The sequence below is a fragment of the Bacillus rossius genome, chromosome 1 (assembly GCF_032445375.1).
Source record: "Bacillus rossius redtenbacheri isolate Brsri chromosome 1, Brsri_v3, whole genome shotgun sequence".
NCBI lineage: Eukaryota > Metazoa > Arthropoda > Insecta > Phasmatodea > Bacillidae > Bacillus > Bacillus rossius.
The window spans coordinates 27,058,781-27,347,138 of NC_086330.1; the positions used below are offsets into that span (position 1 = coordinate 27,058,781).

Here is a 288,358-nt window from a genome sequence, read left to right on the forward strand (position 1 = left end):
TTTTCGTGGTAGAATGCACCGTGGAATTATACTCGCTTATTAGTTTCGGCAAGATGTCAAGCCACTTGTAATTTCCGTTAGCCGTGAACTGCCGCCACATCTTGGAACGCAAAGTTCTGTTAAACCTTTCGACAACGGAGGCTTTGACGTTACTAAATGTAGAGTAGTGTTTGATGCCATACTTCTTCATCAAAGCCTTGAAGGTCGCATTGTAGAATTCTTTCCCGAGGTCCGTTTGCAGGTGCGACGGTACACGTCCATCATGCAAAATATTGTTCATGGCCTTGGCTACGTCAGTTGCAGTTTTTGATTTGACAGGTCTAGCCCAAGCGAACTTGCTATAAACATCGATGACTGTCAACATGTACTTGAAACCTTTATTCAATCGGGAATACGGTACCATCTCAACAAGGTCCGCCTGGAATAAATCATAAATTCCACGAACTATGACTTTGCGACGAAGGTATTTCCGTCTAGCAGGAGCATGAAGTTCGCGAGCGATTCCGGTTCGACTCATTGTATGTAGCCGGCTTCCTTCAGTTCTTCAAGTATGGAGACTATTTCGTTGATGTGCGAATAGTTTCCTACACTAAGCGAAGCATGTAGAATTCTAAGGCGATCAACTAATTCATTAGGGTCGTCCCAATATACATAGTCAAATGTCTGACCTTTTTCTAGCCTTTTTAAACCTTCTCCGTGTATTGTTAGTTCACTGAAGAGATTAGCGAGAATGTCGATTTTTTCATGATCTACATCTTTATATACACCACTATCTGGATCGTTATCGCGAAAATGTGCATTGGTTAGCTCTAGCAGTTTTTTGTACTCTTGTAAGTCGTTGTGAGAATATCCTTTAGGTTCCCTGCGAAACAGCAATTCGTACAGACCCGGAGTCCCGCGCGTTTTGAACTCTGCTACGCGCACGATGTTTCCTGGTAGAAAGTCTATTTCTTTAGCACCGAGGAACCACTTATTATGTTTTCTGTACACTCCGTAGGTCGTGTCATTATTCCGGCTCGTAAACGATGTCAGGTATGGTCGGACCATTGCATTAACTTGATGTCCCTTTTTCGGTATTTTTTTCTTGTGCATGGACTCTGTACTTGTTAAGTCCTCTTCTTCTCGATCTGGTTCATACTTTCTCTTCTTTACAGTCGGCATTTCATCTTCAACTTCTGTCTTCACAATGAAGGCTGGTTCTTCCTTGTTTTTAAGTTCGTCGAGGCGACTAGTGATTGGTTTAAATATCTCCTCATTTTCCATCTCACGTGCAAGTCTGGTTCGTCTAGCAAGTAAATATTTTTCACGAACAGACTGTATAGCTCGATGAAGGTCACTGGCCAGGTCCGACATTGTACTGGCTGAAAACTTATTGCAAGACCTCCTTATATACTTTTTTATTCGTTCGCAGAAACTTCTTTCTTGTGTTTGGCCAAATCTGAATTTGTTGACGATTGAGATAGTGATGCTTTCAGACTACTTTGAAAAGTCCTCAGATCGTCACGTCTTTGTGCATTCGATACTTCGATCATGTCGCGAATGCGAGAATCCGAAGCTTCCACGCGATGGTCTATGGCTACAAGGTACTCAAGAAATTCCTTTTTCACCCCGTCTACTTTTTGAGCCAGTAGCGAAATGTATTTGCGGATAACGTCGTCATGAGACTTGAGAGCAGTACGTAAGTCTCGACTGCTACGACCGAATTTCGAAATGCTATGACTCATGTTTGGTGATAAACTGATCGAAACCTCGTCTGTACCTGCCCTTATATAGAGGCCAGTCTTTGACTATAACTAGGAATCCGTGTTCTTCTTTCCAACACAAGCAGCACATGTCTTTGAATTCCTGGAATGTCATGTCGGTGTTTACGTGATCATCATAAGCGTGGCGTAAATTAAGTTCGTCCATGCGAAACAAAACTATGACATTTGCGTTGTCTCGTAGGAGATGTTTTGGAATACGACTGTACGTCTGACACAGGTAAACGCAGTCTACCTTGGCGTGTCTGCCCATGGAAAAGTACTCTTGTATTATGCCTTGTTTCTCGCACATTACATCGTCAAAAACAAACACGGAATTGGCTTTTGCTTCGCTTGGAGGTACAGCATCGGTATTATCGCTAAACGGAAAATACTCCAGACCATCCACAGATCGTAGAACAGTTGCTAGGCGCTGGTACTTTGGCTGTTGCAACGACTTGGAATACAAGTAAACGTTCTCGAACCGAAGACCATTTGGTTCCTCCAGTAAACTCAGTAAAACACACGTTTTACCGCAGTTGGACGGACCCGCCATTATGCATCGTACAGCAGAAGGCAACAGTAAGCCATGTCGTGATTCACGCGCACTAAATACATCGTCTTGCGTAATGCGCACGGGCAAACACACGTCTTGCTTGACGACCTGCATTCTACTAAAGTAATTGTATAAAATCAAACACATTTATACTTTCTGGTCAGTTGTGCGTAATGACTCGAAGAGGTAAGAACAAAAAACACATCGGTGCGGGACTCGTAAACTCGCTGATAAACAACCTACCATTCGAGCTACACATTCCCGGCTACAGATTTTGCGGCCCCGGCACGAAACTAGCGAAAAGGTTAGCTCGCGGTGACGTGGGCATTAATTCTCTCGACGAAAAGTGCAAGCAGCACGATATCGCATATTCATTAAGCAAGGATCTGGAATCTAGGCACCGGGCCGACGAGACATTGGCACAGGAAGCCGAAGATATAAGTAAATCGTCGAACGCGGGACTAGGAGAGAAAATCGCAGCGTGGGGCGTATCTAAGATCATGAAGGCAAAGACGAAATTAGGACTGGGCGCTCGTCGAGCCGGCTCCATCAAGTCAAAGACTAACTCGCGCAAGACCAAACGCAAGATCGGTGCAGGTGTGCAAAAAGCCAAGCAAAAATTACAGACTCTCGACAAGAAGATTATAGGAGGATTTCTTCCTTTGCTTTTGCCTGCATTGGGTGTTCTCGGCGGCCTCATCGGTGCAACGAGCGGTATAGTGCGGGCAGTTAACACTTCGAAGAATGAGCGCAAGCAGTTAAAAGAAGCACAGCGACACAATGCCAGCATGGAAGCCATTGCCATCGGTAAAAAAAACGGCGCAGGACTGTACTTACGACCTCACAAGACAGGCCGAGGCATGAAAAAGAAACGAATGAAAAAATCCTAAGTTCTTTGCCGAAACGTCCGCTCACCAACGTAGATTTAATAAAGTACGCACGCAAACTTAAAATAGCAAATTTCCGCGGCGTGTTTATGCGAGACACTTTGCCCAGCAAGCCAAAGACACGTGAGTGCGCCATAACTAATTTAGACACGTCGGCGGGTCGAGGCACGCATTGGGTAGCCCATGTAAAGACTGGAAACATGGCCGAGTACTACGACAGTTTCGGTAATTTACGCCCTCCGCCAGAACTTAGGTTGTACCTGGGCCGGTCCACTACGTTGTTTTACAATTACGAAACGGAACAGAGGCCAAATCAAACAAACTGCGGACACTTGTGTCTTCGCTTTTTAACAAACAAAAATTAGCTGACCAATAAAAATTGCTACTTAAAGGTTGTGCAGTGACGATAATTTATTAGTCATGTCGATAACACTTACCCTGACAGATCACGCATCTGAGCTGCGGGCGGTTCATTTCCCGCCTCTGGATTTAGACGGAGAATGGTGTATCGGACTCGTAGATTTTCAAACGTATAATGCCATACCTAATATCGACGAGGAAAACTGCAAGATATGCTTCCTGAAAAGTGATGGGACCGCTCATGAAATACAGTTACCTGTTGGCTCTTACGAAATAGATGACATTGCAAATTACATCAGGGATATGTTACCACAGGATGTAGACTTTCAACTGCGTGGAAATCCAAACACTCAAAAAAGCATTCTAACATGCAGTGAAAATGTCGACTTTACGAAACCTGGGACCATAGGTACGATGCTCGGATTCGAATCAAAGGTGTATGGTACAGGAAGAACGTACGAATCTACGCGCGCAGTAAACATTTTGCCTGTGAATGTCATAAGAATAAACTGTAATTTGGCAAGTGGAACGTATCTCAACGGAAGACTAAGCAACATGATTCACGAGTTTTCGCCGATGGTCCCGCCAGGATATAAACTGGTAGAAGTACCGCAAAGTATCATTTAAGTTCCAGTCGTCGTGAAGTGCGCACACGAAGTCGTCGTCCGAATCGTTGACCAGCGAGGACGATTGGTGAATTTTCAAGACGAAGAAATTACATTACGTCTGCACTTGAAGCGATGGGCATAAAGTTCGTAACACCGAACAGTTATAAAAGAAATCGTATTGTCGTGAATAAGAACAGTTCTCTACCAGACATCGGTGCGTTAACACCTGACAACATAAAGTATCTCCTCAGTATTGGACAAGTGCCGAATAAATATGGAAGACGAAATCCTCAACGTGGAAGATCCGGTCATTTTTGATGACAGCATTACGAAAATGGAATTGCACGAGTACCAGCCTTTCCTGCTCGGACCGTACGCACTACCATCGGAAGTACGCATTGCTGTACAGCACCAAGATATTTGTACTTTACCTTCGCAGTCATTTCTACGTATAAGAGGCACGCTTACAAAAGCGGATGGTACGCATCCGACAACGACATCAATATCCTGCAATGGTATTCTTCACCTAATCGAGCGCATTACTTATGTACTCAATGGTGTCGAGGTAGACCAGACGAGAGATGTAGGCATAACATCTGCTATGAAAAATTACCTTTCGCTCACGCCAAATGAACTGTCTGCTGCAAAGATGGCCGGTTGGGCTCTCGAGGATGAATATAAGCTTCCGGTTTATGCCGAAGGAAAGTTCGAAGTTTGTGTTCCTCTGTCCATGCTTCTCGGATTCGCTGAGGACTACAAGCATATAATCATTAATTCGAAACAAGAGCTCGTACTGCTTCTAGCCAACACGCACATTAATGCAATTGTCGCCGCTGCTGAAAACCCTCAAGATGTTTCGCTAACACTTCAGTCTATCGAGTGGATGCTGCCCCACATCCAAGTGAGCACCGTTGAGCGAGTCAAGATGTTGAAGAACATAGAAAATGGCAAGAACTTCGATGTGCCATTCCGATCCTGGAGCCTGGAAACTTATCCTGGCTTGCCTCATAGTCAGCGTATCAATTGGATAGTAAAGTCCAGCTTCGCTACGGAAAAACCAAGATACATCATCGTCGGACTTCAGACCGGAAGACAGCTTAATGCAGGAGTAAGTCGCTCCATATTCGATAACTGTCAAATACGTAATGTAAAAATATTTTTAAACAGCGAAAGTTATCCGTACGTTGACATGAACATGGATTTTGAAAGTGGAAGATTTCTTCTAGCATATCAAATGTATGCCAAGTTTCAGCAAGCTTACTACGGTCGGATACAGTCACCGATACTGAGTCCCGACAGTTTCAAGAACAAGGCACCGTTAATGGTGTTTGACGTTTCCAAACAGGATGATCGTATAAATTCAAACATCATCGACTGTAGGATCGAGATAACGACTAGCGGAAATATTCCGCCAAACACCTATGCTTTTTGTCTGATACTTCACGATCGGCTTGCTTCGTACAATTGTCGAGACAAACTTGTGAAAATTCTGACATAAATACCGTTTCGTTTTCTATGATAATTTAGTTACGACCGAGCATTGCTAGCGACAAGATGTACTGCAACCTGCAAGGTTTCCAGAGCCAAAACGGATTCGTGCTCAAGGAAATTAGCGTCACCTCTGGAGACAAGACTCGAACCCGCAGCTTCCGACCTCCGTATCCGTGGAAACTACTAGACGAAAAAAGTAAACGGTCGAATGAATGGTTATGTAAATATTATCATGGACTAGAGTGGGACGAAGGAAAAATTCCGTACCACCAAGTGAAAAACACTATTGAAGATTTACTACTGCAAAACGAAATAATCTACGTCGCTGGACCTGAACAGAAGAAATGGCTACGAGAACTGTGTGACGTCGGAGCAGCTGAAATTGTGGATATACAGACCGACTACGGCTGTCCTTCCCTGCGCAAGCTTAGTGCAATATACGCCGTGCAGCTACGTGACAAGTTTGAACGTGTCTGTGCCTGTACAAACTCGCAGTTAATGCAGAAATGGCACACACAGTGTTAGTAGGAGCCTGAATATATAAATGGCGTACATACGTACGTGCCTTCAGTTGTCGTTCGGCCTGCAAGAAGATGTTTACGTTTCATCCTGCTAACGTGTACGTGAGCGCAAGACCTAGCTTCAGCAGTGTCGAGTACAGCTACTGGGATTCCGGGTATCTACGTACATATACAGAAACCTGTGATGGAGGCGCTCAGCATTGGCGGTTTGCGCACTTTCCTGTGTCCTACGAACCGACCCAGCAGCTGGTAGATTGTTGCGAACCTGGAAACTGTGCCGTCTATCACATGAGACCACACACAATCCTTCCTGCCAGCATCGCTGAGGTTGTCGCCTCGTCTGCATGTGCAACACCAAACATGGACGTGTTGCAACCTGTTGCGACCTGTGATGCTTCTACGCAGACGTCCAAACGGTGTGCGTCTCGTCGTCGCAGTTCAGGCAGTGAATCTGTCCCAACTAGCACTGAGCCAAAGCCCAGGCGTAGACGTGGTCACAGACGTCATCGACCATGTCTTGTCGGAGTTGTCAACGTCACAGAAGATGACCAGCTGGAAACCTGTGTTCCTGATCCTGTGGCCTGCGAACCAGTTGGAACCGGAGTCAACGAACCAGTTGGAACCGGAGTCGACGTGTCAGTTCGTGCGGCATTAAAGACTTTGCTTGTGAAAATGCTTGATTCCTTAACCTAATATGTATTTGTGTACTCTTTATAAATAAATGTGTAAAACTTGAACTCGTATGCTTTTTATTTCTACAATTTTTAGGTACCTAATAAAAAAATAATTTTAAATACAGACATTATTTTGACTCATGAGGTATACCAGTAGACCGCGGGTATATAAGCGAGGTTCGGACGACTGGACCCGCAGTTCACCTCTGGTCGCGGTGCAGTACGGACGTGCTCTCTCCATTAAGTTTCGTGAGATTTAGTTATGTCGAGCGGAATAGAATGTTTACCGACAGCAGCTGGGACCTCGATGGCAGCAACGATGATGGAGTCGGAGATCCCGATACCATTAGCAGAGGAGACCATGGCAGCGGAGGGCTCAATGGCTGAGGTGACGACAGCTGTGAAGATCCCGATACCTGCTGCAGAGGAGACAACGATACGTGCTGTTCCATCATCAGCTGAAGTTTCACCATCTGCATTCCAGACTTCAACTAATGAAGAGCGTACATTGCGTCAGTGCAAATACTGTGACGCACCATTTACTAGAACTTCAAATGCGCGCAGACATGAAAGAAGCAGCTGTCAGAATAATGCTCAAAGAATACTGTTTCAGTGCAAAAAGTGCAATAAACTAATTTCACGTCTCGATAGCTTGCATCTTCATTATAAAAAATGCTCCGAGACGTATAATGAACATGGTTATTGATTTGACTCATGTGTTGTACTGGCTAATGAGACTATATAAGTGAGACCCCAGGTGATATGGACTTCAGTCCGTCTCTGGCTGCGGTGATGAACGGCTCGGATAGTTAGACTTGATTAATAGACCAGTATCTAGCTATTCTTGAGAACTCGATGGCATCATTACCAGTATCAACACCAACCTGGATGGAAGGTCTACCATCATCAGTGCAGAGCACGATGACATCGACGTCTACAGCTACACCTGCTCTCTCAGCACAGCAGGAGATTTCGACGCGTGCAACATCTTCTGCAGAGCAGACCTCAACGGCTTCAGAAGTTAACATGTCAGCAGTGTTACAATGGTTGTCAACAGTTCCAGTGGCATTGATGAAGGAAGGTGCATCCAACGGTGTTCCATCATCCGGCTGCACGTACTGCGAGAAGATCAAAAACTTGAAATTACGTGATTATGTAATACACAATTGTAGTGATAACTCTGAACGCATTAAATATCAGTGCAACAGATGTTTAAGCAAGTTTGTACAATATGGAAGATTAAAACGACACCTCAGGAATTGTAATAGACTGGCTGTACATTCATCAGAATCAAGCTGTATATTTTGTAACAAAACATTAGCAACTATTCGAAGTGCAAAACAACATGAAATATATCACTGTCCTTTTAATGAAGTCGATAATTCTGCTTTGTGTGCAAATTGTGGTGTACCAATATGTCGACCTGATAAACTGAATAGACATTTAAAGTCATGTAAAGGACTTAGTCTGTATAGTAAGAAGACTGTTTCAATCGAGAAATCCACAAGGCTTTAGTAATTTGTCTGTGTATTTTTTTTGTACTTGTAGTAGTGTAGTATGTATGTAATAAAAGTTTTTTTTAATAGAACTTGCGGTGTTTTTATTTTCTCAAACCTTGCACATTAGTGGTACTTTTTTAAAATTAAAGTTGTTTTGTATTGGCCAGGGATCGAACCAAGGACCTTTGTCAATCTAATCAATCAGTATATAGATTACAAATTTATTTAATGAATTTTGAACTTTTTCTCGAATCTCTAGCATTAAAATAACGAATTTCCGATATGTTGGTCTTGATGTCTGATAGGATGATGGTAGTAGAGGATTTAAAGTCTCTTTAAGAATTTTGAACATGGTTTATTGAAATTATTTTTTCCCCATAAAATTAAACATTATTGCATCGATTGGGTATCGAACCGAGGACAGGAATCCATCGAATCAATATGTAAATTAATGAGTGATTTATTTAATGAATTTTGGAACTTTTCCCGAATTTCTAGCTAAATAATTACGGATTTTCAAGATGGCGGCCAAATGACAAGATGGCGGGTGTCACAGCAATAATAAATGATTACTGCACTCTAGCGGGTAAGAGTTAAACTAACATGGCGTCAGCGTACTCTAGCGGCCGAAAACAAGATGGTGGTCTCCAGCATCGAAGACAAGATGGCGGACATGACGTCATACTAGGTGACGATATATATGCTTTGAAAAAAAAGTGGTGGGAGTCAGTCTGCCTGCAGTCACCTAGGGGGAAGGATCGGTCGCCATTTTTAATTTTTTTTTGCACTCGTCGGGTTCGAACCGAGGACTCCAAACTCCGTGTCAAAAAAGTAATTTTTTATTAATAATTTATTAAAATTTTATTAAGTGAATTTTTTTATAATTTAAAAAAAATCGTTAAAATCGGATATTAATAAAAAAAATTAAAGATGGCGGAAAACGCATCACCGGAATTTTCTAGAACACAATGACGTCATCCAAAATGGCGGATCCAAGATGGCGGATCCAAAATGGCCGCCGTGATTTACTTGTCCCATTACGTTATGTCCCGTTACGATGTGCCCCGTTACGCTGTGTCCCGTTACGCTTATCCAAGATGGCCGCCGTGACGTCAGAATCCAAGATGGCCGCCGTGACGTCACAATCCAAGATGGCGGACGCCGACAATCTTCAATCCACAGCCAGAAGCCAGATCTCGGATGCCCTATTATATACTACTGAGATTCTTATTTATTAAATTATTTATAATTACATAATGTGAGATTTAAAATATATCTTCGCTCTGTAACTAATTCGTTTGCTGTATATAAATTTACGACAGCTGATTATTTAGTAAAGTTCAGTCTTAATTGAATTGTACATAATATTTTACAACTTAATTATGTTTTCAGAAAATGTCTTGTACAAGTAATATTTAAAGCAAAGGCCTTTAAATAATTTTTGTTACATCTAGTATATGTAAGTGTGTGATTACATATTATTTTGTGTTCACAGAAAGTCAGTTGTTCCTGAGTTCAACTGTACTACAAGACCAAGTGTATGATGAAACAGAGAACATGTTCAATGTTTATGTTTGTCTCAAATTTAGTTTACGCATAGCACTTCTCTCTCTCGTTATTAAAAACTAACATCTAGTTTTGCACCATCCAGGGTACAGCACTGGGCAAGAAACTCTTGCCAACATCTGGGGGATTTTTTCTGAGCTTCTTCCTGCTGCCTGCTCACCACATGGTGACGTTACGACCACGAGAAGAGTGTCTCATGTTTTGGGTACTAGCGCACTTGTTAAACACTCTCTAGTTGCTGCCCCACCCCTCTCTTTAACGAGGTTCTGCATCGTCCAGACACTCTATGTAGCAAGATGTCACGGAATCAAGGTAAAGATTACATCTTAAAACAAACTTTCTGACATCTAATATTTTGTTGTGGTGATTCTATGGATCGTAATTGCAGGGCATCAGGTAATGTAAAGGAGTTGGCCAAGAACTAACTCACAGAGCATGTCATGCTCTAACGACCTCAGAATGTAACATCACCACATAGCATAGAGGCAGTAGGTAGCCCAGTGTATTAGCTCCTTAGACTGCAACTAAAGCTACTTAATGAGGAACACTGCCATGACTCTTGTGATATATTTATTTATTAGTTCGTAGACATTCTTAAAAATGGGGGTTTCCTCACTCGTGGATAAATGAGCCATGGTTCTGTGTTAATAGGTGATTGTTTTGCTGGTTAAGTGTAGGAAAAAGTAATTTTGCCAATATACTTATCTCATTTAAATTATATAAATTATGTATAATATTGCTTTGTTATGGAAACAAGGATGTTTTGGATAGTCAGCGATTAAAAAATAGTACCCTGTGAGCAAATATGTATCCAGTTTAAAATGGAATTCAACTTATTTCGTGTTATTGCAACATATCTCTCCTTAGCTAATTTTTTTATTGTTTTAAATAAATGTCACTGTTTCTCTATTTCGTAGGTAATAAGTTTATTTCAAAATATTTTTAATAAAAGAACCAATGTGCTAAATTTTGTCCATTAATGTGTTGTTAACATGATTTAGGGTGATATTCCATTCATTCGGGTAAAGCAGCGAAAAATGCACTATCTTGTTGGGATACAACCGTAATCTTACTCGCTGACCGTATTTCAGAATGTGTTCAAACCCAATCCGTATTAGGTAACGAAAAAAACAACCATTTTGATAAACTGTGCCCCCGCACGAGGCTTGACACTGATTTTAATGCATTCTAGCGATCGTTTGGCAACCATCGATATTTGCTCACCAAATATCCTACAGGTAGCAGCACATCAGTGTTAAGAAGCATGGTCCCCCCCCTATTAAAGCGGGGGGTCCTCCCCCAGAAAAATTAGAATTTTAAGGTGTAAAATAGTACTATTTGAGCAGTTTTCGGTACTTAACTTTAAATATTGTAATGGTAAAAATATTATTAATTTTTTAATAAAAAAATTGTTTGAGTAATGAAGTAAGAAATTAATTAAAGATATTTTAATCAATCCAAGTGCCTTCTCCACATCCACTCAAAATCATAAATCATGCTCGAAGCTCGACAATACAAAAAAAAAGTATAAGAATATTTGGGTTTCGGCAGAACTGGCCTATTCCTGGAAACAATTAGCTTTAGCTTGAAGAATTATCCAGTCACCATCTACTTATAATTACCGCGCTGGTTAAATACAATAGGTGTAAGATATTTGAAAGCTTGGGACCCGTCACGGTGTCACAACCTTATAGCTTCTGCTCGCGACAGGTGTTGGGGAAGGGAAGGAGAATCGGTAGGGCTCGCTCACTCTTCCCCTCCAGTGCAGTGGCCGGTGATAGCAGTAAGACACCCAGGCTTTTAGCTAACCTGCTTTCAGATAAGAAAAAAAATAGGGTTAAGGGGGGGGGGGGTTATGGAACCCTTAACCCCCCCCCCCCCTGGCTTCGTCCCTGGCAGCACTATCGCGCGAATTAAATGTTATAATTTTAATTTTTGCAAGTATTTTTAGGGTTGCGATTATTTTTTATGGCCATTGAAGCGTACAAAATGTATTCCAGAATAGTTTCGGTACCATAAAGTTTCATTTTGCACACCAACACGCTTGGTTCATCCCCCAATTATCACAAAAATGACTATATACGAGTTAATGGCGCCAGATGCGGTTCAGCCATCTGGAAAAAACAAACGAAAAAGTGAGCTCTGCGCATGCGCATAATTTTGGCAACATATCAGCAAAGAATAGGGACTGGCCGTGCAATAGGAATACGGTTAGGGTACAGGTGTAGCACATTCAACACTGAAACCCTTATTTTTGTGTCTTTTAAATATCGGCCTTACACTTAGGAAGGGAGACAGCTGCCTCATTGCCAGACTCCCCCCCCCCCCCTCCAATCAAAGGACAGGACTGCACTTATAGTTTAAGTTTGCAAATTGCTATTGTTGAAAAACCACGAACTGTGTTTGATGAAACATGTTCAAGTCTCACGGAAGAAACCTTGTTCATGGTTAAACTGCGAGTATGTTTCTTGAGCATAGATATTCGTACTTGAGGTTCAGGTTACCACCAGTAGGTAGCTTGACAAAGGTTATTATGAAACGAGAGATCATAACTTACCATTAAGGGATGTATAATGATTTTAAATGCCATGTTGCCAACATAAACTGTGTAGAGCTGGCCTTGGGGGGTGGATATAAAGGAATTTAGGGAAACTTGTGGCTACATTATTGAAGTGGAGATTACTGTAAAAGAAAAGCTGAGGAACAACGTTGTTCGATATGCTTCGCCTGGGCCCGGTAATGACGAATTGCCTCCACCCAAAAAACTGGAGAGACACTGCTGGGAGAGGGCTATGGCGAAAATGTGTACAAAAATCGTCTATAAATTCTGATAGAAGAAAACAAAATTGGTTGTCTGTAAAGTCGGTTTACGGACGATAGTTTAACGTGACGTCATAAAAAAACATTGATGAAATGATTGCATATTTTTATGAATAAAATTGAATCATTTTTATTGACTTATCCCTATTTTGTGTAGATAAGCTACAAAGAAGGAGTGAAATGAAATCTACAATTTAATTGATAAATTTACTTTTATTTGCACTCATTAATTCAAATATGTTTATTACTTTAACGAAGAGATTATTTTAACTATAACTTTTATACATGTTTGCTATTTAACTTCTTCCAATCTGTGTTATTCTGTTAAGGATAGGACGATGATAGGAAAAGTAGGATACGAATGGGAGTGTTTCAAGTTTAATGTGCCTCGAAAAAGTCAAACCGATGGTTGTTACAATCGAGTGGAAGAGAGATAGATGCGGCGCAAGCGTACAATGAGCGTAATGGGACACCGCGTAACGGGACAATGTGCGTAACGGGACACTTTTTTGTGCGTGCAGCCGGCGTTCATCGATTTATTAGACGTTGTCACGTCAAAAATGATAGGAGCATTACATTGCTTATCTCACATAACCAATTAACCAGAAATATTTCTTAGTACCTAACAATTAAATTAGTCTATCATCGCCCATACGAACTGCTGCAGCAATTTCCCCACTCTCGAATCCCGCAGCACACACACCTCTATAGTGTGCCTCATCCTTCGTTTGCAGTGTGCATTTAAAGGGGCATTTACTCTCTCCTTCCAATGCACGATGTCTGCCATTAAATCTTTCCTTGTTTAGGGGCTATCTCCATGGAGGTTATCTCTTCCCAGAGCTTGTATGCCATAGAGCACCAAAGTTTTTGACACAATTTATACATCTGAAACATTGTATTTATTTTTAAAAAAAATGTTGAATGGGAATTTTTTAAATACAATTTCTTGTCATGGTTCAACAAAAGCAATTTATGGTAAAACAAGCTGCAGTACCCGGCTTTGCCCGGGCTGAACGCCGGGTGATATATTGTCCGCGGGTTACAGCAAAATGGATAGCGATATGTCCAGTGTGGTGGACATTAATAAATGACACATAATTACTGTTTGTGTATCTGTGACCTATGGTTTTCTGTTTACCCATGGCGATCGGTTGAAAGGTTTAGAAGTTGATGCGCTACAGCGCCATCTAGCGGCGAGTTACAAAAAATGGATAGCATAAAAACCTTCTCCATGATAAAAACACTTCGATGTGCCAACTTTCATGGCGATCGGTCAAACGGTGTAAGAGTTTATCGACGTCATACATGCCAACATCCAATTATATATATTCTTATATTTCGAAATTTTGGGGCTTTCACTTTAGCGGAAAGTGGATGTTCAGGACCTCGAATGGTTTGGAACACTCCATCTCGAAAGAATAGGTATATATTTGAAATTCCTGAAATTGTCGAAATTTTGGGGCTTTGTTCCCAGAGGGGGGCGGGGGGTTCGATGACCCTGAATGGCTTGAAAACACTTAAAGTCGAAAGAGAAAGATTTTTAAAATTTTTTAAACTTTCGAAATTTTGGTGCTTTAACCACCTGGGGAAGGGGGGGGGGGGGGTTGAGGTTGAGGACCCCGAATGGCTCAGAAACACTCCAAATCGAAAGAGATACAAAGGAATATAAGCATAGAAAAGAGAAAGAATGTAGTCATTTACTGTACTCATATCTACCATAATAACAATATTGACAAATAGAAAGCTTATTACCTACCTATGAATAATTATCTAAATAAATTAATAAATAACTGTATGTTTAAGAATTTACGTACATACATAATATTAAACTTCAAACTATACACACAAAAAAAAACTAAGGATAGTTGTGAAACTATTTTTTATTTGTCATAATGTTTAAAACATTTGTAGGATTTGTTTATAGTAAAACTGTGGTGGCAATATTCTGCTTATCCAAAGGAGTATAGAAATTAATAGAGATATCACTCCCTGTATACACCACAAATATTTGAATTAAGTAAAAAAAATAGTCCAAAATGAAACAAAAAGTATAAATAACAACTAATTTGACAAAAAAATTTATACAACTGAAATGACAATGTTAACATCCACCTGAAATTATATAGAAGTAGGAAGGTAAGAATATATATATAAGAAATTAAATGATATTAAAACATACATAAATAAAATTATGCACACTCAACCAAATATGTTTAATATGAGATAAAGGAAGATGGCAATTACACGTAACTATTCTAATTAATAAAAAAAACTTTCCTGAAATAGTAAAATTCAAATTTTTCAACAATATATTACATAATTGATAAATATTTCTGGTCTTCGGTCTCAGCAGCCCTAAGACTCTTGACGCTCAGCAGATAAATTATAAACACTAAACCAAACTCCTTGCAAATAAATAGGTACTGTAAAAAAAACAATATTGACAAATAGAAAATATTAGTAGGCCCTACCAACCTATGAATAAATTTCGAAGAAATTTATAAGTTTAAGAATTTATGTACCTACATATTATTAAACTTGAAACTATCCACACAATAAAAACCTAAGAATGTTAGTTAAACTAATTTTTTTTATTTGTCATAATACCTAAAATACGTATGTTTCCAAAATGAAACAAAGTATAAATAATGACCAATTTGACAAAAAAAAAATTATACAACTCGAATGACATTGAAAACATACACGTGAAATTTAAAAGGATTATGAGTGCCCTAGGTAGGGAGAAAAAAAATATATAGAAGAAATTTAAAAAAAAATGGGTGCGTGTACTTAGGTACGCGCATGAGAAGTTATACTTCTTTGGCATCATTAAAAAATAGTTTTTAATTGCATGCAAAAATATTGCGTGGAGTCCCTCCGCGTGGAAGAAGTGAAACTTCGTAATGTGGAAATGAAAATAGCAAGGGGTAGAAATTGATTTTTAGTGAAATCATATTGTATAAAATCAAACTTAAAAAAATAAAGTAAATAAATTTGTAACGATTCATAGATTGATCTTCAGAGAGAGAGAGAGAGAGAGAGAGAGAGAGAGAAAGAGACCTATTGAATGTCTATAAAATTAACTTTTTTATGACAGCAGATCTTCATGAAATAAATCATGAAATCATTCAACGATAAAAGCTGTTTATTTAACTAAGCGGACGGGTTCGCCCCAAGGAGAAAATTGACGCGGCGAGACCTCGTAGACATAGATAAATGACACACACTCACTATATGTGTGTCTATGAAACAAGATTTTTTTCTGCAATTTAAATTGTTATATACAAAAACGGTATTGAAAATTGAAACAAATATGGCAACACTACAAACTGTCAAGATCTTTATTTTTTTCTTACTCTCTACTGAGTTCCTTACAATAGCAAAACGTAACGTAATGGCTTGAAAGCTATTGCTCGGCAGACATAGAGGAATGACACTAACAGTTTGTATATCTATGACACACATTACATAAAATTAAGATATATTTTTTAACCCGTTTAAAAAAATTTTTTAGACAAAAGATAGCCTATGTCCATCCCCAGGATATAATCTATCTCCTTGCCAAATTTCATTACGATCCGTTCAGCCGTTCAGCCGGGAAAAGGTAACAAACAGACAGACAGACAGACAGACAGACAGAGATACTTTCGCATTTATAATATTAGTAAGGATTTTATTTTTACTTCTAAGGAGACATAACCGAAATATACCATATTGGTTTCAAAGGGTCTTGTCAAAAAAAAGGTATTATATAATTTAATATTCCAAATTTTCTTCTATATTTCACGAAAACGTATCATTAAAGTTCGACTTTGACATTTTACTCCTATCAGAGGAGAAGCATGTTGAGTATAAACAAATTTTAAAATCGCGCGAAAATAAATATTTACAAACAAACATTTTAATTTATTTGTATAATTTCGTTTTAGACACCATTTTGTTTGATTTGTTTTCCGTTTATATGGATTTTAACGGAAAACGAAGTATCCGAGAAAGTAAATGAAATGGTAAACGTGTGTATGCATGAAAATAACAGGTTTAGTTTATATGCAAATTAATATCCTAGTTAAATATTTAAAAGTATCGAAAAACTATTAATATACATTCACATTAAGCTATTGTTTGTATAGAGATCTCGAGTAAAGCCAAGATAAATATCTGTAACAATCTACCGCGCGGTCCTCTACGTACGATCATGTGAACCAGAATGCGCCAGACAAGTGAATCCATCAGACAGCGTGGTCGTACAACACGGTCAGACAGATCATACAGACGTGACTGCGCGGATGCGGCAGGGCCTTAATACAACCTGCCATGCGCAGCCTGATAACGGATTTATTTCATAAATCCATGCGAGCGTGGTAGCGACGATTAAGAGTGGTTCGAGGGTGCACTGAGTGTGGTGAGATTATTACGTCAGAGGGAATTATAACTAATCTGGCTGCCTAAAACAAGGAGAAATATCGTCTCGAATAAAAAAAACACATTGAATTTTTTTTAATTCGAAAGGGAAACACGGAATCGTGGTCGTTCCAAAATGACAAAGTGCACTGCAATTAATCAAATATCAAATTATTGCATGTGAGCCTCTAGATGGAATGCTGTGTGTGTGGATATCAGGAATTGATGCATGTGGAAAGCATGGGATCATTATCGATCTGATGATAAACACGGTAAGATTTTTGTTTGGAAGTTGTCAGTGAGCTACATATATTTAAAAAGAGATTAAAATAAACTATATGTTTTTAAAAGCTTGGTAATATCTTCTATGTGATAAGCTTAAATTTCGATGATATGGATTTTCCTACTCATTTTAATAATTGCATTTAGGCCTACTTATAGGTTTTGGTTGTGATATGTTTGAAAATTAAGTTTTGTAAATGTTAATTAATAATCATAATCTCTTAACTAGCTGACCCGTGCGAATAATTAGCATTTTATCTGTATAAGTCTGCAATAATTGGTAATATAATAATGGTAAAATAAAAAAGTGCAAGTCATTTTTAATTAAAGGATATTGTAAATCAATTAAAAATCAGACATGGGCTTTTTTAAATGCTTTACTTTACAAAATTTCTTTCAAAACAATAGTAGAAGCTATAATGTGATCTTTTAAGTTTTGGCCGTTTATGTTTTTAACACAAACATGAATGTCACTGAATCTACGAACTTATGAAACAGTCACGTATAACTGTCCATGTGAAAAACCAGATTCTGGTAAATATAATCCTTCCCTTCGAAGCGTCTAACCTTGTGCTTTATAAATGGTCATAGTGAAGGCTACTTTTGTTTGGAAATGTTTTCTCATCATTTGGAAAAGCATGGCTGGATCAAGAGGTTTGAGGCAAAGATTGTTTGAGGTTATTACGGGGTATGAGCACAATTTTATTGGAGTAACTTAAATGAATTTGTCAGTGTTAATTAACTCACTTAAGTGAGTTATCACTAATGTTACTCCATGAATAAATTCCTGATTAGCGTTTATATTTCTAATTCAAATAATAATAGCATTTTTCTTTAAAAGAAACTTCTTCTTGACAACATTTTCATAAATTTTGAGAGAAAAAAAATAAAACAGTAGATCAATGTTATTGAGGTTAGGAGAAGTATAACGTTACGTTACAAAAGCTGTGAAGTTATTTAAAAGGTTAAATCAATTAAGTAAAAAATTAAGTTATAAAAGTATATGATACTTACGTGTGATAAGAAACGATTAAATTCGGTTTATTTTCGTGATAGACTAGCTTGCGTAAAGAATCTAAAAACAAATCCAACATCTGTCGTGCATGTTTGTTAAACGGAAACGCCCTCTTTAAATTTCTCTGCCTTTATGACAAAAAAAAAATACATTTATAAAAATGTTTTTTAAATATTTTTTTGTATCGAAAACATTAATGTTCAACTACTTTTTATTTTTCATCATAATCATTAATTTTGTTGAAGTATTAAGGTAGATATGGCGTGTAAAAGTAAATTTAAAATATTTATTAACAAAAAAATAATATTTTGGTTGTATTTTTATTTCTGTCATTAGCGGTTAACTTTATCTTGAAAATTATGTTTCAATCATAAATTTTGTTGAGCTATTACGAAATATATGACGTACCGACAAAAATACACACTTGAGAAATTATATATATATATATGTAAATAATGTATATATATACATACACACATTATTAACATGGATGGATGTGGCGCGGTGGTAAGACATTGAACTGGCATTTCTAGAATAAACCTGTTTCAAAACCAGTCCGGCTCTCCCAATATCGGCTTTCCAGTGGTTTCCGGAAACCACTCAGGGGAAATTTTTGGATGGTTCCTTTCTATAGTCAATGGCATATTCATTTACCAACATGCGACTAGGTGTAAGAAAATAATGTTTTTTTTCCTACAAACTGCGCAAACTGATTAACGAACTCGATGCTTACTTCACAACCAAGCTTAAACACAATGTCACACAAATTTAATGTTATATTTTAAGCTAGAGTCTGATATAAATAGTTTAACCCTAAGTGTTTCGATATCACCACACATAATTTTATTAGTAACATAATTTTATTAGTAAAATATTTTTTGTGAAAGGCTCCCTTGAGAATAGGTACACTAAATCTGAGCACGAAATGAATTTTAATGACAAAGTTTAATTTTGTAATACTATCCCATTTCAGCGCCTCGTGTAAACGAGCCTTCCAGCCATCAATACCTAATGTCTTGCTGTCGGGGGGGGGGGGGGGGGGGTGGGAGGGGGGCCCTCCTCAAGTTCGCAGAACGCTGTTCACATGTGTGGTACTGTTCACATGTGTGGCTTTTAAGATATTTTGTGTAACCCGAACAGGGAATGAGAATTTTTTTTTAATAAATTGTACTTAGCACACTTCTCATATACCTTCTTTTTTTCTAATTCATAAAAGAAAGCGGTATAAACCCTGACACTTAAGGTTCATTCTCATGACCTTCTTTATACTACCTAAGTGCAGATTGTCTACCATTACCCAAGCTACAACCATACTATTGATAACAATCCAAATCATATCAAACATGCTATACTTTTGGGAAAATAATTCTTTGAACGGCTTATGCAGCAACAATATTTAATCGGGTAATTTTGATTATTCATTCTGCAAAAAAATACTTTAATAACTTAGCAAATTATTTGCTTTTGTTGACCTTATTTTCGAAGACCGTACTAAGTTAGCAAATTATTTTTTTTACAGTATGGCTAGTCAAATTTACAGGATTAAAATTTTTTTTGCCGCATAAGTGTTGCAATGGCATTTAGGTCGAAAACTATGACGCTTTTGAATTTTTTAAAAATTTATAACTGTAATTTACTGGTCTATCAACTGTTTTCGGCTTGCCGTTGAGTTGTGGGGCATTCTATATATGAAGAGTTAACATGCTATTACAGCTACTTATTTAAAATCTAAATCGTGAAAGAAACCTTTAGGAACCTAATTTAGCCATTGTTTCTATTCAGGACCGTAGTTTAGTCATTAGTTCTACTTAAGGCCCTAAGTGATGGAACCAAAACTGTCATCAGTTACTTAAAAAATCCAGTTTTATTATTAATTAATAACTAGCGACCCACCCCGACTTCATACGGATGCAATGCTGATACTAAATATACTACAGAATGTCTTTATATACAACGTTCACAGCTTTTTGGTCATTAGACAATACAAACATGTTTTCTTTAGAGGTTAGGCTACTCTTGAAAGAGCGACATATAATTGGCCATGTAAAAACACGCAACGCTCAAATATAAGCCTGCAACGTTGAAAGTTTGACCCTGCGATTTATTAACGGTCATTGAAAAAGATATCTTTACCGGAAATGGTAGGCGTTTAAATTGGAACGGTAAAACAGAATTATTTATAGGCACGCGCCGCCGGCTCCCCGGCCGGTACCGCCGCAACCGCCATGTCCCTGCATTTTAAATCTGTAATATCTTCGAATATATTCATTTAAATTACATGCTGTAAAGGGCCATATTGATCTATATTAAATGCACAATGTATTTAAGGTACTTAATTGGATAAGGATTAATGCTGTATTGCTTAAAATCGCTTCGTAAATAAGCCATTATTTCTCGTTAAAAGTAAAGGATAAAAAATGGTTATTGTGGGTTATCCCTAAGAGATAGACATATACCTAGGGATAGGAAAAATTCGCGGGTTCATTTCGCGACAGGCTAAAATACAAATAGTTACACCTCAGTGCTGCCTCTGCTATTGGCTCACAACTTACCTGGATGACTCTGGGCCAATTAGAAACGCCCGACCAAAGCTTTATCGAATCACAGGCTGCTACGTTGGGACGTCTCACAAGACGGCAGCTAATGGGTGGGTGGCATTTGACCGAGTGTACGCAGAACTATGGAGTTCATCCTGCAGGTCATTGAACCCGCGAATTTTATCCCTACATATACCATCGCGGACTTTTTTGTAGACCTTTTTAAGGTGTACAATACTGTAGTACATTATTTTTATCTATCTCGTAGGATTCAGCCAGCGTTTGCAATGTAAGCGCAAAAAAATGTGTTTATTTATGACATCACATTAGAAACCTCTAAAATTATCAGTGTTTCTCTACTAAATTATGCATTTATTATACATATAAACCTTTCTCTTGAATAATTCTATCTATTAAAAAATCGTATCAAAATCCGTTGCGTAGTTTTAATGATCTAAGCATACATAGGGACAGACAGACAGCGGGAAGCGACTTGGTTTTATACTTTGTAGTGATTAAGTTAACAATAATTCAGAATTATAGTAAATGTATTTTTTTTAATTTTCTATTCGGAAATAAAACAATCTTAAACATCCAAACCTTTGATATAATTGATAAAAAAACCTTTATTATCTTTAATTCACTTTTAAAACACGTAATTTACTAACGTATTGGCGCTTATGTTACTTACATAATTATATATTTTACTATTGATGTTAATTTAGGATTGGTTTAAAATAAATTTGACACAGTATTCACACAACAGCATTATAATTCTTTCTTAGTGTTTAAACATGTATAGAATACATAAAAGTATCAATACTAAACAAACTTATAGTGCATTTCAGCTAATGTAAACACGTCTATCTATAGCTAAACGTTTTCGTTCAGCCAAGAAAGTGTGTAAGTATGAAATTATTTACTTAACACGTTGACAGTTGGAACATATCTAAGACAGGCTACGTGTAAATAGAATTTTGTACAGCTATGGACAAAAATCACTTTTACAAAATGTTCCCATCATATGGAGTTCATTTTAAGAATCAACAGGCTTTAGACTTTATTTAATCTTCCTTTCTGGAATCACCACACTTCTTACAAATTTACATATTATTTAACACTATTTTGGTTTGAACTAAATTTACTAATATAAATGTTATGTGTAATTAGTTGTCAGTATATTTTTATGTACAAGTACATGATTAGGTAAGACACTGCATTTTAAAATTCTGTGTCCATAAAAGTTCGTTACAGATTTTCGACTACATAGTTCAAGCGTCCTCATAAGAGAAGTTGACTTTCTTCTTTCAGTATGAACTGCACGTAGAATATGGTAAGGGAAGTGGTAAAACGCCGGGGGGAAGGAGGTGCTTATATTTAAGGCGAGGTTTCACTCACCTATAGCCAGCCTGACATAAAATTATCTTTACGTGTGAATAAATGAAGAGAATTGCTCAAAGAGATACTGCCACACTGCAACAGACACGAAAAAATTACATATTTTGCTTTGCGGAATTTGATGCAGAGTTTTGATTTGTACACAAAAACCACGTTGTCCTCGGGATCGTTCCTACTGACTGATTTTTTTTTTCCATTCTACAAGCCACTATTTACACTCGCAGTTTTACGCAGGTGTGTATTTTCAGTGTGAGATCCGCAAACACAAACCACCTAAAAGTGCTAACAGAAGGGAAAAATGCTGCCAGAAAACATTAAAACTTAATTTTTATTCCTCGGGTGGTGGTTCGTTCACCGAGACACCGACGAAGGAAGAACAGTAAAACTCAAGTGACTGGAAACTGTCCATCGAGTTCTGTGTCGCACGCTTGGAAAAAAACTCTTACGTGCTCTGGGAAGGGAAAGAGTGTCGACAGCACTTTCGTCCGATCGCGCACTGCCGCTCCAAGCACCTGCTGGTTCTTCTGCCTGATTGGGACGTGAGATTCGCGGTGATCAACGTCGTCCGGCGAAGCCACGTTTTCTCGAGATGCTCGAGGGGTTCGCCGTCGGTGGTCCGCGGACGGCCCGGGTCGCTGGACTGCTCTCAAGTGCGTTGTTCGTTGCGGGCGGTGAGGACGAGGAGGAGGAACACCGCCACGGAACTCCTCGAAGCCATCGCGCTATCCCCGGCGCACTTCTGGGACCCTGGCACGTACCTCTCGCAGTGTACCTGAAACACACACCATGTTTGTTTGTTTCAACACTCATGGTACACAGTAGCGTAGCCAGGATTTGTGTATGGAGGGGGGGGGGGGGGTTAAGAAGCATGGTCCCTCCCCCCTATTAAAGCGGGGTGTCCGGGGGTCCTCCCCCGGAAAAAATTTTGATTTTAAGGTTTAAAATAGTGCTATTTGAGCAGTTTTCGGTACTTAACTTTAAATATTGTAGGTAATGGTAAAAATATTATTAATGTTTTAATAAAATAATTGTTTGAGTGATGAAGTAAGAAATTAATTAAAGATATTTTAATCAATCCAAGTGCCTTGTCTACGTCCACTCAAAATCATAAATCATGCTCGAAGCTCAACAATTCAAAAAAAAAAAAAAAGGAATAAAATGGTTGGGTTTCGGCAGAACAAGCCTATTCCTGGACACAATTACTTTAGCTTGAAGAGTTACTCAGTCACCACCTGCTTATAATTACCGCGCTGGTTAAATACAGTAGGTGTAAGATATTTGAAAACTTGGGACCCGTCACGGCGTCACAACCTTATAGCTTCTACTCGTGACAGGGGTAGGGGAAGGGAAGGAGAATCGGTAGGGCTCGCTTACTCTTCCCCTCCAGTGCAGTGGCAGGTGATAGCAGTAAGACACCCAGGCTTTTAGCTAACCTGCTTTCAGATAAGAAAAAAAAATAGGGGCTAAGGTGGGGGGGTTAGAACCCCTAAAACCTCCCCCCCCCTCCCTGGCTGCGCCCCTGATGGTACATTCGTTAAGGGGCCCGCCTTGTCAGGGGTGTATCTGTGTTAGTTGAGGCGGGATGATAAGTGTTCTTTAATAGAATCGAATTTCAATGATTAAATGCTTTGAATTGTAACGAATTTAATCAAAGTAAAGAACTGAAATCTGTGTAAATGTTACCCAATTGAACATATTAATGTGAAATAACCGAAATAATCTTAAACGATACAAATAGAAATGAAATACATCCACATGTACCGAAATGTTTCGGAAACCTAACACAACAAACAAAAACACTTGATACAATACAAATTAAATGATTTGTACCCAAATGTAATTAAATACGTAAAATGTCACCTCTAAGCGCAAGGCTCTGAACTGGCGCGCAGTCTTCTTATCGTCACAGGATAACTCTGAAATTCGAGCGGTGACTGTTAAGTTATATGGCAGGTAAATGAAGATAAAGGTGTAATGAAAGTGCCTTAAAGCACTTTCAAGAATCTATACCGGTTGTTTTACGCCTAAAATTGACTCTGAAAACATGTGTTTTGGCCATTTTAACTCTTCTAAAAATACAGTTTAAAAACTTAAACCGATATCAAAAGTACTTTTCGGCCCTCAGCGAAATCTGAAATCCTTTTCGTAAACAGATACCCCTCGGATATTTTGAGAAGTTTTGAAATCGCGTTGTTTTTCCTGAAGCTCTGCACACCGTATGTGTGCTCGTGTAGGCGGGAGCCTTAAGGCTCGTTCTCACAACGCCATCTTATGTTCTGCGTTTTTTTTGTCACTATTTTTTTTAACATAATCTAATCTTTAAAAGTCGAATTTAACCTGCTTCTAATCGTCGTGTCGATTTGAACCTTTGAAAGTAAGTATATGTAAATACGGATGATATTACAATAATTTCGTGACTATAACCTAAAGAGAGTGCTTGAGATTCTCTCTTAATATTTTTCATTTTCATAAAGACTCCATCCTAACGAATATTCATTAGTGATAGAAAATTTAGGATAGCTGATATCATGCACCCCATGATTCTTTTATTTAAAAGTAATTGTTTTGTTTATTACTTGATTTTTATTTCAAGCTTACTAAAAAAATTACGATAATATAGAGTTGCTTTTCATTCTGTCTCTGTTTAACAAATTAATAGGTTTATATATATAATATATATAACATTTTAGTTTATACAACACTGAAAGCGTGCTTTGTTTAAGTTTTGAAATAAAAATTTTTTAGACTTTTTTAATTTTTACGTTAATACAAATATTTTCATCATATGTTAATTTAGTGTAATGTTATGTGGCGTGCAATTCATCGTAATTATCATAATTTGAGCGCCCTTTTAAAACCACGATGTTACACGAAGTGAATATCTGTTGAAAATCTTGTGGTAAAACCACAAATGCTAGGAAATTGACGGGGAAAAAATCACGTGGCGTGTGAGAACGAATTTAAGGGGCGATAGAACGCAGCCAGACTAGCACAAGTCATCATACAATGTATGTTCGGAACACAACCGGTGGAGCGCTAGGATGCGCTCTCCAGCAAATAACGCAAGCGCGCTGTTCACAGCAGCCGTCGTCACCCGTGCTGTGGATCTCCCAAGAGGTGGTTGCGCGTGCGAACCAAGATAAGGCCTTCGTGCATCTCATGCTCGGGCTTGCGGACCGCAATGCGAGGAAGGCACAAAGATTGTGCCAGAGAAAATTCGACAACAAGACGCGTATGAAGCTCGAGTCAATATCGGCAGCCGCATATTCCAGCAGTTGTGTGATGGGGAGATTTTTGTATGAGGACGTTGTTGATTATAACAATTTCCTCAAATTCATCGGTGTACTGTCATTCCGTCTCTTTCTCTCTCTCTTCTTGCTTCTCACATCTCGTAACACAGCACGTATCGCCCTCTAACACTATACTGGTTGAGTTCCGAGCATTTATTGTATGGTGAGTTGTGCATTTTATGGCTGAGTTCTATAATCCCATGATAAATGTACCACGTATTTTCAAACATGCTGTACATTACTGTGAGTTGATAAGGTAATTTCATGCCAACTACGTATCTTGAGTCTTCCCTACCATGCACCTTTGTGGTATAAGTAGGCAAACAGATATATATATAAATATATAAATATATATATATATATATATATATATATATATATATATATTTGTGTGTGTGTTAAGCATTTTTTCGAACTCGGATGTTTTAACGTGCAAAACCAACTTTATTTTTTCAAATAAGTTTGGCGACAATGGTGATATGTAACAAAGAACGTATTTTTCTTTTAAATAAATGACAAAATATTTTTAAAATCATTAATTTAAATGTTAAGGCTTTTAAATGTTTACATTAAATGTTTTAAATTTTGTTCTTTATTTAAATACTATTATTCTATTTCAATTATCTGGTTTACGGGTTTCCACAAGCAAAACAGACATTGCTTTTCTAAGACCCGTAGAAATGTCGATCTTTGAATTTGCTGTAAATATGTGGTGATTTCAGCTTTAGTTATTTAATCATACTTGCATAAACTAACTTCTGAATATTATTTAAGTTTTTATATAAATATTAAATTCAAACCAAACAGTCTGGCACACACGTATTCAAATTTGGCAGAAAAGTTGAAAACGTTGATATTGTCTCAATAGTGTAACGCGAAATATAAATTAAAATAAACTATCTCAAAGTTGTCTACATCAGAAAAAAAATAGATGACATGTTAGTAAATATAGTCATTGTATTATTTCATAGTTTTATTTGTTGTAGCTCATTATAAAAAATGTTAGGTATTTTTAAAAATAATATCAAAGAACATGATCATCAGGGGAAAAATATGGATTTCAGTAGTGCTTTAAAAACATATCACTTATTTTGATTTAACCATGACGTGTCCTCGTCAAATTTTTAAGTTTAAGAGAACATTGTTCATTTTTTACCACTCTTAGAACACCGCTTCCATGACTTGATGTAAGCTTTTGGACATACGGCATTGCTAAGCACATATATGTTTGTTTTGGAAAACTATTGCGTTTGATTCGTCTTTTCGTTTTGTCGTGCTTTTGTCTTCTTTCAACTGTTGTGCTGAATTTTTTTGGGTTCAATATTTTTGTGCTGTCATCATTTGAGGTTTTTTTTGTTCTCTTAGTCCATTTTTCTTTGTTTTTCTTTGTTTGTTGACCATATTCCTGTAATGGAATATTATGTGGTGTTTATATCCTGTTGACAACAGCCATTTTTTTCTTAATTTGTGTTTTTTGTCTTTTGTTTTTTTTTGTAGTTTTCGTCTACAGACATACATGTGCTTAGCAATGGCGTATGTCCAAAAGCTTACATCAAGTCATGCACTCCCATTGCACAAATCTTTCAAAGATAATACCGCTTCCATGTTTCGCTAGAGAATAATGCCAGACCGGATAAAATTTCCGCACTACCTTACGAAACAAAGTACCTATGTCTTAAAGCCATGGATCGCACATTCACCTGAATTAAAGACGCTGACATCTTGTCCAGGAAATGACTCGTGAAGTTAGCTGCCTCGTCGCCACACGTCAACTGAACCACAGCTTGCGAACACTGGAGAAATTCCTGGAAAGAACTGGAAAATATATCAGTTACAGTAACGTTTTTAAGAAATAATTGCATTCAGTTTAAAATGAACATTGATTAAAATATTTAAGTGCAAAAAATGGTAAGGTAAAAAAAAATAGCTTTAGAACCTAATATGTTAATTTTACATATTGTGACCTTTTGACTTTATGATGCAGTTCGGATATCGGCAGAGAGATTTATTTTTAATAAATAAATTATTAACTTTTCAGTTTATCATAGTGTTAACCATTTAATGTTCTTCAACCGTCACACACACACTTTTATATATGTGTAAATGGCAGCTTGAACGTCTTACATTAGGCAAGTATACTGTATTGTCAGCACTTGGACCTGAAGCGGAAAGGACATATAGTTTGAATTTTCCTGCTGCCTATTCGCAAAAATAACCACATCAAAGGACGAAACCTCTCGTCTTACTAACATCTTCGAACTACAGCGATAAAATTATAGTTAAACGAATTCAAGTTCAACGTCTCGTCAAATTCTAGGTAACTGGAATCGATGAGGTGGGGATAACACGAGAATAGAGCACTTATGGTGAGATTAAGTGGGAGTAAACAGAAGTACTTCGAGAAAATTCACCAGTTCAACGCGACGTCCACCACTTTCCCCCACTTGAGCGAAAAATTGCAAGCTAGACCTCGCCGGCAATCAAACACGAATCTCCATGTTTCGAGTCCATGTGATACAACCACAAATTATTATTTACTAGCTGCAGTACCCGGTTTTGCCCGGGCTGAACACCGGGTGATATATTGTCCTTGAATTACAGAAAAATGGATAGCGATATGTCCAGTGTGTTGGACATTAAGAAATGACACATATTTACTGTTTGTGTATCTGTGACTTATGATTTTCTGTTTACCCATGGCGATCGGTTGAAAGGTTTAGAAGTTGATGCGCTACAGCGCCATCTAGCGGTGAGTTACAAAAAAATGGATAGCATAAAAACCTTCTTCATGATAAAAACATTCGATGTGCCAACTTTCATGGCGATCGGTCAAACGGTGTAAGAGTTTATCGACGTCATATATGCCAACATCCAATTATATATATTCTTATATTTCGAAATTTTGGAGCTTTCACTTTTGTGGAAAGTGGATGTTCAGGACCTCGATGGTTTGGAACAACTCCATCTCGAAAGAAATGATATTTGAAATTCCTGAAATTTTCGAGATTCTGGGGCTTTGTCCCCAGAGGGGTAGGGGTGATTTTGAGGAACCTGAATGGCAGGGAAATACTAAAAATCGAAAGAGAATGATTTTTGAAATTTTCTAAATTTTGGGGCTTTGACCCCTGTGAAGGGGGGGGGGGAGATTATAAGGACCCCGAATTGCTCCTAAACACTCCAAATCGGAAGATAATAGGTTTTCGAAATTTTGGGAAATTTTTTTATTATTGGGTCTTTGACTCCTAGTGGGGGGAGGGTAGTATGAGGACCCCGAATGGCTCGGAAACACTCCAAATAGTAAAAAAGTATACTTAAATTTAAGAAATTTTTCGTAATTTTGGGGTATTGCACTCCCCCCCTCCCTCAAAATTGGGTAGGAAGTCGACTTTGGGTAAAAGTTCCACCATGCCCCGGACACTTTAGTTCGTAATGACTTAATTTTAATACAATTTCCTCCAATTTATCGACATTTTGTGGCTTTCACGTTTGTTGAAGGGGGGGGGGGGGGGGTGTAGGTTCAGGACCTGGAATGTTTCGGAACACTCCATCTCGAAACAAATGATATTTGAAATTCCTAAAATTATGGAAATTTTGGGGCTTTTTCCCAGAGGGTGGCGGGGGGTTCGAGGACCCTGAATGGCTCGAAAACACTTAAAATCGAAAGAGAAAGATTTTTAAAATTTTTTAAACTTTCGAAATTTTGGGGCTTTAACCACCTGAGGGGGGGGGGTGTTGATGTTGAGGACTCCGAATTGCTCGGAAACACTCCAAATCGAAAGAGATATAAAGGAATATAAGAATGTAGGCATTTACTGTACTCCTATCTACCATAATAACAATATTGACAAATAGAAAGCTTATTACCTACCTATGAATAATTATCTAAATTAATTAATAAATAACTGTATGTTTAAGAATTTACGTACATACATCATATTAAACTTCAAACTATACACACCAAAAAAACTAAGGGTGTTTTTGAAACAATTTTTTATTTGTCATAATGTTTAAAACATTTGTAGGATTTGTTTATATGTAAAACTGTGGTGGCAATATTCCGCTTATCCAAAGGAGTATAGAAATTAATAGAGATATCACTCCCTGAACACACCGCAAATCTTTGAATTAAGTAAAAAAAAAGTCCAAAATAAAACAAAAAGTATAAATAACAACTAATTTGTCAAAAAAATTTATTCAACTGGAATGACAATGTTAACATCCACCTGAAATTTAATAGAAGTAGGTAGGTAATAATAATATATATATATAAGAAAATAAATGAAATTAAAACATACATAAATAAAATTATCTCACACTTAACCAAACATAATGTTTTATATGAAATAAAGGAAGATGGCAATTACACGTAACTATTCTAATTAATAAAAAAAAATCAACCTACCTGAAATAGTAAAATTCAAAATTTTCAACAATATATTACATAATTGATAAATATTTCTGGTCTTCGGTCTCAGTAGCCCTAAGACTCTTGATGCTCAGCAGATAAATTATAAACACTAAAACAAACTCCTTGCAAATAAGTAAGTACTGTAAAAAAAATAACAAAATTGACAATAGAAAAAATAAGTAGGCCCTGCCAACCTATAAATAAATTTCGAAGAAATTTATAACTTTAAGAATTTATATACCTACAATATATTAAACTTGAAACTATCCACACAATAAAAACCTAAGAATGTTAGTGTAAATAATTTTTTTTATTTGTAATAATACCTAAAATACGTATGTTTCCAAAATGAAACAAAGTATAAATAATGACCAAATTGACAAAAAAAAATTGTACAACTCGAATGACATTGAAAACATACACGTGAAATTTAAAAGAATTATGAGTGCCCTAGGTAGAGAGAAAAAATATATATAGAAGAAATTAAATTTAAAAAATGTGTGCGTGTACTTAGGTACGCGCATGAGAAGTTATACTTATTTGGCATAATTAAAAAATAGTTTTTAATTGCATGCAAAAATATTGCGTGGAGTCCCTCCACGCGGAAGAAGTGAAACTTCGTAATGTGGAAATGAAATAGGAAGGGGTAGAAATTTATTTTTAGTGAAATCATTTTGTATCAAATAAAACTAAAAAAAAATAAAGGGAATAAATTTGTAACGATTCATAGATTTATCTTCAGAGAGAGAGAGAGAGAGAGAGAGAGAGAGAGACCTATTGAATGTATATAAAACTTACTTTTTTATGAGAGCAGATTTTCATGAAATAAATCATGAAATCATTCAACGATAAAAGTTGTTTATTTAATCAAGCGGACGGGTTCGCCCGAAGGAGAAAATTGACGCGGCGAGACCTCGTGGACATAGAGAAATGACACACACTCACTATTTATGTGTTTATGAAACATGATTTTTTTTTCTGCAATTTAAATTGTAATATACAAAAACGGTATTGAAAATTGAAACAAATATGGTGACACTACAAACTGTCAAGATCTTTATTTTTTTCTTACTCTCTACTTAGTTCCTTACAATAGAAAAACGTAACGTAATGGCTTGAAAGCTATTGCTCGGCAGGCATAGAGGAATGACACTAACAGTTTGTATATCTATGACACACATTACATAAAATTAAGATATATTTTTTTAACCCGTTTAAAATTTATTTATTTTTTAGATAAAAGATAGCCTATGTCCATCCCCAGGATATAATCTATCTCCTTGCCAAATTTCATAACGATCCGTTCAGCCGTTCAGCCGGGAAAAGGCAACAAACAAACAGACATACAGACAGACAGACAGACAGAGTTACTTTCGCATTTATAATATTAGTATTGATAATGTTTTGATACTTCACAAACGAGATGAATATTTCCTATTGACTGACTTGATTTTTTCAAATAAATTTGATTTATTAGATAGTTTTGTTAACTTAGATATGTTTGTGACCAACAACATATTACCTTCACCAAAATATTGCATTATTATATTTTTTTCATAATTTTAGGTGGAATATATCACTCTTCTTTTCCTCCTCTTACTCCACACCTCTTTATGCATTAATTCGGACAGGAATATGAATGTTTTTAATCTCGGGTAGGGTGTCACTTCAGCTGAGGATACGACACCGCTTAAAATTAGTAAACTATGGAAGCTACAGAGTTGAAGTAAATATATCTTAGTTGAGCATACTTTGCTCGTGGTTGTTACGTATGATCCACATGATTAACATTTTCAGTGATGACGTATTGAGCGTTGGTGGGAAGCGCAACGAATTGAAGTAAGCGAGAGCTGTAACTCCGAGAGTAACAGACCGAATTGCATGAATTAATCTTTAAGCGTCAACTTAAAAAAAAAAGTGTGTGCGTGGAGTCCCCGTGAGACGGAAGTGAAACGTCATGATTATTAGTTATAGATAGAGATAAATTATTTACATTTCCATTCACACTATTCACATAAAAAAGAATGATACTTATAAAATTAACTGGCAGACCCGGCCACGCGTTGCTGTGGCTGAGTGATTTAGAAAGGATTTAAAAGACAAAATTTAACACAGATTAACATAACGTTTTAAATTCTATTTTATTATCAAATACTCTGATTACCTTTACTTATGATAAATCACAGTTCATTTTATTAATAAATACTCTTGATTTGTTCTAACTATAATAGAAAATATATATCAATAATTGTAAACACGTGAGAATAAAATCAAAAATAATACAAACAAGCGAGGTTAGGTAGTACATTGATCAAAGAAAATGTGCACAACATGGAGAAAAAAAAAATTTGAATTGAAACATAGCTCCATCTATGAGATATTTATGTCAGACAGTATAACAGTTGTCTGTAAAAACTGATTTAAGGCGCCATCTGTTTGAGACTTATGAAACTTACGATTAATAACACCAATCAACATTGATAATCAGTTTATTATTAATTATAAATTATAAAGACTATTTATCGAAAAAAAACTATCTTATCTCTCAAGTTGGAAAAAATTACACTTAAATGCCAATTTTCATCGAAATCGGTTGACTTAATGAAGAGTTCATTGGAAACAAACATCAGGACACTGGATTTATATATATTAAGATTGCACAAATCAATACATCTTTTTCGCTCGAATAAATAAAGTGTAGATACTTCAAACAAAAATAAATAAATATGGTTGACTTGATGTAAGCTTTTGGACATACGCCATTGCTAAGGTGACAGTGATGTGCGGCAATTCTTTCACTCAATAGCTTTTGGCTGGCTTTCCGGGTTATTTGTTGAGCCTGTTTGCCGTTGACCGGGGATTTGATTGTTGCTTAGCAATGGCGTATGTCCAAAAGCTTACATCAAGCCATGCATTCCCATTGCACAAATCTTTCAAAGATAATATAAATATGGTTGCTTCAATCGTTAGCCGTTACGAAAAATGAGGCGTAGACAAACACGTGCAGCGTTACAAGCATTCCGTCACATTAATGCTGCGTCATTTCTACCTCTCCCCTACCGTCTCCCCTTCTGGCGGTTACAACTAGCATATATCATGCTCAGAGACCGGAAAAATTCGCGGATTAATTTCACGATATGATAGAATCCAAACAACTGTACCTTTATATTTCTTCTCTGATTGGCTCACAGTTTATCTGAAGGACTTTGAGCCAATGAAAAACCTTTAACCAAAAAGTATCGAATCGCAAGCGTCCCAGTTGACACGTTTCACGAGTCGGTAACCAATGAGCAAGTGGCATTTGCCTGAGTATGTAGGGGATTGTGGAGTCTATCCTAGAGGTCATCCAAAGCGCGAATTTTTCCAGTCTCTAATCATGCTACGCTCCATGGCCGTCTTCCCATTCGACCGCTAGTGCATGCGTTCGAGTCGCGTCACCGCTAACGCACTCTCCTACTCTACCGGCTCCCCTACCACGTACCTAACTATTTCCGTCATGCGATCGGAATTTTCGTAACGCTCGAAAATTGTAGTCTCCCTCATCAAAGAAGATTCCGTTTTAAAAAAAAAAATTGGTTGTCAGTAAAGTCGGTTTACGGACAATAGTTTAACGTGACAACGTCATAACAAAACATTGATGACATGATTGCATACTTTTATGAATAAAATTGAAGCATTTTTATTGAATTATAACTATTTTGTATGGATACAAATGAGTGAAATTAAATCTACAATTTAATTGATGAATTTACTTTTATTTGCACTCATTAAATCAAATATGTTTATTACTTTAACGAAGAGATTATTTTAACTATAACTTTTATACATGTTTTCTATTTGACTTCTTCCAATCTGTGTTATTCTGTTAAGGATAGGACGATGATAGGAAAAGTATGAAACGAATAGGAGTGTTTCAAGGATGATGTGAAGGAAAATGGCTTACCCAACACCAATATGCAGTCAAAAATAATATATTTGCGCCACGGACTCTGCAGCAATGCTAGGAGGAACGGGTTAGCAAAGAGCAATGAAAATGTTACATTGAAATTCCCATGAAAACAGAATTACGCCACGGACTCGGTCGCAATGCTAGGAGGTTCAGGTTAGCAAAGAGCAATAAAAATGAGCTTAAGGGGACACAGCGAAACGGGAAATGTGCGTACGGGACACTTTTTCGTGCGTGCATCCGGCGTTCATCGATTTATTAGACGTTGCCACGTCAAAAAATCGTATCAAGCGTTCTTAATTTCCTGGCAGCGTGTTCGGCTGGTTTTCAGAAGATTGTGGGTTCAATCAACCAACACCTACACCCCCAAAACTTATGGTGCACATTAGTGCAATGTGACAGAAACCTATTCATTTGTCTATCCATCACGGCGATATAGGTTATTTGGCGTCAAGCTGTTCGCAAGCACCTAACGCGCAAAATAATATAATAGGCCTATAATAAAAAAAGCCAGTCATGGGGACTTTCGACAGAAGTGAAAACTGAAAACTTTGATTTTAAATGTGCATTATTTCATTATTTCCACGTCAAATGTACGTAAGAAAATGATTTTGGTATTATATCTCTAGCATGTCGGTGACGCGAACCCATAGGTTTTGCCCCTACCAATAATAACTTTAAAATTAGAAGAAATTAAGTTTTATCATTGAAAAATAAAATAAACAAAATAAAAAACATAACCCTCAACTTAACTATCTACTAAAAAGTAGCCAATACTCGCAATATGTACCACACAATAAAACTAAAATTTCCTTGGAAAATAAAAACAAAATAAAAAACTTATAAATTTAAAATTAGAAAAAAATTAAGTTTTATCCCTGAAAAATCCAAAATCTATGAACTTAAATCCACAAATAATCAACATTCACTACGTAAATAGATAAACAAAAGAAAATCGCTGAACGCGGTCAATTTTACTTCACTTACTGTTACTACAGCATGTCGGTGACGCGAACTCACAAGATTTTACCCATCCATAAAGAGTTCAATATGCACAGGACATAGTCGTGTTAATAAAATGTATTAGTGTATATATGCGTATACATGTACATAGGCCGCTGCGCGTTGCCAGTCTGGCGCAACACGTCACTAGCACATGTTTTGTCCCTACCAAAAATCGCTCAAAGGGTGAAGAAGTTTTCACTTCAAAAATATATATATTTCCACTCACCAGCATAGTTTACGAAGTTGTTTCTCATTTTCCGAGTTTGTCAGGTTCATCTGTTGCTGTTGCTCCAGGGAATGGATTTTTTCCTGATAGGCTTTAGTGCACTTATCGTTCTCGGGTTCCACTTGATTCATGCATGGCGCATGCCTTAGGTATTCTGGAACATATCAAGAAAAACATCGCACGTTCACACATGTTGGCAGTCTGTATTCCCTTCGAATGCATGAGCTATCCTATACTACACCACGGGCGGTATTCCAAGACGTTCGGGTAAGGCAGCGAATAAGCACGACCGTAACCTAACTCGCGGGCCGTATTCCAGAACGTGTACAAACCGAATACCAGTAAGTAGAGTTCAGAAAAATTCGCGAATTCATTTCGTGACAAGATGAAATTCAAACACGTGTACAATTCTTCTGGTCCTGCTATTGGCTCGCAGTTTAACTGGAGTTCTCTGGGCCAATGAGAGACTATCGACCAAAGAAGCATTGAATCACAAGCTACCAGTGGAGACGCCTAACAAGTTAGCACCCAATGAACACGCGCGTCTGCTTGAGAAATGCAGAGGATAGCGGAGGCTATCCTAGAGGTCATTTAATCAGCGAATTTTTCCGGTCTCTACCAGTAAGGTAACAGATCGGCAACCATTTTAACAAACTCTGACCTTCTCTAACGGACGTTTCGCAACCGTCGATACAATTATAACGGCAAAAATACTAGAGATAGCAGCACCATCGCAGAACAAATTAGAACCGTCTTTCTAAATTCCTCAAAAACTTTTTAGTTGCGATGATTTCTTGTTATGACCATTAAAGTGTATAAACTGTATTTAAGGATAGTTACGCTATCATAAAATCTAATTTGGCACAACAAGAAGTTTGGTTCGTCCCCCGATAATCACAAAAGGGACTATATAGAGGTTAATGGAGCCAGACGCGGGTTCGTTATCTGGGCGAAATCAACGAAAAATGAGCTCTGCGGATACGCGAAATTTGGGCAACAGATCGGTAACTGATAGGACACTGAAATCTGTTTCCTAAAAACAGGGGACCGGCCGTGTTGTATTGTGCGCTAGGAATACGGTTAGGGTACAGGTATAGCATATTCAAAACCTAAACCCTTATTTTTGTGTCTTCGAATACCAGCCGAAAAGTCGTATTCAGGATACAAGTCTAATAATAATTTAAAAGGTGGAAAATGAGCTCCACTCTAAAATCAAGACTTTTCTGATTCTAATCCTCCAGTGCACAAAAGTCACTATCGCTTCATATGTATTTTATTGAAAATTACAGCCATGTATTGTGTTAATAATACAATTTTATATACGCGAAGCTTTCGCCTTAGTGTGTATAAGTGGTTTTTATTTAAGCCGTAAATGGTGGGGGGAGGGACGGAAGCTTAATCTAAAAACAACCCTTTTACGAGATAAAATAAAATGAAGGATTTTTTAATGCAAATATTCTTTTCATTCATCCCTTCCGACAGAATATTAGCCTTCCCGATATTTGAACATTACATTATTTCTCGATGTCACTATTTTTGGTGAAGTAGCTCTGATTGAACGTCGGACCTAGTGTATTTTTGATTACTGATAGTTAATAATAAAAAAAATTTAAACCACGACCATAAAAAAAACTCCTTTAAGCTACCACATTTATGTATCTGTTATACACTGTTTAACTCTCTGGAAACTAATTGATGCACTTATTAGGTCGTGGGTGAAACCTGAAGATCCCCTAAAATCCAACTATCAAAGAAATATTTCCAAAAGCAATCTATATCGCCATTGCAATTAAAAATTTAACAGATTTTAAACTTATTGCTTCCACCCTGAATGTTTTTGAAGATACAGATATCGGATTTAATATTAATTGATTTTTTCAAGGGACAAAAAAATTATGCATTTAATTGGCTAGTTTTACAATCATTAATTAACTCTTTTTTAACATGACAATTGCAATAGGAAATAATGAATTGGATAAATTTAGTAGACATAGGTCGTTGCTGGTTTACTCTGCGATTGTCACAGAAAAAAATCAATCTTACTAATGGAAAAAAATTAATATATACATAAAAACTCACTGAGACATTAGCTGAAATTCGCTTTCTCTCCATGTGTTTATATATTCTTATGTGTCCTTCTTGATGTTTTTTTTTCCTTCCCCAAATGACAACCAGTGACAAACCAGCAAGAGCGAGTGGCTGCGAAATTATTTTATAATCATTAATTAAAAGATGCGTAGGCTTGAAAGCGGCATGAAACGCGTAGTTTTCCCGATGCATTAGCGCCGTGACGTGTGGGTGTCACACGGCAGGGATTCGGCGAGTGCTAATGTAAATGTCATCGCGGCTTTTGCCTTCGACCGCCGTGCGTTCCGCGAGGAACGGATGATGGGGGGAAAAAAAAAAAATCAAAGTGCCGTGCATGATTAGTTGCAGCCTGTTTATCACAGTTTACTGTTTCCCCGTCCGAGTGGTGGGCTACGCGACGTGGTGAGGCCGGAAAAGTACTGTTCGGCCACACCAGACCGCCTAGCACGGGAAACCTTCCTTTCAGAGACGAGAGAGCCGAACGCCCGATCGTGCATCTTCGGGATTTTTTTTTTCCATTTTAAATAATAGTAAAAATTCGGGAGTACTTTTATTTCGTGCTACAAAAATTCCTCTATTTAATACAACTTGCGGAGATACGAAAATTCCAACACGTTTAGGAGAAATCGCCGTTTATTCATTAACATACATACATCTGTACATTGGTGCGGCCTCCGCAATATTTTAGGTTTGCCGTGTGTCCGTGAATGTTTATTTTGGACAACTCATGATAACTAATGGTCAATTAGGTTGGGTTAGCTGCAATATAAATACTTTAAAACATTGTGGTCGGTTGATTTGGTTAGGATAGCTACATTAATGATACTGCGAAATCATGTAAATAAACGGTTTCCTAGCGCTGGATAGCTACATATTAAAAATTTATTTGCTAAGCAACCATAAAATGATTTTACAGTATTTTTAATGTAGCTATACTTGCCTTATATAACCAACCATCCACAATGTTTTTAAGTATTTATAATGTAGCTAACCTACTGAATAATTCTTTAAATTACTTCTTGCTAATTTTAAGAATGACATCTTATAAGTTAAACGGCGCATTTGGAGAATAAATGCCCGCGAATTTTATTTTTTCACCCAAATAAATACACCTGTTGTGGTACGGGGGAAAAAAAAGCGAGCATGAACTTCAGGGAACTTCGGGTGTGGCTCTCTCGTCTGTGAAATTATGGCTTCCCGCCTAGCACAGGGCTTCCCGTCCGGTGGTAACGCCCCACCACTAGCGGCACGCGGCAACGTCGCAGGTGGTACGCGATCCAGTGTTGCCAAGTTAAGTTCCATTGACCCTGATATTGGACTAACAGCAACAAGTTTCCCACCAAAAATTACCTGTTTTTTTATGACTATTGATTTTTGGACTCAATTTGAAATAATAATATTGTCTAAAATTATTTTTTATAAAGTTTTTCAATTCGAATTAATGTCTTTATTTTCTGTTTTCAGAGTTATGTGTTACGCATGAAACTGCCATTTTACAATAGCCATTATATTTTTTTTTCTTAAATTAAAAAATAGCCATAGTTTTATATTAATATCTAACACTAAAATATTAAGTAAGCTAGTGCATAGTGGTATACCAACGTATCTAAAAATCTCAAGTGGTACGTAGTGCCATATGTTGGGAACCCCTAGTCTAGCATAACCCGAGCAAAGTTTCTGTTTTTAGTCTGACAGAACGAATATTACAAATATATTGTTGATACGCACAGATACCGTTTACAGTTTTGGTCACAGTAACTTTTTCGATATTTAATTTTTTGAAGTTTTACTTCTTTAGGCTCGTAATGAAACAAATTATGAGAGTGAATTTTTACAATACCCGCGTACCATGCAACGAAATTTCCACAGGATGAAAAAAAGACTAATACAAAAAAGGTTTGGATAAAAAAAAGGCTACTTACAAATAAAAAATTATATATAAACTTTTAAATTATATACTTTAGTGATTAATAGTAAATACTGGCCCATATCACTAAAAGCATTTGTTTATTGTGAGTATTAGTGATGTAAATTGTTTATAAACTTTTTCAAGTGTATTTATATACGTGAGGTTATGTTATACTTCATTAGACGTTAAAAGTTATACTTCTTTTTATTTTAGACACTGGACTAATTTGAAATTTACCGTAACACAATTTATTGAACAAATACTCATTATTCATTATTAATATAAACACACGGATAAAATGTATTAAAATAATTTCGATAAATTTTAATTGATAGTTAAAAATCAATAAATATAATGAATTTTTAATATAATTTATTATTTAAATTATTTAAATTTATTTATATTATTAATATTTAGTATTCATATTTTATATATTTAACTGCAGGGGTAAAAAGTTCTACATCCAATAATAAGGAGAGGGCCGGTAAAAATATTCTAAGTAAAAATTGGTTGTCTGTAAAGTCGGTTTACGGACGATAGTTTAACGTGACAACGTCATAACAAAGAATTAATGAAATGATTGCATACTTTTATAAATAAAATTAATTCATTTTTATTTTAATAATGAAAGAATCAATACTTGAAATTATACTAGTAATCAGATTTTTTAAAATGCAAGAATAATTAACCTGTATTGCTGAAATTGTTGTTGTGATAAGCAATGAAAACCACATTAACTTTTCTTTTTTAAATATGATTATGAACAAGTTTTCATATAAATAAACTGTAAACAAATATCTAACATTACCTATTATTACTGCACTCGCCAACAGATGCTGCTTTTTTTAATATTAAAAGAATAAATACAGCGTAACAGGACAATGTGCGTAACGGGACAATGTGCGTAACGGGACACTTTTTCGTGCGTGCAGCCGGCGTTCATCGATTTATTAGACGTTGTCACGTAAAAAAAATTAAACCGTGGATGAGGTTTATGCCCGCCGAGTTCACCTGTCTGGTAGAAGCCCTCGCGGCAGATCTCCCGGATGATCTCGTAGATGTCGTAGTAGAGGTGGTTGAAGTGCGTGCGCTGGTCCGGGGTCATGCAGCGCCGCAGGTGGTTCTCGATGCAGCGCAGGCCGGCGTCGAACTCCCTGCAGCACCCCCGAGAACACGACCCCCGACCAATGACCACCCCATCAGCTGCGGAGCACGACACACACAGCTCGCCTTTCGATGGCGACAGAGCACACCAAAGGATCGTGTCGATTCAGAGCGCATAGCTAGTTCTTGTTATTTTTTTTTTGCCTTCGTGGCGTTTTGAAACTGTTTGTTTACACTGCCCTGGCCATTTTGTAAAAAAAAAATATAAATTTAATTTATAAAAAATAATTACCCATACAACCAACGTGGTGTGATTTTATAGCTTGAGAAAACTGATTATACACACACATACACTAACTAATGCTCAGCATGCGTTACAATGACTCTGTCAATTTATTTTTTTTAATTAGTTTGAAGTAGGTACACATATACATATCCCTCTATAAATCTCTCCATATCTGTCTACATATCTTTATTCATATCTCTCCGCAACACTCTAGATTTCTATATCTGTCAGCATCTCTCAATTTAGTTATGTATCTATATCTCAATACATCTCTCTAGCTATACATCTCTATCACTCTTTGTCAATATCTGGGTTGCGGGGTTATAGTGGCACGCACGGACAAACCACTCTTACATTTTTATCATATATAGTAGGTATGTAAAAACACGCGAATATTCTAATGCAAAGTTGTGTCGCATTTTCAAAGCAATTGGTGAACAACTTTCGGAAATTTAAGGTTTTGAACGAACGAACATATATATAAACATATATATAAACATATATATACATATATATACATATATATATATATACAGGGTGTCTGTGAAAGACCGCACTTTTTTTTGATCAGATAGAGACTAAATTTATGAGACAGGAAGTCTTTCCCGATTTTTGATCTGACCCATAAATAATTAGTAATTAATTAAAATAGTAAACCAATAATGAGTGCGCACATGCTCACTTACTGCTGCTTGCCCCCTCCCCCCCTTATATTCTTGGTGCACCGTGAGAGACAGTAAGCAGTAGTACCACGCGCTTGTCTCTCTCTCTCTCTCCCGGTAAGCACAGTCCCCCCCCCATACTTCTTCTTTCTCTTAGGGCGCTGTTATCTATCGCTGAGCGGCCTTGGGAATTCTGCGGGCCGCCGCGCGGAGCAGCGTGATTGACGCCGACCTTCTGGTCGGTTCGGGCGTCGGGACAGCCCGGGATGATGAGACACATCAAAGCTTCTCTCGTCGGTTCGAGAAGGGTGCCCTAGTACTAAAGCAGCTATGCTGGCTTCCACAGGAGTTCGGTGGAGTGCCGTGAGTGCCGCGAGTTCCGCAAGGAGTGCGGCGAGAATGTTGCGACGAGTTCCGCGACGATAATTGCGAGAGTGCGGCGACAGTTCCAGAGTTCGGAGGGTTCAGCGAACGAAGAGAAGTGCGACATCCAGGGATAAACCCCTCCCCCCAACCCGAAAGTGGTGCTACGCGGAGTTCGAATGGATCGTGAGAATGCGGCCGAGTGGCGCGAGACTGTGTTTTTGGACAGGTACCTACGTGGTAAGGGGCGAACCACTGTTGAGCCTCGCTCTAGTGAGGAGTGTGAACTGCGGAACTTGACAGACATTTAGTGACTTGAGAAATAAACCTATTTTAAGTACCAGGGTTTGTGACCGGACAAAAGTACAATTATTTACTATTAATGTAAATATTAGTAAGTAATAAAACTGTGAAAATACCCAAATGGGCTGTTTCTTAAGACCCAGTTATTTCCACATTAAAACAATACTATATCAAACCTATGATGACTAAAAAAACTAGAAATATTATTTATTTCTGTATAAATTTATTTGATGTAATTATAATTTAATATAGCATTTTGTTGCCTGAGAATAGCTTTTATTTTTGCTGCATTTTAATTTTTCATCAACTCCTTTTATTTCTATCACCTAGGTAATACTGTTATGGGCACTTGGTTTAATTAGTATGAAAAGCTGTAAATTATGCAGTGTGAAAAAAATTGGTTGTCTGTAAAGTCGGTTTATGGACGACAGTTTAACGTGACAACGTCATAACAAAGCATTAATAAAATGTTTGCATAATTTATGAAAAAAATTTAATCATTTTTATTGAATTAACACTATTTTGTATGGATACAAAGAAGGAGTGAAATGAAACATACAATTTAATTAATAAATTTACTTTTATTTGCACTCATTAATTCAAATATGTTTATCACTTTAACGAAGAGATTATTTTAACTATATAACTTTTATACATGTTTGCTATTTAACTTCTTCCAATCTGTGTTATTCTGTTAAGGATAGGACGATGATAGGAAAAGTAGGAAACGAATGGTAATGTTTCAAGTTTAATGTGCCTCGAAAAAGTCAAATCGATGGTTGTTCCAATCGAGTGGAAGAGAGATAGATGCGGCGCAAGTGTACAATGAGCGTAACGGGACACAACGTAACGGGACAATGTGCGTAACGGGACAATGTGCGTAACGGGACACTTTCGTGCGTTCAGCCGGCGTTCATTGATTTATTAGACGTCACGTCAAAATAATTGGCTTAGTGGATAGAGATTCTAGCTGGCGAGTCTAAAGGTCCCAGGCTTGATTCCCGGCCGGGTGAAGGTTTTTCACTTGTCCCACTATCTCAGCTGGTCCTCACCAGGCGAGCGTCTCCCCGTTAGGGGTGGCTGGGGGTCCAACCCCACCTCCGAGTGTGACACTATCATCGTTCTCGCCGTTAAACATGCTATAGATAGAGACCGGAAAAATTCGCGGATTCATTTCACGACAGCCTGAAATTCAAATAGTTATAGCTCAGTGCTGCCTCTGCTATTGGCTCACAACTCACCTGGACGACTCTGGGCCAGCGAGAAACACTCAACCGAAGGTGTATCGAATCACAGGCCGCTACGTTGGGACACCTCCACAAGACAGCAGCCAATGAGAGGGTGACATCTGACCGAGTGTACGTAGAACTATAAAGTTAATCCTAGAGGTCATTGAACCCGCGAATTTTTCCGGTCCCTAGCTATAGAGCGTTTCTCCCTCAGTTGGCAGCTCAGAGTAAACGGCGCGCGCTGTTGTCACGGTGATGCTGCTCAGCGACGGAGACAAGTTGAGCTCCACAAATGAATCTTATGGCTTTATTTTCCACTATTTTATGTGTATCATCTTAGCTCTCGATGTGGCCGGATTCGGTAGGAGTAGTTTCGAGAATGTGACGGAACGGAAATGCGTAACCGCGGTGCTGCCATCTGTGGCGGATGGAGCGAACCAAAGTTAACAAAGACAAAATGGAAGCTTATGGTTTGAACAGTTTAATGAATTTTTTACATGGTGGGCAGTGTTTTAGTAAAAAAATTACTTGTCGAAGTCATGTCCGTGTTTTTTTGAAGTCTTTTCCGCAGAACCATTTCACTACCCGAGTATAGTTTATTATGTCGATTTGCTAATCAAGTGATTTGATAGTCGGCGTAGCTGCTCCGGCAGCGAATTCTGGTCGCAGGTGCGGAAACTACGTGCGATTCATGTCACTAAATGTAGCTGAATACATAATTATCGTATATTTATCATTCTAAGCAATATTTTAAAAGAATTCTACTTTAAATTTTGTGTCAAAGTTTCGTATTATATGTGTATTTGCAACATGGGGACACATGATATTTCTAGTTACCTAGGTTAGATGTTACACATCACTGGTGACTATTGGAAAACTCGTTCACGTATTTTTTTTTGTTTCATACGCATTGGTAAATAAAGTGTGTGTATATGGTACAAACACTAGTAATTATGTTAGTTTAACTTTATAACATTTTTAATGAACAATGAATTTCAACATGCATATTTACGAATCTACTACATCAAAGCGGACGAAATGAAGAAGTAACAATAAGTATATAGAGTTACGAATTAAATTGTTTTCAATTTTTCTGATTTTTACTTTTAACGATGTCAAAAGGGCATACGTTTTGTTTTATCATAAAAAAACTCATATATCCAAAGCAATTAAAGCTAGATGTAAAAAACTGAGCGAGAATAACTCTAACTCTAATTTACGTATTGTTACGATCGCGCTTGGCTGCAGTGCTTGGCGTCGCCGCGCTCGTTCGGCCTGTCTGCGCCCCCTTCCACCTGCATCCTCTCCCTGGTATCTCGTGCCATACTATCTCGCGACATCCTGACCTTCGCTGCGCGCACCTGCCTCAGATCGAGTTACTTAAAAGAGGCCGCACTGTGGCATAAAAGGACTCAGACATGTTTATCGGCGCGTTTTGTGGGAACCCGATGCTTGTTGCGTTTATCGGCGTTCTTTGAGCAGCCGCCGCGTCCTTCGACAGGACTCACGACGCGTTTCTGGGCATTTCGACGGCGAAGGTCACGCGATATCTCGGAGACATGCCCGATTGTTCTGGACGGGAACCCAAGGGCTATATAAGTAGGTGGGGCCGACCTTCGAGTCAGTCTGAGTGGAGTTCGGAATGTTCAGTCGGGAGTTTTCCCTCGACGGAGTTTCCGGGCGATATAGTTGCGGGCGCGACGGAGTCCCGAGCGAAGTTGTGAGCGAGGAGTCGAGTGGGTCCTCAGCGAAGGGGAAGTGCGTCGGCGGCGGCGGAGTGTGGCGATGGAGTCCCGCGGCGGAGACCCACGAGGGGTGCTGCGGCGAGAGTTGCGCCAGAGGTGCGGCCCAGTGAGGTGTGTGGAACGAGTGACTGGAGAATAGACCTTTCTTTAAGTGTAATTTATTATTTGCCATTTTAGAATATTTTTGTAAGTGACATAAGTAGTGGCATCAATAAAACTGTGTGAAATAAAATCTTTAATTGGGCTATCCTTTACGAACCCGTGGTAAAATCGTAACATTTTGGTGTCAGAAGTGGGATAGCCCCAATTAATAGATTTAGGTTTCAGTTACATTATTAGAATAAAAGTTAAGGATAGAATTAAGTTTATGAGAATATAGTTAGTGCTTAGAACTTTAGTGAATTTGAAATATTCTAGAGTTAGTTTGAGTATACTGTAGTCAGTGTTAGTTTTGAATGTAATAGAGTTATGGTTGGTTAATTTAGAAGGTTTGGCTAGGTTATTTAAAATAATAGCGGTAATAGAAATTAATAATTATTTAGGTGGTTTAATTAGTGAATTATTTAGAGAGATGGCTGCTGAAGGGTTTACTGTCGAGTAATACAGGGAGATAAGGGTTGCCCTGGAAGAAATAAGAGATATTTGGAGGAACTATGACAAAGAAATGTTAGCCAGTATTAAGAGCTTTACGGAAGAAATGAAGAGAGAAAGGGAGAGTAAGAACGATCATGAAGAAAAGAAGAGTGAGTTGAATAATAGCCTAGAGGAAATGAAGAAGGGTCAGAATGAAAAGAAGCATGATCAGGAAGAAATGAAGAATCAAATTAAGACCGAAGTTAAGATAAGCCTAGAAGAGAACAGCCAAGAGAAGAATGGCCAAGAGAAAAACAGCGAAGAGAAGAACAGCGAACAGAAGACTGGCCAAGAGAATAACAGTGAAGAGAAGACCAGCCAAGAGGTGACCAGCCAAGAGGAGACCAGCCAAGAAGAGAACAGCGAATATAAGAACAGCGAAAAAAAAGAACAGCAAAGAGAAGAACAACAAAGAGAATAACAACAAAGAGAAGAACAGCGAAGAGAAGAACAGTGAAGCAAAGGACAGTGATGAGAAAAACAGTCATGAGAAAATTAGCCAAGGAGAGGAGAACAGCCAGGACATGAAGATGAAAGAAGAGCTGAAGAACAGCACAAAAGTAGTAAATATGAGTTACAAAGTGAAGAACATTGAACAAGAAGAAATGAAGATAAACGAAAGAGAGAGAGGAAAATGCCAAGAAGAGCTGAAGAAAAGCCGAGAAGAGATGTACATGAGTCAAGAAGAGATATAGAAGTGCAAAGAAGAAACGAAGAAAGACCAAGAAGAGACACAGGAAGACCAAGAAAAGGTGAAGAAGCACCAAGAACAGGGGAAGAAAGACCGAGAAGAGAAAATGAGAACACAAGAGTTATGAAGAGGGTACGTGGAGAAACTAAGTGCAGTTCATGCGAGACTCAGAAGAACAAGAGGGTACGAGTAACCGAGAAGAGACGAAGAAGAGCCGGGAAGAAATTCTGTACGAACAAGTAGCTGCGAGAGAAGAAAATGAGAGGAAAAGGGAAGAAACAAGGAAACTGTTGGAAGGCAATAAGCAATGCACTCAAGAGTATCGGGTCCGTCCAAGGCCACGGTCGGCCCTTCTCGGGCAGCTGGCTTAACAACCTGGGGCATCTGCGATGCAGAAGTGTCGCCGGGTGACAAGAGAAGCTACATCTACTGCGAGAGAGGGTTATGTGGTGAGACTGTACAGCCCGCGATGGAGGAAAGGCAGGAGGCCTAATCTTCGAGTAGCATGGGGACCTCCAGGAGGAGATGCATTACCTGTTCGGGACGAACAGGTTTAAGGAGTGGGAAATGTTACTATCGCGCTTGGCTGCAGTGCTTGGCGTCGCCGCGCTCGTTCGGCCTGTCTGCGCCACCTTCCACCCGCATCCTCTCCCTGGTATCTCGTGTCATACTATCTCGCGACATCCCGACCTATGCAGCGCGCACCTGCCTCAGATCGAGTTACTTAAGAGAGGCTGCACTGCGGCATAAAATGAGTCAGACATGTTTATCGGCGCGTTTTGTGGGAACCCGATGCTTGTTGCGTTTATCGGCGTTCTTTGAGCAGCCGCCGCGTCCTTCGACAGGACTCACGACGCGTTTCTGGGCATTTCGACGGCGAAGGTCGCGCGATATCTCGGAGACATGCCCGATTGTTCTGGACGGGAACCCAAGGGCTATATAAGTAGGTGGGGCCGACTTTCGAGTCAGTCTGAGTGGAGTTCGGAGTGTTCAGTCGGGAGTTCTCCCGCGGCGGAGTTTCCGGGCGATAGTGCCGCGGGTGCGGCAGAGTGGCGAAGTACTTGGACGAAGGTTCCAGGGCAGGGAGTGAGTTCAGTGGAGTCGGGAGTTTTCCCGCGGCGGAGTTTCCGGGCGATAGAGTCGCGGGCGCGGCGGAGTCCCGAGCGAAGTTGCGAGCGAGGAGTCGAGTGGGTCCTCAGCGAAGGGGAAGTGCGTCGGCGGCGGCGGAGTGCGGCGACGGAGTCCCGCGGCGGAGACCCACGAGGTGTGCTGTGGTGAGAGTTGCGCCAGAGGTGCGGCCCAGCGAGGTGTGTGGAACGAGTGACTGGAGAATAGACCGTTCTTTAAGTGTAATTAATTATTTGCCATTTTAGAAGATTTTTGTAAGTGGCATAAGTAGTGGCATCAATAAAACTGTGTGAAATAAAATCTTTAATTGGGCTATCCTTTACGAACCCGTGGTAAAATCGTAACAGTATGGCGGTTTCACCATTTTTCGATATTCGACCCCAAAGGCAAAGAATTGAGGGCATTTTTTATATTAATAAATTATATAGCCAAACAAACTTACATATATGTAACAAACTGAGCGAGAATAACTCTAACTCTTATTTACGTATATTGTTTTCACCTTTTTTCGATATTCGACCCAAAAGGCAAAGAAATGAGGGAACTTTTTATATTGATAAATTATGTAGCCAAACAAACTTAGATAGCTATATGTAAGAAACTGAGCGAGGTTGATGTACATTATTATAATTTAATATCATGTATTTTATCTTTACCAGTTTTCTATATTCGACTGCAAAACGGATTAGAAGGACGTCAATTTTTTTTACTATAACAGCCGGATTTCAAGCTATTCAAACGGGATGTACGTTATGCGGTGTGATTTATAAACATGCAAAATCTACCAAATCTTTTTTACTACGTGTTGAATTTATACTTAAATGAAATTAAATATTGTAATTATGGCTTTAATAATATATATCTATGTATTATGGTTAAATAAAACATAATTTTAAGTTACTATTGTAAATTATTATTAAACATACCTTTTATTCAAAGCTCTCCTAAACCTATTCAACTTTCTATTATTAATTTTTAAAAGAGGTTAGTACTATAAAAAAATGAAAAAAATTATGGAATCAACTAAATCAATATTGGCAAGATAAATTTAAATTTCAATATAATATGTTTCTTTTAATTATTTTAAATTTTACATTTGCGGTTTAAAAAAATGCTATGAGTTTGGTTTCATTTGGTTAACGGATATTGCCATATTTACTTAGTTCTGAATTTTTTTTATAGGCATCCCTGTAGGAAAAGAAAAGATGAGTAAAAATATTGTTTATTTTTACAAGTAATATTAAGCAAACTAAAAATCAACTAATGCGATGGATAAAAAATATAATTTCTGTACTCTATATTTAAAATAAATATGTGATTAATACAAATATCTGAAAAAATTAAGGTATTATAATTAGGTGTAATTATGTAACTGCTCTAATTATAGTTTTAGCCAAAATAAATAAAAGTTTTAGTGTAAAAAATGGTATAAACTAAATTAAATTGAAATAGGTGCAAGTTAAAAATTGCTTGGATTGTTTACGTCATGAAATAAAAAGGAGGTAATTTTGAATTCATCAAGGCAAAATACATCATAGAACACACTAAAACTAAAGTTATGAAATCAGATACTTTATCTAAACTAAAAATTAAGAATGTTTACGCATATTGACTTAAAAATTGTTCGTACTTAACGGTTTTTTTTATGAATTAAATTTCTTATGCACCTGGTAAATTCTATAGTAAAAAATGTTTTTGAATTAATCACATAGGCCTACTATACTTGCAGTGTTGAGATATCAGCAACACACTGAAATGGCGCAAGCAAAGCCGTGGGTTATTAGCTATTATAGCTATAAAGTTTAAATTACCATTGAAATCTTCAACTTATTCAGTCTGTCTGTTTTACTCTATGTGATCAAAGACATTAATTTGTTGTTTTTGACAGATTTGAACTATGATATACTTCCTAGAGATTTGAATCTCTCATGTCACTTTGTTTAGCTTGCATCAGGTGGTGAAAAAAAGGTTGATGTCACGTTTAAAAGAGATAGGATCTATAAATCTTATAGTTGATAGTTTAGTGATAGTTATCTTTGTGGTTCAAAATGAAACTGTTAATTAACTAAAAAAATAAAAAACTCGAATAGGGTGAAAATTAATTGTGTATGATACTCCCAATCCTTGGTCTGAGTGGTGAAATCTCAACCCAGGTAAATATTCAGCATTTCAATTTCCTGCACAAAATACGTTATTTATTCATTTTTCACTAGGTCAACTTCAAAGTAAAACGAAACAGCTGCTTTAAAGCGGAACATTATTAAAAATGAACAGGAACGTCATCGTTTGCTAATTGCGAGAACGGGTGGATTTTTATTTTTTCAGTATCACTTGTGAAAGTCTAGAAAAGTTGAGCTGCAAGCAAATATTATTTTAAAGTCTGTAAATAATTCTGGCGTAGAAGCCAGCAAATTTCCGCTTCATTACAAAGCGAACAACTGGTAATTTCTGTTGTTATTACAGAAAAAAGTAAACAGTACAACAAACAATTACAAGTGATAGGCCAACCAAATCCTCAAATAACAAAAAAAAAATTAGAATTCGAAGGATTTGATATTCGAGGAAAAAGATTCAAATAAAAATATAAGAGGAAATAAAGTAAATTAAAGAAATTAACAGTGATAACAGTTGAAGTTTATTAGGTCAAAATTCCCCTTCATATATATCCTGTTACCATTCCGAAGATATTTTACTTTTAACATATGATTAAATAAATTAAATTACATTATGTATTTTTATAAAAAAAACTAAGTTAATGAATACAACAACTGATGGGTTAAATGTTTCTACACAAAAGTTACTATTTTTAATTTCTTGTACATTATTTTTTATTTTGGACCCTTGAGAACTATATTCGGATTCGAGGGGTATTTCAAAATTACTCATCGGGATTCGGATTCGAGATTCGGATTTGAGAAAATTTTTATTCGACCCATCACTGGTCTTAACACAGCAGATTCATCTCCTGGCGAAGGAGTATTCGTTCCTTTCGGTGACCAAAGTGCAGTCCTACCCGATAGTTTTCAGAGATTTATATTTGGTTCCATGTTTGCTGTGAGACGACTTTTGCAAACCTGGCCTATCGTGATTACTTACATGTATGATCTGTATAGTGGGATCGAGAACCTTCTTATTTGATGGTATTTTACATCTCAATGTTATGGACAGAGGCAAAAGAAAAAAAAATTGGTTGTCTGTAAAGTCGGTTTACGGACGATAGTTTAACGTGACAACGTCATAACAAAACATTGATGAAATGATTGCATTCTTTCATGAATAAAATTGAATCATTTTTTTTAAATTATCACTATTTTGTATGGATACAAAGAAGGAGTGAAATGAAATATACAATTTAATTGATAAATTTACTTTTGGTTGCACTCATTAATGCAAAAATGTTTATTACTTTAACGAAGAGATTATTTTAACTATAACTTTTATGCATGTTTGCTATTTAACTTCTTCCAATATGTTTTATTCTGTTAAGGATAGGACGATGATAGGAAAAGTAGGAAACGAATGGGAGTGATTCAAGGGTGATGTGAAGGAAAATGGCTTACCCAACACCAAGATGCAGTCAAAAATGATATATTTGCGCCACGGACTCTGCAGCAATGCTAGGAGGAACGGGTTAGCAAAGAGCAATGAAAATGTTACATTGAAATGCATGAAAACATAATTACGCCATGGACTCGGTCGCAATGCTAGGAGGTTCAGGTTAGCAAAGAGCAATATAAAATGAGCGTAACGGGACACAGCGAAACGGGACAATGTGCGTAACGGGACACTTTTTCGTGCGTGCATCCGGCGTTCATCGATTTATTAGATGTTGTCACGTCAAAAAATGTAAAAGTTATTTTTGGACATACACCGTTGCTCGTTACCCTTATATCACATTTAACAAAATATGAATATTCAAACACACAGAAAACAAGTCCAAATCATCCGATGTCAAAATCGGTACAGAGAATTCCGAATTCTGATTCATTTCTTCCACGGAATTATATGTGCTGTTTATGGATTTAAAGTATGTCATCGGCTAATTTGGGCTTGACTCCTGTGTGTTTGCGCATTCATATTTTTGGTCCGTTGTTAAGGGATAGCCTACAGTTCGCATGGATGAAAAACCCAACCACAACCCGAACAGTTCCAAAGTTTACGGATATAAAAGTTTAAGTTAGGTTCAGTTCGGTCAGTGTAATAATTAAATAGTTATTTTTTTTTTCCAGAAGGTTAAGTCATCCTACCTAAAATTTAATGTCGGTTATGTTAGGTTAGCTTTATTTTAAACATTCTATGACCGTAATATATATATAAAAATTCTTGAAGTGTGTTTTTCTTCACGAGCGATCGGCAATCTTCCGAGAACTTCGGAACCATTCGGGGGTGGCTCTCATCCCTGTGAACTTTAGGCTTCCATTGCAGTTTTTGTTTTTACTGTTTAATACTATTGAAGTCTTCCACGCTGAGTAGTGACTGGATTTCCAGTTGAATTTCAGAAATTTTATTTAGCTGTGTTTTAAGGAAATGACGAAGATATTCTTTAATTTAAAAGGTTCAGAGTTGCTTTTGCTGTAAATTTGCGGACCAGTTTGCTGTTAAAAGGACATATTCGATTAGTCCATTGGGGATAACACCGTTGCTGTGAGATTTGCAGAGGAAAGTCAAATTATTAGAACACTGAGATTGAAGGCTAATCTTCTTTTCTATTTGCCTTATTGAATGATGTTTACCGGGTCCATACCGGGCATTGATACGTTCTTTAAGTGATTCATGAATGTTGCAAATAATTTAATCAAATCAAAATTCCCCATTGTATTAATCATTTAAAGAAAGAAGGCTTCCCGATATTGGGGTTTCTCTATGACGCATTTTAGGGGCGAAAATCTGTAAAATTTCCGGGGAGGGGGGGCATGGTTGGCACCGTTAAAATTTTTCACTTTAAATTTACAAAGAACGTTCGTTGCAAATTATACATGGATTTTTGTAAATGTACTGCTATTTTTGAAAATTTACGGGACACTGAGTTTCTCACTTTGAACAAGAATCCATTAAAATGTTCTTGGTATATTATTAAAAAAAATTCAAAAACTCATGTAAGAATATCTTTATTTTGTCCACGTGTGTGTTTAACTTTGTTTAGAATGAACCATACAACATGGGAGTCGAAATACCGCGCATTTTCTACAAAGATTCAGATATTTGAAACACTACGAAGGCACTTTCCGTTTATTGAAGTTCTTCGTTGAAAAGTTCGTCAATTTACTGTAATTTATAACACAGTTCGTGATTACGTTTATCACACCCGTTTTCACAGCTACGATTTTTGCAAGGGGCTTTTTGAATCAAAAGGGAGGCTCATGACGTACAGTGTAACCAGCAAAGTCGTATGACCAAATAAAAACAATTTTCTCACTATAGAGGCACCGAACCGCTTGGAAACGGACTCACTGATAATAAATATGAGTCTTGCCATGCTGTTGGTTCTAACAAATGGCCAGCGCCAAATGAGTGAGACGCGTTAGCGATTACTAGAGACCTCCAAAATTCGCGGTTTCGATGGCCTTCAGGATAGACTGCACATACCCCTGTACACTCGGGCAAATAACGCAAGTTCATTGGCTGCCGACTTGTAAGTCGTCTCAGCTGGTTTGTCTGTGATTCGATCCTTCTTTGGTTGAGGGTTTATAACTGGTTGAGATTCGTCCAGATGAACAGTAAGCCAATAGCAAAATTATCTAAGAGGTATATGTGTTTGAATTCTATCCTATCACCGAATGAATCCGCGAATTTTGCAGGTCTCTAGCGATTACAAGCACCGTGGACGATGTGGTTGCTTTGATCACTTTGTAAGGAACTCAAATTCAGGGGGTGGCCACGTTTGCATGATAAGTTGGTAAGTGTTTGAACTTTTTTTCGTCCTTTGTCCAATTGTTCCCCCATGTTGGTTAGACGCCAAAAAAAAAAAAAAAAACTCGCTGAATAGTAAGTGTTAAAACAGTTTCAAATAAATTTTCTTCAATGAATGTGACTTTTTTTTAACGACAGAGATTCTAATTCATACGTACTAAACAATCATCAGACGCTATCAAGCCCCGTTTCTACAATGTTTTGGGCGGAACAATGTGGCGATGGGGAGGTTAAAAAGTGACATCAACGACGGCACAATGCCGTTTTCATGCTCAAATGGCACTCTTATCTCAGATAGGACATGTATGTCATAATGCTTAATTACTTTTTTTTCCCAGACAAATATAATTTTTTTGGAAGATTTTTTAGCTTAATTGAAATAGTCAATCTTTAAATACTTAAAAGAGGGTGTTATTACTGGCCAGATTTTTAAAAAACATGTAGCAGGTCTTTCTTAATCCCGCGGCAAAAGATGCTGTGCTTTCTCCTTACCCGTCGCTGAGCGAGTTATAAGAGTTTAAGCGATGTCTACTAATTTCATGCTCTAAAATAAAACGACTTTTCAAGCTATAAAGTGTTAATTTTAAAATTATTCCGTGTCATTTTGTTTAGAATAACTTGTGGCGAAAACTTAGTTATATTTTAGCCAATTTGAAGGTTTCAGAGATAGCAAAATGAAGAAAGAGGGCCTTAGAATGCAATAGATTAATTATTTTGCACTCTCAGTCTAAATGTATGGTTACAACTTTACTTTAATGTTAATTTAGAGTCTCTAGATCCATATATGAACAGTAATTTATTTACATTGAGTGACTTTTGTAATACATTGGCATCACAAACATTTTCAACACGTACAAAAAGCTGACCAAACTTTTAAAACGGATAATGTTTCAAGCTTAGAGTCGGTATCTTGGCTGTACATGTTGATTGTATTGGCCAAGATCAAAACGAATTATACAAACTTTAGTTGTGCGTATAAATAACCATTTTAATATGTTTTTGTTTACCGGAGAGAGAGCGCATACAGAAAATAATACTTTACTTTTGCAAAAGATTTCTTTGGTAACCAATTGCCAAGAAATAGTTTGTAATACTACAAGGAAGATAATGTATCTGTTTACAACATATGGCAATAATTAATTTTGCACATAAGAAATACGTTTTTCGAGATAATACGTAACTTAGTATTTCTTACGAAAATTGGCGCATATTTCTTTTTGAACCATGAAAATGATAATCGAATAATCACTAATATGACTTTTTTTGTTATGCTTATTAACGTACGCAGTTAATACTGGAAAGCTACTCAGGGAAAGGTTTACAAATAACTTCAAATATTGGAGGTACTGGAACTAAATAAAGCATAAATGACCGGGTGAAAATTCTTGATACAGTTGTTTTAATGTAAAATGTATAAATTTACAAGTATATGTATTTTTTCATGAATATTTATGTTTTATCTACAAAAAAAATCATTACAGTGTATTTTGGCTGTACATATTTGTAATGACATAGATCAAAATGACCTTTAAAGACTTCCGTGTTGCGTATGAATAGCCATTGTAACGTGTTTCGTTTGTTTACCAGAGAGAGTACGCTCTGTCCCGAATCGAAACAGCGAGTGCAAGACCTCGAGAGAGCAAAGGAAGCATCTTACGCTAAATAATTCACACTGGGAGCCGCAGGAGTGCGTATTCTTTGTTCTTGCGTCTGTGAAGTGAAAGGGAGGAAAAAAAATGATGGTATAATATTAATTGAGCTCGTAAACAACAAAACTTACAAGAAGCATCGCATGTGTATTGATCGTGTTAAACGACTATGCGGCGTACCAAAAACATTCAGTTTTAGCACCTCAGTTTCATTTCCTTCCCAAGTGTGAAAATATGTCTTGGAAGAATCTTTCAGTCCGAACAAAAGTGAGGAATTTCAATTGAAGCTTCATCCTGTACACTTTTGGAATGTAATGAACAAAACATGAAAAGTGATTACCTAATACAGTTAAAAGATTGACTTAAGTCTTGAGTGATAAAATTTAATTAAATAAGTTTGTAATGATGTTATAAAACATAATTTGGCACTTGTTTTTAAATAACGTTTTAGTCGACTTCTTTAATATAATTTATTAAATATACTAATTTTCTTTCGTGGACTCTAAATATGCAATAGTTTTTTTCTTAGTTATGCTACACGAAAACCGGAAATTGCACAAATTTCTGCACGCCGATAACCCCAATTTGCGACGCATTCCATTCGGATAAAAATTGTTGACACTTAATAACCTAAAAAACAAAAATACAGACTTTTGTTCAGCGACTCGTGAACTGAATGGGAACCATCAAATTAACTCGCTATTGATTTCGTTACGAGAGTTAAAAATTCGGGACCAGATCAGCGCTCCAAACGGTCTGAGTTTATAAAGACTTTATCGATTTCGCTTAAAGCTTGGTACTGAAAGTGCTTTGAATGTGCTATGTATATAGAAACATGCGACTGCGGGATCGCTAAAGGTGAAATTGGCAGCGGGATCAGCCATCTGACCGACTTAGCACGCAAACTAATAACATTTTTCTCTTATTTTGGGCTAAAGGTTTCGTCGACAGCAAGGTCATTAGAGACGGAAAGCCATTGGATTGGTGAACCTATAATATATTGTTTATATCTCAACCCTTAAGATGCCTGTTGCCATTTGTGAAACGAAACGTCGGTAGAATATATCACATCGATGCTGCTCAACCTCGAAAGCCAACAAAGTTTTCTATCATATGACTTAATGACAAACATAAACACTCTGCATATGTACACCATCATATTGCTTTAAGGTGAGAACGCTGGTTCCAATTAAACCAGAGGACCCTGGTTCGAATACCGGTACACCAATTTTTAATTCGGTTTGCACATTGTTACTGAAAAGCTCTTCAAGAAAATTCCAAAAAGAAAAACATTTCTGTTCTTTTACTAAAGGGTTATTTGGAAACCAGTTGCCAAGTTATGGTTTCTAATACTAAAAGAAAGATATTGTAATTTCGTCCAACACATGGCTATTATTATTTTTGCACAAATAAAAGAGTAGTTTTTTCGAGATAATACTGAGGACAAACTACAAAAAATGGCGCATTATTATATATTTTAATTGAATTTTCATTCGAGCATAGTTTTTTTAAAAACCACGGAAATAAATACCTTCAATAATTTGATTATATTTTATTTATCATGCTTATTCATGTGCGCAGTTAATACTGGAAATCTATCTAGAGAAAGCTTTTCAAATAACTTTAACTATCGGCGGTACTGGGACAACACAAGGCACAAATCTGAACTTAATATTACTGTGAACACTATTTTGTATTAATATATATATATTTTTACATAATTGTACTAATTTACAACTATCCATAATTTTACACAAATATTTTTATTCCATTTACAAAAAAAAACAGTGCGGTAAATTTAATTGCCGTAGGCCATGGAAGATTAAGGGAAACCTGCAAAATTCGCGTCATTGTCTGGTGGGAGGCTGGAATGCTTACCATTATACACTTGAACTGATTTCTCGTTGGATCTTAAGGGGCTGTATCTGTGTTAGTGATGCGGTATCGCCTCTGAGCGCAGTGCTCTGAACTGGCGAGCAGTCTTCTCGTCGTTAAACTGTGAGATTCGAGCGGTGACAGTAACATTATTGTGGAGGAGAAGTGAAGATGGAAGTTGTAATTCCAGGCCCTCGAGCGGCTTCGAATATCTTTATCGTACGTTTCACGTCTAAAATTGACTCTGAAAACACGTGTTTTGTTCCTATCCACTCTCATAAACGTACAGATTAAAAACTAAAAACGGAAACAGAAACAACCATCCGCCATCTGCGCAATCTCAAATGCTTTTAGTATTCAGAAACCGATCGGATACGTTGAGCGGTTTTTAAAACGCATGTTTTTTTTCAGAAGCTTTGCCCACCATTTTTTTTCGGGTAGGCGGGGCCCTTATGTAGTTTTGACAAGCCCTGGGCTGGGTGTAGAGGGGGGGGGGGGGAGAAACCAATAACTAGGGACACCTGTATTTCGCGATTTCATTTCATGTCAAAGTATTTCACAAAACACTGTATCTTTGTGAGGGTGCAGCAGTACGGTGACCACATTCTCATTGGCCCCGTCAAGAGCGGGACGACACCTCTCACCGACCTGAGCCAATAACCACAGGAGAAAAGCTACAATATTTTGTGAAATACCTTGACACGAAATGTATTCGCGAAATACAGGTGTTCCTACGAATAACTACATTACAACATTTTAATGACCCACTCGCATGGAAGGTGAAATGCACAACAGACAGTCACTCATTTGTGTACAAGTGAGTGCAGTTAGTTCGTTCTTGTGCCAGGAAACAACATGATTATGATCCCAACATCCCTGTTTTGTGTTAACATCCCCAATTATCTCGCTATATATCTTAAAACCAAATTTAAAAAAAATAAACATGTGAGCGAGAATTTTAGTGGCCACCAATGATGTGCAACATCTAACCCCGGTAACGAGCAAAGTCATGTGTTCTCATGTTGCAAATATACTAATAATACGAAACTCGGACATGAAAATTAAGTTAGAATTCTTCCAAAAATGCCAAGCGTAGTAAATATACGCAAATGTAGTTTCAATTACATATCTGGACGCGAATCACCGTAGCTTCCACACCCACCGCTAGAATTCTTTGCCAGAGCAGCTAAGTCGGCTATTGAAACGCTTGATTAGCAGACCAAAATTTTAAACTAAATAATGAAACGGCTCAGATAAAAGTGAAAACTACTTGGAAAAATACTAGACCCCGGCTTTGCACCTGATTTTCAACAATGAATTTCGTTAAAAAAACTGTCCATATTATTAAAATTAATAAAAATTTCATACTGTAAAGATCCTTTTTGAATTTCTGAATTTTGGTTAGCGCATTCCGCCACAGATGGCAGCACTGTGCGGTTACAAATTTCCGTTCCATGTGACTTCCGTTCCATGCGACTTCCGTTCCATTCACAAAATTACTCCTACGAAATGCCGTCTACTAAGAGCTAAGATGTTACACGTAAAAAAAAATTACGGCGCGCTTTCCAGGCTGTGCTTAGAAGCGATACTGCGTTTTTTGCGCCGCAGAGTATCACCCTTAAGACTGCGTCACTTTCGCACGAGCCAAACCTTTGGCAGTCGGAGTCCTCGAGCTGATTTGCTCTGAACTGAAGTGCGCGTGAGTTGAAGCCACCTTAAGTACACGCCATTAGTGTTTATTCAAGTAAATTGACGGACATCTAGCACAGAGAATGCACCTCGAATAAACGAAGAATTCTTCGTGGTCAAACTAACTAGATATTCGGAGTGATTACTCCGTATTCGTACTTCCGAGATCTGTGACTTGATGTAGGCTTTTGGACATATGCCATTGCTATGGTCATGTATGTCTGTAGAAGAAAACTACAAAAACCACAAATGACAAAAGCACAAATTAAGCAAAAAATTGCTGTTGTCAGGATATAAACACCACACAATACTCCACAACAGGAATATGGTCAACAAACATTGTATTGTGTGGTGTTTATATCCTGACAACAGCAATTTTTTGCTTAATTTGTGCTTTTGTCATTTGTGGTTTTTGTAGTTTTCTTCTACAGACATACATGAGCATAGCAATGGCGTATGTCCAAAAGCCTACATCAAGTCAAGCACTCCCATTTCATAAATCTTTCAAAGATAATTCCGAGTTCTGTGCTTCGTGTTAACGGGGGGCCTACGCAAGGTGGGAGAGATGAGGGAGGGGGTCACAATACTCATTCCCCTAAATCCTACGAAATCCCATATACACACACATATAATTCCCACCAACAAAAGGAAAGAATTTTAAAGCAACACCAGGCAAAGAGGTTCCTAGCCCCCTCCTCCCTCCCGCCCATATGAAATTCTGCCTACGCTCCTGGTTGTAAACATGGTCGTAGGAGAAATAACAGTGGAATTATTTCGATTAATTTCTTTTTAACGCTTTAAAAGGATCATTTGAGTCGTGTTCAAAGAAAGTAAACCCAGCACCCGTAAAATTTGCGAATATATTGCCAGTTAATTTACGAAATTCCCTGAATTATTTGTAACCAGTTTCTTCTTAAATTTAAGGTGAAAATATATTGAAAGTGACAAGTGGCTAATTCGGCCCTCTTATGACGTTGCAAGCTATTTATTGTTATATTATAAGCCATAACTTGCGCCATTACTAGAAATAGTTTACTGCAACATTACAAAACATTGTCTGCAGAGCTTACAAGCTCCGTAGAAATGCAGAATTTGCATTTTCCCCCATCCCATAAATATGATGTAGAATTTACAGGATTTTTATTGTACTCTTACAAAACATTTGCTTGGCAACTGGTTTCCAAAAAAAATTAAATAACGTAAAATAATTTTACTGTATAGAAGATTAAAAATTTTAACTTGATATTAAGGGAAAAAAACTATATTACAAATCATCCAGACATCTTCGTGAATTTACTGCTATTGTTTTTAAAATAAACGATACTTCGTATGGTTATTTTGAACGTTAACTCACAAGAATTATATATTTAGGTACTCACAAAACCAACTAATCTTGTTTGGCCTAAAACATGTATATTTTCTTTTTTTTTCTCATGCATGGTTAACTTGCTTGAAACGGAACACAGAACTCAAAAGTACGAAACCTGCTTAGGTTTTACGTACACAATTATTTATAACTACTAAGAACCATTCGTTTACTTGCGGTACACTCTTCTTTGAAAAGTCCGTAAGACTTACTGTATTTTATAACACTATAGACGATAATAGCGACTGGTTACACCATAAGTCGGAATAATATTGAGGAATGGCTTAAAAGTAAACTTAACGTTATTAAAACCACTTTTTATGTGGGAAACGGATGTAAAAATTCAGTAGTAAATATAATTGACATTAAGGGCTATACCTAAGAAATCAGCAAAATTAGAGCAAGAATTTACGTAAACATCTAGTAATGTTTTCTTTTCCGAACGAGTTTATAGTTCGACTTGACCTAGGCATTAATACAAGTCACTAGGCGTATGAAAAAATTCTGAAATGTGACAGTAAAATCAATTAAACGTAGAAAACAGAAACAATAAATCAGAAAGGTCCTTCAAAAGTGTCCCAATGACTATTCGTTTCTTTTCGCTTCGTCCTGCTTTGAGAGTATGAGAAATGTCGGCTAAGATGATACAAATATAGTAAATCCTCTGAAAAAACAGTAAAATTCTCCCAATCATATAAATATTAGGAATATGATCATTCTGAAGGAGCAGTTGTGTTTTTCTCACTTTTGACACAATTTCAAATTTAAATTTTAGTAACAGTTTCGATGCCAGTTCGTATTATAAAATGTTTCTCCTACGTGTACTGAAATATATTTGTATAATTACATTTAAAAAGGTTTATTACTTTTAAAGTTTTGTCGTGTGATTTTGAAAAAACAAACTAGTACAGATAGTGTAATTTAACACCAAATTTGTCCGGAAAACCAAATTTTGCTTTTGGCTTCAGTAAAAAAACATGAATGAACGTATGTTAATACAAATATACAAATACTAACGTATTAAACTACACTTTTGGATGTCTAGATGAAATTACACATACAAGTGTTAAATTAATATGTATCCTGTTTTGTCAGTTCACTTTACTGTTAGAGACACACATACGTCATTTAAAAATTTCAGAATGTTTGTTGGAGTAAATTTACAACTACCAAGTAATTGCAAAAAATCTAATGCGTTTTCCACTTTATATTAACATATGCCCATTTTACTGACATCGGTTACGAAAGTGGTATTCCCATTACTTCATAATTTACAACTGTGCACTATGGTCGAAAGGTTAAAATGGCAGAAGATCAACCATAAGGTTGTAGGTTCGATAGTCAGTTTTATTAATTTAGATTATTATAGACGAGATAACTGAAACAATTACACGTGAAAAAATATTAAAAATCACTTTTAAGGGTAGTACTCCAAAACGTTCGGGTAAGGTAGCGAGTAAGTACAGCATGATGGGATAAAACCGTAACCTAACTCGCGAGCCGTATTCCATAACGTGTTCAAACCAATCCCAGGAAGGAAAAAGATCGGCAGCCGTTTAAATAAACGGTGCCCTGCGCGACGCTATAAATAGTTTCAATGCATTCTAGCGGACGTTTCTCAACCATCAATACAACTCTTACGGCAAAAATACTAGAGATAGCAGCACCATCGTACAAAAATAGAATTGCCGTCATAATTTCCTGAAGTACTTTTTTGGTTGCAATTTTTACGTGTTATGATTAGAGACCCGGAAATTTCGCAGATTCGTCTGGGTTCAGAGTATAATTTAAGGTAGTAGGTGTATTCAACCCATGTTTGCTTTCCCATTGGTTGATTTCTTAGCGAGAGCATGTTTATCCTCGTTAATTGGCAATACCCGATTCGCTTACTTCTCTCCTAGCTGTGCATCATTGTCTCACGGTCGTAGACGAGCGTGTCCAAACAACTGCGTGCCAATCATGAACACAGTGCGAGAGTGTGAAGGTTTGCATTCTAACTTGCGACTAAATGAATGCGCGAAATTTCCGTGTCTCTAGTTATGATTGCTAAAGTGAACAAAATGTATTACAGGATAGTTTCGCCACCATAAAGTTTCATTTAGCGCACCAACACGCTTGTTACGTACCCCGACGATCACAAAAGTGTATATATACAAGTTAATGGCACCATACGCTGGTACACCATCTGGACGATATCCACGAAAAAGTGAGCTCTGCGCATACTGAAAATCTGAGCGAAAGATCGGCACCGAAATCTGTTCCCTAAAAACAAGGAATTGGGCTTAACATATCGTGCACCAGGACTACGGTTAGGGCATACGTGTAGCATATTAAACACCTAAACCCTCACTTTTGTTTCTTGGAAAACCGGCCTTAGAACACATTGTTCATTAGTAGCTATAAACTAGTATAATCAAAATATATTTTTTTGAAAGAACGATGCAGTAAAATTAACTGACAGTTGTTGTAAATATATATATATGGAATCATGTGCAAATGTATACAACACAGAGTAAAATACACCAACCGATATGAAATATTTTAACCAAACCGTAGCAATGGTATTTTTATGTTTTTGAAAGTATTTTTACTTTTGCACGACAGTAAAAAACGCACTAATATAAGGTAAGACTCTGCTGCCCCATATATTTTGTATACAGTATGGGAAATAACTTTTCGAGGTCAAATGTTTTTTGCTTTTTGCGACCTTTTACCTTCCTTTGTAGTGGGGTGAAAATTAAAAGGCCAATAGCGAAACACCGCAGAATCAATTCTGCCCTGAGCACTTTGGAAGGACACGGCTTTACTGTCTGGGCTTCACGACTTGTTTTCGCGTGGAATAAAAATGATTGGCTAGTATTAAAATTAACATGTTCGGAAAATTGGCCTCTGACATATTTATAGAAAAGGAGAAAAATGTTATAAGGCCAATAAATTATAATTTTGTCAGATAATAATATTAGCCCTGTTAAATATTTTCTAAATAAAAATTATTGCTTAGTACGTATCAGTTTTCAATTTAGAAAGCAGAATGACATGGGAAATTTGCTTGAAACGAATGGTAGCTGAGAATCGCCCCCTTCACACGCTATTTCAAACCATTGTCTGCAACCCAGACGTATCATTCCTCAGTAGCTATCAGTAATCTCGTTATAAAAAGGAACACTCATCAATGATCTCGTAGCTGCTGATAGTAGGAAAGGTAATGCTGCTCTATTAAGATGATTGAAAAGATTTCGAGACAAGCTATGTATAAAAAATAATAATTAAAAAAACACTGTAGCATGTTCTGTGTTTCGTGATTGGTTTGAGTTTCCTTTAGGTACATGCCCGTCTTCTGAACACGAATCACCACCATTATGTGCGGAAGCAAACGCTTTCTTAATGGCCTGGCCATATAAGGCAATGGCTTCTCAAGCATACGACAACCAATTTCAAGAAAAAAACCGCCGGAGCGGGCATGTACATACCTGTAAGCATTCTAACGTGAGTTCAGACTTTTCGCGAATAATACCTATCGTTGGACACTCGGTCTCAATTATGTTATGTACAAAACAGTCGAATCCAAACAGGAGAGTAAATAACTAGGAGCAGGCATTTTTCGGGAGAAAAACCTGAACGACTTTTAGATTACAACAAGGCATACCCGCACCACCAGTTTATTCCCTTGTGATTGGCTGCTGTCTGCGAGAGAAGTCGTTTCCTTATTTGACCGAGACACTTAGGACGAGTTTCCTTCCGCACTGAATTACTGTGATTAGTGTTGTAATAGTCGACACGTACCTGAAAGAAACTCACCCAGTCACGAAACACATACAATGCTACATTGTTTTAACTTTCATCCAGTATGGGAATCTTTCCGCGAAATATGCATGGCCCTATAAATAACCTATGAATAGAGACCTGCAAAATTCACGGTGTCGATGGCCTTCAGGATAGACTGCACATACCCCTGTACACTCGGGAAAATAACGCAAGTTCATTGGCTGCCGACTTGTAAGTCGTCTCAGCTGGTTTTTCTGTGATTCGATCCTTCTTTGGTTGAGGGTTTATAACTGGTTGAGATTCGTCCAGATTAACAGTAAGCCAATAGCAAAATTATCTAAGAGGTATATGTGTTTGAATTATAGCCTATCACCAAATGAATCCGCAAATTATCAGGTCTCTAGTGATTAGTGTTGTAATAGTCGACACGTACCTGAAAGAAACTCACCCAGTCACGAAACACGGACAAAGCTACATTGTTTTGACTTTCATCTAGTCTGAGAATCTTTTCGCGAAATATGCATGGCCCTATAAATAACCTATGAATCGTAACTATAATAATAATTAGAAACAGTTGAAATTTTCTGTGTATTCGAACATCAGGTTTGACACCACGCAATTGATGAACGATATACAGGTACTGGAAAAATTAGCGGTTTCGATCACTTTCAGAATAGACTACACAGTCCTTTGTATACTTGGGTAAATAACGCCAGTGCATTGGCTGCTGACGTCTGAGTCTCATCGAGTGGTTTGTCTGTGATTCGACATTTTTTTGGTTGAGGGTTTCTCATTGGCTCAGAGTCATCCCAATGAACAGTAAGCCAATAGCTAAAGCAGCTTAAAGGTTTATGCATTTGTGTTTTAGCCCATCGCTAGAGACAGGAAAAATTCGCGACTTCATTTCACGATAGGCTAAAATACAAATAGTTACACCTCAATGCAGCCTCTGTTATTGGCTCACAACTCACCTAAATGACTCTGGGCCAATGAGAAACACCCAACCAAAGCTGTATCGAATCGCATGCTGCTACGTTGGGACGTCTCACAAGACAGCAGCCAATGAGTGCTTCACATTTGACCGAGTGTAAGTAGAACTATGGAGTTCATCCTACAGGTCATTGAACCCGCGAATTTTTCCAGTCCCTACCCATCGCGAATCAAAACCGCGAAATTTTCTTGTTTCTAATGATACACTGATAATTTTTTGTCACATAGGTATATTGATCCATAACACCGCAAGCCTCTCGACACAACAGAACTGCAATTCCCCGCTATTTTCTGGCACCGGGTTAAAATCCGCATGATCGTACATAGCTAGGGCAGTGTCGTTTGCTGATTGGCTGTTACCCTCTGCCTTAGTAACTCATGGCTAAAGATCGGAAATATTCGCGAATTAATTTCGTGATAGGCTAATATTCAAATAGTTATATCTATGTGCTGCTTCTGCCATTGGTTCACTATTAATCTGGTGGACTATGGGCCAGTTAGAGACCCTAAACCATTGAAGTATCGAACCACAGGCTATCCAGTTGAGATGACTCACTCGTCAGCAGTTAATGTACCGGTGGCATTTGTCTGAATAAGGGGTCATAGAACCCAAGGATTTTTCCGGTCTTTACTCATGGGTTGGTTAAATGTACTAGCAAGTTCTTGAATGATTTATAGTACTTAAATGAGTGTCAAGTAATACTTGATCCAACGACAGAAGGAATTAAACGTTTAACAGTTTCGCTACCTGGTATGTTGCAAATAATAACGCAAAGTTTGAAGGTCCCTGATAATAGAGTCGACTTGGTTTTTGAAGGCATGGAGGTAAAACGTGATGGAGTGGATGTGTGCAATATTTGCCATGTTAATAACTGAAGCCAAAATTAAAATAACAAAACATAGCAGGACACTGATTTTGATAACTTCCAAGTGGGTGGTCTGCGGGTCTATGAGTTTGAAAATAAGGTTAACAAAATCATGTTTTTATGCAAGATATAACACAAAAATACCAAATGAAATATTGCACATTCAAGGCAATTAATGTCAAACCCATAAAAATTCTTAGATTTTGTGTTTATTTTTGATGTGCAACAGCATAGCTCTCGATATACGGGATTTGGTTGGATTAATTTAGTGAATGGAACGGAAGTCACATGGACCGGATATGTCTGACGACGGTGCTGCCATCTGTGACGGATGGTGCCAACCAAAGTTCACAAAGACAAAGGGAAACTTTGTGGTATTGAATGTTTAGTGAATTTCAACAAGATTTACAGTATTTCAATAAAACGGATTGTCGAAAATCAGACCCAAAGCCGGGGTTTAGCATTTTTTTTTCAACTTATTTTCCGCTTTTCGTCGACGTAGCTGCTGCAACAGCGAATTCCAGCGGCGGGTGCGGATGTATTTGAAAACACAACTTAACGCGTGTATTTCATAGAATTCTGCGTTGAATTTCGTGACTGTTTTTTCAGTATCGCAAGTTTTTTGACGTGACAACGTCTAATAAATCGATGAACGCCGGCAGCACGCACGAAAAAAGTGTCCCGTTACGCACATGGTTCCGTTTCGCTGTGTCCCGTTACGCACACTGTTCCGTTACGCTGTGTCCCGTTACGCTAATTGTACGCTTGCGCCGCATCTATCTCTCTTCCACTCGACTGTTTATAAAGTGAAGTGAAATGCTAATGTGATTTTCATTGCTTATTACAACAACAATTTCGGCAATAAAGGTTAATTATTCTTGCGTTTTAAAAATCTGATTACTAGTATAATTTCAAGTATTTATTATTTTACTATTAAAATAAAAATTATTCAATTTTATTCATTAAAGTATGCAATCATTTCATCAATGTTTTGTTATGACGTTGTCACGTTAAACTATCGTCCGTAAACCGACTTTACAGACAACAAATTTTTTTTTTTTTTTGCGAACAAGAGAACACGTAGATCCGCTCGTCACCGAGGTCAGGTGATCACACTCAGGGGCGCAACAACTAAATTTCCAAAGGGGGGGCAATATACCTTTTTATAAAGAATCATCGATCCCTCCTATAGAAGCGGGGGGTCCGGGGGTCCTCCCCCGGGAAAATTTGTATTTCAAGGTGGAAAATGGTGCTATTTAAGCAGTTTTATTATCTAAAAATTGATTACACAGCAATCTCATTGCCCCCGTTTGCCCCCACTTCAAGGTTTCAAAGGGGGGGGGGAAATACCCTTTCCCCCCTGTTGTTGCGCCCCTGATCAAACTGAACTGCGCGCGGCTCACAGGCAGCGCCGGTCCAGCTCCTCCTTGCCGGCGACGAAGCGCAGCTCTGCGTTGCCCGACAGCAGCGCGATGGGCTGAGTGCACTCCTCCAGGCGCGGCTGTTCGCAGTCGTCCTGGCCGCCCGCCCTCGCCGCGCGCCACGCTGCGGACAACACGACCACTCTCTTAGACATTGCAGTTCAATTCACGGACTTTCCAACGAAGATTTTAACTCGAATGAACAAAGAATTCTTCGTTAATTTCAAATATCTTGATCTGCGAACACTCTTAGAAATTTACAGTAAATTTACGGACTTTTCAACGAAGAATTTAACTCGAATAAACAAAAAATTCTTTGTAATTTCATATAACTTTATCTGCGAACACTGTTAGAAAATAACAGTAAATTTAAGGACTTTCCAACGAAGAATTTAACTCGAATAAACAAAGAATTCTTCGTAATTTCAAATAACTTGATCTGCGAACACTCATATAAATTACAGTAAATTTACGGACTTTTCATTGAAGAATTAAACTCGAATAAACAAAGAAATCTTCGTAATTTCAAATAACTGGATCTTCGTACACTCTAAGAAATTGCAGTTTATTTACGGATTTTTCAACGAAGAATTTAACTCGAATAAACAAAGAATTCTTCGTAATTTCTAAGAACTGGATCTTCGCACACTCTTAGAAATTGTAGTTTATTTACGGATTTTTCAACGAAAAATTTAACTCGAATAAACAAAGAATTCTTCGTAATTTCAAATAACTTGATCTGCGAACACTCTTAGAAATGACAGTAAATTTACGGACTTTGCAACGAAGAATTTAACTCGAATAAACGAAGAATTCTTCGTAATTTTATGTAATAGAAACCACGCCGTATTTCGACATCCGAGTTCTGTTTTTCAAGGCAAACACAATCTTAGAAGAAATAAGAGTATTTTTTTTTGCAGGAGTCTGAACATGTTTTTGAATGTTTTGATAGCATGCCATGATTATTTTCGCAGAGTCATGTTTAAAACCATTTAATTCGGTGCCCGTAAGTTTACGAAGATAACGGTAAATTTACGAAGATCCTTTGATAATTTGTAACCAGCGTTCTTCGTAAATTTAAAGTGAAAATTTCTAACAGTGTCTTCTTATTTGCGACTTTGTTTCTATTACATGATACATTGTTACATTCTTCTGACAGTTTTGTACCCACAATGTCCAAGTGAAATGTCACTAACATGAAGTAAAATAACACGTTTTGATGTGATAAAAATACACCAATGAGGTTTCTGCAGTTGTACTCAAACAGTTTGCTAGTGTAAATTTACTCACTTTTAATCCAGTGGGCTTATCAAGCATCATACCATGTGCAATATTACCACCATCGTGTTATTTTACAGAAAATGAATGTTGGTATTCTAGACACTAAACATTGGCCTAAAAAAATACTCAGTTGCCATGTACATTAACGATTCTTTTATAAGTTTTACACCCATTCTATAAAAATATTTCGTAAAATTACACATACAAAGGTTAAGTAATGTTAAATTGTGGTTCTGTTATTTTGAAAAACTAATTAAGTTGTTATTTTACACAAATGTTTTTAGAAAAACAAATGAGCTTCAGGCTCCGGAAAGAACAAACGAATTTTCGTTTTTTATTACAGTAACTAACATGTTAAATTACACATGTGGATGTATAGATAAAACTACACATACATCAAATGTTTAATTAATATGTGTCCTATTTCTTTGTCAGAACACTGTACTTGTAGGTACACCCATACGTCATTCTAAAAGTACAAAGTATTTATCACAGTACATTTAACAACTACCAAGGAACTGCAAAAGTAAAATAGATTAACTTGTTCATACTGACAAAACCCCATTGAATTTTTATTAGGTTACGCAAGTCGTACTGCCATTTCTTAATGATTGTTATTACGCTCGAAGGTCTTTAGGTCAAGTTGCTTTTGCAGATTTGATCCTCCGGTAGGTCACTCAGATTATAAGAAGTATTACGTGATCATTAAAAACTGATAAAAAAAACATCGGTACATATTGTTCAGTAACAGCTACAAGTTACAAAAATAAAAATATATTTTTGGACGTAGTAGGTACAAATAAACATATGCATTTTTAATGTAAATTTAGTAAATTATGTGTTAAAATTATCTAGCAGTATTGGGAAATTTACAAATGCATGCTGTTATAAATTTATACAATAAGGAGTAAAAATACACCAAACAGCTGTGTCATGTTTACCAAGCTATAGCAACTGTAAATTTATGAATGTCTCTGGTTAATTTGAAATCAACGTTCTTCATAATTTTTATTTTTATTTTTAAAGTTGCATTTTAGTTTCTTGTGGTATCCACGTCCAGCTTTAATCAAAAACCGAAGGGTTTCCTCGCTTCGGTCCGTTCCTTCCGTGTTTTGTTTCAATTTTACTATCTTAACCTATCATCGAAAATCTAAGTCATACGCCATACACGCGCGTGTGTGTTTTGCTTATGAACGACCAATAGAACCCGAATATTTTTTCCCCTAACCTAACTAAAAACTAAATGTGTTTTGGAAGGGTCTTGGTTAGGGAGAGACTCTAAGTGCGTCTCAGACCGAAGCCCATACCCTCTAATCATGCAGGGTTTAAGCAATGCAGAAGAGATAGCATAAATAATATGCTAGGAGGGGATTGGCCAGCCATGGCAGCGTCTGGCGTCATGACTAACTCACCTCACTGACTTTTCTAGACTAAAACTAGATAAGTTGGGCCCGGATGAAACCTGCATAGACACAGGGAAAACCCTGGGCACTTTCATGCGGGGTGCAAAAGTCATGCATTAATATCAGACATGTTGGTTACAGGAAACAGAGGGATGGTTCCGGAAGAAGAGTTGGTCAGAGTAGAAAGAGTCTACTAAGCAATGGGCAGGAACGTGGACATTTCTGTCCGCATTAGTTTTTGGGAGTTACTGGTTCGTTGGGGGCGACTTTCGTCGTTTACCGCCAGGCTGCCTGTCAGTTCGTGTAGCAGAAACTTAAGATTTAGTGTTACGCATGCGCAGACATTAGTTAATTTAATTGTGATTGAAGTGGACTGAGTGTCACTTCAGTACTTCGAACGCCGCGCGCGCGCTCGTTCCTGGCTTCCCCTTTCCACTTCCCAAGCCTCTTTTTTCAATCTGTCTGCTGTGATGTCTTCACCCCCCCCCACCCCCCCTCACTAGATTGCTTAGTGATGGTGTCGCCGCCACGTAGTTTGTGGCGTGCTCAGCTCTTGGTGCTCTCGCGGTGTCGTTCGCCAGCTACCTTCCTCGGATGCGGTTGCAACTGCTGCTTCTCGTGATGTCTCTCCGTTACCGGTAGTGTACTTGACTTGATTGTGCTGTCCGCGTGGTGGCCGCGGGTTATAAGTTAAAGATAAATTGTGCCTTCTAATGTAAACCTTTTTATTAGTATGGATTATTTGGCTGCCACTATCTAAATTTAGCCTGCATTTTTGTCCTTGCCTTGAGAAGCACCGTGCACTCCGGATCGCTTCATTAGATTGGGCCTTGGGGCCGTCAGGGCAAGCTGACCATGCTTCTAATTTTTGCTGTTCTTGTCCGGCCTTCCGCCATGTTCCCCGCCTGCCACTGATAATCCGCTCACGGTCGTGGACGGCTTTGTCAGACCTGAGTCGTTTGTTGTTATATTAGTTTAGTCTCGGATCTCAGTGGGCTGAGTGGTGTTGTTTGACCGTGCGGCCGCGGTCCGAGGGGGTGGCACGACCCGCGCGTGCATTGTTTCTTCGGATTTTTTTTATCATATGATTTTGGGTATTACATCCGCCTATTGTAGAGCTGATTTGTGGCGATTTTCAATTATATGAGGACGTTAGTTTTGCTTGTCCCCGTTATTAATTGATAAAAGAGATAAACTTATATTTAAATTTGCTTGTACTCTATGTCAATTGATTGCAAAGATTATTGTAAACTCATGTGCACGCTAGCGAAGACAGGGAACATTATGTGGGTTCCCCGACTGTTACTCATGCTGTGTGGTTGCATCAGCCTTATTGATAGTAAAAATATAAAGTAATTTTCGCTATTTATGTTTTGCTGATTCTGGTGTTTACTGCCTTTGGGACACCTGCCCGCACACACACGTCCTCTTGCATCCTCCCCTACCAAGAGGAGACCCATTCGTCCGCAGGTTGTGTTTTGGGGCGGCTTCCAATTATCACGCCGCATGATAATTAATCGCGAGCTGCTGCATCGGGCTTCACTCCAGAATGGATAGAGAGTCTGGTCGCCTGTCGCCTTTCAATGGCTGTCGGCAGTTAGCGAAGTTATCCAATCTGTCATTGCAAAACCCTTAGCAACAACATCTACGCTTCATGAGCTACGAGTAATTAGTCTAAATAAGCGCGTTGGTTCATCGGGACACACTCAGGAGTGGATGGAGCGTCAGGTCGCCTATCGCCAGCTAAAGGCGAAATTACCCAGTCCATCACGAGTCCCTAGCCTCAACTTCCTACGCTTTATTTTTTTTGACGTGACAACGTCTAATAAATCGATGAACGCCGGCTGCATGCACGAAAAAGTGTCCCGTTACGCACATTGTCCCGTAACGCGGTGTCCAGTTACGCTCATTGTACGCTTGCGCCGCATCTATCTCTCTTCCACTCGATTGGAACAACCATCGATTTGACTTTTTCGAGGCACATTAAACTTGAAACACTCCCATTCGTTTCCTACTTTTCCGATCATCGCCCTATCCTTAACAGAATAACACAGATTGGAAGAAGTTAAATAGCAAACATGTATAAAAGTTATAGTTAAAATAATCTCTTCGTTAAAGTCATAAACTTATTTGAATTAATGAGTTCAAATAAAAGTAAATTTATCCATTAAATTGTAGATTTCATTTTACTTTGTATCCATTCAAAATAGTGATAATTTAATAAAAATGATTCAATTTTATTCATAAAAGTATGCAATCATTCATCAATGTTTTGTTATGACGCTGTCACGTTAAACTATCGTACGTAAACCGACTTTACAGACAACCAATTTTTTTCGTAACAAATTATGTGGCCAGTTTAATGCTACGTGTATAATATATATTAATAGGCATAATTTCATAGTTGGAGGGTTTTTTCCTGATAATGCTTCGTGAAAACTTTATAGATTTTTTTTATTTACGATGTTGTACGGGCTGTAATATAGCTTAATCTATGTGTGTGAACTGTCAGCATACATGTGTGTATTTTGCCGGTATATTTATTATTAAATATAAGCACGACCTGCCCAGCGCAAAGCTACATCATAGGCAGTATTTTCTCGTCAGTCCGCAATCTCTGGGTTGGGGTCTGGCCTCAACTGTGCGAGGTGTGCTGTGATTGGCGGGAGACTCCAGCCAATCACAGGCCACTACGGTGGTCGGTGCGTCAGAATCGATTTTGGGCGTTTGTATTTTTTGTTCCACGTCTGAGTCATTATTACCTAGAGAGTAAATATGAGGATTTAAACAAATTACGCAATTTATCGTAAAAGGTTTGTGTTGGTTCGGATACAAAAGTCTTGCAAAGTTTCCGAATCAGTTTCACGATGCAATGCTCCTGTTGGGCAGTATTGTGGGGCGTCTGTAGTTATTCGAATGCATTTATTCTGAAAACGCTGCAGCTTTATTAAATGTGTGTTGGCTGCAGTGGCCCAAACAGGGGCTGCATACGTAATAATTGGGCGTATAAGGGCTTTGTAGAGCAGTAATTCGGTTTCAACCTTGCTGCCACATCGCCTACTCATAACTGGGTATAGGGTGATTGTGCCCGCTTTGTGTCAGTATGGTGACGCCAAAGCAGTTTCCTGTCCATGTGGACGCTGAGGTATTTAACAACGTCCTTGTGTGGTATTTTTTCGTCAAACAAACGTATTTGCGGCCTGCGGTTTGCAGGCGGGAGAAATTTGCGAGTGAACACAATTGCTTCTGATTTAGCAGAGTTAACTTTAATGCACCAAGTTGTGCACCACTTTTCAATTTCAGTGAGCGCAACATGTATTCTGGTCGTGGCTAGCTGTAGGTTGTGGGATCTGCTATACAGTACAGTTATAATCTGCATAGCAGCCAAGCTTAACTAACTAGTCTGTGTGCTCGAACTGGGCCTAGGATAGTACCCTGTGGGACCCCTTTTATAATTTGTTTAAGGTCAGACGTTGCTCCTTCAGTGAACACTCTGAAAGTTCTGTCTGCTAGGTAGGATGAGATAAGTTTGTTGTAGCAGTCCGGAAAGCCTGCTTCAAACAGTTTGTAGATAAGCCCAGCATAAAAAAAAATACTCTGTCGAAGGCTTTTCTACGTCTAAAAACTTCGCAACAACATAGTCTAGCACGTTAAATACACTTGTCATTTCCTCGGTAAGGCGTTAAAGCTGATGTACTGTCGAGTGAGCACTGCAAAGCCGAACTGTTCACTCGGCAGCAAGTTATTGTCGTTAATGTGCCCATATAGTCGCTGAAAATTACCCACTCAACGACCTTCGACCCTAAGCTAACGTAAAGCTATGAGTGTGCGGGAGAGGTCTGGGTAGGGAAGACTCAAGTGCGTCTCAGGGCGAAGCCTATACGCTTTAATCATGCAGGGTGTTAGCCATGCAGGAGAGGTAGCATGCATCATGTGCTAGGGAGGGGATTGGCCGACCATGGCTGCGATTGTCGCCATGCCTGACTCCCCTCTCTGACTATGCTAGACTATAACTAGAACAAAACCTGCCTAGACACAGGGAAAACCCTGGGCTCTTTCATGCGGGCTGCAAAAATCATGCCATTATGCGTTCAGGTCGGTTACGGGAAACAGAAGGATGGATCTGGAAGAAGAGTTTGACAGAGTAGAAAAGAGTCTACCATGCGGGGGGTTGGGCACTTGGACATTGCTGTCCGCATTTTTCTATTTGGTGGCACTGGTTGTTTTGGGAGCGACTTTCGTCGTTTCCCGCCAGGCTGCCAGCCAGCCTAAACTAAATGCAGAAAGGGAAAGCTATTTTTACTCCTGTAAAATTAAATATATAAGTAAAAATTAAAATAATGTTCGCAGGCTTTCATGGCCAATGTCTGAAGTAGCTTGGCTTCTGGGTTGTAGCCGTGTCCTTGGCAAATAAATCACCGACGTTTCGGTCGACCCAAACGTCGGTGAATTATTCGCCAAGGACACGGCTACAACCCAGAAGCCAAGCTACTTCAAACATTAAAATAAATATTAAAATATGCTTGTACTCGGTAACATTAACTTTATTAATTTAGTATTTTTGTCGCGAGCTGTTTGGCTGTGGTGGCCATGGTTTGGGAGGGTTCCTGACCGCGCAGAGAACTCGGCGGGAGGGTTCCACTTGCCTGCGCGGGGGGTGGGAGGCAGGGCTGAGTTTTGAACCATGCCCGCGTGTAGCGCTGTTGCTAGCGCAACAGCCTATGAAGAAGGTTTGGTGGGAGCAATGCTGTGGAGGGGGTGGTAGGGGGAGAAGCGGCCATGATGTACGGCGCCCCAGAGACGAGCAGCGCGCGGCTACAGCTAGCCGGAACAACGGCGTTATGGCTCCGTGTTGCCTTTCGAGAGACAGCGAGAGGGTTGGAGAGGGAGGGGTAATCTTCAGGGGGCGCTTCCCTGCCGCGTGGCTGTGAACGCCAGCGGGCCAATCTAAACGTTTATGAGAGCGCTCTATTTATTTATTTATATTTTTTTAAAGCACGAATTGCAGCGCAGGTCAGAATGCGTTGCGTCAGGGTCACGAGACATTTCTTGCCTTGACCCTGAGTGTCTGAGGGCTACATATTCTGCTGCATATTAAAGTATTTGGACGAGTGAAATTCCTCATAAAGGCAAATAATTAATTGACGGACATTAAAAACCACTATTTGTAAATTTATACACACACAGAACGATAGAAGGTTAAGGAATGCTCGTAACAATTAACAGTTCAGTAATTTATTGAAAAGGCTACACGTAATTATTGGTGGCATGGCTGGTGGTAATCCTGTAAAGTCTGTGACATTTAACTTGCCTCGAGTTTCTTTCAGGTCGGTACACGTGCCACAGGAAGAAAACGCTTCCTGAATGGCCTGGCCAAATAAGGCAATAAATCTCTTCTCTCGCAGAAGACAACCACTTTCAATAAAGAAACCGCCGGCGTGGGTGTGTATATACCTTTATGCATTCTAACGAGTGTTCAGATTTTTCGCGAATAATACCTAACGTTAGACATTCAGTCTCAATTAAGTGGTTTGATTATGTACAGAACAGTCGAAGCCAAACACGAAAGAAAATAACCCACTCTCTTGAATAAAATAATTTTAAAAAATCCCTTTCGGCACAGCCTAAAGGCGTAGGTAGATTTCAACGTACCTATTTATTCTGGAATTGTCTGGAACATTTAAAAACAAATTACGTACATGACATCTTTTATGTTCCTCAATATTACAAAATAAAATAGATTAAACTATTTCTAATTTTCCATACAGCTAAAATATTATGAATGTTTTTAACTCAATGCATCCAGAATTGAATAGCTTAGAACGAATTTCATATTATGCCAACAAAGGTAGGTATTCAATTTGTTTGACCTTCAAACATTATTTTTCAAAACTTGCAGTAAAAATGTGGTTACATAAAAATCTGCTTTACACCAAGGTTGACGAAGGTTTGAAATAAATTCGAACGAATTTGATAAAAAGGAAGTGATTTTTTTTAATGAACACCTGTTTTACAGAAATAATTCGTTTCAGCCAAAGTTTTAGATGAAGTTTAGGATTTATACAATAAATTAAAAGGAAATTGATAGTATATCTATTTTAAAAAAGTAGAGATTTTTTTAACTTTCAACCATTGTTATTTCCACCCTTGCAGTGATGGTTGGTTACAGAAAAAGTTATTTTAACAAAGGTTTAATACTATATTTAGAAAGTTAAACGAAAATAAAATTGGTTCGATAGTGTACATGGTAGGGAAGTTTTATTTATTTTCTTATTCCAACCTCAAGTTAATTCAACCCCTTTCATTAATGGTTTGTATTATCAAAACTTCTTTCAGAAAAAATGTTTAGTTAATAATTATAAGATTTACAAACAATTTTAACGGTTTTGCGGTGTGATTTTTAAGGTAGTAAAAAATTTATTTTTGTATTTGAACCGCTCTTTGTCCATCCTTTGCAGCAATGGTTGGTTGTATCAAAAATTGCTTCAGACTAAAGCTTAAGATAAAAATTATAATTTTACAATTCTAACGTATTCAATGGTGTACCTACGAAGAGATATAAGAATTTATTGTCCTCCAATCCAGTTATTTTTTTCACCCCTTGCAGATATATTTGGTCGGATAAAAATTTTATTAAGACAAAATTTTGTAGTATTAATCCAACGAGTTATAAGACGTTCAAAAATATGTTGTATCCTTCATATTATGGGAGTTATAGTGATTTTTCTGTTTTGTTCAAAACCTTCCTCGTTTTTACACTAAAATAAATTTTTGTATATTTTACAAGGAAAATCCTTGGAAACCCTCTTGCCAAGGATATTACTTGTAAAACTACAAGGCTGAGATTTTTGTACCATGTGCGACTTTTCAAGACTCTGCCTTGTAGTTTTGCAAGAAATATCCTTGTCAACAAGGTTTCCAAGAATTTCCCTGGTAAAAGAACAAATTTTTTTTTAGAGTGTACCCTTTAGGTCGGATATTGGCCGTTAACGAACTCGACTGAGATTTTCCACTAATAGATTTAATGTATCACTTTGGAAGTGATTTGTGAAAATTTCCGGCAGTTATTGTGTTTCTAAAAATGCGATTTTATATATGTATACATATAAACTATTGCGTTGATGGTTTTAGGGGTCTATGGACCATGAAACGAAAAACTATGTAAAGTATTCCGGAAGTCGCACCATGGTAACGGCTACAATTTGTAGTATTTCCTTGAAATCTACTGGAAATAACAACGTAAAAATAACTTACGGAACACGAATTTCCAAGGAATAGTTAAATTATTAACAGAAAACCTTTTTAATATTATAAATGCGAAAGTGTGTTTGTCTGTTTGTCTTTCTTTCACGCAAAAATGGTGGAACGGATAGACATGAACTTTTGCACATAGATAGTTTATGGGTAGAGACCCGTGAATTTCGCGGATGCAATGACCTCTAGGATAGACTCCAATATCCTCTACACACTCGGGCAAATGCCAACTGTTCATTGGCTGTTGACTTGTGAGTCGTCTCGAGTGGGTGGCCTGTGATTCGACACTTCCATGAGTGAGGGTATCTAATTGGCCCTCAGTCCTCCAGATTAACAGAGAACCAATGGCAGAAGCAGCACTAAGGTAAAATTATTTGAATTTTAGCATAACACGAAATGAATCCGCGAAATTCACGGGTCTCTATTTATGGGCCGGAGAGTGACATAGACTAAATATAATCATGAGATTCCATCCCCAAGGAAGTGAAAAAGGAGTAAATTTAGTTTTATAATAGAAAATCATAGGACGTAGGTCATAGACACGCCATCAGTGAGTTTGTGTCATTTCTCTATGTCCGCTATATGGTCATATAATAAGGTCAGGCAACTTCCTATCCTTCTCTATGGCAAAAACCATCCGCTTATTGAAGCTCACGGCTGCTAGCGAACTAAAGGCGCTATTAAAAGTCTAGTTAAGTCAATATATGGCGTTACCTTGAATTCGTAAGTCGCTATCTTTCGTTGCGTCCGTCGCGTCTTACCTAGGGGTTACCTGCCTTCCCATGAAATGAAGCTTAAGATTGGCGTCCCGGTTTTGCAGATGCGTAGCCTTGATGCACCGAGATTGTGCAATCAATAGGACGACAAAACCAAAATTTCCCGTTTTTCAAGTGTATGTCCTACAGACTTGAAATTCGGTAGTAATGTTCCTTATAGCTATTAAGATGTGTTTAGCCCGGGTAACGCTGGGTACTTCAGCTAGTAGCAAATATTTAAAGGATATCATTAATTAACTAATTCTTGGATTCTGAGTTGAGGCCACTTCCGTGAAAATGATGTGTACGACGTTTCGGCAAGCCTTGTTGCAGCCATCAGCTAGATATAATGTATATAATTACACAAGTTTCATTAAATGATTAGTAAAAAAATTAATATCAACAATTATCAGGAACAGTCCCTGTCCTTGAAGCACGAGAAATACTAATCTTGGTTAATTTATTTTAGACGAAAAATGAGTATTCCAGAATTTCTGAACGGGAAAATTTAACAAAAAAAATTCATTTTCATAATCATTTACATATCACTTTTATTTAATTGCACATTTTATTACAGCTAATATTGACACAAAAAATAAATGTATTAACAGAGTTAATTTATCAACGTTAGTAATTCTTAGTGTATTACCATATTAACTATTAAGCATAGCCGAGGAATTGTCAAGAAACAAAAATAAAATATTATTACGCAAAAATTAGGTATAACTAAACACAATGATAAATAGTCAATTTGCATTACCTTAAATCTAAGATAATGGTGTATATTTATTCAAGAAAAAAAGCAAATATAAATAAGTTATCAAGTCCGCAAAATGTATTATAAAATGAGACTAAGACCGCACATTAACCAACTTGAACACACCTTGCGAATTTTCTTCAGCTGTAAATGCATTATAAATATGGAAACATTTTTATTGCTCATCAAATTCCTCTACATACAACGCAATCTACTCTCAAGAAATAAAAGCATGACTTTTTTTTACAGGGAGTGTTATTCTTCTAGGCCGGAAGAAACCAGGTCGTTGGGTTTATGGAAAGCAGCGGAAATAAAGATCGCGTGCATTTCTCCTTTTACGAGAAAGCAAAGTAAAACAACTCCTCGCAGATGAAGACTAGGAGACCAACAACCGCCATTCTTCTTGCAACCATACATCAGCGCTGAACTTTCAGTCTCGTATAAACTAGAGACTGCATCGTATAATCTGTACTCAAACCGACTGCTAGGTCGCGTAGTTTGCGAATTCTGACGTGAAGCGGTTATCGTACACGTATATATATACCAATAAATTGCGTAAGTGGCAATAGTACACCACACTGTTAAATTTTTGTTTCACTTTCAATCAAACGATGAACGCAGGTTACGAATTGTCCAAGTATCTTCGAAAATTCACGGAAATATTCGTTTCTACGGGCACTGAGAGTACTTTCTTCGAACATGAAATAATAATCATATCTACTTAATGAAACTGACAGTCAATCAGTGGGCCAAGACCGGTGGACCTAGAGATTTGAAATTTGCAGGAAATATTCCTTGAGTAACCTAAATTCCATCCCTAAATGGGTGAAAAGTGGTGGTAAAGTTTGTATAAAGAACAGTCCCTTTTGCTTTGTAGAAAAATCACCATGGCTGTTGCATTTTTAATGCTTATTTCGCATCCATGGCAATTGCTATTACATTTTTGATGCATTCTTCATCTCCGTTAGAATTTTGTGGGGATGTTAAAGATCAGTAATGTTCCTGATATTACATTGCCATCTACTGAGAGTCAGCTTCTAAAAGTGGTTTAACCCGGGCAAGTCTGGGTACTACAGCTAGTAAAGTAAAAAAAAAAGGACCTTAAAATATCTGTTCAGTCTACAGCAAAAACACTCTTCTTTTTTTTTTTTTGCCCAATGTTTATCCTGTTTCTGAATGAACGCAGCACTACCAAGTCGTAACGTACGGAGATTCAGTCATTATGAAATCTGAAGAACGATTCATTTATTAGAGTGTAACTTTACCACAACAAGGGGTGTATTCTTCTTTAAAAAGTCCGTACAATTTACTGTAATTTCTAACTGTGACACCACGCGCGTAACTATTCGTCGTAGCTTGAGACCACTTTCACGACTCGGTTGGTTTGGGGATGAGTTCTCATTTCGTCAGTACTACGACTCCAAATGTATTTGTCAAATAATTTGAGGAAGAACATATATACTATGGATGTCTTAATGAATTTTTACTGTTTTCACTATTTCTGCACTCGTTGTTTTGAAACAAATTGAAACTCCCCCGTATTATGGTGAAACCCATAAACACTAATCCAATGCATTACATAAAATTTTACTTAATGTAACAGAGACAGAATTTTTATTAAGAAAGTATGTTAATATTTGCATTTTTTATTTTAAAATTTAAAACAGCTCTTTCTTTGCTTATTCTATGTACAAATAAGATGGTTTTATAAATAATATGCATATTTACCTAACTCTTACAGAATCCCTGATTGGCTTTTGAGACCTTAAACATAAATTTCTGCTGGTTAAGTAGACGATGAATATAATTTTGTCAGATTGACTTATTTCCGAAATTTATTGGTAAGACAGAATTCTTGCAGAGCTAATGCCATCGCCTTAAAAACATCTGATAAACTTGAAAATTGGCTGTCATGCGTGACTCAGGTAGCAAAACCCTTTAAAAACCAAACGTAAAAAATAGTCAATGTAGTGGCTACAGTACGGTGGAATAGTTAGCATAAGATCCGATTCGACTCAAAATTAGTATGTGGAGTTCTCAGGGTAAAATGCTTTTCTCCTGTTTGAAAATCAATTTTAAGTTTAAATATTATTTGTAATGAAGGAAGTTTACTAATGATTGTCCAATTCGACTCTCATTTAAAGCTCCTGGTTTTATCAGATATCGATAGCTTGCCAAAAGATGTGGTGTCTATAAATAAGAAACAGAGCCAGGCTTTCAAAACTGTTAGTGTAATGAACGAACCAAACATAAGTAAAAGCCACATGCCTTCGTGTGAATTTCCCTTACCATTAATTTGTTGCTCTTTCGAGCAATAGACGTGAGGTAGGGATACCGAATTTAGTACTGATGTAATATATTTATTGTGAATTATTGTTAATAAAATAAATAAATTTTCACGAAATTTTTCACGATAAATTTAATGTAGTTAACACTTAAAGAAACAATTTTGACAAGTTACCAAACCATAACCCTTCAATCGTTATACTTAGTAGCAAACCACCACAAGTTGAACCATTGTGAAACTGAAACGGTCCTACCATGTCTAAATTAGGCATCAGTCGAGGAGCTGGTAATGGTTGCTAGTTTTGTAATATTTAACAAGTGAAATCAACTTGATCGTATAATAAATAATAAAATGTGTTCAAATGTTTTGTTTTATTCATTTCAAACTATACATTTAAATAATAAGCGGGCATACAAACATCGCTAAGGCTTTGTAGCGTATGAGGTCATTCAGGAAACGACCAAAAAGTCGCACAGTGGATGATTTGTTGAAGGTTTTATTCAAACAGTGTGAAAACACTATAAACACTGACAAATCATTTGAAAGTACTGGGAGGCGATGTAAGGAAAGCTAGTAGTATTCTAGATTACATTTTTTGAGTAAATGTTTCCAGTTAAATGTTTGACCATATTATTCTGTCATGCAGCTATAAAATAAAGAACTTCAGCAAAGCAACGTGCAAAACGTCGTAACATCAAACACACATCTAGCTTAAGAGAAAATTCTCCAAGGAACTGCTTGAAAGGTACGAACAGTTTTGAAATCGGAGTAAAAATGTCCCCAAAGCATTTAGTTTTAAAACATAAGTGATTTGCTTTGAAGTACTAACCAAATACGGATAACATAAATAAGGTAAGAAACTACGAATGATCCCTTCCTTACAAAATTACTTGTTAAGCAAATGATCCTTAGATCGAATCGATACTGGGGTTATTTATAATCCTTCGCTACCGTGTTCATCATTAATGAAAGTAGATGGCCATGTCAGCCCATTTCTGCCAGTCCATTACTTAGCAGAGTGTCGCATGCGATTCTAATTTTAATGAAGATAAATTTTAGCTATCACGAACCCTGATGTTAGTTTATCCAAGAAATTTTATTTTGTAGATGTACAAGTAAGAAATTTTAACAAATAATCTAATTGAAAAAAAAAATAACTTCGTGGATAAGCAAGTAAGATAGTTAAAATATTTACTTTGTCACCACAGTGACAATTTTTTTTAGATTGAACTTCAATTTATTTGATTAACTGAGACAATTCAAATTCGACTGCAGTGGATATATGTGGTTTGACTATTCTGATGGCCATCCAAAATTGCAAACATTAATGGTTAAATTATGTACCTAATAAAAAGAGACGTTACAAACTCACATGGACAGTAATTTATCAATTGCCCCATAGTTCCTATGAATAAAATACATTGCGCAACTTAAGTATGAAGACTGCATTACGTACACGTTAGTTAAAAATGAGTACGTACAATAAATATGCTATGACTTTCTTAACTTAATAATCACGATTGGAATATATAAAATAAAATTAAAATTTACGAAGTAAAGTTTTCAATCCATCCTACTTATAAGAATGAAATAATCTCTGATAATTTAAATGGTAATGTTTGACAGTATTAAGCACTGGCACACAAACATTCCGAACAGCATATTATACTTTTTAAAAGTTGATTTTGTGTTTTTTATATACTCTCTTGTTGCAATTGAGTTTTATTGGTGTGGATACAAAATAAATTTTTGAATTTTAATTTCATATTACTGAGCGATACTTTCAGAACGTGTACAGTCTGATAAAATAACGTATTTATTAGTACAGAATAGTATTTAAATACATAATACGGGAGTGCGTCGTTTGCCCTACAGGCGTTTGCCCTAAACGCATTTTCGAAGCATATTCTCGCATTCCTTATTCCAAACAGGCATTTGCCCTAAAAGCGTTTGCCCTAAAGGCGTTTGGCCTAAAGTCGTTTGCCCTACAGGCGTTTGCCCTACAGGCGTTTGCCCTACAGGCATTTGCCCTAAAGGCGTTTTCACAAAATGTTTGATAATCACATTCGGACCAAACTCCGGCATTTGCCCTAAAGGCGTTTGCCCTAAAATAAGTTTTTCGACAGTCGTTTTCCCTACAGGCGTTTGCCCTACAGGCGTTTGCCCTAAAAGTTTGCGAATTTTCAATAATCCGAAAATGAATGCTTGCCGGCGTTTGCCCTACAGTCGTTTGCCCTAAAGGCATTTGCCCTAAAGTCGTTTGCCCTACAGGCGTTTGCCCTAGGAACCTTTTCGAAGATAGATGTCCTTACGTGTGTCGCCCCTGTTGACAAATGTTGGAACCATTCTCCAAATGAGTACAAAGTACAAAATTCACAAATTAGATGGCAGCACATATGGTTTGCTTTCCCAACTTTGAAGTCTAAGAATGCAGCTGGTAATTGAACCTTACAACAGATGAATCTCAGTGACTGGATTGTATTTTTTAAATAATTTTTAACAAAGAGGTTGATGATGTAATATTTTCCCAGGTGGGGGGCGGGGTGTTAACTAGCAAACGAATTAACTTAATTTAATATTGCTGCTATATATAAAAACAAGCGTTAACAAAAGGAGCTTACAAAATTTTATTATCCTTGCCTGCTGGAATTTTCAATTAAAGTCGTCCTAAAAACGATGACCCTAAAATAATTTAAGGCAGAAGATTATAGATATGCATTTATAAAAACATTTTCAGTGTTTAAAAGTTACTGTTAAAATAGCCTCCGAGACCTTCATGCCTATTTTCAATTTTTATATAACATGTGCCCAACTGAGTCTGTCGTTTTATTAATTTGTTTGTAGAGTGCGGTGAAAATACTTCCATCGAGAGTGTGCATATTTTGCTAATTCGCCCAGACCAACTATAGCTTAAACCCTAATAAGTTTTATGGGACCAAGTGACGAATAATAAAAGACTTATTTTATGTGTGACAGCCAATGAAATGTACAACATTTCAAAATGCATTTAATCATATCATCCATATTGGCACAATATTTTAATGAATGTCATAGGTATGAGTGTTAACTAGGAACGATTTTGATATGTCGTGGAATGTACAATAATGAATTACGTAAAAGTATAATACACAAAGAAAGATCATTAAATATAACTCTGTTTCAGATGCTAATGAATCAGCAAATATAGTGCAAGTTTAGTTAATATATTTTCAAAACAATTTAGTTTCAAAATTGCTTCGATCTTGTTTTTAAGCACTGAATCAACTTCTCTTTATTTTTTGCAAGTGAAGATTAGATAATAATATTTAAAAAATTAATCCACCGAATTACATAATTTTCAAAATAAACCGTTGCAATTATATTTAGTTAATTACATATTTGTCACATGCCCACAAACAGTCTTACGACTTTAACAGTGGGCACGATATATATATATATATATATATATATATATTAATTATTTGGTTAAATTTACGCAATAGGTTTATCCAACCCGACTTGCTTGCCTTGGTCGGCAAATATGTTGGCTGTTTTCTCTGTTAGAACTCTGGGTATCGTGTGTATGGAGTAATGAATTCTTTCTTCACTTCTGCTAATGAAATTTATATACCCACTTTTATACCCATGGGTATAATAGAATATAAAGCAGAAATTGGACGTCGTGTGGGGCGGGCGTACAGGACAGCAAACCATAACAAAAACTGTTAGCATAACAATCATGTATCAAAAATAGTATTAGTTGTGCACGCGCAGTTCATCTCCACAAATTAAGTGTGTACGTGACTATATATTTTTTTCTCCTGAGATCGTTTTTAGGTAGATTTCGCAGAGCGACTTACAGAAAATTTCACGATATTATCTCCTATCTAGGTCCTATGAATTTCAGAATTTCTAATTGAGGTAAATATGAATGTCTAATGTATTGTTGGATTGGATTTATATCCCATACATATTGTTGAGCCAACAATTAATTTGCAATTTATTGTTACATTGGATATTCTAGAAATATTCATAAGATTTTACATAGTTATTGAAACTTCTGGAATTTTTCAGATAGTTTTTTTATATTGGTAGGCCGCACGGCGAAATCTACCTTTCCGACTGGCTGCCATCGGGGATTTTTCATTTATAATTATGGGATATATGATTTGACACTATTATGCACACATGCGCTTCATATCTAAAATAATCTTGTTCAAACGAAAGGTTTTTAATTTTTAATAAGAATTTTTTTTTGTAACAGATATCTCAAAGAAAACAAAACCAGTAATTCGGCAGAATTCTATACGAGCCTCGTTGCCAAATTTAATGGACGCAAAATAATAAATTACCTACACACAGACACAGCGAGGCTCTTATCTGCGTAAATGTTACATGGCAGGACAAGATTCAAGAATAGTTTGGCTTGGGAGAAGAGTCCTTTCAAAAAAATGTCAGGTAGGAGCCCTGGTTCAATACACAAGAAAGTCATTCGTAAAAAGATTCGACACGGCACAACTCGGTGTAAACTGGCTTACCAGGGAGATAGTCGGTTGAAACTAAAACGGCGTGATCTCCAATCGACTAAACCAAATGTTGACTATGGATCCTCATCAGGGCAAGTTACTATTGTACAAGGGTGTGATTTTCCTGAAAATGAACTATTAAGTAAGTGTGAACATTACATCGCGTCACTGCAAGTCAGTTTGGAAGAAGAAAGAATATTATGGAACAATATGCATACAATCCCGCAAGGAAAGTCGTTCTGTGTGCGGTGGGCTAAAGTCACATTATTATTATTATTATTATTATTATTATTATTGAGAAATACCATTACATATCTTCATTATTTTATTTTGGGAATATAACTGGAATCCAATATGGAAATATGGGAAATATTATGAATGTATTTAAATATATACTATATTACGGATATAGCCTATTTTAAGAATCATGCCAACCAATTACTATTATCGGCCAACTCTTATAACTGAACGTCAAAATGATCTAACACAAACATTACAAACTAAATGCAAATTATGGAAAACCCAGAACAAAACGAACTAGAATACTTCTTCATTGTGTACTTCAGCTGTATGTTGTGTATACATTACAGAATAAAATAGTATGAACAATATGTAGGAGTTTAACAGCATTAGTACTATTATGCTAATTAAGAAAATGTTTAACAGCTAGTATTCGCATTATTTACCTATATGATCGTAATATTCTAAGTAATCATAGCGTAATGCACGTCTGACAGCTGAAATTGAAATAAGCAAAGCCCCGGAAAAAAAATTGAACCTTTTTCCAGCGAAATTTTTGTTAAATCGCCAATACTGTTTTTTTATTATACGATTTCTTTTTTTGGTCGAAGACCTTACATCATCTAATGTTCCGAAATATTTTACAGAAAAAATATTCGATAACATTTAACTTAGTGCAGGGAACCATCTGTTGGTGAATCTAGGAAGTTCATACCACATGAATTCCCACCAAATCTCGATATAGGCTTACATAAGTGCCATCTAGCGACGGTTTAGTAAACTTTGCATTTAGAGGGAAAACATTTATTTAGGTTCTGCCACCTGCGGAGGAAATATAAACTACGAGAACACTCTTTGAATGGATACATAATTGAAAAAACCTACATTACCCAAAATAACCTAAGCTTCGTTTACCCTAAAGGCATTTGCCCTACAGGCGTTTGCCCTAAAGGCATTTGCCCTACAGGCGTTTGCCCTACAGGCATTTGCCCTAAAGGCGTTTGCACAAAATGTTTCATAATCCCATTCGGACCAAGCTCCGGCATTTGCCCTAAAGGCGTTTGCCCTAAAATAAGTTTTTCGACAGTCGTTTGCCCTACAGGCGTCTGCCCTACAGGCGTCTGCCCTAAAAGTTGGTGGTGTTTCGTTAATACAAAACATAAGTGCTTGCCGGCGTTTGCCCTACAGTCGTTTGCACTAAACGGCATTTGCCCTAAAATAGTTTCCCCTACAGGCATTTGACCTACGTTTAGGGCAAACGCCTGTAGGGCAAACGATGTGTACCCCATAATACGATACTCCAGTCACGATTATAGATTTTGTGTCCATAAAAAAATGTAAACTTCTCTTAGAAAATTACATGATTCTTAACTTTCATACTTTTTAAAATAGGACAATAAAACTAAAACATATTTTGAAAGCGTAAAGTCTGATTTGACATGTAGTCAAATTGTTTTAACACAATTAAGTATCTAAATAGGCTGGGAAATTATCTTATACAATGCGAACGATGGTTTTTAGTCGCATTTAAAATGAATTCGTAAGTATGTACGGTGCAGATAATCAGAATTTGTTAGTAGATGCTCATAAATCACTAAAAAATATTGTAAATTAGGATAAAATTCAAGACCGATAAAGTAATCACGTTCTGTGTCATCGGATACAAAAGATAACTTACTAGATATTTGTTATCTCCGTGAGGATATTTTCGGAGTTTATGATTTATTTCTAGTTTAAAGATAATGCTATTTTATCGTCATTGATTAAATTTACGTTAAAAAATTAATTTATATTTCTTTCTTTCTTATAAGAACACTTTGTTATGTATGTACAAACTAAATAAAATAAACTAAGTTCATATTAAATTTATTTAATTTAAAAATTTACAATCCCCAAATAATTACGTAAAAAACACTGATAAATCCCCAAAACGTTCCTATTACTATTATTTTGATGTGATTGACGAACACTATACTTGTAGGACGCGTAATTAATAATAAACCTTCCAATAAATTAGTATTGTATCCCGGACAACCTATTTAATACATAGCTCAATGAATTAGTTATGTAGCTATAGCTCTGGGTATCAGCTGTGAAATTTATATAACCTATGTCTTGCAGTTTACTTCTTCTTGTTGTATTATGAGAAAATTAATTAAAATATGTGCATGACTGTAGAGAAACGTTTCAAAACCATCCCAATGTTATATTGCAGTTAGCTTGTATATCACACAAAAAAAACCTTTAGAAATTATATTTGGCCAATTTATCTAAGCAATGTGTTAGGCATAAGACTGTGTTAACTTACAAAAAAATTCTTTCTGAAACTGCTTTATTTGACCATGATCCTACTTATCGCCTGATATTGCATTGATAAAAGTGCCCATAAAATTACGGAACATATTTTAGATTTGCAATGTCCAGATGCAAAACTTATCTCCGTATCTTTCAAACACGTAATTTGTCTTAAGGTAAGGTAATGTATCATCACGACAAATATTCAGGCATTTTCCTGTCCACCGAACGTAGTGGTGTTTGCAACAAATATGTAGCACAAGAAGCTGCCTCTACAATTGAAATATGAACAGCACCAAAGCAGTGGCGTAGCCAGGATTTGTGTATGGGGGGTGTTAAGAAGCATGCCCCCCCCCCCCCCCCCCGTTATAAAGCGGGTGGTCCGGGGGTCCTCCCCCGGGAAAATTTGGATTTGAAGTGCTATTTTACTGCTATTTTAGCAGTTTTCGGTACTTAAATTTAAATATTGTAATATGAAATTTGTTTGAGTGATGAATAAGAAATTTAATTAAAGATTTGGGGCTGGGGGGGAGGGGTTGAACCCCTAAAAAAAAACCCTGGCTACGCCCCTGCACCAAAGGAACGCTGTGAAAAGTTATGAAAAAAAGGTTTGTAATCAAGAATGATTTTGTGGCATTTATACAGCTTGCACGACAGTTACATATTTATGAATTTATGGAAACTTATGTAAGTATAATGTTAAGATGATGTTACAATAGATTTTCATTCTATGTTGTATATAATTTTACTTGTTTCAAATAATTTGCTCGATTTTATGCTTGCATGGTAGAACAATTGCAGTTTCGAGAGAAAATTATGAATTTTAATGCACTTTCAAGTTAAAATAGCAAAAAAAACTATTTTTTAGTAATATATTTAGATATAAAATAAAAACTATAGTAGTTTAGAAGCAATATTGTTGTAATCTTTTCTTTGTACACAATTATACTATTAAAAATTATTTTTATTATAATGATATTATTTGTCCATTTTTTAAAAAATCTTATCCATTCTAGCTTTACAAAATGTAATTAGCTGCAAACATGATTTATATTAAAAAAAATTATGATACATATATATTTTTTGGTTTTCAGTTTTACTTTGAAGTATGACTAAGGAGAGAAAAAAGAATTTGGGAAAGGAAAAACTTGGTATTAAAGGCAAGAAACCTATTGCAGGCAAGAAGCCTACTGAAAAGGCAAAAACCAAATGTTGCATATTATGGATATATAACTTTTATTGCTGCTGCAAGTAAACTAAGGGAGCAAAATATTACTTTATATAAAGTTTCAAAATAATTTGGGGTCCCTTGGTCAACTTTGAAAGATTTTCTGGCCCAAATTATGACCTGCAGCATTCTCATGTAGGAACATAAACTGGGGCTCCCTTTTGCCCTGACTGCGGAAGTAGATCAATGTGTTTACTGCTATATAATTAAGATGCACGAATAAGGGATCGGTCTTACAGTTTTGAAAGTAAGAAACTTGGCATATGACTTAGCCAAACCCACTAACACAGATACAGCCCTGACTAGGTGGACCTCTTAATAGAACACACTAAGCCCAAAAAAGTGCCATAAAAATATTGTTTTGCAAACTCCAAAACAAGAAACAAATAAAAGAACTCGGTAAAATGGACACGAAGTAAATACTATCAGAGTGGTCAAATGTGACAGTCTGCTGCATCTAGTGCATCTTTGACAAGAAAAATGTTGCAAGTCCAACAAAATCGTACATTCTCATGGTTCATTGTTGCAAATCGTCACGTCCTCTTGATATGGATTTGATTCGTGTCATTTTGTTACTATTTTAAGTTATACAGTTTTGAAGTTTATGGGTCATTTGTTTTCGACAATGACGTTTTTAAAGTCAGTAGAGGTAAGTATATATAGTTTTTTTTAGTGATTTGCAAACTAAAGTTAACACTCTAATATGTTTTTTTGGGGCTGTGAGTGACATTGTTTATTTTCTATGTTAAGTTATTGTACAACAATTTCAATGCAACCTAGTTCAGTGACATTTTCTCCTGTAATTTTAAATTTTAACGACTATTTTTATTACAAGAAAAAGTCCGTTCAATCATCAAAATAATTACACTTCATTGTTGTCAATACAATTTTTGAGCAAAAAAATATTCTTACAGATTGTCATGTTAAGATTAGAATGTTTCGTGAGACAAGAATTATAAGACAAAAATCTTGTTTGTTACCAAATATTCGTTGCCAAAAAGACAAAGCGACAGCAATTCCTTTCAAACAATTCACGAGAATTTGTAGGAAATGACACTATGGGCAAGAGTACAAAAATACCTCGGAACCTGATTTAACTAGAGCGGCTCAGCTTGAGGATATTGCAACAGTGGCCAAAGGCAGCAGGCCAAAAATCGTTTCAAAAATAGGCAGTGTATCTAAAGTATTTTTTGCCGAAAGTCACATGACCAACTTGCAGTGTACCATAAAACGTTTGACCGACAGGCAGCAAATCGACAGTCGTTTTGACAAAAAGTGACTTAACTTAAACGTCATTTAACCGAAAACCCGAAAATTTTGTTCGCTGAAAAAAAAGTTTTAGTTCTGGCAACAAGCAGCATTGTTTGGCAGTAGGGGGGAGGGGGTGGAGGGGGCACAGTGACCTCCTCCCTGAACTGTCAATAATTTTCAGATTTTCTCCTAATTCCAAATCCAAGATTTCCAAACTTACTAAAGAATTATTTTACTGCAGTGCTATAAATAATAGAAAGTTTATGAATCACAAATAAAATATACTAAAAATTTCAATTCTAAATGCACTAAAATCAACTTAATAAAACTCTCTAACACTGACCAACTAACAGACAAGGCACAGCTTAAACTAGTGGGTCTAGAAACCTGAAAGTTTGCACAGAAGTTCCTGATATGACTTAGGTGAGCATTAAGAAAATATTTTTGAAATTTCATCCCACAAGGTTGTTAAATAGGGGATTAAATTTTTTACGGAAGTTTACCATTATTGCAGTTAGCAATATGAACATTGGTGTTTAGGCTTCAGTTTATTAATAAAAGTCGGTTGTATCGCATTTTTTTGGTGATTCATCAAAAAGGTAGGATCTTTTTTTTTCTCCATGGTCCAACGGCAGGTTGAATTAAAAAAAATTATTTTGTCCTTCCTCTGACCATGATTCTGGATTCGCCCTTGACAGGCTGACTTAGGTTACAAGTCATTCAAACCCAAACGTCATTTGACCGAAGTTCGTTTATCCGACAAATTTTTTTTCGGACAAATGACTCTTGGGTCTGCTGACCGCTATACGCCTGCGACGCAAAAAAAAAAAATGCCGAAATGCCACAAACCCACGCAACCAGCACCTTCGCTCCCGAAATCACTGAATCAGCCACATTCTATAACTCCCTACGCGGGAGTTCCGGCGGGTAAAAAAAAAAAAAAAAAATGAAGGAAAATGAAATATTACTTGCACTCCGCCGAGGGAATAAAATATCATCAAAGGAAGTGTTCCGAAATGCGCGGAAGAGCTTCGGACACCATCTCACAGCATCCCCCAGTATTTTTTTTTAAGAAGGAAGGAAGGGGGAAAAGAAACAGCCTTCCTCAACTTCTCTCCCGGCCGGTATGCGCGCGCGCGGCATTCCTCGACGGTGGTGACTATCTCGGACGAGATCTCGCTGACTGCATTAAGAAATATCACTACGGAGGAGGTGTTTGGGGAGGGTGGAGGGGGGGGGGGGAGAGAAGGTTGTTAAGGGCACGAGGGAGTAGCAGCGGTGATGTGATAAAGGGCGTGGGTCGTGCGGGGATGAAGGGGGGGGGGGGGTTGCTGAGAGTTGCAGGCTCCAGGGAAGGAGCGGAGTGGCCCTCGCATACGCGCGGTCACGCCGTGGAGGTTGATGATCCGGGCGGGGGGGAGACCAGCCGCCAGCAACTTCGCGTCAGGAAGTTACGGTGAATATTTCAGGCTCCTCTCTCTCTCTCTCTCTCTCTCTCTGTCATTCCGTCCCTCTCAAACACGGACCACGGCGCACCTTCTCTTTTCCCACCGGAGCGTCTCACCCCCCACCACCCCCCTCCCCTTTTACAACGTGACCAGAATGCGAAGCTGACCCACGCCGGAAGATGTTGTGGCGTTGCCCGAAACTCCTCCCCCTCCCCCACCAACCCCCCCGGGCCACTTTGCCCGAACCCAACCGCAGGCTTCTATGTGTGTGCGCGTGCTTCGGTGGCGCGGGTCGACAAACTCGCGGGCGAAACACTTCTTGGAGTCCGGCGACGCTTTCAGATATTTTCCTCCCGAGATTCACCGAGTGCCTCCCGCCTCCACCGGCGTGGGCGGGAAGATCCGACGTGGCCACAAAAATTAAAAAAAAAAGTAAAACTGCCGAAAGCAAAAAAAAAAAAAATTGAAATGAGATTAACAGTTCGTCGAACAAGCACGATGGAAGGCGTGTGCAACCCCCCCCCCCCCCCCCTCAGGCTGGGCTTTGAAAGTTTGGAGGGTTATCCCCAATGAGACTTCAACATCTCTAGCAAGGAATTATGCTAATGACGGTGCAGAAGAGAGCAAATTGTTCACAGTTGTGTTGAAAACCAAGTTAACTTAATCTCTATTTTTTTTTTCCTCTAGTAACCTGAAGAATTCACGTTACTAATTTTGCTGCAAGTTGTTATGTACATGTTAATGCCCTCTGTCATTGGATCAAGCATTTCTTTGAAAAATTCTTGAAGGAGTGTAAAAATAAGCTACGATTATCCCGTGATTCATTTGGTGTCAAAATAGACGCGAAGCACGAGTACCTACATCCTTCAGGTTGATGATCGTACTGAAGTGATATTGACACGCTTTTGACGACTCTGAACCAGTTACAAACAAGGAGAAGTGGCTACTCAATCACGTGCAACATGCCCAATGATGTGATCTTGTAATCAATCAATGAACATTATAAAAATGCTTGATTATACTGTATGTCCATAAAAGAATGTGCAAGTTATAAAATGTCATAGTACTTATGATTGTAAGCTTTGCAGTGTGTTCGTTCAAGGTCACAGTTAAAGAGTAACTCAAACAGGTTTAGATAAGCGCATGCGTGAATACTGCTTTGTTGTTTTCTTGCTTGAAGCGCCTAAAATAATGGCTCATTCCCCAATTAGCAGAGGGCGAACCTGTAAACTTTATTTGGCTACATGATGGAGCCCCTCCCCATTGGAATCTCTTTGTACGAGAGTGGTTGAACGTCGAATTTCCTGGCCGTTGGATTGGTCGTAATGGTCGAGACGACAGAGCTCTTTTTCGCTGGCCTCCGCGTTCACGTGACATAACGCCATGTGATTTTTATTTTATTTTGTGGCTTTATAAAAAATCGTGTCTACGTCCCACCGCTACCTAATGATTTTCCAGAGTTGAGACACCGAATTTAAAAGGCTATTGCTTCCATTACTCTGGGCGTGTTAACCAAAGTGTGGGAAAAATTGCACTTTAGATTATGTGTGCGCGGTATAACTAAAGGTGCACATATTGAATGATTGTAAAACAAAACTAGGTTAGTTTACCTTAAATTTTATGTATTTTTTTTTGTAAATAGTCTAAATTAAACTGTTATAATGTACCATTGAAATTGGACATTCTTTCGTTGACGTCCCGTATTGCAACGCATGGGGTTTAGCTAGCAGTGAAATAGTAAAAATATAAAATTAATTCAAGGCAGAACAATTCTGTTTAATAATTATGGGTAAAGCATCTGACTCGGGGTCAATGAAACGTAGGTTTTGTGCCCAACCGTGTTTCGTGTGAGCTCCTGCGAAGACAAAAGAGAACTCGCCGACAACTGATCTCATACGAGGAACTGTTGCCCCCCCCCCCCCTCCCAAGGTACGTTGCGTCGACGGGGGAGGGGGAGGGTGCAGTGTGGGGGTTTGGTTCGTCCCTGGCTAGACCTCGGTGTGCCTGCGTTATCAGTCCCGGGCCGCCTACAGGAACAACCGCCACATTTATTCCCAGGCTCCGCTTTCTCCTCTGCCTCCAGCCTTCGACCGACACACACACACACACACACGCAGACACAAAGACTTGATGTGCCTGGCGAGGAATTAAAGTGACTTGCGGCCAAGGGGAAGAAGCGTGATGGGTCAGCACATTTCATCTGACCCCCCCTTCCCCACACACACACCCACCTTCCCCTCTCTTTCTCTTTCTATCTCTTCGCCCGTTCCCGGCCAACCCTTTTGCACTTTTTCCCTTTTCTGCCGAGTTTCAGAAGGGTCACGCTCGTTGAGAACTGTGTTGGGGCGAGGGGGGGGGGGGGGAAACAAAGAAAAAAAATAGATGGTCTTTTGCGGCGTGTTGGTCACGTACCACCATGCGCGCGAAGTCCGAAAGAAAAGGGAGGAAAAAAAAATGTTGCTTCGCTTTTCAGATAATGAAATTATAATCTGACATGCTTGCGCTTCGGTACTGCAGTATATGATTTCGACTGACATATCGCTCCTTCGCGATAACTTGATCACGTTTGCAAGTTGTAACTGGCCTATCTGATACGTTACAAAGAGTCACAAAGGAAAATAAAAAATTTACACCCAATTGTTCGACATCTCAAAGTCATATTCAGAATTATTGGCGGACGCTGGTGGGGATAGGAAGTTTTATGAACCCCCTCCCCCCCCCCCTACTTAAAGTAGTTATGAAAAATAGGTGAGATTTTGGTGAAGACAGTGGGTTATTTTGGGTGGTGCAAGATGATCTGTTACAACACCCGGAATCACAAACCAAAAAAAAAAGGCAGTGATACATGTTAAAAATGATTGTGTAACCGTCCGAACCCCTTTGCTTTGTTGACGTAAGATTTTTGAATTGAAAAAAAATACGCATATTTTTCCTTTAAATTCCTGTAACTTCCACTGTTAAAAATATATTAAAATGTTTTTTTCCCCTTGTAAATCTGAATAAATTTCTGGTAAAAGAAGATTTACATAAAACATCCATAAAATTACAGAAATATTTAGGACTTTACGAAACTTTTAATAAATTTACTGTCTCGTTTTCTTTGGTGGTTTAAGAAATGGCAGTCAACAAAAGGGGTGGAGAGGGGTTTGTCATAATTATTTAGTGCTCAAGCAGGTGGACTGTGAACACTGTTAAAAATTTTTGCCTTAAATTTTACGACAAATACTGGTTATAAATTATCTATAACTCTTCGTAATTTTGCGGATAACTTTTTTTAAGTTTACGGGAACTTAGCCTATTGCTTTTGAACATGAATCCACAAGAGTCACATCTGAGTATTAACTTGGGAAGTCCGCACCAAACACACACTTTTTGCTCCCACGTCAATGAATACACTGCTTGCTTCGGAACACAGAACTCGTAAATACGGCGTAGTTTATTTTAGGTGTATTTTTCATTGATAAGCCTGTAAATTCGCTGTAATTAATAACAGCGTATCTGCTTAAATAATTAAGTCCAATATTAAGTGGTTTGAACAAACACAAATTAGTAAATACTAAATCATAATAAGCTAATAACATGCGAATCAGTTAATTTAAAGTGTAAGTAAACTGTTTTATACAAACATAAATTATAAATGCAATATATCGCAAAGTATGTCATGTTGAAAATTCAGAAGTGCATTCGTTATTCTAGTGGTTTATGATAAGATTTCATACTTCGAGGTAATTAAGGTTTTGGAAGCGTAGTGCAAAATGTATTAAAAGTTTTGGAATTATAGAAACGCTTCTTGCATCTTCGATAATGTTCGCTTTTAACTCCCGTAGCTACACACAATTGTAAAAAGGTATGTGTTCAACAAAATACGGAGATCAGAACCAATTTTTTTTCTATACTATGCGGTCCATGTTCCTAGAGTTCGTTGTATATTTTTGTAAATATTCCAAATAAAAATGTATGGATAGTCTAAAAAGCGTAAACAAATTTTCTGCTACTGAAATGGTTTTCAGTTAGTTTCATGAATATTATATTAATGTATTTATCAAAATATTTTTCGAGAAGTGAATGCCTTGTTTTCATCACTTTACCACACAAACGTGTAATAAATAAGGATAAAACGTTTATTATTATTAAAAATAATTTCCAAGCATATGAAAATAAAACCTTGCAAAGACTACGGTATGATACAAGCTAAAATTAAAAAAACAAAAATATCTAGCAAGAAACACGTTTGAAACGTACCAGTAGTAATAAAAAAATTAATGAATTTTTATATCAGTAACTGTTGATGATACATCTATTTGAAGTAATAAGCCCGATACCTGATACTTTGAGACAGTCAGTGTCAGGTCTGAACAAGTTGTGACCTGTCAATCGGCTTCCAGAGCCGGAAGAGTGAGGTCGTGTTCACCATGCCTGTCGCGCTTCATGGATAGACACACGGAAAATACCGATGGCGCCATTCGCCATAGGATCTTTTCATGGCTCTAGTCATAGGTGTGCTCAACCCAGGTTTGCTTCCCCATTGGTTGATTTATTATTGAGAAAAATTTTATCCTTGTTAATTGGCGCTACCTGATTCGCTCACTTCTCTCCTAGCTGGGCATCGTTGGCTCACGGTCGCAGAGGGGCGTGTCCATATAACTGCGGTCCAATCACGAACACAGTGCGAGAGTGTGAAAGTCTGCACTCTAACTTGCGACTTAACAAACGCGCGAAATTTCCGTATCTCTAATCATGGATTTCTAACAACGCTTTAACGTTGATTTTTGTTTGTAAAACGGATACCAGAAAAATGGGGCAGTGGCTTCCTCCTTCGTCACGCGCCGTGACGCTTCTCTCTTCTGATCCGTGAGTCTTTGGCCGAACAAATGGTTCCTGTCTGTCCGCATCCATAAATGGTTCAAATCATTGAATCAACATTGGGATGAGTACGCAAATCTAGCCAAGGAGAGTAATTTGGAGGAGATTAGTTTGAATTTCATGTAAACTTATTACTTTATTCGTAATTAAAACTATTCACCGTATTTTCATCACAACTGGTATAAGATAATAAGCATGATGGATATTTCAGAAATTTAAAACTAAATTTAAAAAAAATTGTAAGAGACTTTCGGTTATCGCCAGAGATGTGTGTAACACCTGACCTTGGTAACGAGAAAATTCATGTGTTCTCATGTTGTAAATAAACTTGTAATACGAAACTCGGACACTAAATTTAACGTAGAATTCTTTTAAATATTGATGAGATGATTGATGTTCGCAAATTGCGTTTTAAAATAATTTTTTGGACGTGAATCTCACGTAGTTTTCGCACCCACAGCTAGAATTCGCTGCCAGAGCAACTACGTCGACTATCGAATCATTCCTTTTCAGAGCGAAATTTTAAATTATGATTCAGATAAAAACGAAAAAGACTTGAAAAATATTAAAACTCTGGTGTGAACCTGATTTTCGACAAACAATTTTATAAAAATACTTTCAATCTTATTCATATTCACTAAAAAGCTAATACTATAAAGTTTTCCTTCGGCTTTGTTAACTTTGGTTCGCGCCATCCTCCACAGATGGCAGCACGGTAGTAGCACATTTCCGTTCCTTGACTTCCATCGCATTCACGAAATTACTCCCACCAAATACCGTATACCGAGAGCTAAGATGTTGCACATTAAAAAGATTAAAACAATAATTATATAGGAAAAAATGTTTTAAATCTACCAAATTGTGTTAGTCAGTTTGAAATGATTCAATTTATTAAAATAAAATAAAAATTGGTTTCTCATCTTGCATTAATTAGTTGAAAAAACGTACTTAGTTACGAGCATTATTTATGTTCCTTCGAAACATTTCACTTCGTATTCGTATAAAATGCAGACGTATTAATTTCAGTTTAGTTTGTGTGTCTCGCAAGTAACGTATGGAAAGAAACAGGGGCGTAGCCAGGGGGGTTTTTAGGGGTTCAACCCCCCCCCCTTAGCACAAATCTTTAATTAATTTCTTATTCATCACTCAAACAAATTTCATATTAAAATTAATTAAATTTTTATCATTACAATATTTAAATTTAAGTACCGAAAACTGCTAAAATAGCACTATTTTACACCTTAAAATCCAAATTTTCCCTGGGGAGGACCCCCGGACCCCCCGCTTTAATACCGGGGGGTGGGGGCATGCTTCTTAACACCCCCCATACACAAATCCTGGCTACGCCACTGGAAAAAAAAAAACACGCTTCACGCGAAACGCTTCGCGTTGAGATTGAAAACTTGAGCGTCAAAAAGAACGCGCAAGTTTGCTTCCCCTCCCCAACCGCCTACACCAAAAAAAAAAAAAAAATTCCTAACAGGCGGAAGACAAATCTCCCGCTTGAAAGCAGCCCATCTCTCAACGACCGCTTTACCCGCCACCAATTTCCCCTCTCCCCTTTTCCCACCTCATCCTTCTCCAAATACCTTCCCCTCCGTCGCTCCAACCCCTCCCCCTGGCCGGCTGCCACCCGCCTACGCCCGCCAATACTTTGTCAATTGAATTATCGCGCCGTCTGCGGGAGGCCGGCTCCTGATTGGCTGCGGCCAGACGCGCGCGCCTTCCCTGCTTGGTCGGCGGCCTAACGAAGCGGTGTTCCCTGCCTGGCGCCTTAAATTACCTGCGTGTCTGCGTGCTCAAGAGAGATTAAGCCCCACCATCTTGGACATTTTCCCCATCTTTTATTGTTGCGATAATTCAAATTTTGAACTGTTTATACCAGTTGTTGGCATGTCAAAGCATTGATCATATCTCTCAGACCTGGTAGGCTCCAGCGGGTAGGCCCGGTTCTATACATTTTCAAAACTGAAAATTGGAAATAAGTCATTAATTAAAATACGCAATCATATTAAACGTTAGGTTTATTTTGAAAACTGCAAGAAAAGTAAACCTTATTTTCATTACAAACTTTAATCGTCTGGCCTTCTGAGAAGGGCAGTTTGAAATGAAGTTAAACTATATATTCGCCGATTAACGTACGAGTTTTCTTGTAACATTCATCTTATATTAACACAAATGTTAATCCTTACGATTAATTTTGTGAACATTTATAGGTACTAAAGTGTATTTTTTTGACATATAATAATTGTTATGATTAATATATTATACATATTGGGCTGCGGAGAAAAATAAATTACACACAGAAACCCACAAAATTGAATTTCAAAAATTCCCCGGATTTAAAATCCTCTCTGATATGGGGGCCAGACCCCTGGTACAGCCGGACTCCCAAAAAATGTGCATACGCTCCTGCGGTACAGTCCGGTCCTATTCAAAAATAAATCCTGTAGCCGCCCCTGTTGGCAACCACATATTTACCAACAGGCTCTAGTCTGTGAGTGCCGCGAGGTAATAACCTATTATTTCACGCAGGTGACTGCAACTATCATGATAAACACACCAGTTCACAAATTCTGACTTTTAACAAGTAGCCATAGCTAACTCCAATACCATGTGAAACCAAAAAAAATAGCACGGAAGCTTTATTTCAAGAGGTATCGACATAGGCCTATTTGAAATTGCAAGATGGAGAGGCCTAATACCACTTAAGGCCCGTCTTACAACAGTCAGAACCTGTGGGCGGTCCGTGCCCTTTTCCTAGTACGAATGACGTCACATTTACACACGGAAAACTGCCCTATATACAGTTGCGATGTCCGAATATACTGATTACTAAAGTAGTAACCAGACCGCAGTAAATATAGAGCTCCAAAATAAGCGCGTTTCGATGGATTTTGTTAATTTATTTTCGTGCATTGTAAATGAGTACGGAGCTAAGGTTTGAATATTCATTTTACTTGTGTAATTTTGTGGGAGTTGAATAATATATGTTTAAGAGCAATTTTTTTTTTAAACGGGGAACAGATAACCGCAAATATCATGAATACATGATTTTTCTTCTACGTATGCTATCAAATAACACAGATTGGGACAAAAAGTTCAAGGTTACCAATGCATTCGGAAGATGAAGATTTTGACCACTGTCCACACTGTCCATGACGTCAGAGGGTCACGTGGACCAGTCAGCTGTCAGTGTCTGTCGGGCTCAAAATTGGGACATTGCTATTGTAGACGTGGATAAACGCGGGCGTCATGGTTTTTTCAGCATTGCCAACCCAAGTGCAAAAATAAAGGGTGCGTTGGAAGCAAAACTTCACATTTAAATAATACTCTTGAACGTTGAAACAAAACATGCACTAGTTTTAATAAACTAAAAAAAAAAAAACAAAAAAAACATAACGTTCACAATGAAGGTTCACGCTGGAAGTTAACAATTGTAAAATACTTGGCAACGAAACAACCGCAAAAAGTTTCACAGTTGTCTGACTCTACTTTGTTCGTTATTCGTCCTCCCTATCCCCCACTCAACCATCGGAAAATTGGAATGATTGTTGAGCCCACATGAGAGTTGTTGGAAGGCTGTTTAAATTAAAAAGGAAAATTGGCTGTCCTCATAAAACTAAGGACGTGTACGAGGTGCGACCCAAAAATAATCGGAATCGTAATTTTGCGCATCATGTACATGTAGAACCAGTTAGCACGGAAGAAATTTAGTCACGAAAAAATAATAATAACGGAATTCTTGTGCTGTCTGATATTTAAATTTGAATGTGTTCATATGTACTGTCGTCGTATTGACCACAATACCTCTTTAGGTAACATCGTTCGATTTATATGTATGCTATAGCTGAATAAGGCTTGTTATCTGTGGATTTTATGTTTTCATTTTTATTTCTTAATTTGCTTTCTTGAACTTTGACGTGAATACGTCTTTAAAATTGCTTCCATAGAGGGAGGCAATTCAAAAAAACGAATGATAACACAATCGGGGGATACAGTTGGGTGTTGCAGCTACATGGCTATCATCTCCAACCAAAAATTAATTACACCACTGGATAGCTAAAGGATCAAAGAATTCGTTACGCTAAGTGAGGAAGGGTGAAGGGAGAATTGCCGCCATTATTTTCCATGACGAACAGTGCAAAACTGAAATGGTGTATGTCCAAAAAAAACTGTATTAAATCAAAACACCCCATTGCATGAACCAATTAAAGAATGGCTCCCTAGCCGCGAAAACTGGTGCTACAAGTACATTGACGTGTCCCGGCAACAGTGTCCGGTGCTGGAGTGGCTTGAGGTTTGGTGAACCCCCCCCCTCCCCTCCCCCAGGAGTGTGACGTCCTCAGTCGTCACTGCCAAGCAGTTCCTGTAGTCGGGCAGGCAGCCGGGCAGAGAGGGGCTGCGGCCTCGGGTCGCAAAGTGGGTTGGTGAAGTAACCCTGCTGGTATGCTGGCAGCTGCTCCTCCTTGTTTCTCGGATGTTGGCGCTGTCGGAGTGGCCTGCGACCTGCCCTCTGGCTAGGCATGGGAACAAGGAAGCGGAGGGGGGGGGGGGAAAGCCCTAGAGCGTAATCATCGAAAGGCCGCTCCAGGAGGAAGGTCCTAGAGCGTAATCCCGAAGGCCGCTCCGGAGGAAGGGGAGAGAGAGAGAGAGAGAGAGAGAGAGAGAGAGAGCAGAAAGCACCACACCAAATTCTAGAATTCTGCTTTTATTCCCTAGATTTCTCTGGGGTAAGGATCGCTGCCTGGTACAGTGCAAGCCACGCTTATATACAAGTCGGTTACATTATCATTACAGTCAATATTTACAGATTTAGCCTTTGCAGCATGTTCTATAATATGTCACTGACTGTCCTGGTAATATGCTGATTTCTGAATCTCGGGATGCTCCCAACACGAGTGGAAGCCCACTCCTTCCTTGAGTAATGCAACAAAGAATCCCAATTATTTACATTCTGCAGCAGGCGCCTTCTATTGGCGCCGGGTGCATCACCATCTTACAGGATAACTTGTGACATAGATATTAGGTAAAATTACCCTGCGGTGTCTGGGGCAGCCGGTTCGTTTCAGGGATGAGCATGCAGCACTCGCACAAGGAGGCCGAGGCCAAATTAAGGACACGACAACATGATGCGCAACCTTACGATTCCGGTAATTTATGGTTCCCCTCTCGTAAGCCTGGCGGTATTTCCCATACCATCTAGAAGTCTACTTATTCTAACTGTAAACCAATTTATCTTATTTTAAAAGGTCTCACCAAAGTGCAGGTTAATTTGTAAACGAGAGGTATAAATTTTGAAGAAACTCTGACATCTGCGAAATTGCTGAAACTGGCCAATGCCTCACATGTCGTATCTTCTCCACGGGCATTGTTCTAAGTGGCCTGCTTGCTGAAGCTATGGAACTTTAAGTGTTAAATGGAAAATCTGGAGAAACGTCAATTTAAGTTGACTAACCTAATGGCGGGATACATGTTTGGTAAGGAATAGGGTCAGGAAAAATTAGCGGTTTCAATTACCTCTATAAGAGACTCCACAATGCTACATGAACACGTGAAAATTACACCAGCTCATTCGCAACAGACTCGTGGGAACTTTTAACTGGGATGCTTGGGATTGGGTACTTCTTTTGTAGAGGGCTATTCATTGGCTCAGAGTCCATCAGATTAACTGTGACCCAATCACAGAATCAGCAAGAGGTAAACGTGTTTGAAATATAACCTTTTGCGAAATGAAACCAGGGATTTTTCGGGTCTCTAGTAGGGACCTACAATATACGGGTTGTTATTTGGCTACAGACTGTAATGCAAATGATTGTACAATACAATAACCCTTGTCATTGGATTTCGGGTTATTTGAAACGCTCCTAAAATCTAAAAGCTAAATTGTATATGATCGTTTCATGAGTAGAGACCGGGAAAATTAGCGGGTTCAATGACCTTTAGGATAATCTGCACAATTATTCGTACATACGGGCAAATAAAGCCAGTTCATTGGATACTGACTTAAGAGACGTCTGAATTGGGTTGGCTGTGATTCAATACTTCTTTGGTTGAGGGTTTCTCATTGGCTCAGAGTCCTACGGACAAACTGTGAGCCAGTAGAAAAAGCAGCACAGATGGATGTGCATTTAAATATAACCATGTCGCGGAGTGAATCCGCGAATTTTTCCGGTCTGTTGTCAAGAGTGACCCGGAGAGAAGGGGAAATGCGGCAGCAGCCAATGAACGAATGACTTAGACTTGATTATGCACACGAGTGTGGAGTCCACCTGGCAACAGAAAATAAAACGTGCCTCCTCAGCTTAGTGAATTTTCAGCTGAGGTCATTTTCAGCTTAGAAAATTTTCAGCTAAGTGCATTTTCAGCTTAATGCCTTTTCAAATTAGTGCATCTTTAGCTTAGTGCCTTTCAGTTTAGTGCCTGTAGCTTAATGCCTTTTTAACTTAGTGCATTTTCAAATAAGTGCATTTTGAGCTTAATGCTTTTACAGCTTACGGAATTTTCAGCTTAGTGCCTTTCAGCTTCATTCCTTTTCAACTTAGTACCTTTTCAGCTTAATGCATTTTCAGCTCAATGCCTTTTCATGATTGTGCCTTTTCAGCTTACTGAATTTTCAGCTTAGTGCCTTTCAGCTTAATGTCATTTCATTTAAGTGCATTTTCAGCTCGACCTTAAGTTTGTAAAGATAACAATTTTGCACCTGAAATAAAATGTTATTTAGCACAACAATCAGTTATGTAGGCATTAAAATCAGTTTAATTTTGTGATTCATGTTAGATACCCGTTGCAAAGACGAATATGAGTTAACTAAAATATTTTTCGACGAGGCTGTTAGTAATAATGATAAAATCTACAAAGATAAATTTCAGTTTTGAGCTTTTACAGTGTGTTGGTCTAGCACGACAGTAACTAATTTTATATTTTTAAACTATTCCATTTAACTATTTGCCAGTACCAGTTACTGTGGTGGCACAGAGAATTTTAATGAACGAATAAACTTGTTCACAAATACTAACTCTCCATACATTTAGTTCAAATTTATGCAATAATTTTCACAAAAAAATATATATAAGTAAAACAATCAGCGAATTTAGTGTTTGAGTGTAGAAACATTTTCTGTAAACTTTTATTCTCAAATTCTTTTTAATTTCCTGTTTGGGCATCCTGTTACATCAGATAATGTTATTTTCACAAATCATACAGTGTTTATAATTATTTTTACTTCAAAAATATAATAATTAGATTAGCATAAGTTTGATCCCGGTACGTCAGTATCAGTTATGCAATGACATAAAATTAATTAGTATTAGTGATTTACGCCCTACCTTTCAGATATACATTAGATTGTATAATCTAGAGATGCCTTCATTGTTAAGTAATTTAACATTTTTTGACTCTACATATTGTCCGTAACGCAAGTGAAATTTTAGTCCTTGAATATTATTTAACTGTAGTAATTTACCTGACTAATACTATTAAACCTAATAGAATAAGAATATTATTTTATGCTGTAACATTAGTTCAGCCAGTACTCTGGGTAATAGTGAATTCAGGTTTTAAAATGAATCTAACAGAGGATATGCAGTTGTTTTCTGGGCTTAATTTATAATCCACAACATATTCAAAATGATAAAAAGACTTAAAACGCTCTCTTATGAGAAATCAAAAAAAAAAATATTCTTTGGCAGCTGGGTTCATAGCAATTTCAATATTAATAAACATGAAAAAACAATAACTTAGCGTGGGATTTCGCTGAATTGAGATATAGGCGTGCGAACTTTAAAAATTAAAAACCAAATTAAATACGGATTAATACTGCAGGTTCTAACAAATCCGTTGGCCGCTTGGCGAAGGCTTTTACATTGACTGCTGAGTTCATAGAATTCTCGGTCGGTGGTAATAAACTATTATTTTCCCCTCCGTTATTAAATATTTCTGCCAATATTTCTCTTGCTCTCTCTTTCCTTTTAATGAACTTTATCAACGAAGCTTTAAAACCACCATATCACAGTAATTTTTTTGTATAGAAATGTATTACAAAATGGAAAAAAATTGAGTGTTCATTTTGAAAGCAATACGTAATTTACAATCAGAAAATTTAAGTGAAAATTGAGTAGAAAACTATTGTCGTCTGAAGAGCTGAACACAAACAGTATACCCTTTATCCAAGCACAGCTAAGCTATAACATAAGACGCGCGTGCGATAAACTACGTTCGCTTTCTATGTAAACAAATTTAAAGATTATGAAAGTTGATTGACATTAATAACTGGTGTAAAAACTTTTTTATGCGTGGTAAATGCTGGTGCTCACGGCATATTATGGGTGACATCTATATAATCTAAATAACTATCGTAAAATAAATGTCCTAGTTAATGTTTGGAAGTTGGTTCTCTAATTTTAGCGCAATGACAAAAGGAAATGAAAAGCAACAAATCACAGATAGCTTTAAGGAGAATAATTAAACGTTTATGAATTACCGCGTTCCACTTGTGTGCTAAGTTATCACGGCCATGCGTGAACCGAAATGGCTGCAATTTCGTCCTGCACGATATGCCATTCGAAAGGCAGTAACCTCTCAAGTTCATCTGAGACCCTTGAAGGATGTAGGGAGGCGCGATGGGTTGAAGGGCTGGGTCTCTCGTCTCCCGCCAAGGTCAACCTCAGATTTATTTCACCAGTAGGAAACTTGGCGGACGTTGCCGTGAACTCTCGTTTCTCCCTCCCCCCACCAAATCATTTTTGCAATGCTCCGTTCTAAGCTTATCGCCCTTCATCCTCTCCAATACCCGGCAAGTTAAGCCCAAAAACTTCGAAATTTATACCAGCAGCACGCAATTCTCTCCCGGGTACCCAAAAGTGTACTGCATATTTTAAAAGTTTATTTCACAAAATTCGCTAAAGTTAAGCACCTAATAGTAGTCTTAAAATATTATGAATCACAATAATTATAGTGGATACAAAATTAGTGAGAAATTCCTCTGATAATTGCGTTGTTATAAGTGGGTCAGTGATAAACTGAAAGAACTTCAAAGTGGCTAGTTATTCATTTCGATGTTCTGCATGCCTGCTTCTCCATCTTCTTCCTCCTCACCTCATTCAGCTTTCTCCGCCCAAATCATTGTCCACACCAGAGGTCTCCAAACCTTTTTAGTCCAAGGGCCACACTGATTACTGAACTTAGGCCAGTATTCCAAGCCACAAAAATAAGGGTTTAGGTGATGAATATGCCACACCTGTACCCTAACCGTATTCCTAGTGCACGATAGGACACAGACAGTTCCTTCTTTTTGGGAAGAGATTTTTTTGTCCTATCTTTGCCGAACTTTTGCCCAAATCCCGCGCATGCTCAGAGCTCACTTTTTCGTCGGCGCCATTAACTCTTATATATTCACTATTGTGATCATTGGGAGAAATACCAAGTGTTGGTGTGCCAAATGAAACAGTTTGATAGCGAAACTATCCTGGAATACATTTTGTACACTTTAATGGTCATAACAAGAAATAACAGCCACTTAAAAAGTACCTAAGAAAATTAGACACGCGGTTATATTTTTGCGAAACGTCCGCTAGAATGCATTTAAATCAGTTTCCAGCCTCGCGCAGGGCACCGTTTATTAAAATGGTTGAGTTATTATTTTTTTTTTTACTGGGACTCGGTTTGGACACGTTCTGGAATACGGCCCACGATTTATATTATGGTTGTATCCCCATAAGGCAGTGCTTACTTGCTATCTTGCCCGAACGTCTTGGAATACCGCCCTAAGTCCCAAGGGCTATGACCTATCCAGCACACACACACACACACACAGTGGACTATGACGGGCCGGATACCGTGCTCGCGGGTCCGTAGTTTGGAGACCCCTGGTCTACACTACGATGGATAACTATTGCAGGGAAACTATCCGCGGTTAAACGTGCGCGGAATCACTGGTACGCTAGGGCTAGCAGGCTGATGGTCCAAAGTGGGGAAGGAAACAAAGAAACACATCCATATCAGCAAAGTCGCAGGAAGGTCGTACTATCTCATCTCCTTCATCCTTGACCACGGTTTTACGGATCACGTGTGCTTCCCGTTGCGAACAAGAACGCTTTGCTCCTCCCCTCCCCCCCTTCTGGAATTAAGAAGCCCCTCACTGAGGGCCCGCTTGCGCTTGCAAAATTCGTGACCGTAAAACGGGGTTGATAAACGTAAACGTCAAAACTATGTTTCATGGAAAACTTCCTGTATATTTAACAGTTTCCCGCTTATTTAAGTATGCATAAAGACCGAAATATGGGCATTGTACAACATACAAGCACACTATCCATACAAGACTTGTGTCTGTTGAAAAAAAAAACACGCAAAACTCTCGACCCTTTTTGTTTTGTGAATTTTCGGGGTTCCTCCTTGAGAATCCTACATATTTTCGCCCAAAGCTCCCAGTTTTCTGCACGGCAGCTACGAGAAATAAAGAGATTTTATTTAAAAAAAAAAAAAAAAAAAAAAGGAGTAATTTTTTGAGCGTCTAGAATGAGAGGCGATACTCCTCAGGAACCCTGACACCGCGACAACGATCCGTGGGAACAGCCAGGGTGGCTCAGCCTCATCGATTGGCGTGAATCCGGCCGTGAACACGATACTAACCGCCGCCTTTCTATTGGTTCACACGGCGGCCGTAATGACCGAGGACGCGTCGTGCTAATGTCCTACTCTGAGAAGGAAGTGTAGTTAGGAGAGGGGAGGGGGGTTGACGAGTGAGACTGCGATGTAGTCGTCATCGTTGCTCCTTCAGACGATGCTCCCTCCCTTGGAAAATACCCCCCGTGTGACCGAACCTAGTGTTCTCCTCTACTCATACATTCGTGCCTTTGATACACAAGATTAATTTAGTCTTAATTTTATTGTGATAACTCAAACGGTTCCAAAGATATGATTATTGTTTTATACCAAATTTTATTTTCGTTAAATCATTACAACTCTGAGTCTGAATGATTCTCGCAATAGTGATGAATGATTAAAAAAATTATTTTCTACACTGCACGTTTACACTGTATGCCATAGATAGAGACCTGCAAAATTCACGGATTCATTCGGTGATAGGCTAGAATTCAAACACATATACCTCTTAGATAATTTTGCTATTGGCTTAATGTTCATCTTGGCGAATCTCAACCAATTATAAACCCTCAAGCAAAGAAGGATCGAATCACAGACAAACCAGCTGAGGCGACTTACAAGTCAACAACCAATGAACTTGCGTTATTTTCCCAGTGTACAGGAGAATGTGCAGTATATCCTGAAGGCCATCGAAACCGCGAATTTTGCAGGTTTCTAGCCATAGAGAAAACCTGAAGATCGGACAAAAAAAGATGGACACACAAACTTACAGAACAAAATAAGAAAATATCTGCCGATGTTGACTATTAAATACACATGTAATTACGTATGGAGGGAATTAGAACAATATCAAAGCACAGACAAAAGCAGTGACCTGACAACGAGAAAATTAAATACAGACAAACAACAACATTGGAAAAAACAGAAAAAAAATAGAGGAACCCAACGGAGTTAAAAACTAACTAAATAGTTTGCTTTTGAACCTTTAATAATGAAATGATGATCACAGGGAAAATTAAATGTAACTTTAACTTAAGTGCACCTATGAGTAAATGATATCTGTCAAACTTTTCTATGTAAATAACATTTGTGAATTATTCTGTTTACGCGAAAAAAGTATTAATACAAAGTTCACAGCTTTTTCCGAGCACCAGATACGATTGGAAAAAATATAGTAATATATCCTCACACGATAATTATTTCCTTTTAGATGCCCTGCTTAGCAGTGATATAATTTCAAAACAGATTAGTAGAATATTTCAAATATATAGTTGTACATGATTGCAACTACACTGCAATAACAACAAAGCAGTTCTCTACGCTCTTACATTTCCGTTTTTCCTTTCTCCCAGTAATATTTTTCATTAAAAAAACTAAAAACATACTCCTTTTTTTCCTTTAAGAATATCATCCAATAGTTTTTATTTTTATTTTAGCCAGATAAATATCTGTACGTTCACCAATTTTTAAGTTTTTTTCCCTTAATATGAATATTGTTTCTTTTTGGAGAATGTTTCTCTGGTTTATTTTTAATGGTTTTTGAGCCATCTTCTTGCTAAGATAAAAGTGAGACGTTTAAATACGTACTTATATATAATTCAATTTTTAGAGATACAATACTGTTTTCTGTCTTTCCTACGATCGTATATATAAGTAAATATATATTATAGAATTGTTTTATGAAGAAATATTTAATTCCAGGTTTTGGAGTTAAAAAAAAAATTACAACGTTCAGAGTCTTGTAATCGCTCAGTTTTGATGTGTCACACTCTCCTCAGTCACAAATACTGCTATGTAACAGCAACTAGATATATATATTTGTAACCGTAGAAGAAAATACTTATAATTGATGAAACCAAAAATTTTTCTTCCGGGTGGAATGCATGTTAGGTCTACATTTAAGAACATTGCTTGAAAGCCTTTAAGGGAATAACCGTTCATTAAATTTAATCTGCGAAGTTAGCACTAATATTTCATGGCTGCAGTACGGTATTTTCTTTGGAAGTAAATACTCCTTTTATTCCCCCTTCCCTTCTAAGGGTCTTGATGAAAAAATGTTACGTCCCATGTTGAAATTGATAACTACGTGATAAAAAAAAAGGGCAGTGCGCTGATATTTTACCGGGTGTTACATCCCCTGCATTCTAAGCTCGCGCTGCTCAGAAGTTCAGGTCACGCCACGCCTGAACCCCTGGAGCTGAAACACGGCCTGCTATATTACAAGCTGGGTTCGGCGCTCCTGCAGTTGCCGCGCGCCGGTGGTGACCGAGTGCCAGCAAGTAGTGCACAACCGGCTGGTATGCAACCCTCTTGCACTCGAAACACACTATACTATACTATGCACCCATAACACTAAGTATGCGTTTGTATATTCGCTTTTGCTTAAACTACTTCAATCGGTCTGTAAATATACTTCTTACGAAACAAACCATAACCTAATTGAGCTGATTAAAAATTATTACATAATATTATATTAAAATTTTATTTTAAAAAGTAAAGAAATTTTTCCAGTGACGAGCTTTCATCATTTTCCGTGTGCTTAAAGGCGCGTTTAATACCACTGCAACGTAAGGACTGTTGAGTGTTTGATTGTAGAATATTATGTATTCTTATCATTGTAATGCCTGCTTTCTTACGTTTTTTTTAAACTTTGATTACTTTTTACTATGACTATTTTAGTTTTACCAATATGTTTCAAGGTAGTTTCACTATCATAAAATTTCATTTGGCACACCAATACGGTTGGTGTGTACTCTACTGTGCTGTAACACGTATCCCAGATGTTAAAACACGTGGGGTCCACCATCTTTGTGCTACATTTCCGTTCATCTACTTCCGTCCCATTGACAAGATTACTCCTACCAAGTGCAGTATACCGAGAGCTAAGATGTTACACATGAAAAAACACAACGATCAGTATCTTCTGCGCTCGTTAAAATTAACTGATATCCTCACACGGCTTACGGAAAGTAACCAAATTGCAAACAAAGAATTTACTTCACTTAAATGATTTTAAATTGACACACTCCATTTCTGGTTCACATTGTTTGTCATAGAAAAACTTCAAGAACAAAGATAGGGATAAATAAACGCACAGAAAACAAGCATTATCAGCTGATGTCAAAATATTAAATGAATGGACAGCCCAGATATCCTTAGGAAAATATAACATCACAGACGAACAAAGTGAGCTGGCAACGATGAGATAGGAATTCAGTATGTTGTTTGTGTCTGATGATGGGAGCAGATGTCAGTTCCCGAAAAGTTGCAGCTGTTTTCCTTTAGGAAACCTACTGTGTTCATCTGTGCTTTCGTATTTGTGTTTTCCAGAAAATCTGCTTAGTTTCATCACTGGGTTCAACTGTGTGTCGCAGTGTTGTCTTTGTTTTTTCCAGATTATATGTTAAGTACCATAGCTGAGTTTGTCTGTTTATCGCTATGATGTGAATTTTTTTAACGTTGCAACGTCTAATAAATCGATGAACACCGGCTGAAAGCACGAAAAAGTGTCCCGTTACGCAAATTGTTCCGTTACGCTGTGTCCCGTTAAGCTCATTGTTCCGTTACGCTTTTTCCCGTTACGCTCATTGTACGCTTGCGCCGCACCGACAGAAGTGAAAACTTAAAACTTTGTTTATAAATGTGTAATACGAAATAATGTCTACGTCAAATGTACGTAAGAAAATGAATCCGATTACTAGTATCATTTCAAGTATTTATTCTTTTATTATTAAAAAAAAGTAGCATCTGACGGCGAGTGCAGTAATAATAGGTTATGTTACAATTGACTAAAAAATTATGGTGATTCATATAATTGATGATAGATATTTAATTAGAGTTTATTTATATGAAAACTTGTTCATAATTATATGTTTAAACTTTATAGCTAAACGCCAGTTTTTAAAATTAATTACAAGTCATCGACACGTGAACTCTTTCATCGAACTTTTATAAAGTGAAGTGAAAAGTTATTGTGGTTTTCATTGCTTCTTACAACAACAATTTCGGCAATAAAGGTTAATTATTCTTGCATTTTAAAAATCTGATTACTAGTATAATTTCAAGTATTTATTATTTTATTATTAAAATAAAAATGATTCAATTTTATTCATAAAAGTATGCAATCATTTCATCAATGTTTTGTTATGACGTTGTCACGTTAAACTATCGTCCGTAAACCGACTTTTCAGACAGCCAATTTTTTTTCTTCAGATGTCTCGTGTCTTCAACCCAATGTGTTTGTATGTGAGGTGATATTTTTTTCGACTAATTCCTTGATGGAATTCTCTGGGGTTTCTATGCATTAAACTTTTGACCTCGGCTTATTTTGGCTTGTATTCTGCGTGTTTGAATCTTGAGGTCTTTCTATGACGTAGAATGTAACTCAGCAGTAGCGTGTGCTAAAAAAAATGTTTCAAATAAATATTTCCAATTGCAAAATAATTCAAAGAAAGTATTTGCTTTCCAATAAAGATTTTTGGATCAATAAAATGTATTGTAAACAAGCAGCCATTATTGCAATATTAGTAAATATTTCGATTACTGTAGGATGAGGGAGTCATTAATTGGAATAGCGAGTATTGCTGAAATGAATGGGCTACAGAAACGAGAGAACTCAAAGAAAAAAAAGTACCAGCTGACGGAAACGTCATCCACGCCCCCCCCCCCCCCCCCCCCCAATTGATGGATTAGAACCCACCGAGAATCAAACTCAGATCTTTCTGTTGGGAGGTGAGGGATCATGATCACTTTCTTCTCATTTTTTTCTTTCTATTGTTACGTATTCTGACAATGCATGCATGACACGTTGTATAATATTTTAATACGTTATTTTTTTGTAAATGGAACATAAATATTCATGTAAAAATACAGATATTTGTAATGTGTACATTTAAATGTAAAAACTGTATCACTTTAAAATAGTGTTCGCAGTTATACTGGGTTCGGATTCTTACCTGATCATTTATGCTTTGTGTTGTCCCAGTACCTCCAATAGTTAAAGTTAGGCCTATAGCCTATGTAAACCATTCCCTTAAGGGCTTACAAGTATTAACTGCGCACATAACAAGCATGATACAACAAAAAAAGTTATATTGTTTTATATTCTATTGTTATCTTTTCCATTTACCGAATTTTACTTTTACGGTAAACACACGCGTAAAAAGAAATAAGAGTTTTTGCAGGAGTCTTAACAAGTTATTTAATGTTTTGCTAATAATATACCAATAATATTTTTGTGGATTTGGGTTCAACGTAAGTGAACTCAGAACCCATAAATTTACGCAGATCCCTGGATAATTTGTAAACAGAGTTCTTAGTAAATTTCAGGTGAAAAAAATTTAACAGTTTGGATAAATATTTAAATTTAACAGTTTGGATAAATATTTAAATTTTTTTTGCTCTTTAATTCTGCTGTATGATGTACCTGGAAACGTTATTAATGTTACATGCATGAATCAAAGAAAATGTGGAAAAGTAAACTATGAATTAATCTAGCACTGTTTAACAGGCCAACATTTTTTCTCCTTTTTCTCGAAAGCATCGCGCAATACTTTAAAGTATACATTTAAAAATGCGAGGAATAAAAGGTGAAATAATTACAATTCTAAAAAAAGCTCGTATATGTAGTAATATTCGTAGCTCCACAGAAAATGTTTAAAGCGTAATTACAGTCCTGAAATCAGCTTATTAATTTTTATTTTGAAATACCCTCAAACATTAAATGGCAGATTAAACATTTTTTTTGGGACATCCTAGTCATACGTATATCGTTTTAAGTGAAATTTTTTAAAATAAAAGTTGGTTCTGCTGTCGTTGGGCTGTATCAGCAACATTTATTTTACCTTCGACATGCACACATGACAATAAAACGCTGTTTTTGTTTCATTGCAACATTAAAAATTCTTGTGATTAAAGAAAAATATTATCTTGGGACTTACCCAACATGCTTGAACTCACGAATTTCAACCTCTCCTTCAAGCTTGAAAAAAATATATTTTTTTTTCCTTGGAAGAAATATGGTGTTTTTTTTTTTTTTTTTTTTGGAACATTGTCTATCGCCTTGCATGCAAAAATGGCAGACCGCCCTAACCACAGAGGAGCTTGGCAGGTAGCCTATCGTCCAGGAGAGAGCGGCTCCTCTACAGTTTATCGAGAATGGGAAAGGCCGGAAAGACAAAAAAAATTTTCAACCCTATAATTTCTAACGGGCACGTTTGTTTTAAGGGAGTTATCATTCGAGTGAACTCGGAGAGAATAATCAGGTCATATTTTCTACTCGTGTGTTACAGCATTTTACGTAAGTGCCTTTCCTGGAGGTGAAGTTTTCAGACTGAAGAGACGTGATATTGTAAATGACGTTGAGAGATGACGTGTTGTCATTTCTTAAGATCACAACTTTTTTTTTAGAAAAAATATAAATTTACAGAATAATTATTTAGACTATCTAAAACCCCGTGTGTTTTTTTATTTCAGAACTTTAAAAACAGCATTATATTTATCTAACAAAAAATTTAACGAAGCCAATTAAATACTTTTTGGACTGTGCTGTAGGATTGATGTAATATTTTTATAGATTTCATATCCATCTGCTAACCCGTTTTTTTAAGTAATAAAATAAAAGAAAATGCGAATAACTTAAATAAATGTCCGAAAGAGACGATAGATCAATTAACTGAAGCGCATTGTGGATTAGTATCGCTACAATTTAAGCCATTACTCAGAATTTAATCCGAGCTTTGTGATACCGAGTAATTGTATCTACAGTACTTTATTATAAACAAAATAATATATACATCACGAGAATAACGTTCAATATTAAGTAAACGTACAAAAAAAGTATTTTAAGTCTATAATTTAAACAAATAATATCTTATTCTGAAATGGCATATGCACTTTAATTATAAAATATTTCGAGCTTACGAGTAAACTGACATGTAAGTTTTAAATATTTTCTTCATACAAACACGGTGCCTGCTACATGTGCTTGTAGGGTAAAAAATAGTTTAAATTTTAGTCATAAATAAAATTTTGAATATCTCGTTATAAAATCTAATAATTTTTAAAATAAACTTAATTGAGATTCTTATACAGTAGTTTGACGAAAAATAGTTCAATCCAATCAGGCACCCTTCATGCGTGTCTATGGCGACACATATAAAATTTTCACTTACCAAGTTGATTATTTTGGACAGATTAAGGGTGGTTTTATTTTTCAAAATACAAAAATTACAAACATAAGCTACACACAGGGAGTAAGAAGTTACAATTTTTTCTAAATAAAATCTTTTCATTTTGTTGAAAAATAAGTTCGATATAAAAAGTTAACAAAATAAATTTGGGTGAATAATTTTCACAAAACTGTCCACTTAAAATTATTCATAAAATATTTTTTCTGCTAAATAACTCAGTGTAAGTGGCTCGCTATTCACCATCAATTATAAATACAAGAACCAGTAGTATTGTTGTTCAAATTCACTTCATAACTCGGATCAAATATAAGGCAAAATGTAAACCTATAAAAGCCCAAAACTTAACATTGAAAAAGCTTAGACTATCGAACATCTTTAATACATAAAACAAGGATAAATTACATTTGATGAACTTCATATCAAATAATCCGTTTTCCTTCTAAATGTACCTATTAACTGTAGAGAACCAACCAATTAGCCGAGTAAGGGCGAGAAAGCCAGTGATTGGTCAATTGGGTTGACGTGCGGTCATCGATTGGCCAGTCGCACCAAGCACAGTGATCTCGTGGTTGGCGGGTTAATATCCATTTGTTGCGGGTTGGTTCAGGTGACGATGTTAGCACTCGTATTTTGCCACAACTCTGCCGCATATCCCATCCCTTAACTTGCCACATACATACCACCCGACTGGCAGTGGTGATCGATGGGTTGCATACACTTCGAGGCGCTTGGGATGCTCGGTAGACAAGCGTGCTACAAGACACGGAGCTCATATTTTACAATGTAAAGAAGGATGGTTTGTGTTTAAGGAGACCGCCTAGTCAGGGGTATATTTTTGGTTAGTGAGGCGGGATAATAAGGGTGACTATTGCTGGTGCTTCTATCGCGTTTTCGCCTCTGAACTGGCGCGCAGTCTTCCCGCCGTGCATAGGGAAACTTCGAGATAGGAGTGGTAACCGTGACATTAACAGGTATGAAAATGAAGATAAAGCTAAAATGCAAGTCAATTTAGTGCTTTAATAATCTCTACCTGATTTTCCTTGTCTAAGACGTATTTTAAATACACGTTTTATCAATTTTCACTCTTATAAAAAATACATTTTAAAATGAAAACTGAAACAGAACTACTCATCCGCCCTCGGATTATATATGCTTAACGTAAACACACCCAACTTAGATATCTCGAGTAGTTTTTAAGTCACGTGGTTTTCTAGAGCTCTGCACACGTGTGTGTGCAGAAACCGAAATACGTCATAGGTTTAACAGGTTTTTGGCAGTAATTATTTTCTTTAGTTTCATATTGAAAATTTTGCTTTGCTAAAGCATTAGTATATAATTTAATTGCACGCTTAAATATAATAATGACTGGCAGCTAAGTATTATTAATTAGTATATTAACTATTTTTGGAGTAACTACATATTTAATAATGCTGTAAATTGTCACTATGATTTAGGCTATGAAAATCTCTTAATGTGCGATCCATTCAATATCAAACTGTTGAAAAATTTTCACGTCAGTGTAATCCCTTGAAACCAATATGGTGAATTTCAATTACCATCCCTTCCCGTTAATATTCAGCACGAGAACTCGGACAGTAAACTTTATGTCTTCAATTTCTCTGAAACATTTGAGAATTTCTTGAGCTTGTTATTGTGTACCTTAATGTAAATCTTACTTTAAAACGTAAGTCGAATGCTTAAAAATTAAATATGTACACGTGTTGTAGCTATTATATCTATTTTTAATTAGCAGTACCAGCCACGCGTCTTTGTGGCTCAGTCTGGTTAAATGAAAAAGAAACAAAAGAGAAAATTAATTTGTTTGTAATTTGTTTGCTGTAGGTGCACATATACAAAAGCATTACTCTTTAAATCTATATCTATTTATATATTTGCCTCTATAAAACTCATTATATTTCTCTTCATATCTTTTATATATATTTATTACCTATCTCTATATATTTTATATAAATCTATATATTTCTGTCTCTTATATATATATCCATATCAGTCCATATACCTCCATCTATCTATATCTCTATGTATCTATGTTTCTATCTATATATCAATCTCTCTATCTATATCTCTACATATTTCAATAAATCTATATATCCCTCGCTCTATCTTTCTATATCTCTATACATCTGTAACTCTCCCTCTATTTAACACTCTATTGTACACAAACATGTGCTTGATGAAACTAAGATTTTCCATTTTTTATTACTCAGAATATTATTCCAGGAATTAATAATAGGGCGCCAGAGGTAATCAATAATTAACAACAAAATAACACAATAAGACTTATTTTATTGTTTTAATCATAATGAGAAACCTCGAGTCATGGAAATAATAACCAAACAAACAAATATTAAATAAAGTCTATGGGATTTCGTAGATAACCTGACTCTTGAATAAAATACAAAATAAATAAAGTTCCTGAAATTGTTCACTGAGTAAAAGTTTTGGGGTTTTGCTCCGGCTTGCTCGAGCATGAAACGCCTAACCAAAAGACTTCTGGACTTGTGTACATATAGTTTGTGCCAATGTGAGTAAATTTGCTGTTAATCGCCGAAAGTCAATGTTCTACTAATTTTATAATAATCCAAAGTTTATAAAATTACAGTTCGTTTACGTTGACGGTAAAATTTACGTCAATTTTATTATATAGCGATGATGCAGACCATACCTTAACTATAGATGCTTAATGTCGTTCGTAAAATACTTCGTCACTCACGTGAATTGAATGCGATTATTCTGCATTCAATTACAGGGCGTCAATTAACATTGCCCAGTATTTTGACGTAATTTCCAGTCCAATAACGCCGAAATTAGCATCGCCATGAACAAAATATTCCCAGAGGGAATACACTACCACACGCACTAAATGGCGTCATTTTCCACTCTCTTTCTTCTCTCTTGCCGAAATTAAATTGTTAATTTAAAAGGGCCAATCACGGCCGCGACACGTTAGCGTCCTTTTTAATGAAGCCAATGAAATGTCAATATCAATCAAGCATAGGCTCGTTAAAGCTGTTCCGAACGCCGCGCGATTATTTATTTTAGCAGTTGTCATGACGACACAGCACTAGAGTAACCTATATAGAATGAGTATTCTCACCCCGTTCTTCGCTTATGGATGCGGAACAGCCAATCAGAAAGTTGCTTTTCGTTGTTTGGAGGTATGACGTCAATCTAACATGGCGGTTCGCTTTTGTGGACGATGTTCGCTGTTTTGAGCGTTTTCCCAGTAAGTTTTAGCAATGCCTCAAATATGCTGTGTGGTGCAATGCAGCCACACATCTTATAATTGCCGTCTAAAACGTTTTCCGTCAGACAAAAAAAGAAGTTCTACTTGGGAAGCTTATATACGACGTAAAGACTGGAAGAGAAAAGAACACCACAGAATTTGTGAGGTAAGATCAATATTAATTTTATTTTACATACACTGATCGCCGTGTCTCAATGTGCATGGCAATAGGCCTTTATGGGCCTTATGTTATGTTCGTTAATGAAACTGTAAACGTATGTAGATACACAAGCTACAATTGTTAACTTTCGTACCAATTTATACATCTATATAGACATACCTTTAATGTTATTCTTACGACGTAATTTAAGTACACTTTTATGTTGTTATTTAATCACATTTATTTTGTAGGCTACGTGTGCAGTGTGTGACTGATGCCAATAATCTGTAATGTGAGCTGTAAATAGACCTATATTATAAAAAAAATTATAGTGCTGTATTAATATTTCAGGCTTCTGCAATGGCAAATATTGATTGCTACAATGCTTTGTATTAATTATTTTGCTTAACTTATTATAGCCTATTTGTAATAATACATCTCTGGTGATGTTTCACAAAGACCAGGAAAATAGCAGGGTTAGGGAATGTCAATTTCCTGTGAGAAAAAAAAAACCTTCAAGCAAGTGTTCCAATTGGCAAATTGGCATGTTATGTTCACAAAATGGTCACATAGCTCAGTTTTGTCTATAAAATTATGCCATTTTTACATTTTGCTAACTTGTGTATGCATACAAAATACAAAAAAAAAAAAAAATTATATTTTGCTGCCTTATTATTATTTTCGTTAATTAACAAAATGTTTAAAATGATATATAATTGGTTGTACGTGTGTTGCTCCCATAATAATAAAAAATACTATAATTTATGTTAGGTTGAGAACAGTTGCGCATGGAAGTGTTCTTCAATGCGACAAAATGTTACAAAATGAGTTGGAACACTGGCATAGCCACACAAATGAGAACTTAATGGGATTATTTTGAAGAATGCTTTCAAGAACATCAAATAAGTTAACTTTCTGGAAGAAAATAACAGGCTAATTTCACAGTAGCAATTCATAGTTATAAGTCTTCAGCTGCCACAAGTACTTATTATTTTTTGACCTTGGTGTCACAGAAAGTACACATTTCTTGCATATATTCAATTAATTATTCCCTGATTAATGCAATCATTAATATTTAGAAATTTAGTTTGCGAAGAAAATTATTTAAATAAATCCACTTGTAAATGATGTTAATATTTATATTTTGTTTTCCAGTGCCACTTCGACAGTCATCAGTTTGAATTAAATCGTTCTGATGGAAACCGTAAACTGTGTCGAGATGCTGTGCCATTAATTTTCCCTACTCACAGGATCTGTGGACAGAATGCTTTTTTTGTCCAGGTAATTATGAAATTTTCTAATTTTGGAATAAACTTGTCAGCATTTTGTAAGGTAATCACTTATAAGAATATTTTTATGATGAGGAATTGTCAGTGAGTATGATTAATAAAACTAGTGAGAGATAATATTCTGCAGTGCTGTAGGCTCGGATTAAATCTGCTATTAAGCATGTTATGTTCATGAAGTACATTCAATTTTTATTGAAATACATCTAGAAGAGTAAATTACTAATGTGATTAAAAACTGCAAGACTCAAATTGTTCACATTATGAAATTTTCCAGAAAAAGGACTTTACCAAACATGGTTTTCTTCTTGCATGTTGGCTCAGCATACAAAGAAATAAAACTGGTTTTTGTTGGCATTATCAAACTAGTATAAAAACTTCAAAATAGTTTCACATAATTCAGAATACATGAACAATACTAGGAAATGCCATGGTGAATTGTCTGCATTTGTAAGGAGGAATAAAGATGTAAAGTACTTATTCAGAGGTCTTAAAGTAACTGAGCAATCAGCAACATTGTAGAATAAATGTTTTAAACAGGACACACCCTTGCCATTGATAATTATTACTGTTTATTTTACATGGCTATCAATGGTATGGATAATTCTTTGTTTGAAAAATAAGTAAATTATTTTGTAATTATATACTGTATGGTTGTACTATTTACATATATTTTTTGGGGGTGAAAAGGGGTGTTATGTTCTGACAAGTCCATTTACAGTTGTTCGTACTTGTAAGCATGACATTAATGTTTGTAGGTTACAGCTAACATTCCTTTTCTTATTTATTTATTTTTAATTAAAAATACAATACAAAATACAACACTTCTTATCAGATAGAGATTCTTAACTAGAGTATTTATGAGATGTAACAGCGAATCTGTTTTTTATTTATTAATTTATTTACAGAAACCAGTTGGGGCAGATTCAGCTAGCCTTGCGGTTAGTACTGAACCTTCGTGCATTGGTGCCTCTTCTGAGAAGGTTGAAGTACACAACGATGATGTTACAGCAAAAACTGTAAACCAAGCATCTATTGCATCCCATGTAAGTAGCCCATTTTAAATAATAATTTTCAGATTAAATCAAATAATTAATAAAATCATTTTAACCTACACTTATTTTATAGAATTCTTAATGTATTTGTATGGTGTTATGTTGCCCATCTGTAAAACATATAATTTTACAGTGCATTGTGTGTTTTCGAAAATGTTCATTTATTTATATTAGGTTCTAACCAGTATGGTTTATTTGTAATTATAGTTGTGGCAACACTCTTCAAGGTCAAGTAAACTTTACTATTTTGCATAACCAAATTTATTACTGCAGTGTCTAAAAATGTTCATCTCTTGTACAGTAGTTAAGTTTTTCCCTTTTTTTGGTACTTATTTGGTAGGTAGGTACTTACTAGGATAGATTGAGAACCCTGTTATGCAAACAAGTAATGTGAGCGTACTGTCATTCCATATACATATTAAAAGTATTTGTGCACATATTATTTTAGAAAACTAACAAATGGACCAAATAGTGTTTGTATGTATGTATATAAGATAAAAACATCCAACTTTTGTGTTTCTTTTAAACAGCGCACCAATGATATAGCATTATGTATTCTTTTTATTTTTAATAATTATTTTAATAGACAATGTTTTTTGTACCAATGTGGGTTTGTGATGTTCCTGACCCAATTTTTGTGCAATATTATGGGTGCGGCATTAAATAAACCTTTCTCTCTATTCCAAAATACCTAATCACATTGATTGAACGTAGTTCGACAACAGTGTACCAGTATTTGACTCAACACCAAAAAGCACTATAATAGTTGTATTAGATTGGTATGGGGACACTTAGTTTACATAGAAAACTTGAAAACATTAAGTTAGTGACTATTTTGGTCTGCATTATTAAAAATAAATTTTCATTTCTCTAAAAACTTAATATTAGAGACAGTATCATAAATATAATTCGCTGCCATTTTTCCATTTCTTTTATAATGAGAGGTCAGAAAATATGGCATCTTGCCTGCAAGTCATACCAACAACTGAATTACGTGAAAGTGCAGATTTAATGACATGTCACTCATTTGTCTGGATGAATAGAATTTCTGTGTTACAAAAGTTCTGATAGTGTTTAAAGTCATGTCCGCTAAGGTTGGTTTGTAAAAAGAGATTTTCCTATAAATGTCATATGATTTACCTTGATTGGCACACAAATAAGGATATTTGACACATCGAAGTATGTAAATGTTAAGAAGTAGAAATATACAAAAAGATGACAATAGATTATAAGCAGGGATTTCACAGTTACCTAATTTTTGGAAGGTTAATTGTTTCTGCACATTTCTTTACATTCAGTTGTAATAGCAAATCTATGTTTTACAGGAACCAGTTGGGGCATCTTCTGCTAGCCTTGCAGCCAGTTGTAAACCCTCGTGCAGTGGTGCTTCAAATGGAAACCAAGCCTCTACCGAGTCCCATGTAAGTATATTACCACCTATGGTATGTTTATTTCATTCCATTACATTTTTACAAGTATTGAGAATAAAATGGAAGTTAAAAAAAAATGAAGGGGAAAAAAGATAATACTGAAGCAATTTTTGATAGTTAAGATATTACATGTATATTTAAATTGTAGGTATCAGGTCATGTAAAAGATATTTTTTATAAATTATATAGGTCATCTGGTGATAAGCTACAGGTTCTGAACTATGTTTACTTATTTATATAGCTATAGTATTTAACTGCTACAGTTTTCTGTTAACTATATTGCATTAATTTTTTTTTTATTCTGTCATATAGCAACTCATAAAAGTTGGTAGAATGTATCGTAAAATTATATGTAGTGGAACCTCTTTTACACAATTGACATTTCATATTCATATTTTTATTTGAAGTAACTTTCACTATATAAAGGTAATATAATTGTATAAATTACTTGTTTTACCTACAACATGGGGGAATAACATTTCCAAGCAAATGTCAGGCAATTGGTCAGTATTTCAGTTGTTCAGTCCATTTCAGTTTTTTGTTTTATGATGTTCTTCGTCCGAGAAAAGTCATAGCTCCATTGCAGTGCCCTAATTCTTTCCTAGGTTATTAAGGGGAAAACCCGTAGTCCTTGTAATCCGAACGTAAACATCTAAAAACTAACAGCTTAAATGAAATCATATTTTTTTTTTGTAATATGAGAAATTAAAAATTTTTGTGTACTGTCAATATTGTGTACAAAAATCTACAAAGTTCATTTTTATAGGTTATAGTGAGCTCCAATGTAACTGCTATTATGTAATTTTATTGGTTGCAGGATGTATCTCCAAAAGGATTTATTTCTTTGGAAGAACATGAAAAAATAATGGCTGATATGAAAACAAAACTTCAGAGAAAGATATACTGCCTCCAAAAAGCTAGACTCAGGGAAGAGACAAGATATCATAACCTTGTGGCAAGTTTGAATGATCTTTTCACAGCAGACCAGATTCAGCACTTGTCTCAAAAGAAAATTGGCAAGTGGTCAAAAGAAAGTGTAAGAAAAGGACTTCAAATCAGATATGCTTGTGGTGTGAAAGGCTACAAACAGTTAATAAAGCAAGGGTTTCCTTTACCATCATACCAGTCACTCTGTAGGAGAGTTCAAAAAATTTCTCTCGATCCTGGTGTATCTGAAATGACAGTACAACTAATGGCAGCCAAAGGGAGAACAATGAACAGGAAAGAAAAATTTGTGGTGTTGTCTGTTGATGAGATGGAGATAAGAAGTAAATTGGAATTTGACATTGGAAGGAAGAGGGTGGTGGGTTATACGACTCTAGGACATGAAGGAAATAGAGCATCAAAACTTTTGTTGCTGGTGGCAAGAGGACTGACAACGAAGTGGAAGCAGCCAATTGGGTGGTATCTTACTGATGGAAGTACAGTGACTGGTCCTGAGTTGCAGGCGTTTATCCTTGAAGGTGTCCAACAGATGGAAGAGGCAGACTACCATGTTATAGGCTGTGTTTCAGATATGGGTTCTGAAAATATGTCCATGTGGAAATCCATGGGCATCACAGTAGGCCGCTGGTCCTTGGACAAAATGTCAATTTCGCATCCATGCAGGCCAGATGAAGATTTTTACATTTTTGCAGATGTGTGTCATGTTTTAAAAAATATACGAAGTGGATTTTTGACTCACGATATACACTTACCAGATCACACTGTCAAAAAATACAATTTACCTACCAGTACTGTTTCTTATTCGTGGATTTTAAAGTATCTCGATGATGAATCTACTAAAGATACAACTATAAAATTGGCTCCTCATTTAATAAATAGTTCTGTCACTGCTCCCACTAGTTTTGAAAAAATGAAAGTTTCTTATGCAGCGAAACTCATGTCGCACAATACTGCAAATGCTCTGAGAACAGCAGTGCATCATAATGTTTTAGCAAAAGATGCTTTGACAACAGCATGGTTTATTGACAGTGTAGCAAAGTGGTTTGGTACTGCAACAGGGCGACATCTGCGTTCATCGATTACAATGAAAAATATACAGGTAAAATGTGAAGAGTTGACTGAATTTGCTGAACTAATGAGAGAGATAAAAACAAGTGATGGTAGATGGAAACCTTTCCAGAAAGGTGCAATTTTGAGTACTTATAATTTAGTATCTCTAGTTTCTAACCTTCTCAATTCTGGCAGTGTTAGTTATGTCTTGACTTCTAGATTTACTCAAGATGCATTGGAAAACATTTTCTCATCAATACGTTACAGAGGAACTGTATTGCCTTCACCTCTTCAAGCTCTTAGAGCTGTGCGTTTACTTTCTGTTGCACTTTTTACGTGTGAATTGAAGAACGTTAACTACGAAGTTGCTGAAGATTCTTCATACATAGATTTTTTGGCATCACCAGTAAAGAAGAAAGAAAAAACAGTTCAAGAAGAGCCACTTAAACTTACTTCAGCTTGTTCCAGACTACATCCTTTGGAAGAAGATGCTTTGCACCACTATACTGGTAGAGTTGTTGCAAAAATATGGAACAACATCTGCATTTCTTGCAGAAATATTTGCCACAGTTCACCCAATGACATCTTAACAATTGATGTAGTCTGCACGAAATTGAAAGATTTTGGTGGGTTGAAACATGCATCGGAAATTGCCTTAACTGCTGCAAGACTTCTTGAACGTTTCTGTTGTACAAATATGGATACTATGTTCCAGAATAATGATTACATTGTTGAAAGGCTCTGTTCAAAAGTAATTTCTTCTGTTGAATGTATCCTTCCCAAGTGTGCATGTAACTTGGTTCCAAAATTTTCGAAAGCTTTCATCAATTCTAGATTGCAGTTTCGGCTGTCAGATTTAAATGCTGCATACAGAAGTCAAATGAGGAAACGCAAACTCTATAGCACCAAATCTGGAAACGATGTTGCGGTGAAGAAATTTAAGTAATTTGTTACAGAATTTGCAATTTTTAAGTTTTCTATGTGCACTTTCCTGTTGAAACATTGATCTACATTTTAACAGGAAGAGTATGAATGCCAAAAATGCTAATAATGGATAAACAGTAATCCATACCACATACATTTTTTAGGGGTTGTCTTAGGTTATTTTTCTATAACAAAAACTATTATATAAACATTTACATATTATGAACAAGTTATAACAGTTCTGATTTTGATGGAAGAAATTGTGTTTTTGTATATATACTTATGTTATATGTGTGTTTATATTGAGTATGTGTCTCATGCCCTTTTTGAGAAGCTTGTATTTTGTGTATATACAATATTGTGTATGTACAGCGATGTATGCGATCTCGAAAGTTAGGGACTTAGCAAAAATTCAAGCAAACGTCGATGACGTCACATTAAGATGACGTCACGAGGATTTGAAGGTCAAGGCTGTCCCGAGTCAACGACCGATTACATAATCAGTTACTTCAGGGGGGTTAATCATCCCTCTTACATGGTCATGGTAATAATTGCGTCACTTTATTAAGGGTGAATTTAATTGTTGAATATATTTCTCATTGTGAAGATATTATTGTAGTATTATGTACCAATAAACATCACATTCTATAGCTTTCTAAACTCTGAATTAAAATTTTGAACAAATAACCTAGGTATAAAGGGTACACGGTTTATCCTCATACTCCCAATTTAATTTGAGGAAAAATGATGAAATCTAACGTAGGTACAGTGGGGAAGCGATATTCGAAAACATCGCCAAGTATGCATAGGAAAACCCAAACCGATAAAGTCACAAAAACAGGAAATTATTGATTAATTATTTTCATCGTTAAAAATAGTGCGATTTGTCAGAGTACCTATGAAAACTAACAAACAAAGAAAACCAGCACTTATAATTAACCCGTGTTATTCTATATTGATTAGTCAAGGGATGATTAGTTGCTGTAGGTATATTACACACATTCCGTAGGTATTTTGAATATCTTTGGGTTTTATAATTTGTTACTATGCAATACGATTATGCGCTTTCCTCATAAAAAAATTCAGAATTTATTTAAATGATATGAGCTGTTATCGATTGCTATTCAACACATGTTTTTTTTTTTTAATTAACATCTCAAATACAAAGATCAATTCTGGTTGGCAACGAGCCAAATGATTCGATTCAGTAGGTATAAACATTATCTGTGGTTTACCCATTGATTAACTGTAAGAAATCATCTTCACAAATATAGTCGTTTTATTATCATCTCAAGGCACTACGATTAAATGTAGACTGGAGATAAATAGTCACTCATTTTGCGCGACTTATTTGGTGCCTAATGCTATGTGACAGGACTGACGTACGTTTATTACGCACCTGAAAATTAGATTATTACTGTGGGAGTTAAAATCCACTCATTTTTTACAGGTCATTGCGTTTGTTACTCAATTTCTAACCCAATTGCTACCCTTAAATATTATTTCAATATTTCGAGTTTCAATTCAATACCTAAAAAGTGAGTCATAAATGATGAGATACATAAATTGACAACAAGCAGTGTATTCACACGAAATCAACTTTATTTAAAGCAAGGTATACACAATAACATTATTAATACTGTAACATCAAACTTAAAAAAAAAACTACAACAATACAATATTAAATCTAAACTACATCTTATCAGCAACTAACTTAGCATATAACAAAACCGTCAGGTAGCAAAAAACATAGTATTTAGATAAAGACAAACAACCACACCTTTGTTTACGCAGATTACGGACTATCGGTGCAAGAGCAATCGTTGCCCTCTCGTCGTATTGAGATAAGCAGATATCAAGGGCACAAAAAGCCCCTGTTCGATTTAAACCGGCGCTGCAGTGAACCACCATAGGAGGAACGTTTTCATCCGTGCAATCAAATTCGGCCATTAATTGAGCCTTTCTGACTGATAAAACAAAGTCTAGAAATTTTGATGGGTTTTGAGGAAGGCTGTTACTCGGCCAATCGGTGTAGGCGAAATGCTTGACACTTAGCGAAGCTCCAGTGTCGTCCGTTATTTGTAGACTGGTCACGACGTGATCACGAAAAGTTTTGATCTTTCGAGTTTTAATGGTGAATTTACCGTGGTGCACTTTCGTTCGCTTTCTAGGACTCCAATACGGATAACATGCTTCTCTTTCTTTTTCCACTGTTTTGGTCAGCATGACAATCACCCGAGCTTGATAAGTGAATACCATCTTCCAGAAATCTTGGGCTGTTTTTTGGAGCGGCGCCTGACAGCACAGGAACCTTCCTTTAATGTTGTAACCGTCGACATGGCTGGCGTTTATGAAATCGCTTTCTCCGTCTTCTGTAGGAAGGATTACCCGATTGTGGTCGAAGCAAAATGTGTTAAAGTATTTGTTTTTGGACCAGTTTTCAGGCTTCATCATTACATTGGAAGAGTAAAAAACTTTTTCTTCCAATATTTCACGGTGTTCTTGTTCCAGGATGTAAGCCACGTTGGTTTCTTCTATAAGTTGTGCATAGTTCTCAGCATCGGACTGGTTTTTGGTGAAAGTCACTCCCATTTTTTTAAATTTAAGTTTGCAGGATAAGAGTCCTGGTCCCGAATATATCTAAGAACTGAATGGAAATTTATTTGCTTATCCTGATATATTTATAGCTTTGATTCGCATTGTTGTTTGATTTTAAAGTCCATTTTTACCCGCTATGTGAATTGATAAATCGATCAATTGACGTATAACATTTCAATGGACGTCATTTAAATTTCTAATATCAATTTCAGGATCATTTTTCAACATTGTGCATGCGAATGACGCCAGTGAATTATCTGGTTTGAATCCACTAATGAGGTAAAAAGTTATCATGAAGTTATTTTTGTATCCTGTTCTCAACAATACTTTTCGGGAATTTTTGGTTGATTAAAAGGTATTTTTTCGGACCAGATAATCTAAGGAATTACATAAAAAGGATTTTACCATGGCTGGGCCCTATAACTTTATTTTTATCCTTATAATCAATATCTTCTTATAATCAATATTTTACAATATGATTTAACGCTTCAGTAAGCACTATAATTTGCCTGAATACTGATCAGTTTTCACGATTACTAGGCGTAGGTGTTTTGGGGTATAAATGCCACCTTCTTACTTATAAAAAGTTCATTTAGTTAAGGCGAGCAGCTTAGAACGAACCAAGGGTGAAAAAACCTATTCAGATACCCCTAAGAAGTTAGAAGTCAAAACATTGGCGTGGGTATGTGCAAATCATTCGTTTTTATCGGCACGAACGAAGGTTGGTCCCTAATGGTTGCTAGTTATTAAGTGTTCGAATACTAACAAAGCTTCAGTTTTGCAAAGCTACCTAACCATAAGGGTGCGCAGTTAGTTCAGTGGAGTAAGGCTAACCTTGAAAAGTTTTACTTAGTCGAACTTCCTTTTACTTTGAGTGATAACAAACGGGAACTGTACCATTTCATTATCAACGGGATGACGTAATTTGATTGGCAACGCGCCATGTGAGAATCTGGGAAAACCCAATACGATAATATTAACCTCCCGAAAAGTTCAGCGATAGCAGTTCAATTATAGATAATTTCAATATCGGCACGTATATAAGCGTCTTCCAGTAGGACTTGATGTTATTACTGTACGGGATTCTCAAGAAAGTAACATGTCTTTCTCGATAGAAATGGCTTTGAAAATGGTCTTTGGTGATGATAAGTTCTACGATAATAATACGATCTTTCATCTCATTGCCGGATTAAATTATACCCAAATTTTGGATAGAATTTGGGAGTCTACCAATCAACAAGAAACGGAACGCGTTTTAAAACTCAAGAATGACGATGGAGAAACTTGCTTGCATATTGTAGCGAAGTGTCTAAGAGGCTATTGCGCCGAGCGCATTATAGCACAGATGCACGATATGGGAGCAGATTTGGACGCGCAGGAAGATGGGACAGGAAATACCATACTGCACATAGCAGTTAAAAACAAGGACTACGAGCTGGTGGATTATTTACTTGGAGAGCCTACCAATAAAAACATAGAAAATAAAGATAGATTGACGCCATATCAATTGGCGGAACAAGATAATGACCCCAAAATAATGCATATTTTTTCGGAAACGGTCAAGAAATGAGTGTAAAGTAAATGTTCTAAAGTTAAATAGCTTATTGTGACCTATTAGTTATTTTTTAACATATGTTTAAGTTTGAGGCTATTATAATATTCGTTTTTTTTTATAAGTTAAGCATGGGATTAAACTATTTTATAGGCTGCTTCTATTTGTGATAATTTTAATAAATTTAAAGATTAAAATAAAAAGTTTCATTTTTCCCAAGTCTAGGACCCCAAATTTTGCTTCTACTGAGCAATATGCTGGGACAAAAAGTACTCAACTACAAAAAATTATTTCTAACTAGTTAGTTTCATATTTATCTTGTTTTCAATCGATTGGATCGTGCAATGCAAGCTATTTTCGTTTGTGGTTTTCAATAACAATAGGGATTGTTTCAGGAGGAAAATAAAGAACAATAGCATGATTCAATTTGGAATTTCCACATTTAGGGATGACTAAAATTTTATTTTGCTGAGATAGGCATTCAATTTGAACGTAGGTATTAAAGTTATTCAACTATTTTATTTAATAACGTCAGAACAAAAAGATTTCAGCTATATCTCTAAGTATGAAAGTTAAAATTGTAGTTCAAATCTATCTTAGACGGCCTAAGGGCCCACAAAGGATACTTAGTTGTGAATGCAATATAGAGGAATTATGGAATATGCTTAGCGTAGGTGGTTAAACTATGTTTTAATAAAAAACACATCATGTATACAAATGACTTAATTCAGTTAATTGGTGTTATTTTATGTAATTTCAGGCATGTATATCATCAATTGACATCATAAACCAATTGCGTTAGAAAACCATGAACATTATTTTCCTATTAACGGGCCCGTTTCGGAACATTATTGCCTATCTCGATCATACTTTAAAGCCATTAATCACTAAATGATTGATAGGGGCAATTCCCATTGGTATTATTTACGTCATTAAACCAGTAGCTTAATAAACTCACGAACAGATATATATATATATATATATATATATATATATATATATATTTCGTCCTAAGTTAATTAATTACGGAAAAACCGTACTAATAACAGCCATGATCTTATTTTTGACGGTTTGCGTTGTTCGTTCTAACGACATTTGACATTAGTGTTAATGAAAGACTTTATCTTTTAATTATGTTTGGGACATTCCAAAAACTGGGTATATTTGTACACGTAAATTACTGTAGTTTCATTTTCCTTAGAAACACCAACTATAGTGATAAGCTTCGAATATGTAACAGGAAAAACTTCTGTTTGAGATTCAAATGCGTTTCATTATAATAATGTTTTAAGCATCGATTTTGACGTCAATTGAGTAAGGTTATTTGGGTCACATTGACATTGGCTATCGAAAGAAGTCGATTTATTGTCAAGTTCTAAAAGAAAAAGAGAATCAAAATATTTATGTATGGAAAAATATTTTTTGTTACTCTCACAAAAATTAACCCTATTTTGCAGCCTATGTGGTTTCAAGTTGCCTACTAACTAGTCATACAGTATCCTTAGAACTGTTGCATACCTTTTTTTATCTTCATCTTGATGCATTGCTTTGTTTATAACTGCTACCTAATAGCCTATAAACGAGGATACGAGTAGGATAAATACAGGATAACCATTTTTGTGGGAAGTTTTGTCACGACCACACGTATCAGGATGTATTTTCCGGAAGACCGATTAGAGTTAGCGGCTGAAGTCTTGAAGCTTCAAAAGAGAGTCCATAATCTTAGGTATAAAAAACCAAAAACGGAAGAGGCTCGGAAACTAATTAACGAAGAGATCGAGATAGCCAAACAAAAGTATGAAGAAAAAAAGTACGAGCTGCTAATTATGTGCTCGAGGGAACGCTTCGTCGAAGACATGGTGGAATTGGCCCTCTTGTGATTAGGTAAGTCTAGATAGATAAATATCAATGTTGTTCTGTCTTCATCGATCACTTCTATATTTTCATAGCGTTGACCCACTTTGGTAAACAATAGGGCATAGAAATACTAAAGGGAAATTTGTTTTTTGCTTACCTAGCCGATAGCTAATGTGATTGTTCTAGGACTTAGGGCACGTGTATGCTTAGTGTCTGGGCTTGCGCCGACGGCTCTGACGGTAGCTATAAAAGCCTGTGAGGTCTGCTAAGGAAACTATTCTACGGCTAAAAATCTACCGGAGAAAACGTTTTTTGGGATTTAGTCAAAATCATGAGGAAATTACGTTTAAGGTGAGCATTTCACGATAATTGAATTTGGAAGATAGAACGCAAATTCACAACTTCGCTATCTGTTATCATGAAAAATAAATTTTCTCTTATTTTATTTTTGATAACTTGAAGGATAGAGTTCACTAATCAAACCCAGGTTCAAATAAATTATAATAAATTATTAAGTGGACAATAAAGTATATGTTGTATTTTTTAGTATTTAAGAATTTTACGTTTACAAACAGTTGGAATAAAAGTTTTCCTAGATCCATAGTCTTGTTTACTTTACAAAGTCCCTCCATCATTATTTCCCGGTGGGGTTAAGGTGAATTTAGAGGCTTTATTCTAGTTAAAATTCTACATAGTACAAAATAAATAAATAGTTAAACTAACTAATGGAAGTAATTTGTCGATTAGGGAAATGATACTGAACATAAAAAAAGGTTCAACTGTAATGGGAATAATCAATGACGTCCAATAGTTTTATCCCTGAATAAAGAATTTCATTACTTAGTCGTAAAACGATATAGGTGAGCAATTAACGGATAATTATGTGCGTAGTACTTTGTAACGGTATAAAGGGCAGTTTATTTTTAAAAAATGTTAGTTTGAAAAAAACTGTCTTTGTGAATAGATGCTTCACTAAGTCAAGCTCGATTAAATTTAAAACTTTTCGCATAGTATAAGTGCTGAAGGACGCCACTAGTTGTAAGCAGTTTTTACAAGTTAATGTGCAAATTCGTTTCCTCTTAACAGAAAACATCTTCAAAAATCTTCAAAAATTTCACCCTGCTTTCAAAGCATGAATATTGACGATTTCCTGCGTTTTATGGACGGACCGAATTATCAAGCTCACATCATAGAAGAATATAACTCAATAGTCTCTAAGAAGGAAGAAGAAATACGTCATAGACCAACCAAGAAGTTGAAGATTAAGGGCTGTTTCTCATATCTCCAAATTCTTTTCTACAGCCAACAGTCCAAGAATTTGATAATTCCAGAGGCAAACTTTGTCGGTGGATATGAAACTCAACAGAAATTTATTTGTACCAAAAATCCACGAGAGGAAGACTGTGAAATGTTCTGGCAAACGGTGTGGGATAACGAAGTGGAAATTATTGTAATGACGTGCCAACTAACTGATAAGAGCTTCCAATATTGGTCCTCCAAGGAAGGTTATATTTTAGCATGTAAAAAGTTTCAGATTAAAACTTGGTGGATAGTAATCAATTCGCACTATACTTTGACTTTGTTAACTCTGACTGCATCTAAATTGAAGTCAAAACCAAGGCGCATGATTTTTCACTACCAATACACTGCTTGGCCGAGGAGTAAATTTCCTCATCAGCTAGATGCCTTCATAGAATTTTATTACTTTGTTAATGACACGTATTTTAAGTTAGCGAATAGGGTGGCTGACAAAAAATTTCCCCCTATGCTGGTCCATTGTCTTGATGGTTTGGGGAGCTCTCAAGTATTTTGCGCACTCGATATTTGTATTACGCAATTTGATAGAATAGGAATGCTGTCATTGCCAAATATCCTTAAAAAAATGCTAGAGCAAACGCGTGGGTCCTTTAACCACCCAGATCTTTATATACTATGTTATCAATTAGTCAAGGCCTATCTTGATAAGATTTAGTCGATCAGGCCATGCGTGTAATTTTCTTATAATTCATATGTACTGATTATGTCATAAGGTTTAAAAATTATAATAGGGCCAACAAATATGAACCGTAACTGTGAAATATAAATAAGTTGCTCTCTTGAAAGAACTGTCATCCGGTATTGTACTTAGAAATAAGATGTAAAGTTGTTGTAGCTAGGTTTTTTTTATCTCTTTCAATGTGCCTAAATATCATAATTGTTACTAGGATGTAAGTCTAAATTATTGTTAAATTTTTAATGTGTAGAAACAATTGGAATAAAAGCGTTACCAAGTAAACAGATTTTTTTTATTTTACTGTAACAGATAGATTATTTTTCCCCGAACAACTTCAGTAGTAAAATTAATTTGACTTCAGAGGCTTTAAATCTAGTTAAAAATTTACAGTAAATAATAAACAAACAGTTTACTTAATTAATAGGAGGAATTAGTGGACAGGAATTGATGTTTTAGATTAAAAGATTCAACTGTACTGATTATGTCTTAAGATTTAGAAAGAAGATATTGGTATTTCGAATGTGGATTCCTTAAAGAATTATCATTGTAAATTGATCAAAATAAAACAATGCGCATACCATTTATTTTCTAATTAATTAGATCTTTAATGAAGTAGTTGCGTGAGTTTTATTTAAACTTTTGAGACTATATGTTTTAATTATAGACATGAATATTTTGTGTTTTGAACGCAACTAGCATTAAGATAGCGTGTAAGGGTAAAGTTAGTTTTTTTCTACGATGGTGTTTCAGATGTGCTCTAAGTTTTTTATAAAACTTTTTAATTCAATAATAAAGTTATTACTTTAACTAAGACTTTAAAAAGCCCACCCACTAAAGCTTTATGAACTTTTTAAGTTTTAAACGAAAAATATAATAAAGTTTTAAATAATTAGTAAGTGATAGGTCTTTGAGGAAATTATAACAAAGAAAGTTGCACATTAAATCTTTTATTTTATAAACATTTGCCGAAATTTTTACATCTTCTATACGCTATAATACAATCTTATGTCTACTTACAGGTTAAAAACTCTTAACTAGTAATTAAATTACTACAACTATATCTTAGGCTAATTTATCTATCACTTGACTTAACCGTTTGTCGATCGCTATATGAACGAATCGCCGAATAAGAACTACTCAACTTATAGGAAGCCCCTACAGGGGGAATTAGAAATTAAAAAAGACGCGACTAACGAAGAATTAAACTAAAGAAAAGTTAAGGCTATATACTGTTATCATTCCTGAGAATACTTTACATGAGATCCACTATAAAGGAGAGAATATAAATTTTTATACTTACATATAAAACATAGAATAGTAATACAAAGCTAAGTAACAAAAACCATAGTCGTTTGCATCGTACAGGCAATTGTACCTATCTTGTCTGAGTTTTGATACAATAGAATACAAATTTACTTTACCTAACTTTAAAATTCTCGATATAGAAATATCGATAGCACAAAACACCATTGAACGCTGTAATCCATCACTGCAATGGACTACTATAGGACTCTTATAGGCTTTAAGAATCACTGATGTCCCTGCCGATCGATCGTAAAGTCGTGACATAAACACTAAGTCCAAGAAGTCACATTCTGAGGGCGAGATATCGTCTCGTTGCCAGTCCTTAAATAAGAAGTGGTTAACGTACAACTCGTCTCCATCTTCGTGCGTTACAAGAAGACTCGTGATTTGAAATTTCGGATGATGAGTCTCATGTACTTTGATCGTCTGGATCTTTAGCTTTCCACTATCAACCGACGATCCTTCTTCTGGGTTCCAATATGAGATGCCATTCCCATTTTCATCAGACTTATTGAGCATGACAATAATTTCTGTTTGATGCTCCCAGATCATCTTCCAAAAATTACGAGTCGTCGCCTCCGAATCAGGAGTCCTTGTTACAATGTACGCTTTAGGACGTTTGAAGCCGTCGATGTAACTAGCGTTTATGTAGTTGCTGGAACTTGTTTCTTCGGAAAGAATTACGCGGCTGTGTTCAAACAACATTTCTTCTTTCTCCGGTTGACTGTTTTCAAGGTGTTCAGCAGATGTAAGGGCGCTTAAAGTTCCTTCCACTTCCATATTCATTATTTCTTTGTGTTCGTCGTAAATAACTTCAACGGCGTTCCTTTTTTCAACTAATTTGATTAATCCGTTACAAGTTAAGGTTTTCGAATTCCAGCCACCCATTTTGATTTAGCAGCAAGTGTAGAGCTGTGAAAAGTGTGGGTGGATTCGGGAACGGAACACAGTTAACTGAAGGATCGCTTTTCGGGATGCCGTATTTATAGGATCCTTTTTTCCTTATGGTATTACGCATGGCTGATAAATTACCTACGTAAGATTATGGTTTTAATTAAAAATATATATTATTAATTAATTAATAATATTATCATATTATTAATCGGTAACTCACGTCATGTTATTGTTTGAGTGTGACGTCATGGGTAAACCATAAATCGATAACAGTTAAAAAATATGTATTTAAAAATACCAAGTTAGGGTTCTGTAAATAATAGTTGACCGCAAAAAAATTTTTGGTTTACCCATTTAAGATAACAAACCTTATAAATAGCGAATCAAACCAATTATGAACTCAGTACAACAGAGTTAGTCTTAGTGGTCACACGTCTTCGCCTCATTAAATCCAGTGTCCCCTATCTGCAGTGATGGCAACCAATCTCTTCGCAACTTATGGAACGATCGAATTCTTACAACGATCCAATCACCCGACGTTCATAAACATTGTTGCTCGTGAACATTCAAGCCTTCTTGCTGTACCAATAACCGGAACTTGTAAAAACTTTGAAAAGCTTACCAACAAGAGCAAAAACCGATTTTTGGATACCCCATGTTGGGACAGCAGCCGTGTAGTTCTGCATGACACCAAAGACGGTTCAGATTACATAAACGCCAATTACGTAAGTGGTTTTAACCTATCGAAAAAATTTATAGCGACCGAGCATCCGATGGAAAGCACCTTGAACAATTTCTGGACCATGGTTTGGGAGCAGGAGGTCCGTGTTATTGTAATGCTGGGTGCCATGGAAGAGTCACATCCAAACAATACCTACTACTTTCCTTATAATCAAGATAACACAATCTTCAGTGACTTCATAGTCTGGGAGGAAAAGAAGATCAATTCAAAACACTACTACATCGAAACACTACTGAGTATTACTCACAAAGAGACTGGAGAGTCTAGGGCCGTACATCACTTCAAATATTTGGATTGGCCCGAAAACAATATTCCCAAAGTGGACAATTTTCTTGAGTTCTTGCTGTTAGTAAATAATAAGTATCATGATTTTTTTAACCCCCTTCAACTAGGTTCTATTGTTGTTCATGGAAATGCAGGAATCGGAAGAACTGCCACGTTTTGCGCCGTAGATACCTGTCTACATCAACTAGTATATACGGCGACTATATCAATACCATCAGTAGTGCTGAAGATAAGACAGCAGAGAAATTCTAGCATCCCAGCTTTAATCCAGTACATTTTTATAAACCGTGTCTTGTACTACTTTATGGTTGACATTCGATCAAACTTTACGGCATTTTTGCAAATTGATTCCCAAATCGTACCCAATGATGTGGATTTATTAACTCATTCGTTACAAAAGTTGGTACTTCCGATAAATCTAATGAACCTAGATATTAAAGAAACCTAGCCTTACAACATATTTTTATTTTGATTCAACCTTTCATCAACTTTATAGGTGTCTGTCATTTGAGTCATCTTATAAAACTCTTAACAATAAACCGACTCCTGTTAGCCTAAGAATTTACCTATTAAAGGTTTTGATACTTCAAAAGTTTCAATAAAAAAAATAAAAAAAAACAGTAAGGTTCTAAATAATTGGTAAGTCTTTGAAAAAATAATAAAAAAAGTTATACATTGGATCCTTAATTTTATTAGACATTTAAAAAAATTTTGACAAAGTCATTATGCAATCATGAAATTCTAGATCTACTTACAGGCTAAAACTCTTCACTGATAATGTTCATTACAAATAAATCTTAGAGTAACTTATCTGTAACTAAACTTAAACTAGAGAATAGTTGTAGCTAAATACTGTTAACGTGCATGAGGTCAATTCATTTGAGATCCATTATAAAATAAAGTAAAAATTTATATGCTTACATATAACACGTAAAATAGAAATATAAAGCTAAATAACAAAAGCGATAGTGGTCTGCATCTTTTAGACAGTCAAACCTGTCCCTTCTAAGTTTCAACACAATAGAAAACAAATTAACTCTACCCGTCTTTAGAATTTGAGATATCGATATATCAATGGCACAGAACGCCATTGATCGCTCTAGTCCATCGCTGCAGTGGACTACAATAGGACTCTTATAGCCTTTAAGAGACTCTGGCGTGCCTACCAGCTGATTGTATGTTCGGATTATGAACATGAAGTCAAGGAAGTCACACGCTAGGGGCAAAATATGGTCCTGTTGCCATTTATTATAAGAGAAGTGGTTGACGAACAACAGGCCTCCATCTTCGTGTTTCACGATTAGTTTCGTGATTTCGAAATTCGGATGATCCAGGTAAAGTTCGGCCGTCGTGATCCTTAGTTTTCCACATTCAAACATACCTCCTTCTTCCGGGTGCCAATATAAAATCCCATTCCTGTTCACTTCTGGAGTATTGATCATAACTATGATCTCGGTCTGGTGTTCCCATATTACCTTCCAGAAGTCACAAATTGCCGTCACTGAATGAGGTATCCTCGTGGTGATATAAGCCTTTTGACACTCGAATCCGTCGATGTAGCTCGCGTTGATTGATTTTCTGGACCCCTCTTCTCTCCGAAGAATGACGCGGCTGTGGTCAAAATATAGCCCTTCAATGTCATATAGACTACCTTGGAAGTACCCAGAGGCTATAGAGGCACCAAAAGTTCCTCTTGCTTCCTTACTTATTATGTCCTCGTGCTCTCGGAAAATAAATGAAGCAGCAGTTCTCTTCTCAACGAATTTGATAAAATTCTTACAAGTTAGGGTTTTCGAATTCCAGCTACCCATTTGGATATAGCACAAAGTGTAGCGTTGTGAAAAGTGTGGGTGGATTCGGGGACGTAACACAGCTAACTGAAAGATCGCTTTTCGGGATGCCGTATTTATGTCCTTTTTACCTTAAGGTATTACACATAGCTCATGATAAATTACCTACGTAAGATTATTGTTTCAATTAAAAATATATATTATTAATTAGCAACTCACGTCATGTTATTGTTTGAGGGTGATGCCATGGGAAAACCATAAATTGATAGAATTTAATAAATAATAAGTATCTAAAAAATATCAAGTTGGGGTTATGTACATCATAGTTGACCGCAATACACCGTACAAGTCACGTAGCTTCAGCACAGTATTAATTATAATAATAATAATAATAATAATCCCATGAATCATTCATTCTTTATATTAGGCCCTTTCACAACCACGAATAACGTCATAAATTGTATTTGCAGTGTCAGGAGGACTGTTATCAACTAACAGACCACAAAAATAATATATTGCGACTCTGAAAAACAATTTAATGAAATTGGTGACGCAAATCTATCGACTAGTAACGTGCACATGTTAATCATGGATATACACTCATAAATAATATACTTTCATATTTCAACGTTATTCGTACCAATTTAAAACTTGATAGATGTTCATTTACAAGGGGTAGTTCTTCCTTGTCACGGAGCGCTATGATACATGAGTATAATCAGATATGTTAGGAGTGATTTTTATGTAAGAGTACAAATCCGCCAACTTTGTCAGCACCCAGTAACAAAGATACACTTAACATACACACGGGAGTTGATTCTTTAAGAAGTTAGAGTTTTGAGTTGATGATTCTAGTTTAGGGTTCAGAGATCAAGGTGATAAGCCCTTTCGCGAGTCTTCATAATTTTAAGCGTTACACCGAATTTGGAAAAATATAGCGGGAACGGAACTCAAATAGGCTATAAAAATTTTCGGCTTGTAGTAACTCATTATCACCCTGCTGACTGTAGGCAAAAGAGATAAAACTTGACCTGAGTCTGGCTCCGGATTGAGGAAAACCCGAATTAAAAATTTCACAGAAAAAAAGGTTGATAAGAAATTATATTTTAGGCATTTTGAATGTTCTAATTGAGACGGAATTTTGCACGTGAAAAAATAATTTTAAATTAGATGAGTTTTTTTGGCGTTTAGAATTCCAAATTTCGACAACGAGAAGTTTCCTAGTGTGTGTAATGCAATTTTGAAAAGCCTGTAATTAATTTCACAAGTTATTTTCTGACAATTATCATTCTTCAGTTGCTGTATTGTGAAACAACAGTTTTCAGTGATGAACTCATAAAGTGTATAATAACAGTGTTTTGTCTTTGTTACTGGTAACTTTTTTCTGAAATGTAAATTTAAAGCCCAAAAATGTGAGTCGCTTGGCAATGTATTAATTTTAAATTTTTATGAAAATTTTGATATAATTTTTGACAATTCTAAATTGTGGACACCTACTTATTTCACTTCACGTAAGAAATAATACTTTTCAGTTAATACAGTATGTTTAGCCAGTGAATTTTATAAAATTAATTATATTTGTATTTTCTGAAGTAACATTGAAACATTTAATGACAATACATTTTACAGTAAAGTTATCAAACATATGTGTACAAACCTGATGCTAATAATCAATAACAGACCTTGGTGTCATGTAATTGTTAATTTTTAAATATGTACATGATCTGTTTTAGAGGATAGAGTTGTATGCAGACTATTTTCAGTAATTAAGAATTTATATTATTCCAGTTTACTGTATTCAGTGATGTGAGCTATTGTGTACAATGTTACTGTTTCCCGATGCTTGTTAGTGTGGTATTGTCCAGCAAATGTCACTATGCATATAACAATGCTTTGTTTAATTTTAGTCGTAGTTTTCATATATTACTTAGCTATTTATTTTATTGGATAGTATTTTGTGTATCTGAAGAAAGAGTAATTTGTTTATTTAAGAAACGTTAACTCTATCGAAGGAAAAATAAAAAGGAAATTATAGCAGCAACTTCAGTGAATAATTAAAATGAAAAGACATATTCTCAGACATGACAGCCTTGTAAAAATTATTAAAGTATTGAAGAAAGTACTGAAGGAAGATTAGAATATATATGTCACAAATAATGAAATGTTTTCAAAAGTACATATACAGAACTGAAGTAAATATTAATGATATATGGAGACCTGCTACCAACCAACCAATAGTTTGATGACATGATGATGGTGATGATGAACTGTATTAATTAATGTGTTTGCTTATACGCTGTCAATGTTGTCATAATGTTCAAATTAACTATAGCTTTGTTATTGTTAAATTCATTTAGATTAAACTTAAAGTTATTATTAATATTTTTAGGTTCAGTTATATACTGGTAGTTTTGCATTAGTCTTTGTTATAAAGTAAGTACATATGTGCTCATGATGTTTCAAAAATATTCCAAAATTAACTAATGGCCATGGGTTTACGCAAACTTGGATTCTAAACAATCTCAATCAAAATGTAAACAAATTTGAACTTTACATAAAATAAAAGTGTTGAAATGTTTTCCTGCCAAAATTATTATTAACTTTAAAGGGCTAACTTAACCATACATATTTTCCTAGCAAATTATGTCTTTGTTTAACAGATGGAGCACTGAAGTTGTGAATTTACCAACATTTCAGCATGGATAGTTGTAGAGAAGTGTTATGAACATTTTTGGCTCTACATTCCATAAAACATCACATGACTCATTTTTTAAATAATGACACACATAAAATAAACATTCAAATGCTGCTGGGCTACTAATTGCTAAAAAGATGGGTTAAACTTACCAAAATGTGTGTTGTGCATCCGCGTGAAAATGTGTCGTCCCTTTGTGTTGCTATTCGCAAGAGCTAATCTGCGAATACTTGTAACCGTCTGTCTCGTATGTTATGTTATATAAAATAATCATTAATGGTTACCTCTATGATGAAAATAATATAGATTAATTAAAATGCTAGAAGTCATTTTTATACGTAGACTACATTTCTGCAACTTCATTCAGTGACCATTATAGGGATAAGAAATTGTCTATTTATTGTTATGCCAATTTTGTTTCAAATAACAAGTCATTTCTGCTGTTTTGCATTTCTAAAAGAAATAATTGTTTCAATTTACAATTTCTCATGACAATAACAAAAAATAGCCAACTGAACTTTTCTCACTGTTATTAACTGTAAGTGGCATTTTCTTCGGCTGTTAATATTTCAGAGGAAGTTTGAAAGTAAGGACAAGATTTAATTATTTTATGTTGATTACATTAGATAGCCTAATTTTTTTTGGTCAGAAATGGTACAGTTTTAAATTTTTTTAATACATTTTATTTTACCCACACATTTTTCTTTATCAAGATTCATGTTGATGTAAGGAGAACATTCTTTAAATATTTACCTAAACTAGTACTTAAAAAATATTATGTTTGAACTTAATTAATTTCATGATTTGACATCAATTTCAGCATTATCAATTTGCATTTTGGTGCTTTTTGCTATATAAAAATTGTTATGTTATTTTTATTTTTCTGTTGGTTATATTTTATTTATGTGTTACACCAATGCACAATGAATCCTGTCTCTATATATAGATGAGTAGTAGTATTTGCTATGACAAGTATTTTCGGAATATACTTTTCAAATCCTGGACAAAAAAGAATTCTATTGAAATCCAAGCAAGTTTTTTAATATAACTGCAAAAAGGTTGGTATTCGTAATCAATGTTGAGCGGAGGATGCTAGCTGTAAATTGCTTGGTCTGACACTTGAAGTCATTCTTAAAGATTTTGCTTGTCGTTTGTGGGTACATTGCATATTTGAGCGCTAAAGGGTACTAAAAGTTTTGGCCTGCAGATAACATGCAGCCATTAACTTATTCGTAAAATTACTGAAAAATTTAAGCACATTTGAAATCACTTCAATAATTTTATAAAGCCATTCATTACTTTACCTAACAAATATAACTTTGGACGAAGAAAAGCTGGCACTAAAACCTACAGAATATAAAAATTAGTCTACATTTTGTCAGCCCAATTGAACAGCTATTTGGAAACTACACATTACATGAAACAGGTAAGCAAATTTGTTCTGTTTAAAGGTTCAAGGCCACAACTGATTGAGGGTGGATTGGCTGAGGGAGAGAGTACTTAAACCATCCAAATAAGCCAATACCCCAAGTTTAACTTTTTGTAGTAATTGTTGCTGAGAGAATATATAATTAGAACTCTTGTGTTCTTCCATCACATGTAAACTTTGCATCATAAACTAAAACAGCCAGACTGTGATACTAGATAAGAATTTGCATCACTTTTATTATTAAAGTTACACAAGTAGTACATTTATATTCAATTAGCAATTCATTTAAACCAAGATGTTCAAAGGCTCTAAATATGAAATTGTGAAATTATTTCTTACAATTCTGCTGCTAACCTAGCCTACCTTCTTATATGCTGCAAGAGCTGTCAAAGTTACTGATAAGATATATGCAAGGTAAGTATTAATAAGTAGGCCCTTAAAATTTAGCATCTACAGTGTATAGCCAACAAAAGTTTTCATAAGTTGTCCAGACCAGCTTGGTTTTATTTAATGTTATTTCTACACGAATATCATGTTTTGAATTGAATGCAATCTCAGTCATAGGCCTAAGCTTCTGTGTACTAGAATGGGTTCATTTTAGGTTCGCTTTGTTTACAGCGAGGAGGAAATTTTGTAATATATTAACTATCAGTAATGACATGAGTTAATTTACATGGAAGTAAACTGGCCAAATAATGCTCATGCTTACATCAAAATGTATGTTAGAACAGCCTCCATGGGGACACAGAATGGTAACCGCACTACAAAATAGTGTACATGCTTTCAAGAAAATTGCAACTTATCTGTATCAAAGTATTAATGTGTGAGCAGTGAATACCTATGCTCCTGTATGAAAAATTAACATAATCTGTATTTAATTTGGCTTGTTTAATGCAATATCAAAACGGCCTATGCATTTACAAGCAAGAACTAATAATTTGGTTTATTACTATATCACTACATCAGGGCCTTTATAAGTAATTTACATATTTGTATAAGTGTATCAATGATTTTAACAAGCCATCGAAGGTAACATACTGTCAGGATGTGTTAAAGTAGTCATATTCATTGCCAGAGGTTGAGGTTATGTTACCAGTAGCACCGGTATTTGTCTTACCACTTTTAAAAGTCATTACAAAACCTTCACCCTTTTAAAAAGAACACACTTTTTTTGCTAGCTCATAGTGCGTTCTACAATAGTTTCACTTCAGTGACAATGCTAGTTGGTTGTTGATAATATTGTAGGTTATGAGAAAAAAAATGTAATCGACAAGGACTTTAACTTAATAATTTGTAATTGCCAATCATTACAGCCGCAATAATACCAAAGTATAGATAATGGAGGCACAAAAGTGCATTTATGTTGATTTATTTAAGTGTAGCAATGACGCCACGAATACAGGAAATTCAAATATCGCGCCACTAACCTAAAACTTGTATTATCTTATTATACAAAATCGTACATTTATATTAAACTAATTCCATATGCACGTCAAACTAAAGATACCTTTGAAGACGCCTGAACAAAGATGTTTATCATTTAAGGCTTTTCAACTATAATTATTTGAATCTAAAGTTTGGCTATATTCCATTAAAATGTACACAATCCTGTGACGTCATACCTACAAAATGGAGTGGTGAGAGTACTCATTCTATATAGGTTACTCTACACAGCACGAGATGCGCGCGCCGCCATGCGTGGAACAAAACAAAACACTGCCGAAAGTATCGGGAAGCGGTATTAACCTCGAACGTAAAACAATAATAAACAGTTTCAGTTAGTCTGATAATACCGTAGTATTACAGTGCCGCTCCCGATATAAATTTATATTTCACTGTCCAAAAAGTTAAATTCAATTTAGATCGTTAAAAAAATAACTGGAACTGGTTACTTCACAAGTTGGCAACATTGCGATGAAAGTTGAAAAACGTTATTCTCTTGCCAAACGACACTACTCTTCGTAGGCTGGACAGTCGCACTGTTGTTTGTAAACATGATCTGTCTACATGTTGTGGAATATCAGTTACCTGATTAGGCGAAGCAAGGATGTAGAAGACAGCTCACCAATCTCCATACATGGTAAGTGACAGCTGAGCAGAGAGGTCGACTGCGGTGTAAACCACAGTGCTGGGATGGCGGTTCAGCCAACAATACCCTGTTGTAGGCGATCGACGTCGTGAAGACTGCTGGACCAGTGTGCTGTTCATCGATGATCGCATCACCTGATGTCACCAATGACATCACGATGGATGCCGTGGTGTCGTGCTGATGCGGACCCACCGGGTCTGCGGCGTGTTCGCTGGGGTCGTACCAACTGGTACGAGCTGCTGAGTCAAATGTCCAACACATGACTCTACATGTGCCTTGGACTACTGCTGCTGCTGCTGCTGCTGCTGCTGCTGCAGCTGCATCTACTGCTGCAGACGGTGTCGAAGGGGACCGCAACAAAACTCGTTCAATTCGTCGGCAATCAGAAGACACACACACGTTAATCACACGTCCTATAACAGTTCTTATCACTTGCGCGATATGAATATACAGCGTCCTGTGATCGTGCCTCATGCTATCACTAACCCCTCTTCTCCTCTTGCTCCCCTAATCTAACATAAATTAAATGACTCGAGATTCCTCAAACTCATAAAATTAATAATTCATAACAACTTAATAATAAATATAAACATTAATTGAACACATAATAACTCTGTTAAATAATAAGGTAATGAATAAATAAACAGTATTTGCAACAATAGCATTGCATAGTACTTTGCAATAACATGTTATTGTTTACCTTTGTTGTAGGTGATGAATACATAAAATATATTTTATAGATTTACTATTTATTGATATTATCAACATAATACCATCACCTAGTAAATAATTCCATTCAATTTCTTAATTGATACTTGTCAATAATATTGTGCTTTCAATAACATATTAGCATATTTAATATGCTTCTCACATGTCATATGTGAATATTTTCCTTCATCACATGTTATACAATAGCTACACTTATTTACAAGAAGAGACATTATTTGCTTCTCAGCTATGAAATAATGACAATAACCTCAAGATAAATATTATCGATTGAGTGCTAGTGTATAGTGTTTATGTTTTTAAAGCTGTTCATTAAAGACAATCTTTAAAATTCTTTATCTTTCATTTCTTCTTTTCTCAATATAAAGTGGAGTGTTTTTACATCCTATTCATAAGAGTGTGGATGAAGTTGATATCCACTTAAAGTGCATCATTAACTACTAGACGATGAAGAAGCATAGGTAGGGGCAAGGCAGTAGCCTGGATCAAACTGTAAGTACTCATACCAACAAGTGTGTTCATTTAGTAGGATATTTGTCAACTAATCTTTAGGCCATTAATTATATGTAGTATTTAGTTGTGTGTTGCATTAGTTATACATTGTAATATGTCACATAGTGTTTGTACACATCTTATGCCAAATTTTATTTAAACCTCACGTGTATATCCATTGCTAATATGGTCGAACTCGACTAATAGGGTGATAATAACTGTGTCTCAACACAGTAACTGTACACACAGTACATAATATTTGGTATGTCCCTCTAGGACAATGTACCAAACCAACGCTCAGGCAACACATATGCTCCAAGCACAAATATCAGTTGGAATAAAATCATCAACTGACAAACACCCTAATTCTTCGAATATAAATTACCATATCGAAGCAATGAGGTACCTATACACCTGGATTACCTCTATCAACTCATGAGGATATATATAATTAAATTTCCTTAGTAACATAAACAATACAATGATTTTTTAGCATAACACAAGTAATAATGGTACATATTTGGTGTTCTAATTCACCACAGGTGTTTTGTAAGGCCTAAGCTGACTCAAATTGTAATTTCCTACAATTTTTCCTGTATCAGGGTCCTGTAGAGTGTAGCAGTTACATTTCTCCACAGCTACTACTTTGTAGGGACCTGAGTACAATAAAAATAGTTTCTTCGCTAGATGAGCCCACTTGTTACTAGTTGGTGCTGTACGGCGTAGAACTAAGTCTCCTACAGTGAATTTACTGATCCTGGATGCTGGCTTCCTTTTCTTCCTAAGGTCGGCTTCTCTTGTTAACTTGTCTCGTACTAGTTCTTCTATTTCTTCTTCTATTCACTCTTTCTGTTATTAGCCCCTCCATGTCATGTCCAGGTGTGTTACTTCCGGGTATAAGGTTGGTGGTAATACATCCAACCTTACTGAGCATAATTATTTTGATGCTCCTCAATTACAGCTTGAGAATAGCTGCAATTTGCAATCTGCTGAGGCTGTGTAACTGTGCAGTTGGGCGGGATCGGCTGCTGCCGAGCAAAGTATCCACGCTGCATGGGGTACGATGTGGTTGGAGGATGGTTGATTGTAGAGAAACTCGCTGGTGATTGATTCACAGGAGCGGTGTCTGCTACGGGGGGATGCAACATATGCTGTTGCATATTGTTGGGCGGCTGACGGTTAGAGTACCTCCTGTACTCCCACCTGGGTGGCCTTCCATTTGGATCTTCAGGACGGTAATGCTTTCCCCACCACTGGTTTTGGTTGTGGGTGTAGGGTTTCTTCGGCTGGCGGTTTCCTTGATGTTGAGGTTGGAATTCCCTCCTGGTCTTCCACTTCCCTGTCCGGTACTGTTTCGCAGGCTGCCATGACGTGCAGTGGACGTTGGCCTTGCCGCCGTCGTTACCACGCTGCCAGGGTGTGTAGAGTGGTGCTGCCTTCTGATGTGCTGGCTTGAGGTCTTTCTCCACCTCACTATTGTTGTTCCTGGACAGCCGCTCCAACCGGTCGAAAGCGAGGACCTGTTCGCGGAATTCGGTGATATTGTTGAAGCTACGCCCTGTCAAATGTACTTGGTACTTGATGGGTAGCTGGGAGGTCACCATCGCCATGAACTCAATATCACCCATCTCTGGTTCGAGGTAGCGCGTCCTCTCGAACATTTGAGACAAGTGTGTCTCCAGAGTTCTGTTCTTCTTGCTATCATACCGCTCGGTATGCAGACGTGCCCTCAGTGTTCCCTGTATTTTCACATTCCAAAACTGCTGTTTGAAATGGCTTTTGAATTCTTGGTAGGAAGTGATGGTACTTTGTAATACCTCCCACCAGTAATACGCATGGTCTCTCAGTGCAGTTGCCATGCATTTCAGGCGTTCAGTATCACTTAGCCTGAACATGTCAGCGTATTCCTCGAAACGTCGAAGGAATCTCATTGGATTCTCTCCTTCATGAGCAGAGAACCTAGGCATCGCCTCTGACCATTGGCGTGCCGGGTGGTGCATCACTGCAACTGGGTCCAATGTGGTGTGTGTGTTAGCTGGGTTGGAGTGTGTGATTGGGAGCTCAGGTTGCTCAACCTGCGGTGAATCACAGCTACTGAGGATTTCATTGGCATTGGTGTTCAGGGCTGGGGCCAATGCTACATGGTGACTGGAGGTTCGAGTAAGATTGTCTACCCTCAACTGCAATACCTTCTCTTGTAGCTTGCCTACCTGCTGCTCTATGTCCATCGAAAACTCTGTCTGCCTTTTTACTAATGTGTCCACCTGCTCCCTCATGTCTGTGGTATGATTGATTACTACATTTTCAATCATGGTCTGGCATGTAGATTGTATATTTTCCAGACTACAGCTGTTCTGAGCAGCTTGCTCAGCTAATTGATTTAACCTGTCATTCAGCTGGCTAGTCTGGGTAGTTAACTCTGCTGCTAACCTAGTTGTTGTACTGCTACATTGTTGTTGTATTAGCTGCAACTGTGTCTCCGTGTAGTTCTCGTGTTCTGCCAACCGTACAGAAATAGCAGACACACTACTCTTAACTTCACTCATTTCCTTTTGAAGAGTGTTATTAATAGACTCCTTAGTGTCCCTGAGACCTTCCTCCAGCCTAGCATTCTGTTCTTGTTGTTGTTTGTCTAATTGCTGTCGAAGATTCTCCTCCAACCTATCACTAGTGCCCTGGAGACTCTCCTCTAACTTAGCACTAGTGCCCTGGAGACTCTCCTCTAACTTAGCACTCTGTTTTTCTAAACTAGCTTGTTGTTGTTTGTGGTTAGCTTTCACCTCCTGCCACATGCTCTGCAGCATGATGAGCAAGCTAGCACTTGTTTCATTACTTATTGCAGCTGGCAATAAAGGCAAAGGTGTGTGTGGTGTGGTGGTAGCTTGGGGTTGTGTCACATCTACTCTAGCCGCTCCAGCATGTGTTACTGGGGTAACAAAATCTGTGTTAGGTACTTGGCTAGGTGATGTGGGAACAGACACATCTACAGAGTGTGTAGACTCCACACTGCTGTCCCTGGAGCTGTCCTGACTGACACGTCTACTCCTTCCCCTAGTTTCCATATTTACTGTTTTAATTTACCACACAAAACACAATACAAATATGCACACTATCGGCCCCACAGTTCGTGCGCCAGAAAAATGTGTTTCTAATCTTATTCCCTTCTGTACACAAACATGTGCTTGATGAAACTAAGATTTTCCATTTTTTATTACTCAGAATATTATTCCAGGAATTAATAATAGGGCGCCAGAGGTAATCAATAATTAACAACAAAATAACACAATAAGACTTATTTTATTGTTTTAATCATAATGAGAAACCTCGAGTCATGGAAATAATAACCAAACAAACAAATATTAAATAAAGTCTATGGGATTTCGTAGATAACCTGACTCTTGAATAAAATACAAAATAAATAAAGTTCCTGAAATTGTTCACTGAGTAAAAGTTTTGGGGTTTTGCTCCGGCTTGCTCGAGCATGAAACGCCTAACCAAAAGACTTCTGGACTTGTGTACATATAGTTTGTGCCAATGTGAGTAAATTTGCTGTTAATCGCCGAAAGTCAATGTTCTACTAATTTTATAATAATCCAAAGTTTATAAAATTACAGTTCGTTTACGTTGACGGTAAAATTTGCGTCAATTTTATTATATAGCGATGATGCAGACCATACCTTAACTATAGATGCTTAATGTCGTTCGTAAAATACTTCGTCACTCACGTGAATTGAATGCGATTATTCTGCATTCAATTACAGGGCGTCAATTAACATTGCCCAGTATTTTGACGTAATTTCCAGTCCAATAACGCCGAAATTAGCATCGCCATGAACAAAATATTCCCAGAGGGAATACACTACCACACGCACTAAATGGCGTCATTTTCCACTCTCTTTCTTCTCTCTTGCCGAAATTAAATTGTTAATTGAAAAGGGCCAATCACGGCCGCGACACGTTAGCGTCCTTTTTAATGAAGCCAATGAAATGTCAATATCAATCAAGCATAGGCTCGTTAAAGCTGTTCCGAACGCCGCGCGATTATTTATTTTAGCAGTTGTCATGACGACACAGCACGAGATGCGCGCGCCGCCATGCGTGGAACAAAACAAAACACTGCCGAAAGTATCGGGAAGCGGTATTAACCTCGAACGTAAAACAATAATAAACAGTTTCAGTTAGTCTGATAATACCGTAGTATTACACTATACCTCCCTATGTCTCTATATCTTTATGTGTATATCTTCCTATCTATATCTTTATCTTTATGAAACTGAAGACGAACACACAAGCATTTATTTATATATATTTTTTACCTATCTATATTTTTATCTAACTTTTTACCTGTCACGTGTGTAACATAGGTTTATAAAATCTCTCACGTATTCTTATGCGACATAGTGTCAAAATTTCAAAGCAATCGGTGAAGAACTTTCGTAGATTTAAGATTTTGAACGAAGAAACATTAAAATTTTTATTTATACAGATTAAAATTATATTGTAATGTGATTGGTGTCGAGAGCATGAACCAGCACGAAACACGTATTCTGCTGAGCTGGGCTTCAATAGCATTTTCTTGGAATAACATTCTGATGATGGTTGTACGAAGGTTTATGGCACAAAAAATAAGGTTATGATCACGACTTCATAATTATGGGCATTTAAGTGCTGTTCCTAGAAGTTATAGGTGAATGAGTTAATTAAGTTTTATATTCTCTTATGGTTGCTTACAGCAGTTTATATAGTATTTAAATCATTTTATTCGTACCTAGTTCTTTAATATTGTTCTTCTTATAACTCACATGACGGCTGAACCTTGCGTTTCATGTCTTTATAGAGAGACTGGCTGCCCGACCCGGCTTCGCACGGCTATACTAATGGGAAAAAAATAAGCCACATCTCCCATTTAAAGTAATGGTAAATAAAAAAAAATCAGTGAAAATTTGTTACAATGCTGTATAATGTACCGGAGAGAAAATGAATAGCACCGATGGTTTCCCGACTCATGCACGCAACGTACAACTAATGTACCCGTACTTCGCTACGGCAGTCTACAGGCAGATCACTCTTGCGCCGCTCATTATACATGCCTCTCCTTGTGGGTACGCCACTGCTGCGCAATGCCCGTTGCCATGGAGACGCAGAAGGCATGAACAATGCAAAATCCTGTTCTCATGCAGACGAAGTACCCACTGTTGCCTGGTTTTAACCACCCATGGGATCTAATTTTCGGAAAATGTCATCCTGCGTAACATAAGGAACATTACTGTGAAGTTTCAAGTCTGTAAAATATTTATACTTGAAAAAAAAGGGCAATTTTTGATGTTTAAAGTACCCGCCAAAATTTCAACGGTGATGAGGACTGCACTAACAATGAAATAGTCGTTGCCATAGAGACAAATGAAGCATCAACAAAGCAACATCCGTTGCCATGGTGATTTCCTAACAAAAACTAGAAATTTTGATATATTACGCCCCCGAAACTCCCCTTGGGATCGGATTTACGCATAATCCGTTCTTAGTGAGCGTCTACATCACAAAATGAGTAACTATGCTAAATTTCAAGTCAATCGGGTGTATAGTTTTAGAGATCTCGTGATGAGTGAGTCAGTGAGTGGTATTTTATCCCCTTGGGAGTAGTATTAATCAAAATACTTTCTTAGCGGATGCCTACGTCATAACATCTACCTGCATGCCAAATTTCATCCCGATCCGTCCAGTGGTTTGGGCTGTGCGTTCATAGATCACTGTCAGTCAGTCAGACACCTTTGAGTTATATATATCTAAATATACAGAGAGATTTTTTTTCTTTTTCCAATCAAGAATGTACACATTTAGAAAGGAACAGCTATTGCACTTATAAACACATACACCATTTTTTTTAAGACAAAATTTAAACGCCTGTTTCCTTAGAAGTTCCTTTGAATAATCTGGGTGATATGAAGTTCTTTTTATTTGTTCTGTGGTCCTGTAGTAAACAATATAAACGTTATATTTTTATCCATTTATTTATATAGAGAAATTATATATTTAAAATTCATTATTTATAAATTAAATGTTAACTATATATACGTTATAGATTTATACGTGTTGTCGACAGAGAGATCATCATAAACTGTACTTATAGGTTAAGGTTACTGCTCAATAATCGCCAGTGGTCTAAGAGTTATTTTGGGAAACCATGGAATGCCGAAATCACTATGGTCGGTCCGGTATTCAAACCCATGCTTTCTGGAACTGCTCCAACTTAATTTTATACTTAATAAATTCGTCAATTAATTGGGCTAACCTTTTTCAAATGATGTAATGGGATTCGTACAGTTGATAAAAATCTGTGGCGGTTGTGAATTTATCAGTCAGTAAAACAATTTTCGGCATTTATTTTTAAAGATACCTACACTAGTATACTAAAAACCGACAAGCCCATTACATTGACTTTTTTTTTTAAAGAAAAGTTGAAAACGCTGCTTCAATGTAAGCGCTTTACTATATATATATATATATATATATATATATATATTCTGTAAGGAAACATAGTCATCTAAAAGCCTAGGTGAAGAGAGCATTTGTTTGCTCTCTCTAACAGTGACAAAGCTGTTAGTACATAATTGATCATTAAGCTGCTTGGCTTTTGTGAAAGCTTTTTTTCTCTCTCATGTACACCCCTTCCAGTGCAAGGAACCGAACCGGCGAAAAAAAAAAATGCTAGCATGCGCTTAGTGCACGGTGAGAAGGGGGGGTGGGGTGGGCTATCTGAGCGCCAGGGCCCATTTTAATCTGTGCTGCTGCTGATGCTGGTAACGACCGTGGTCTAAATAATTAACACGAGTTTCTGCACAGCCGCCTGGGAAAGGCGAGGCCTGGTCTGCGTCGGGGCAAGATGGCTGCTTCCACCCCCCCTTTTCCATTTACCCCCCCCCCCTCCCTCGGTTGTGTTGGTTCCGAGTCACAGTACGGACAAGAAGACCTTCGGCACTATGCGCTCTGGTCGAGATAAGGTGCCGGCGAACATCTGGATTTTTTTTTCTTTTTTTTTTTTTACCAAATACACCACACGCCGACGCCGGACAACTCCGAGAAACCTCTCGAGTCGTCAAAACGTCAGTCCGGTAGATGGCAGACGGAATGCACACGGTATGAACAAAGTGTGTCTTTGATACGTACGGTAGGTACCAAAGTTTTGACTATAACAAAAAAAAAATTAACTCGGTTTTCTCTAAAGAAATAAAATGTTAAACGTTACAGAGATTTACGTGGGGTAAATTAACTTCCACTGCTTCGAATTTATTAAAAAGGATTTGATCGTGTTCGACATCAGGCAATGTAGTATATAATCTAATGATTCATCCATAAATGATTTTTTTTCTAGTCGCACCTCATGCCTCTAGGTTATTTTTCACCCTCTCGCCTGTGTTGTTAGTATAGAGTTGGCCGGTATTAGTCTCTAATGTATTTGCTTTTAAAGCGGGAAAATCTGTGATGTGATAAACACAACAAACACAGAGGTTTCTTGGCTTGTGACTTCCAGCAGCGTTAGATATAGAAGAGCTCGCCGAGTTTTCGGTCGACTTTGCAGTTGCCATCATCAGAATGATAGTTTCGTACCGACGCGACGGCCTTGGGATACACATCCTGCCCTTGAATACTTTCACCTGAATTGTGAGTGTTTCCTGACTGGCTGAAGCTGTGGGCCAATTAGATTCTTCTCTCCATCTGGTTGGCTTGGGAGATCTGAGCTGGACTTTCTGTGATTGGTTGAAACTGCTGGCCAATCGTTGGCTAGATTATCTGGCCTATTAGAGGTGATCTAACTTTTTGATTAATGCAGAGATTTTTTTATGTTTTCTGAAGAGCGGCTGCCAGATTCTGTTCAATTTGTAGTAATCCTTTTAGTTTATGTTTGATGGGTGTGTTAATATATCTGTTGCTTCTCGGTTGTATTGTTTCTTGTATTGGAGAATGTTAGCTACGGTGTTATACGGGACAAATCCAATGGTGTAGCAAGTGTTCCTTATCGTATGTTTTCGTTTTTTGTCTTCACTGATATGTTCTTTAGTTCTAGTGATGATTTTCAGACAATTTTGTTTTCTAAAACACCAAATTATGTTTACAAAGTTATATGTTACCGATGTGTTTCATTTCCTTCACTTAATGGTTATTTGTTTATGTAGCTCGTATTATACTGTAGGTATTCTTTTCAGTGTGTTTTAGTGTGTTTGATAATTACTTTGATTTAGGTTGGTTTTATAATTTTTGTTTTGTTATTTTTTCTTTGTATTTTTTTTTGTTTAAGTGTTGAACAATTTTGCTGCATAAAAAGCCTATAAAATAAATTTTAAAGAATAGTTTGAACCTATGTTCAAAAAATACTCGTGAGACTGAACATAAAGTCATTTCACTTTATACCAACTTGACTGAATAAATATCGGCCAAATTTTTTAATGTTTGATTTCTGTCCTTATTTGAGAAAAGTTTGGATTATCTTTGAAAAATATGCGTACGTGGCCAGTCCAAGAACATGTAAAGGCTTTAATTAAAATACCACCACGGATCGGATTATTTGAACCAAAAGGATGTTTTGCTACAAAAACATATTTCAGTGTCATACAATTTAGAACATGAAACAAAGTATTTTGTTGTACAGAGGTTATTTAGTTCGCTTCTAAATGGACACTTTCTGATAACATAGAGTCAGTAAGAGCGTGGAGTTCCGTCGCAAGTTGAAATGGCCATCGCTGTTGACCTTATCTTGATATTGATTAAGGTTTCACGTGATTTATATTACATGTATCCATGAAAGGAGGCCATGGGTGCGTTCTTAGCCAATGGAATCACAACTATTTCGTGGATTCATTTCCACCCCAAGCTAAATTTTTCTTGCCTGTACACAATTTCGTGCTAGCAAAAGTGGCACCAGAAAAACTCTTGTAAATACATGTACCATGAAACCAGAATGAAGACAGAGTTGAAATTTACACTCTGCTGTCTTTTGACCAGTGAGCATTCTAAAATGCATTCTAAAAGTCATTTTAGAATGTTCACTGGTCGATAACCCGGTCACGACCTTTGGCAGCTTACACGTGATAAGATAACAACTTATTCTCCTTGTTTGCAACTGTGTCAGAGCCATCAAGGGCGTATAATCTTAAATGCAGCCCAATCATCAACTAAAACACAGGTGTTTATGTGTTTCAAGTGTTCATTTATACCTAATAAATTCAGGAAATTTATCGTAGTAGCTTCCTGTCGCCATTGGCCTCGTTGTCGGAAATATAGAGAAAGTAATTTTCTCTACATTATCGAAATATTTTTTTTGAAACCAGTTGCAAATAAATAAATTGTAATACTACAAGAAATACATTGTAAATTTGTACAACAAATGGCTATGGTTATTGTTCGTATATATGAAATACCTTTTTACGGGTTTATACTGAGTATTTCTTACGAAAATTGGCGCATACATTTTATATTTTAATTGATGATTCATTCAAACATATTTTTTTTAAACCATAATATTCAGGGAACGATTTACAAATAACTTTAACTATTGGAGGTACTGGGACAAAACGAAGCATAAATGCCCGGGTAAGAATCCGAAACCAGCATTACTGTGAACACTATTTTGTAGTGATGCAGTTGTGTTATGTAGTTGTATGAATTTACAAATATCTCTAATTATTACATTAATATTTATGTTCCGTTTACAAAAAATATTAATTACAGTGCATTAAACTCAACTTCCAACTAAAGTTAGTTTCGTGACTAACATAAAAAGGCTGTGAAAATTTAGGATGTGTTTGTTAATCAATAGAAGGATGGAATATTTTATTTTTCAAAAAACCTTTTTAAAGGCTTTATCCATGGATGTGATAAGATTTTTAAGAACTCTCGTGGTGATATTTTACTGTCGTAAACATAGCAGTAGGTTATAATTTTTTTTTGTAAAATTCCCAGATCGATGTGACCGACCCAACCTTAGACGAGAGGGCGACGCTAAGCAGACGTGGCCAGCGCCTTAATTCCTCCCGCCATCAGGCCTCGGGGGAAAAAAAAGGGGGGGGGGTTAGCATTGCGACATTTATTTGCAAAGTGACCTCTTTCCGCTACCCTCCCTCCCTTTTCAACGAAACCCCATTTTCAGGGACGTGAAATGGCCCCGGTGAGTTTCTTAATGCTGCCCGGTGCAATGACACGGCCCACATTTCTTCCGTAGCACCACCCGTTTTTCCTTTTTCCTCGTCATTCCTTTCCATAAGGTTCTGCACAATACCCCGTGTCACGTGACAAATGTCGCCCACCGTGACAGTCATCCATCAGTCCTTTTCTCCCCGCCCCCCCCTCTCCTCCGCCACTCCCCCACAGACTGTATCTTTTGCAGCTGATTATCTTCTTCTTCACCGCCAAGAAGCCGTCGGAAGGTGAAAAAAAAAAGAAAGAAAATAAAACTGACTCATATTTTGGCTTCCAGAAAACGCACAGCCTCCAGTCAGGCACTGTGTTCATTTAGGTGCGACACTCTGAGTTAAAAGAAATAAAAAAAATGTATATTCTAAGGACTTAGAATTTTATTTTTCTCATACGCGCTAAGCATCGGAGTATTCGTGCTACTTTTTTTTTTTTTTTAAAAGAAAAGGTGGCACATTATAAATTACATAAAACTGGGCTGTTTACGTTGCACTGAATTTTAAACTGCACGAGGCTCTTGAATATATAGACTGTAAGATGATTAAGAAGGAATATTGCACACTCCACTTAACTATTTCACACGAAAAAATATATCTGAATTAAGTTTAAACCACACCACGCAGTGCCACCAGTATTATCTTAAAACCCCAAAATTTCCTGTTGTTTACTCCATTTGGTTCTCCTCATCCATGCTGCACAAAAATGTTAAAATTTCAACATTTCCAGCTAATTACATCTACAAAAATAATTATGCATTATGTATTTTTTTTTTCATTTTGTTGAAGTTCTGCAACTTAAAAAGTCTACACGTTGAACTGTGCTGGACGCACAAATAAAATAATTACCTGTAACGGAACTTTCACATTGGACCACCTGTAAAGCGAACTCCGGCATATTTTGTGGGTTGTGAACAAATATATGTTTGGAAAGGATTTTCGGCCCTCTGTATTGTAGCCTTGATTGAAAAATTGGCGCACTTACCATACACTTATGTTAGTAGCATGATATGACGAGTCGCATACAACAATTTTGTTGTTAACCTTTGACCGACTGATTTCCAATACACACACACACGCACAAAATTCGCCAATGCCGTTCCTACAAATACTTATCCATTTAGCGTTGCATTTCACAACCAGGCTGTCCTTAAAAAAATCCGCAGGTGTCGTCTTCACTTGTGGTTTGATGGTGGTTTTTTTGACTTGGCCATGAGTCAAACAACTAACTCTCGGGTGAGCGAATTCCTTGTAGCTCGAGTCAAAGAGGAATAGCACAAGCGGTCAACAATAAATATCCTGGTGGTAAAAATTACATGGCAATTATATGGTTTTTGATAACCTAAGTATGTGAATAGACCAGATGTCCACCAAATGTATAAAAAGCGTGACAGAAAATTCCTTTCACGAATTTCAATTTTCTATAAAAAAAATGTGAAATAATATATACACCTGGATATTTATAAAGTTCATTCAACGGCAACTTAATACTCTGGACAAAAATATGTATTTCCTCACTACGTCATCAATTTGATTTGACCACATATAGTAAATCTGAAACAATAAAAAAAACCAAGTGTAATTTAATGGTTTCCCTACATTTAGGTGATTAGAGTCTAAATTTACATCTCTCGTGAACACCACTCAATTAACAAATGACTAAGCTTAAGCCTGAGAAGAAAAAAAACGTTATCAAGTTGTTACGTGCGTGATTTTTCCCATAAACGTTTTTGGACAAGAATTAGGTGCGAGCCGAATGTATCCGCCTGGTGGCAGGCTACTCGCTAGCTATCTTGTATAAGCGCTGCGCGGGCCAGCCACTAGTTTCCGAAGTTGGCCCGCCTGCTTTTGGCTTGACGTCATCGTCGCGTGATCGTGTGGCGACCGCGGTAGAGAAAAATCCAGAAGGAAAGGTTCGTTGCTCTTGCTGGAGGGTAAGCCTAAGATGTACATCAAGTTCTGTCCCTGCCCGAACACGCTCGAATATTCACCTTCGGCCCACCTCGGGTTTGTTTATATTTATTTATATTTCTCTGTTTATTTTAATGTGGCTATACAAACCTAACTAACCGTCCATAGTGTTTTGAAGTGTTTTAATGTAGCTAACCTTACCGACCACTTTTAATATTTGAATTCATTTTTCCTGCGTAAAAATTAAACAAATACCGAGGTTGGCCGAAGGTGAATATTCGGGCGTGTTCGGGCAGGGACAGAACTTGATGTACATCTTAGGCTTCTCTTGCTGGAGGTGTGGATATGGGACGCCAGCAGGCCAATGAGAGAGTCGACTGACTACCGGAGACCACCCCGCGTCGACCAGTTACAGGCGTCGTCTTGTCTTCGGAGCTGCGTTCGCGCTGCCCCGCACGCCACCCAGCCCAAGTCGTGCGAAGCCATGCTGCTGGAAGAATAACCACGAGGAACTATTCTGCACTGGGATTATTTCGACGCATTATTCAGTAGACGGACTCAGCCCACCGCCGAGCCGGAGGACAGCAGGTCTAAAGGACACAGAGCGGATCTACGTCAGACGTTAACGATCGTCATGAAGAGTGGTTATACTAGTTGCAAATGTGATGTACCATCGTAGTCATTATGGTTCAGGATAAATCCTTAAGAAATCAAATAAGGCACCTTTGGAGCTGCGCAATATAGTAAAAATGCTAAAGCAGAAGAGTGTTGTAGAGGTAACTAACTCTATGCTAAAAGAAGGACGTTTCGTCAAGGTCAGAAGTACGTTGACGAGTCAGGAAATAATTAAAATCATGGTAAACCTAAATTATATCGGCTGTCTAAGGGGCAGGCAGCAGGATTGTTAATAAGTAGTAGGCTACGCTATGTTGTGAAAGCAATTAAAACAATTCAAAGACTTAACAGAAACGTCAGCCTGAGAACATTTTGTTATGGTGTTGTGCGAAAAACTCAATTTTTTTTTATTTGTATTGACAGTTCATGTGGGCTAGAAGCCCGCAGTTGCGAGTTTAGTGCGGTACAACGACAATTAGTTGAACGGAATTTAAGTTAATCTCCTCGACTCGTTGCACGTACTATGTTTCCTGCGTAACAAGTAAACTCGCAACTTCAGTCTGCTAGAAGAGACATTGCCCTGTTTATCAGGGCCATTCATGACGTGTTTGCTTCCGCTCTCGGATGACTGTTACTGGTGCGCTGACAGTAGACATGTAGTACCTGAAATAAACCCAGACAACCACGAAACACAGACGATTCTTCACAGTTTTAACACGAATCTGTGTTTCGTGAACAAAAAAAATGCATGGACCATGACCATTTGTAAAATTTTGTGAGAACTTTCGAATCTGAGACAAGTTACATAACACGTACCATAGAGCACATTTATTTTTTGCGCTTTATTTGTTAGCGCTGGCCACTGAGCAAGAAGCCGCGAAGCACAATGCTGTTCGTTTGTTGCAAACATGGCCGCGGGGATTCCTCCAGCGGGTGTTTACGGGCGCAGGGCAGCCAACAAGCGCGCGTGAAATATCCCGCGTCGCGCGAGCGGCGAGGGAGCCGATTATTCAACCCCCTACATTCCCCCGCGCGACGTCACAGCTGAAGTGAGGGGGGAGGGGAGGGTGGTTGTTGACGTCGCGGCTCTCTAGGGATGGGGTGAAAATAAGGGAGGGGGGAGAGCGAGTGAATTACGGGCGCACGTGCCCTAAAAGCGTGGGAGCACTAAGGCTATATAGTCTATGTCATGTATTTCTCTCATACCTGTCAGTTACCAAAACTGGTGACAATGGTTAGGGCAGGTAATTTCCGCGAAGATGTCTGAAGTCTCTCGAGACTTCAATGGGGTATGTCCGAAACAGTGGCTTCTTCCTTGTGATTGGCGGCCGTCAGCAAGATTAGACGGCGCCATTCAGCACGCGTATCGCAAAAGTCCCCATCACCCGATGGAAGTCTCCTTATAACTTAGAAGTTCCTCCGTGGCAGCCGGCATGGATGGTTTAATGGTTTTTGCAGCAATTTACCTTCCGTCCACCTTGTATATGGCAGGATCATTTGAATTCAGGAATTTTCTTATTGGTTTATCGTCCTTCGGGGCGTTCAATTGAGATGCCAATCCAACTTTAATCATATAAATTCTAGCCTGCCTCAAAATACTTATAACACTAAATATTTTTGAAAAGAATTGCTTTAGTCACCAAATCTAACTTTTAGCATCTACTGTTTCTTTATTTGTTAAAGTTATAAATGATTCAGTTTTTTTAAACTGTTTTCGTTTATAAATGATTCAAATTTCCTAACTTAACTGTTTATATTACATAAAATAACATTAATTAATTCAAGAAAAGATAAGTTGGCTTTCTGGTGAAAAACGTAGACGAATAAACCGTATTACGAATTGTTAGACCCATAAGAACTCCATTTACTTGAACCGCTTGATTTTCTTCATTTCTTGACTTCAAAATACGGAATCGTGTGCTCATGAAAAATATTATTAGATAATATTTCCATGACAAACAGTTTTTTTCAGCAATGACACATGTTACCTATTCGTATCAGTAACAGACTAACAAATTAATATGTATGTTTCGTTTCCATGCAAACGCGCAAGAAAATCAGCTACAGTGTTGGTGCTAAAACGCGTGGTACTATTATGACTAGCTGAAGAAGCCCGGGCAAAGGCTTCTTTTAGTAAAAAAAAAAAAGGATTTACAAATACATTAATGTAATAGCCGTTGCCATGGAGACGAAGAAAGCATAAACATTAAATTTTGTTGAACTTTGAGTTTTAAAAAACGTGAAATTATTTATTTTTGGCGCCCTTGCAACTACCGTTGAGAGCTGATTTTTTCGGAAAACCACGTTCTCAGTTCATGGCTATGTAACACTAGTTGATGTAAACGTGCTTTGTACGGCAATATACAGGCAGAACACTCTCACACTGATCATTATACTGAGATTTCTTTTGAAAATGGAAGAGAACTATCCATGTTAAGTTACATATATTTGTAAATTTGTACCCATTCGTGAAAACAACTGTATCACTACAAAAATAGTGTTCGCAGTATTTCTGGGTTCGGGTTCTTACCCGGGCATTTTTTTATCTGTGATGTCCAAGTACCTCCAATAGTTAAAGTTATTTGTAAACCGTTCCCTGAATAGCTTTCCAGTATTAACTGCGCACATAATAAGCATGATAGAACAAAATAAAGTCCAACTGTTTAGTATTCAGATATCTTTTCGATGGTTAAACATTTTTTGCTTGAATAAAACATCGAATATAAAATTATGCAGCAATTTTCGTAAGAAATACTCAGTATTATCTCGAAAAAAAATTGGTTGTCTGTAAAGTCAGTTTACGGAGGATAGTTTAACGTGACGTCATAAAAAATTTATGAAATGATTGCATACTTTTATGAATAAAATTGAATCATTTTTATTGAATTATCACTATTTTGTATGGATACAAAGAAGGAATTAAATTAAATCTACAATTTAATTGATAAATTTACTTTTATTTTCACTCATTAATTCAAATATGTTTATTACTTAAACGAAGAGATTATTTTAACTATAACTTTTATACATGTTTGCTATTTAACTTCTTCCAATATGTTATTCTGTTAAGGATAGGGCGATGATAGGAAAAGTAGGAAACGAATGGGAGTGTTTCAAGTTTAATGTGCCTCGAAAAAGTCAAATCGATGGTTGTTCCAATCGATTGGAAGAGAGATAGATACGACGCAAGCGTACAATGAGCATAACGGGACACAGCGTAACGGGACAATGTGCGTAACGGGACACTTTTTAGTGCGTGCAGCCGGCGTTCATCGATTTATTAGACGTTGTCACGTCAAAACGTATTTCATGCATGGAAAAATAACCATAGCCATGTGTTGTACGAAGTTACAATTTCTTTGTTGTAGTATTTAAAACTATTACTTTGCAACTGCTTTCCAAAGGAATTGTTTGTAATAATACAAAAATTGTTTTCTGTGTACACCCACCCATTCTTGAGGTTACGCCCCTGCCGTGTCTCAGACAGAAAAAAAGCTGAATCAAATTTTTAAAATTAACTTATGAAATAAAAATCATTGGAACTAAGATAAACTAGAGGAAATATAAACTAAAGACGACATATTCTTATTAAGGCCCATCAAATTCGCATATATTTAACCAAACTCGTGTCAGTACGATGGCTAAGATGATTACAGAAAAACTAGATTAAGGTCCTAACGTGAATGAAGCATCAAAAATGCAGAATCCGTTGCCATGGAGAAGAATAAGGTGTTGACATCGGAGTATCCGTTGCCATAGACAAAGAAATCATCATCAAAAAAATTCTACAATGCATGGAGATCATAGAGAAAACATAATCAAAAATAGATTTTAAAAAAAATCTTAATTAAAAGTACTAAGAAGAATTTCGAAAAAATCTCTTCGAGGTGCAAACATAATCCCCCGTATAATTCACGTACCAAATTTCACGGCTCTATGCCTCATCGTATTTGAGCTATGCGAGCTACAGACAGACAGCAAACTCTCTCATTTATATTTTAATGCGTTAAACGGAAAATTCCTACCGAGTTTCAAGTTCTTAGAACAAAGAGGTGCATTAAAAGGAATTTTTCATCTAGAAAGCCCCCGAAACCCCTTTTAGAAGCTGATTTTCTTAGAATTCGTTCTTAGCGGATGCCTATGTAGAAAAAGGAACATTCTACGTGTCAAAATTTAAAATCTTTACGTCTTATAGTTCCGGAGAATCCGTGATGTGTGTCAGTGAGTGGTATTTCGCTTGTGTATAGAAAGATTAGAAATTATTTTAATTACTACAAACACTAGATTATTTAAATTTAAGATTTATATGAAGCGCATAACCCAATTTCAAATTTGTTTTAATTTTGTTGGTCGATAAATTGACGCGAATCACAATTTTAATTTAAAAGGATGAAGGTTACCAAATACCATATATAATTACTGTAGTAATTCAAACGTATTCAGCTGTTTCTACATTTACACCCCTTTCATTGTTTGTTTGGCAGTAATTACGAATAAACACGCCTGAAAGTAAACACAACTCATACAAATCGTGGACATTTCAAAGTTCAAACATTAGGCTCGACCCACCGAGTAGAGTTATCTTTTACAGATATGCAACCGTACGTGTTTATCTTTGATAAATTGCGTGGTATAAGTAATCAGAGGCACGTGATTAAAAGTTTCATATCACGGCGCAAAGTATACTGTAGTTACTTTTTTCGTTTTTTTTTAACAATTTCAAATTTTCTCAAAAATAAACCATGATTTTTTTTATAATATCAGTTATGTTTTTAACGCCTGCTCTCCAGTAAGTCCTTGTTGTTGTTTAAATTCTTGTTAATTAATCATTCGTTTGCTCACACGTCTGAGTCTTTATCAATCATTTTTCTTCTTCCATTCCGTGAAACCTCTGTTTTTCTATTTTTTGTGTTTGTTTAGTGGAGGGGGGGGGGGAAGGATTCCTCTACTGCCCACCCCTAAAACGTGCCGTTCCAAGTAATAACGTTGCATTACATGAAACTAAAAAATAATTACATATTTTTTTCTTTTAACACTATGAAAATGTTTAAATCTCTGTGAATTTCTAACTTGAGTAGTATACAAATGGGCGACCTGGGAGACGGGTTCTGGGTGTGGTGCCGGGTGCCGACCGCCATCTTGGATTGTGACGTCATGGCGGCCATATTGGATAACCTTGTAAGGTTAACATTGACCTTATACCTTCAAAATTAGCCAAAAATAACCCAAAAATAGACAAAATTAGCCAAAAATCGCCCAAATTTCATTTATTTATAAAAAATCCCGCCAAAATTTCGAAAACCCCAAAACACTTTTTGCCTTAGAAAGAACACAATGTCCTAAAAACGGCTTAAACATCCATGTCTAAAGCCTCCGATAGGCCATTTCTAGGAATAAGGATACCATGACCGCCATCTTGGATTATGACGTTACCGTTTCAATTTCCGTTAAGGTCGCCATCAGAGAATCCGTAATTTTTATGTTAGATAATCGAGAAAAAATTTTAAATTTATAAAAAATAATTTAAAAATAAAAATTCTAAAAAAAATTATTTAAAAAAATAAATGTAAACTTACGCCATGGAGCTTGGAGTCCTCGGTTCGAACACGACGAGGTCAAAAATATACAAAAATGACGTCAGGTCCTTCCTCCACGGAAGGCGCCGGCAAACTGACCTCCCACCACTTATGTCAAGGTATATATATATCGTCATCTAGTATGACGTCATGTCCGCCATCTTGAAAATCCATAATTCTTATGTTAGAAAACCAGGAAAATTTTTAAAACAAATTATAAAAAAATATATTAATTACAATTTAATTAAATATTACTTTAAAACCACCGTTGCACATATCGTTACAATCGCCATATTGTATTATATAAATGTTGCATGTTTCGTTACGCCCAATATCTTGAAAATCCGTAATTATAATGCTAGAAGTTCCGAAAAAATTCAAAAAAATATTTTAAATATTGTCTACTTCAAATGTTAAGTTACGTGATCGATTTTGGTCCTCGGTTGGATTCCCGACGAGAGTAAATCAGTAATTTATTAATATATTTAAAACATTCTCAATAAATAGTAATAAAAACGTCTTACACGACACCCGACATTTTGAATCATTTCACCTCTGTATCAGTTATCGTTACGGACGCCATTTTGGAAACATTTATTTATAATCCGATTTTAATGAAAAAAGTTCAAAATTCATTAAAAAATTTAACTTATTAGAATACTGATTGATTAGATAGATTCCCATCCTTGGTTCGAAACCGGTAAGAGCAAAAAATAAAAAAAACCACAGATCCTTCCTCCACGGAAGCAACCTAGACTGACCTCTCACCACCAATACCAAGGTATATATCGTCAAATGGTATGACATCATGTCCGCCACATTGTCTTCGTCCACTGGAGGCCACCATCTTGTTTTCGTCTGCTAGAGTGTGCTGACGCCATGTTAGTATAATTTTCTGTTCATCATACCTTTGACCTCGACTGTTGACCTTGAACTTGGACCTTGACCTTGAACGGTGACCTTAACCTTGAACTTTGACCTTAACCTTGAAATTCGACCTTGACCTTGAAATTTTACTTTGACATTGACGACCATAATGGATCCGATATTTTGTGTTCATTACATGCTACCAGGAGATATCACCTGCTTGAGGACATTGCTTTCGTCTGCTGGAGGACACTATCTTGTGTATGTACTCGTCTTATAGTGTGCATTACCATCATACTAGTTTTATTCTAACCTGCTAGAGTGAAGTAATCATTTATTATTACTGAGGTACCCACCATCCGAAAATTTGGACTCCATCTTGGAATCGTGTAATTATTTAGCTAGAAATCCGGGGAAAATACCGATTATCATCAAAAAATCACTCATTAATATACTGATTAATTTGATCGACTTTGCCTTTGGTAAGATACTTGTAAAATAAATAAAATGAAGTAATTTCAGGTTCGGGAAAATAAAACACCGCAAGTTCTTTTAAAAACAACAATTTTATTACATCAGTTCTACACTACTACAAGAACAAAAAAAACACAGACAAATTACTAAAGTCTTGATCATTTTCGATTTAAACAGTCTTCTTATTGTACGGACTAAGTCCTTTACACGACTTTAAATGTCTTTTAAAAGCATTTCCACATGACAGTTGATTACCAAATTTTTACACAGAGAAGAAGTATAGATTTCATTGAAAGGACAGTGATATATTTCATGATGTCTTACATGTTTTATTCATACAAATGCCTTGTCGCAGTATATATAGCTTGAATCTGATGAATGTACAGCCAGTCTGTCATAAGTCCTGATGTGTCTTTTTAATCTACCCTAGTGTATAAACCGGCTACAACACCTATTGCACTGATATTTAATGCGTTCTGAGTTATTATTACAAATTGTGTATTACACAATCACGTAATTTCAAGTTTTTGATTTTGTCACAGTACGGTGGGGTGATGGAACACCGTCAGATGCCACTTCCTTTATCGCTGACACTAGCACTGTTGCCAACCATTGTAACTTCGTTGAAATGTTATCTTTTGAAGCCCTCGAGGTCTGCTCTGCGGAAGATGTTGCACGCGTCGAAATCTCCTGCTGTGCTGAGAGAGTAGGTGTAGCTGTAGACGACGTTTTCTTCGGACTCTGCATTGTTGATGGTAGGCCTTCCATCCAGGATGGTGTTAATAGTGGTAATGATACCATCGAGTTTTAAAAAATTGCTAGATACTGGTATATTACTATGTTATGCAAGTCTAACTATCCGATCCGCACAGCACCGCAGCCAGAGACTGACTGAACGTCTTATAGTCTGGACCCCACTTATATATTCTCATTGTCTGGTTCAATACATGTGTCAAAACAACAACCATGCTCATTATGCTTGCACTTAACTTTCTCGGAGCATTTTTTATAATGACGATGTAAGCTATCGAGACGTGAAATTAGTTTATGGCACTTAATGCACTGAAATAGTATTCTTTGAGTGTTACTCGAACAACCACATATTTCATGTCTGCGCGCACTTGAAGTGGTAGTGAATGCTGCACTACAGTATTTGCACTGATGCGACGAATGTTCATAGTTCTTTGAAGTCTGCAATGATGTTGGTGAAACTTCATCCGATGGAACAGCACAAGTCGATGCGGGTATCACAGACACCGTTGAAATGTCTGCAGTTGACGGTACCGATAACGTCGGGATCTCCGAGGCTGCCGACACCGCTGTCATTGATCGCTCCGCTGTCATCGTCGTCGCTGACGACAGGGTTCCCGTAGTCGATGTGTGCAACTGTGGTTTTTAAGTAATATTTAATTAAATTTTAATAAATATATATTTTTTTATAATTTGTTTTAAAAAATTTCCTGGTTTTCTAACATAAGAATTATGGATTTTCAAGATTGCGGACATGATGTCATACTAGATGAAAATATATATACCTTGACATACTAAGTGGTGGGAGGTCAGTTTGCCGTCGGCTTCCATGGAGAAAGGACCTGAAGTCATTTTTTTTTTACCTCGTTGGGTTCAAACCGAGGACTCCAAGCTCCATGGCGTAAGTGTACAGTTAATTTTTTGAAATAATTTTTTATTTAATTTTTATTATTAAATCCGATTATTTAATTTTTTTAAAATTTTTTAAATTTTTCTCCATTTTATAACATAAAAATTAAGGATTTTCAAGATGGTGACCGTAACTGAAATTGCAACGGTGACGTCATAATTCAAGATGGTGGTCATGGTATACTTATTCCTAGAAATGGCTTATCGGAGGCTTTAGACATGGATGCTTAAGCCGTTTTTAGGACATTGTGTTCTTTCTAAGGCAAGAAGTATTTTGAGGTTTTCGAAATCCTAATTTTTTTTGAAACGTGGATTTTTTTTTTTGAGAATTTTTTTCCAAAAAAATTTGAAATTTTGGCGATTTTTGGCTAATTTTGGCTATTTTTGGGTTAATTTTGGCTCATTTTGAAGGTCACAGTCAAGGGCAAAGGTCGTCGTCCAAGATGGCCGCCATAACGTCACAATCCAAGATGGTGGTCGGCACCCGGCACCACACCTAGAACCCGTCTCCCAGGGCCCCCATTTGTATACTACTGACGTGTTATACCGTTGGAATTGATGTATGTTTCCATGGTGGGAACCCTGTAGCTTATGTTGTACAAGGAAGCTTTATCAATTCCAGACAAGTCTCAAGTAGGGGAGGAGGGAAATAATATAACTGTACGAAGAAAAATAGAGGAGTGTTCAAGGAAACTGCGTGACAAATGAACAACGTTGCCAGTTTTAAAAAAAAGGTGCGCAAGCAACATGACTTCAATAATAACGTGTCACTTCTAATTCGCTCCAGGCGAGAATGTGCACCTCTCATACGAAAAACAATATTACATGAGTGTTTTCCATCGCAAAGACGAGATGTAAGCGGACACGTTTCTACTCACGTGGAAATCGCGCATTCGTCTTGGGTTTACATCTTAAACCCTTTCCTACCAGGGCATACATACGGTGTGCCGAGTTAAAAAAAAAACACACATCCGAGGTTTGAAAAATGCTAAATATATCTTGGTAGCGTCTCATTGAAATGTATTTGACAATACGCTGAGGATGGATTAGTAGTTCTGTATCGTACTTCGTTTTTAAAATATATTTTTATAAGTGTTAAATGGCTGAAACATGTGTTTTAAGAATTATTTTTTCGGCATAAAACTCCCGGTAAAGGTTGTTGAAAGCACTCAAGGGCATTGTACTACATATTTATCTTCGTTTCTCCGCCTTACAGTGTACCCATCAAGGCTCAAGTCACATAGTTTCCCTATGCACGATGTAGACTGCGCTTAGAGATGATACCTATACTGCGTAAGATGCACCAGATCGTCGAACTTATAATCCCAACTCACCAACACGAGTACACCCCTGACTAGGCGGGCCCCTTAAATTGGGCCACCTGGCCCGGAACACGAGCTGAAAAAGTGCGGAAGGCCTAAGGGCGACACTTGCTCGCGCATCGCATACCTTTTCGCCTCTACGAATCAGGCACCGATCTGGGGAGCAGTACCAAAGTGGGTATCTCAACTCTACGGGATTTATAGCGACGACGTATAACTTCATGGTAAAATCTACATTAATAATGGAAATGTTAGTGGTAAATGTCAGTACATTAGATAAAATGATGAAATAATTATTGTAAATAGCTATTTATATTATTTAGAACCAAAACTATCGTTTTTAAAATTATTGTCTATTTGTCTGTTTTTTTTGTCTGATTATTCCAGCATCAATAGAAAACCACTTGACGAATTTTGATGAAACATTTTTCATTAGTACGGTGTTTGGCTAACTCGAAACTAGGCTATATATAACAGTGTTCCATCCTTAAGGGGGTGAAAAATGGGTAAATATAGTTTTAAGATGATTATATCTACGAATCTAATCAATTATAAGAAAAGAAACTGGGTACCAATAATTAATAAACATTTACTACCAACATAAATTTAACAATTTTGCCAAATTAAACCCTTAAAGTATGAAAAAGAGGTAAATATTTTTTTGAAAATAAATAATTATTACTCCCAAAATAATAATCAAGAAAATATATTGGGTACCATTAATAAAAATACGAAATCTACCAACCATAAATTATACCATTTCGTGAAATTCAACCCATAAGTGAGTAAAAGGATTAAGAATGGCTTTAAAACGAAACAATTTACTTTTCCGATTCTGTTAGAACTAGAGTTAAGAAACTAAGAAAAAAAACTTTCATGTAATTACGTATTGTATTTTTTGCAATTATAGAAATTAATTTTTAAGGGGTGAATGTGGGGTGAGCTTTTATTTATTCAAAATAATATTATATCTGATAAATGTTAATAAAACCTAAATTATTTCGTTAAAAATAATACAAACAAAAAAATATTATTTTCTTATAATTTTGCGAGATTACTGTTCTAAGAGGTGTAAAAAGGGTGATATCGATTGAAAACAATTAATGCTGTCTAATCAACTCGACCTAAGGTTAAGAAATGTTGGAATGAACAAAAATCATATAAAGGTACGAATATTCAACTAATTATAAATCAATCAATATGCTAATTTTCTAACCACACAAAATTAAATTTATATTTTATTTGAATTATATATATATATATATATATATGAACGACGTTAAATCCTATTGTTTTTTTGCGACTTGAGTTATTTCAACTATTTGCTGTTTAATTTCTGGAATTAATAACTTAGGTAAAATTTCATCATAAATAATATAAGTTATGTTGTTTTGCCAACCACGCTGCAGAGATCGACAAACGTGAAAAAAACGGTAATTCAATTCTCTTACGAGTGATTTTGTTTGATCCGTCCAGAGCTGAACACAATACTAGGAGTACGCACAAATTTGGTTACGACATGTTCGAAAAGAAATGGCGTTGCTTTTTTTTTTAACGTGTTTCTTAATGGGCATTATCTGAAGGAAAAAATTTAGCTCGCTATGTTCATCGCTGACTTCCTCTTGAAAAGGTAAAACCAAGAGCGAAGTGTGCGTGAAATACCGTAATGGATTCATGCCACTGAAAGAAGTCGACCGTAAAAAAAAAAAGTTTGTGAAAACCACTCATGAATGCGTTAATGGGCTGGAGATGGAACAATTTTTTTTTTGCCCTGGCTGAAACCACTTTTCCTCTCGCATCATCCCCTACTCATCTTGCGCCCAGAAAAAAAAAATGAAAACAGTCCAAGTCGTCGGGATGCGATCCCATTACACGCGTGACGAGGTTTCGGTCGCTCCATTGGGCGTTTATCCCGACTAACCTCGTCATCGCCCGTGAAACGTTCGCGACTCGTCCGACCGCGAGCTGCCCTTTCCGGGCATAGCAGTGTGTTGCTGCTACTTTCACTCCCCTCCACCCTTCCCCCAATCACCAAGCACCGTGAGCATGCGCGCGCACCATTGCTCAGCTGCCCTTGCGCACGTTACACTGTTAAAAATAATTTTTCATCTGAAATTTACGAACACAGCTGGTTACAATTAATCCCATGAACTACGTGAATTTACAGTTACCTTCGTCATTTTAATGGTAATTGAGTTATAATACTTTAGGCAAAAATCCTAAAAAAATAAAATAATGGTACTCGCCAGTGATGTGTAACACCTGACCTCGGTAACGAGCTAATTCACGTGCTCTTATGTTACACGAAATTTAACGTAGAATTATTTTTTTTAAATAATTCCGAGCGTGATAAATATGTATGCAAATTGTGTTTTCAACTACATTTCTGCAGGCGAATCGCACGTAGTTTCCTCAACCGCCGCTAGAATTCGCTGCCGGAGCAACTACGTCGACTATCGAATCATTCCATTGGCAGACAGAGTTTAATAATACTTATATATAATGAAAATGTTCCGATAAAAGCGAGGAAGGCTTGGAAAAAAAAAAACTAAACCCCCTGGTTTGGACCTCATATTCGAAACTGAATTTTATTAAAATACTGCCCGTCTTGTTCGTACCATCTTCTACAGATGGCAGCACCATGGATACACATTTCCGTTCCGTGCAACTTCCGTTCCATTCACAAAATTACTCCCAAAAAAACGCTGTATGCCAAAAGACAAGATGTTACACATCAAAAAATAAACTAATAATATTTTATAGATATCATGAAATGGCACTTAGTACGTTTTGATGTGGCACTCTTCTAGTGTACACTGACTATTCAGCGGTCGTGATCACTTGACGTGTCGTGGCGAGGGTCGCGGGTTCGGACGCAAAATCCCGGTACGGGTCACGTCTATGAGCAGCGGATCGATAGCCAAGTAGTTCGGAGCCCGCTACAACCTTGGAGGTCCCGTCGCCTGATGCCTTAGTGCGTAGCCGTGTGACGTGATAACCTTTACAAATCCAACTGAACATTAGGATCGTCCACTTAAACTCCGGTGGAATTACAAGGACATGAACCTGCAATGAACTCAGCGAAAGTAATTATATGAAGCCGAGAACGGCCTTTGATAAGGAAGCAGACTAAAAAATTCCACAGATTAAATGAAGATCACTTGAGTTGAAACTATCTTTAACTTAACGGTAGTAAAAAAAACTTTGATACACATGTGTGAGCAGAGGGGAAACAACATCTCCAACTTTGGTTTGAAATGAAATATAGGACAAGATCTTACGTAACACTGGAAATGTTTTTCTTAGTAATATTATATTTTTGAGATTAAAACTTTATTAATTCCAGAATAAATAAAATCTATAATATATAATGTAATTTTACCACAATTTTATTAAACCAGAAAATAAAATAAAGTAAAAATATTTTCGAAGCGTTTTATCGTATTATTCGCAAGTTGTAAAAGTATATTGATAATTTCAAGAAGTCTTGGCTTTGATTAACAAAAACTAATCAATTTTGACAGTATTGACACTCTGCACCTTATATAAATAATTTCATTCATTATCTATCTATACTATAATAAAACAGTAGTTTTTTTTTCTGTCGGTCTGTTTGTACGCGGTGTTCTACAAAACTACTATACGAATTGTAATGGGGTTTTCAAGTTAACTTGAGCGTAGTAGAGAAAGAAATATAAGCTTTATTTCATCAAAATCGGCTCAAGGTAAGAAAATAAATCTTAATTTTAAGATATACAATATAATCATTATAAGAAGCCATTAAGTTTTGCTATTGTAAGGAACTAAGTAGAGAGTAAGAAAAAAATACAGATCCTGACAGTTTGTAGTGTCGCCATATTTGTTTCAATTTTCAATACCCTTTTTAAATTTTAATTGCAGAAAAAAATCATGTTTCATAGACACATAAATAGTGAGTGTGTGTCATTTCTCTATGTCCACGAGGTCTCGCCGCGTCAATTTTCTACTTGGGGCGAACCCATACGCTTAATAAAATTAAATAAACAGCTTTTATCGTTGAATGATTTATTTCATGAAAATCTGCTCTCATAAAGACACTAATGCATCACCAACATGTTAGATAACATGAAATTGTGATATGGCAAAAGTGTTACAAGATTACTCTCTAATCGTTTGGGATGAATGCACGATGGCGAATAAAAAAGCAGTTGAAGCTGTGGACAGGACACTACGGGACATTAGGCGCGATGAAAGGCCCATGGGGAATGTCACACTAATATTTTCTGGAGATTTTCAGCAAACTCTACCAGTTGCAAGTCGAGGGACTAGAGCCGATGAAATCAAAGCTTCACTGAAGAATTCTTACCTCTGGCCTCAAATAAAAAAAACTGCAATTAACAATTAACATGAGAGCACAGCTGGGTGGTAATTCTCATGCACAAGAATTTTCCGGTGTTCTATTAAAAGTTGGAGAAGGTGCCCTCCCTAAGCAACACGGTCAGGTGACGCTTCCAAAAATACTTGGCAGAGTCGTATCTTCGGAAGACGAACTCATACGTTCGGTATTCGGGGATCTGTCAAACATACAACATCAGGAACATACGTGGTTATGTGAACGTGCCATACTCACTCCAAGAAATTACCAAGCTGCTGCAATCAATGAAAATTTTTTAAACGAATTGAATGGGGCTGAAGTGTTTTACACATCGTTTAACAGCGTCCTTAATCAGGACGACGCCACTAATTATCAAGTTGAGTTTTTGAGTTCTCTCACTGCAAGTGGTCTTCCTGTTCACAAAATTGTTCTCAAAGTCGGTGTTCCAATAATGCTTCAGAGGAACCTTACTCCCCCAAAATTGTGCAATGGAACCCGACTTAAAGTACTGCTCTACAACGAAATATAATCGAAGCTGAGATTCTTACTGGATGTGGCTCAGGTGAAACTGTTTTCATACCACGCATACCGATCATCCCGAATAACTTCCCGTTCGGGTTCAAGCGCACGCAGTTTCCAATAGCAGTTTGTTTCGCGATGACCATAAATGAGTCTCAGGGTCAGAGCCTTAAGGCAGCTGGTGTAGACTTAAGGTCTGATTGTTTTTCTCACGGCCAGATGTATGTGGCTTGCTCGTGGGTCAGTAATGCAGACAATCTTTACATTCTAGCTCAAGACGGAAAACAGTAAATATGGTTTACAAAGAAATTTTATGAAGTTTCTTCCCAACATTACATTTGAAAGTAGAAACATATTTACCCAAAATTTAGGTAGTAACATATTTGTATTGCAAAGACTGAAATAAAGGTGAGAAAAATTATCATTTGTGAACATAAGAAAACTACTACAACTGTATCAACTGTTATGTTATATTGTTCCAATTTCTAAATGGTGCAAGATAATACAAAATTCCATGCGGAAAAAGTCGTGGGCAGCAGTTACGTATAGTTATAGGTATATGGCTATGCATGCTGATTTTTAATATACTGCATGGATGCGAACATGTAAGAATAATCTATCTATCTTACTATAATAAAACAGTAGTTCTTTTTCTGTCCGTCTGTCTGTTTATACACGGTGTTCTACACAACTACTATACAAATTTTAATGGGGTCTTGCGAATAACAGTTATTGCTTAATTATTTGCCTTCAATGCAGTTACCTTATTTCACGTCCAGCGAAGCGGGCGGGTTCGGCTAGTTTAAAATAAACCTCATCAAAATTACCTTTAAATATTATCTCTGACTAGTCAAAAAGGGCAATACCTTGAAAAGAAATGCCAGAAGCAGAGAAATTCTGAAGCTTGATTAAAAAGAATGATATTGTCTTATTTTAAATTTGAAAAAAACATATATGATATTTTTGAAAATGTAAGGATTTTCTTTTTCTTTTACTGTTTACGTTTTGGAGCATGGATTGTCTCGAAGGCACTATACAGAGAGAGAAAGAATTCGCCCAACAAACTTCGGCTGTAAATTCATCATTAAAAATAAGTTGAAACGTAAAGACAACTTAAGGTCAGAAGTGTTTACCGAGGACTTGAAGATGGAGTTAAACCATTTTTTTCCATTTAAAAGACTACAAAATGACTGTACTGTGCGTCAGAATATGTTTATTTAAACAAAGTTTTACAAACACCGCAAAACTTGTCGTTTTCAAAAATTTGTTTTATTGAAATTATTTGGGGGGATTGGGGGGGGCTCTTTTATTTCCACATGTTATTTACACCCAAATACTTTATTTATCATGTACAATTACAGTTTTGATCAGCTAGATCTTCAAGGCGTATACCAGCCTTGAGAATCACATGCAGGTGGTATTCCAAGACGTTGAGTACGATAATGAATAGCACTGCCTTTTTGGGAAAAAAACGTGTCCAAACCGAATCCCAGTAAGGAAACAAATTGGCAACTATTTTAATAAATGGTGCCCTGCGCGAGGCTATAAACTGTTTTCCATACATTCTAGCGGACGTACCGCAAACATCGATACAATTGTTACGGCAAAAATACTGCAGATATCAGCACCATCGCACAAAACTCGAAACCGCTTTTTTAATTTCCTGAAGTACTTTTTACGTTGCAATTATTTATTATTATGACTATTAAGGTGTACCAAATGTATTCCAGGAACGTTTCGCTATCATAAAGTTTCATTTGAAATAACAACAAATTTGGATATGTCCCCCGATGATCACAAAAAATTCTATATACGAATTAATGGCCCCAGACGCGGGTATGCCACCTGGACTAAATCAACGAAAAAGTGAGCTCTGGGCATGAGCGGAATTCGGGAAACAGATCGGCAATGGAATCCGTTCCCTAAAATTAAGGGACTGGCCGTGTCCTATCGTGCACTGGGAATACGGTTAGGGCAAAGGTGTAGCGAATCCCACTGCTGAAACCTCAGTAAATATCGCAGGCTTTCGCGCCCATTGTCTGGAGTTTCTTGGCTTCCGGGTTGTAGTCGCTTCGAAGGCGAAGATATCACCGACGTTTCGGTCGTCGTTGCAGTCGCAATCATCAGGGGGCAGCTACCCACTGCCTAGCTCTGCATCCGACAGATCGCCTCTGGTTGGCCAAACAGCCCAGCCAACCAGAAGAGAAGAGGCCACTGATTGGCCAGCACTCTTAGTCAAACACGGAAGCCCAGTTCCGATAGGTCGAACCAACAGGCCAACCAGAAGAAAGGAAGACTGTTCGGCTCACAGTTGAATCCAATCGGGAAACACAGGATGATAATAGTAATGACCTCAGTGAGTAAGTGCTCCCTGATGACGGCGACTGCAGCGTCGACCGAAACGTCGGTGACACCTTCGGCTGAAGCCCAGAAGCCAAGCAACTCCGTCTAAACCCTTATTTTTGTGTCTTGTAACACCGGCCTGGACCGCAAGAATAGGTTCCCAACCTATTACTTCGTGACGAACCTGCAGCGAAAGCCGGTCGGTCGAGTCATGACTCATCCTGCAGTAACAGTCATGCGTCATCCTCGCCCGTCGTGGCATGGGACCCAGGGGCCTCGCAATGACCCACCCGCGCCCCTTCAGCGGCGCCGCGCGCGCGCCAATTAGCAGCGGTCGAGGGGGCGGCTTTAACGCCATTAAACACTCCCCCGGGAAGCTCTCACCCCCGCTCGTGGCTGCGGCACTTGTCGCCAAGTTCCACGGGTAGCTTTTCCTCCCCTCCCCCACCAACCCTCTCTCACGACCGCCGGAGGTGTCCGCGACCGCATGCACGCACGCAGCGGCTGTTTCGGTCCCCAACATTGTTTTTTTTTTCCCTACCAGCACTCACCCCCACCCCCCTTTTTTTTTAATTTACCGCCCGCGCGTCTGAGCGGAACGGCTGCAAGGGTCATAGGTCAGGGCCGCGGAATGCTGTTCATTGCTGTCGGCGCGCGCGATCCGTGAATGAAATGTTGGGTGACGGCGGGCAGGGCACGGGTTCTGTAGGAGAGAGAGAGAGAGAGAGAGAGAGAGAGAGAGAAAGAAAGAAAGAGAAGAGAATATATATATATATACATATATACACAGCAGTTGCGGCTTGGAACTCGAAAAAGAAGGATTGTTGTAAAGGGGTAGAGTTGACTAACGCGAGTAACGATAGGTATTTTTCTGGTGGCGTAGCTATTTGCAGCCACAGCCTCTGCTACGAACTTCCTCTTTTATTTACGAAAAATTTTCCATTCCTTGAAATAAATTAAAAAAAAACTCACTATTTTGAACTAGTTTAATTTCGGGGTGGTTTTCATAACAATAACTTAAAAGGGGGAAAAAATAATTGTGAAAAACTTTTGCGAAAACACAGCTTAGAATAATTTCAACTGATATTTTCTTAACTCCTACAAAAAAAATTGTGTCCTCATTTTAAAACACGTTATTTCGTGTGCCCGATTGATATAATTTATTTATACCTCCTTACCCCTGGTCTTTATTTTCAATCATATATCCCAGTACTCCTGCTTGGCTCTATTTGAATTATCTTGCTTTTAAGAAGACACCCCACGCATTTTTCTTCTTTCGTCAGCCCAAAACGTTACTCACTCCAACAAAAAGGCCCCAGCTCATGCTGTAAGATAAACCAAGTCCCACCTCCAGTGAAGCTAACAACGTCCAAAATAACGATATGAATCAATCTTACCTATTGTTAAGAATCATTCAATAAAAGCATGCTTGTTCCCTATAACAACGCGTTGTGTTTCTCTCGGATGCCCACGTAAAGAGAACACAAGTTTGCGCCGATCCATACACAAGGAAAAAAAAATATATTTATGTACATTCACGAAGATTCCTTTGAAAACCAGTTGCCAAGAAATATTTTGTAATACTACATGAAATATATTGTAACTTTGAACAACACATGGCTATGGTTACCGTTGAATGTATGAAACATTTTTTTTTTTCGAGATACATTGGCGCATAAATTAAAATTTTGTTCATGTCTCATTCAAGCATAATCGTTATAACCATGGAAAATATAAAATTCAATATTAAATTATTGAACTTTATATTTTGTTTTATTATTATTCTGTGTAATGTGCGCAGGTAATACTGGAAAGCTGTTCCGGAAAAGGTTTACAAATGAATTTCTACTATTGGAGGTATTACTACGAACACTGCGTTGTTTTCCGTGTAAATGTACAAATTCACAAATATCCGTAATTGTATACGAGCATTTCTGTTCCTTATACAAAAAAAATTGGTTGTCTGTAAAGTCGGTTTACAGACGATAGTTTAACGTGACGTCATAACAAAACATTGATGAAATGATTGCATACTTTTATGAATAGAATTGAATCATTTTATTGAATTATCACTATTTTGTATGGATACAAAGAAGGAGTGAAATGAAATCTACAATTTAATTGATAAATTTACTTTTATTTGCGCTCATTAATTCAAATATGTTATTTCTTTAACGAAGAGATTATTTTAACTATAACTTTTATACATGTTTGCTTTTTAACTTCTTCCAATCTGTGTTGTTCTGTTAATGAAAGGACGATGATAGGAAAAGTAGGAAACGAATGGGTGTGTTTCAAGTTTAATGTGCCTCGAAAAAGTCAAATCGATAGTTGTTCCAATCAAATGGAAGAGAGATAGATGCGGCGCAAGCGTACAGTGAGCGCAACGGGACAATGTGTGTAACGGGACAATGTGCGTAACTGGACAATGTGCGTAACGGGACACTTTTTCGTTCGTGCAGCCGGCGTTCATCGATTTATTAGATGTTGTCACGTCAAAAAGTTGACGACTCGACGAGTCGACATCACGAGTCGACTCGCCGTGGCTTCAATCTCGCATACGAGCTGGCTCGTGAAGCAGCGAGGGGAGCTTCTCTCTCCGCGCTATCGCCCAAGGCATAAAACCAGCTCCGTCTGTGAGTGCCCTGTGTTCATGATAGACACATTCAAAAGACGAAAAAAAAATGCGTGTACCTATGTACGTACGATAGAAGTTATACTTATATTGGCGTGATAAAAAAAAATTACTTTAAATTTTAAATGCAAATAATCAATTGAAATGAAATATTAAAATAATAACTGGATTGATATTGTAAACACAGTTGGTTAAAATAAGTCCAAAAGAATTTTTTTTTATTTAATGAATTCTGTGATAAATATTTATATAAACACGTGTATAAGATTGATAATTTAATGTAGTAAAATAATCGAGATGAATTTTAATTCACAATGAACCCAATAAATATACAGAATGTTTATTCTAATTTTTTTATTTTATACTGTTTATTTATAATTATTACAAATAATATATCATAATAAATTATTAAGTAAAGTTATAATTTATAATGAAATTAAATCATGCATACGGAAAAATAACCTCACTAATATAAATACACTTGAAAATACACTTTAAAAAGTTCATTAAGACTATTTTTTCAATAATATTCACAATAAATGATTATTTTATAATTATATGTATCAGAAGTCAATATAAATCACTAATGTATAAGATTTAAAGCACATGTATGTAGCTTTTTTTTTTCACTGTGTGAAAATTTCGTTGCATGGTGCGCACGCATCGTAAAAATTCAATCACATAATATTTTTTTTTCCATAACGCGTCTAAACTAGAAAAATTGAAAACATTTATTTTACATTACCGCAAATTTGGCTTTCGTGTAAAGATATTACACTTAACTCGTAGTTCACCCCAAACTGAGACCTCGCAATGTACCGATTTTTTGTGACTTTGAACATTTTAACCCAACAACTAATATCTAATACTTGCAATGAAATAGACAGCCTAACCATTAGGCAAAATGAATCGAAACATAGATTATTGGAAAAAAGTAACGCAATGAATACATTTTCAGATAGTTGAATGAATACATAGATATATTCTTAGATATATGAATACATTCTTAGTATATTTAATTGCTTGATATTTTCTTTAGTTCACTTTGTGGCATGCAGTTTCATGTAAACACTCATCTTTGCATTACAAGTCAGAAATTAAAGAAATGATTTTGATTATGAAAGTTACAAGTGTGTTTATGGAAAAAAAAAAAACCTGGACAGAGTTCTCATACACGAAATTAAAAATTCCATTGGCCATATCTGTCAACTAACCAAATTTACATGTAAACTCCGATCGCTCGAGTTGTTGCGGAAACCACTTTTCACTCGGTCAATGAAATTATTATTAATATAAAAATAATGTACTTTTTTTATTAAACAAACTTATTCACTTTCAAAACGAATTTTTTTTTTTTACTTTTGTGTGAATTGGTTTTTATTTTTATATATTCAGCATTGAACGCAACTTATTTCGGGTAAATACTTTTTATTGAAATTATTTTTAAATTTTTAAATAATTCATTATTTTGATGTAGTCTTCGAAAAAAACCTTCCTTTGACGAAGGTTCTGATAAGTTTCCTATGTAAAAAAAAATATATTGGTGTGGAAGAAGGAACAAGACATGCAAAGTAATTACTCTATATGGTGTCCACCTCTGCGTTGTACTAGTATACGTACCTAACCCATGACCTAAATGAATATTATAATGTTTTTCGTCCTAGGAACTGCCTCTCTAAACCCTATTAAATAAGGCTGGGATGTTAATATAATTTTAAATAAAATCACATTCTTAACGTTGGTGTGATCAAATGTCCCAAATAGTTTTCTTAAACTATCTGAATTTTATTTTAATTTTGCGCCACATTATCCAACATTTATCACACCCAATAATTTTTTTTTAAATTATAAATACGAAGACATTATTATTCTACAAATTTTAACATTATTATTAAGACTAGCTAAAAATTAATCTCGAAATGTTTTATGATTACAATGTCTGTTTCCAGACTCAAAACGGCAGTATGCGAGTAAAGCCCTTACGACTCCTTCAAATCATTTCTGTATGAAAAAAATAATAACCCCGTGGAAAACGATCATTAATAACTTTCATAAAACATTCAAAAATAAAATTTTGAACATAATAGTAGAGACAAACTGTGTGTGTTTTTGTGTTTTATTCTGAGAGAGAGAATGAGGGATTTTTTTAAATATCAAATTCCCTTGCATCCCGTGCGAGGTACCTAGTCGTGACGCGAGGCAGGTAACAAATGACGAGCTTGAAATATAGCCGTGTCCGGGAGGGAGCTAATATAGGAGGTGGCTCGAGGAAGCACATATCTCCGGCGACACAAGCACACGGGGGGAGTTGTCTCGCAGTTTACTTCTCAGCAGCTGAAACGGTGGTGCGTCTCGAAGCGGTGTCTCGAGAGCCCTATAGCAACAGTTATCACAGCTCCGGCATGTTCGACAACATTCAGTCGAGAGTAAAACCGTCTGAACGTATTGCACGACAAATTAGGCTTGCAGAATATACGTACCTGTATTTCCGTCGTTACAGCGGAAACTGCGGGGGTCGAATTGTTTTATGACAATTTCAGAAATGTTGACAAATTTTATTAGTTGTATTACTAGCGTCTGGAACGGAGAATCTTCGCAAATATTCCACCTAACAATCTGAAGAAAACTGGTTGATATTCGACTTGTTTATTTCAATTTATTCCACTGAGAAAATTTTAAAGTAGAATCAGCTTGAAATTTTAAAAAAATAACAAACACATAACACTTCCGAGATTAAATACAATATACTCTTGCAAATTTCATTAATTTCATAAATGTCCTGCTCTTTGAGCCAAGAATGAAAGTTTTAAGTAAACTATAGTTTCACGTAGGATCATGATGCAAAAAAAAAAAAACGAAACAGGAATAAGCAAAAATATGTAAATATATATACTGAGAGAGCGAGAAATATAGAACTCAAGGCACCGATACTAATAATATAAAAATAATTTTTAATAATAATATATAATGTAATAATAATGTTTACTGGTTTAAGTATACCTAAAGTTATATCTTAAATTATCCGTTCTGTCCTAGCGTGGAAGAAAATCTACAAAACTTGACACATTAATCAGTTGGTATTAATCATTGAAATAATAATTAAAATTGATTTATATAATAGTTTTAATGGGAATATAGTATGGTGTATACAGATTGTTGCTTAACGGTTTTATTTTGCTTAAATCTTTACAGCAGAAACTTAAATAAAATAGCTTAATTTCTTGTAATATACAAGGCCTTAACTTTCATCGAGGTCAACATTTTACATTTAAAAATATATATATTTTGGAAAACATACAGTTTATATTTAGTTAAGTTTAAGTTTATATTTTTCAAACTTAGTATTGTAACTGCACACTCGCACATTTATCAATAAATACAAGTTCTTCTGAATGTCAGCGATAATGATTTCTGCTGCTGAATAAATATAAGGGTTTGTGAAAAGCTTGTCGTAAGGGGCAGACTGTAATTTATGTCCTACAATTACTCAGGACAGATTACAGGAACCTGAGGTAGCGTTGGGCTAATCGCATTTCCTTGGATTTAAGAAAGGAACAAAACATTGCCGTAACAAACACGAGAGCGCGAGAACTTCCACTAATGAAAGCAACGACTAAAGAGTGAAATAATTGGGGGGAGGGGTGGAGGAAGAATAACTAACGGGCCCTGTCCAAACTTGTTTTCGGAAACTCTTTTGAATAATAGGAATTTCTGCTATTTTAGTTCAGTTTGGAATAATAATTTGATATTTAACATCTTTCAAATGATTTTTTGACTCTTTACATAACAATGGTAATGTTTTAGCTATTTCTGTATACGCACACACTGAATTAATTTCTGTTATTTTGTATTTAAATGTTTCATATACATCCTGCGGTATTAGTTTTAGATGAGGTGTTATGTAGAGTAGAAAAAATAAGAGGGCTGTTTTTTTTTCAACATCCAATGGGCTATAAAAAAAGACAAATTAACATAACATAAAAAATTTACCACCAAACTTTCAGCAGGGTCCCATTTATTTTTCTACATAATAGCCAAAACTATCAAGGCATTGGTAATTCATAAAAAAAAAACTTCTCGATGCCTTCTTCGAAGAAGTTAACCACCAGTGAATAGAGGTACAGGGCCAGCGCCTGGGTGTCCCTCTTCCTCACGACGCCGCTGTGAGGCGGATGGACTAATCGCGCGGCGCACTGGCTCACGCGTCAAGAATTATTGCAAGATATGCAAATAGTGGGACAGAATGCGCTGGACTATAGTCTATCCGCCTTACACAGCGTCGTGAGGAAGAGGAAGATACAGGCTCTTGCTGCGTGTTTACAGGCACTGTCTGCTGACGTCTTCGAAGAAGGCATCCAGAAGTTTTTTTTTTACGAATTAACAAATAAATTGATAATTTTGGCGATTATGTAGAAAAATAAATGGGACCCTGCTGAAATTTTGGTGGTAAATTTTTTATGTTATGTTGATTTGTCTTTTTTTTATAGCCCATCGGAGTTTGAAAGACAAACAGCCCTAGTATAATGCCTATGACATTTTTTTTTAGGTTAAATACTTTTGTAACTATTACCGTTTGTAAAACAACCGTTATAAAAAAAGTCCCGATTATTATGACGTTAAAAAACTAAACAATAAGAAAATTTTAAAGCAATGATGTAATTATGTGAAGTTTCTGTTAATGTTAAAAATTAAATAATGTTTAAAAATAAACAGTAATATCGGGTAGATCATCCGCAATTATTCGTGTTTTTGTTTATAGGACATTTTTAATTTTAGAACCCATGGCTAAAGTACATTGTAATAAAATTTTTCTCGTAAAGTTAAGGAAAACATTCTGGTAAAATTTCTCCAGAAACTTCCTTAAATTTTTAACAAGTTTACCCCGAAGACTGAAGTTTCCGTAATTTACTGCGTGACTATTGTATTGCTTTCATGTGTTTCAAGAAACGGAATGTTAAAAAATAAGTTTAATATTTGGGATCAGACAAGTGCACTGTATTAAAAAAAATAATTAAGTAAAATTAACCTTTTGAAGTGTTTTGACTTAGAAAATCTTATAACATATGCAGAATTCTATCACTATTAATTGGGTAGTAAAGTAGACTTGAGGCACATATACATATGCTTCACGTTGATTATTAGACTACAATTCTCTTGAAATGACCTTGAAGACCCTAAAAGAGTTATAAAGAACGCAGAGAAAAATGTTTTCTTGAATTAAATAAATAGTTATTTATATATGGCGAAATATAAACTTGCTAAAAACGAAATATTTTGTTAGCTGAGCTAAATTTGGTGAGTAGAAATAATGATTTGTTACACCTAACCAAATATACAGTTAAGTTGACAAAATAAACTTTTGGGTCCACAAAATCTTTCCTACTACAAAGCATATGTTTGAATTAACCAAAAAACAAATATAAACAAGTATACAAATATACAAGTATAAAAACAAATATTTTTGAGGCAAACAAACCATTCAGTGAAGGAGAAGAATTGGTTACCAAATCAAGTATAACCCGCTAAAAATGTGACTTTGCTATCGACAAATGATAACTATTAAAAAGGAATGATTATGTATAGGGAAACTGAGTCTAGCCTGCAGTGAAATGAATCCTTGAAAAAATCGTTGCTCTAGTTATCACTTTACCCGTACTGTGAGTAGTGAAAATATATTCATACAATTCCCAACGCTAACGGAAGCAGTTTTCTGTCATTCTAAGGACTATCAAGTGTGTTCGTCTTACTTTTATTGTTTCTGTCATATTTTTATACTTCAGGATGTACATTATACAGGTTCACTTGTCTTAACTGGAATGTCAACAAGCATTTTAGGGCTTCAGCGACGCACGAACGCTTTATGTAGGTACCTTTTACATTGATCGTCATCGACTAAGTTACAAAAAATACGGACCGTTCCATATTCTAAAATTTACGGAGATCAAATTTGTTTTTTGGCATTGCGGACAAGATTTTCATAAAAGACGGAATTTTCACGCAAAGTGTTCTGTAAAATTATGAAAATACCCTACTGAAGACTTGGAAACACTTGTCAGCTGTTAGTTGGTAGGCCTCATTATTTGTGATGGATAAGCTCGTAGCAAACATGTATTTGCAATAATGGAAATAACACTTAGGTTATAATTATTAAATTATTTCTCTCTAGCAAAATAAAATTGTGATTCCAGTAATGCCCCTCTTCGAATTTTTTTTATTTATATCTGACACTGAATATTTAACTATGATTTCTTAAGCGTTACAAAGAGAAAAAATAATGCTAATTGAAAGAGTAAAATGAAGTCGATCGGAATTGAAGTTGAGTATCCAGGTCAACCCAGCGACCATTTAAATCATGTCAATAATTATTATAGAGGACATCTGTGAAAAATTCAAAACATTTTGGTTTTTATATACACCACAGAGAGTTAAATAAAAATAATATTCCAGAAAAAAAATGGCCAGAGCGGTTTATCGATGTAGATCAATTCATGAATTTCTTCAATGCCATCACAATTATAACGCTAAAGGATTTCGCGGTTGAATCGAGTGGTAGGAAAGACCTCAAGGAACAAATTTAATCAGGTTTCGCCGGAGTCCACAGAAAGGGAACTTGGCCATTGAATTGAACTTCAATTGAGACAAGCTCCCTTTCCACTTACTTCCCCATCGCTGCACCACGAGTCCAGAAAACCACCCCCTCCCCTCCAGCCAGTTCACCCCTCCAACCCCCCTACCCATCTCGTATTCAATTCGTTCGTCTCTAGCGGCCAACAGCAGGCTGTTTAAATGCATTAACGAGGTCGAGCGCCAATAACTACAAGCCTTGAGGTGGTGCTTGTAAATACGCCGAAACAACTAGCTTGGAATCCACATAGCACGCGATAACAATTCATATGTAAATCTCAAGTCACTCCTTCATTCATCATGTTTGGATTATGGCATTTTCTTGTCATTATTATTCTTTTTTATTTAGGACAATTTCTCCTGAGATTACACTGAATATACATACAAGTTGGTATTCCAAACACTGTAAGAATTACAATAAGTTTACAAACTTTTCAACGAATAATTTAACTTCAATAAACTAAACGTTATTCGTAATTACAAAAAAAAGTTTTTTTTTTTAATTCTCTGTGTGGATAGCAACAGAAAGAAGTGTGATATAATAACACCGTATTGAGAAAGAAACGGTTTAGAATTTATAATTAAATAAAAATGGAAAATTCTTTATTTTAATATATTACACACACATATCTTCGAGCAAACACTTTATTTCAGGTTCTGTATAACATTATATATATATACATAAATTGTATGTTCTTGTTAGTGCTATCGCTTATAGAAACAATTAGTTCAAACGCAAGTTTAATGTAATATTGCCAGCTAATTTATTCCATTCGTTTTATAAGTGAAATTTTAAGGGAAAAGTTAATTTAAAAAGGAATTAAAAATAATAATTACTCGTCCTTAAACCTTGGTCCCAAGCGCCATTTTATTTTTATTTTATTTTTGAGTCATTATTATTATTTAAGAGCTATTTATGTAAATGTATTGTGATAGTTATCTTACGTTTTATGTTTCGTCACAAATTTTCTTAGAATATTTTTACAAAATATTATCTAATAATTCTAAAAAGTTGCTAAAATGTTCATGATCATGGTCAGTGGCGTAAACATTTTCAGCTAGAACGTAACTTTTAGTAAATATCTGGCGAGAAATTGTATGATAACAACAAATAAGAGGGAACTTTTGTAACTAAAACTTTATCTCTTTATCGATGGAAATAACAAGAACACGAAAGAACGCGCAAGAAATACGCATATAAAAAAATTTGTTGTTTGTAAAGTCGGTTTACGGGCGATAGTTTAACGTGACAACGTCATAACAAAACATTGATGAAATGATTGCAAACTTTTACGAATAGAATTGAATCATTTTTATTGAATTATCACTATTTTTTATGGATACAAAGGAGTGAAATGAAATCTACAATTTAATTGATAAATTTACTTTTATTTGCACTCATTAATTCAAATATGTTTATTAATTTAACGAAGAGATTATTTTAACTATAACGTTTGTACATGTTTGCTATTTAACTGCATCCAATCTGTTAAGGATAGGACGATGATAGGAAAAGTAGGAAACGAATGGGAGTGTTTCAAGTTTAATGTGCCTCGAAAAAGTCAAATCGATGGTTGTTCCAATCGAGTGGAAGAGAGATAGATGCGGCGCAAGCGTACAATGAGCGTAACGGGACAGAGTGTAACGGGACAATTTGCGTAACGGGACTTTTTTTCGTGCGTGCAGCCGGCGTTCATCGATTTATTAGACGTTGTCACGTCAAAATTATTAAAAAATTGTGCGCAAACGTAGTATCCGAAACAATTAAATCGTGTTTAAGGCAGATAATACAAATAAATTTAAAATAATTAATCGAGTTTTTCAGTACTTGACAGTGATATATAAACACATCTAACCACGGTAACGAGCAAATTCATGTGTACTCATGATGCAAATAAATTTATAATTTGAAACGCGGATACGAAAGTTTAACGTAGAACTATTCAAAACAATACCGAGCGAGTTAAATATACGAAAATAGTGTTTTCCGACGTTAGAATTCGTTGCAGAGCAGCTACGTCGACTATAGAATCATTCAATTTGCAGAGCGAAATGTTAAACTATATAATTAAAATGTCTCCGATAAAAGCGAAAAAAAGGTTTGAAAAATACTAAACCCGGGATTTGGACCTGACTTACGAGAAGGAATTTTATTAAAATACTGCCTTACATGTGAGAATTCATTAAAAAATTAATATTATAACGTTTCTCTTTGACTATATTAACTTTAGTTCCCGCCATTTGCCATAGATCGCAGCACCGTGGTTACACATTTACGTGACATTCTAGAACTCACTCCTACCAAATGCCATATACCGAGAACTAAGATTGTTTTCACATCAAAATAAGTTAAGTTTTGATAAGTTACCAGATCGTTGAGGGAGGGGGGGGGGGGGGGATAAATCACGACCCTAGGTCGCTATTTTTTTTTTGTAGCGCCTGCAAAGTATGTAGTCCGCTGCGCAAGAAACAAAAAACTGCAGCCTATAACTAAGGGATCGTAGTGGTTTGTTGAATTGTTGCGTCTGAATTTGTGTAATTTTATCCTTCAAAAATATCAAATCATATATTCTAAAGATGGTTGCCTCAAGCACCACGTTGGGCTAATGTAACTTAAGTTCAATAAACAGGTTAGCTATATCTATCCAATGAAATGACACAATGGTAAGACAAGGGAACGGGTTCTGGATCGCGTTATAAAACCACCCACGAGTTAGCCTGCAATACTTCCGGGACGTCATAAAGACTTTAAAGCGAAGAATGTTAGTAGGTCCCTAGGTGTGTAAAAAGGGAAAAAGGAAGGGGGGGAGGAGCATCCACCAGCCTTCAGTTTCATCTACAATTTTTTTCTATAGCATGGGTATTAAATTATGACTCTACTAAATTGTGGATCAAACCGTGGATAGCTGGGTAGTTTGAAAGATTATTTTTTTTCGGGATAGATTTTTAATACTTAAGTCTCTGAACGTAAAACTTCCGCAACTAATGGCAGCTGATATCCACCAAAGTTACGCCTACAATGTTAGAAATCGCAGTAAATTTATGGACTTGAATACGAAGAATAAATATGAAATAAACGAGGAGTTATTCAAAATCTCAGATAACCGGATCTTCTTGTAAACAGTTTTCAACTTTCAGTTTTTATTTTTGTGAATAAAAAAGGAAAACACAAGGCATGGAAGAGAAAAAAAAATAACAAGGATTCTTTTGCTGTACATTCGACATTTATTAGTAAGATAAGAATATTATTATTATTTATTTATATTCAAAACAAATTAGCTCAGTGCCGTAATTTCTCGGAGAGGAACTTTAAATTAACAAGGGTCCCTGGATAATTTGTAACCAGCTTTCTTCGTTAATTTAAGGTGAACATAATTTAACAGTGTAAACTACGACTTGATGTGAGCTTTTGGACGTACGCCATTGCTAAGCACATGTATGTCTGTAGAAGAAAACTACAAAAAACACAAAAGACAAAAAACACAAACTAAGCCAAAAATTGCTGTTGTCAACAGGCTATATACCACATAATATTCCATAACAGTTCCCGAAACGTCGCTTGTTTCTGTTTTAGAAAACTATTGTGTTTGTTTCATCTTTTCGTTTTGTCGTGTTTTTGTCTCGTTTTCAACTGTTGTGCTGAATTTTTTTGGGTCCAATATTTTTGTGCTGTCATCATTTGTGGGTGTTTTTTTCGTTCTTTTCTGTTTTTGGAAAACTATTGTGTTTGGTTCGTCTTTACGTTTTGCTGTGTTTTTGTCTCGTTTCAACTGTTGTGCTGAATTTTTTGGGTTCAATATTTTTGTGCTGTCATCATTTGTGGGGGTTTTTTCGTTCTGTTAGTCCATTTTTCTTTGTTTTTCTTTGTTTGTTGACCATATTCCTGTTATGGAATATTATGTGGTGAATATATCCTGTTGACAACAGCAATTTTTTGCTTAATTTGTGTTTTTTGTATTTTGTGTTTTTTGTAGTTTTCTTCTACAGACATACATGTGCTTAGCAATGGCGTATGTCCAAAAGCTCACATCAAGTGATGCACTCCCATTGCACAAATATTTCAAAGATAGTTTCAACTACAACACTATTGTCTACAGATGAGCACGTTGGAACTAACGTGTGCGTAACGCTCCTCCGCTTTTTTTTTCTGTTCCTTTTTTCTGCGTTCCAGAAAGACACCAAGCTGTCCCTGAGGAAGGTGTTTGACCAGAGGGAGAAAAGCTCGGTGCATATTTAACATTTCGATTCCGAGGTAAAGGACCCAGGGAACTACTACCGTCGGCATCCGAACAGCAAAGTCAAGTCACGTAATCGAATTAATGTTTGAACAGATGTGTAGTGCACCGGAGCGGTGCCTGTAGTGAATGTAAGATGTCCCCCCCCCCCTTCTCAATTAATTTTCTAGCGTTTGCAGCTTAAAAAACGGCGTCCGTTTGAAAGAAAGAATGATAAAGATAAACCGTCTAGAGCAAACAGAGAGAAGGCTATCGACAAAACAGAACTTAATAACTTAATTCAACTTAATACACTGAACGAAATCCTATTAACAAAATTCTTCTCAATTTTTTCCTTACATTAATGAGATATCTACAAAATCTAAAAAAAAAAAACATTGTTTGATAATCATTGTTAACAGATTAAATTTCGATTTTGTTACAAAGTTTCCGAACACACTCAGCTGTACACTAAAATATAATTTTCTCTTTCACCCTGAAATATATATATATGTTTTGTATTTTTATAAGGAAATTACTTGTTAACTCATTTTCCAACGATATCACCTTTAAACATGCTCGGCAGAGCTTTGTACCATTTTATATTGGTAACACGTTCTTCCTTGCAATTTTACAAGTGATGATATCGTTGGCAACTGTGTTTCCAAGGATTTTGATTGTAAAAGTACATAAGAAATTCAGTGCAGTTGTTAATACCCATGAAGTAAATAACAGTACACACAACCGCAATGATTATGAGAAGAGTTATACACAAAGCTTGATTTACTAGCTATCTCCCAGATAACCTGAACCTACTGCAGGTACTGTGCATTAGGTGCTAATGTAAGATTTAATTAAAATAATAATATACTTTATTTCGTAGACAAAACTGCAAAATTTATTTAATAATAAGTATAAAAATATTGAAGGCTGACAGTTTAATGTTTTAAAAAAAGATTTTTCTCGCTGATTTTGTAAATGAAAACCAATTGTAAATGAAATAAGTGAAAAATTCAGTGAACTGATCATATTATCGTTGCAGCTTTATTATACGAAAAAAAAAATATTTTCACAGAAAACAGAAAACGTGAGATTGTAGTTAATTTAAGAATATTTCTTTAGGTTGCGCAGCTTGATTATTATTTGCATCTTTGTATGTAGCTCAACAACGCATATGTAAGAAAAAACTATAAGAATAAATAAAGGAAAGTTATCGCATTTTATTTACTAAAAATAAATTTATTGAGCTGTTGGGTTGATCACACCCTCCCCTCCCCGTCCTTTCAATAAAGCATCATATGTCATCCTATGACCAATTTATTGGCTAAGTCGCTAAAGTTTCCGGCTATTAAACCGAAGGTCTGGGTTCGATTCCCAATTTCACGTGTGGGAAATTTCCTTCCCGGATCCAATACGGAGTGTTTTTGGTGTTGTCCCTTCAACTCCGTACAGCGGAAGGCAATGAGGGAACCATAGCGGCATCACCTCGCCTTGTTCACCGCGGTCACGTCATGATCCAGTCTCCGAAGCAATGGCTGAGGCCTAAAATTTATTAATTTATTTATCTAATAGACTTATTTCATGTGGTGAAGACAAAATATACAGAACTTTACATTGAGTGCCTACTTATTTACGCGGATTAGAATTTATACTTACTAAGCGTAATAAAAAACTAACTTTAATTTTGCATGCAAATAATTATTAAAAAATAAATTAATAAACGGACTGAAGTGATATAATGAATACGGTTGGTAAAGTATAAATTGGATATAATTTAAAAAAATTAAATACACGGTTTTCAATATTAATACAAACAAATGTATAAAATTAAATATTTTATTTAGTAGAATATTCAAGATAAATTTAATTAATAATGACAAACAATACATATGCTGAGTGTTTATTCTAATTTATTCGTTTGAAATTCCGCGAGTCCAATACACCATTCTCCTTTCAACTCCAGAGTCGGAAAATAGGCCGCCCAAAGCTCTAAAGTGTGACATGTCAACGTAAGTGTTATCGACTTGAGTGACTTGTTCTCATAACTGTACAGTTGTTTTAATAGCAAAAAAAAAAGTTATTTTTTTTAGTTAGAAAGCGAAAGTACAAGAGACCACCGTTTATTGGGTGAGGTGACTGTTCGATTTCATAATTGTAGCACAACGTTGTCTCACACAAGTACCCGTATTGATTACTGAAAATAAATATAGTTTAAAAAACTGAAGAAACATGCTTTTAAAGATTATCAAACTAAAAAGTAAAAAATAATTTTAAAATTAAATTTATGACAATAGTATATAAGCAATACTAGTATAAATGAGAAAAAAGCTTGAGGCGCTTTGTGCCATATTTTTTGAATATTAAGCGCCCCATGCTTTTTTCTCATTTATACTAGTATTGCTTATATACTATTGTCATAAATTTAATTTTAAAATTATTTTTTACTTTTTAGTTTGATAATCTTTAAAAGCATGTTTCTTTAGTTTTTTAAACTATATTTATTTTTAACTTTTTAGTTTGATATTCTTTAAAAGCATGTTTTTTTAGTTTTTTAAACTATATTTATTTTTAACTTTTTAGTTTGATATTCTTTAAAAGCATGTTTTTTTAGTTTTTTAAACTATATTTATGTATAATTATCATAGGGAAATGAGTTACCGACACTACCTATTACCATCTGAGATAACTATTTGGAGTTGCAACGTCACAAAGAAATGGTAAAGTCTCTACGAATCATTTGCAGTTAGATGTATGGATATAATATTAGAATTTACCGGGAAAAAAAAACATTTTTTTTTTTTCGGCGTGGCCGGGAGTATAACCCACGATCGCTGAATCCGAAAGCTGACGTCACAGAAGTCGCGCGCCTTAGACCGCTCGGCTAACGAACGTAATGAAATGGGTGGGACATTTTACAGTGATGAGACACTCACTCTTAGTCGAAAGAGTTACAGACGGACAGACAGAGTTACAGACGGACAGACAAACATACAGGTGAAGCTAATATAAAGCATGTAACAAGATATGGCGGCGGTGTCCTCTAGCAGGTGATGTGTGTTAACTAGCGCACCTGGTATCGTGTATTGAAAATAAATATGGCGAAAACGACTTCTAGCAGTTGATACTATTATTAATTCAAATTTAAAAATTTACAATTGATTTAATTTTTTAATATACCTTATTTAATTCTCGGTCTGGTAAATGTCTAGCTCCAAGATGTATGTTTTCCAACCCAGAAGTCCGAGCAATCATGGCTTGAATCACCTTGGTTCTATCGTATTTTTTATAAAAATTCATTTTAGTGTGTTGATACGTACCACAACATCATTGGTAGGTAATTGAACATCGACCTTACATACATTAGACAGAGCGATGCTGGCGCTCTCTATGAAAAAACAGCAGAAACAAATATGGTGGTATCCAAGATGGCGGCCTCCAGAAGAACAGAAAAAAACCAAAATGGTGCTCATGACATCATCCAAAATGGCGGCCTCCTGCAGACAAAAACCATATGGCGGCTGTGTCGTCAGAATATAAAAAAAATTGGTTGTGACATCAGGTCCAAGATGGTGGACGTGTCATTAGAATTCATGATGACGACCGTAACGAAAGGTGCAACATTCAGGGATTGGGGTGCTCGATGTTAAGATAGCGTCCGTGTCAAAAGTTGTAACGTTTGTGTAATTGAACTTAGATTTAAAGATGGCGACTTTGGAATATGTAAAGGTCAAGGTCATTAAAGAAGGCCGCCATGACATCAAAATCCAATATGGCGGACATCGGCACCACGCACCACACTCCGACTCCAGTAACAGGACCGACCAATATATTCTACTAAGGGGTTATCTATCTTCAGAGCCAGAGCCTGCCTTCTGGGACCAGTTGGTACCTGAAGACAACCCTCTATTCATTACCGGTGGCAAATGCGAGGGGATATTTCTTCAAGCTCCCCTCTCCCCCCCCCCCCTCCCTGACGCTCTCTCCTTCCCAACGTTGCCCCCCCCCCCCCCTCTCCCTGCTGCTCGAGCAGGAAAATTGAATCCGTCCCAATTCATTATCCGACTCGTTCCGACCTCGACTGGGGATGATTGCGGCTCTGAAGAAACCGCCGACGACTGGAGTTGTGCTCCTTCGCGCGAAGACGGCGCGTCGACTGTCAGACAACCGAACAGGGCGGAGCAGCATCGCTTGGCCCGACGCTAAGTATAGTTACGTTACGACGCTATGATGTTTCAGTTGTGTAGTGGGTGGGCTGCACAGGTAACCGGCACGACTTTGAAACATTTAACGACACTCGTACCTTACAATATGTGGCAACATAACCAAATTTAATTTTTTCGCCTGGTAAGCTGGAGTCACAATGCCACGACGAACACGACACTTCGGGCCCGACACGCTCACCGGCCAATGAAATGCAAGGTCGCCGCGACGTCAACACGACGAAATACGCTCCCTGGCGGTCCGCAAGAAGTATATATATATTCTGTTTCTAATTCCGTCGTGTCGTGCCGCACGACGGAAAAAAAAAAACCGGAAACCTTACAGAACTGATCTTTAAAAATATTTACCAACTTGGTAAATCTTATTGCAGAGGAGCAAAATTTTGTTTTCCGCTTGGGTACACTTTCACATTTTTAGTGAACCTTCAACCGTTTACTAAGTCTATTTTTAATTTTTAGCATAGCAAACAGCTGAATAATTTTCTGTCGTTCGTGAAACTTAATCTCACTTTGTGCAGTAGACGACTAAAAGTTATATTGTTATGCACTTCAGCCATCAATAGGAAATAAAATATTCCTAAAGGGCCTACGCTGTTTTTGGCGCATTATATGCTACAATTAATGGATGCATTTGGCTTTAAATGATTTGCTGGCTGCCATATTAGAGTTCGTAGTGTTAAATATTTTTTTGTCGTGTAATTGTGACCCTACACTGCTAACTCTGTCGTCTTGGAACGATGTACGACGCCTAATCAGATTTGTCGTTACATTTTAGTCGTGGCACCGCAAATCCAGCTTTAACAAATTTTTTTTTTGGATTAATCTTATTAGAAGATGTGGATTTCAAAATAATTTATGAGACTTACTAGCTAAACCCGGCCACGCTTTGCTGTGGCACAGTTTAATATTAATTCATTGTTTAATTTAATATTTTACTGTGCATGGCTGTGGAATGTTATAGAAGAAATAAAAATGTGTTTAGCTTAAATATTTTTATTGTAAAGCTAATGGAAGGACTACATTCCTTGTTTTCCCATTTTTTGCATAAACATATACTTAGATCAGATGGTTTACCGACTCTGGAGCACCCGACATATAACTGTCCATGAGAGAAGCATTCATTTTCTAAATTCAAACCGCACACTTGCAAAGATTGTCCTTGTGCTTTATTGATGGTCATAGCGAACGCAAGGCGTATTGGAAATTGAAGTCGTTTGAACTCGAACGCCATATCTGTCGGAATAAGTGGCATTCGTGGAAGTAATACGTCTTCACCTTTATGAAGTCCAATCAAAATTGTTGCTTCAATAAGATTATCCATTAATTTTTTAACTACTAATCGTGTACTATTACATAATTTAGGCTGACAGATATTTCGAAGCAATATAATTGGCACACCAATTTTCAAATTCAAAATATGTGGTGGTAATCCTGGAACATCGAGTGAATTGAGAAATTCCGTTGGAAAGTTCACTGCTTCATTTTGGTGCACTACTGAATCAATAGATTTGTATGTCATTGTTTCACCTTCGATTCTGTTTATAATACTATTGTTCATATCGTGTACGTCAACATTTTTAGCCGCTAGAATGGCTCTTTCGCTCAACCATGCATGATTTTTGAATTTTGTTTCGATGTTTTGGAATACCTTGTCTACTAATTCCTCTTTTGAATCTACGATGTTGCATAAATCAGATGATAAGCTGATTTTTCCTGTTTCTGGATTTGTAGTTCTATGAATTATTATTCCTATAGAATTATGTTACGTGAAAATGAAGAAAACCATATTCTGAAATGCCGTCTGCTCTTCCACCAGTACATCGTCGACATGTACGCGAAAATAGAGTCGGAACGACTACTATTCATTAGGCTCAATCAAACAAAGCTGAGATCAGAAGAATATGTACATTTGAGAGATGCTGTTATAAATGATGGTGATATAAGTAACATAGGCAAGATGACAATATTGCCTGCAACATATACTGGTAGTCCACGACATATGCACGAATATGCGCAGGACGCTCTTACATATGTGCGAAAATATGGTCGTCCTGATCTTTTCATTACATTTACATGTAATCCAGCATGGGATGAAATAAAAGAGTTACTTTTCCCTGGACAATATAAATTAACCATAACAATTATTTTATAACTCATTCATTAGATATTCATAATTTTTAACGCTAATAAATAAACTCTAATTTTTTGGCATTTCTTAAGTAAAAATATACAATTTTTATCCCATTTTTACGTTAATATTTTTAATATTGTAATTAAAATTAATATTTTTATGTACAAAATGAGGAGTGGACGTAGTTATAAAATAATATTCATGGATTTTATTTTTTAAATCTTAAATTTTTTCTTAATACAATGAAATATTAGTTCTGTAATTATTGTTCCGTTCATAATTGTTTACACAGAATGTATTGAAAAAAAATTAAGTCAATTTATATAAAACCTTCTATGAAAGTTATACTGACTGTTTCATTGATAAAATTACTAAGAAATATATAAAAAAATATAAGTTTTAAAAGCGAATAAAAAGTTATAATTAACCAAAATAAACTCAAAATAAACAAATGTATACTTTTAAAACATGTAATTAAATTAATTAAAATGTGAAGTTTTTATTGTAAACAAATAAATATGAAAAACACATTTCCAGTGTCACATGCTGTGCGATGCCCAGAAACATAAAACTTCTGCAATATTTTATGAGAAAAAGCAGCTAATAATAGGGTAGCTCAACTCACAACGATAGAATGTGGTTAAGTGTCGAAAAAACGTGTCTTAGTTAATATATATACTTTAAGAGGATTTTTCGGCCTTGACAATTTCCGCACAACACAGAAAACACGATTTTTCATACTTTGGCACCATAAGGTTTAATGATAGTAGCCTACATAATTCATATTTCCAGTGAAAAAATAAAGTTAAATTATTTCCAAGATAAAAAAACTATATGAATACAAAATTCTGAAAATAGTGTTTCATTAAATCACAATTTTTTTATAAAACATAAGTTTACTCACTTTACAGATGAAATCCAACCAATTCCATTCTTTAATTAAACATTTATAAATGATACCATACACATAAACTGGTCACAGTGACACATTTTGTGCTTAATCAATATTTGGCTTATTAGAAAACAAAACAAAAGTGTTAAAAGATTATTGTTGGAAAAATCAACAAACACATTTTGCTATGACAACAGGGTTGATATGACAACCGGTTTGATATATCAACAATTATCATAACAACGTACGTGATTATAACAAATTATAATAGCAATATATAAGATATAAGCTATAAGATAATAATTATTTAATTTTCAAATGTATTGTACGAAATGTATTTTTTTAATTTAAACGTATTTTTATCAATAGAGTAGAAAGAATATACTTTCAAATTAAATAAAGTTTTTTATTCTTTCTTGAAATATATATATATACATATTTGTGTAAACTATAGTCGTCAAGGCACAATGGTCGAGTAGCCTGATGTGCTTGAACTTCGGCAATATGGTACAGCATCTTCGAGCGTGGTCACAGCTAAGTTGGGTGACCATGATATTTAGTTATAGAAACTTTTTTTCCGACTTTTCCGGTGGATTTTCCCAAACTTTTATTTCATATAAACACTCTTCTGTTAAGATGCAATGTTCTGTAAAAATTTTAATCCAAACCATCGTATACTTTCCGAGTTTTGCGGCCAAATACATACGGAAGCTAAATTTTTATATATATAGATAAGTAATTTTTTTAAATTTAAACCTTAGTTACCTAAGATTTCAGTTAGGTAAAACAATTAGTTTTAAACAAGTTTTAGCTTGAAGTTTGTAAGTTCCAATTATTGTTAATAACCCATGTTTTCTTCATAAAACTTTTAAACAATTAAATTACTTCTTAACTTGTGAAAATTCAATGGAAGAGAGATTTCGTGAAACACTTGTAACTGGATATTTTCACAAACATGTAAAATTAGATAATTCTTAGTTTAAAAAACTTGTACGTTTTATGAAAAGTACAACAATTTAGAATAACTGCAATTCCTTCTTGACAAAAAGTTGGCAATAATTCACTTGTGTTGGTATTACCTGGGCAGCTTCACATATATGCTCACCGTAACGACTGAGCGAGATGGTGTAGAGGTTATACTCTTAACTCGCATACTTCTCGACCCTCAACATGCTTACGCACCCTCATCATACATATACACCCTCATCATACATTCACACCCTCATCATACATTCACACTATCATCATACATTCACACCCTCATCATTCTACACGCCCTCATTATACATACCCACACTCGTTATTTCATACACACCCTCGTCAATCGTACACTATCATCATTTATACACACCCTCATCATTCACACATCATCATTATTCATACATCCTCATCATTCATACATTCCCATCATTCATACATCCTCATTATTCACGCACACCCTCATCACACACATATCATCATCATACATATACACCTCATCATTCATACACACAAATCATCATAATACATATACACCTCATCATTCATACACACCCTCATCATTCATCCCCTTTCATCACTAATTCACATCCTCATTATTAATTTACACACGCGCGCACAGTTCACGAATATCTTGATTCCGCCACTGTCTGCAATAGTGAGTCAATATTGTCATTGCGATGATACGTTGTTACCACACTTTTATTTTTGCTCCCTTGGACTTTAAATAAACTTAACAGTTTAAACAATCATCACACAAGCTTAGTTTTATAAACGTTATATAAACCAACAAGAAACCAAACCAATGTTTATTATTTTTAATTTACAAAAAAAAATTGCACACAGAAACATTGCCTTATATGTTTAATTTTGGCTGCGTTTGTGATGTTATGACTCTACGTCATTTAATTGAGGCCTGATTAGGGCAAACTCTACTTCCCCCATATCTAGTGACATCGATAAAATAATTTATTTAGCCTAATCGGAATCACACAAATATTTTGTGCGTACTAAATCTAGTGGTATTTTAAATCTCCTCTAGATCAAGTGCTAGTTGTCACCATTTTTTTATAGTCTAAACTGTTCGTTTGGTATTTAGTTTACGTTATCTAATGGCGTTCTTTGTCAATATGTTTTTAGTACTAAAGTCACCTGCAATTATTTCCCCCATTATTGTATTAAATGTTACACAAGGTTGTCAAATCGTTTCCAGTTTGCGTAGCCATTACAAACAAAAAATAATTTAACTATAGACATTTATTCTGGTATTAATAAGATTATTAACTTAATTCAGAATAAGTAACGCGGAATCCATCTCTTACGCTTCATAGTTTCAAATTTATTTTAATGCATAGTAGTAGTAATATTAACTGCAGCAATATAATCATATTTACATCCATATCTAAACTAGAAAAATAATATTATCTTTCCTACGATTTCTATTGTAGTTTTAAGTTTTTATAAAATACTGAGTTGAAAAGGAAGTACATAATTTTTGCATTTGGGAATTACTTTAATTGTAAGCATGTGTATAACGAAGGCCAGGTGTATAACATATAGCTAGGCTGTGTTTTTCAGGCTTTAAGAGTAAAACTAAAAACTTTTAAACTCTTGTTTGAGTATTGCTTCTTTGTTTGTAATACATTACACAAAAAAAACAATTAAAATTTAAGAAGAACAAAACTAAGATGCATCGAAGTAATATAGCTAGGACGAAATTTGAGTGAGCAAATGATCAAAATGTAGGGCGGGGGAAATATATGGATGAATATATAACTTTAATTAGGCGTTAGAAATTTCAGTTAAGTGATCCCTGAACTTAGACCGCATACGTTACTCTCTAAGGAAATGAAGGCTTTTTTATTGGGAGGCGTTATTACTTTAAGAAAACCTAATTTTAAAAAAATTAAAGAGTTCTTTCCAAAATATAAAAATTTGTTTAAATAGTTGAATGCAAAAAATAGTGTGTCTGTGTATATGTAGATGTAAAAAATAATATTGCAATACCTTTTTTGAACTTACAATCAACGTTTGACCATAGGCAGCTTTTTGAATTTAAACTTATTATAAAATTTTTCATAGTCAATTACTAACGTCGAAAAAATATAGTAAAGAAATTTTTTAAAACTTAAGCAAAATTTAATTTACAATCTTCTCATATTTTACAGTCAATCCAGTGGAAACTATCGTTGTGCCTACTAGTTGTTAGATAAGAAAAAAAATAAATGAAGAAAATATCGGTTCATCAACATAAAACCAAAAAAATTTAAATTACAAATGTTTAGATATTATTTAGTGTTTCTGATAACGTCTCACAGTGGGTCGTGTTACAACCACCTAAAAATTTTAATTCTTCCTAAAATCTTTTTAATGAATACAAAACGTTATGCTGTGAAAATATTTCATGAAACCATATAAAGCATATCTCTCCGTAAACACAATAAACCACTTGCTCAGAACAATGTTATATCTTCGGCAAACGTTGAATTTTAAATATTTACTCTCACTTTGGTGTCAGAGATCCCTGAGTGGCGTAGTTTTAAGTCTTCATGTTTTCTGTCACGCACTTACTTTTACTTATATACTTGCATATCATTTAAAGTAAAAAATTTGGAGGATGTGAAAAGACAAACCTACAATTCAGTTGAGAATATAACCTGGTATCTTTGCCAGACATAAAAAACGTTCGCTATACAGTAAGTTGAGAAGAGCCATTGAACTATTTTTCTTGGCCGATAAATTATTATTTACTAGAGGACAAAAATGTATCATGAGCTACAATTAAAGATTGTTTTTTGATAAACACTTATTTAATGATTTTAATCAGCACTATTCAAGTTTCTTAAATAAACTTGAATTTAAATTAAACGTTAAAATTAATTCTTGCAAGTAATATCAAAATACAATTTCAGAATTTGCATTTTTCTTACTTAAATTTTTAAATTTATTTTAATTCATTAACGAACTCAGTTTATTCCAACTATTTTACATTGTACCAATCACAGTTTAATGTGATGTTGAATAAACTGCTGTAAGTCATTGAATTGGTGTTTTATATACTTTTTTATCAGTCACGGTCTGCTAAACATCAAGAAGTTATTAAGAAAAGTCTTATACAGCAAATGAAAAATACTTCTATAATCTGTAGTTAAATCCATGTCACTTGAATTACTAACTCAGGTAATTCATCTGAGATGTGATTCCTTTGCTTTCTTAGTTTCCTCGCGTTGTGAAAAAAATATAAACTTTGCAGACTAACTCGAATAAATAAAAGAAATTAACCTTTCAACCGGAGTTGAACGTAAGCTTTTTTGATCGAGATCCAATCGCTCTAATTACTGGCGCAAGAAGCAGACGCTAGATTTAGAAAGTAAGACTGTAGTAGCGAGCATACAAAACCGTGGATGTAATGTACTTTTGCTTGAATATCGGCTGTGTAATAAATTTTCTGGGAGTAATTTGCTACGCGAGTTTCGACTTGTTCAGGACTCATCAAATGGCTTCGGAGCATGAAAACAGATTTTTTTTTATTTGAGTTCTTCTCCTCGAAAGCAGACGGAGTTAATTGAAACGAAACTTTCCTATTTATAGACTCGCGTCACGGAAAGAAAAAAAATACTGGAGATTATTTCTCTCACGCCAATGTTGAACTGCAGTTAGTCTAGACAGTGTTGTCGTGAAGTGTACTGTGGAGTTTAGAAAAAAGGTTGAATATTCTCGTAGCTACTCAAGACTCAGTCTCTTGGTGTCGTAAGGCTCTTTCTCACAATCCGAGTAGCATATTTAATATTCTTGTCATTACTATTATTCAAAAGAATTTTTTTTTTGTTTATTTTAATAGCTCTCTTGAATTTTTTGTTGCGTCATAAATTTTCTCTCTAGAAATTTACTAACATTATTTTAAAGTTGTAAAAGGTTGCTCAAGTGATCATAATTATGCTCCATTGACGTTTCGCCGCTTTTAGATAGTATTTAGTTAATATAGGTTGAAAAATTTTCAGACTTAACATAAAATTCAATAGAGGTTTCTGTAGAGATACGTTTACATGAGAATCCTTCAAATCAGCATGGCATGCACAGTCTTAAGGATAATTAGGTCTCTACATCTTGCAATTTCAAATATTTCCATACCGCTTGCAATAGAGTTTTCATGCTAAATTTATTTTGTTTAACATGGCATAGTACTTAGTTTTTGCTACTTGTTGAAGTCAACACTCGTGAACTGGTGTAATTATCATGGTAGTTGTAGTCGCCCGCGTGAAATAATACATTATTTCCTAGCAGCGCTAACAGACTAGAGCCTGTTAGTAAATATGTGGTTTCAACAAGGTATAGACAGGGAGATATGATTCATGCCTTGATATGCCCAAAATTTGGATAAATATTACAAAATTAGAATTATAGCAAAATTATGAAAAAATCCAAAATCGCGGGTTTTAATCCCCATTAAGTCGAATCGCGGGTCACTACAGAGTCATCCAATTTCACTTACCAAAATGCTGGGACAACAATAGCACGACAGACGCGACGCGACAGCAAATATCGCATTATTGTGAACATGATATTGTAACTAACGTGAGAGACCAGACCACGGTGCCAGGTTCGGAGCTGGCTGGCAGCCCTGCACGGCCACTGACGTCACGCCCCGTGTCACGTGCCGTACACTGACGTAATGCATGCCACGCGTGCCTGGCCGCATTGCAAGGGTCGTCGCTGCACCTCCCCCCCCTCCGCAATCCGCGCATCGTCCTGCTTCGACGCTGTTATCTGTCGTTGAACGGCCTTGGTAATTCCGCGGACCGCCCGCGCGGAGTGGCGAGAATCGACGACACCCTTCTGGAATGTTCGGGCGTCGGGCCGGCCCGGGACGACGGCGACTCGTCACCGCTGCTCTCGTCGGTTCGAGAAGGGCATCTCAAGTACTTCAGCAGCGACGCTGGCCTCCGCGTGAATGCCAGAGTGCCGCGAGTTCCGCGCGGAGTTCTGAGACAGTTCCGCGCGGAGTTCTGAGAGTTAAGGGAAGTGAGACATCGGCGAGAGCGGCGCGACGCGGAGAGACGGGACCGTGTGAGTGCGACCGAGTGGCGCGAGACTGTGTGTGGACAGGAGCGAGGTAAGGGGCGAACCACTGTTCAGCCTAACTCCAGTGAGGAGTGTGGACTGCGGAACTTGACAGACATTGGGTGACTTGCGAATAAACATATTTAATTGCCAGTGATTGGTGATCGGACATTTTTAAGTACAATTATTTATTAGTTATGTAAATATTAATAATTAATAAAATTGTAACAAAACCTAATTTGGCTAACCCTTGCGAACCCAGTTCTCTCCTTCTAGATTGTAACAATATATTAAACATTCTCACACATCCCATACACCTCATTCATCAATGTTTAATAGTTTGTCTACACAGGACATGATTTTTAAAAAAAAATTGTTTGATTCCAAACGAATTTTGTAAAAAAAATATGAAAAATACAGGAACAATAATTTTATCACTAATGCGCTAGTTTAATCAACATTTAAAAAAATGCTCACGCACATTTCAAAATCATCGCGACCGCTAAGCGGGTAATAAAAGTACACCGTTTTTTTTTCGTGCTGTCGTCACAGATGTGTGGTACGTGATTGGCTAGTTGTGTGTGTGTGTTTGTGTGTCGTGCTGTTGCGATTCCACACAAAGTTCTCAAGCATTGTAAGTATATGAGAATCCTTTGCCACGCAATGCCGTCGAACAGATTTGTCCTGGATTTTATTTTTCTGTTGCAGGTAGGAAACGCAACAAAAGATTTTCGTGGACAGTAAAAGAACGTTTACAAGTCTGAACGTGACTTACAGACTGTTCGCTTACATGTAAGACGCGTTCTCACACACGGTATTGATTTTTTTTTTTTCGTCACATATTTTATTTAAGGACTATATACCTTCCTTTCATCTGTTTTTTTCTTTCAACCACAAATGTTTTCAACAAGTGTTAACTTGGTGTAATGTCACGAGTGTAAACAGGTGCACAAGTCTTCGTAAATATAATCACACGCGTGACGTTTTACATCCTTTATATCACACTACAGGGGCTCAGATCTGTGGGTTTCTAAAGGGGGCGCCAGTGGAAATTCGCAGGTGGGCAGCCCATGGGGCTAACTGACACTTCATCTCTGGACACAGAGCTTTTAATTTGATTTTTTGTATTTTGAACTAAATGAAGGGCACAAGCACAAAAAATTTAAAAAAAATGTTTTCCAAAAAATATAGTTTTTACACTATTATGTTCACCATCAACACCTTCTTATAGTCACAATTTTGCACGCGCAGGCGGGCTAGTGGGCCCTCCACAGCGAGGGACTTCTTAATTCTATGGGAAGTGGGGGGGGGGGAGACGGTATCTAAGCCCGTGTTACACTAACATAAGTGACTATCTGTTGAAAATATTTGTGGCAGCAAAACAAATGCAAAGGAGGTTTTTGAATTAAAATTTTTATTAAAGACCTTTAAATAATAGTAATGAAGAAGAAAAACCTATACATGGCTTGTGACACCAAGCCTTAATATTATCGATTGTACGTGGAAGATGGCATTGGCGTTTTATCATGGCTACGTCATTTATTGAATATTTGCGTGTGTAGTTCATTGGTTGTAGGCTTCGAGCAATTTATGTGGATCAGATAAACATCATTTGTTGAGGTAGAAGGCTCAGTTTCATTAACATTAGCCTAATAAATTCAGTAACTGTTTTCGCAGAAAACAAGCTCTCAAGAGCTCTATGTGCACTTCTTCACTAATGCAAGTAAGTCAGAGTAGCAAGTGCAATACTCGGCGGTGCTTCTAGCACGATGTCGTCTCTAAGCGCAAGGCTGTGGAGTAGCGCGCATTCTTCTCGTAGTGCACAGAGCAACTACGTGATTTGAGAAGTGATCATAACATTAAATGTAGTACAAAAGAAGATAAAGGTGTAACGTAAGTCCCTTGAGTTCTTGCAATAACCTGTACCGAGCGTTTAAAGTCTCAAAATTATTCTGAAAACACGCGTCTTATCCCTTTTCACTCTTCTAAAAGTTCAATTAAAAATGAAAAAAAAGGAAACAGAAGTAATTATTCACTCTCAGCGCGTTCTTAAAAATGCTTTTGGTAAACAGACACCACTCGAATATTTGAGCAGTTTTCAAAAGCGTGAATTCTTCTGAAGCCCTGTCTACCGTATGTGTGCCCAGAGAAAAGATGGTATAGTAATTTATGTTTATGCTTGTGCATTGTTTAGCAGGAATTTACGTTTCTGCAGCAGATAGTATGACGAAGCTCTCAGATGAGAGCCAAATGTTTTTGAGGCCCGAGCGAGGTGGTGTTGTGTTTAAAGCGTTGGACTCGCATCCTGAAGGACCCGGCTTCGAATTCTTGGTCCGGCCACCAATATTTGCAGTTATCCGTGGTTCCCCCTACATCACTCCAGCCAGACGATCGGAAAATATTCACGAAAGTTCAATACACGTTAACACGAATCACTCGCTTCGTCAGCTAAAAGGCAGAAGGACACTCTTGTACGCGTTCTTCAGGCGCGCCACAACTTCCACTTCGACAGTATTCCTTGGAGTCACTTATGATCAGTCATGAACCAGGGTCAAACGTATATAATATTGGCTTCTGCAACTGAGCAGGAGCGTGGTGTTTGTGTCCGCCATCTTGGATTGTGACATCACTTTAGTCATCTTGGATGCCCTTGACCATGACCTCTGATCTTGACTGTGACACTGACCCCATCTTGGATGACCTTAACTCTGACAGACATCTTGAAATCCGCCATATGGATTCCGCCATTTTGTTTTATAAAACTTTCCGCCAACTTGTTTTATTCCGCCATATTGGATTATTAATCCACGTCCACCATTATGTTGTCGTCTTCTGGAGGTCACCATCTTGGATTACGTAATGCCTGGAATATTGTTTTCGTCACAATCTTGTTTTATTTTTCCTCTGTTGGAATTCGCCATCTTGAATGATTTAATATTCGTCATCTTTGTGTCCGCTTTTTTGATTCTAGAATGCGCCAGCTTCGCTATGTGACATGCACGTAAAATCGATGTGATATTACCTGCCAGTGCTGTTATGACCCTTAGAGACACATACGATATTTTTACGAAATATTTTGAGCTCAGAAAAAAGGTGCATGCACGAGATGAGTATTTTTTTTCGTCACAATTCACGCACATTTTTCGCGGTTTCGTGAATAACGTTAGGTTTTTTTCCTATACGAAACGACATGTCCATTAGCGGATCGCGCGACCCATGTCGGCCGCCTGTCATATCACGCGGATCGGAAGATCCGTATGGCAGAAGATGTCACGGCAAAATGAATGCGGCGCAAATAGAAACGCGGAATTGATAACATGATGCGGAAACTAGCTGTGCCAGGCGTCCTATGTACCTCCGAGTGAAGCTGTCACCCTGAAATAGTGAACCTTTTATTTGAGGGGGGGGGGGGGGGTTGTGGTAAGAGGGTGTTTGAGGTGACCTTTGCCATTGTGTTGATGGCTAGGCGTTCACCTTAGACACTTACTAACGTAAACGACACAAGATACACATAGATTGACATTAATATATATTGTTATGAGTGGGGGGAACAGGTCCCGAATGTTTAACCCAATTCATTAAATACAGTTTTATTTATAACTAATATAACTTTTATACATAATATACAGTTTTAATTGTACATAATATTTACACCTTTAAATCTCAAAAATTTAAATGTCTCTTTACAAGTTAATACCACTTTCAAGAATCCACTATTCGCCTCCCCACTGTTGCTGGGTTCCATCGTGCCTCTCTCTACTGTTCGTGTCTTACCAAACAACGCGGTCCCAGCACACTTATTCGCACTGTTCACTCGCCCCCGATGCTTCGATCTTCGCACACGAATACCCGTCGCTCGTCGACCGCTATCGCTCGCCAAAAAGGGGGGATCACTCGCCCTCTTAACTTCACTGCCCTCGCAAGTCGACATTTCCGTTTTTTGTGTACCAACCAGTGCCACCCTGGAAAGATCTCGGCAGCCCTTGAGAAGTGTCGCGTCATCAGAATCCCCCGACTTAGTACTCGAAGCTGCGAGAACAATGGCTTCCCACTTACGACCCTTTACGCAGACGGGGCTCCGGGATCTTGTCAAACTCTCTCTCAAGAGAGAGAGAGAGAGAGAAAAGGGGAGGGGGAGACAGGTACGGGCACTACCTGCTTCGCTTCCCTCCAGCAGGCTGGCGCGTGTACTGACCAGTCAGCCTCTTCGCTAGCTTCCGTAACTATATATATATACATATACAACTATATATATATATAATGTCGACTTGCGAGGGCAGTGAAGTTAAGAGGGTGAGTGATCCCCCTTTTGGCGAGCGATATATATATTTGACGGATATATATTGCGGCGGAAGTCCTTACAACACCTCAGAAAAAATTATGGATAACTAGCTAATGCCTGCATGCGTTGCAAAACCTTTTTCAATTTTTCTTTGTGTGATTTGTTTGAAATAGGTACAACTGTAATTTTTTTTGACGTGACGTCTAATAAATCGATGAACGCTGGCTGCACGCACGAAATTGTCCCACTACGGATGTCCCACTACCGATGTCCCACTACATGCGTGGCATCTCTCTGGTATGTTGCGGACGGTACAGAGAACTCGACCGGCACGTGGCGGCGTACTGGTTCGAGGATATTGTTGTGCACCGCGCTACGGGAGTATATTCGCAAGGAAATGGCGTTCTTACAAGTACGTATTATTTTAATTACTAGTGTAAATCAGTATATTTAAACAGTGTTGTATGAGTATTGTTTTAGCTGTGCAACTAAATATTTATTGCTGGTATGATACTTTTCACGCTTTAGTTTGAAATTGTTAATTATTTGTCATGAGTTATTATTTGATCAACTAAATCACACACCGTATTATAGTTATAAGCCCACGAGCGTGTAAATATTTCGAGTCCAACAGAGGATATGCTAGTTAAAGGAAATTCAAACAAATATCGTGCGTGGAATACTATTAATTGTGACCATCTGAATCAATTATTCTCAAAATGGACTCGTGGTCGTTTGGTTAGCGTGGATGACTTCCAATCCAAAGGTTATCGGTTCAAATCTCGGCAGCTGCGAATTTTCTTTGTACTTGTAAAAATAAATACGTCGCACGCAACATTTCAAAAGTAATAAATATATTTGAATTAATGAACGCAAATTAAAGTAAATTTATTAATTAAATTGTACATTTCATTTCACTCCTTTTTATCCATATAAAATAGTGATAATTCAATAAAATTGATTCAATTTTATTCATAAAAGTATGCAGAGGTAGATTATATCATACAAAAGATAGAAAAATTAAAAAAAATTATTCCTCAAAGAATATAATATTTTTAATGCCTAAAAGGTTTGTTTGCAAAAACATATTACGGCTCACTCTCAGGCCGAATATGATATTTTCTTTTCTTCTGGATCAATAAATTCATCAATGTTTTGTTATGACGTTGTCACGTTAAACTATCATCCGTAAACCGACTTTAAAGACAACCAATTATTTTTTCTTTAATTTTCTATTTCCATTTATATATATACCTATATCTCTATATATAAAACTCTATATCTCTATCTACAACTATACATTTATTTTGTATCTCTCTGTACCTCTCTATCTCTCTTCATCTATATATATATATATATATATATCGTTTCGAATGTTATCAGCAGCAGGGGACAGGGATGATGTCTTTGAACGCCGCTGCCCCGCAGTTCCGCGGCGCACGCAGAGGTCTGTGGCGCGCGCGCGTCGCCGGCGGACGGCTTGTTATCCGACCGACGGGGCCCACTCGATAATGGCGCGCCAACGTCTCTTTCGAGCCCTCCGGAGCAGACGGAAATGGCTCGGCTATCGACCTGCGTACCCTCGCGGCGGCGTCGGTGGCTCGGAAACGGCAAACGCCAAAAAAAAAGAAAATAAATAGATGCCATCCTGGAAGAACGGAAACATGCCACATCCTCCAATCAGGAGAGTAATAAAAAAAAGCGTGCGTGTAGACGTTATACAGGTAAACCTCGCTTATCCGGACTAACTAGAACCAAAGGCAATCCGCACAATGTAAAATCCGGATAATTCAGGTAATATGTGTAATAAGCAAAATATTAAAAAAAATAGTTTTTCCGTTTATTATGATTAAAAAAATATATGTTTGTAACAAACTGACATATAATACGTACCCTGCATTGTTTACAAGTCATTAACAATAAATAAAATTAACTTTTCGCATAATTTCTTAACAAAGAATTCGTCATCTTTATTCTGTTACAAACATGTATGGCGTTTGAATGAAGCACGGACGGGTTGGTTGCATAGATGTAGAATACAATTGTCATATTTATGTGAACATCAAATAAAATGTTTAATAATCTGATTAAGATTATCAGGATCAACTGGGGCAAGATGAACGAGGTTTTGCTTATTTTGAGTGATGAAACAAAGCATATAGTTTAAACTAAAAGGAAGATGTATAGCGTTACATAGTCATATTAAAGTAACCCAACAAAATGGAACATAATCATCGAAGCCATGTATATTCTAATAAAATTCTCTCGGCTAGTAAATTATAACCACACTTGAAGAAAACAAACCTGCAGAAACTTTGTTCGTTGGTTTCAGCGTTAATAAAAACAGGTACTATTAGTTGTGTAGCTTTATCAATTTTAAAAATTGTGTCAGCATAAATTTTCCCTTTTTTTGTTATATGAATTTTTTTCGATCGTTTAATAATCAACAAGGCTTTATGCTTGTTTAATATTAAGGAAAACAATTTAGATTCCTTAAGGTAATTTATTTTTCGACATAGACCCCTCGAAGTCAATGCACTTGCCCCAGCGTTTCGTGATTCCTTAGCGGAAATGAGTTTCTTCGAAGCTTGCAAAAAAAACTTTTTTTACTTCCCGTAAGACCACTTCATTTGACTGAAATTTTCGTCCTGGCAGGATAGTTTTGAGTTTCGTAAATGGACGGTAGCCAGAAAAAGAGCAATGTCTGGTGAAAGGGCAGTCTGTGGAAGCAGTTAAAATCTTCAACTCGACCAAATATTGCTGAGCTACGCGGCTTGAAATGGCGTATTGTCATGGGAGAAAACACTTTTTTTTAATATTTCCAGGCGTTTCCCTAATATTTCCCCTTCTGTCGGTCCAAAATTATGCATAGTATTCTCCGGTAATGGTTGTTACTTTTTTCGAGGTAGTCAATTAGGAGAATTACTTTTGCGTCCAAAAAAAAAATTCAAAGCAGTCATGAGGAATGCCGACAGAAGAGAAAACGTTTTCGCAATTTTTAAGAAAAAATTTATCACAAAACAAATATGTTTTATCACGAGAGTAAAATAACTCCTAAATTACTATCAAATACTCATTGCATAGTAATTGTAGGTATTAAAAAAATAATTAATGATGTTCTTAATTTTTAGGTTACATTGCTACAAAGACTCCGTTTTCTTCGTTATTCAAACTATATATCTATAAGAGAATATTAATATATTTTATACTCACTTTTTACTGCACAGTAATCGTATACTTAAGATTTAAAAGCGCAATAAGTTTTACTAATAGGTTAGTGTTATCTTTATCACGTCACGTGACCATGTCGATGACGACTTACATGAATTTACTCCCTATCATAACCTAAACATGTTTCGTAAATGCATCGGCCGGGTATTACACATTCTCTTCTGATATCTTTGCTTAAGACCGCAATCAATTTAAACCAAATTATTGTTAAAATAATTATTATTAAGAACCAATAATAACTATTAAATTAATAATGACAATTATTACGTATTAATTGAATATACTAAACACAGCGACACAGCAGCGAAGAGCAGCTGACTGTATCTTTCTCGCTCGGGTACACTCGGCGGTCACGAGTTCACCCGATCAAGCCTTTCACCTCAGAGCGTGACGAATCAGCCTAACTTACTGCCTACGAAAAAAATGTGTGTGTGGTGCGCCAAAAGAAGTTTTCACGTTAAAAAAAAAAAGTGAGCGAGTCTCTCGTTACTCGCCAGAGATGTGTAACATCCAACCTCGGTAACGAGCAAATTCGTGTGTTGTAATGTTGAAAATACACTTATAATGCTAAACTTGGACACGAAATTCAACGTAGAAATCTTTGAAGTAATACCGAGCGTGATAAAAACACAGAACCACGTACATGGTTTCCACATCCGCCGCTAGAATTAACTGCAGAAGCAGCTACGTCGTCTATCGAATCAGTCCATTTTCAGATCGAAATGTTAAAATATACAACTAAACGGCTCCGATAAAAAGCGAAAAAAGTGTGTTCAAAAAATGTACAGCCCTTTCTTTGGACCTGATTTCCAAGAAGGAATGTTATTAAAAATACCGCGCATATTGTTAAAAACTCGTTAAACGGTTTTAGTACTGTAAATTTTCCCTTTGTCTTTTAGAACTTTGGTTCGCAGCATACGCCACAGATGGCAGCACCATGGATACTCATTCCATGTGACTTCCGTTCCATTCACATTATTACGCCATATACCGAGAGCTAAGATGTTACACATAAAAAACTAAGAGCCATCACCTTTCCAGCGGATGGAACGCAGTTCGCCAACAAATAACTGAGGGTTTGGTTGGGATTTTGAGGCTCTAGAATGTTGGCTCTTAATTGAACCTTTGTTTGATTTCCGGGAGTTTTCCCGACTGGAAAATTTCCTAGCCCTAATTCCAGAATGAGTTTCTCACTGTCCTCTCTCCCTCCCGTTATGTAGGCAATGGCAAAGCGACAAACCCTCCTCCAATCTGTTTCCAGCGTTGCAACGTTGCCCGGGTCAACATATTTCGGTATGGGAAATATGAGACCGTTTCCATAGAGGATTAATAATGCTAGGCTGCCTGGCTCTTGATATGCATGTCCTCAAACACAGTAAACATTTTTTCCCGTACTTTTAAAAAAAATTCATTTCGAAGCCAAATGCCAAGAAATAATTTGTAAAACTACAATAACAAAAGGCATTCATGGGGACGGCTTGATTGATTTTTCTACGACTCGGGTATTTTTTAAATCAAGCAAAAGGTTACCGCTTGGTACCTTCAATTTTAAACAATAATATTTTAATTAATATTCTGTGTTACCACAGGATACGTTTTAAGTCTCAGTCGTGTATACCGTAGAGCATGGCTTCCTATTTCGTACGCATATGATATTTGCCCGTGTTTTCGTGAGTTCCGGCTAAAACTTTTCAAATAAAAGACCGGTGCGCATACGAGTATAACCCTTGCATGGATGTAGTTCTTTTTTTTTTTCCCCGGTAATTAATGTTCGTCTTTTGGTGGTTCTGGGTTGTTTTCTCATTTTAAACTATGAATATAATTTGACGAGGGTTTATTATTAATTAGATCTACCTTACACTTTATCCTTTCAATCACACTAAAAAAATTTCAAAAAAATTCCGCTAATATAAAAAAAAATGCGCATAACTCAGTACACGTGATAGAAGTAAAAAATTTTGTCAATTCAAATCTCGATTCGTAAGTATATCGAGAGAGAAAACAAAATTATTACGTATTCATAATAACGGCTCCGGATATCAATAATTATTGATCAATAGGGCACTTCCAGTGATGAAATCTTCATTTAAATTAATATCGGTTCTTTTGATTAAGTTTATCCTAGTTGTGTTTCGAGAAAATTCATTTGCAGAATATATAACTGCTTTAACATTAATTTATTTTAAGATTATACCAAAATTACATTTAGACGGTTCACTCTTGGGGATTTACGTCCATAATATTACTACAAAAAATAATAAAAACGTTTGCAGTATTGTATTTAAATATATCTGAACGTTCTTTTTTTTCGTTTCACTACTTGGTTTTGTAGATGTAATACTTTTGAAATTAAATATTCTGTAGAATATTTAGCAGAATGTTTGTCAAAGCACGTTACTGCATGCATTGCAATACTTTTTTTTATAGGAACTATATAATTCATCATGATAATAATGTGTAAAAACTTGTCTTCTTTGCGTGTATTTTTTTAATTCTTCAAAAATCTACATCTGGATGCACTGAGTAATATTATATTCTGTTTTTTATGTATCTTGGAAATACAAACTCAAGTGTACATGACGTCTAATTATAAGTCCAGTGGGACACTTAAGTAAACTAGTCGCTAAGGAAAAACGCATAGACTATCTTCCAATTAAAGTAAAGAACGGAAACAATACACATGATGCACATGAGTGGTAACATTTTTTTTTCCTTGTAGATTTTATTTTTTCATGGTGCTTTGAAAGATTAATCTTGATGAAAATCTTGCAATTATTTTTTTTATAAAATCCGTTAAGAATTAAAAAAAAATGTTAAAACCACCTCATGCAGAATAATTATTAAAAAACATTAAGTACAATACTACTTATAATTCACTAAAAATTTAATTGCAGGCTACATATAACACATATAAAATTAGCCTATTTATTATTCATCAAGTGAAACCAAACTATCGCTTACACATTAAAAAACTTTGGTTCGGTCAACGACTCTGGCATAGCCAAAGATAATAAACAATTTTGAAATCTCGCAACTCAACTTATAGGGTTACGTTTAAAATATCCGGGCAAGAATAAATAATGAAAAAGCGTTTAGGAATCACAAACCATTCATTGGTGTTAACATACAAAAACATCTTTAACGTTTTTCCTAAGCTCTGAAGTGAGTCTTAAGATGGATTCGCTGTCAAATTGCACCTTTTTATTTTGCACTGAAATTACCTCTTTTACACCACTATAAAAAATGTTGTGGTAATTAACCCTAAAAACAGGAGCAATAATTAGCGAGCAATAATTTATTTATACATGTATAGTATTGCGTTACAAAATGGTGGTGTGGTTTGTTTATACAGTGTATTGATAAAACGTTTTGTGAAATATTTTGCGTTGGTTAAAGAAATGTATATTTTTAAGAACATACGGAAAACATTAAAGCCCATTATGCGTTTGGACACTAGGCTCTTTTGTTGGGGGTATTGTGAAGTTTTAAATTAACGTATATTGTTCAATTATTCATGCTTACACTAGGAAAAAAATTAATTTTCATGAATGCATACTTTGTAAATCGATTAAGTGGAAAAAATATTTATATACATATATATATAGTTTCAAAAACAAAATAGCCTTTTTAAAAAGGCACACAAATTTAGGGTACTGTAAAAAGACTTTTAGTGACATGAAACCAACAAGGTAGAAACAACAGGTAATTATCATTTTAAATCTTTAAACAAGGTTTTAAATCAGTAAACTTTAATTAATTCTCGTAGTATTATTAAAAAGATCAGGCCTGTGCACGCAGCATTCTTGTATACACTAAAGAAATTAATATCAATTATTATTTTCGATTGTACGAAAACCATCTAATTTAAGTAATGTAAGACGTGCAATTTGGTATACAACAAATTTACTTCCTAACAAGAAGTTATTCTCGGATAATTGCACAAAATTGTTTTCATTCCAATTTACGCTAACTCTGCAAAATAAACTTCTTTCAGATGATTGCACAAGTGATATGGTTTCATTGCTAATAAATAAAAATAATACATAGCTGTAGATAAAGAAAGCTCTGTTTATGAGATGTAAAGCCTAAGATATAAATAATACAATACATTTGCAATATTAATCACACACTTTTTACAGTGTGACGAACCTGCGGCACAAAATAGTTTTTCCTAATTTGCTGTCATAACGTGCTTTCACCCTTGTGATTATGTTCTGCGTTTCTTTAAGATTATTTTTTCCAAAAAGAAATGGTAAAAATTAACGACTAGGGTGCTTGAGCCTTCTAGCAAAAAAAAATGATTTTAACAGAATTGGTGGATTGTAAATATTTTTTTATAGATTACTAGCTGCCCGACCCGGCTTCGCACGGCTATACTAATGGAAAAAATTAAGCCACATCTCCCATTTACAGTAATGGTAAATTAAAAAAAATTCAGTGAACATTTATTACAATGCTGTATAATGTACCGGAGAGAAAATGAATAGCACCGATGGTTTCCCGACTCGTGCACGCAACGTACAACTGATGTACCCGTACTTCGCTACGGCAGTCTACAGGCAGATCACTCTTGCGCCGCTCATTATACATGCCCCTCCTTGTGTGTACGCCACTGCCGTGCGATGCCCGTTGCCATGGAGACGCAGAAGGCATGAACAATGCAAAATCCTGTTCTCATGCAGACAAAGTACCCAATGTTGCCTGTTTTTAACCACCCATGGGATCTAATTTTCGGAAAATGTCATCCTGCGTAACATAAGGAACATTACTGTGAAGTTTCAAGTCTGTAAAATATATATACTTGAAAAAAAGGGCAAGTTTTGATATTTACAGTACCCGCAAAATTTCAACGGTAATGAGTACTGCACTAACAATGAAAAAGTTGTTGCCATAGAGACGAATGAAGCATCAACAAAGCAACAGCCGTTGCCATGGTGATTTCCTACCAAAAACTGGAAATTATGATATATTACGCCCCCGAAACTCCCCTTGGGATCGGATTTCCGCAGAATCCGTTCTTAGTGAGCGTCTAAATCACAAAATGAGTAACTATGCTAAATTTCAAGTCAATCGGGTGTATAGTTTTTCTCGTGATGAGTGAGTCAGTGAGTGGTATTTCGCTTTTATATATATATATATATATATATATATATATATATATATATATATATATACAGAGAGAGAGAGAGAGAGAGAGAGAGACAAGTCCTTGTCAGAATTGTAATGGGAGAGGAAAATTATTGATGGTCCGAAAAATGAAAATTAATTAAAAATAATAAAAATAATTCTAGTAAAATAAATAAAAAACAAATTAAACACAGGGAGAGGAAAAAACCTATGGTTTAGGTTTGCGATTTAAAGTGATAAAAAGTATTTAAATACTAATTGAACTCTTATGAGGGTACTGATTGCTTCGTTGTTAATATCACACGGGTGTTTTTTACTTGTATGGGAGAATAAAGAATGATAAGGCATCTAGTGTGTGGCAACAATGTTAATAGGCAATAGGAAATAAACTTCTAGCGCCTGCGGCATTGTCAACACACACTTCGTACGTGTACTGCATGTTGTATCTAACCCCCTCCAATGCATTTGATTCTAAATTTGACTTTTAGTAAGGATCCCTAATGTTATTGGTAATATAATATAGCCTATAGCCTTCCTCGATAAATGTACTATCCAACACTGAAAGAATTTTTCAAATCGGACCAGTGGTTCCTGAGATTAGCGCGTTCAAACAAACAAACAAACAAACAAGCTCTTTAGCTTTATAATATTAGTATAGATTTTACGGGTTTTCTATTTTAATGGTTATTTAATGTTACGTGTTATTTAAATATTCCGTTAGAAGGTGTGATAACTACTGATAAATATATATACGATTATTCCGCTTGAAAATGTTTAGAGTAAAGTTAATGAATAAAACTGTGTAACTTAATCTTACTCTTAAGTTGGGAAAGAATATTTTTATCAGATTTATAGTGTTATTTTCAAGCGAATTACGGGCGTAATAGAATGAAGGTACTATCATACACTTTTGTTGCGTTTTCAATTACTGATAAAATACTTTTTTTTAATCCAGTATACAATTTCAACCACTACACTTAAAATAAAAATATTAAAATATTATTTTAAAATTATGTATGCTTTTTTGTCAGTTTACTTAAGTTACTTAAGTCATTTAAAACGCATGTCAATACAATGTGCACTGTAAACAATATTATATGAGAAATACATTTCTGTACAAAAAAACCATGAACAAGAATGTTTGTGAATGCTTGAAAATTCAATAGCTATTTAGTATGCAATCAAAATTTCAAGACGAAAATATATACTTACTACTTGTCACTTATAATATTTAACCCCATATATGGATTATTATTTTCTAATGTTTAAAAATTTCAGAAAATTATCAAGGTAAAAATAAATTTAAGGATATAAAATAATTGGAAATAAAAATTTTGAGATTACGGACATTTACGGGGGCATCCTAAATGGCGCGGAATAGCGACGTAGTGTTTGAAAATCACGTTTTTACAGGAAACTACTGAAAGTACCCTCAATAAATTAAAGAACGAAAAGAAAAAAAAAATTAGACCTCGAGGGATGTCTTCTACCGATAAAATTTGAGATAAGATAAAATTAGTTCGACAAAAATGGTAAATTTTCGCTCTTCTGTATCTCAAAATCTTGTGACTGAATATCGTCTAAAACTACCCGAGGCACGCGCATAGAAATTTGTTAACTCTTTCAAACTATGGTAATGTAGTGCCACCCTTAAAGTATCGTGGGTAGCCGCATCAAGACTAAAACAATGCACGCCCGCACAAAGCCTTGTGCTTAGAGACGAAGAGTATACTTGATACCTGTGCTGGAATCGCCTTTAACGGATCCTAGATCTTTTCCAAATAAAAAAAATTGTAAGTCCAGGTAAGGATACGAAATAAGTGTAACACGGCACTGTATTTTGTAAGCTAGACATATTGAACAAATGCTGTTTGTACATTGACCCTGAAATTAGGGCATCTTTAAAAATTTTCATGTGATTATTCCCTTTGTTTTATCGTTGGCTCATTGCTGGCCTTAAGTCCACCATTGCCTTTCCAACACACACTGCCATAATTAAACATTTTTCACATTTTTTTCCTTGTTATCCGACGATAGGTTTGTTACCTTTTTCTCTCCCTACCGGTAATCTTTTAGTCTTCAAGGTATTTCTGTGAGACTTATATTTTTGATTGGAAAATATGTTTCCATAATAATCAGGGCCATGGTAAGCTGCATTTTCATGCACAATTTTAAGTATTGTGTAACCGATTTTTGATTTCTAAAACCATTGGAAGGAAACTCCTATTTTAGACATTTTCGGTGTTCAGAAAAAAATGCACATTTAAAATGAGATGCTTACGAAAATGTGAGAAGGCTCTTTAGCGTCAGTTTTTATGAGAAAAATATCAAAATTATTGAGCGAATTTTTCAAATAAAATATTTTTAACTGAAGTTCTGCCCACCGGCTTGTGGTTTGGGCAGGTGGCGGTAGGTTAACTTAATTAAGATAGAAGTTTATTAAAAAAAAAAGCAATGTGCCAAATTGATTTGCTGCGATAAATGAGTTTCTCTGTTTTGAAGTAAATTATTAGTTCGAAGCGGCGATTCTGTGTAATTCAAAGGTGCCTAACAACAGAATTTGTGCCAGTTGGTAAATCGGTTTGATTATTAAAAAATTGGTTGTCTGTAAAGTCGGTTTACGGACGATAGTTTAACGTGAAAACGTCATAACAAAACTTTGATGAAATGATTGCATACTTTTATGAATAAAATTGAATCATTTTTATTTTAATAACAAAAGAATAAGTACTTGAAATTATACTAGTAATCAGATTTTTAAAATGCAAGAATAATTAACCTTTATTGCCGAAATTGTTGTTGTAATAAGCACTGAAAACCACATTAACTTTTCGTTTAAATATAATTATGAACAAGTTTTCATATAAATAACCTGAAATTAAATATCTAACATAACCTATTATTACCTCGGACGCATAGGCCAATCGAGTGGAAGATAGATAGATGCGGCGCAAGCGTACAATGAGCGTAACGGGATACAGCGTAACGGAACACTTTTTCGTGCGTGCAGCCGACGTTCATCGTTTTATTAGACGTTGTCACGTGAAAAGACTTAAGTAAAGCTATAATCTTACGCTAATATCACCATCTAAGTTGGTCTTAGTTCAATATCCGCATGTTTTTACTATCAGTCAGGTTTTTTTAAATTTTGCATACGCCACACCAATAAACACACTTGAAATTTTGTACTTTTAACTGTGCGGTGTTAGGTAGCTACCGAATAGTAAATAAAAGTCCTGTTTTCAATAAAGAAAAATTACGGCGTATATAAAATAGGAAATAGAGAATTTTATTTAAAACATAAAAAAATATAAAAAATTTGTAAGTTGTGAAACTAATAATTAAATTGTTTTACATCACTAAAAAAAAGTTCTGCACAACCTGGATTTCTGCGTAAGCCTATTACCAAACTTTACTGCGAAACCAAAATGAAAGTTAATAAATTATGACACGGAAACACACTTTCAGGTTCAAACCTAAACAAAAAAACATAGCCAGAAATCTGGATATCGTACATATTATATCAGCTTGCAAGATAATTGGTTTGCGCAAAAAGTTTTTTTTTTTTTTTTTGGTAGTGTATTCAAACAATTGTTTTAAAACAATATACAGTGGATTCTCGATATTTCGAACTTCGGTAATAAAAAATCCGCTTAATCCGAAACATAAAGTCAAAACGAACTGAGTTTAAAATGAAACCACAGTGATACATAATAATACATAAAAAGAATATTTCTGAAAATTACAAAAAAAAAATATATGTTAGACAATGTACTGAAACTTTGGTGTGTTTTTTGATGAGAAAAATAACTCTCCGTTGAAGCCAAATTATGCCAGCATCTCAAAAAAATGTACTTTTATAAAATAAACTGTATAATCGAACACAATAATACATATTTATGTAATCACACCTCATAGTGTAATTTAAGTTACTTTTAAGAATGATTTCACTTAACCCGAAAAATTCGTCAATCCGAAAAGGGTCTGGTCGCAGTCATTTCGGATTATCGAGACTCCACTGTACTCATTAACATTACGTTACTAGTTAATGTCAGCGTTTAAGCTTAAACTATAAACATTTGTGTTATTTATTTGGCTCGACATTTGTTCCTAAGAAAGAAAACGCCAATGGAACAGTTAAATATCCCAGTGTGGCTTTTTTCCATTGTGATTTATAAATAATTCGGTTATGACCCTGTTAGAAACTTGTACCAATTAACTTCTTAATGAAGGTAAAAAAAATACTAAAATGTTCAACGCGTTCGTGACAAGAGGGAGTTTCCATTAAGGTGCAAGTCCTCCAATACGTGTTTATCTGTTGAAGGAGTGCGCACGTGGGATAGAACCACCGCGCCAAGCCGGCTCGTACCTGTGCAGAGCAGGGCGGCCAGGCGGAGCAGCGTACGCGCGGGCGCCATGGTCTGACGGACGCTCTCTCGCCAGGCAATAGGGGCGGCGATATCCCCTCCTTCCGACCAGGCGCGTGTGGTTCCCGCGCGCAGACTGCCGCGCGAGGGGTAAAAGCGCGCCAAGCTTTTTGCGTGCCGCGGAGCGGGAGAGGGAGGGCGAAGTAGGGGCGTGGGAGGGGAAGGAGGTTCTCACCTCGGCGACTGTGGCGCCGCGCCGCGGCCGCGCGCCGGTAACTACGCGGGGTGAGTGAGGCCTTATCCCGCCGCACTTGATCCTTCATCGCTTCTCGATGCCGAACATGAGACGGCGCGTAAATAGCACACACACACGGCACGGAAGACGATGCTACATTCGCACACAACACAGCGGTTCGGAACATTCCAACATTTTATATACAGTAAACATCTTAGCTCTCGGTACACGTCATGGAACGTAAATGTGTAACCACGATGCTGCCATCTGCGGCGGATGACGCGAACCAAAGTTCGCAGAGCCAATGGGGAAACTTTATATTATTAAATGTTTTTTGAATTTCAACCAGATGGGCAGTATATAAATAAAATTTCTTGTCGAAAACCAGTTCCAAAGTTGGGATTTTTTCAAGATTTTTTTTTTTTTGCTTTTATCGGAGCCGTTTTATTATGCAGTTTAACCTTTCGCTTTGCAAATCGAACTATTCGGTAGTCGTCGTAGCTGTTCCGGCATTGAATGATAGTGAGGTGCGGAAACTACGTGTGATTCGCGACAGTAAATATAGTTGAAAACACAATGTTCATGTATTTATCACTCTCGGAACTATTTAAAAAATTTCTAGGTTAATTTTTTTGTTCAACATTGATATTATAATTAAGTTTGCTACATGAGAACACACGAATTTGCTCGTTACCGAGGTTAGATGTTTAACATCACTGGCAAGTAATGAAAGATACGCTGACAATTTTTAAATCCTCAATTACTTCTACGGCAGTTTTCAATTTAAATTTTGTCAGCTTTTATAATATAGATATAGCATTCTTTTTATCTAAATACAAGAATTTTTTTACAGTTTAATTTTTAATAATCAGAATGATTAACTACAAAGCACCGCCTAGAAAATAGCTACCAAATTCAAACTATTGCATTTTTTAAGTCTTTGAAAGCCACAAATCAAACAATCCGTTGGGTACTCTAAGACTCTGACGTACAGTGCATTCTTACTGGCCGCGAACAGAAGTCAACTCACAGCACAGAAAAAATATATATAAATGCGGCAACGTTCTGTGCGCTATGCGCGTGCAGTTTTCCTGTGCATGTGTTATTTTGCCACGTACGCAGCTGCTACCTGTTTGTGTACGTTTCCCTCACATGCGTCGTGCCACTCGCGTGCTTTTACGATTGTAGCCCAGCCTATAAGACTAATGATTCGTTGATTCGTGTATGGTTAAATACTGTCAAAAATTTTGGATATGTGTATTTTACACAAGACACAACAAATAGCAGTTAACGTTAACTTTGTACCTTAGGGCATGTATTCGTGAATCAATCGCGCAAAAAAAAAGTTATTTGTAAATTGTCACTGTAAGTTCTAGTCTAATCATAAATGTTTTATGAAACAAAACAAAAAATCACCATTGCCCCTATTTGAAACTTTTCTATGCTATATTAATATAATATATTTTATATAGATAAAAATAAATGGTCTACGCATAGTTAAAAAGACTAATAGCGAAAAAATTTATATTTTTGTGCTTGAATATATTACAAATAACATTAAGTACTTCTTAGTCCTGTAGTTAAAAAAGATATTATTTTGAGATGAATCACAGTAGTGAAATTTATGAGGAAACATACCTAAAATTAATAAAATCCTTTTAAAATTCTTATTTTTATGTTGTAGCATGATTGTAAAATTCCTGATGGAACACCGCACTAACAATGGACGACTAGAGGTACCCGCCCTCTGACGTCCCGGTGTCACGTGACACACGTGGCGGGGGGGGGGGGGGGGGAGAACTGTGGAAATCAAAGCAAGCAGTTGCTGCCTAATGCTTAGAGACCGGAAAAATTCGCGGATTCAATGACCTCTAGGATAGCCTCCACTATCCTCTGCATTTCTCAAGCAGACACGCGTGTTCATTGGGTGCTAACTTGTGAGGCGTCTCCACTGGTAGCTTGTGATCCGATGGTTCTTTGGTCGATAGTCTATCATTGGCCCAGAGAACTCCAGTTAAACTGCGAGCCATTAGCAGGACCAGCAGAATTGTACATTGTACACGTGTTTGAATTTCATCTTGTCACGAAATGAATTTCGCGAATTTTTCCGGACTCTACTAATGCTGCTTGTGGCCGCAAGGAAACATTTACTATTTTTCCGTTCAAGCGTTTAAATAATGGTTCAATTTCGTTTCAAATCTCATTGTATGAGTTTATATTTTACGCCTTAAATAGCATTTCACACCTTTAAAAAAAGCGTACTTTTCAAATAATGACAATTTTAGTTTGCAGACACGATGGCGCAAGTACAATTCTCAGCGCACGGGCGTGTATGTACTAAACACTTCGTCTCTGCAGATTACAGAAAAATTTATTGCTGCGTTAGCATTCCCAGTAATTTCACATTCACGTCGCCTAGGAAACTAAATCCAGCCACGCAGAGAAATTCGTCACAGTTCAAATGCTAAGTAAACCTAGAACATGAAAAGAAAAGCGCTCATGTCCGAGAACTATTTACTAAATAAAGACATTTTTATGTTTTACGGGATATTACCATTTATATAAATGAATATTAAGCACTACAAGTAAGATTAAAACCCGTGTGTTTATACGGGCAGCATAAAGGGCCTGCCACATTGGCGCAGTCGTGTCTGTGTTTGCTATCTAATTAGATACAACACAGTTCGGTAATAAACAAAACCAGTTTTGCAAATAGGTTTGTAAGGTTTGGATGTATTCAGTATGTATACCTATCCTATACTTATACAGTGCATAAAACCTATAAGAAAAACACAGCTAAATCGTAAAAACTGTACACGTCGACACCTGCAGCGCGACCTAGGAGTTCTAAATATGGAGGGTAGCGGCTTTTCCGTAAAACTAGAGATAAGTAGGAAAATTGTATTTCTGAGTTCAATGTTACTCATTTATAATTATTATATTCTCTTACAATATTTTTCTCGTTTTTAATGTTTTCACTTCACCATTTCCCTGGAATTTATTGCCCTCCGGTTTTTTTTTGTTGGTGGTGGTTGGGAAAAGGGTTGCGTTGGGGGGGGGGGGGGGTTTGTGGAGGAAATCAAAGAACATTAGACGAAATCAAAAATTCCTTATTTTGTATTTATTTCCATGGAAAATCCGTGACTCTTCTGAATTACCTTATCAAACAATGAGAGTGCCTGTAAATAAACAATGGACAGGGGTTGTGGCCAACCCCCCTTATACCGGGGTAGTTGCACACGTCCGCACTCGCCACGCCAGTCCTGTATACGCGTCACCACTGCCATGCTGATATTGAAAGTGTAGTAAAATTAAATTCAACAGACGCGCATGGACTGGTGTAACATTTGGCCAGTGCGCAAAATAAATCATTAGCATGCTAAATTTACCGACAGTCCTGCATAACCTATTCTGATAGTTATAATAATGAATTACCAAAAATAAGATGCTCAAAATTAAGTACTGTAAAAGGGTAAAGGGATCTAAAAGGTTAATTCGAGATATCATTTAAATTGCTATAATTGAATTCAACGCATGTAGCGACATTTGTATACAGACACTCTTACACTAAACTTAATTATATTCCAAAGTCCCACAAAGTCTATTACGGAGGAGGGGGGGGGGGGAAACGAAATAGCGACGTCCTTCAGTCTAGATAAATTCAACCAGCAATTCCCGTCGCCGCACTCTGTCTTTCAAACACGTCTTCCATAAGTCATACCAGCCGGGCAAAAGGTACAAAATCCAGTTCTCGCACTTAGGTACTTGTTACTGAAGCATACCTCTGTAGTTGGTGACTGCCGGGGTCGGGTGTAAACCCCACTCACTTTTTAGCGCCTCTTGCATCGCGGTGTATCGGTGGCCCGTGCACTAGGCCCCCAAATATCGCGTTCTCGTGTACCACCACTTATGTTGCTTCGCCCAAGGTGTCGTGGCGTTACCGTCATATTCAATCTTATTCACGTAACGTAACACCAGTTACTCATCGCTGGGATGCAAATTCTACTATCCACCGAGTAGTTCCGCGGCCGGCGGTCAAACACACACTCTCCCGCTGCAAACAGCTGGCCGTCACCTCTCCTTGTCACGTCAGCTGACGTCACCCCCCTCCTCTACTACCACCCCTCACTCCGCTAGATCGTTCTGGTTATTTCTTGCAAGTCCCACTCCAGAATAAGGGTACTTAGCGTAAAATAAAAAAGGTATACGATTAAAAAGTTACAATAAATAAATAATAACATACACCATTAAATAATATAAACACATAAATAATGTTATTGAAAAAATTAACTCATCTTAAAATAAACTTTACGCAAAATAAAGGTAATAGTAATAACCAAGACGACTGAGGCCGCCACAAGTGGCCTCAGGGTAAATATATATAATTGTAGTAAAATGCGCTTCTCAGTAAACAAAATTATGGCAGGCAACATGTTTGAGTTATTAAGAAGATACCACTATGCACGTGAAGAAGGAAATATTTATTCAAAGATGCGCTAGTTAAAATTGCATTCAAATACCTATGTGTGACGGGAGTTCTTCAATACATTATAAATCGATTTCGTTTTTGATAATATGTACTTTAGAATATAATACAAAATTTTTAGTTTTAAGGATAACTTCATTTTAGAAGGCATACAGGTTATTTACGGGCAATTAATTTGCAGTTAAGTATTTTTTTAGTTATCAACCAGCAGTTTCCATATAATCAACACAAACACTGCAACACTTCCACACAAAACGTAGATCAAAATCAGGTGTCCTGCTTTAACGCATAGTATGCTTGAGGGATTTCAAAACCATTAGGTTTTTCTTCTCGAAGAAAATAAATGAATCCGGGCTTTTCGTTTTATTTTCCGTGGATGGCAATAGGCTTTCACAAACACGTTCTTACCGCATGTCGCCGCTATCCACACATCGTTATAATACGCAGAAACATGAATACTTTACACTTTTTAAAGCCTCTTGCTTACCAAGTCCTCGACACATCTAAAAACTTAAACTTCGAATGAATAAAAATTAATAATAGTTTTGTCCATAACAACACTTTCAACACAGCTTATTCCATTATCAGTGGCTGTTTGTTTACATTGTGTGTCTCCCACTGCTGACAGTGGCGTTTCAACCGGCCGTTACTTGAACTGCTTGGCTCCGTCCCATTTCAAGTCGTCCATTGGTTTACAATAAAAAAAACATTTTGGTAGCTTGAAAAATTTTAACAGAATTTAAGACGCTTGTTTGGCTTCAGTGCTTTAGTCTGCCGCAAAAAAGCACGAGTAACTTCATCAATATGCGCTGCAGAGCTTCATCTACGAATTATATCCCTGGCAATTGCTACGTAGAGAAAATACGAGCGCGTGATTCAACTCTAGGTATGTCTGAAAGCGAAATACAGGGAATTCCTACAGAGGGGAAAGGGGAGCGGATGTAAATCAACTGGCACGACAGATCTATTGTGGTAAGGATGGTTTGTCTTTGATGAAAACGTAGTTCAGCTTTGATTAGGAAGTTTTGCTTGCACGAAACCGTGGCTCCTTCAAAGGGCATCCGGTCTGAGAACAGCAGCTAAGTGCGAGTTTGAAACAATAAGGACAAAGATATGTCTAGACTGCAATTTCTCAGGTGTACCAAAGATATCGTATACTGCTATGGGATGATTGGTATACATTTTCTATAGAAGTCTTGTAGACAAAATGCTGTTTCCTTTCAAAATGTTCAAATAATTATGAAGTATGAAAACATTAGGACCAAATAATAAGAACCAATTTGTAATTCTCGAATTAACTAATGGTAATGGGCATTTAATTTCGTGGACATCGAAGTCATTAAATACGGTGAGGTGATTAGATAATAACGGAGCACTAACGGAATAAAAGAGTGGCGAGGGAACGGGAGTACACTGAGAAAAACCCCATCGGCTCGTGGTAAGGTCCACCGCGTTTTCCCTACTTTATGAATATCCGGATTTGACCCCGTCGGGTATTGAAATCAGACTGCCGTGGTTGGGAGACCAGTGATTCAGTCACTTATTTCCCTTCTTGTTAATAGATGATAGGCTTTAAAAATATCGCAGGATTTCGCGGCCATTGTATGGAGTGGATTGGCGTCTGGGTTGAAGCCACGCCGAAGGCGAAGATATCAGCGACGTTTCGCTTCGATGTTGCAGTCGCCATCATCAGGGTAGCAGTTACCTACTGAGGTTATTGCCAGTTTTCGTGCCTGCATGTGTGGGCCAATCAGAGCCATGCTTTCTTCTGGTTGGCCTGTTAGTTTGGACAATCGTAGCTGGGCTTCTATGATTGGCTTGGGGTGGGGGGGGTGCTGGCTGATAAAGTTATCCTTTAAAGGTGATCATAATTAAAGCAAACTTAATCTTTACTTCTCTTCCTTTATTATACAACAACATACGGCCGCCATACTATTAACTACTTCCTTTTCTTGCCCAGTGCGCCACTGTTACCAACCACATATAAACAAACAAAGATAAACACATACATTCAAATCCTAACACCCCTGCTCAAGTTAAACATGTATCAACTACAATGTAAGTTACATTTACTGTTTCACTTGCTTAGGATTGAATTATTTAACATTTAGCCGATTTGTACAGTGTTCAAACTTATGTTGGCATAGAGGCTTCGTCATGGTATCTGCTGCGTTATTTTCGGTGTTTACATAGTCCACATGAATAATTTTCTTATCTACTAGATCTTTTAAGTAGTGAAATTTAACGTCAATATGGTGTGAGCGCCTACTATTTTCGAAGCATTGAGCCATGTCTATGGCACTTTGACTGTCTGTGAAGAGAGTGGGTGTGCTTGGTGTGGGCATGAAGTCTCTCAGCACTCCCTGGAGATACACCAAATCACTTGCTGCGGTTGCACACGCAATGTATTCCGCCTCGGCGGTTGACAGGGCTACAGCTCCTTGTTTCCTTGATGCCCATAAGATTGTGTTGTTGCCGTGAAGAATTACACTCCCACTTACACTTTTCCGATCCAGCTTATCACCTGCCCAGTCAGAATCACTATAGCATGTTAAGTGTTCATCTGAGCTAGGCTGGAAAGTTAGACACATGTCTTGAGTTTGCTGCAAATATCTAAGGACTCTCTATCCGGCTTTCCACAATTGTTCAGTAGGTTTGTTCAAAAATCTACTGAGATAGCAAACAGAATAGGCTATGTCAGGCCTACTTGCAGTTGCAACATACATAAGTGAGCCAATGAGTTGACGATACTTTAGCTTTTCGTCAACAGGTGCTTTCGTGTCAACCTGGAAGTCACTTATCATAGGAGTGTTGGCTCCTTTGCAGAGTATCATGTTGAAATTGGTAAGAATCTTGGTAATAAAACTACTCTGTGAAAATTTCACTTGATCCCTTTCCCTTATAATCGTAATGCCTAAAAATTCACTTAAAATTCCCAGGTCTTTGGTTTTGAACTCAGCCTGTAGAAGTTGAATTAGATTTCTTACTTCTGTGTTTTCTCCAGTTATGAGCATGTCGTCCACCCAAATAATAAGCCAAACTTTTTCGCCAATGTATAGGCAAAAGTCACTTGCTGATCTCTTCATGTCGTGCGACTCCATGAAGCTGTGGAATCTCTCGTTCCATTTTCTAGGTGCAGTCCTTAGACCGTACAGACTTCTCTGTAGCTTGAGCACTTTGCCTGGCAAATTGTTAACTCCTTCAGGTGTCTTGATGTATATGTCTTCATCCAGGTACCCATTTAGGAAGGCTGTTGGAACATCCAGTTGTGTAATCTCCCAATTTCTTGAAATGGCAACAGATATCAGGAGTCTTATGGTTGATAGTCTTGCCACCGGTGCATAAACATTAGTTGTTGTCTCCTCTTGAAATTCTTTTGCAACCAATCTAGCTTTCTTCGATCCATCTTGTTTAGTCTTGAATATCCATTTGGTTTCAATTGCTTTTTCTCCTCGGGGTAGTGCTGATGGAGTCCATGTTTCATGTTGTTCCAGGGCTTGTATTTCACTTGCGATGGCTTCGTTCCATCCATTTCCCAGTTGTGTGGCCTCTTCAAAATCTTGTGGTTCTCCAGTGCATAGGCAGTATGCTATGTACAAGTAATATGGTTGTAGATGAGAAGGTTTCCTAACAGTTCTTTTAGGGTTCCTCCTCCAGTTTTCTTTGCCTTCTGTGTGTTCAAAACCAATGAAGTCTTCATCACTTTCTTCACAGTTTTCCAGTGTTGGGCATTGCTTTCTTCTTTCATCTGTCTCGTTTTCTTTTATGTATAATTTTATTTCTGCTTTTTCTTCCCTTATGTTTAGATTTTCTGCTTCCTTGATAAAAATTGTCTCTGGATGTCCTGTCATACTATTACCACTTAGTCTTACTTTTGATTCATCAAAGGTTGCATCTCTTGACATTACAATCCGATTCTCTTTCGGGTCCCACAAACGATATCCACCACCTGAATATCCTACCATTATCATATGTTTCGCCCTTGGTTCTAGTTTATTTTCTCGTGGTAGTTTAAGCATATATGCATGTGAGCCAAATACCTTTAGTTTGGACAAGTCATTCGTGCCAAACCAAACTGAGGCTGGGGTCTTCCTTTGTAGAGCATTTGTTGGGGATCTGTTTAGCTCGTAGGCTGATGTACGCACTGCTTCTCCCCAAAGGGCACCTGGAAGGTCTGTCTCGGCAAATTTTGTCCTCACCTTATTCATTAAGGTTAGATTCATCCTCTCTGCCTTGGAGTTTTGTTGTGGTGTGTATGGGGTGGTGTATTCAATGTTGATCCCTTTGTCAGCACAGTATCTTTTGAATGTTTTTGAGGTGAATTCTCCCCCATTGTCAAGTCTGATTCTTTTGGTCTTAACTCCATGCTGAGTTTTTACATTCTTTATGTAGTCCATAACATTTTGCTCGGCCTCATTTTTGTTTTTCAGTAGGTACACAGTTGTGAAATGAGAAAAATCATCAATAATTACTTGAAAATATTGCTCACCTTCTCTGGTTGGTGTCTTGACAGGTCCACTTATATCAGAATGTATGAGTTCCCCTATGCACTTGGTAGAGCTACCATTTTCCTTGAAGGGTAGTCGTCTTGCTTTTCCTTCTAGACACTGAGGGCATTTCTCCTTGCTGAATGGTAGGTTGAGTGCCTGTAGGCCAAGTCTGTTTAGATGACCAAGTCTTCTGTGCCAGAGATTATCTTGTGTTGATTCTAGGCTTGCATAAGTGTTCTCTGTTGATACTGGAGTTAACTGTAGAAAGAAAAGATTACGCTGCCATTTTGCACACTCAATTGTTACACCATCTCCTTGAATTGTCACCTTTTCCTTACTGAAGACAACAGTCAGATTTTTCTCTATCAATTTGCTTACAGATATCAGATTATTCTGTAAGCCTGGTACTATCAACGCTTCGAGGAAGATATTTCCACGGCCATAGCCACCCACAAATTTTCCTGCTTTCGTAGCAGTCATTTCACCCCCATTAGCGGTTTTGATCACAACACTATGAGGCAACAGTTTTATGTCAGTCATGTACACTTCCAAACTCTCCATGATAAGATGATTTGTAGCACCTGAGTCCAGAATGAATATGTTTTCCCCGTTTATAACCTCACTTCTATAGGCTGTGAATGAGATGTCAACTTGGTATGCAGGTGATTCTCTTGGGTTAGCATATTTATTTTTTATATACTTTGCTTCTGGTTCTCTCCCTTTTCTTGATCTTTGTCTGTTGTGCCAGCAATCAGCCTTCCTGTGAACTACTTTTCCACATCCATAACATGTGATCTTAAATGTCACTTCACTGCTTGGAACGGTTTCATGATTTGTTTGTTCCTTTTTCATTTCTTCTTCCAAAAGTCGGCACTTGACAAATTCCATAGTTAAGTCTTGTTTCATAGTTTCAATAGCAGTTATAACTGTGCTGTAATTTTCCCCCATTGTTATCAGTAGGTGACAAATCTTGTCTGTTTCGTCCAATTTGGCCCCTGCATTTTCCAAGTCGCGAACGAGTCCATCAAAGCGAAGGAAATGTTCTTCCAATTTCATGTGGCGTTCGGATTTGAGAGAAAGTAATTTTTTCTTTAGGTATAGTTAGCTGAAAACACTTTTCCTTTCGAACACATCTTCAAGCGATTTGAGCATATCTTTAGAATGTTTTGCATCTTTTACTAAATCTAAATACTTATCTGGTAAGCATTGCACTATGACCGATTTCGCTTTTGCATCTTTGATGAGGAATTCCTTTTTTTCTTTTTCATCATTGATGTCTTCGAGCTTCGTTTCAGTCATTTGTAGTAGTTGTTTCTCATACAAAACTAATCTTACTCGGAATTTCCAATTACCGAATCCACTGTTATCTGAGAGAATGGGCAGGACCATTTGCTGTGTACCTGTAGCCATCTTGTGCGCTGTTGCTTCTTCTTTGCAGGCGATTACTACATATTATAAACACTTGCCACTTTTAATGTGCCCCTCCATTATAATATGTGCGATTTACGTTGACTGGGCCCATAACCTAATAAAGTTATCCTTTAAAGGTGATCATAATTAAAGCAAACTTAATCTTTACTTCTCTTCCTTTATTATACAACAACATACGGCCGCCATACTATTAACTACTTCCTTTTCTTGCCCAGTGCGCCACTGTTACCAACCACATATAAACAAACAAAGATAAACACATACATTCCAATCCTAACACTGGCTGGGCTTTTTGACCAACCTGAAGCTATAGGCTTGTTGGAAAAATATTTTCATTGCCAACGAGCTCTTTTAATGACCTTTTATAGAAAAGTTTAAATGTAATCACTCGTTTAGCAATTAATTAACTTTGTGACTGATTTTTTTTATTAATAAATAGAGTCCGGAAAATTTCGCAAATTCATTTCGTGACAAGATGAAATTCAAATACGTGTACAATTCTGCTGGTCCTGCTATTGACTCGCAGTTAAATTTGAGTTCTCTGGGCCAATGAGAGACTATCGACCAAAGAAGCATCGAATCACAAGCTACCAGCGGAGACGCCTCGCAAGTTAGTACTCAATGAACACGCGCGTCTTCTTGATAAATGCAGAGGATAGTGGAGGCTATCCTAGAGGTCATTGAATCCGCGAAATTTTCCAGTCTCTATTAATAAAGACAGATACAAATGTACAACTTAAACCCAGAACCCCTCGGCGTTTATGCGAATTTACTACGGAGGTCGGTGCCATTCGACCACCGAAGCCCTAGACTCGACAGGAAATCCAGGACACACACGACTGAGATTCTCACATGACCACGCACTCGCGGTCCCAGCCCGACTATCGCAACTGTGTACCCGATCAGACCATAATAGCATTCCATGGTCACTATTGCCAGGGACACCTGTATTTCGCGAATACATTTCGTGTCAAAGTATTTCAAAAATCTCTGTAGCTTCTTCTTATAATTATGGGCTACGGTAGTTGAGAGCAGTTTTTCCGACACTTGACGGGGCCAATGAGAATGTGAGTATCGTACTACTACACGCCCACGATTCGCCATAGGCTAGGGCCATGCATATTTCGCGAAAATATTTCGAGATTAGCTGAAAGTTAAGCACTGTAGCATCGTCTGTGTTTCGTGATTGGATGAGTTTCTTTCAGGCGCATGACGATTGTTAAAACGCCAATCACAGTAATTCGTTGCGGAAGCAAATGCGTCCTGGGTGGCTCAGCCAAATAAGGCAACTACTTCTCTCGCAGACGGCCGCCAATCACAAGGAAGAAACCGCTGGTGCGCGTATACCTTGTTGCAGTCTAATATGCGTTCAGCTTTATTCGCGAAAAATGCCTGCCCCTAGCCATAGCTCTAAGTTTTTTGTGAAATACCTTGACACGAAATGTATTCGGGAAATACAGGTGTCCCTAACCATTGTACATCGGCAACATGATGTGGCCTTCCGGTTACATTTCTTGTATAAAGATGCGTATTTAGAATTAAAATATTCATAAAAATCGTTTTTGTGAACCTTTTGATGTTTCATACATTTTTTCTTGTTTAAAAGTAGGCCAGTTTATGTTCTTTGCGTTAAAATAAATTTCATTATTTTTTTCACCCTTTTGGCTGTTTATAGTGTTTGATTTTTTGATTCAAACATTAGAATTAAGAATTTCCATTAAGATAAAACTTTTCTGAATATATATTTGTGAAAACTTTACCAAAGTAGACGTATGTTAAGGGGCCCATCTAGTCTGAAAAATGCTGGATAAAAACAAAAACAAAAAAAAAGTTTTTTCAGCCTCCAAAATTGTTTTCCAGGCTCTGTCATGTTGGCTTACTTGTTTTGTATGTTGTGTCAATATATAAAATTACAAAGAAACTATCCCCCTTACGAAAGGCGAACTCCTTTTTCAGTATTTTCAACTGAATTACATATAAACCTCTTGGATATAAACATTAAAATTAGAGGATTAGGCCTACCTACCAAATGACGTAGAGGTTATGACTATAAAGTAAACGATCTTTTGCTAACTTGCAATAAATATAATTACTACATTGAAAATAAATCACATTTTTAATAATTTATAAAGTTTAAAATGTATATTGCATGACTCTTTGGTTTAAAAAAGTTCACTACTCGCTCGTGCAGTTTTATGGTCGCCCTTTGTACGATTTTAGGTTATTTGGAATGTCACTGACCTTTAAATTAATTTAATTTCGATCACCTATATGTAAGAAAACTTTTCATACAAGGAAATAAATTTTATTAAGAACCCTTTTACAAATAATTATAATACTTTCAACGAGTGTATTACAGTTTGTGGAAATGAAATAACGTAACCTATCTTTTTATTTTAGCTGCATTTACCTAGAAGTGCATAAACGTACTATCTAAAAAAAAATCCTAATTTTTACAAAATATCGCTAAAAAAATATATTTTTAAACATTGATTTTACTTTTAAGTTTTGCAAATGACCTTATGTGAACAACACTGCATATTTTATTATAACTTAGAGGTGAGAAAACTTCCCTTTCATGGGAAACAATAATGAATAAATTTAAAAATAAATAAATAAATACAAATTAAATAATAGATTACGTAACTCATTATGAACGTACTTCATGCATAGTTTCTGAACTCCAATTGGCTTTGCTTCAGATACATGATTTTTTGTTGTTGTTGTTGTGAAACCAATCTTCTCACCCTTTCACCCACATTACGGTTAAAAAAACCTACATTGTGTACGGTACTCATGCTCAGTTTCTACCACATGCATGATTTGCTTCAAATACATTATTTCTAATACGAAATAAATCCTACTAAATTGAAAGAAATCTTTCAGTGACTGTTCTAATTAAGCTTTCGGAGGCTCTCGAACAATCGGTGCAGCTGAAGTTAGCCACAGTCACCAACGATCCTCATAGTCGCAAACTTCGACGGCATTCCTCGGAACGAAGTAAAATTTATTTTACTCCTTGAGGAACTTTTGCACATGAAAGTTTTATTACCGAAGGTGCACTTGAACCGTCTCGTAAGCCAAGTGACGACTTAACCACATTGGGCTTGAGCCCAATGAATCGGGCTGACTCAATTGTCTGAGCATCGAGTTGGTACCCAAGCGCTTCTGGGAGTGTCCATCGCCTTAAAGCTCTGCGCATGGACGTGCGACGTACAAACCCCAATAAACAAATAATATCGACCACATTTCCAGCACATTGAAGCCAAGCAACTACACCAAACTATTACCAATGCACGCATCTGTACTCTGTAGATATTATCAGCAGTCAAATTACCGTAAGTTTCTAAACGCTGCTAAACCTATTAGGGCATTGAAGGTTCATTTCAGGTCAGTTGCTTGAAATAAACATTGATCATTTTGTGGGTAAAAGTGTAAGCTGTTCAAGTTCAAACAAGTAATAAAATTAGTAATTTTTTGTTGTTGTCACCTTAATAATAGATTACTTTTCCTAACACATGCCAGGAAATTATAATCCTAGTAACAAATAATACTCAAAAATATTAATTAAATTATGCCTCTTAGCAGAATTTAGCGATATCTCACTTTAGTCTGGAAAATTATCTGCACTGTAAAGATTAACTTTTTAAAGTAATGGTTTTTTGAAGTTATAGTTCTTTAGGCGCATTATGAAAAATTGATGAGAGTGAATTTTACGATGTGCACGCAGCATGGACAAAATTTGACAGGACGAAAAAAGGCTACATAAAAAATAAAAATAATAAAAGTGCTTTTAAATCATATACATAAGTGAGTTATATTTAATACTGGTCCGCATAATTAAAACATTATTCATTGTAAATATTACGGATAAAAATTGTGTTTATAAAGTTTTCATAGTATTTTCAAGTATATTTATATAAGTGAGGTTATGTTCTCGCTTGTACCTACAATTTATTTACATTAATATTTTAGAAATAATTAAAATTAGTAAATTACAGGATATTTATTGATTTTCATTATTAATTTAAAAAATTATTCTCAATTATTTTATATAATAAAAATTTAATTTTATAAACGTGTTTTATATTAATATTGAATACTGAGTAGTATTCATTAATTTTATTTTATTTTATTGAATTTATTCTTTACCAGCCGTATGATATCACTCCAGTTTCGGACGGAACAGTATGGCGACGGGCGAAGTTGAAAAGTGACTTGAACTGCGTCACAGCATGACGTCTCCTGACGATTCCTAACTCCGTGGTCCCTGCGATCGCCGCCCTTGTATTTCCCTCCACGGCGCAGCGCCCGGGTTTTCCCTCTGCGCGCCGCGCGGGTTATTCAAGTTCCCCGACGTCATGTCCCAGTTGGGGCTCGCCGGGCGATATATCACTTAGCGCTGACGTCACGCCGCTGCCAACAGAACGCTCCGGGAACGTTGGCTTTAAATTTCCCCTTCCTCCGGGTGAGTAGCACGTGTGGCTGGAACACTTTTCCTGCTTCGAACGGACGCTCGGAGAGTTCCCGCTTGAAGGGAAACTGAGTTCTTCTTCTGAATTCTTAGCTCTCGGTGTACGTCATTTGGCGAGAGTAATTTCGTGAATGAAACGGATATCAAGGAACGGAAATGTGTAACAACCACGGTGCTGCCATCTGTAGCGGCGGCGCTAAAAAATGTTCACCAAGCAGAATTAATTTTAACAGGATCAGGTCTATAACCAAAGTTTAGTGTGTTTTCAAGACTTAATTTTGCTCGCATGGGAGCCTTTTTCATTATATAGTTTAAAATTTCGCTCTGCAAATAGAATGATTCAATGGTCGACGTAGCTGCGCCAGCAGAGAATTCTAACGGCGGGTACGGAAACTACTTGTGATTCGCGTCTATACATTTAGTTGAAAATATAATTTACGTAATTTCAACTCGCTAGGCATTATTTTTTATGGAATTCTACGTTAAACTGCGTGTGCAAGTTTTGTTTTATATGTGTATTTGTCACATGAGGACACATGAATTTGTTCGTTAACGAGGCGAGTGCTAAAATACTCTTTCAGGTAATTTTTTTTTAATACCCTACATATGTACCACATTGCTTCCCAAATCAAATGCCAGAAGTAAGCACGTTGTGATGACAAAGCAAACTACAGTTAACTCGCGGAATAATATCGTATCAGTGTTAAGAAGACAGCAGGTCGCCGCTCTACCCTCTCGCTCTGGGGTAGAGCGCCTGCCTTGTGACTTGTAGGACTCGGGTTCGCGCCCCGGCTTCTCCATGGCGGATTGCCTCAGGCAGATGATGGCATTTGTCTGATAGGAATACAATCCCTTGGAACAAGTCAGGCTACCAAAGATACGGTGGGTGGAAACAAAAAACCTTCTAGGGTGGCTTCCAAATGGGGAGCCTGTTTCTTTTCTAGGGCTCCCCATGCGGGGGTCATCCGGGGGTTTCTCCGGGGTAGCGGAGTTTTACAAAAATATGTGTTAGTATGAGATATTGTTTTATATAAATGTATATATACACGTAGTTGATATAAAAATAGCGTGTGTAACTCAGTACATGTAAAAGAAGTGAAACTTCTTCGGCAATGCAAACCTCGACTCCTAAGTATATCATAAGGGGTACACGGCAGCGAGAGAAAAAGAGAGAATGAAGACCATTTTTTTCTAAATAAACATGAACTCACGAAGTTATTAATTACTCTCTTCAAAATAACAGGTCAGGATATTAATAAGCAATTAAAAATAAATATTACTCACTGTTCACATACTCAAACCATAAAGATTTTTTTTAATATCAAATCTAGGATTATTTAAATAAATATTATTTTTTTAATTTAATATTATATATTGAAAAGATGTGATCGAACATTTTTCTAGACTGTAAAAATTCACCTTATCATTGAGTTATAGTTCATCAGATTTTGCCAATAAGCTACATAGACATACCGCAATGTATTCATAGGCATTGATAATGATACTACAGCATGTCGGTGACGCGAACTCACAATATTTTACCCAACCAAAAAGAGTTCAACACGCACATGCTACAGTCGAGTATATACAATTTATTAGTGTATATATGCGTATACATGTACATAGGTCGCTGCGCGTCGCCAGTCTGGCGCAACACGTCACTAGCATGTCGGTGACGCGAACCCACTCTAAAGATGGAGTCACAATGCCACGTCGAACACGACACGACAAACCGTCGTACAGCCTTCAGCACGACAGATTTAACAGCATAGGGTCACAATACCACGACAACATTAACCCGACGATTTCTGATTTGGCTGTCGGCAAATCGTTCTAAAAAAAAAAAAAAAACCATTTAGTCGTCTTTGACACGAAGTGAGGTTAAGTTTATAACAGATACAATGAAATAACAACAACTTTGAACGTAAACACAATGGTATCCGTTTATGCAAACATATGAAGGAAAGGTACAAATATTAAAAATTAAAAAAAAAAAATATCAAAATTTTATTTTTCAGCGTAAAGATTTACCAAGTAGGTAATTTTATGTTTTAATTTTGTTCCGTAGTGTTTCATTACCGTTTAGTTTTTTTTTTGTCGGGCAGGCCGACACGAGGAGATCAGAAATCGGATCTATTCCTCGCGTGCCGACGGGTCGCGTATGTTGTCGGGGGGTGACGTCACGGCCCTGCGACTCCGGAGCCTAATGAAGACATGCCGGGCCAGGGGCGATGTCCGGGGCTTGTTGTTCCGCCACGGCGCCGGGATGAATGGTGCGACGCGACATAACTCACCGCGACACCGCCCACATCCCCCCCCCCCCCCTCTCCTACCCTCCGGTCAGGCTTCGGACTCGCGGATCACCCGCGTTCCTGCATGCTCCCCTTCATTTACTCATTTTTCAAGTTACACCTCTCTGGGCGCGTTACGATGACAGTGGATTTTGACGGCATGCAACGAAATTTTCACAGGTTCAAAAAAAAATTATGTATGTGCTTTTAAATCATTAAGTTTAGTGATTGATAATGAATTCTGGTCAATATAAGTTTAATCTTTTTTATTATTGTTAATATTAGTTATAGAAATTGTGTTTATAAACTTTATGAAAGTGTCTTTATAAAATAGTGGTTATGTTCCCGTACGTATAATTTATTTTCAATATAAATTATTACATTTTTATTTAATAAATGATTTAAATTAAAAAAATTAATAATCAGCAAATATATTAATTTTCGTTATTAATTAAATTTTATCTTGACTATTTAACTTAATTAAATAATTTTATACTTTGGTTCATATTAGTATTTAATACTGAGTATTTATAATATTTTTTTTTAGTTGTATTGGTTTTATATTTTACCAACCGTTCGTATAATGTCACTTCAGTCCTTTTACTATTTTATTCCTATCAAAGATTTATACGAAAAATTAAAATTAGTTTTTTATTTTATGCTAAATAAGTATAACTTATAAAGCGCGTACATAAGTACACGCATGAGTTTTATTTTACTTATGATAAAGTAAAATTATAAAACCTTTCTAAAAAGAGATACGCTATTTGATTGACATTACTGCTGTTGTGGCTTTTAGACCTTATATTCTTTACGAACATTTATAAAATCTATAAATAGTTCCATATACCCCTTACAATTGAAATGTTTTCCTGGATAAATTAAAATAATTTTTTTTTTTCAAAACCGATCAATTCTTATAATTGCAAGCTTAATTAAAATACAAAGAAAAAATTACACCCAGTACTGTACGAGGAAAGTTAATTTTCCACAAAAAAAAAGTTCCACCTACGAGAGACTTTTTAAATCCAACCAATATAACTAGGTACTTAACATTTTCAACGGTGGCATCTCTTGATCGATTACAAATTCTACCGCTGTGGTTGCGGTTCAAGTCACATGGTTGATGTGTTCAAGAGCGGATCCAATCATGTTTATAGGATCTCCCAAGCATAAAAATTATTTATTCTTATATTAATCTGTTCAATTTTTGTTTCATCAAAAGTTTAATGGCAGTATTTAAATACAGTGTTTGTGATTACAAAGGTTTTACGTATTCCAAGGCATATCTCTAAATTATTTAATATAATTTTTTTTTGTTTTGCAAACGATTTAATTCTTTGTACGATAGACCCTTCCAAATAGTCTTCCTGGAGACTTCTCTGGGAGCGAAAATACGTTCATTTGTTTTAAAGGAAGGTGTGATTTTAGCTTTTTTTAGTTGATAGTAAGTTAGGTAAAGTCAGTGACATTTAAAATACTGTAAAACTCTCGTGAATATTGTATGAGATCCCGCAAAGTTATTGTTTTATTTTTCCGACACTCCGACAGTTATTTTTTTCTTAACGTAAAAAACTAAGTGTGTTTTGTAGGACAGGACCGGGCTAGGGAAGGACCTAGGTGTGTCTCAGGCCGAAGTCTATTCACCTAGTCATGCTGGGGTTAGCCATGCAGGTAAGAGTTGCATGCATAGTGTGCTAGGAGGGGATTGGCCAGCCGTGGCAGCGATTCAAGCCATGACTAACTCCCCTGTCTTTGAGTTATAGGGTCAAGGTAAAACCTGTATATACACAGGGACACAGACATGAAATAAGTGTAGGATAATACAGGAGACAAGAGAATGATATGGATGAAGAGTTGGTGGGGGCAGAAAAGAGTCTTCCTTACGGGGGTTGGGCATTTGGGGCGCTAGGAACGCTTTCATATTTTTATCCATCACTACATTTGTTTGACCAGTGACGTAAGCACCCCTGATGCGTGGTGATTACACGAACCACCCACCCAGCTGCCAGTCAGCACATCTAAACTCTAACGGGAAAAAATTAAAATGATTACATACTTGCAAAAAAGGTACATAATTTATTCATTTTATATGGCGCAGTGTGCCGTGCAATTTTATGAGGACACACATTTCGTGTGCTATAAGCACTTAATAATAAAACAATTTGAACTATTATTAATGTATTTTGTTTTTATGGTTTTTGTTGGTATTTTCCTTTTACAAGCTCTTATTTAATTTCACATGTTTGTTTGTCTGTTTAATTCATATATTGCAAGTTAAATTCAAACCACTTCCGCTTGACGTAGAGAGCTAAAATTTTACATACGTGTTCAGTTTTTTTGACAGTGAAATTATTTGATACACGCATATTTTGAAAATCTAAAAAATCCGTTATTATTATATAAAAAAAATATGAGTAAAAACTGAATTTTGATTTTACTAAAACTTTAATAAAAACAAAATTCCGCCATTTTGAATTCAGTAGTTATCAAACAAAATTCTCAAAGTTTCTTTAAAAATTACTTAATTACATTTGATATTTAATATTTTTTTTTACTTTTTAATAAATTTTTAACAATATCTAATATGTCTGAGTTGCGCCTTAGTAACCTACACCGTGGGTTGGCTCTGAGGAATAATGAAAATCGTTATTTGATTTTTGTTTTGTTGTTGTTATCATTATAAATACCGTCACTCAATGGCAATAAGCTTAATTCCGTGATGTCTTCTCCGCAAAGGCATACGCTAGTACCGTGGCATCTCTCCTCGCGGCTCGACCGGTGTCTGTGTTCTCCACGTGTACAGAACAAGGAGGCACCGCCTGTAATAAGGCGTGGCTGTCAGCGCGGGCAGAGCTGCGGGCGTCCCACCGCAAAGTTGCACGCAGTCGTGTGAACAATTTCGGGTACGTCCTGGACTAACCGGGCTTCAATGAAATGTAGGCTTCCCAACACGCGGTGTTGTACGACGGTAAGCGGCGTTACAAAACTGTAGACAGGCCACGCCCAAGATGCCCAGTAGGAATTTTTTTTTTTTCAGTTGTTCATTTAGCGACCTGTTCGCCAATTTAAAATGTCTGTAAAGTCGATTTACGGACGATAGTTTAACGTGACAAAGTCAAAACAAAACATTGATGAAATGATTGCATACTTTTATGAATAAAATTGAATCATTTTCATTGAATTATCACTATTTTGTATAGATACAAAGAAGGAGTGAAATGAAGTCTACAATTTAATTGATAAATTTACTTTTATTTGCACTCATTCATTCAAATATTTTTATTACTTAAACGAAGAGATTATTTTAACTATAAATTTTATACATGTTTGCTATTTAACTTCTTCCAAGCTGTGTTATTCTGTTAAGGATAGGACGATGATAGGAAAAGTAGGAAACGAATGGGAGTGTTTCAAGTTTAATGTGCCTCGGAAAAGTCAAATCGATGGTTGTTCCAATCGAGTGAAAGAGAGATAGATACGGCGCAAGAGTACAATGAGCGTAACGGGACACAGCGTAATGGCACAGTGGGCGTAACGGTATATTTTTTCGTGCGTGCAGCGGGCGTTCATCGATTTATTAGACGTTGTCACGTCAAAAAAGATTGAAAGTAAGATGAGTCAAAGCCGGACGGCAACTGACACGTTTCTGAAGTAATAAAATCACGTGTAACTTTGTTTTAGCTCAGTAAGTGTTCGATATTTTACTACAAAAGTCGCATATTTTATCCTACTAATAAGTTACACTCTGCAGCTTAAAATTACTATAAAAAACCAAACTGAAAAAACACTAATCTTAAATATCATTAAGTAATCGTTATGTAGGCAGAAATGGCCTAAACTTGTTTTTGTTTTTATATTAGGTTACATATTTCCAGCGTTCTCGTTTTCATTTCAGAAATGGCTCTCAACCCTAAAATAAAATAAAATTTCCAATGCATACATAATTCACATTAAATCATTCCCGGAAAGTTACAAAGATCTTAAAACTAAAAATTCTGCTCATGCCAATTTCTAAGTACCACTCGTTAAATCGTTGCATATAAATCAAAAAACAAACCGAATTAAAAAATCAACTTAACGGGGAAATTGCCAATATAACACGATGTTCATTACAATCACAGAAAAAATTCAAGTTCAAAAAGTTGCTTGACAGGACTCTGTCTTTCGTGATTCTTTTATTTAGCCTTAAATCTAACATCATCAATGTGGTGTTCAAGAATTAAAAATGTTTGTATTTTGACACGTGTATAAAATTTAATGTTAGTTTTTTGGCACGTTTATAAAATCATACAATCTTCTCCGAGAGAATTTGTAACCATATATCAAGAAGTATCCAATAGCATTTAAAATAATCGAAAAAATGTAAGTTTTTACTCTTTTTATTTATTCGTATATGAAGTCATAAAAAATTTATATAATTTTTTATATTTTGACACTTAAATATACAATAATATATTTATTTTTCATAATTTATGAAAACTGCATAAGTTAATATGTTAACTTCAAGAATTTTTTTGTCGATACGGATCAAATACCCTTTATCATTGACTGTTTTGCTTCTATAATTTTATTATAATACTAGCTGACCCGGCAAACGTAGTTATGCCATATAAATTATTTCTAGGGAATTTCTAGCTGCAGTACCCGGCGTTGCCCGGGCTGAACACAGGGTGAAGGGGACCTTTTCCAAAATCAGATGTAGTTAGTAATTGTCTTCTTAATTTGAATGCCATGTGTGCAAATTAATTTATATCACTTTCAGATCCCGACAGACTTTGTTCTGCCAGTGAATAGTTATTTACCAGTATATATCTAAAAAAATTGGTGGTCTGTATGTAGTCTAGACTCTATAAAGCACTATATAAAAAAACTTAAAAATAAGAGATTACTAATATAGAAAAGATTCCATTATCTAGCTAATGCTCGGCATGCATTGCATTGCCTCATTAGGTTTTGTTTTGTAATATGTTTGAAGTAGTTACACATATACAAATCATCTATCCATCTCTCTATACATATATTTATCTCTATCTACATCTTTATAAATCTATGTATCTATCGCTATTTATCTCTTTATTTCTACATATTTACATGTATACCTCACACTACCTCTATTTCTTCTATATATAAATCTCTATATAGCTCTATACATCTATATATATCTTTATCTAACCCATTTCATTCTCTATACCTCGCTCTATCTCAACCTATCTCTCTGTCTCTCTCTATCTCACTCTATATATCACTCTATCTCTGACTCTCTTTTATATTTAAATAAATTGTGTCATGCGTGCGCACTTATACAACAAAAACAGACGAAGTGCCGCTATATAATATGAAATAAACACATTTTTTGAAACGATTTGTGCTCCAACTATTGCAAAATAGTTATACCGTCTCAGAAACCTTCACGGGCATGCGCATAACAAATCACCAAAATTTCATCGCAATTGGATGAATGGTATAGGAACGCATACGGCACAAACAAACGAAAATTAAAGACATGAAAAACGCATCAAACAATGGTGCGTTTAAAATTCAAGGCAACTAACTCTATCTATTGACGAAGTTAAGAAAAAATTGTTATGAGTGTCTATATTTTGCTAGCCGCTGCGAGCTCCACTAAGCGGGCTGGTCTCACCAAGGAGAAAAATATGAATTTTCCAGACCTTACTATGTGTATGATCGTGTGGCAGACATAGAGAAATGACACTCACTCACTATTTTTTGTCTATGACATATGATTTTTTCTGTTATAAAATGAAATTATCACTTTTTCACTCCCTTAGGGATGGAATTTCATATTAATATGTGGTCTATGTGTTAATCAAGGTAATGAGCTCGCTGTAGGCGGGGAAGGTTGATCAAGTGTTGATTGATCAGCTATCGACCGGGGTTGAAAAATATAAAATTCTATTAAAAATTAGGGGTTGGTGATAGAAGGGTGAAAATTTAGGGTTGTGTGTATTTTTAATGCCACATTATAAAAAATAAAATAAAAAATTTTGTGCAAAAATTAAAAAAAAATGTTTGGGGTGGACAACCCTTATCACTTAGGGGTATGAAAAATAGATAGTAGCCGATTCTCAGACCTACTGAATATGCATACAAAGTTTGATAAAAATCGGTAAAGCCGTTTCGGAGGAATATGTTAACTAACACTGTGACACGAGAATTTTATATATAAGATAAATATTGCTGTTTGTTTACAATTGTTTATATATTAGTAAATACTTATTTAAATATTTTTATAATTTTGAATATCAATTAATTTTCAACCATAGTTCGAACTAAGAGCATATATCATTTGTTATACGTATAGTTTTTAACTAGCTGCATGTAGTCATTGTCTTTATTTCTTATATAAAATTTTAATATCAATAATAATTTGATTTTCATAAAATAATAAAAAAAATTTAAAGGTTTTAAGAGAACCAAATTTGTATTGATTCATGACTGATGTACCAAAAATAAAGAGCTAAATAAGGAAGATTAATTCAAAACTGCATATCACACGATTACGTTTTCTTTCTTAACTCTTGCTAGGATTGAAATATCGATTCTCTTTAATGGTTCATAAAAAAAATTAAAAAATCTTATTCAACTGGTACAATCTTTTACCGATACTTGTCATGAAGTTATTAAACATTCTGAGCAAATCATAAAGCTATAGAAATAAAACATCTTAGCAAACTACATAATTTTAAGCTTACATTTGCATAACCACGTTACGTGAAATGTTTACTTTTTATCCAAGACGAGGTTTCTTTCGTGGAACTGCCTTGAAGCCCCGCTCATCCACCCCCTTTTTTTTTTTAGACAAAACGTCGGCAGCCAGCTAAAACCTTACCCTTCCTCTCTCCTACAATCCCTTCAAATATTGATGGGTCAGCCAGGCTACGGTGGCTCCAATAAGTGCAGGGAAACCACGCTTTGTTTTTTTTTTTTTTATCCTTCTTCATCCCCTCCGCCGGAGGTGTGTTTTTTTCCGACCTTGTTTGTTGTTTGCACGCGCGCTCGAAACTGGGGCGTCTCCCGCGCCGGGCATGTCTTCTTATTCTCCTCTTCCCTGTGCCGCCGAGGGCAACAACACGAAGACAAACATCTGCTTCTGCCAGAGGTCGCGGTCTCTCGATGGCCGGGCGCTTCAAGTCAATGTGGGGCGAAACTGGCCATTGATTTGTTAGGAAGGTCGCGGTGGTCGAGTGGTAGAAAACACTCGCCTCCCGACATGGCGACACCGGGGTTCGATTCCCGGGAGGGCTCGGAAAACACTAATTTCCGCAAGTGGGGGTACGTCGCAGACGTGGTCGTGGCCTGAGTGTTTTCTCGGGGTACTTCCGTTTCCTCCTCCCCCCCCCCCCCCCCCCGCCCTTACAAATTGAGACCCGCGGATAGGGCAGCCGGCTCTTATGAGTGACATGTAGACCCCTGCCTCAGGCTGGAAACAACTTGTAAATTTCGCTCTCGGTACACGAAATCTGGTAGGTGTTATTTCGCTTTTATCTGAGACGTTTCATTGTATACGTAGTTGTTTAATATTCCGGTCTGCAAAAGGAATGATTCGATAGTCAACGTGGTTGCTGCGACAGCGAATTCTAGAGGCGGGTGAAAGAAACTTGCGTGTGCTTAGCGTGCAGAAATTTATTTGAAAACACAATTCTCGTATATTTATCACACCCGGCATTATTTTAAAGAATTCTACCACAATTTGTATCCGAGTTTCGTATTACACGTGTGTTTGCAACATGAGAACACGTGAATTACCGAAGTTAGACGTTACACATCTCTGGCGAGTACTGAAGACTCGCTGAAATATTTATATATATATATTTGTTGGCGTTTTGAATAGTTGCAAGGGATTTGCAGAGATACAAGTGATTCGTGAAAGGACGAGTAACGTGATTCCTTCCATGCATTCTTGTGACTTCTGAGTTGTTTGTGGCGCTCTTCCTATTAGGACACAGTTACCGTTAGTGTATATTTATATATTTTTACTTGTCCATTTTTAAACAAACATCGGTTTATAACTTACGGCTCAAATGTTCCTTGAAGTCAAGGTATGTTTTCTAAATGTGAAACTTAGACTGTTAGATCAAGAAGCCTAATCTAATTTATCTTGGTTGAAAATAAAACTATACTTTGAAAGAAAATTACATAGAAAACACACTTTGTTTTAGATTTTTTTAAATTAATTTATTTGACATGTAGTTATTTTTAAAACATTTAATAATATATTGTATATAATTAACACATGTGAAAACAATATAAAATTCTATAAAAATATCTCAGCCTTGTATAACAGCCTGATTTATAATTTTTTAAATATTGAAAATATAAAATATGGCCTTTAGAACAGATATATTCGTTCGGCGTTTTTAATTTACTTAACCTTAAGGAAAACCTTATTATAGGGAATTCTTAAATCATGGATTAAGTCCGTGAGAAAAATACTCGAACAGTTAATACATTTAAAAAAAACAGCAATGCAAATATTAACAGTCCTAGTATTAAATCTAAACTGCCTTAATTGGCTATAATACAGCTACTTCAAATAAACGACGAGTTCTTCGAGATTTCAAGTAACTCTAGATTCGTAGAAAATACGCTGTATTTCAACTTCCAAGTACGTTTTTAGATGTAAACAGGGTGAACACACGCGTGTAAGTAATAAGTGTGTGTTTTTTCTGTCGTATTTAACAGTTTTTAAATATTTTTCTTGTATACTAATATTATTCTTGTCGATTTATGTTCGAAGTAAGAGAACTAAGTAGCCGTGAATTTACGAAGATAACGATAAATTTATGAAGATCCCCGGATAATTTGTAACCAGCGTTCTTCGTAAATTTAAGGTGAAAATTTTTTAACAGTGTATTTCAGTCTGATGGATTAGTGATTCAGAGTACTTGCGTACATTTTTTATCGGCAGGGACATTATTAATAATAATCCAACATAAAAACTATGCATTTTTGTATTCCGAGAATTCCGAGAATATATTTAAATGCCGATCTCTAGGTATTGTGCAGTTAGCTGTACGCCCACTTTTGAAGCAAAGGGTTATTGGTAAGATTCCAGGGTATAGCGTTAAGAAGTAAATTTCGTCAAAATTTATCACAAAATAAATGTAAAGGTTCATAAAAATGTAAAACTGGACAAATGAACTTCAGTAAAACGTTGTAAAGGCAGTTACTAGGTGAGGTTTAATATTATTCTAAAAATATATAAATTAATGAAAATTTGGTCATTTAAATTCCTTCCTGGGGTGGCGATCCAGGCAGAAAAATCAAAACTCGGAATTTTCACAAGTATAAAACGTGGCGGACGTGGCCGAAGTTTGGTAGGTTTTCTCTGGTTACTCCCGTATTCCTCAATCACACATTCTTTCAATGTTCCATCTTCTTTTCATTGCTCTTCATCGTCTCTATTGATGGTCATCATTGTCTTGGGAAGACTGATTTTTAGTACTAAATCCAAGATATCTCACGGATTTTTCGGTCAAAATGACATACTTTAGAAGGGTAAGTTAGCCTTTGTTAAAACCGAGTTCACACATAAATAGATTTTCATAGTGTGCGTTGACAGAGTCATTTCAGTTGTAGTCATTCCCAAGAATGTATCCAGTATCTACTAATAGACAGACTACAAAGGGTAAACAATTTGTTAGCAGCCGGCCACTATTAACATCGAGCACTGCGTTAAATCTGTGCTGCCTTCACAAAGCCCAATTTTGAAATTCAAATGGAGAAAAATAGTTACGGTTTAAAAACTGTGTAAGGTTCCTCAACCACGTTTCCGTAAGTCGGTAAAAATAAAAATTTTATATATATATGTAAAATTTTTTTAGCGAGTCTTTCAGTGCCGATAATGTACTCAAATTGTGTTTTTGAATTACAGTTTGCGCACCCACCACTATAATTCACTGCTGGAGCAGCTACGTCAACTATCGAATCATTCCATTTGCAGAACGACACAACGCGGAACCACACTAACTTTTAATCGTCGTAATTTAGACACACACCACTAAGAACAGGCATAACTTGGGGAATCCTATTTTACGTATATCTAAGTTATGTTTATAACAGCACCAGGGGCTAGGGAACCTGGCCCTCCGAGGACTCACCACTTCTCCCCAACCCAATTACTGGCCATTCAAGGTCCTTCCCTAACTTACCCCCCTTAACCCCCCCCCCCCCCCATCCTGGGGGGGGGGGGGGCAGCAGAGCGTCCACTTTGACTGAATCACAGTTTTCTCTGGCGGGGACAAGTACATTCAGTAGTTTTAAACTATTTTAATTTTTATAAACTACGTGTAATTAAAGGGATGAAATATAGTAATAGATCACGTGTCAAATAAAAAATACACACAAAGCATACTATTGAGAGAGAAAAAAACAGATTAACTGTTTTACTACATTTTGTAAAGTTTGGCCCTGAACCCCGGCCAAACCAAACAACTTCCGCAACCCGCGACACAGTAAACTCCTATATTGCCCCGTACCGCGAGCGCAGGTTAACCCAAAAAAATATTAAAACCCAAACTAATGGCAGGCTCAAAAAATATTAATAAGATTGCGAACAGTGAGAGGAGGCAGCAAGTTAAAAAGACGCAAAAAGTATATGGCAACATTTAATAAATATATATATAAATATACCATAAAATCGTTTCATCACAAATGAGCGCATACATCATAAAATACATACCCTATCACTAATTATAAAAAAATTGCTATGTAATAATACTAAAAAAAAATACTTTAACAAATCCCCCAAAAAGGTATAGTTTGGATCATATACTTCGGAGCTCCGAAAAATTAAATGTAACTACCAAAAAAGTATTTAAAATATATAAGAACATATTAATACAAATACAAATATAGATACGCACCGGGCGTAGCACTACTGTAAATACCAATTAACAGAATTTACCATAAAATAGGCGAAATCTAGCAAAAATTTGACACACATTAGCATCCAAATCAAAATATCAAAAATTTAGCAAATTACAAATTATGGGTTAACAAGCCCTTCTCAGTTAAGTCATTTTCTAACGGTCGACGCCTTTTTTCTTCCACGTCTGGCAGGCATTGGGTGAACACGCTGAACGTAAAATCCCAGTTTCAGTGTTATTAGTTCGTTAATTTAAACCTCAAAAATCCACAGATTATAGTTTCGCACCAGGAATCAAAGGGGTCAATGGGGCAGTGGCACGGCTGGCACTTACTTGCTTTTTTGACGTCGAGATGTCCGGTCACCAAATACACTCGTTTGCTCACGAGTGTTTTTAATGGCAAACCCTTGCCATAACACGTTACCGTAGCTGCGGGTAATTGTACGGATATGACGAATCCTTCGCCATACCGTCTTGGCGTTTTGTTTGGCGCACATAATTCATCCTTGGAAAATCCTCGCGACATTCACACACGCCTCACCAACCACTCGCGTTTCATCGTACAAACGCGTTCTAAATTATATATATATGAACCCCGTTCATATTCAAAAGGAGCACTCATATTCAGATGTTCGACCGGCAAGTCACTTCGACGTGGAACCATCACCATGGCCAACCCGCGTTTAACTCACGTTCGCGCCCGCCCGGGCCCACCAGGCGACTGCCGCTCGCCAGTCTCCCCTGACATCACACACTCAGCTGTTATGCTCGCGCGCCGCCTAGCGCAGCGATTACCAAAATATTCGGAGTGTCCTTGAACGTTCCAGACCAATTTAATAACTTAAAATCTTAAAATTAAAAATAATAAGACTAAACAAGAATTACAATTTCCTTTTTAAAAACAAAATATAACAAACTTAAATCCAAAATAACTCTTATTGCCAGGGCATCCGAAAAGGTTAATAAAATAAGTTAACCCTTTCTACCAACATAAACATTATCAAAGGTAGAGGCTGTAGCACACATGCTACAATTTAAACTTTAAAATTCGCTCATTCACACGGATTGTCGGATCAGAAAGTAAATGTGGTTCAAAATGTAACTCGACGGAGGTACGAGCATTGAAATAAATATTTTTATGTCCCCGCCAAATTTCATGTGCCAGAGACGCTCATGGCCGGGATCGCTAGTTTATTATCTATATTTCGTCACTGAAAATCACATTAAATCCTTTATATTGGAGACTTTTTAAAACAAACGTTTGTTCATTAAAATATATAAACATAAAAAAAAATAGTTTTTGAAGCGTACAACTAGAAATCTAACGGTGCATTTCTCTCTCCCTTCCTTGAAGCGGTTTTCGCTGTCCGAAGTTGCAACAGGCGTGTTCGAGAGACGCGTGGAACGTCCGTCTGTTCGGCGACGGCCTGTTGGTCACCCCTGAAGGCAAGCTCGTCTTCACGATCCATCATGTTGGACTGAGGGGGGTGGGGGGGGGGGGGGGGTAGGACAGGGGACGCGACCGGAAACCAAGGCTCCCGCAGCACACGAATTGTCGCGGAAATGACGATCCGGGATTCATCTCGAGCGATCCAATCTTATCGTTCTCCGTCGTTCTCCAGACCCCTTCCCCCTTCCTTTTCCAAGCCACCGACCACCTCCGGGCTACGGCTCGAGAACGAGACACAGACTCGTTCAGCGACGAGCTCCAAGTAGTCTACTGTGGACCCGCAGTGGCATCTGTTTAAGGCTAAGATCCTGAGTTTCTCGCGAGCGGGCAAAGACACGCGTAGTTATCTACGTCCTCAACAGAGCGCACTAGCAGTACGGTTGAACGATGTAGCGACGCGTTGGGAAAAGGAGGGGGGTGGGAAAGAGGACGCTGTTCTCAGAATTATTATCGCCCAGCGGGGAGTCATGTTTACGACCGGTCAGGAAGAGGGGGGTGGGGGAAGGGTGTACTCTGCCTCGGCGAGTATTAGATTTCCAATCCCTTTGCCAATCTGTCCAGCTTGCCTTTGACGAATCCGGATAGGTTCAATGTTTAGCCAGCCGAAAAAGATTTTTAGATTTTATTTTTAAACGCATGTGAAATTAGTCTTTTTTTTTTAACACTTCATCGCTGTCACGTGAATTTACGGCAACTTACATTATTGTTGTACATGTGTTTGTTGAAACTTCGTTTTAAACATCCATAAATTAATTTTGTCAATTTATTTATTTATACCAGTCAAATACAAAATAAATTATATTTATTTTACAATCTCTTAAATTATTTAAATGATACATAAAAATGACCAAACATTTTTCAAATGAAAACGTATTTTTAACTGGAAGTACGCGAGAATTACACAGATTCATTTACTTGCGTATTGCATAGCATACTTCACGTCCATTTTTGACAGCCTTGGGAAGTCCTTCCAAAGTATCTACAAGTATATTCTTCAGGCGAATTCGGACACGGCATTATAATCTTCCATTATATCTAGAAGACGTGTTCTTACATTTGCTTGGAGTTTTAAATTATTTTTTTGAAATAATAAAGGCAATTTTAAAGTTTAATTCCATTTCAGAAACACTTACGCAATATATTTGTTGGTTCTCTGCAAGTGTATTTTGTGTTTTATTCTAGTTCAATAATGAAGTCAATCGGAATTTATTGCCTTTTTTCAGATTTGTTTATACTTTAGATGTATATAAATATAAAAAATTATGTAACAGGATGAATCTTAAATGGTTTGAACAGTTATCTATAATGACTTTGTTTGTTCATTAAAAGCCTTTCTTTTTTACTGTTCAAGTTGGATTCCTTTATAACTTAAAAAAAATATCACGTAACTAAAAAAAATTAATGAAAGAGCTTAGTTCTGTTCGTATGTAGGTGTTAATTTTATGAAAATAATGTAATACAATTGTTCTCTAGCTAAGTAGATTTAGAAGTAAGGCTTCATATTTCAGTCGTTACCATGGTACGACTTCCGGAAAAGTTTTACAAATATTTGTTTTTACAGAAGGTACCGGAGCTTGCAGGTTGCGCAGAAAGGAATATTATATGATGTGTTTTATTTTTATACAAAACGAAGCACGAATATGTTTTATATTTCTTGTGTGAGATACCAGTTGCAAAGACTTTGCAGTTTGATTTTATGGGTAGTGAATCAGTGGTATAAAATAACTTCATTTATTTTTCCCGATAACATATTTTTGACATTAGTATAATTTTATCACTCGCCAAGCAGAGAACCTTATTTTTTTTAGTCACGAAAAAAATTGTTTGTATTCAATATCAGCTAATAAATTATTATTGCTTATGTCATCAAATACATTAACAGTACTGTTCAATTTGTACAAGCATGAGAAGTAAACAATAATTTCTGCAACAACGTTCTTCCGAAAGAAGGTATACACCGATTTTAAAGGTGCGTGCCTATTTCTTAATTTTATTTTTTTAATAATTATAAAATAAAAATTGGTACTTTCCCGAATTTCCTCATTGAGGCTGCGACCCAAATTTCAAGTTTCCAGCCCTTTTGGTAGTGGATTGGAATTTGTATTGGCCAGTATGTGAGCGAGGGAACTACTTTTTGCATATTCGAGCAATTCAAAATTTAGGCCCTAAAGTTTAATTATAACAATTTCACGTAAACTAGATAGCTCAAAGGCTGGTAAAACAATAGAAATTTATTTCATATAATTCTGTATCAATTTCATCGAAGTATTACACACCCATTTCAACTCATTTTATATACATAATAATTTTACTTCAGCAAGGTCTTCGGTTTCTTGTAACACAAATAAAATTATCTAAAAAAATTACGGGACATACTTAAAAAAGTTTTTAAATTGTAATATTTGCCAAAGAATTTAAATAAATCTAACTGCAAATGTAAGAACACAGTATTAAAGGTCTTTAAAATTGTATTTTGGAAAATTACCTGAATGTTTATTTGCTAAAACTCCTCATTTCACTTGTGTGCGCGCACGTGGAACTTATGTTTCTATGATCATTTATAGTTGCAAATAATGTAGCGGAAGTTAAATTGAAAAATATATAATTCTTTTTGACCAATATTTGTTTTAAAACATAATTTTACATGACCCCAGAAGCAAAAAAAAAAAAAAGAATCGCCACTGCCTTGTAATTGCGTTTCTAACGAACTTGTGTAACTAACGAAAATGCTCAAGGTTAGTGATACAATAAATGCTTGGGTAGTGAAAAATCCATTGTTAAAAACCAAAGGTAATTTTAAACGACCTCTAGTTAACCATACTTGAACGACAGCGTCGAGAGATTGTCCCTTATTTTTGTATCGTTATATACATAACTAAATCATTATGGGAGGAAGTTGCCATAGGCGGCTGGTCCTTCAGTTACTAATTTTTTTTAAACATCTATTAATATTTTGATCATAACTCATTTATGTAACATTACACCCAGAGGTTTAGCCCATACTACCAGAGCTAAAGTCGAGGTACAAATATAATTAAAGAAACATAATTAAATAAATTATAACTAAAGAAATATAATTAAATAAATTTATACAAAATCATTGTCATTTTGCAAATCAATTTTTTACAATAATTATTGAAATATTCTAATAAAATCTTAAACATTATATATTTGTCTTCTTGAATAGAAGTATAAATAATAATTTAAATTGATTTTGGAAGTTATATTATTATATGAAACCATTTTGCTATTATTTTAATACACCGTGATTGCAGGATTCATTCATGTGTTACGGTAAAGAGTCATATCAAAATACATAATGAAGTCACTAAGAATATGTGAAATAATGTTGTAATAAATGTAATTTGCGACGTTCACGTAGATGCCCGTAAACGAAACAGGTTAGACGTTAGATATTATATTTAGCACTTTAATATTTCGAAAATAAGTTTTTTTAAGGCGCCCAACTATTATAATAAATCTCTGTCTACTAAAACAATTCAGTAATTGTAGTTAGATGATTTTAAATCAAAAATATTCTATGAATAAATTTGTCACGACAAGTGAAGTATATTAATTATAATTTACATCACTGAGAAGCTGACAAATATATCTTTAGAAATTGTCGACAACGTGAGACGGTTTCCAATTCATTGATTACTATTGATGACACTAGTGTTGTGTTTTGACTGTTTCCAAGCGGTAATATTCCCGCCTGAACTCTTGCGATGTTCGAGGCATCTAGTGAGTAAACTCGGAACTAATCGGAGCTCTAGCGGCAAACTGTTGAACTCGTTCCTTTCATGTGCGGCAAGTGACAGTTAAATCACAATATTTTGTACTCAGATTATTTAAATTTTGTACGTTATATTAAAAAAATTATACGGCAGAATTGTTCATTGTACCTCCTTTAAGTTGTGTGCAAATTAACAGGCATGTACCGTTTAAATATATACCTAATATTTAGTTTTGAAAATTTCAAAATTAAAATTAAATAAGAACGCATTTTTTGAGAAAATTTTAATCATCATATTTACAAAATTTAAAGTTTTGTTTACAATTCTGCCGTTTATATATTTTTTTATCTAATATGATATTCATGGCAGAAATAATTTTCTTGGTGACTGCAAAACTAAGGATCTTAGCCTTAAGGCCCGGCTACACACATGTTGGTCCCTTCATTTTTTTTACATCATTATTATTTTTTTTTTTAAGTGTAACATCTTAGCTCTCTACATACCGGCATTGCATGGGAGTGATTAAGTGAATGCGACGAAAGTCAAGGAATGGAAAATGTGTAACAATCACGGTGCTGCCATCTTTGGTGAATGGCGTGAACCAAAGTTCACAAAGCCAAAGGTAAACTTAATATTATCAACTGTTTGGTGAATTTAAAAAAAAAAATGTGGGCAGTAATTTTATAAATTTCCGGGGTTTAGTATTTTTTTTTTCAAGTCTCTTACGCTTTTATTGTTGGAGCCTTTTCGTTATACAGTTTAAAACTTCGGCCTGCAAACGGAATGATTCGATAGTCGACGTAGCTTTTCCGGCAACGATTTCTAGCGGCGAGTGTGGAAACTACCTACGCGTGATTCGCGTCTAAAACAATGTAGTTGAAAATTTTTTTTTTGTGTATAATTATCCCGCTCGGCATTATTTTTAAGAAGTCTACGTTGAATTTCGTGTTCGAGTTTTGAATTATAAGTATATTTTAACATGAGGACACTTGAATTTTTTTGTTACCGAGGTTGGTTGTTACACATCACTGGCGAGTATTGAAAGACTCGTTCGCTTTTTTTAAATACTATTTCTAAAATACTAACTCGATACCTCTCCTTACATTTTTTTCTCTGCCACAAATATTTACAACAGATATTCTCTTTGTGCGATGTAATGAGTGTAAGATACCCAGCAAGTGATGATAATTACGAAGATTCGCGCGCTTTTTTTACACCCAAGATATTACACTAAGTGAATATATGTTAGCAAATGCGAAGGACGTATTGAGTTAAAAATTTTAGAAATATTCTTAATTAAAGGTAATAAAGATCTAAAAATATTTGGTGCGTTTACTTATGTACGCGCGTTAGAAGTTATACTTACTTGGCGTAATAACGAACTAACTTAATTGATAAAGAGTAACAAAATATCATAAATATGCATGTGGATATAAAGGGTTTATCGCCACTTATTTCAAAGAAATAATTTTTACGACAGCGACAAGTTTTGCGTTTGTTGTAGATCTTTTTTTAATTATATAAATTATCGAGCGCTAATTGTTATATTTTATATATCTTGTTATCTTTAAAAGATTTGTGCAATGGGAGTGCATGACTTGATGTAAGTTTTTGGACATACGCCATTGCTAAGAACTAGATATCTTCTCTATTTTTAGTAATAAACCATTTGTTTAGCTCTGACTTTTAGAGTAAGAAAACTTTATATTACAATATAGTACGTAGATTTTAATTTATTTTTTTCTTTCGTAATGGACATGCAGCAGATGTTTGTCCGTCGTATTCCAACTTGTTCTGTTTAAGCACTGCAAACTACATTTATTGTTGTTTAACGTTATGCCATATTATCCTACACATTATCTGCTATTTTTAAACAATCGGGTAAATGTTCATAGCTACAAATTTTGTATATGTGTTTTTTACTGGAGACGTACGAACACGACGAACATAGTGCAGTGTAACTAGGGGAGTAATCGGCCGTGTCAAACAGTAAATAACCATTGCGAACTTTTCCTTGAAGCATGCGGCTAAACTCCGCGCCGCGACAGACTTCGAAGTGAGAGATTCTGGAACTGAATCCTTGGTGAGGCCTTTATAACTGTGAGCTTAGACAGGCCGCATATCAAATGTGTCAAGTCAATGAGAAGACATGGAAAAAAAAATTTCCTAGGTCATTATTCAGACACGTGTCAGCACACCATTGAAATATGCAGATTTAATAAAAAAATTTTGGACATTTCATATGCCAATTCTGTTTTTCACTGTTTGTCATGCAAAAAATGAAAGAATGGAAAATAAGCAATAAATGAAAACATAAACCCACCGAGAATAAATCTAAATCAGCTGACGTCGAGCAAATGAACCCAACGATGAAACTAAACTGGTAATCTGGACAACGTAACGACGTTAGCACAGACGAACACAGTTGGCTAACAAGGTCTAGACAGTTTCAACAAGAACAGTAAATGCAGGCAGACAACAAACCTGGACAACGCAGCAAACACACACGAACACAACGATGAAACTAAACTGGTAATCTGGACAACACAACGACAACAGCACCGACGAGCACAGTATAACAAAAACGTTGCGACGTTTCGGGAACTGGCATGTGTTCCCGTCATTAAACACAAATAGACTTAAATCGGACAGTGCAAAACTGCAATTGCATACGTCAAAAAATTGTACTAAATCAAAATTCCCCATTGATGAATCATTGAAAGAACATTTTGACACATGTGGTTTCATCAGTTGACGAGGTGACTCCTTCGAGTGAAAATATCTTAGATCTAAATAACAAAAAAAAATGTTTCATAAAATTTAACGTATTATGTACGCAACTTGGGGCTTACGGCCTAGCTTGCGATTTCTTGGAGGATTCGATCATATTTCGTAGTTTTAATCATATTAATCCAGAGACATATCGAGAAGCTCATGAAATGTAGGTATTAACCGCTTCTGAGGAAAAATGAAACCAATTACACAAATGCAATTTTCGCTGATGAGAAGTTGGTTATCTCACTAAAGTAAATATCACTTATATAGGTTGTGCATTATGTTAGTTTATGTTAGCAGTACGGTTTTTTGTATAAAAATATGTAATACCTTGCGAAAATGTTAACTATTGTGGCATATAGGTACTCAGATAAAACTACAAATGTAACTTGCCTATTTTGAATAAACATGCCTAATTTGTTTTGTTGAATCCGGAACATGAATTTTATTAAATACAAAAAAAAATTTACTTTAAGAATCAAAATATTTGGCCAGTTTCTTGTTTAACAATGTTTTACAGTTCGTTACATGTGTTTACAGGAACACAAAATAAAAACCAAAATTTCGTATTTTTTTTTTTTTTTTTTTTAGGTATCTTCCAACTGGCAACAGCTTCAGGAATTTTTGTTTTCTTTTTAAAAGGTGTGTAATATAACAATAGTACCTATTACACAAGATGTTCGTGGTGTAATATGATCTATGTTTCAGCCTGGATCTATGCCGCAGCCTACAGAAGAGACGTGGAAAAATATTTCCAACAGGTATTTTGAACTTTAGAACACACAAAACTGTATCGGCTGTCCTACTCAAAAGTATTTTCTTATTCAGTGTCTCAATTAGAGTGTGTAGTCATTTTATAATTACAAGGGACATTTATATATTGTTTTGTTAGCCTTAGTTGACGCAGATGGTAATTTCATATCTGTTGAAGTTTGCTATTTCGAACGGAATAGTGTGGGTATTATTTTTTGGAATTCTGCACTTGAGAGAAATCTTAAAAAATTATCAATTCCACATTCCATTAGCAAAAAAAAACTGAAGATGAAGATTGGTGTGCACCGTTTACATTTTTTTTTATTATATAAATCGATTCCTTTACATAAAAAAATAATGAGGGCATATCGAACATATAAACTTACAACCGAAAGAAGGACAAGAAAAAATTATGCGTGTGCATTTGACATGTATGCTTTAATCTGGTTCGAGTGACCCGCTGAGGAATAATCGTACACAACTGGAAATATTTCCAGTTACCGCATTCGCTAAATGTTTGCTTCTTCGTGACTCATGTTCTTCCACCGTCAAGACCACTGCTAGTGTCTGAAGCAGGATGCAGGGAAAGCAGCACATCTCCTCGGGCGTGTCTGGACCGAGACGCTGACGTCAGTGTCTTTGACCCGGACCGGTCTGAGAGGTACCCTCCGTCCGCACTGCTGAGTCCGTTCTTACGTTGCGGCTTGTTCCAGACGCTGTGACCGTGATGTGTCTTACCGATTCTGGCGTGCGGCCTCCCTAGAGTTGTGGTTATTTGCAAGCTGCCCTCGTGATTGGTAGGGACTTTTCGAGGAATTTTGGCGAATTTTGAGCAAATTTAGGGTCATTTTCGGCAAATTTTGAACGTCAAAGGTTCAAGATCAAGGTCATCCAAGATGGCCACCAAGACGTCACAATCCAAGATGGCGGACCGGCACCACAGCCTGAAGCCTGCGCCAGAACATACCATATTATACTACTATGAGTTTACTATCATTTTTTTTGCGAAAAGATTTTGAGTCTAGCTGAGAGTTAGAACGCTGCAGCATCGTCTGTGTTGTTCGTGATTGGCCGAGTCCATTTCAGGTGCATGTATGTTCAGTGTGCAAGCAAACGCGTCCTGCATGGCCCGGTCAAAAAAGACAATTTTTTCTCCTGCAGGTGGTCACCAATGACAAGGAAGACATCGAGCGAGCACAACTTATTGCAATCTGATTTTTTTTCGTAAAAAAATACATGGCCCCGAGTGATCCCTAAAAAAATACATGGCCCCCTAGTGATGCCTAGCCCACCAGCATTAAAAAGTGGGGGGTGGGACGTTGTAACATGGGTGAATACAGGATTGGCTTCTGGGAGGGATATCGGAAGTCTGAGTAAACAATCTTATACGTAAAAATTTGTTTGTGTGTTTTTCTAACACACATTCACGCATCGTTCTTCGGATTGAGTTGAAACTAAAGTTTCTTACACAGTACCACCAACGTACAATAGATGGTGCGCGTCGTAAAGGATAATATAAACACATATAAAATTTTGGCTATTGGTGTTGTTGAAGATATGAAACACCGTCGAATTCTCATTTTTTTTTTATTAATTTTCCTCTGGAAAACATAGCTAGTACAACTCAACGGACCAATGAGCGTCGTATCGCTGCAAGTAGTCATGTGGAATGCCGCAGGCGAAGTCGAGTCTCGCACTTCGCCACTTCCAGGTGATGTGGGGGGTGTTTCAATGAGCCTGTCGTTATGAATACATCTCACCACAGTTCTCCTCTCGTGTTTGATGGTCAGCAACTGGCCCTGGTCAGCCGAGCATGATGCACCTGACCGCCAAGCGCATTTGTGTCCTGTCCGGAACAAAACAAAGCCAACAAAAAAAATTGGTTGTCCGTAAAGTCGGTTAACGGACAATAGTTTAACGTGACAACGTCATAAAAAAACACTAATGAAATGATTGCATACTTTCATGAATAAAATTGAATAATTTTTATTGAATTATCACTATTTGTATGGATACAAAGAAGGAGTGAAATGAAATGTACAATTTAATTGATATATTTACTTTTGTTTGTACTCATTAATTCAAATATGTTTATTACTTTAAAGAAGAGATTATTTTAACTATAACTATTATTCAGTTTGCTATTTAATTTCTTCCAATCTGTGTTATTCTGTTAAGGATAGGACGATGATTGGAAACGTAGGAGACGAATGGGAGTGTTTCAAGTTTAATGTGCCTCGAAAAAGTCAAATCGATGGTTGTTCCAATCGAGTGGAAGAAAGATAGATGCGGCGCAAGGGTACAAAGAGCGTAACGGGACACCGCGTTACGGGACAATGTGCGTAATGGGACACATTTTCGTGCGTGCAGTCGGCGTTCATCGAATTATTAGACGTTGTCACGTCAAAAAGTCCTTTAAACATTTCTACACGAGTTGCAGGCAAAGGAAAATAAATTCCCGTGTCAAAATATTTTGGCGATTCTTTAACCAATTTTTTTTTATAGGTGCAAAAGTATTTTAGCTGTAGACGCTAAGTGTGTGGAGTTCACGCTGGAACCATAAAATATGAAGAATTTTGTAGATCTCGAAAAATGAAAAAGTACTAAAAATAATACTTGTACACCGAGACTGTTGGTTACTTTCTTGTCGTTCAATTTTGATGAAGAATTTTCTACGCCCATGGTAACTCGAAAGGTTTGCATTTATAAAATAAAGGGAATGAGACTTTTAATATCTAGTTACTGATATAATTAGGACAAGTGTAATTTATTAATTGGGTCTCTGATAAGTATTAAATATAAAAAAAACTCACAATTTCCTTAAGAATTATTTTTTTATCAAATCCATCTTTACCCTTTTACCCACTCGCCTTTGTGTGCTCTCTGGATATGCTCTTCGCGTTAATTAGACGATTACCATTAATTAATTGACTGGACTGATTTATAAAAAAAAACAGCATGGGTTAACCCAATTTTTTAAAAAAGGGTTGGAACTAGACTCGAACCCAGGTCCAAAATCCGAGGCCAATGCTCGGTCCTCCGCAAGGTGCGTAATTTGTATTATCGCTCAAGGTTGAAACGGCATTAGACTTCGCGGTGGGTAGTTCCGACGGCGCGTTATAACCGCTCAAAATCCTCTTAGGCAATTTGTGCGATAGGTCGGAAAATTGAAACCTGCTTCCCTTCTTGCGGCTCTGGTCGCAAGCCGTCGCTGGATCGCGATACGCTCGGCTTGCCGAATGTCAACTACGAAGCGAATTGATCTATTCTACGTCGTGGCTGCATTTTACCTTTATGTACTTTTAACTGTTAATTAAAATTCTAGTTCTAAAAAAATTTATTCTAATGAAGCTTTCGAATCACCGTGCCCCTGGTTTTTGTACCAAGTAACAAGATATACATGTTCTGTTTATTAAAATTAATGTAATACTAAACATTTTAAATTTCCACAAACGGTTGAAAATTTACACCAATAATTTACGCAGAACTATGTTCAAAAATTTACGAGTAGCTTAAAGGTACGGGCGCTGAATCCACTTACTTTTGGATAAAAACTCGCAATAATTAAAAAAGTTTTAGTATTAGTTAAAACACCTCATGCAAACTGAAAGTCGCTCGCATTTGCCCTGTTTAGAAAGGAACGAAGAACTTGAATGTTATGTCTTACGAAGAATCAGTTCTATGGAAACTCAAAGCACCCTATGCTTATTTCCAATTTTTTCTTCGTTGAAATTTTCGTAATTTTTTCTTTAAGTGGGGTACTTAGTCAGAGGTGAATTATTGTTTTAGTGAGAAGGGATGATAAGTATGGCGCTCGCTGGTGATTCTAGCGCGGTATCGCCTCTTAACGCAACGCTGTGGACTGGCGGACAGACTTTTCGTCGTGTATTAAACAACTATGAGATATGAGCGATAACCGTAGCATTATATGGCGTAGAAATGAAGATAAATATGTAATGCAAGTCTCAAGTGCTTTCAAGAATCTTTACTGGTTCGTGCCTAAGAATTACTATGAAAAGTAACGTTTTAGCCATTTTAACTCAAATAAAAAAACAGTTTAAAAACGTAATCGCGTGTTTTTCCTGAAGCTCTGCACACCATATGTGCTCCTTGGTAGGCGAGGCTCTTAACGTATAACACTGCATACACACCAAAGTTTTTAAATGTCTCTTTAACATTATTCAAGCAACGGCCATGCTATAATAAAATATTCCTCTTCTACAATTATAATATTAACGTTATTAACTTTTCCATACTTTCAGTTAAATTATCAGAATAAGTATAACACAAAAATTATTGAAAGTTTATTTCAATTACTGGAAATCCTTCTGTAACAAACAAGTAACACCGTACTTTAGTGACAGAGCTGTCATTTATTTCATAAACTAGTACGATCTCCAAGTTTTGCATTGCCGTTTGCAATGATATTAAAATGGAAACATTATTCTGAAAACAGCATCGAAAAAATAATAATTATTATTTATTTTGCTTTATTATGTAATTCTAGGCTGTTAGGAAATAAGTATGACACGATATGACCAAAATATGATGATTATGACGGTCTGCTAACAGGAACAGCATGGTTTTGTAGTCTTGGTAGCAAAAGTCTGCAGTTAACCTTTTTTACGACATAACATTGGGTTTCAAAAATATTCGCAATTTTAAAATCCATACAGGGAAAATGAAAACATGTCAAACATTGACATTTTTTTTTTTCGTGTCATCTGTGTACTGTAATATTTTTTTCTGTGTTAATGGGAAAGTAATGCCTATTCAAGTAAAAATTCAGATATTTATAAATTTGTTCATTTGCATGAAAATAAATATATATTCAAAATAGTGTTTGCAATAAAACTGTATTTTGATTGATGCTTTGTGTTGTCCCAGTACCTCCAATAAATAAAGTTATTTGAAAACCGTTCTCTGAATAATTTTCAAGTATTAACTATGCATATAAATAAGCATAATACAACAAAATAAATCCGATTATTGAATAGTTGATTATATTTTCCATAATTAAAAAAATATGCTTAAATGACAACTCAATTAAATATAAAATTTTGTACCGATTTCCGTAAGAAATACTCAGTATTATCTCGAAAAAAGTAATTCATATATGCAAAAATAACCATAGTCATGTGTTGTACAAATTCACCACATCTTTCTTGTAGTATCACAACTATTTCTTGGCAACTGGAATCCATAGGAATCCTTTTTTAGAAGTACAGATTTTTTTTTCTGTGTGTTCCCTATCACTTGAAAGCCCGGTTAAAATTTTCAGTTTCGCGGGCAGCGGTAGGGACATTCGGTATTTTCGCACCGAACCCACACTTTTGCGGTTGGCGAGGAGGGGGTAGATGGGGGGGGGGGGAAAGGTCCCTCGATCCCGAGATATCTTGACCTGAAACATTCCGCCATTGGCCGATCGCGCGATGGCGATTGCCGACTGTCCCCTTTTGTCGCAATTGTCTCTACCCCCCTCTTCAAAGCCCTCCACCCTGAATCAATAAACCGTCGGACCGCACAACGCCAATCTCCCCGCGGTTTTTATCTGCGGAGCATTGTTCCGCGCGAGCGAAATACACACACCGCGATTCCGGCCGCTGTGGAACCTACTGTTCACAGTCCCAGAGTCAGCACCCCGAATGATCCGCGTTTGTGATATAATAAAACATATTTTCTTGACGTGACAACGTCTAATAAATCGATGAACCCCGGCTGCACGCACGAAAACGTGTCCTGTTACGCACATTGTCCCGTTACACTGAGTCCCGTTACGCTCATTGTACGCTTGCGCCGCATATATCTCTCTTCCACTCGATTGGAACAACCATCGATTTGACTTTTTCGAGGCACATTAAACTTGAAACACTCCCATTCGTCTCCTACTTTTCCTATCATAGTCTTATCCTTAACAGAATAACACAGATTGGAAGAAGTTAAATAGCAAACATGTATACAAGTTAAAGTTAAAATAATCTGTTCGTTAAAGTAATAAACATATTTGAATTAATGAGTGCAAATAAAAGTAAATTTATCAATTAAATTGTAGATTTCATTTCACTCCTTCTTTGTATCCATACAAAATAGTGATAATTCAATAAAAATGGTTCAATTTTATTCATAAAAGTATGCAATCATTTCATCAATGTTCTGTTATGACGTTGTCACGTTAAACTATCGTCCGTAAACCGACTTTACAGACAACCAATTTTTTAGAGAGGATATTTATTTTTCGTACTTCTAGGTGATTGTAACTGAATTTAAATGTTGGCAAGGTTACGTAATATCGTTGTCAACGTATAATTGATAGCATACTGTTCACACGGCGAAAGCCACAATCACAACCCGAATGGTTCCGTAATTTACCGAATAAAGGGGTTAGGTTGGGTTCGGTCAGTGTAATCCCTACTTAATATTATTATAAATGCGAAAGTGTGTTTGTTTGTCCTTTCACGCAGCAACGGAGCAACGGATCGACATGATTTTTTTTAATATACATAGTTTATGGGCCGGAGAGTGACATAGATTACATATAAATTTGGAATTCCATTCTTAAGGGAGTGAAAAAAATGTAAATTCAATTTTTTAAATAGATAATCGTAAGAGTTAGGTCATACACACACAAACAGTGAGTTTGTGTCATTTCTCTACGGTCGCCACACGATCATATGGTAAGGTCTGGCAACTTCCTATCCTTCTCCTTGGTGAAACCCATCCGCTTGGTGAAGCTTGCGGCTGCTAGCGAACTAAAGGCGCTAATGACCGTTTAGTTTAAAACTTAGTCAATAGATGCCGTTGCTTTCTATTTGTAACACGCTATCGCTTGTCTAGGGGTTACCTGCCTTCCCACAAAATGAAGCTGAATATTGGCGTCTCGGTTTTTGTTGATTCGTAGCCTTGATGCACCGCGATTATTTGCAGTCAATGAGAATTTAAAATCAAAATTTCCTGTTTTTTTTCTCTTTCAAATGTATGTTTTATACACTTGAAACTCGGTAGTATGGTACCTTATGTCATGATGTGTTTAGCCCGGAAAACGCCGGTTACTTCAGATAGCCAATAATAATTAGGTGGGTTGTTTTTACCACGAGCGATCGACAAAAATTGAAGAAGTTTGGTACTGTTCTAGCGTGGCTCTCATCCCTGTGAACTGTTAGTCTTTCCAACGTATAATTATCCTCGAACAAATATTTGCATTTCTTTCTGAGTGTTTGTGAGTGGATGTCCAGGAAGGGGGTGGGTTAATTTTCCCCACATCTTTCTGTTTGTAACTAAATTGAAATATTGTTGTTGTTAAGTTAGGAACGTTTAATTAAAATAACTCTGAAATCATGACAAAAATTAGAAATATCGTAAACCTTGCGTCCGCGAGTTCGCAAGCAAGAGCAAGTGGCGAACTGCTGATGTGTACTGGAAAATATCGGGAGGCTCAGTGACTCCTAGGTCTCCTCTGTTGCGATGCGGCACGCTATACAAGATGTTGCAGGTTTTTTTATGTAATGTAATCTAATACGCTTTTAAATTAACGATTCTTACTTTTGTATTTTAACTTAGGAAGTGCTACGAGTATTGCGTTGATGTAAATCTTGTGTTGTAGATAGCTACTGTTAAAGCTAGTTGATTAAATAGTAGTGTATTGCTGGAAAAGAAAAGAGGAAATATAAAAAGGGGAAAAAAATATTCTCTAATAAAAAGCTTCCTTACTGTCTCAGGTAATTTAATTTTAAACCTTTTTTACACATATTAAATATTTTAATTGTCTAAGTGTGACATGCCACTTGTATAATTTTTTCTTTTTACCCCTGTGTTTCAAGTGTAATACTGTAATGTTTCTCTTGAGCCGGATAGTAGCCTCCCCATTGGCTCCACGCGGATACTGGAACACAATTTTTAAAATTCTCAGGCTGATCACCGCCTCCCGTTGGGGACAGGGAAACCCATTTGGATACCCACCCCGATGGGACCTCAAGTGGAGATTTTCAAGCCCACGCTGATATTAATTGTAAAACTAATAAATGCGATTTTAATGTATTTACTTACAATGGAACTATGCTAATGTCAGCTATCGAACTCCGGTGATTCATGGGCAAAGAGGTGTCAGGAGTTGTAATAGTTCAATGCTGCCAAATAGGGCGGTTGTGGCGTCGTGGTTGCAGTGCGGACACCTGCATGCTCGACGTGGTAGCAACATCCACAATTAGCTCCTCTGTGGTGGCGGCGAGAGCCATGCCTCCTCCCCCCCCCCCCCCCCCCACACACACACACACACAACACCGCTCCCCCTGGTCAGATGGACGCCTTTGTCGCGTGACCCCGGACGGAAATAGAACAACCATATGCAGGGAACCATCTGAAAACAACTCACTTGCGGAGGAGAAAAAAAAGTACGTTTAAAAAGATTCCTTTGTAAACCGGCTTCACATGCAATAGTTTGTAATACTGTAAGAAATATGTATATTGTACCTTTGTACAACAAATAGTCATGGTAATATTTTGAATATATGATAACGAAATTAGAAGCATAACTTTATGTATTTTATTTGAATTTCATTCAAGCATAATTTATTTTTTAATTAATTGAAAGATAATGCAATATCTGTGATTGGACTTTATTTTATTATATCATGCTCATTAATTTACGCAGTTAGTATGGGAAAGCCATTTAAGAAACGGTAACTTACCGGGATAAAACAAAACAAAAATGCTCGGGTAAGAATCCTGAACCCAGTATTACCACAGAAATATTATTCAAATACAATGGCATTACTGCGAACACTATTTTGTACTGTGATACAGCTGTTTCCATGCAAATGTACAAATTCAAAAATATCTGTAAATTTACACGAATATTTATGTTCCATTTACAAAAGAAATTGCAGGATAGGATTCCAAAGGAGGAAATAAGGAATGCGTGTTCAGAAACCCGAGGATTTTTGCGCTTGTGGGAAACCGACACCAGCTTTTTCACAGGCTGTCTAGGCCTGTACCTGTATGCATGTAACAAGCTCAAAACTTTTATAATATCCTAAACGTTTTTCTTACAAAATAGTTTTTTTTTGGTGGAAAGGGGTTTGTTTTGGCACATACACCCCAAGATATACGCCCTTTGCTCTAAGTGTGAAAACTAAAACGTATTTCATACGTGCAAAAATTACCATAATCATGTGTTGGACGATGTTGCAACAGTTTTTATTGTAAAGATGTTTCTTGGCAACTGGTTTCTAAATATTTTTTTCTTCTATGAAGAGAGATACGCCCTTTCTTCGAGCTGTTTGAAAAAAAAAATTCTCCAAGCAAACATGTAGTGGTTTTTTGTGCGCGTGAACGTTCGTCTCGCAGGTAAGCTGTTTCAGGAACAGAAGTTCAACGCCACGGGTGTTTTCGGCGAGCCGTCGGGTCTACCTGGAGTGGGGGAAGCCTAAGATGCACATAAAGTTCTGCCATTCCCGATTACACCCGAACAATTCACCTTCGGCCAACCTCGGGTTTATTTATATATATTTATATTTCTCTGTTTATTTTAATGTATCTATACTAACCTAACTTACCATCCATAGTGTTTTAAAGTGTTTTAATGTGGCTTAACCTAATTGACCATTTTTAATATTTGAATTCATATTTTCCTGCGCAAAAATAAAACAAATCCCGAAGTTGGCCGAAGGTGAATTGTTCTGGTGTAATATCACGAGTAACTGGGTGACCGAGGGGTCCCAGGGATGTGAGAGGTATGGTTCCGTGTCGTAGATACTCAGATCCGACAGAGAGGGATGGCTCTGCAGGTGGTCTGGGGGTGAACGGCGGCGCTGGGATGTGGGTCGGTGGGGCCGAAGTTGGGATGGGTCTCCTCAACCTCTCGACCTAGCCGTGCGCTCTCCAGTAACATGCCGCGATTGGAAATGGCGAATATCTGTTTCCCGGTTCTCGGAACCCATGTTAGGCTCTGGTAACAGTGTCTGGCATGTAAAAGACCCATAATTCTTCGAACCAGGATTACGCCCTAACGGGATCAGTTGCCTGGGGGAGTATCGATGGTTTTAGAGGTGTGAACCTATGTACATGTTCGGGTGTAATCGGGAATGGCAGAACTTTATGTGCATCTTAGGTCTCCCCTGGAGTGGGGCGCTGTTCGTCCTCGACCTCACGATCCCGGCCGTGACGGTGGGTGAGGGGAAGGGGGGATGATGTCTGCCCAGCTGGACCGTGTACACGCACGAGGCGCGCGACCACCGATCTGGTCGTCGGCGAGCCGAGGTCGCGGGCTGTCGATACACCTGCACCCGCGCACCTATCTGAACAGTAAAGTCACTAAGCTCGGAGCACACTCAGAGGAGTCCCCCGCTCCGTTGACGAGTGGGAGTGTTCGAGCTGCTCGATGTTCTGGTGGTTACTAGCCTGCGCAGGTGGGACGTCCTCGGTCGGATCACGAGCAACTGGGCGACCGAGGGGTCCCAGGGATGTGTCGGTGCTGCTTGGAACCCCCCAGTGAGGGCAAGCACTGTTGGTGACCTGGAGTAAACGGCGGGCTAGCAGCTGGTTCGATGGCTACCGAAGTTGGGATGGATATCCTCAACCTCTCGACGTAGCTGCTCAATTTTTAGACTTGCTGTAATCTTTTGGACATACGCCATTGCTAAGAACTTTTTCTGTAGAAGAAAACTAAAAAATACCCAAAAGACAAAAAACACAAATTAAGCAATAAATTGCTGTTGTCAACAGGATACAAACACCACATAATATTCCATAACAGGAATATGGTCAACAAACAAAGAAAAATTGACTAAGATAACGAAAAGCCCCCACAAATGATGACAGCACAAAAATATTGAACCCAAAAAAAAATTCAGCAAAACAGTTGAAACGAGACAAAAACACGACAAAACGAAAAGACAAAACTAACACAATAGTTATCCAAAACAGAAGAAAACGAAAAGAAAAAAAAATCAGCACAACAGTTGAAACGAGACCAAAACGCGATCAAACGAAAAGACGAAACCAAAACAAAGGTTTTTTTTCCAAAACAGAAACAAGCGACGTTTCGGGAACTGATATCTGCTCCCGTTCTCAAGCAGAGACGCACATGGTACGAAAACACAGGTGCGATAATATCAATTTTTAGAATCCATGCCGCGATTGTAATTGGCGTATCTGTTTCCCGGTTCTCGGAACCCATGCCCAATATTTGGTTCTCCGAATTTGGACATGTAAAAGATCCGTCCATCTCCTAACGGGATTAGAAACCGAGGGAGTTAGATGAGCGGCCTGCAGGTCTTGAGTGATGTGTCACAAAATTCCTGATGGAAAAAAAAACTCGGACACGAATTTAACGTAAAATTTTTGAAAATAATGCCGAGCTGACTGTGTTTTTCAACTACATTTCTTGACGCGCATCACACGTAGTTTCCGCACCCGCCGCTGGAATTCGCTGCCGAAGCAGCTACGTCCACTATTGAATCATTCGATTTGCATAGCGAGATTTAAAACTATATAATTAAACGGTTCCGATAAGGTATTTTATTATAATACTGCCCATCTTTTTAAAATTCATTAAAAATGTAATACTATACAGGTTCCCTTTGGCATTGTAAACTTTGGTTCGAGATATCCGCCGTTACACATTTCCGTTCCATTCACAAAATTACTCCTAGAAAATGCCGTATACAGAAAGTTAAGATGTCACACCTAGTCAATTCCCAAAAGTTCTGGGTACTCTAAAGTGATTAAAATATTTAAACATTTGTTACGCATGAAAATGATTAAAACATATACATTCGATATTTGATTACAGTCATAAAAATAAATAACATTTAGAAAATACATTTTTACATAGTATGTTTTTATGAGAAAACAAAAAAAAAATATGTTGTGCCAACCTAAAGGTATATTGTCAATATAAACCACTACAAATAATTTTGTAGAGTTCACAAGTGGTTTTTGAATGACTGCCGAATTTTGTTGTTCATCCGCAAGCACGTCTTTATAAATTAAAATCAAGATTTTACATCAAACGGTTATTTATATTAAGGCCTCAAGACCATGGAACATGTGATTTGCAAATAACGATGTGGTTTTCATTGGTGAAAATTGGACTTGAAACTCCTAGTTCAGCCTTCTCAGCTTATATACACAGTTATATATTAAAGAATGACTAAACAAATATTATGGGTTCTGTTTTGAGGATAATTTTTGTGGCAAAGGTTGTTCACAAAGCATAAAAACAAACTTGAAAATAAAAAGAAAATACTTACACTGGTGACTTCTGGAGTAGGGATCGTTAAAATATTACGTTTCACGTTGGCACAAAGTTCTGGGGTTTTGTCCTGGATTAGCCGGTGACGTAATTCATACATGATGAATGAAGCGACCAATTAAGTTAAATAAGGTTTAGACTGCTGTGCAAGCCACAGCTCCAGCATAAAACAGGAGCGTAAATAAGCCCGGAAAAATATCTTATTTTAACGAGCGTTTTAATTCACGAAGCAATTATAAAGCATTACCAATATTTCGTGTAATTAAAAATAAATCGTATTTCTCTGAAGATTGTAGTAGCACGATTTTAACCCTTAGTCCCATGCTGATGCAAAATATTCTTAATTAATGTTTTTTTTTTACTTAACGTATCATACTTCGTTTTACTTTTTATTATAGTTACTCTTGTTAACCTGTGGGTGGTGTCCGAATACAAATACACAGTTTTATAGGCATTTTTGTGACTATACTATACATTTCCTTGAAATATACTAGCGCTGTTTGGACGCGTATAATTTTGTTGGTCTTTTTAGTGGTATTAGACAGCAAAACATGTAGCTAACACTTATTTTTAATATATAAATTTGATTCTAGCAAAAAAAAAGTTTGGGTGAATATTGGTAGCCTACTAAATTTTAATTACAAATACGTGAATTTATGAAAATATTCTTAAATTATTATCTTCATTATGTCATGTTATTTTTTTTTGCAATTTAATCTTCAATTATATTATTTAAGGGCTGTTTAGAAAATTTCATTTGGTGTTCTGTAACCAAAATTTCAAAAGTTGTTCACTACTAATAATATAATAGGTGTAAATAGTCTCGCAAGTTATAAACACCACGTACACTTAATTTACTTGCGCGACTTAGTGAATATCAGTTTAAAATATTAGTGACAGAAGTGAGGTATCGTGTTAACCTTTCAATTTTAGCCCTTAAATGATGGAAATGACGAGAAAATGAAAAATTAAACATGGCGTATGAGATGGCGACTTGATATCTGCTTATGTGCGTTTAATTAACCTGCCTTATAAACCTGTTAAAATATTATTAGTTTATCAGTATTTTAATTGGTTAGGTGTTCATTGAAATATAAAAATTACAAATTTGTTTTTTTTTAATGTGATGTTTCTTAATCTGTAACGCTAGAAAAACACACATTCGTTTACTGGCATACATGCATACTTCACTTCATGTTCCTTCTTGTGACCATTTCCGGAGACAAGAACTCATAAGTATGTATACTTCATATGAGTTCGGACACATCCTTAGAGGTCAGATCACGTGACCACTCACAAGGCGAATCGTGTTCGAGTCCCGTTGGGGGTGTAGCCCAGTGTTTTGGCATATGGGAAACCTAGCTGAAGCTACAGTGAGCCGATGGGGTTTTCTCTTGGTGCTTCCGTTTACACTGCTCGTTCGTTTAATCTTTTCTCCATTTTCATACAATTATCCTTCGTGGTGTTCAGTGATTATTATTTTGATTGGATGTTACGGCTAGGTGTCACACGTCATGTTGGTTATTTCATTTACTACTATTGTCTCAGAGACTTTCCTCAAAAAAAAAATATTTGGAAACCTGTTACCAATAAATAGTTTGTAATAATACAAGAAAGATATTTTACGTTTATACAATACATAGCTATGGTTATTATTGGATATACGTATGAAGTACCTTTTTCCAGATTAAACTATTTCTGACAAAAATTGGTCGATAATTTTATATTTTAATTGATGTTTCATTCAAACATAACCTTTTAAACTGTGGAAAATATAAGCGAATAATCAACAATAAGACATTATTTTGTATTATTATGCTTATTATGGCCGCAGTTAATATTAAATAGCTATTCAGGGAACAGTTTACAAGTAACTTTAACTATTGCAGGTACTGGCACATCACGAAGCATAAATTCCCGGGTAAGAATCCAAACACAGTAAAACTGCGAACATAATTTTGTAGCGATACAGTTGTTTTCATGTAAATTTATAAATATCTGTAATATTTCTGTACCATTCAGAAAAAATAATACAGTGCTGGAAGTTTATTCCAATATGGCTTTTCAATATATGTTTCTTCTTGAATTTTCTCAACAGATATTTACTAAATACTACCTATATCGGTATAAAATCAAGTAAGTGTTAAAAATATAATTGTCATAACCTTTTACAGCTTAAAAATAACGTTTGGTAAATATCTGGTGAGAAAATTTGTGACCCAACAAAAAAATTCATGAGAGTTATCAAACTATACTTACAGGAAAAACTCTTTAGGCATTGTCTCATGCACCATTTTGAAAATTTTATTTTCTTATCACTGTGCCGAAAAGCTGGCACAAAAGGAAAATATTTTATTTACATATTAACGTATTGACATTTTGATAATATTTTGTTTATTTCGAACATTCGCCGTCTGTGTAAAAAAGGAAACATCTAGCCACAGATATAAGACTCTATGGCATTTCACTAACAGTTGTAAATTTTCAATTGCCAAGGCCCTTCTAGGGCCTGTTATTTATCAAATTTATTCTTATACCATATTTATGTTATGAACTTCAAATACACTATAAACTATAATTTTATAAACTCTTATTAGGGCACCATTGTTACAATTTTTTTTTTTTTTTTTTTTTTTAAAGACACGCTGAAGTCAGTCTCGCACAACCGAAGTGATTGCGAGCCCTCCTAACAAAAATGGGAGTGATTTTACGGGAGGTTCCTAATACGTTCCAGGCCGAAGCCTATACGCGTTTCGTAGAAAAGTAAACAATGGCCTGAGCCTTCCCTCACTCTCGTGGGCGGGGACTCGGTGGCCCGCGTGCGTCTAGCGCTAGAATAAGGCTGCAGGGGCGCGGCAATTAGCGCCCCGGCAGCCATGGGGAAGTTGCAAAGTGGGATGGCTACAGTAAACCAGCGAACGCACTGGAGGAAACCTGTAGCCCGAATGTAAACGCAGCTCGCGCCCGGCATACCGGAGAGGGCAGGAGCGAGGAATGTAGTATAGGTTTGGTGCCTCTGCGACATGGATGTGTGTCACAGAGGCATTTGTTGCGCCATTTAGGCAGTTGAGGCAGCAGGCTTGCCGAACGTCGTGTTGGTTTGCCCCAAGATTACTCAAGGGCTGCGGTTAGATTGCCGCGACCTGCAACAAAGAACTCTAAGACTAATACTATTAGCTATTTTTTTTATTTTTTTATTTTTTATTTTTTTATGATTACTGCCTTGTCCAGGCACTGTGGTTGGTGTCTCTGGGTGGGGGTTAATTGTACGTGAGGAGCAATAGGTGCTAGTTTGTGCTCTGTGGTGAAGGATTAGGCAGGGGGGGGGTCGATTAGGTAGCGAAAAAACATACATATTAACACTAAAAAGGAAGTTATATAATCGATTTATCACTGTAAGCACTCCCGAGGCATAAGCCATTATTAGGTGAGGGGATTTGTTGCGAAACAGATCGAATCTGATGAGCAGGCACTATGGTTGGTGTCCATGCGAGTCGGTGCCAGGTGATTCGTGAATGAATCTGTGATTGTCAGTTCAGTGCGCCGATTCGTGTCGGTTGAAAGTAGTGGTGTGAGCAGGTGAAGGTTAATTTGCGTGTCCATGCTGTTTGTCGTGTAGCTTTCGCGGTGGTGAGCAGTGTGTGGTCCGTCTTGCGCTTGAGCTGCGAGGCGGAAATGTGGAGTGTTGTAGTTTATGTATTCATGGTGGCTTCGGGACGAGCAGGTGCTTCGGTCTTCGGTGTTTCCACTTTGCTGTAGTGTTGTATTGTCCTAGGGCACGAATGAGTGGATTTTCGTGGGCTGGAATAGATTTGTAGAATTTCTCAGCTTGGGCTTGAATTGCTTCTCGGACTGTGTTTATTTTTAGTTCCCTGTGTAGCGGGATTATCGGCACGTAGCGCGGGACTTTAGCTATGCGTCTTAAGGCTTTATTCTTTGTCAGTTGTAACTTCTTGAGGTGTTGTGCAGCTGCGTAGCCCCATTGTTACGTATTCTATTATATGTATATTGGGTGTTGGGTGATCCGTGAATTAAGCGCCTGTGTCTGCTGAGCCAATAACAGCTCAGCTTGCTGCACGAAGCACAATGTTAAACGATTGTTATGGAATTTTTTTACTTCTGGTGTGAAAAATGAATGAAACGGGGTGACGCTAATAGAGAGCCTTGTAAAACTAAGACTACATTTAAGGTCTAGTATAGTATCGTTCAGCTCTAACGGTTAGGGAGTGTTATTAAATATTTAGTTAGCCTAGGAATATTTCAAATAATCGTGAAGTAGTGCTTATAAAATAATACTACGGTGTTCCGGAACATAGTAAGTTCTATAGCCAATATACACACCATTGCATAAAACCGTTAGACAACGCTAAGTCGTTTATTTGGATTGAGGCCAAAGGAGAACTGTGAGACTGTTTTGAATTTAAAAGTTGCAGTCGGAAATTATCGAAAAGTTAATTATTGTAAGTGATTTATATTAATTAAATTAACGTCATACACAACTTACCATAACATTGACACTTCCCAGTGGTACGATTGTAACAGTTTTGAGCTCTACACTGAGATTTTCTAGCCAGAGCATAAATGAAACAGAAAAGAACGGTGCATATCAAAACCATTTTGAATGCAACCCCAGTGTAAATTAATTAATTACATGAACCTTTGCTAATTAATTTATCCCATTCTATGATAACGATTAAATGAATACAAAATCAACAATGCATGTTAAATCAATCGTTAAGTCACAAATAATTCGTTCATTGATAGCCCGTAATTTGAATATTGCGAACGTTTTTCTGGAAATCTGTGACAGAGAAGGGTTTCAAGAAAACGACTTTTTTTTTCTTTCTTCTCTAGTGCAATCGTACTCCACCCCTGAAGGGCTGCCCACGTGACCGGATTGGCAGACTAACTTGTATTCGGCACGTGACGTTATTTGCGGTGTGTGTGTGTGAATGTTTTTTTTTTTCACGCGTTTCTCCCCCTCTCCTCCAACCACCATCAACCAATCCCCAGTCCCTCACACCCCATTCTTCACTCTTTTCCATGATTGCTGATAAAACTCTCCACAGTATGGGTTGGGCGACGCGAAGTAACATTCGCGTACGCGAGCGAACTTCAACCTTCCATCCCCCCCCCCCCTTTTTCCTATTTTTCCCCTTTTACAAAAAAAAAAGCCATAAAATGAATCGGTGTAATTTTTTTTTTGTTCGCGGTGCTTTTTCGGGCGTTCTCCGACAGACTTTCGTAGAGGCGATGAAATATGTGTATCCTGGCATGCTATACGTTCTAAAGATGAAAAAAGTCTAAATTGCTCTGATCAGTGTGGATACTGCACGCACGAAAACTGACCAAAACAAATTTATTTTACGAAAGTAAAAAAAAAAAAAAAACGTAAAAAGTACTATATATTAATAAAACGAGAATAACAAAATATAATTACCAGGTGGTGAGCTAATTGACTTGGCTTATTTTTAACGCGCACTTGTGTAAGCGTTTGATCGCCCAATTATCTTACAACTAAGTCATCATCGTTCGCACACCGCAGGTGTCTCAATAAATGTCGCAAGTCACCAAAATATCACACAGTAATAGCCAACGTTACATTACAAAGTAAAATTCTCAATTTTTATTTTATCGGTTTTAAATTTGCTTCTAAAATTCTAGGTTCCTTATGTTTTAAATTGGAATAAATGATCCTCGAACGTTCCATCGGCATTTAATACAAATAGTTGACTGAAATGTCAACCTTGGCTTGAACGTGCGGTCGGCTTCAAAATGTGGCGAAGGAACTTCGTAATAAACACTAGCAACGCGTTTGAGCAAAAGTTTTAGTTTGCCCATTTTGTTTTTATTTGGTTAAGTTGATTCTTTATAACTATAAGAATGAAATATTTTGCCTGTTTTCAGAATTTGTTTTTACTATTTTGCAAGTATTTGAAGCTCAGACTGCACAATTTCAAACCATCCGGCTAAAATCTCCAACTGATGAAGTTGACGCATTGAATATAAATATATATTTCAACTTAAAGTGTCATAAACACGGATAGGGCTAAGTTTTATAGCCTTCAAAGTGCTTGGACCACATAACTAATAAATGTTAAAAAAATAATTAATGATAATATTATTTTGTTTGATTTAAATAGTGGCTACAATTGAGTGAAATTCCATGCTCAATTTATTTTAATCGGTTTAACCGCACCATGACATACTTGAGTGCAGATTTAATGTAAAAATTTATTTTTGTTTTATTCGGTTAAACTTTTTTTTTGCAATTTTATTCATGAGTCCATGGTTATATCGTGAAAATAAAGTGAAAAGTACAGTCCTAGATATTTAAAATAAGGCCAAATATTAAACATTTCCTCTACGTTTAAAACTAGCCATAATCTTACGCTATTAACAAAATATTGTTTTATATTTTAATTTTTGTTCCTTAATGTATCGACATCATGATCACTGGACTCAACGAAGGATAATTCTATGAGAATGGAGCCGTGACGTCACAAATACAATATGGCGGACACCCTGCACCACGACACCACAACCGTGAACCAGGCGCCGGACCTACATTTTTATACTCCTTAAAACTATTTTCTTTTACATCATTAAATTCCAATAGTTTAATTCAAAATAAGGTACCTAATATTACTAAAACTGAATTAATGTTAGTGTCAGTGTTCATCCACAGTTTTTTTTTTTAAATTTCATTACATGGGCCAAAAATCATTATATCTCAAAGAAGTTTTAAATATCCCTTAGATATCTTAACGAAAATACGTGATTTTTTAAATACATATATTTCATTTTTAATTAAAATTAACTATATATACTTTTTCATTTAATTTCTCGAATACTTATTGTACACTAGAATAAAACAGTAAATAATTAAAGACATAAAATAATTAACAGACATAAAAAAATAAACAACTCAGCATACAACTAATGGTTTACTAAATACTTTATGTAGAAGAATTTTTTTGATGATAACATTTTTTTTAATTTTTATAATACTCTTAAACTCTCACGTGCCAGTGAGGTATAATATAGCGTTTGCTAATTAATATGTTTTGTTAAAGTTGACATAAAAACGAAGTTTAAATTCTTCCAAATTGAAATGAGAGAAAATGAAATAGAATGAGGGAATAATTTCTAAGAATGCAATCTGTGGGGAATGAGGTATCATAAATAGCATTTTTTCTGGAATTAATGTTATACAACGTTTTATTTTTGCTGTCATATAAAAAGAACAAATAGAATAATTTTCCTGGTATTTAATTACCTTAATTGTTTTATATTTTAATGTGATACGCTTTAATTCGTGAGTAAATGATAAATTCCCTTGAGAAATTATGTTATTGGTTATTCAATAAGCAAATAAAATTATTTTTTTGTTTGAATGTACAACAATTTTTTTTGCGTATTATATTTCTAATTATGTAAGCAAACAATTATTTAATGCATAAAAGCAAACATGAAACATTAAGCTACAATATTTGTTATTCAGCAAGTGATGAATGTGATACTTGCTATCCGAAAAGGATATTTAAAGGATTATATTTAAAGGATTTAAATAAATAATTTCCCAACGTGTAAAAATAATTATTTTTAATAATTCTTAAATAACCAAAAATAATATAGTAAAAATATTAATTTACTACTTTTAATTTCGGCTTGAAAAATAATGCAGTCAATTTAACGAAATAAGTTTTGGCGATCGGCCTGAATTCTTACGTACAACATATTCATTTCAATAACCAATTTTCTATTCAAATAGTTGTTAAACTAACAAAATCATCAAATTTATGACTTCGCTTTCCCATTTTAAGTTGTGATTAGGTAAGGCATTTGACTCGAATTTCGAATGTCCCGGATGAATTCGGGTCCCACCAACCAATTTCGGTTTTCCTCGCGGTGTCCCATGATTTCTCCAAGTACTGTACCCCCTAAAGTACCTTCCACATTCTGCATTATCCGTTATTATGTACATCTACAATCTCTTCGATCATTTGTGAATTTGCACCCACATTTCCACTCGTAGTAGGCTTCGCATCCGAATTTCAAAAATTCCATTCGTTAGACGCCCCGAAAAGCCCAGTCATTTGGGGCTTCGCCGTCGTGTTTGTAGCTTCACTCTCTTTGGTGGGAAGGGCAGGGACTTCTACCGTCGCTGAAGACTTCACCCCTAATCTACCACGTGGAGCTTTATATATAAATTTTTACATAGATGGGTACATTATTTTAGTTCTTACACGCTTATACGATAGCTAGAGTCATTAGATTTGTCAAGCACATTGGCACATCAAACTGCCGTTGAAGTGCCCAATTGGATGATTCTAGCCTCCTAATAACTATGGCAAATAAAAGTTATTCACGGATTTTTTTTTCAGTGACAGCAAGTTAATTAGAGGTTGGCTTACGAACGAGACTAAACATTTACTAACCACGTCCATGCATGATCTGGTTTTCATTACCCAAGCCTTTGACACTACAGTTGTCTCAAGCTATGCCATGGAGGTTAAGAAAAATTAATTGGTTGTCTGTAAAGTCGGTTTACGGACGATAGTTTAACGTGACAAAGTCATAAAAAAACATTGATGAAATGATTGCATTCTTTTATGAATAAAATTGAACCATTTTTATTAAATTATCATTATTTTGTATGGATACAAAGAAGGAGTAAAATGAAATCTACAATTTAATTGATAAATTTACTTTTATTTGCACTCATTAATTCGAATATGTTTATTACTTTAACGAACAGATTATTTTAAGTATAATTTTTATACATGTTTGCTATTTAACTTCAAGATCGTCGAGAATGTTTTACGCTTTTTCGCAATTACACATTTAACGACGAAGTTTGTTCGTCGTGAAATTAAACGTAGAATTTAATAAAAATGCCCTTGCAGTTAATAAAATAAGTATAAGTAAGATAAAGAAAGAATTTCGACTTTAATCTCCAACCCAGACGCTCGTGGTGCGCTGGGGCCGAGATTAAAATTCGTCGAGAATATTTTACGTTTTATGTCCAGTGCTCAAAATATTCAATTGTGGCCCCGGTACGAAATTTTATTTATAATTCATTAATAATAACGCCCTTCGCGATAAACAAAGGAAAATATGTATTAACGAGTGCCTGGTTGCCGCGGAAGCGGATAGATAGCGCGATTCGTTAGGTTCGCGTCCGTCTTCGTAGATGGCAGCACCGTAGGGGAATAATATTTCGTTTTTATAATATGATTTTATAACAAATACGCATCCCAACTACACCAAACTTATTTATAATTTGTTACAATGTTTTGTTTGTTCCGTAAAAGGCACATAATATGACAAGGTATTTTTTTTTAGGTAAAGTATATCAACGAGCATCCTTATAACGTCCACGAGAAAATATTCCGTCTTATGTGGATTTTTCTGGCCGCAAGTAAAAGTTTGTTAAATATTTGCTTACTTTATCTGAAAAAGTCTAGCTTAGGCAGTGCAAATTATGAATGCAATGGTACCCCTATTGGGATAACATTTACTATTAGAATTTAATCCAATATTTTAAATTCCCTGTAAATCATTTTTAAACAGCTTTTTATAGGAGAGCTGAAAATTATTTTAACAACTTTTCAGAAGAAAGCTGAATATTAAACAAAACACAACTACGTATTTTCAGGCCCATCTATATGGGATTAGGAAAAATTATTTTATACTTTTTATTCTGTATTATAAACATAGTGAACTAAAAAAATATTTATTTATATATTTTTTTTTTAGTTTAAAACCGATGACTTTTCCAACAAGAAGTTTAATAGCGTTAGTGAATTTCTTTTTGGCTGAAGAGAGCGCATGAAACCCTGTCTAGCTGGTTCAGTTTGTACAAAAATATATATTTTATAGTTTGGGCAAATAAAATGCTAAATTTTTAAAAATAAATTATAAATAATTAAAAAATAGTGGTATGCATTTCCCTTCTTGTATGTTTTATTTTTTCTTTAAAGGTCGTATCAAAAAGTAATAAAAGTTTAATTATAAAATTCAGTGATTTTCGCAGGGGAAAAAGGCTAGTATAAACAAATAAAAACTATATATGTGCTTTTAAATCATATTCTAAACCATATAATTTTAAAAGATGTATTTATTGTAAATATTACTGATATAAAATGTGTTTATAAGCGTTTTCAAATGTATTTACATAAGAGAGTTTACGTTCCTGTATGTTTAATTTATTTGCATTGTAAGTTTTAAGAATTATTATTTAATAAATAATTACAATTTATTAACCAGCATAAAGTTCCATCTTATTTATTGATTTTCATTATTAATACAAATTTATCTCGATTATTTTACTGAATTCATTAATATTATTTGTATTTATTTTAAAATTGAATATTAAATATCAACTTAAATTTTTAATTCGATTAAATTTATACTTTACTAATTATATTTATAATATCACTCCAGTTCTTTCATTATCTTATTTCTATTAATCATTTGCATGCAAAATTAAAGTTAGTTTTTTTATAACGCACATACATAAGTTCGTGCACGCGTTTTTTTAAATTTTTAAATGTCTTAACGCAGAGAATGCATATAGCTTTTTTTTTAAAGCTGTGCAATTAAGCGTTAAATGTTTTCTTGAATTTTTAAAGAGTATCAAATAACATAAATGAAAAATTTACAAAAAATTAGGTTAAATGTTACATCGTGTTCATGAAGTTCATTCCGACCTCTAGCCTATTGAAAACTTAAATAAGCCTCAAACAGTCAGTGATGTAGGAACCGCCTGCGTGTTGCTGCGTTATGCAACCCACAACACTGCACTGTTCAGCTCGTAGCCTGAAGCCACGGAATCCGGGGGTTACTGCAAAAGTACGAAACAGATAAACAGACATTGCATTGTAATGTAGTTCTGAACTGTGTTCAAAGTTAAGTCTCTAGCTCATTGTGAAGTTAGTTTAAAAATATATTGCAAAATTTGAACCGAACAGACAAACAGACAGACAAATAAATCGAGTTAATAAAAACTTGGTAAAAAAAATTGATTGTCTGTAAAGTCGGTTTACGGACGATCGTTTAACGTTAAAACGTTATAACAAAACATTGATGAAAAGATTGCATACTTTTATGAATAAAATTGAATCATTTTTATTGAATTATCACTATTTTGTATGGATACAAAGGAGTGAAATGAAATCTACAATTTAATTGATAAATTTACTTTTATTTGCACTCATTAATTCAAATATGTTTATTACTTTAACAAACAGATTATTTTAACTATAACTTTTATACTTGTTTGCTATTTAACTTCTTCCAATCCGTGTTATTCTGTTAAGGATAGGACGATGATAGGAAAAGTAGGAAACGAATGGGAGTGTTTCAAGTTTAATGTGCCTCGAAAAATTCGAGAGTGGAAGAGAGATAGTTGCGGCGCAAGCGTACAATGAGCGTAACGGGACAATGAGTCATCCTTTTTCGTGCGTGCAGCCAGAGTTCATCGATTTATTAGACGTCACGTCAAAATAAACGTTTGTCATTACATTTGAAAAATATAGTGACGATGCCTTTCAAGTCCGGCGCGCGCTGATGACCAGGGTGAGTAGTTTGTAAACCAGGCCTTGTAGCAGCTCTTGAGGGGGCGAGAGAGCCGTGCTGAAAGGGGCTGAAAGGAGTTGTGTGTCTCCTCGGGCCGGGAAGCAGGCAGTGTGATGGGTGCGGTGAGGGGGTGGGTGGGGGGAAGGACGCGCGCCGCTGAGTAACTGCACGCCAGAGAGCCCATACGGCCAATCCCCGGGAGGACTCGACTCAATTACTGCCGTTCAACCGGAATAGCCGCCCGAGACTGTTAGCGTCCTTTTCCTCCGGCGGCGTCTCGCGGCGTCGCTCGGGGGAGGTTGTGGGCATCCCTTGACCGCCGAAAATAAATAACTCCCTCTTTTACCCTGCGGAATATAGACGAGGCCTCGGAAATAATGAGAGTCGTGCCCACGTCAGGCGGTTATCTCTTCCTCTCCCTCCCTCCCTCCCCCCCCCCTCCCCCATCAAAAAACACACAAACTGCGAATGACCACACGCGTTTCATTTGTCTTCCGCGAAGTTGTTTTCGCGGTCGCGCGTGCGCGGGAAACCCACGTATGTATTTCATTGACACCGAGTCAGACGCCCGTAACATCAAAATGTTCAGAATTTATCTATGTATTTTTTTTTCATTTGTAAAAGTAAATATAATTTTTTTTAAGAAAACCTAGCCTGTGTCCAGCTTATAGTGAAAACCTTCTTGGAATCGTTCCACCAGTTTTCTTCTCAAAAACACACGCTCTCTCTCTCTCTCTAAAGTACTTTAAGTATATAAAGTTTAAATATAAGTATTTAATTTACAAAAATGTAAAGTTATTTATACGTTAAGTGGTAAAATACTGTTTTAAGGAAGTTTTACGTAATGTGGAGGAAAATTATTTTAATGATTGTTTTTTTACCTCAACTTATAAATTACACAATAAAACATATTTTTTTAAATTGCATCCAAAAAATGTCGCTATATCCCGGTAATAACATCTAATGGAGGGTTTGAGCTCGGCTCACAGGCCCTGGTTCCAGACAGGCGTTTGGTGCAAGAAAATAAATTTCCATTGGCCGATTTCAACAGGTTGTCGTGTCCGGCAATAAACGAATCCTCATGACTAGTTCCTCCCTTTCTATTACACTATTTATCTATCCCTCTCCCCTTCGAAGCTCTACCAGAAGAACTCCAGCCCCAAACTTTCTCACATCTCTCTTCGCTTTATCGATTCATCTCGTTCTCGGCCTCCCTACGTATCTTTTATCTACTTTTTTTTTTCTTTCGTAACTTTCTAATCGAACATCTGCTTCGGGACCCCTCCAACTTTCCGTCCCAGTGTTCGCTCCGCATCAGTCCTGAATTGTCTGTGCTCTCCCTGTCCTGAATTGTCTGTGCTCTCCCCGAGTGCTCTTTCGCTGTTTCACTGTTTCACTCCCGAATCCGTCTCTGTCGCTCCATCCTCGCGGTCACCTGGCGAGAACATCGAACTTGTAACGGTTTGAGAGCCAGGTCCTCGTCAATGAGTCAACTTTCCGACAGCTTTGAATCGAATTTTAATTTAAAGGGGGATAGATAGGAACCATAAGGTCCGTTCCACAATGACACGAAAACGGATCTCAAGGAACAGAGTTAGCATGGAACATAGCACGCAGACGTTTACGTGATCCATCTCCGTTTCCGTGCCACTGTAGAACGGTCTTAAGACTCAATTTACGATTTGATTTTTTTTTGTGCCAGTAGAATTTTCTATTGTTTGATTTTTTTTTAAATTTTACTTTCGGATAAGAAAGAATATATATGTGTATGTGTGTGTATGTGTGTGTAGTAATTCTTGACCTTAATATTAACCGTCTGCCACAAATAGCTTTCCCTGTGAAGTCATCGATCCATTATATTTTAGGACAAGATTGGTATTAAGTATTTCAATAAACCCAATACTATGGTTTTTTAAAATCTATTTGTTATACCTACCTTAGTGAAGGCAAATTTTCCATACCTACAATTTTAAAAAAAATTATCGCATAAAAACTGTTGAAACCAATATGGCATCTTTCGATTCTATCTCACTCCGTAAAGTTTCAAACACACTGATACGAGTGAGAAAACAGGTTCGAAAATGATACCCCAAAAATTAAATATTGTTTAATTAATTACTAACATTTACACCATTAATTAAATTGAACAACTTGAAATGTTTGTCCACAAATTAATCACTCATTCGTCCAGTTCACAGTTCACTCTCCCCACCGGAGCTCAACTCGACAGTGGCTGTCTCTACTGCTCGTCTCTTACCTCGCACCTCTATCACCACACTGCCTTCCGCTAATCTCTCGTCCGAGCCGCGACACAGCCTCCGACACACCAGTCTCCGCACTCGAAGCCCGTCTCTTGTCGTCGGGTCATCGATCGCCAAGGGTTCACTCCCCCTCTTCACTTCAGTATCCACTACACTGGCTTGGAGGCTGGCGTCGCCGCTTTGATACCCTTCGGTTCCCCTTCTGGAATGGTCTCGCCCGCCCTTTTGAGGTGAAGCGTTATCAGGGTCCACTCAACGCCCGAAGCTCCCAGAACAGTGGCGTTCTATTTACGCCACTCCACGTGGCAGACTCCGCAGCCCGTGGAACCCTCCAGATAGACGGCTCAGGTCGATGACAAAGCGCCGCGGAAGGAGATAGCGGTGGAAGAAGAATAGTGAGGTCATGCCGCTAACCTGCCAAGGTTTGCGATGCGTTGATGGGCCTCGCTCTATCCGGGGCCTTCAGGCCAGATGACCGCTAGAAGGTCCGCTGACATGCCTCGCAGCTGTGCTCCCAGTACACTGGTAAGAGTACTGTTCTTTGTAAATATGATGGCATTTTATGTCAAGGATAAGAAATTTTCATTTATTTCCTTCATGCACTAACAGTCTGGAGCCTGTTGGTTAGCTTAAACTTGCTACAACGCAATAAAATAGAATGGTATGATATAATATATACTTTCTCGTTCGTTACATTACTACCGCTTTAATATTAAACTATTGGTCTGAATAAAAATTTTGAGTAGCCTATTTCAACATCGTTATGCAAATTAGGCACAAATTACAGTTCATTTGTTGTTTAAGTTTTCACTATGTTCTCGCTCTTCGATATGTTGTACTACGCAGTTTCATGACTAATCATTATTAGTTTTCAGCTGAACGTTTATTACTGCTCAGATAGGCCATAGTTGGCTAGACAAAAATCTAAAAACAGAGCTATGGACAAAATGTAAAAAATTATTTACAGCACTATACATATGCAACCTTTACTAATACTCTAGTCTAAATAAAATATAAACCCTAATAAGTTTAACTAACATCATGTATCTCGTTGTCTAGCTATTGCAGGAAAAAAAAACAGAAAGTTCGCGTTCAAACTTTAATTGTATCCTGGTTATCTGTCTATAAACACAGGTCGCGCAAACGTATTTATATCCAGCCTACATGCACACCAACTACTCTATGTTTAGATTTTGTCGCACTGTCTTAATCGAACAAAATAAATCTTAAAAAAAATATATATGAATCATCAAAGAACATGTTTATTTTGTTAACGAACATCACATCGCAACAACCAACATGTAAAAAAACCGAGGCTATCGTTGCGGTTATATTTTGATGTTCCAAAAAAAAAATTAAACTAACTACGGTGACGCATGGTTGGCGGAACCACAGGACCGAAGGCCAAACAACTAGGAAATTCCCAGAAAACTTTTTTTTTTTTAAGCGAATGCACTGTTCGACCATTGCCGCAAGAGTTGGAGAGGGGTGGAAGGCGTGGACGAATGTTCTCTTTACCCCCTTCTACGCCCGTCGAAGCGAACAAGTCCCGCAGGTGTAACAGCCCTGGACGCCACAATTATTACTAGCGCGCGAGGGGATGCGAACACAAAGGAATCGACGGGAGAACATCATCAAGGGTTGGAAGGAAGGGGGGTGGAAGGTATTTATATTTCTCCCCCCCCCCCCCCCAACCCTCCGGAGAGAAGGGCGGCGAGCGCGCTCGTTCGGGAATGTCCCTGCCATTAGCGGGTCTTAATTGAGACACACTGCACGCGCGACATTAACCCGCGGTGCGTCGCTGCGTGCTGCGAGTCTCCGCCGCCAGGGGCGCTGGCCGGCCGCGCGGGTGGGGGTAGACGGCCGGTGGTGGGGGCAGACGGCCGGTGGTGGGGATGTGACGCGGCGGAGCACGTATGAAGAGGGGAGGAGAGGGGGTGAAGGAAGGCGTAGAGTAGGGCCAAGTCCATGGTAAACCGCACTGTCACTTGCACGCCGTGTCTGCAGCACTCTTAACGCCGGCGGAAACCCCCGTTACCTGCGTGAGGCGTGCGGTTAGGACCTCATGCAGTGCTAGTTCAGCCACCCCTTTTCCCCTTCCCACATCCTTAACCACACAGAATAACCCTCATTCACCTTTCCCCCACTGGACGTCCTGTAGGGAGGACCGCTTCTGCGATGACACTACAGAATTACGAAGCGTGTTCGCGTCAAGCGGGATGAAGGTCGTACGACTTTTTTTTTTTTTTCAAGCGCTTGCCTTGCAAGTGTGGAGTATTTTACCGCATTGTGTTTCGCAATTTTTTTTTACAGCTGTGATAAGCTTATTCTCTATGCAACCATCTCATAAAAATTTTTAGCTCAAAACTCTTAAGAAAATATTTTTCAAGGCATATTGAATCTTGTAAAATGTATAGTGAACGAAGGGATAAAAATTAATAAAACGCGTAACACGTCTGTAAATTTGGGATTTGCTAGCTAAATATTCATGGTGTCACTTGTACACATTAGACTAAAATTCTAGTGAACATTCTCTTCTCGGATAGCTACACAATTAAACAGAAATAAAACCACGTAACTAACAAAACTACATAATGCCTACCCTAAGCCGTAGTTTTCAAAACAGGTTTTGTATCACATTAAGTCGGTCGACTTGGCTTTTATAATGTTTTTGAAGTCAATTGGGGTGTGAAGAAGTTAGTACATTTTTTAACCTACTAAAAATTGTGAGAATTTACCAGTTTTTCTATAATCGTATTTGAAATTGAGATCAATAAATACAGATCCTGACCCAACATCACAAAATTATATTAAATACATATTCTTGTTATTTTCCGAACAAACTGTATATTCATGTATGGGTTATTTACCAAATTGTGAAAAACGTAATTTACACAAACACGCACGCACACACATTCAGCAAGTAAAAATAATAAATTTTGGTACTATCTTTTTTTAAAACTTCCAAAAGTCGTCATAAAACATTACAAAAATGACGTATTTTATATCACTAAAAATATGAACATTTTTATGAAATATATTTAACATTATTTTTTTTCTTTCTCTGTCATATTGTGAGGTACCGCACTGGTAAGACACGGGTTCGAATCCCAGTCATGTTATCCATGTTTCGGTTGTCTATTATTTCCCCGATATCACTTAAGGAAATGCTGGGATAGTTCCTTACAGTTGCGGATACGGAAGTATTTTTCGGAAAGGGGGGGGGGGGAGATGGGGAAAGAATTAAAAAAAAAAAATAATTTAAAAAATTTAAACTTTTCCCTTTTATTTAAAAAAAAATACATTGTTATTTATGGGCATGAATTAAAAACCGTAGGCGACGTGGTTCCTCACACAGTACCTAACATTTCGCACATTTTTTCATAACTTCGGGGGGGGGGGGTTATACCTCCTAATCCTAACCTCTCCCTCCCCCTTGTTTCCGCTACTGGTCCCTTACAATGAGCCAGGTTTCCTTTCTTCCCTAGTGACGTCTTCGCTGTCGACGAAATATTTAAACTACAAGTCTGAAAACACTTCCGAATCATTATTGGCTTACGAGTTTTTTCTGGAACTCTTACAAGGTTGCAATAACATATATTTTATCATCTCAGTCTCAGGGTTTGGATAATCTTGTCACGGTTGCGAAACAGGAAGTACTACAGAATATTTATATGAGCATTAAAATCAAGACTTTCAAATAAATGCCAAATTAGTAGAGACCTGAAAAATTCGTGGATTCATTTCGTGAAATGCTACAATTCAAATAATTATACCTTAGTGCTGCTTCTGCCATTGGTTCACTGTTAATCTGGAGTAATGAGGGCCAATTAGAGTCCCTCACTCGTAGAAGTGTCGAATCACAGGCTACCCAGTCGAGACGACTCACAAGTCAACAGCCAATGAGCAGTTGGCATTTGCCCGAGTGTGAAGAGGATAGTGGAGTCTACCCTGGAGGTCATTGAACCCGCGAATTTTTGCGGTCTCTACCAATTAGTCATGAACAAAGATAAATAATAATATATACATAAATGTTAATCTGTATTACAAAACAACGGATAATTTATAAATAAGTTGACGGATGAACATAAAATATAAAATAAAAACATGAATCTAGACAATGACCGTAATTCAGTGGTTGAAGACGTAATATCATAAGACCTCCATCCAATCCCACACTTGCCCAGACAGATTACTCGTCAGACAGAACTGGTGTTGAATACCCAATTTTTCAGCTATAAGAAAAACGCTAGCTTTCGATTCCAAAATTAGCCCAGAAACATATTTGAGTAAAAAATCATTTAATGTGGAAACAATTTTTTTTTGCTGATATTTAATGTTTGTCTTACTTGATTCCCGAAATTCATGATATTCCATAATATTTAGAATTTTTTTCAAATTAACTGTTTCTCTTTTTTATAAATGCCTGACATTTGCAATCAGCAATCTAGCAGCTATATATTTTTTATACTTGAAGGTGTTACAAATAATATCACTTCGACATAAATTCACATTTAAATAAATTTCTTTATGTGCATTCCTTGATTAAATAAAATTTAATATTTCGAAAATATTTATTAAGCATTTTTGGTAGATAACAAGAATCATATTTTATATATGTATATACTTCACACATAAACATCACAAACGCACAAAATATTTTTATAGTGATTTTTTGTATTTAAATTAGACTATAAACAAGATTAACTTACGGGAAGCCAAAATTATGCAATTTTGAATCAACCCGTTAAGAAAAAGTATTTGAATATTATATTCTACCAAACATAGATCGTTTAAGTGAGAATTACTTCCTTTGGAATATCTTATTATAATATAGCTGTTTCTTGCAACTTATACATATATATATATAATTTTTAGAGATATTTCCAACTATATTGTTTGTAGTTTAAAGCTTAATAAAAGTACTAGTTTATTATCAACCAACATTCTGTAGTACATTCGTTTCATTATGATAAAAAAACTTAAAAATAATACGTTATTTCTTTCAGCCATGTTGATTAATGTTATCGTCAGGGACTTAATTAAAGGGGAGCAGACCGGGCATGTGCCATTTGCCCCTATCGCCGCATTAGGGGACGATATTATCTTTGAAAGATTTGTGCAATGGGAGTGCATGACTTGATGTAAGCTTTTGGACATACGCCATTGCTAAGCACAAGTATGTCTGTAGAAGAAAACTACAAAAAACACAAATGACAAAAACACAAATTAAGCAAAAAATTGCTGTTATCAGGATTTAACACAACACAATACTCCGCAACAAGAATATGGTCAACAAAGAAAGAAAACAAAGAAAAATGGACTAACAGAACGAAAAAACCCCCACAAATGATGACAGCACAAAAATATCGAATCCAAAATATTCAGCACAACAGTTGAAACGAGACAAACACCCAGCAAAACGAAAAGACGAAACAAACACAACCGTTTTCTAAAACAGAACTGTTGTGTTTGTTTCATCGTTTCGTTTTGTCGTGTTTTTGTCTCGTTTTGACTGTTGTGCTGAATTTTTTTTTGTTTCAATATTTTTGTGCTGTTATCATTTGTGGGGTTTTTTTTTTCGTTTCTCTTCTGTTTTTGGAAAAATATTGTGTTTGTTTTGTCTTTTCGTTTTATGTGTGTTTGTCTCGTTTCAACTGTTGTGCTGAATATTTTGGATTCGATATTTTTGTGCTGTCATCATTTGTGGGGGGTTTTTCGTTCTGTTAGTCCATTTTTCTTTGTTTTTCTTTCTTTGTTGACCATATTCCTGTTGCGGAGTATTGTGTTGTGTTAAATCCTGATAACAGCAATTTTTTGCTTAATTTTTTTTTTTTTGTAGTTTTTTTCTACAGACATTCTTGTGCTTAGCAATGGCGTATGTCCAAAAGCTTACATCAAGTCATTAGGGAAAGAGATGGCGCTAAACTGGCGAAGAAGTAGTATAGGAATGGCGGTCCGAGCTCTGGGTTCTGGGTGCGGTGCCAGAGGTGCGGACTACCATCTTGAATTGTGACGTTGCGGCGGCCATCTTGGATGACCGTAACCTTGATCTTAAAAAATTTGCCAGAAATGACTTCAAATCGTCAAAACATTAGCCAAAATTTTCAGCTTTAAGAAAATAATTCCTGCCAAATAATCATAAAAATCTAAAAATTCATAATTTTCATTAGTGAAAAAAAAAAACATAAAAAATCATAATTTTTAAATTCGAAATGCATCAAAATATTGTTGCCTTAAAAGAAATGTAAATTCCTTAATAAGACTGAAATTCCACAAGTCTCCAATAAGCCTCTGGAGGGAAGCTTTTTACCTCGACCATGGACTTTGACGCCATCTTGAAAGTTCATAATTAAGTTCAGAAAATTCAACAAAAAAATTAAAAAATGTATAAACAATTGAATTAATCAAATTTTAATAAAGTTGGTTATTCGTCATGGAGTCCTCGGTTCGAACCTGGTGAGGGTTACTGTGAAGGTAACTGCTACCTGATGATGGCGACTGCAATGCCGACCGAAACGTATGTGAATTTATCGCCAAGGACACGGCTACAACAAAGACGTCAAGTTATCAGGTTGGAAATGTTGTGATTGTTTTCATATATTCTTAATTGCAATTGTTTTTCTTTAAATCTATGTTATAATAGTCTTCTAGTGGTTTTCTCAGCACATGCTAAAAACATAATGCTGAAAGCACAATATCTTGTAACAGCCCCGACACGACAAAAACAACACCACATTCATTAAGAAGTAAGGTCGTAGTGAAGTCAGCTTACGAAAATTGAACCCCAACAACTCATCAGAAACATAATGTGGGTATTATTAATTATGTATTAACGTAAACATATTTTTCTCTAAAATCAT

At 36.5% G+C, this 288,358-nt stretch overlaps 2 protein-coding genes across 2 annotated transcripts; one reads left to right on the forward strand and one right to left on the reverse strand.

The window, feature by feature from the left end:
• Window positions 1-21,708: 21,708 nt before the first annotated feature.
• On the reverse strand, window positions 21,709-218,519 carry LOC134527574 (uncharacterized). Its single transcript, XM_063360370.1, has 6 exons — window positions 218,390-218,519; window positions 66,884-67,025; window positions 40,238-40,380; window positions 35,230-35,383; window positions 27,345-27,459; window positions 21,709-23,126 (listed from the first exon to the last, which is right to left on the reverse strand). Exons 1-6 carry the CDS (start codon window positions 218,436-218,438, stop codon window positions 23,001-23,003), a joined length of 729 nt encoding a protein of 242 aa, XP_063216440.1. The 5' UTR covers window positions 218,439-218,519; the 3' UTR covers window positions 21,709-23,000.
• Window positions 135,030-136,031, forward strand: LOC134528592 (tyrosine-protein phosphatase non-receptor type 9-like). Its single transcript, XM_063362344.1, has one exon. The coding sequence runs from the start codon at window positions 135,030-135,032 to the stop codon at window positions 136,029-136,031; it is 1,002 nt and encodes a 333-aa protein (XP_063218414.1).
• Window positions 218,520-288,358: the final 69,839 nt, after the last annotated feature.

Coding starts and splice junctions, on each gene's coding strand:
- LOC134528592 (XM_063362344.1), top strand. CDS start 135,030: ATGGCAACCAATCTCTTCGCAACTTATGGAACGATCGAATTCTTACAA.
- LOC134527574 (XM_063360370.1), bottom strand. CDS start 218,438: ATGGCGCCCGCGCGTACGCTGCTCCGCCTGGCCGCCCTGCTCTGCACA. Junction 40,381..66,883: donor GAGCTGGACCGGCGCTGCCT/GTGAGCCGCGCG, acceptor GGGGTGCTGCAG/GGAGTTCGACGCCGGCCTGC. Junction 23,127..27,344: donor TGTCAGCGTCTTTAATTCAG/GTGAATGTGCGA, acceptor TGTGTGTTTCAG/GTACACTGCGAGAGGTACGT.